The sequence below is a fragment of the Macaca mulatta genome, chromosome 1 (assembly GCF_049350105.2).
Source record: "Macaca mulatta isolate MMU2019108-1 chromosome 1, T2T-MMU8v2.0, whole genome shotgun sequence".
NCBI lineage: Eukaryota > Metazoa > Chordata > Mammalia > Primates > Cercopithecidae > Macaca > Macaca mulatta.
The window spans coordinates 125,222,293-125,430,635 of NC_133406.1; the positions used below are offsets into that span (position 1 = coordinate 125,222,293).

The window sequence follows — 208,343 nt, forward strand, 5'->3', positions numbered from 1 at the left end:
GGATATATGTGATATTTTGATATTAGCATACAATGTGTAATAATCACATCAGGGTAATTGGGAAATCTATTACATGAAATATTTATCATTTCTTTGTGTTGGGAACATTCCAGATCTCCTAGGCCTTTTAAAATATATAATAAATTATTGTTAACTATAGTCACCTTATTGTGCTACCAAATATTAGAACTTAATCATTTTATCTAACTGTATTTTTGTACCCAATAATCAACCCCTCTTCATCCCTCCCTGCCTGCTCCCGTTTCCAGCTTCTGGTAAGCACCATTGTATTTACTACCTCCATGAGATCAATTTTTATAGCTCCCACATGTGACTGAGAACATGATTTATCTTGATGATATTTGTCTTTCTGTGCCTGGTTTATCTCACTTAATATCCTCCAATTCTATCCATGTTGCTGCAATTGACAGGATTTTATTCATTAATCAGCCATTGTCATGGCTGAGTAATATTTCATCGTGTGTATATAGCACATTTTCTTTATCCATCTGTTGATGGACACTTGGATTAATTCTGCATCTTGGCTATTGTGAATAGTGCTGTAATAAATATGAACATGCAGACATCTCTTTGATATACTGATTTTCTATCTGTTGGATATATACCCAGCAGTAGGATTGCTGAGTCATATGGTAGTACTATTTTTAGTTTTTTGAGGAACCTTCAAACTGTTTTGCATAGTGGCTGTTGATTGTTTCCTGTGTTGTGCAGAAACTTTTTAGCTTGATGTAATCCCATTTGTCAATTTTTACTTTGGTTGCCTGTGCTTTTGAGGTTTTACCCCAAAAATATTTGCCCACACCAGTGTCCTGAAGCATTTTCCCAGTGTTTTCTTCTAGTAGTTTCATAGTTTCAGGTCTTACATTTAAGTCTTTAATACATTTGAATTTTGTGTAGGGTGAGAAATAGGAGTCTGGTCTCATTTTTCTGCATGTAGATAACCAGTTTTCTCAGCACTATTTGTTGAAGAGACTGTTCTTTTCCCAGTGTAAGTTCTTGGTGCCTTTGTCAAAAAAATAAATGCATGGATTTATTTCTAGGTTCTCTGTTCTGTTCCATTGGTCTATGTGTTTGTTTTTATGCCAATACCATTCTGTTTTGGTTACTATAGCTTTGCGGTATATTTTGAAGATAGGTAGTGTGATGCCTTCAGCTTTTATTCTTCCTGCCGAGGATTGCTTTGACTATTTGGGTTTTTTTGTGTGTGTGTGGTTCCACGTGAATTTTAGCATTTTTTTTTTATATTTTTGTGAAAAAAAGTCATTGGTATTTTGATAGGGATTGCATTGAATCTGTAGAACACTTTGGGTAGTATGGTCATTTTAACAATATCAAGTCTTCCAACCATGAACATGGAATATTTTTCCATTTTTTTCTGTCCTCTTCAATTTATTTCATTAGCATTTCATAGCTTTCATTATAGAGACCTTTCACTTCTTTGGTTAAATTTATTCCTACATTTTTTTGTAGTTATTGTAAATGGGATTGCTTTCTTGATTTCTTTTTCAGATTGTTCACTGCTGGCATATAAAAATACTACTGATTTTTTTATTTTGATTTTATATCCTGCAACTCTACTGAATTCATTTATCAGTTCTAACAATTTTTTTGGTGGAATCTGTAGGTTTTTCTAAATATAAAATATGTCTTCTGCAAACAAGGATGACTTGACTTCTTTCTTTCCAATTTGGATGCCCTTTTTTTCTCTCGATGAATTGTTCTGGATAGGACTTCCAGTTCTATGTTGAATAGAAGTGGTGAAGGTGGTGGGTATTATTGTCTTTTTCCACATCTTTTAATTTTTGGCCAGGCACAGTGGCTAACGCTGATAATCCCAGCACTTCGGGAGGCCGAGGCAGGTGGATCACGAGGTCAGGAGTTTGAGATCACCCTGGCCAACATGGTGAAACCCCGTCTCTACTAAAAATACAAAAATTAGCAGGACATGGTAGCGCATGCCTGTAATCCCAGCTACTTGGAAGGCTGAGGCATGAGAATTGCTTGAGCCTTGGAGGCAGAGGTTGCAGTGAGCTGAGATCACGCCATTGCACTCCAGCTTGGGTGAGAGAGTGAGACCCTGTCTCAAAAGAAAAAAAAAAAAAAAGAAAGACTTTTAATTTTTTTATTTTTCCGTGTTCAATATGATGTTAGCTGTGGGTTTATCTTATATGGCTTTTAATGTTTTGTATTATGTTCCTTCTATCACCAGTTTGTTGAGGGTTTTTATCATAAAGGATACTGAATTTTATCGAATGCCTTTTCAGTATGTATTCAAATGTTCATATGGTTTTTGTCCTTGTTACTATTAATGTTTATTGATTTGTGTATGTTGAACCATCCTTGTATCCCTGAAATGAATCCCAATTAATTGATCATGGTGAATGAACTTTTTAATGTGTTGTTGAATTCTGTTTGCTAGTATTTTGTTGAGTATTTTTGCATCTATGTTCATCGGGAATATTGGTCTGTCATTTTCTTTGTTGTATTTTTGTTTGGTATGGCTATCAGGGTAATGCTGGGCTCATTGAATTAGCTCTTCAGTTTTGGGGAATAGTTTTAGTAGAATTGGTGTTCTTTAAATATTTGATAAAATTTGGCAGTGAAGCCATTAGGTCCTGGGATTTTCTTTGATGGGTGGCTTTTATTACTGCTTTTATCTTATTACTTGTTATTAATCTATTCAGGTTTTCTACTTCTTCGTGGTTCAATCATGGTAAATTGTATGTATTTAGAAATTTATTCATTTTTTTCTAGGTTTTTCAATTTATTGGCATATAGTTCAAAAGTCTCTAATAATCTTTTGTATTACTGTGGTATCAGTTTTAATGTCTCCTTTTTTGTCTCTTATTTACTTAGGTCTTTCTTTTTTCCTAATTAATCTAGCTAAAATTTTGTCATATTTTTATCTTTTTAAAAATTTCATTTTTCATTTTGTTGCTCTTTTGCATTGTTTTTTAGTGTCCATTTTATCTCTACTCTCATTTTTATTATTTATTTTCTTCTACTAGTTTGGGATTTGGTTTGTTCTTACTTCTCTAGTTCTTTAAGGTACATCATTTGTTTGTCTATTTGAAGTCTTTTTACTTTTTTGATATATGCATTTATTACTATAAACTTCCTTCTTAATACTGCTTTTGCTGTATTCCATTGGTTTGGTATGCTGTATTTCTAATTTTATTTGTTTCAAGAATTTTAAAAATATTTTTAATTTCTTCATTGACCCATTGGTCATTGAGGAGCATATTGTTTAATTTTCATGTATTTGTTCAATTTTCAATGCTCTTCTTGTTATTGATTTCTAGATTTTATTCCATTGCAGCCTGAATATTTAATATTATTTCAATTTTTTGAGTTTAAGACTTGTTTTGTGACCTTGCATATTGTCTTTTCTGAAGAATGTTTTTATGTCCTGGCAAGAAGAATGTGTATTCTGCAGCAGTAGGATGAATGTTCTGAAAATGTCAGTTATGTCCATTTGATCTAGAGTGTAGTTTACTTTTCATGTTTCTTTTTTTGTTAATTTTCTCTCTGTATGATCTATTTATTGGCAAAAGTTGGGTTTTGAGGTTCCCTACTATTATTGTACTGGAATCTAGCTCTCTTTTTGTGCTCTGATGTTGGGTACTATTATATTTACAGTTATATCCTCTTACAGAATGATCCCTTTACCATTATATAATGACCTTCTTTGTCTCCTTTTACAGTTTCTGACTTAAAAAGAGACAAAGTGTTGGGTCTTGTTTTTTCATTCATTCAGTCACCCTGTGTCTTTTAAATTGGAGAATTTGGTCCATGTTTACATTCAATGTAATTAATGATGGGTAAACACTACTGCCATTTTGTTATTTGTTTTCTGGTTTGTATGTCCTTTATTTTATTCTTACTATCTTTCTCTGTGGTTATTGTCCCTCGTATTACATTTTAATTCCTTGCTTTTTATTTTTACTGTATCTATTGTAGGTTTTTGCTTTGTGGCTGTTATGAGACAAAAAAATCTTATAGTTATAATAACTTGTTTTAAACTGATAACTTTGGTCACAAAGAAAAGAAGCAAACAAGCATTTTACAGTTTAACTCCGTCTTCCCCAACTTTTTGACTTTTTATTGTCTCCATTTATAACTTTTTTTGTTGTTTATCTCTCTCTCTCTCTCTCTCTTTTTTTTTTTTTTTTGAGACGTAATCTCACTTTGTCACACAGACTGGAGTTCAGTGGCGTAATCTCAGCTCACTGCAACTTCTGCCTCCTGCGTTCGAGCTATTCTCCTGCCTCAGCCTCCCTAGTAGCTGGGATTACAGGCGCCTGCTGCCACACCCGGATAATTTTTTATATTTTTAGTAGAGCCAGGGTTTCAGCCAGGCTGGTCTTGAACTCCTGACCTCTAGTAATCCACCCACATCGGCCTCCCAAAGTGCTGGGATTACAGGCATGAGCCACCACATCCAGCCTTGTGTCTCTTATCTCTTAACAAAATGTTGTAGTTATTATTTTTGATAGATTTGGCTTTTAGTCTTCATACCAAAGATATGAGTGGTTTACTCACCACAATTATTGTATGAGAATATTCTGAATGTGTATTTACTTTTACCAATAAGCTTTATACCTTCTGATGATTTCTTGTCACACTTTAACATTCTATTCTTTTAGATTAAAGAACTGCCTTTAGCATCTTTGGTAAGTCAGATCTGGTGCTCATGAATTCCCTCAGCTTTTGTTTGTCTGGCAAAGTCTTTGTTTCTCCTTTATGTTTGGAAGATAGCTTTTTTGGGTACAGTGTTCTCAGTTGAAAGTTTTTTCCTTCAGTACTTTGAATATGTCATCCCACTTCCTCCTGGCCTGTAAGGTTTCTGCAGACATATTGGGGCTCCTTTATATGTTATTTGTTTCGAAAGAAAAGCAGCCCTTGCTGCTTTTAGAATCCTTTCTTTATCCTTTACCTTTGAGAGTATAATTATTATATACCTTGGGGTAGTCCCATTTGGGTTGAAGGTGCTTGGTGTTTTCTAACCTCCTTGTGCCTGGATATTCATAACTTTCTTTAGGTTTAGAAAGTGATCTGTTATTTCTTTGAATAAATTTTCTACCCCATCTTTTTCTCTACTTCCTCTTTAGGCCAGTAACTCTTAGATTTGTCCTTTTGAGGCTGTTTTCCAGATCTCGTAATGTACTTCAATCTTTTTTCTTTTTTCTCCTCTGACTTTGTATTTTCAAATAGCCTGCCTTTGAAATCACTCATTCTTTCTTCTGCTTGATCAGTTCTGCTGTTGAGACACTCTGATTATGCATTTTTCAGTTAATCAGTTATACTTTTCAGCTGCAGGATTTCTATTTCTTTTTTATTATTATTTCAATCTCTTTTTTAAATGTCTTTAATAAAGTTCTGAATTTTTTCTGTTTTCTTAAAGTTCATCGAGCTTCCTTAAAACATCTATTTTGAATTTCCTGTCTGAGATATCACATATTTCCACCACTCTAATGTTGGTCATTGGCCCCTTATTTAGTCGTTGGATGAGGTCATATTTTCCTGAAGTTTTGTGCTAGATGCTTTTGGATGCTCATTGATGTCTTGGCATTGAAGAGTTAGGTATTTATTCCAGTCTTCATAGTCTGGCCTTGTTTACCCTCATCCTTCTTCAGAAGGCCTTCCAAGAATTCTGAAGAGTTTTGAGTTCAGTAAGCCTGTGTCATTACAGCTATTTCAGCACTAGAGGGTGTCCAAAGCCCACGTACACTAAGATTCTTTGCAGATTCCTGGATATCCATCCCTGATGGACTTGGGGAAAATAAGGGAATTTCCTGGATACCCAGGAAAAGTCCCTCACTCTCTTCCCTCTCTTTCCCCCAAGCAGGAGTCCTTCTCTGGGGTTGGCCACCTGGTGTTGTGGGAAGGGTGACTCAAGCACCCTGTGGCCATTGCAGCTGGCAGTGCACTGAGTTGCATCTGATACCCATGACCTCCCAAACCAGCATAGGACTGGGATACTCAAGGCCCATGGCTGCTATTGTCTGACTGCACTGATGTTTATTCAAGGCCCAAGGCCACTTTTGTCAACAGATGATAAAGCCAGCCAAGAATTGGGTCTGCCCTGCCAGGGCAGTGGATTCCCTCCTGGTCTGGAGTGGGTTTAGAAGTGTGGTCCAGGCGCAGTGGCCTAGAAATAGGGGCTTCAAGATTCTTCTAGGTGCTTTGTTTTACTGTGGCTGGGCTGGTACTCAGTTGCAAGACAAAGAGTAACCTCTTGTTCCCCCAAGTAGAAAGAGTCTCCCTCCTTGCTGCATTGCCTGGAGTTGGGGTGGGGTGACACCAGCACTCTCAGGGCTGCTGCAGCTGGTGTTTGCACCAGGTCACATCCCAATCCCACTGCCTCCAAGACCAATGCAAAACCAAGGTTTGCCCAAAGATGAGAGTCACTATGACCTGACTGTCACTTGAATTTATTTGGAGCCCCAGACCACTTTAGTCAGCCTGTAGTGAAGCCAGCTGTGACTTGTGTTCCTCCTCCTGCTGCAAAAGATGCCCCTCTGTCCCAGGACTGGTTGAAATGCTCCCTTCTTGAGCATCAGAGAAATTCTGCCTGGTGTTGTGTTCTATGTCAGAACAGCTCTGAGTTCCAGTGCAAAATCCCTCATATTTTGCTCTCCCTCTACTAAGCACACAGATTCTCTCTCTGTGCTGCACTGCCTGGGGTTGGGAATGGGGTGGTATAGGCAATGCAATACTGTCCTTCCTACCCTCTTTAATGCATCTTTCCTTGTTGTTTTATTAAAACCAAGTACTGTGATCTCTCACCTGATTTTTTAGTTCTTTCGAAGGTGCTTTATTTTATAGATAGTTGTTCAATTTGATGTTCCTGCGGGTAGGGGCACTGTCACTGCAGGGTTCTATTCCAGCATCTTGCCCCACTTCCTAGCTCCTCCTGTATACTTTAAACCATTTCTAGATTACTCATTTACTTAATTCAAAGTAAATGCTATGTAAATACTTGTTATACTTTATTGTTTAGGGAATAATGACAAGAGAAAATTTTATACATGTTCAGTACAGATGCAACCATTTTTTTTTTTTTGGTCCAAATTATTTCAATCTGTAGTCAGTTAAATCCACAGATGCAGAACCCACAGATACTAAGGATCAACTATAGTTGTATTTTAATTAATAGTTTTTATGTAAATTATACCTCTTTTCTGCAGAATTGCTCCTTTGTTATTCATGGTTCAAGCTATAAAATTGCACACTGATGCAGGGTCCATTGTGTTTCCCTATGCAGTCAGCAACAATAATTGTTCTCCTTACCCTGTGAACAGTGTTTATAGATTTGACTGGGTGAGAATGAGGCTGGTGGGAAGATGGCAGTGAAGGAGATAGCATGTTTTCCCTTCTGAAATAAGTTTATCAAAGATGAAAAGGAAGAGGTACCCTTCTGTCATGGGTAAAATGCAGTTTCCATGGCCACTGGGAAAGCCACTGGACCTTTAATAGGTGCACCACACCCCAGCTTTCCTGGTTCATGGCCCCTTTGATATCCTCTTTGACCACCAGCTCCTCAATTTCAAGAACTTCATTTTCCCCATCCCTGGGGAGGATACTCATGGGCCTTCAAAGCTAGTAGATTAACTGCATCATCTTAGTTCAGGCTCATCCAAATCAAATTTATGTTGTTATATTTTAAGAGGGACAAAAGGTTTCTACTTTTTTTCAGCATGATCCTTCATTTTTTACTATAACATGTACCTGTAAGGTATTATATGTAAGCTTCTTTTGAAAGGTAAAAAGTCTTCACCAATGCAAAATGATTTTTTTAAATATCCTCATTGTAACAACAAAGGGTAAATACGTTCCAGGAATCCACTGTTCATGTGGCTTATCTCCTGGGGATAACAGTTACTTGAACAACTGCCATCAAAACTGTCTTTAATGGGTATAAGTCCTTAGGATATCCAAGGCTGAATTAATACAAACCCAAGTTTCTCATATGCTCCAAATGTCAATATGAATGTCCAAAGTGTCAATATGACACATAAAGTTATCTCCACACTGGCCTTCCTTTCACAAAGTTTGGAATCTTCATCACTACAGAATAAAGCAAAATCACTAAGCAAAAGTACAGTCCAGACCTACATTACTGTTGCCTGCTAAAGACCATGGCATAGCTTTTGAGTCCTCTTGGAGAAGGAGGGTAGAAAGAAAACATGAAAAAAGAAGAAAATGTGGATTTCATCTTGATTAAGACTGGTTATAAATGCCATAATGAGGAAAAAGAGAGAAGGGAACCAGTTAGGCACATAGCTAGGATAAGTCCTCCACAGGATTCCTTTTGTCTAACAAAGGAACGGCCTGAAAGATCAGACTGCAAGCATAGATAAGGAGGTAAGGTCCACTACGAAGATGCCTTCTGTGTAATTAGCAAGGGTCACTTATACACAGTAGGCTTCAGTGAGCACATTCCTTTCCTTTTTGAACATATTCAGATAAGGGAGTTTGCACGGGTCGGGGGGGGCTTGCTTGAAACATGCCCAAGAACAGTAACACAGAACCTGGCAAGTCCACAATGGAGAATTCTGCCCCCTTACACATGCACAGTAAGAGAAACTAAGTAACATAGAGTAACTTAGGCTAAGAGTCCACATGCATACCAAAAGCACAGGGAGGAGCTGTCAGGAATTCGTGTCTTATGCAAATGAAACACCTAGTCCTAACCATTTTTTCACACCTTATGTAAATGAAATATCTTGCCCTACTAGCCTGTTTATAAAAGCCCTTGTATTCCACTGCAGAATGGCAACCCTCTTTCAGGTCCCAGCTCCTCTAAAGGAGAGCTTTCTCCTTTCGCTTATTAAACTTTCTCTTCATCCTCACCCTAGTGTTCATGTTCCTTAATTTTCTTGGTGGTAAGACAAAGAACTCTGGGTCCTACTTAAAAACAACAAAACTAAAACATCCTGGTGCATTGGCAAGGCTGCTAGGATAAGATGTATTGCATTGTGAATCCAGATATGTGAGGACCACTGGGCCCTCTAGGGAAGAAGGGAGGTCAGGGCAGATTGGGACTAACACCTGTCCTGCATATTGGCCCATTAGCAAGTCATTGTTGACCTTTCTGAAAACAATTTCAAGAGGGGACAGTAGTGGAAGCCAAATTGTAATGACTGTGAAGAGAACGAGAAGCAAGGAAGTAGCTGGTTAGTGTAGTGGGCTCTTTCACACACACACACACACACACAAACTTGAAATAAGAACCCAAGGAGAGAGGGGGCAAATAACTAGATGGTTGCAGAGGATGAAGAGAGGGTTATTTTTTTGCTTTTGCTTTTTTTATGATGGGAAGAGATTTAAGGATGCTTCATACTGAAAAGAAATCAAGAAAAAGGAAGCAAGAGAAAATACAAGAGCAAACAGCAAAGTCCTGGGGGAGATGAGGAATGGAATTAGGAGCATCTTCTGAAACTAGTGGGAAAGATGCTGAATTCATCAAAACTTCTCAGTTGCGCAAGTGTCAGAAACCTAACTCTAACTGGGCAGAAAAGGGAAGTTATGGTTTCTGTTAAGGGGTGAAGCCAGCTTCAGGTTAGGCTCAAATGATAACAATAGGCCTCTCTCTCCTCAGTCTCTCTTGCTCTCCACTGGACTGGAGAGCTAGCTGTTTCCAAGGGATGCCAAAGATGGCCAGCAGCAACTCCAGGCTCACATTTTATCAGTTTAGGAACCCCAACAGGCCAACCACTTGTCTTTCTAATAGTCCAGGTTTGGTTGAGCGTAGCAGCATACCCACCCTCATCATCCCCAATGAAACCACTTGAACTCAAACTGGAAGTGAAGAGAACACCAGAGGGAAATCAAGGTGCAGCTACCGGAAAAAAAGACATGGATGCTAAGCAGGCAGAAACATCAGGTAGAAGGAGGGTGGCAGAACTAGAGAAAGTGAGCTAGAGTTGTCTTATAAGTGGGAATTAACCAGGAGAGATGAGCAAGTAGGGAGGAACCCAACAGTGAACAGCAGAGTGGAAGTTACCTTTATAAAAGAATTTTTATTACACTTAGACTCAGTTCAAATCCTTGAAAAAACTTTTTCAGAATCCATGAAGGCATTCGTGACTAGTGCCAGTTAGATTTGAACATTAGACTTTGTATTTATTAATCAAAGGTCTATATTTGACATACAGTTTTAAGTGGTATGCAGCTTTAAATGTCCATGTTATCAGCTGATATGAGAACCCAAAACCCTAGATTAATATGTGGAGACCACACAAATATCAACTTCAGATACTAAAGTAAAACAATGTGGGTTCTGACTTTCGTATGTAAATACACGTCTATTCCCTCCCCATTGTGCTAATCCATCTACAGGACCCCACCACTACTACCACCACCCTCCTCGCCCCCACCCCCCGTGCACTATCAGCATACAGACATCTACATTATGCCTAGCTGAATTTAACTGGTGGCTGTAGAATACAGCAAAGGCAACTGGCCTGCTGAAAACTGTTTTTTGCCTTGGTGGGGGCAGTGTGAATGAAAAGGAATGGACAAATAGAGGATATATCATCTTTTTGAGATCAAGTCTACAGGGCACTAGGTCTGTCTCATGTCAGTCATCTGTTGAAAGCAAATTCTCATGAAAGAGTATCTAAGGAAGGAGAAGAAAAATAAACAGCTGCTTACCAAGCACATTTACCAGAAAACAGTGTTTCAATATTGATGAAGGTTTAGATTAAAATTTAGGATAATTCCACTCTCTCAAATCCCTTTGCACTCTCCCCCATTCCTAAAACCTTTTACAGTCATACTAGTTTTTCATTACATTAAAAGTCAAAACAGCCCCAGTTGCTTTTGGTATAAATGCTGAAAAGCATCTCCTATTACTTGAAGGACTACGAAGGATTTATACTTTCACATGTAAAGTGATCGTGGCCTCTTTTCTAGGCTTTGTAAACTGACTTTTTGGGGTATAACTTTTATAGGTCAGTTGGTGCACCAGAGTAATTAATTAAAGAAAATAGGCCGGGCGCAGTGGCTCAGGCCTGTAATCCCAGCACTTTGGGAGGCCAAGGCGGGTGGATCATGAGGTCAGGAGATCGAGACCATCCTGGCCAACATGGTGAAACACCATCTCTACTAAAAATGCAAAAAACTTAGCCGAGCATGGTTGTGGGCACCTATAGTCCCAGCTACTCGGGAGGCTGAGGCAGGAGAATGGCATGAACCCAGGAGGCGGAGCTTGCAGTGAGCCGAGATTGCACCACTGCACTCCAGCCTGGGCAACAGAGCAAGATTCCATCTCCCCATCTCCCCTACTCCAAAAAAAAAAAAAAAAAAAAATTTATCCAGTGCATTTGAATGACCAGGAATAAAGCACTACATTGTAGATTCCACATGCTCCTTACTCCCCACCTCCATGCCAGCCCTGCTTCTAGCCTTCTGAAGTTCTGACACCATGTGTTCCTTCAGCTTTTGATCACATTACTCTTCATAACTCTGTAGTCATCCCACATTCACTTTCTATATCACAGAAACCTCCTGGCCCTCTGTTAGGAGAGACTGCTCAAGGCAAGTTTTTTGGCATATCATATCCCTGTTCTCCATTTTACATCCACTCTGCTCTTTCACGTGAAAACCATCCTTCGACTGAGCCCAAAAGGCCCATTCATTCAACTTTTCTTCTAAAACCACTTAAGCTCTCTAACGCCTGTGTAGGTATGGGTATGGATTAAATAATTCTCAAAATGAACATAAGATATTGTGAAACATAATATTTTTGTTAGCTTTATTTCAGGCAAGCACATTTAACCAAATTGCAAATTATATCACTATTAGACAGAAAATCCTACCAGATAAGACTTCTGAGGTTTGGTACAGTAGTTTGTCTTGATGGCCTCATGTATACAGTCGCTATAGTCAGTATTGCACTTGCCACACTTACAGCTTAAAGCAACAGGATAGGAAAAATAGGGAGCAACATGGAGTGGGCATCCTGGTATTTCTACAGTCCTGTAGATAAAGTCTCTATATGTGCAAACATCCTGAGACAGAGCATATTTGGGAAGAAACAGTTTGCCATTGATATCCTGAGGAAAGAACAGAAAAGAGAACATAATGTGACAGGACTTTAGGAAACATATAGAAATAGAAACATAAAAATAAATTCACTTATATTCCTTCATCACAAATACAACTGGGAAAGAATTCTTTAGCCCCATTCTCCAATACCAACTTAACCAAGCTGAATTCTACAGAGATAAAAGTGACACCCTCCTCTCTTTTATCATTGATCATGGGAACAAGATAAGATTTAAGTAAATCTGGGACATAAAACTGTTATAAAATTATCTGCATCCATTGTGCTGAGTAGATTCACATAATATTGTAACCTGTGTACTCTGCTTCTAAGGAGTCAATAACCATTAGATTTGGGAAACAAGGCTGTGATTTATTTCATTTCCTTTCTATATAGGAACGGACTTCTTAAAGCCTTATATAATTTACAGCCAAAAGAAGTAACATGAACTACATACCCGTGTCATACAATATCCAGCACAGATGGTGGTGTTGATGGTTAGGCAATAAGCACACTCTCTCCTTTCGATGTGCATTGTATACTCAGTTGGAATACAAAAAGACATCGCTTGTCCACATGCAAGGCCAAAAAGCACGGACATCAGAAAGACAGCCGTCATGCTAAATCAAAGACAAAATTAAAGAACCTATTGGTTAAAATCAGAAAGGGCAAATAAGCCAAGAAAAAGTATAACCAAACCTCAATACCATCCCAATGCATATAATCATGCTTATAATTCTACCATTTGGTCAAGGAAGATGCCAGAAAGATAAAGTCCAAAAAAGGTCAACTAAAATTACTACTGGTGTTAAGGGGCTAACTCAGAAATCTAGGAACCCCCTGATCCCACTTCCAAACCCTTAGGATATCCCTTTAAGTTTGAAATATGTACAGTTGGAACAAATAAAAGATTATTTTACACAGAAAGAGGTATGTAATTTGCTCTCAAAAAGATTAACAGGCAAAAAAGAAAAAAAAAGATTGACACAATTAGAAGAATACAATCAAGGATGACAGCTCCATTATGGGTTAGCCAGGAATATTACATAATTTTTGGATGCATGGAAGAAAATAGAGGATCCACAGTGCCTCAGGCAGAAACAGAACATGCATCTCAATAGAGCTTGCGTGATGAAGAACTTTTCCAATATCAATTGGATATTATCAATATGTATTGATTGGATATAGTTATATTTATATGATATATTGGATATATCATATCAATATGACATTGATATGATATTGATATCATTATACCTCTGGATAATGTTATGACATAATTATTTTAGTTCTACTACTGAGGAAGGGTAATTAAATTTCAGACTTTTGGATGTAAGTTGATCACCTTGAAGATTTAAGAAGTTTTTTTTTAATCTTACAAATATTGTACAGCTAGCTAGATGTGTCTGGATTTTTTTCATTCTCAAGTATCATTGTCAGTAAAGAAAATATACACCTTAATGGAGTATTATTGTTGTCTATGAACATAAACTTGTTTGCTTGTTCTATTAAATAAATTATAATTTACAAAATATTTTGTTCAATAATCAGAAGTACCAAGATTTCCCCAAATCTGTCAGTTATACCTAAACAGCATCTTTAAGCTATATACACTAAAATCTATGTTAACTGAAACCTCATAGGTTCAGCCTCAGTTAACCAGGATTTTTTTTTTATGAGAAACCATGAAAACCACATTACACAGGTTACCAGGGATTTATTTTAAATGTCAGATTCCAGAGATTAGTGGCCATTTCAATCAACCTTCTATTCCTAGAATGAGAATTGCAGATAAATTAGATAAACACATATTGAGCATCTGAACCAGGCACTGACAGACACAAATGGAAAAGATACGGTCCTTTACCTAAAGGGGTGACTGTCCAGTGAAGGAGCTAATATGAACACAAATAATAATAATACAGATTGTTCTAGTGCTCTGAAAAAGTCCAGATTATGACTTTAAGACCTACAATTATCAAAGATTTATGTTTACTATACTTCTTATTACACAAGAAAGTAACCCATTTTAGGAAGACTTAACTTTTAAAGGTTAAAATAACAGGGATTTTTCTCACAAATTCTTTTAAATGAAATGTTGCATATCCAAACATTCTATGGAGGGTTTTTTTTGGTATTTGAGTTAAGGAGCAAAAAGCATACAAATTCCTTACTCATGGAACCTGGCTTCCTCAAGCGCTTCTCAAATGTCAGCTCCCTCTATGGTCCAGAGTTGGTCCCAGTATTTTAGAGATACAGACCTTGAGGATCCTCTGTAGGAGCTTAACATTACTAACTGCTAAATTATGTAAAATGCCTACCCATCATGGTCATTATCGTTCTGGCTTGTTTAGACAGCCAGCTACTGAGTTTTTTCTGTAGGAAACAATTAACTTCACATATTTTACCTTTTAGCTCTATGATTCTGTATAAAATCGATGTGGTGACCTGGTGATGAAAATATTGGTCTAAAAATTAAGAAACAGAATTCTTCCATAAATCTATGAGAACTTGACTAAAATTTATAATCTGTTTGGGTGTTATTTCCCCATCTGCAAAACAGAAAGTGACAAGTACACCCGACCCTTTTTAAAATGTAGGATGAAAATTTGTTTTGGTTTGGTAGGATGAAAATTGTCATACTTACTATGGATACTCTATATTTTTTTAAGTTTCTCCTATAAATGTAGAACTCTAAAGTAACAAAAGTAGAAAATGAAAGTGCTGAATTACCAGCCACAGTAGCTGTACAACTTCGTGGGCATAAAGAAAGCAAGAACTGTGCCTTTTCCTTTACTTCTTTATTGCAAATAGTAAAACTTCACCCACAGAATCTTTCTGGGCCTCAACTTTCTCATCTATAAAAGAAAGGCTTAGAACCAGAAGATGATCATGAAAATCTTCGCAGCACAAATAGTCTGTAATTCTATATGATAAATTAGTGTCAGATCTGATTGATTGATTAAGAGTTAGTGATCTAAATTCTACTTCAGGATTTAATTGCAGTTGTGTGCAACTGAGTAATTTAATGTCTTTGTGCCTTCATTTTTCCATATGTCCGTTCCTAAAGTCATAAAAAGAATAAAACAATACAAGTGAAACGCTTGGCACTCTATATAAGAAAGATCATATAGCTATATAGCACTGTACAAATCAGCGTTAGTTAATCCTTTCCTCTGTGATACGCCACAATTTCTTCTTCATCGTCATCTGGGTTCTCATCTTTGCCACTTAATCATCTGAAATCATCATAAATAATTTGTTGGGTACCTAAACATAGAAGGCATGGTTTCAGGCAGGGCCTAAATAATGAGATGCCTTCTTCAGATGCATGACCATATATGTCCCTACTTTCAACATATTTTCTTATTCCAAGATATGTTCTTTCCTTTGCCCCTTTCCTCTCTTTTTTCCTCTTATTTTTGCTCCCAATGCTTCATTCTTAATAAACACTTTCCTCTCTGCTCTGCCAATTTCCTTCATTAATTTTTACACTCCAAATCCCTTACTATGAAAAGAACTAATTGCCCATCCTATGAATAATCCTGGAACTTCATTAAAGCAGCATATTTTTCTAGAAAGCAAAATGTGCTATACAGCAGGTGTGTGTGTGTTGAACACTATCAAAGGTGGTTTAACTGTTAAATAACTAAAAAGAACTTATAATACAGAGCACATTACCCCTGCAGGTACTCAGAAATGAATTTGCTCTAACATTTCCAGAAGCATATTTTCATAAAAGATGACCATTAGTACAGGAATTGAGAGGATTTAATACACAGATCATTAAACTGACAATATTTAAATCAAAATGAAAACAGAAGAAAGCCATGAATATCAAATATCCTTCATTAGGGAACTAACCAGTTGCTTCTCTTTCTTTAAGTCAATGAATTTTTTCCTTAGCCTTATGTATGTAGTTCACTCACCTTCATCTACTGCTAAACAATTTGGAGCAATAATTTAAAATATTAGAGCCTATTGAAGCAAATTATCTTTCAGCATTTTCCACTTTCTAAAAAATGGTAAAATGGTGAAAATGAAAAAAAATAGCTTAAGAACATTTCATTTCACAGAGCCTTCTTACTATAGACACCTACCTTACTTTGCATTGGTGAGCAGATGCTGTGATGACCCAAACTAAAAGCTCTTGGTTCATTTTATACCCTTCAGGATAATCCCCTCTGATCTTCCTGTTTATATAATTGCATTTGATTTACTGCTTTTTTATCTGAAAAGCATCTATTGAAAATTCATACTGAACTCCAAATAAAATGTATTTAGACAAACAAGCTCACAATATCTTTCCCTGGAAGCTGACATTATTGAAGCATGCATTTTCCTCTCTCCTGTTTCAAAATAAATTACCTTTTAAATTTATTCTTTATTAATATTTATTTATTAATATTAATAAAAGATAGATACAGAATGGGAAAAGCCAAATTCAAAAAACACTCTAACATCATCTAAGTAAGTCTTGGGAATAAAAATTTATTTGGGGCTTGAGTGCTTCAAGTTTTACCTAAATGTTCATGTAAAGATATATAAAATTATTCCTCATCTAAAAATTTTGTTTAGAACAAAATGTGTAGTTCAAAATATTTTGGGGGAGATTTTAAGATATTAAGTAAAATTTACACGTGTGAAAGAATGACTGTCTGAGGAACATGGCCACATCTGACAGGATGTCAAGCTGACCTGAGATAAAATTTTGGCCCTGCCATTTGCTTGCTATATGACATTGGCATGCTTGACCGCTTTAGTTTCTATGAAAAGGTAATATCACTTCTGTAACAATTTTTGGTGTTGAGCATTTTTTCATATGCTTGTTGGCCATGTACATATCTTCTTTTGAAAAGTGTCTGTTTATGTCTTTTGCCCACTTTTTAACAGGGTTCTTCAGTTTTTGCTTATAAATTTGTTTAAGCTTCTTATGGATTCTGGGTATTAGACCTTTGTCAGATGCATAGTTTGCAAATATTTTCTCCCATTCTATAGGTTGTGTGTTTATTCTGTTGATAGTTTCTTTTGCTGTTATACCAGGTAACAAAAGTACACGATCCTAGAGAGATGGGAAGCAGACAGGGAGAAACAGACTGGAGAAAGTTTCTGGGCCATAATGCAGAAGCTCTTTAGTTAAAGCTCTTTAGTTTAAAAAAAAGGTCAATTTTTGTTTTTGTTGAAGTTGCATTTGTCATCTTTGTCATGAAATCTTTGCCCGGTCCTACATCTGGAATGGTATTTCCGAGGTTATCCTCCAGAGTTTTTAGTTTTAGGTTTTACATTTAAGGCTTTAATCCATGTTGAGTTGATTTTTCTATACAGTGTAGGGAAGGGATCCAGTTTCAATCTTCTGCATATGGCTAGCCAGTTATCTCAGCACCATTTATTGAATAGGGAATCCTTTCCCCATTGCTTGTTTTTGTCAGTTTAATTGAGCAAAGAACGATTGTTGAATCAGGCAGCCCTCAGAATCAGAAGAGATTCACAGAACTCTGCTCCTCAATGTGGGCAGACAGCATTTATGAACAGAAAGTAGAAATAAGATACTGAAACAGCTTGATTTCATTATAGATCAGCACTTGCCTTACTTGGACAAAGTCTGATCAGCTGGCTGCCTATAATTGATTGAAGCTCAGCTGCTGTGATGAGCTGAAACTCAGCTGTTTGTTACCAAAGTATATTCCTAAGTTAGGCTTTCAGTTAGTTTACATACTAAGTTGGGTTGCAGTTCATTATGTAGGAACTCACAACACAGAGGTATCCTCAGGCCATATTTCCTTTAACAGATATATACCGAGAAATGGCCATGCCAGGGGCTCCAAAGTCTTGGGAATGTGAGCTACTATGTAATAAGATAATTTTGAAAACAGGGAAACTGGAAATGAGGGTGCCAATCTAATTTCAGACAAGATGCTAACACAAGAGTATGATAAATGGAAGAATATTAGATATGTGTTTCTAATGGAATGAGTGCCTCCTTTGTATATAAAGCATTGATTCAGGAGCTCATTTTCTAGTGGATTTATATACCTATCCCTGGGAGATATATATATGTATGTGTGTGTGTACATATGTAATGGGCAACTATAAAAACACTTGGCCTGTTACTAGAAGAACTATAATAAATATCATGCATTTGGGTAGTGATTTTCTTGCTAAAGAGGCCTTAATGTATATGATCTCATACTGTTAAAAGAATCCAGGCATGTTGAATTTGTGCTTCTGATCCCAGTTTACTTTCTCACCCAAAATAATTACAAAACAGTACAAAATATATAAAATAATGTCTCTATACATATTGGACATCAGGAAACAAAAGTACGTGATCTGAGAGACATAGGAAACAAACAGGAAGAAACTGCCTGGAGAAAGTTTCTGAGCCATAGGGCAGGAAAGGTTACCAAGGCAGAGGCCAGAAGCATCACCAAATTGAAGAGATAGACCTGGGAGTCCATGGATCCCCAAGGCAGACAGAGTTCACAAGAAAGACATTATTAAAAACGAAAACCACAAACTAATAACCCTCATGAAATGAACATAGATACAAAAATTCTTCACAAAATTTAGCAAAACAAAATAAACAATACATAAAAAGAATAATACATCATGGTCAAAGTGGAATTTATTTCAGGAATGCAAGTTTAGTTTGCATTCAATTAAGAAAATTCACCATACTAACAGACTAAAAAATAAAAGGCTTACAATGATGTCAATGGAAACACACACAACCACATACACAAAAGCATTTGACAAAATCCAACATACATTCCTGAAAAAATTTTCAGGAAACTTGGAATAGAAGAAAACTTCCTAACTTAATAAAAGGCATCAGCAAAAATTTATGATTAATATCATACTTAATATTGAAAGACAAAATACTTTTCCTCTAACATCAGGAAAAAGGCAAAAATGTCTGCTTTTGCATCTTCTATTAAACACTGTACTGTATGTGCAATGTTAATGCAATAAGCCAAAGGAAAAAAGACATTCAGATGGGAAAGGAAGGAGTAAAATTTTATTCACATATAACATGACCATCTATGTAGAAAATCTTATTGAATCGCTGATTTCAAGATTGTAAAACTATGGTAATTAAGAAAGTGGTGGTAAGACAGATCATTGGAACAAAATATGGTCCAGTAATAAACCTGCACACATGTGGTCAAATGACTTTCAAGAAAGGTGAAAATCAAATTATGTAGAGAATAAATAGTATTTTCAACAAATGGTGCTAGAACAATTCGTTATCCATATATAAAAATAAATACTTTTTAAAAATAAATAAATAACTTCAATACATAGCTTGCATTATATACAAATGTTAACATGAAATATAAAAACTAAAATTCTAAAACTTCTAGAAGAAAGCACGGAATAAAACGTCTGTTAGGCAAAATTTGGATTAGGCAAAACTTTCTTAGATATAACACCAACAGCATGATCCATTTTCAAAAACAATAAATTGGACTCTGTCAGAATTAAGAATTTCTCTCTTCAAAAGGCATTGTTAAAACAACAAAGACATATCACAAACTGAAAGAAAAGAAACTTGCGAATTATACATAAGATAAAGAACTTGTATACAGAATATATGAAGAACTTGCTATACTCAATTGTAAGAAAAAATTATCCAATTTTTTAAATAAGCAAATGTTTGAATAGACATTTCACAGAATTATATAGATGGGAACTAAACAGATGAAAAATTTTCATCATTAGTCTCAGAGATAAGCAAATTAAGACCTCAATGACGTAGCACTACACACTTCTTGGGCTGCCTAAAATTTAAAAATTGGAAATACCAAGGGTTAGCAAGGATGTGGAGCAACTGAAATTTGCATACAATGTTTGATGGAAACATAAAATGGTACAAGTTTGTCAGTTCATAAGTCTCTCAAAAAGTTAAACATACACCTACAATATGACCTAACCATTCCACTCCTAAGTATTTATCTAAGAGAAATAATAGGATATATCCATCCATGAACTTGTACACAAACATTTATAGCATCTTTATTTTTAATAGTCCCAAACTGGAAACAAACTGAATGTCCCTCCACAGGTGATAAACAAATATGTCATACATATGCAATAGAATATTTGCCAGCAATAAATAGGAATAAACTACCGACATAGCAGTGACATTAATATCAATAATTATGTTATAATCTTAATATTATTAACATAGACCAAAACAGAGTACATGCCATATAATTCTGTTTATATAAAATACCAGAAAATACAAATTAATGTAAGACAGAAAGCAGATTAATGATTGCCTGGGGATGAGGAAAGACAAGGAAGGGGAAGAAAGAGGATTTCCAAGGGGCAGAGGAAACATTTAGGAAGTGAAAAATATGTTCATTATCTTGATTGTGATGATGGTTTTACAGGATACACATACGTTAAAACCTACCAAAATATATGCAGGGTTAGGGGTTGAATTATGTACCCCCAAATTTCAAATGTTGAAGTTCTAACCTGTAGTATATCAGAATGTGACCTTATTTGGAAATAAGTTCATTACAAATGAAATTAATTAATATGAAATAACACTGGAGTAAAGTAGGCCACTAGCCAATATGATTGGATATATCCCCTTACAAAAAGAGGAAATTTGGACGCAGACACATGAATAAGGAGAATGCCATGTGAAGAATGAAATTATGTTGCCTCAAACCAAGGACTACCAGAAGCTACAATAGAGGCCTGGAATACATCCTAGCTCAGCAGCTTCAGAGGGAACATGGCCCTGCAGACACCTTGATCTTGGACTTCTGGCCTCTAGAGCTGTGAGAAAATAAATCTCTGTTGTTTTAAACCACTCAGTTTATGGTACAGTTTATGGCAGTCCTAGGAAACTAATATATGCAATTTATTGTATGTCAATTATACCTCAATAAAACTGATAAAAAATATGGTAGGTGGAAATGATCTGTGCCTATTTGTCTAACTTCATGTCATACCCACCTCCCTCCACCTTTTATTTATTATGTCTCTTCGAACATTCCAAACTTGTTCTTGGAACAGTGCTTTTACATTTGCTATTTGTTTATTATGGAGCAACCTTTCGACAAGTCTTTGAATGGCTTTCTCCTTATCATCTCAGCTTAAAAATTACTTCTTTAGAAAACCCTTCCTTGACCACCAAGTCTAATGCAGCCTACTGCCACTGTCACTTTTTATCCTGTTATCTCATATTTTCTTCATTGCACTCAGCGTTTTCTGATACTATATTTGTTTATATACTTATTCTCTGTCTCTCCCTTTCCAACTAGACTGTAAGCAATTTAAATGGAAGCTTTATTTGTCTTGCTCATCACCATATCTTCAGAATTCAAACCAGCCTCTGCTATATATTAGGTACTCAGTAAATACTGATTACATAAATAAATGGAAACATAGATCCTATTCTGACATTTTGCATCCATGGAGAGGTTACTTAATGCTCTGATGTTCTATAGATAGTTACAGGCACAGTCAGGCTAACATCCAAGTTTCTTGACATTGTTTTCGTTGCATTAAAATTTTAACTCATTTTCAAAGAAAAGCAAACACTCACACTCTTTAGTTAGCCAAACAAAGAAGTGGCATTAAAATATGAATCAGATTTACTGACATTATCCTTTACCCCAAAGATTGGGTACTTTTCTAGCTCCTACTATTCTCTATATCCATACAATTCTAAAATCCTGGTCAATATAGACACTTTTAAAAAAATCGGTTTAGTCATTTTAAGTCTGAGTTATCAGTAAGAATCATATTAAAATGGCCTGCAACATGAAACAAAACCTGTTTGTTTACTTAATTCCTTTCAATGCTTTTTTCCTTAATACAGATAATTGGTAGCAAATAGAGTTCACCCTATTTGCATATTGATCATTTTATTATTTTAAAGCTCTCAAGTGAGAAGACAAAATTGATTTAATATGTATAAAAATTATGTCAATTTGCTTCTCTCTTTTGGTAACAGATTAAAGCCCCTTGTATACCAGATTTACATGAATGTATGCAAGTTCTTTTCTATTTCAAAACATTTTTTTAAATTAAGGTCATCTATAAATGTTAATAGAAATTGCTAATGTCTTCTGTAATAAAATTTGTAGTGTTAAAAAGTCAGATTGGTATCTAATTTTCCTTACCTGTATGTCAAAACTAGTTTCTTTGTCCCTTAGTATAATATCTTTCTTTCTACTTATGTTACTTTATATAACCCCTGGTAATTAGATATTATTTCTCTGGCTGAATAATGTGAGCAGTATTAACCGTACTCACAATAATAGGTGTAGCCACTTCTCAGCAACTAATGAACAATATGCTGTTAATCTCACCCAAAAATTTTTAACTTTTCTTATCTTTTTTAGCACACCTTTTGTTTCTAAAGAAGTTCACAGTATTATTATATGCAAAAATCAATCAAAAATTTAGTTAGCAAATTAATCAGTGGTAGTCACAGAATAATAAATCCATAATGTAGTTAACGTGTCTCATTACATATGTATGAGTTTTCCTAGTGTTTAAAATTATCTTCTATTGGGAACAATGGCTATTCATGGACTCATTAATTCATTTGTTCAACAAATCTATGATATTTCCACCTCATTCCAGACACTGCCCTCAAGAAATCCCTTCTTACCAGTCATCTTCTTCACACAGCTATAAAATAGCAGTCCAGTTGAGCCCCAGACCCATGTATCCAACTCCCTATCTTGTAGGAGTTGTCTTCATCTCCAATTAGATGTTCCACAGGAACTCCAAACTCAGTGAGCACCCTGAATCCCAGGGACTGAGTTACATGCCTCATTCTTATACCAGCATATCGCCCCCTGGGCTTACTCCCAAAATAAGGCAGGAGAACAAGACTAAGCCAGCTATTCTAGCCCAAAACATGAACCAGGTTTGGTGAACCTCCCCACAGGTAAAGTAAGTAAAAGAATAAGGAGAGGACCAAAATGTGTTTAGGTAAAGACATTTTGATTTCAAGGAAGTCAGGAGTAGGGAAAAGCTCTTCCCTGCCTGGCACAAGAGGAGGCCTCCCAGTTTCTACTCCAGCACTACCAACAACTGTTCTCATTTGTCAGTGCCCAGACTATTCAGCTTCTCCCCAAAGCCCCACATATTTCTGCTCTCACCCATCAAGGATAAACTGGTATAAGAATTTCTCTTCTACTAAAAACAGTTAGAAAACAGGGCAAAATATATGAAACAATTATTCATAGACTTTTGATAATAGGAACCACAAGGCTGATACTGAAAGAAAGGAAACCAATAAGTTAACCCCTATGATTGTCCTAGATACCTGAAGGCAGTTTCTAGGCTACAGCACAGAGAGGGGCAACCAAACAGAGATGATATTCTTGAGGAATTGTGAAGACACATATAGAAGTTCAGGGAGGCTGAAATGCCTAGAATTTTTAGGACAGAGAAATGAAGAGGAGGGAGCTGCCTAGAAAGAAAATCTGGAGATCTGAAAGGGGTTTTCACTGAGTCTTTGACTGATGACCAATTTGTATATGATCGGGTTGAAACTATGAAGCCAAGGAAAGATCACTGAAAATCAGGAGACTGAACAATTCCTAGAGCTTACTTATATCTAAAAATAGTTTGTGCTTCCATAAGCCAGAGTGGAGAGGTACTATAATACATAATTAGGTAGAGTCCTCAGAAAAGTCATGCTTTAAAAGTGAGGATAAATTAACTCTAGAGTTAAGGCTGCTCTGAACCTTCCTGAACAAAGATAAAAAGCAACTTTCAAAAGGATTGAGCGAATCAAGTAACATGAATGTCTGCCAGAACGAAGTTCAGTATTCCTTTAAAAAATACAACAAAATATAACTCATTTATTAAAATGTAAAATTAACAATGTCTAGCATCCAATAAGAAATAACTAGGCATGCAAAGAAGTGAAAAATGTGACCCATACCAGAAGGAAAATCAATAAATAGAAACAGGCTCAAAATGGCAGAAATAATGAAATTCAGGGACAAGAACCTTAAGAGAGTTTTTACAAACATTTTTAATAAGCTTAAGAATCTAAATGAAAACATGAACATGAGGAAAAGAGAAATAAAAAGTATAATAAAAGACCCAAATGGAACTTCTAGAGATGAAAAATACAGTATCCAAAATGAAAAAAAAAGTCACTGAATGAACTGAAAAACAGAGTGGATAGTTCAGAAGAAAATATCAGTACACTTAAAGACAGAACAATAGAAACCATGGTAGCCAACTTCCAAGATGGTATCAACGATCTTCAATTCCTAGTACTTCTGTCATTGTGTAATACCCACCCATTGTGTAATACCTGGATTTGATATATCTGTGTGATCTTCAGACTGGAGCAAAATTGAAGTTGCGCCCTAAAGCTGTCATAAAAGACATTTCCTCTTTCATCTTGCTCAGTTGAATCACTTGCTATGAGGGAAGTCAGCTATCAGGTCACAAAAACACTCAAATGACAGCAACTATGGAGCAGTCCAAATGGCAAAGGACAGAGACCTCCTGCCAACAATCAGAACCAACTTGTCAACAATGTAAGTGAGCCATCTTGGAAGTAGATCTTCAGCCCTTATTAAGTCTTCAAATAACTGCAATCCTGAGACAATATCTTGACTGCAACTTGATGAGGGACACTCCAAGCCAGAACCATTAGCTAAGTCACACCCAAATTCATGATCCACAGAAATCATTTGATGTATATTTATCACTGGTTTAACCTATTAAGTTTTAGAATAATTTTTTGAGCAGCAACAAATACCTAATTCAGAGACTACTTAAAATGAATAGCACAGGGAAAAAAGTTTTTTAAAAAGCCTTAGTGGAATAATATCAAGCAGAATAAAATACATGTAATTGGAGTCCAGAATAAAAGGTGAGAATTAAAGTGGGGACAAAAAAATATTTGAAAAAATGTGGCTAAAATATTTCCAAATTTGATGACTATAAAGCCACAAATCCTAGAAGTTCAATAAAACCCAAGTAAAATAAACATTTAAAAAACTATTCTGCTTTTCTCTTCCATGATGGAAGATTAGATGCTTTTCTAGCATCCTTCACCTACTTGGAAGAAGCAAAACAGTGTTTTGAGATTCACACTGTGATCTTTTATTCAAGAAAGAACCTGAGAATTCAACAGAAAAGCAAAGGACACTTCAGATCTCAGGAAAAAAAAGGTAGGCAGGCAGTCTGCACAGCAACATCTGGCTGAGAAATGAGAGTGAAGCCCCAGTACATGAGAAGCCGAGATGGTGTCTTTCTATGAGTTAGTCCGTTCTCTCATTGCTGTAAAAAAGATGTAGGACTGGGTGATTTATAAAGAAAAGAGGTTTAATTGGTTCATGGTTCTGCAGGCTATACAGGAAGTATAGCAGGTTCTGCTTCAGGGGAGGCCTCAGGAAGCTTCCAATCATGGCAGAAATCAAAAGGTGAGCAAAGTGTCTCACATGGCAGAAGCAGGAGCAGGACAGAGTAAGAGGGGAGATGCTGCACGCTTTTAAACAACTAGATCTTATGAGAACTCACTCACTATCACAAGAACAGTGCTGAAAGGATAACGCTAAACCACTCATGAGAAATACACTCCCATGATCCAACCACATCCCCCCAGGCCCCACCTCCAACACTGGGGACTAGAGTTCGACATGAGACTTGGTGGGGCACACGGACCCAAAGCATATCAGTCTACATTCTACCTTTCCACTGGGGAACTGTACCAAAAGCACCTTGTCCCTCCCAAGCCCTGGAGCTAACTGGGGGAAAGGCTTGGATACTGTGAGAAGAAAAGACACTGAGAAATGTCCTAGGCATTTTCTCAAATCTGGGACCCAGTTGGAGGATAGTATTCTCAATCCTGGCTCATCCCAAACTTGGTGGGATAGGGCTACTTAGCAACAGTGCCTGCCGTGAGCATTAGAGAGTCTTGGACTGGAGATTGGAGTCCTGGGTCTGGAGTGAGGGAGGAGCTCCCATAGCCAGAACTGAGGAGCAAGTTTGGAGTGTGCTGCAATTATGGGCACTGGAACTGGGCTCTGCCTCTTCATGGGATCAGAGAAGGAGGAAATTTTCTGGAGAGCTGTGGTTTTGCTCTCCAGAAAGCAAAATTGGTGGTGAAATTTTCAGACATGAACAGCTTTGCAACCTAAAGGCAATCTGCATGCAACTTTACTGAGTGCCCAACCTTGCTCTTTTGGTCAAAACGAGGGATTGAGCACAGCTGGATCTGAGAAGTGAGAGATAAGTGAGTACCACACCCACTCACCTAGTCTGGGAGCTAGTGCCACCCCTCCCTTCCCATGCAAGGAACTTCATGCAGTGGCTGTTTTTCACTCCTTACCTGGGAACATCTCCAGGCATTTGGCAACTGCCCCCTGGGCTCATCAGAGCAGACACTTGCACCCACAATTAGGAAGCCTGAGGGCAGGCTAGGCTAGTCCAGCTCCAACAGCTTCACCCCCACAACTCCCACTGAGGCTGAGCCTAGAATCCCAACCACTGAGCATCCCACAGCCCAGTCCAATGCCTGGGACACTGGAAAACTTCTCCTGGTAAACAAAGATCAAGATAAACCCAATTGCTGCCACCATAGCCGTCTCTTACCTGCAAGTGCCACCTACTGGCCTGGGGGTCAAGTAGCACAACCAAATACAAAATCTTCTGACACAACTGCACAGCAATTGAGAATGAGAGAAGCTTCTTTGGCCCCCACGCCTCCAGCTTCTCAGGATACCATAAGCCTGTGGTCTCAACTGGTACACAACTACTACAGCTGGCATTTGAGAAACCTACCACACTAAGGTTATCTGTAACCAGTCTTTGCCACTGAACACACTCAGAAGCAAAGCAAAATGGCCCTACTCAACATACCTTATAGTCACAGCTTCAAGGAAAAATTAAAAAGTTCCATCTGTGGCTGGGGAATTCTTGTGGAGGTCAGAGTGGAAGCAGGTGTGGGAAGCTCCAGCACAAGGAAACATGACTGCCAAAGTGTTTGAGCTCATTAGCAAGTTTGGCCCACCGTTAGCTGTTGCAGTAGATGTGGCGAACTCTGCCTTATATAATGTGGATGCTGGGTGCAGAGTTATTGTCTTTGACCAATTCCATGGAGTACAGAACATTGTGGTAGGGAAAGGAATCACTTTTTCATCCCATGAGTGTAGAAACCAATTACCTTTGACTGCCATCTCAACTATGTAATGTGCCAGTCATCACAGGTAGCAAAGATTTACAGAATGTCAACATCACACTCCACATCTTCTTCTGACCTTTTGCTAGCCACCTTCCTCACATCTATACCAGCACTGGAAAGGACTATGATGAGCATGTGCTGCCATCCATCACTATAGAGATCCTCAAGTCAGTGTTGGCTCACTTTGATGCTGGAGAACTAATCACACAGAGACAACTGGTCTCCAGGCAGGTGAGCAATGACCTTTAGGAGTGAGCAGCCACCTTTGGGCTCATCCTGGACAATATGTCATTGGCATATCAGAGCTTCCAGAATGAGTTCACAGAAGTGGTGAAAGCCAAACAGGTGACTCAGCAGAAAGCAGAGAGGGCCAGATTTGTGGTGGAAAAAGGCTGAGCAGCAGAAAAAGGCAGCCATCATCTCTGCTGAGGGCAACTCCAAAGCAGCCAAGCTGACTGCCGACTCACTGACCACCACAGGGGATGGTTTGATTGAGCTGCACAAGCTGTAAGCCACAGAGGACATCGTGTACCAGCTCTCATGCCCTTGGAACATCACTTACCTGCCAGCAGGCAGTCTGTGCTCCTCTAGTTGCCCCAGTGAGGGTCCACCCTGCCTGCACCTCCATGGGCCAACTGAGTCACAGTCCTGATGATTCTTAACACCGCCTTCCTGCTGCCCTGACCCCAGAAATCACAGTGAAATTTCAAGACTGGCTTAAAGTGAAGGAAATAAAAGTAAAATCACTTCGGATCTTAAAAAAAAAAAAAAAAAAGTCCTATCCAAATAAAAGTAAATGCAAAAATAAGATATAAGAAATGATTGTTTCTTCAGATGAGAAGAAACAGCATAACAATATTAAAAGTATGAAAAAGTAGGGTGTTATCACACATCCCCCAAAAAATCACACTAACTCTCTAGTAATGGATTCTAACCAAAATGAAATATTTGAAATGTCAGATAAAGAATCAAAATATTGATTTTAAAGAACTTCAGTAAGATTCAGAAGACATCTGAAAACGAATACAAAAAAAATCAGTTCAGGATATGAATGAGAAATTTACCAAGGAGATAAATATCTTAAAAATAGAACTTCTGGAATTGAAAAATATTGAAGGAATAACAAAATACAGTTGAAACCTCCAACAGTAGACTAGAATACACAGAAGAGACAACATCAATACTTGAAGACAGATTTTTTTAATTAACCCAGTCAAGCAAAAATAAAGAAGCAAGAATAAAAAAACAATAAACAAAGTCTTCAAGAAGTATGGGACTAGGTAAAGTCTCCCAACATACAAATCACTGGTATTCCAATGGAATATCAATATATAGATTCATGGTATATAATGGAGTCCATGGGAATACCAATGATTTGTATGGGAGAATAAAAAGCAAAAAGTTTTAACAACAGATTAAGGGAAATAATTCATAAAAAGTTCCCTAGTCTTGCAAGAGAATTAAACATTTAGATACAGGAGGCCCAGTAAACACCAGGAAGATACACTGCAAGAAGGACTTCATCATGACGTGTTGTCATCAGACAGTTTAAAGTAAACATGAAAAAAAAAATCCTAAAATCAGCAAGAGAAAAGCATCCAGTCACCTATAAAGAAAACCTTGTCAGACTAACAGTGGAAATTTCAGCAGAAATTTTACAAGCCAGAAGAGATTTCATTTTCAAAGTGCTTTAAAAAACCTACCAATCATGAATTCTGTGTCCTGCCAGAATAAGTTCCATAAATGAAAAGGAAATAAATTCTTTCCAAGACAAGCAAATACTGAGGGAATTTGTCAGTACTTGGCCAGCCCTATAGGAAATGTCCAAAGGAGTTATAAACATGGAAAACAAAAGGTTGTTATTCACCATCATAAAAATTCATGAAGTATAAAACTCACAGGTCTTATAAAACAATCACATAAAGGAGAAAGAGAAATAAATAAATGGCAGCATGATAGAACTCCACCAAACCACAGATGGGGGTGGTGGGGGAAAGAAACAAAGAATCTACAAAGCAACTAGATAACAATTAATATTATGACAATAATGAAAAATCACATATCAATGTTAACATTAAATATAAATGGATTAAATTAATCACTTAAAAGATATAGATTAACAGAAGGAATAAAAAAACATGAACCAACTATATGCTACTTACAAGAAACCCACCTTCTGGAAAAGACACTTATAGATTGATGGTAAAGGGGTGGAAAAACATATTCCATGCAAATAGAAACCAAAAGCAAGAAGGAGTAGATATACTTACATCAGATAAAACAGACATTAAGCCAACAAAAATTAAAAAAAAAAAAGACAGAAGTCATAATATGCTAAAGGGATCAATTCAACGAGAGGATATAATGATCACAATACACATGCATCCAACATTAGAGCCCTAAGATTCATAAAACAAATAATGCTAGACCTAAATAAAGCCATAGACTGCAATACAATAATACCAGGGGATGTCACTACCCCACTTATAGCACTAGACTGATCACTGAGACACAAAACCAACAAAGAAAAACTGGGCTTAAATTGGACTTTGGACTAAATGAACCTGAAAGACATTTATAGAACATTCTACCCCAAAATGGCAGAATAGACATTCTTCTCATCAGTTCAGGGGACATTCTCCAAGACAGGTAATATATTAAGCCGCAAAACAAGTTTTAATAAATTTTTAAAAAGTGAAATTATACCAAGTATCTTCTCAGACAACAGTGTAATAAAACTAGAAATCAATGCCAAGAACAACTCTCAAAATGATACAAATATATGGAAATTAAACACACTCCTGAATGATCTTTGGGTCAATGACAAAATTAAGATAGAAATTTAAAATTTTTTGAAACAAATGAAAATGGAAACATAACATACCAAAACTTCTAAGATATAGAAAAAGCAGCACTGAAAGGGAAGTTTATAGTGTTAAATGTCTACATCAAAAAAAAAAAAAAAAGAAAGATAACAAAGTAACCACCTCACATTGCACCTCAAGTAACTAGGAAAAAAAAGAACAAACCAAACTCGAAGCTAGCAGAAGAAAAGAAATAACAAAAATCAGAGCAGTACTAAATAAAATTAAGAACAAAAGAATACTGAGGATTAATGAAAAAAAAAGTTAGTTCTTTAAAAGATAAAATTGATAAACCATTAGCTAGACTAACCAAGAAAGACAGAGAAGATCCAAGTAAACATAATCAGAAATTTAAAAGGAGGTGCCAAAACTGATACCACATAAATACAAAAGATAATCAGAGACTACTAGGAGCAACTATATGCTCACAAACTAGAAAACCTAGAGGAAATGGATAAATTCCTGGAAACATACTACCAACCAAGATTGATTCAGGAAGAAATAGAAATACTGAACAGACCAATAACGAGTAGTGAGACTGAATTGGTAATTTTTAAATCTCCCAAGAAAATAAAAGCCAATGACCACAGAGATTCACAACAAAATTCTGTAAAACATACAAAGAAGAACTGGTACCAATCCTCCAGATACTCTTTCAAAAAACTGAGGTGAAGGGAATCTGTCCTAACTCATTATATGAATCTGGTATCATCCTAATACCAAAGCCAGACAAAGATACGACAAAAAAAGAAAACTACAGACCAATATCACCAATGGACATAAATGCAAAAATCCTCAACAAAATACAAGCAAACCACATCCAAAAGCACATCAAAAAGATATTAACTATGATCAGGTGAGATTAATCCCAGAAATGCAAGAATGGTTCAACATATGCAAATCAATAAATGTGATTCATTACATAGACAGAATTAAAAACAAAAATGATATGATCCTCTCAATAGATGCAGAAAAAGCATTTGATAAAATTCAGCATCTCTTAATGATAAAAACCCTCAACAGACTAGGCATTAAAGGAACATACCTTAAAATAATAAAAGCAATATATGACAAACCCACAGCCAATATCATACTGTACAGGTTAAAGTTGAAATCATTTCCTAAGAGCAGGAACGCCCTAAGAAGGGATGCCCACTTTCACCACTCCTATTCAACATAGTACTGGAAGTCTTAGACAGAGCAATCAGGCAACAGAAAGAAATAAAAGGCATCCAAATTGGAAAGAAGGAATTCAAATTATCTCTGTTGATGATGTGATCTTACAGCTAGAAAACCCCAGGGACTCCTCCAACAGACTCCCAAATTTGATAAATGAGTTCAATAAAGTTTCAGGATTAAAAAAAAATCAATGTACAAAAATCAGTGGCATTTCTGTATGACAATAATGATCAAGCTAAGAATCAAATCAAGAAATCAATTCCATTAACAATAGCAACAACAAAAAAATACCTAGAAATATATTTAACCAGGAAAGTAAAAGCTCTCTGCAAGGAAAACTACAAAACACTGGTAAAGGAAATTGTAGATGACACAAACAAATGGAAAAACATCCCATGCTCATGGGTTAAAAGAATCAATATCATTAAAATGACCATACTACCCAAAGCAATCTACAGATTTAATGCAATTCCTATCAAAATATGAATGCAATTTTAACAGAAAAATACAATCCTAAAATTTATATGGAATCAAAAAAGAACCCATAGCCAAAACATTTCTGAGCAAAAAGAACAAAGCTGGAGGTATCAGATTACCTGACTTTACACTACAAGGCTATAGTAACCAAAACAGCATCCTACCAGTATAAAAATAGATGCATAGATAAATGGAACAGAATAGAGAACCCAAAAATACAGCCACATAATTACAACCGACTGATCTTTGACAAAGTTGACAAAAACATACATTGAGTAAAGGACGCTCTTTTCAATAAATGTTGCTGGGGAAATCGGATTGCCATATGCAGAAGCATAAAACTGGAGCCCCTCCCCTTTCAGCTTATACAAAAATCAACCCAAGATGGTTTAAGAATTTAAATGTAAGTCCTGAAACTATTAAAATACTAGAAGAAAACATGGGGAAAACTCTTCTGGACGCTGACCTAGGCAAAGTATTCACAACAATTATGGCCTCAAAAGCAAATGCAAGAAAAACAAAAATAGACAAATGGGGCTTAACTAAAAAGCTTATGCACAATAAAAGAAATAATCAACAGAATAAACAGACAGCCTGCAGAATGGAAGAAAATATTTGCAAACTATTCATCTGACAAGGGACTAATATCCATAATCTACAAGGAATTCAAACAACTGAACAACAAAAAAGAAATAGCCCCATTAAAAAGCGGGCAAAGCAGTTAGAGCGGTGATCATTTAAAAAGTCAAGAAACAACAGATGCCAGAGAGGATGTGGAGAAATAGGAATGCTTTTACACTGTTGGTAGCAGTGTAAATTAGTTCAACCATTGTAGGAGACAGTGTGGTGATTCCTCAAGGATCTAGAACCAGAAATACCATTTGACCCAGCAATCCCATTACTAGGTATATATCCAAAGGATTATAAATCATTCTACTATAAAGACACAGGCACACATATGTTTATTACAGCATTGTTCACAATAGCAAAGATTTGGAACCAACCTAAATGCCCATCAATGATAGACTGGATAAAGAAAATGTGGCACATACACACCATGTAATACTATGTAGTCATAAAAAAGGATGAGTACATGTTTTTACAGGGACTTAGATGAAGCCGGAAATCATCATTCTCAGCAAACTAACACAAGAACAGAAAACCAAACATGGCATGTTCTCACTCATAAGTGGGAGTTGAACAATGAGAACACATGGACACAGCGAGGGGAAGATCACACACCAGGGTCTGTTGGGGGCTGGGGGGCTAGGGGAGGGATAGCATTAGAAGAAATACCTAATGTAGATGATGGGTTGATAAATGCAGCAAATCACCATGGCACGTGTATACCTATGTAACAAACCTGCATGTTCTACATATGTATCCCAGAACTTAAAGTATAATAATTAAAAAAAAAATAAACAAACAAAAAGTGGGCAAAGGACATGAATAGACATTTTTCAAAAGAAGACATACAAATGGCCAAGAACCATGAAAAAAATGCTCAACATCATGAAGCATCAGAGAAATGCAAATTAAAACCACAATGAGATATCATCTTACACTAGTCAGGACAGCTACTATTAAAAAGTCAAAAAATAATAGATGTAATGAGTATGCCTAGAAAAAGGAACACTTATACACTGTTGGTGGGAATGTAAATTAGTGCAATCTCTATGAAAAACAATAGAGATATTGCTCAAATAACTTAAAAAAAAAAACTACTATTTGATCCAGCAATCTCACTACTGGGTATCTACCCAAAATAAAAGAAATCATTATATTAAAAAGATACTTACATCTATATGCTTATCACAGCACTATTCACAATAGTAAAGACATGGAATTAACCTAAGTGTCCATCAACAGATGATTGGGTAAAGACAATACAGCATTCCATTGTGTGTGTACTCATGCATACACACACACACAATGGAATACTACTCAGTCATAAAAAAGAATCAAATAAAAATGCTGGCCAAGATGGCCAGCTAGAAGTAGCTGGTGTGCACACTCATGGAGAGAAATAGAAAGGGCAAGAAAATACAGTAAGGGCAGGTAAATACAGCATCTTCAATTGAAACATCCACGTACATGCATTGAGACTCATCAAGGAAACAACTCAACTCAAAGAGAATGGAGAAATTCAAGGCAAGACGACCACCTATGTGGGAGCAAAATAGAGCCAGGGGAACCTCCCCAGCCCAGGGAAGCAGTGAGTGAGTGAGCAACCCTGGGGATCCGCACTTTTCCCATGCATCTCTGCAACCCTTGGCTCAGGAGATCCCCTCATGAACATACTCCACCAGGGCCTTCAGTCTGACATGCAGAACTCTTTGGAGTCTCAGCAGAGTAGCTGCTTAGGCACACACAGAACCCTGGGAGCCTTAGATATCTGGGGCTCTTTTTTCCCAGCAAAAAGCAGCTGCAACTCTGGCAAAGCAAGAGGTTAGACACACCCCTGCCCCACAGATACCCCTAGGAAAGGGGCTGAATACAGGACACCAAGCAGTGATGAGATGCAGGCCCTGCTTCCATAGCACCTTGCAGGATAAGACCCACTGGCTTGGGATCCAGCTAGCCACTGGTAGCAGCATTACATCTCCCTGAGATGGAGCTCCCAGAGGGAGAGGCAGTCCACCATCTTTGCTGTTTCACAGAGTTAACCATTGTTGTCTTCTGTGCAGCTGCCCTACAGAAAAGTGGCCAGACTGCTTTTTAACATGGGTCCCTGACCCTGCTTCTCCTTACCTCGGGGGCCCTGCTGAGCAGGTCTCCAGCCACTGGCTCAGCAGTGTTTTCCATCCAAAGATGGCCACCATCTTTGCTGTTTGACTGCCTTAGCTATTGTTGCCCTTGAACTCCAAGGAGTCTGCGATGACTAGGGACTGGAGTCATCCTCCAACATAGCACAACTGCCCTACAGAAAAGCAGTCAGACTGCTTATCCACATAGGTCCTGAATCCCGTTTCTCTTCAGTGAGCAGAATCTCCCAACCAGGGCCTCCAGCTGCCCCTGCCACTGTTTTCCAGCCGGCAGCAGTTTCAAACCTCGCTTAGACAGAGCTCCCAATGGGAGAGGTAGGCTGCCATCTTTGCTATTTAAGCAATCTTAGCCATTGTTGCCTTCAGGCTTTAGAGAGTTCACAGTGACCAGGAGCTAATGTGACCCCAGCAAAGCACAGCTGCCCTACTAGAAGAGCAGCCAGACTGCTTTTTTACATGTCCCAGATCCTATTCCTCTTGACTAGGCTCTCCCAACCAGGGTGTCCACCCACCTCCTGCCAGTGTGTTCAGGCTAGCAACAGGTCTGTACCTCCTTGGGACAGAGCTCCCAGAGGGAGGGGAGGCCACTATCTTTGCTGTTTCATAGCCTTCCGTGTTGATACCTTCAGGTACTGGAAAATCTGAGGTGACCAGAGACAAAAGCAGGCTCCCAGGATACTGCAGCAGCCCTATGGAAAAGTGGCAAGACTGTTTGTTATGTGGGTCCCTAATCCTGTGTCTCCTCACTGGGTGGGTCCTCCCTGTCTGAGACTCCAACCACCCCTCACCAGGGCTATCGAGCCAATATCAGCTCTGCAACAACTTGGGAGACAGTTCCCAGTTGGAGGGGCATGTTGCCATCTTTGCTGTCTCACAGCCCTTGCCATTGTTATCTCTAAGCACTGGAGAGTCCATGGGGTCCAGGGGCTGGTGCAGATCCCCAGCACAGAACACCAACCTTACGGAAAAGTGGCTGGACTGTTCACACAGGTCCCGGTCCTCACTTCTCACTGGGCAGGACTGCCTGATCTGGGACTCCAGCACAACCACCCTGCCCCTGCCTGACCACTTCAATCGGAAGTAGTCTAGAATTTCTCCAAGGAGGAAATCTCAGAGCCATAACCCCTCTGCAATCATGGTTGCAGTGTTACCACCCTAGCAGTCCTTGGGCTGGGGAAGGAACAAAAGGCCTAGAAACCACGATGGTACATTCAGCACACCACAGCCACCCTGGAGAGAAGTTTACCCCCTCTTCTCTGGGAACCTTCACCCCCAACTCTTCACTTCACCAAGCAGGGCCCCCAGCTCATGACCAAAGTACAGTCACCCCCCCCCCTACCGCTGAGCATATCTACTGGTAGCAGCCCAGAATTTCTCTGAGCAGAAGCTCCCAGAGGCATACAACAGCCCCTCTGCCACTGCTACAACAGCAGATCTATCCCTGCTGCCCCTTGGTATTGGGAAGAAACAAAGAGCCCGAGGCTACACCCAAGCTTTTAGCACAATCACCATATAGAGAGGAGATCAGTCTCTTCTCTCAGTGACGCCTTGACTCTCTGCTCCCTGACAGGCAGAGCCCAAGCTCACACCAACAGGGCAACTGCCCCACTCCATTGGCTGAACACTCCTAGTAACAGCAGCTGTGTGTTTCTCCGAGGTGGAACCACCAGGGGCAATCAAAAGCCTCTTTGCCACTGCCTCTGCAGTGGTACTACCACTGTTAACCTTGGACTAATGAAGGAGTAACAACCCCGAGTACCTTATCTACATGTCCAACAAGCTGCAATCAACCTAAGGAAAGGAGGCCAGTCTGTCTCCCATGGGTCCTACCCATCCTCACTGCTTATCACCAGGCAGGAAGCCCACAGTTTGGGCCCACAGCACAGACCACCCCCCATCCCAGGCTGTTCACACCGAGCGATTGCTGGCCTGCATCTCTCTAGGAGATGAGTAAAAAGACTCTCAGCCACGACCACTACTAAGGTCCCTTCTTCTACTGCCTCCAAGTTGTGGAGGAAATATAAACCCTGAAATCACCTTAGAGCTGCAGTGCATAGACTGCACTGACTGCCTGCAGTGACTGCCAAGCCATGATCTACAGTCAGCACTCAAGTGGAACAGGAGCCCACAGTTTCTGAGCATTAAAGGGAGCATGACTAAAACTGTGAAGAAATATAGGAGAGCGGCACAACTCAGCAGGAGCCTACCAACTGACCACTATGTTGAAGCACCACCTGCTAGATCAAACCCCAAAACTTCAACACCAAAAATACCTTACTAACATACCCCCAAGTGAAGCCAAAGACAAGAATCAGCTATAAATAAAGACCCTGTACAAAGCCTTGGTCATGTGAAAATGTCCAGAAAAGAAGTCTATTGATTGTACTCAATCTATACCACATTTAAAGGAACACTCACACACAGAAATTTAAAAAAATAATGCAAGAACTCCAGCAACTCAAATGGCCAGAGTGTCTTATGCCCTGTAAACGACCTCACTGGTTTCCCAACAAGGGTTCCTAACCAGGCCAAATTGCCTGAAATGACAGAAAAGGAATTCAAAATGTGGATAGGAATAAAGATCATCAGGATTCAGGAGAACAGCAAAACTCAATCCAAGGAAACTAAGAATCACAATAAAATAATGCTGGAGCTGACATATGAAATAGCCAGTATAAAAAGTAACCTAACTGATCTTGTAAAGCTACTGATCTGAAACACACTACAAGAGTTTCACAATGCAATGGAAAGTATTAACAGCAGAATAGACCAAGCTGAAGAAAGAATCTCAGAAAGTGAAGACTTGTTTTCTGAAATAAGACAGTCAGACAAAAATAAAGAAAAAAGGAATGAAAATGAATGAGCAAAACCCCTGAGAAACATGGGATTATGTAAAGGGGAAAAATCTATAAATCATTGGCATACCTAAAAGGGAGGGGAAGAAAGCAAACAACTTGGAAAGTGTGTTTCATGATATCATCCATGGAAACTTTCCCAATGTCACTAGAGAGACCAACAGTCAAATTCAGGAAATACAGAAAATTTCTGCAAGGTTCTACACAATAAGATCATCCCCAACACACATAATCATCAGATTTTTCAAGGTTGAAATGAAAGAAAGAATGTTAAAGGCAGCTAGAGATAAAGGGAATTCTATCAGGCAAACAGCATACATCTTAGCAGAAACCCCACAAGCCAGAAGAGATTGAAAGCCAATATTCAACATTCTTAAAGAGAAATATCCTCAACCAATAGTTTTATATCCAGTCAAACCAAGCTTCCTAAGCAAAGGAGAAATAAGATCCTTTTCAGATAAGCAAATGCTGAGAGAGTTCATTACTATCAAACCCACCTTACAAGAGATCTTGAAAGGAGCACTAAATATGGAAAAGAAAGACCATTACCAGCCAATAGATAAACACACTTAAGTACACAGACTAGTTGCACTATAAAGCAACCACACAAACAAGCTGGCATAATAACCAGCTAACAACATGATGATAAGATCAAATACAGATGTATCAATATTAACCTTGACTGTAAACAGCCTAAATGCCCCATTTAAAAGGCACAGAGTGGCAAGCTGAATTTAAATAAAAATAAAAAATTTTTTTAAAAAAGCAAGACCCAATGATATGCTGCCTTCAAGAGACCTGTCTTACACACAATAACACCCATAGGCTCAAAATAAAGAGATGGAGGAAAATCAACCAAGCAAATGGAAAACAGAAAAAAGCAGGGGTTGCAATCCTAATTTCAGACAAAACAGACTTTAAACCAACAAAGATCAAAAAAGACAAAGAAGTAAATGGAAAACAGAAAAAAAGCAGGGATTGCAATCCTAATTTCAGACACAACAGACTTTACACCAACAAAGATCAAAAAAGACAAAGAAGCAAATTACATAAGGGTAAATAATTCAATTCCACAAGAAGACCTAACTATCCTAATTAGATATGTACCCAACACAAGATTCCTACAGCAAGTTCTTAGAGACCTTCAAAGAGACTTAGACTTCCACACAATAATACTTCACTTACAGTCTTAAACAGAGCATCAAGACAGAAATTTTAAAAAGATATGCAGGACCTGAACTCAACATTGGACCAAATGGATGTGATAGGCCTCTACAGAACTTTCCACTCAAAAACAACAGAATGTACATTCTTCTCATTGCCACATGGCACATACTCTACAATCAACCACACAGTCAGGCATAAAACAATCCTCAGCAAATGCAAAAGAACTGAAATCATAAAAAGCACAATGAAAATAGAAATCAATACTTTAAAAAAGCTCAAAACCATGCAATTACATAGCTATTAAACAACCTGATTGTGAATAATTTGGAGAGAAATAATGAAATTAAGGCAAAAATTAAGAAATTATTTCAAACTAATGAGAACAAAGATGCAACAGAGCAGAATGTCTGGGACACAGCTAATGCAGTGTTAAGAGGGAAATTTATAGCACTAAATGCCTGTTTCAAAAACCTAGAAAGATCTCAAATTAACAACCTAACATCACAACTAAAAGAACTAGATAAGAAAGAGTAAATGAACCCCAAAGGTAGCAGAAGACAAGAAATAACCAACATCAGAGCTGAGCTGAAGGAGATTGAGACACACAAAAAATTCAAAGGATTAGGAATACAGGAGTTGGATTTTTAAAAAGATTAATAAGATAGGCCACTAGCCAGACTAATAAAGAAAATAGAGAATATCTAAATAAAGACAATTAGAAATGGCAAAAGGAGGTGTTACCACTGACCCTACAGAAATACGAATAACCATCAGAAACTACTACAAACACAAACTAGAAAACCTAGAAGAGATGAACAAATTGCTGGACACATACACCTTCACAAGACTGAACCAGGAAGAAATTGATTCCTTGAACAGGCTAATAATTAGCTCCAAATTGGAATCAGTAATAAATAGTCTGCCAACCAGAAAAAGCCCAGGACCAGACAAATTCAGAGCTGATTTCTACCAGATATACCAAAAAGAGCGGATACCATTCCTACTGAAACAATTCCAGAAAATTGAGGAGAAGGGACTCCTCCCTAACTCATTCTATGAGGCCAGCATCATCCTGATACCAAAATCTGGCAAAGACACACCAAAAAAAGAAAAAGAAAAAAACTTCAGGCCAATATCCTTGATGTAAAAATTCTCAACAAAATACTTGCTAACTGAATCCAGCAGCACATCACAAAGCTAATCCACCACAATCAAGTAAGCTTTAACCCTGGGATATAAGCTTGGTTCAATATATGCAAATCAACGAGTGTGATTCATCACATAAACAGAACATAATCATCTCAGTAGATGCAGAAAAGGCTTTTGATAAAATTCAATATTCGTTCATGTTAAAAACTCTCAATAAACTATATATTGAAGGAACATATCTCAAAATAATAAAAGCCATCTATGACAAAACCACAGCCAACATCATACTGAATGGGCAAAAGCTGGAAGCATTCCCCTTAAAAACCAGCACAAGATAAGGATGCCTTCTCTCACCACTCTTATTCAATATAGTATTGGAAGTCCTAACCAGAGAAATCAGGCAAGAGAAAGAAATAAACGGAATCCAGACAGAAGGAGAGAAAGTCCAACTATCTCTGTTTGCTGACAGTATAATTCTATATCTAGAAAACCCCATATTCTTTGCCCAAAAGCTCCTTAATCTGATATAACTTCAGCAAAGTTTCAGGATACAAAATCAATGTACAAAACTCACTAGTATACCTATACACCAACAACAGCCAAGCTGAGAACCATACCAAGAATGCAATCTCATTCACAATTGCCACAAAATGAATAAAATATGTAGGCATACAGCCAATGAAGGAGGTGAAAGATCTCAACAATGAGAATTACAAAGCACTACTCAAAGAAATCAGAGGTGATACAAACAAATGGAAAAACATTCCATGCCCATGAATAGAAAAAATCAATATCATTAAAATTGCCCTACTGCCCAAAGCAATTTACAGATCCAATGCTATTCATATCAAACTACCAATGACATTCTTCACCAAACTAGAAAAAACTATTTTAAAATTCTTATGGAACCAAAAAATAGCTGAAATAGCCAAGATAATTCTAAGAAAAAATAACAAAGCCGGAGATACCACATTACCCAACTTCAAACTATGCTATAGGCCTGCAATAACTAAAACAGCATAGTAGTGGTACCAAAACAGACACATAGACCAATGGAACAGAATAGGGACCCCAGAAATAAGGCTGCACACCTACAACCATCTGATCTTTGACAGAGTTGACAAAAACAAGCAATAGGGAAAGACTCCCTATTCAATACATGCTGCTGGGATAACAGGCTAGCCATATGCAGAAGATTGAAACTGAGCCTTTTCTTCATACCATATACAAAAATCAACTCAAGATTGCTAAAGGCTAAAATGTAAAACTGAAAACTATAAAAACCCTGAAAAAAAACCTAGGCAATGCCATTCCAGGCATAGAAACTGGCAAAGATTTCATGATGAAGATACCAACAGCAATTGCAACAAAAGCAAAATTTGACAAATGGGATCTAATTAAACTTAAGAGCTTCTGCACAGCAAAAGAAACTATCAACAGAGTAAACAGACAACCTACAGAATGGGAGAAAATATTTGCCAACTATGCATGTGACAAAGGTCTAATATTCAGCAACTATAAAGAACTTAAACAAATTTAGAAAAAAAAACAACCCCATTGAAAAGTGGGCAAAGGACATGAAGAGACACTTTTCAAAAGAAGACATACATGCAGCCAACAAGCATATGAAGAAAAGCTCAGTATCACTGATCATTAGAGAAATGCAAATCAAAACTACAATACCATCTCACACCAGTCAAAATGGCTATTATTAAAAAGTCAGTGGCTCATGTCTGTAATCCCAGCACTCTGGGAGGCCAAGGCAGGAAGATCACTTGAGCCCAGGAGTTTGAGACCAGCCTGGGCAATATAATGAAACAGTGTCTCTACAAAAAGTTAAAAAATTAGCCAGCTATGGTGTCATGTGTCTATAGTCCCAGTTACTCGGGAGGCTAAAGTGGAAGAATTGCTTGAGCCTGGGAAGTGGAGGGTGTAGTGAGCACCACTGCATTTCAGCCTGGGTAAGGTGACAGAGTGAGACCCTGTCTCAAAAAAAAAAAAAGATAAAAAAGTAACAGAAGAAAGAGAATGCTTATACACTGTTGATGAGAGTGTAAATTAGTTCAAACTTTGGGGAAAGCAGTGTGGCAGTTCTTCATAGAATGAAGAACAGAACTACAATTCTACCTACCAATCCCATTACTGGATACATACCCAAAAGAATATAAATTGTTCTACCATATAGGCACGTGCATGTGTATGTTGATTGCAGCACTATTCACAATAGCAAAGACATGGTATCAACCTAAATGCCCATCAATGGCAGATTGGATAAAGACAATGTGGTACATATAAACAATGGAATACTATGCAGCCATAAAAAGAATGAAATCATGTCTTTTGCAAGAACATGAATGGAAACTGGAGGCCATTATCCTTAGCAAATTAATGCAGGAACAGAAAACCAAATACCTCATGTTCTCCCTTATAAATGGGAGCTAAATCATGAGAACACATAGAAACAAAGAGGGAACAATAGATACTGGGGCCTACTTGAGGGTGGAGGATGGGAGGAAGGAGAGGATTAGAAAAAATAACTATCAGGTACTAGTTTTAGTACCTGGGTGATGAAATAATCTGTAAGACAAACCCCTGTGATACAAGTTTACCTACATATCACATGTGCACATGTACCCCTGAACTTAAAATGAAAGTTAGGAAGAAAAAAAGAATGAAATCATGTCTTTTGCAGCAACATGGAGGGAACTGAAGGCAATTATCCTAAGTGAAATAACTCAGAGACAGGCAAATACCACATGTTCTCACTTATAAGTGGGAACTAAGTAATGTGTACACATAGACATAGAGTGTGGAATAATAAACATTGGAGAGAGATTTGGAAGGGTGAAAGGGAAGTGAGAAATGAGAAGTTATTTAATGGGTACTGCTAAATCAAGTTTAGCTTAAAGCTGCCCCCTTACATATTAAGTTTGATCTAAAGGTATCTCTGTACATTGTGAAATATAACCTAAATGGAGTTGTGTACAGACTACAGTCCACTCTTGTGCCAATCACCAAGTTTTGACTAATCAAAGGGGGCCATTTGTTCAAACCATGTACAAATAAAACACCGACCTGTAGCCATTCTGGCTATTTCTGTACTACACTTCCATTTTCTATCCATGAATCTTTTACCACATGACTGCACTGGAGTCTCTGAGCCTACTATGGCTCAGGAGACTGCCCAATTCATGAGGCATTCTTTGCTCAATTAAACTCTTCTAAATTTAATTTAGCTAAAGCTTTTCTTTTAAGAGTACAATGTATATATACTCTTTGAGTGATGGTTACACTAAAAGCCCAGACTTCATCAGTATGAAATATACCCTTGAAACAAAACTTTACTTGTACCCCTTACATTTATACAAGTAAAAAACTATTCCAAATTATCATAATCATCTGGCTGAAAATTATTGTTAAGAAAAATCTTAAAGGCAACTAGAGAAAAAGGACACATTAAGTATAGACAAACAGAGGTGAGAATTACAGCAAACTTCTCATTAGAAATTATGCAATCCAGAATTCAATTAAAAAATCCCCACTTAAGAGTGTTGAAAGAGGAAAATCTGTCAACCTAGAAATGTGATTTCCCACCAAAAAAAGCTTTCAACAATGAAGGCAAATTTTTAAGATTAAAACAAAGGTGACAGATTGCATCATCAGCAGATCTGTATTACAAGAAATGTTAAAGGAGGTTCTTTGAGAAAATAAAATAAACAGGGGAAAATGTGATACTACTCAATGAAGAGGTGAGTAAATATGTGAGAAAATAAATTTTTTTTTAATTTTTAATATTGGCAAAAGATGGTTGAAGTGAAAGAAGCCAGATACAAAAGGTCACATATTCCATGAGTGCATTTATATGACATATGTATAATAGGTAAATGCATGGAGACAAAAAGCTGACTGGTGGTTACCAGAGGCTAGAGAGAGTAGGGAATGGAAAATAACAGCTTAATGAGTACAGAATTTTCTTTTGGGGTGATAAAAATGTTTTGGAACTAGAGAGAGGTGGTGGTTGCACAACATTGTGAATGTATTAAATGCCACTGAACTCTTCACTTTAAAATGGTTACTTTTCTTGTGTAAAATTTACCTCAATTTTCTTAAAAAGACAATTGACAGCTTAAAGCAAAATTAGTAATAATTATTGTGATGTTTGTAGAAGTAAATAGTATGTCAAGAATAAAAGAGAGGATAGGAATAAGAAACAGAAATACATTTCTGTAAGTTTCTCACACTATATATTAGTTTGTTCTCACTCTGCTAGAAAGAACTACCTGAGACTTGGTAATTTGTGAAGAAAAGATATTTAATTGACTCATAGTTCAACAGACTGTACCAGAAAGCATGACTGGGAGCCCTCATGAAACCTACAATCATGGCAGAAGGTGAAGGGGAAGCAAGCACCTTCTTCACATGGTGGCAGCAGAGAGAGTGAGAAAGAGAAGAGGTAAGTGCCACACACTATTAAACCATCAGGCCTTATCACACAAACAGCAAGCGGGAATTCCACCCCCAAAATCCAATTACCTCCCATTAGGTTCCTCCTTTGCTTCAACATGAGATTTGGGTGGGGACATAAATCCAAACCATATCATTCAACCCCTGGCCCCTCCCAAATCTCATGTCCTTCTCACATTTCAAAACCAATTATGCCTTCCCAACAGTCCCCCAAGGTCTTAACTCGTGCCAGCATTAACTTGAAAGTCCAAGTCCAAAGTTTCATGTGAGACAGGACAAGTCTCTTCCACCTATGAGCCTGTAAAATAAAAAACAAGTTACTTACTTCAAGATACATTGGGGGTGCGGCCTTGGGTAAACGTTCCCATTCCAAAAGGGAGAAATTGGCCAAACAAATGGGCTACATGCTTCATGCAAGTCTGAAACTCAGCCACTAAATCTTAAAGCATTGAAATAATCTCATTTGACTCTGTCTCATATCCAGGACACAGTGATGCAAGCAAGGGGTGGGCACCCATGGCCTTGGACAGCTCCACCCCATGGCTCTGCACAGGATAGCACTGAGTGTCTTTAGCTTTTCCAGGCACACAGTGCAAGCTGTCAGTGGATCTACCATTCTGGGATCTGGAGGATGGTGGCCCTCTTCTCACAGCTCTGTTATGCAGTGCCCCAGTGAAGACTCTGTATGGGGGTTCCAATCCTACATTTCCTTTCCACATTGCCCTAGTAGAGGTTCTTCATGAGGGCTCCACCCCTGCAACACCACATGGAAGTCACCAAGGCTTGGGGCTTGCACTCTCTGAAGCAATGGCCTGAGCTGTACCTTGGCCCCTTTTAGCCATGGCTGGAGCTGGAATGGCTGGGATGCAAGGCACCATATCCTGAGGCTGCAGAGAGCAGCAGGGCCTTGTACCTGGCCCAGGAAACGATTTTTCCCTCCTAGGCCTCCGGGGCAATGGGAGGGGCTACCTCAAAAGTCTCTGAAATGCCCCGGAGACATTTCCCCATTGTCTTGACTATTAACATTCAGCTTCTCTTTACTTATTCAAATTTCTACAGCCAGCTTGAGCTTGAATTCCTCTCCAGAAAATGGATTTTTCTATTCCACCAAATGGTCAGGCTGCAAATTTTCCAAACTTTTATGCTCTGCTTCCCTTTTAAATATAAGTTCCAATTTCACACCATCTCTTTCTTTATGCAAATGAGCATAGGCTGTTAGGAGCATCCAGGCCACATTTTCAAGGCTTTGCTGCTTATAAATTTCTTCTACCAGATAACCTAAATCATCTCTCTCAGGTTCAAACTTACACAGATCTCTAGAGCAGGGGCAAAATGCTGCCAGTCACTTTGCTAAAGCATAGCAAGAGCGACCTTTACTCCAGTTTCTAATAAGTTCCTCATCTCCATTTGAGACGCCCTCCGTCAAGCTTCTGAGACCAAGCTAAGCCATCATATCCCCGTGACATGCACATATACATCCAGATGGCCTGAAGCAACTGAAGTACCACAAAAGAAGTGAAAATAGCCAGTTCCTGCCTTAACTGATGACATTCCACCATTGTGATTTGTTCCTGCCCCACCCTAACTGATCAATTGACCTTGTGACATTCCTTCTCCTGGACAATGAGTCTCAGAAGCTCCCCACTGAACACCTTGTAACCCCCACCCCTGCCCACAAGAGAAAAACCCCATTTGACTGTAATTTTCCACTGTCTACCCAAATCCTATAAAACTGTCCCACCCCTATCTCCCTTTGCTGACCCCTCTTTTGGACTCAGTCTGCCTGCACCAGGTGATTAAAAAGCTTTATTGCTCACACAAAGCCTGTTTGGTGGTCTCTTCACATGGACAAGCATGTCACCCTCAGCCTGGACTGCATTGTCCATATCACTATCAGCATTTTGGTCAAAAGCATTCACCAAATCTCTATGAAGTTCCAAGCTTTCACATATCTTCCTGTCTTCTTCTGAGTCCTCCAAACTGTTCCAATCTCTGCTCATTACCCAGTTCCAAAGTCACTTCCACATTTTCAGATGTCTTTATAGCAGTGTCCCACTCTTCTAGTACCAATTTTCTGTATTAGTCCATTCTCACACTACTAGAAAGAACTACCTGAGAGTGAGTAATTTATGAAGAAAAGAGGTTTAATTCACTCCATTAATTACCTGACCTCCATAAGCCACTACTTTAACTGGAGGACCACAATGATGTTTTGGTTCCCTTGGAATCAATGTCAGCTCAGAGCCAGTGTCCAGCATTCCCTGAAAGGTCTGATCATTTCCCTTTCCCCAATGCACAATTACCCTGGTAAAAGGTTGAAGGTCAGGCCGGGTGCGGTGGCTCACACCTGTAAACCCAGCACTTTCAGAGGCCGAGGCAGGCGGATCACGAGGTCAAGAGTTCAAGACCAGCCTGGCCAACAAGGTGAAACCCCATTTCTACTAAAAATACAAAAATTAGCTGGACATGGTGGCTTGTGCCTGTAATCCTAGCTACTGGGGAGGCTAAGGCAGGAGAATTGCTTGAACCAGGAGCCAGGAGGTGGAGGTTGCAGTAAGCCAAGATTGCACCACTGCACTCCAGCCTGGGCTACAGAGTGAGATCCTGACCCTCCCCCCGCCCCCGCCAAAAAAAAAAGGGTTGAAGGTCTCCTTGGGGAAGGATGAGACAAAGATTAACAGCATAAATTTTTAGTAGTGTAATGGGGTCCTTCCTCAGGGGTTCTGGGTCTGTAAACTGGTTCAAGTCTGAAAATTGATTGAGGGGCTGTGATTCTCTGTTTTTATAATTCAAATTAGTCTTTTGTCCATTTGACCTGGAAGTTTTCTGCTTATATAAATTAAGGATGCAATAGGTTTCCTATAAATTTCACTTCTAGCTACACCATGATTAGTTAGCCAATGACAGAGTTCTACATGCATCAGACTATTCTGATTGCTGCTTTGCCTCTGCTATCCATTATGGTAGCTACGCCCACCTTACCTTTGACGGTCGACTGCTGCCACTTAGCCCCTGCCGCTTTGGGATCCAAGTGTTCTCATTGCATTTAAATTTTGTAGTTGAATGACTGCAGTTCCTACTGTAAGATCTGGCACACAGAGAAGAGCAATTACAGAGCTCTTCAGGGATGCAAATGCTCCCCTCACAAATCTGTTTCACAAAATATTGGTCAAGGGTATATCTTCTGGATCCTCCCAGCTGGGATGAGGGGGTCTAAAGTGACTAATCTACTCCAGCATCCCAATCTCCCTAAGCCTTTGGATCCTCTACATTAAACCAAAAGAGATCAGGCATTTCCAGCTTGCTCACAGTGGGCTTTCTTTTAATCCATATTTTAGCTAACCAAGCAAATAAACTATTCGAAACTTTTTCAGCTCCCCAAGCTGCAACATTAAATGCAGAATCCCTGCTTAGTGGGCCCAAATCAATAAATTCAGCCTGATTCAATCCTATGTTCCTTTCATCATTATCCCACACCCTTAATATCCATTCCTTTGTCTGTTCTCCAGATTTCTGCTTATATAAATTTAAAAGTTGAAGCAGTTAATGGAGTTTTAGCTCAGGTCTGACTTACAGCGGGTGCAGTGGGTCCCTGGATTCATCCTGTGGTCATTTCCTCATTGTCAGTATGCATAATTGGCATAGATATACTTAGCACCTGGCAGAACCCCCACATTGGCTCCCTGACTGGTAGGATGAAAGCTATTATGGTGGTAAGGGCCAAATGGAAGCCATTAGAGCTGCCTCTACCAAGGAAAATAGTAAATCCAAAACAATATCATATCCCTGGAGTGACTGGGGAGATTGGCACCACCATCAAGGACTTGAAAGATGCAGGGGTGGTGATTCCCACCACACCCCTATTCAACTCTCCTAGTTGGCCTGGGCAGAAGACAGATAAATCTTGGAGAATGACAGTGGATTATCGTAAGCTTAACCAAGTGTTGACTCCAAATGCAGCTGCTGTACCAGATGTAGTTTCATTGCTTGAGCAAATTAACGCATCTCCTGGTACCTGGTATGCAGCCATTGACTTGGCAAATACCTTTTTCTGCATTCCTGTCCATAAGGCCCACCAGAAGCAACATGCCTTCAGTTAGCAAGGCCAGCAATGTACATTTACTGTCCTACCTCAGGATATTTTTTTTTTTTTTTTTTTTTTTGAGACAGAGTCTTGCTCAGTCGCCCAGGCTGGAGTGCAGTGGCCAGATCTCGGCTCACTGCAAGCTCTGCCTCCCGGGTTTACACCATTCTCCTGCCTCAGCCTCCCAAGTGGCTGGGACTACAGGCGCCCGCCACCACGCCCGGCTAGTTTTTTTTTTTTTTGTATTTTTTTAGTAGAGACGGGGTTTCACAGTGTTAGCCAGGATGGTCTCGATCTCGTGACCTCGTGATCCGCCGGTCTCGGCCTCCCAAAGTGCTGGGATTACAGGCTTGAGCCACCGCTACCTCAGGATATTTAAACTCCAACTTTGTGTCACAATCTTGTTCAGAGAGATCTTGATCACTTTTCCACTCCACAAGATATCACACTGGTCCATTACATTGATGACATTGGGCTGATTGGATCCAGTGAGCAAGAAGTAGCAAACAGACTGGACTTATTGGTGAGACATTTTCATGCCAGAGGATGAGAAATAAACCTGACTAAAATTCAGGGACCTTCTACCTCAGTAAAATTTCTAGGGGTCCAGTGGTGTGGAGCCTGTCAAGATATTTCTTCTAAGGTGAAGGATAAGTTGCTGCATTTGGCCCCTCCTACAACCAAGAATGAGGCACAATGCCGAGTGGGCCTATTAGGATTTTGGAGGCAATACGTTCCTCATCTGGGTGTGTTACTCTGGCTCATTTATCAAGGGACTTAAAAGGCTGCCAGTTTTGAGTGGAGTCTAGAACAGGAGAAGGGTCTGCAACAGGTCCAGGCTGCTGTGCAAGCTGCTCTGCCACTTGGACACCAGCAGATCCAATGGTGCTTGAGGTGTCAGTGGCAGCAGATAGGGATGCTCTTTGGAGCCTTTGGCATATCCCCAGAAATGAATCACAGCTGAGGCCTCTAGGATTTTGGAGCAAGGCCCTGTCATCTTCTGCAGATAACTACTCTCCTTTTGAGAGACAGCTCTTGGCCTGTCACTGGGCTTTGCTGGAAACGGAACATTTGACTATGGGTCATCAAGTCACCATGCGACCTGAACTGCCTATCATGAATTGTGCTTTTTTACCCATCTAGCCATAGGGTGGGGTGTGTGCAGCAGCATTCCATCATCAAATGGAAGTGGTATATACCTGATTGGGCTCGAACAGGTCCTGAAGGCACAAGTAAGTTGCATGAGGAAATGGTTCAAATGCTCATGGTCTCCGCTCCTGCTACCCTGCCTTCTCTCCCCTAGCCTACATCAATGGTCTCATTGAGAGTTCCCTATGATCAGTTGACAGAGGAAGAGAAGACTAGGGCCTGGTTCACAGATGGTTCTGCAAGATATGCAGGCACCACCCAAAAGTGGACAGCTGCAGCACTACAGCCCCTTTCCAGGACATCCCTGAAGGACAGCAGTGAAGGGAAATCTTCCCAGGGGACAGAACTTTGAGCAGTGCACCTGGTTGTGCACTTTGCATGGAAGGAGAAATGGCCAGATGTGCGATTATATACGGATTCATGGCCTGTAGCTAATGGTTTGGCTGGATGGTCAGAGACTTGGAAGAAGAATTATTGGAAAATCGGTGACAAAGAAATTTGGGGAAGATGTATATAGATGGACCTCTCTGAGTGGTCAAAGACCCTGAAGATATTTGTATCCCATGTGAGTGCTCACCAACGGGTGACCTCAGTAGAGGAGGATTTTAATAATCAAATGGATAGGAAGACTCTTTCTGTGGACACCACTCAGCCTCTTTCTCCAGCCACCCCTGTCATTGCCCAATGAGCCCATGAACCAAGTGGCCATGGGGCAGGGATGAAGGTTATGCATGGGCTCAGCAGCATGGACTTCCACTCACCAAGGCTGACCTGGCTACACCCACTGCTGAGTGCCCAATTTGCCAGAAGCAGAGGCCAACACTGAGCCCTTGATAAGGCACCATTCTTTGGGGTGATTAGCCAGCTACTTGGTGGCAGATTGATTATGTTGGACCTCTTCCATCATGGAAAGGGCAGCAGTTTGTCCTCACTGGAATAGATACTTACTCTAGATATATCCTGCACACAATGTTTCTGCCAAGACTACCATCCTTGGGCACACAGAATGCCTTATCCAGCATCATGGTATTCTACACAGCATTGCCTCTGACCAAGGCACTCACTTTATGGCTAAAGAACTGCAGCAGTGGACTCATGCTTATGGAATTTACTGGTCTTACTATGTTCCCCGTTATCTTTAAGCAGCTGGATTGATACAGTGGTGGAATGGGCTTTGGAAGTCACAATTACACCACCGACTGGGTAACAATACTTTGCAGGGCTGGGGCAAAGTTCTCCAGAAGGCTGTGTATACTCTGAATCAGCGTCCAATATATGGTACTGTTTCTCCCATAGCCAGGATTCACGGGTCCAGAAATCAAGGGGTGGAAGTGGAAGTGGCACCACTCACCATCACCCCTAGTGACCCACTAGCAAAGTTTTTGCTTCCTGTTCCCACAACATTATGTTCTGCTGGCCTAGAGGTCTTAGATTCCAGAGGCAGGAATGCTGCCACCAGGAGATACAACAATGATTCCATTAAACTGGAAGTTAAGATTGCCACCTGAACTCTTTGGGCTCCTCCTACCTTTCAGTCAACAGCCTAAGAAGGGAGTTAAAGTGTTGGCTGGGGTGATTGACCCAGACTATCAAGAAGAAATCAGTCTACTACTCCACAATGGAGATAAGGAAGAGTATGTCTGGAATACAGGAGATCCCTTAGGGCATCTCTTAGTATTCCCATGCCCTGTGATTAAGGTCAATGGGAAATTATAATAGCCCAGTCCAGGCAGGACTACAAAATGGGACATACCCTTCTGGAATGAAGGTTTGTGTCACTCCACCAGGAAAAAAAAACCATGACCAGCTGAGGTGCTTGCTGAAGGCAAAGGGAATACAGCATGGGTAGTAGAAGAAGGTAGTCATCAATACCAGTTATGACCACGTGACCAGTTGCGGAAACAATGACTATAATTGTCATGAGTATTTCCTCCTTCTTTTGTTAAGAACACGTTTGTGCATGTATACACCTGTACTAAGAAAAGATCATTTTATTTCCTTTTTCCTTTATCATGTGACATAAGATTTATTGACTTCATATCAGCATTTAAGTGTTAACTTTATGTAATAGCATTTGGGTTGGGGATTGCGCATTTCCCATTGTATGAAGGACAGTATTATGTTAGGCATAATTATGACCTTATTATTGCCTTTATTTGAAGATTATGTGTGATTTCAGGAGATGTGTATGGGTTCAAGTTGACAAGGGGTGGACTTGTGATGGTTAATATTGAGTGTCAGGCTGGGCACGGTGGCTCATGCCTACAATCCCAGCATCTTGGAAGGCCGAGGTAGGCAGATCACTGGAGATCAGGAGTTCGAGACCAGCCTCGCCAACATGGTGAAATGCTGTCTCTACTAAAAATACAAAAATTATCTGTGTGTGGTGGCGTGCGCCTGTGGTCCCAGCTACTCGGGAGGCTGAGATAGGAGAATCGCTTGAACTCAGTGGCTGGATGTTGCAGTGAGCCGAGATTGCACTACTGCACTCCAGCCTGGGTGACAGAGTGAGACTCTGTCTCAAAAAAAAAAAAAAAAAAAAAATTGTCAACATGGTTGGATTAAAGGACGCCAAGTATCGTTCCTGGGTATGTCTGTGAGGATGTTGCCAAAAGAGATTAACATCTGAGTCAGTGTATTGGGAAAGGCAGACCCACCCTCACTCTGGTTGGGCACAATCAAATCAGTTGCAAGTGCAGCCAAAATAAAAGCAGGCAGAAGAACGTGGAAATGGTTGACCGATTTAGTCTTCTAACCTACATCTTTCTTCTGTGCTGGATGTTTCCTGCCCTCAAACATCGAACTCCAAGGTCTTCAGCTTTGGGACACAGACTGGCTTCCTTGCTCCTCAGCTTGCAGATGGCCTATTGTGGGACTTCACCTTGTGATCATATGAGTCAATACTCCTTAATAAACTCCCCTTTACATATACATCTATCCTATAGTTTTGTCCCTCTAGAGAACCCTAATACATTGACTTTATCAAAGTTGCAGGTTACAAATTCACTAGACAAAAATCTCATTACTGACTTCTCCCTGCCACAGGGTATCTGAAGGGTGATACCATGCCACATTCATAACTTTTTTTGGATCTTGAGACCCAAACTTGAATCTCAAGACACATGACACACCAAGTGAACCTGTCATCCTTGGACCCATCTACTTTCTTGGCCCATCATGCCCATCTGGCATGTCATATGCTGTAGCTACCTATCACTGGCCAGAGCCTTCCTGTGGTAGCCCTCATGTGTTTTTTTTTGTTTTGTTTTTTTATTATTATTATACTTTAAGTTCTAGGGTACATGTGCATAACGTGCAGGTTTGTTACATATGTATACTTACCCTCATGTGTTAATTCATGGGAACTACAGCCTGCAATCTACAGTTGATCTTTGACAACACAGGTTTGAACTATATGGGTCCATGTATAGGCAGATATTTTTCCAACCAAACATGGATTGAAAATACATAATTCAGCCAGGCGCAGTGGCTCACGCCTGTAATCCTAAAACTTTGGGAGACTGGGGTGGGCGGATCACTTGAAGTCAAGGGTTCAAGACCAGCCTGGCCAACATGGTGAAACCCCGTCTCTAGTAGAAATACAAAAATTAGCAGGGCATGGTGGCACATGCTTGTAATCCCAGCTACTCCAGAGGCTGAGGCAGGAGAATCACTTGAACCCAGGAGGCGGAGATTGCAGTGAGCTGAAACTGCATGACTGCACTCCAGCCTAGGTGACAGAGTGAGGAAAGGAAAGAAAGGAAAGGAAAGGAAAGGGGAAAGGGGAAAGGGAAGGGAAGGAAAGGAAAGGAGAGAGAAAATACATAATTCGTAGGTTTCTGTATCCCATGAATTCTGCAACAATCACATATACTGAAACTTGTATACACAGGTTTTGCAGGGTGAATTGTGAGGCATGGATTTTTGGTATATCAGCAGGGAACAGAGGGTCCTGGAACCAATTCTCCAGGTATGCCAATATTCCTTTTGTGTTTTTTTAAAGATGAAGTTTCCATTATGTTACCCAGGATGGTCTCAAACTCTTGGGCTCAAATGATCCTCCCACATCAGTCTCTGGAGTGGCTCGGACAGTGCCGGGCTCTGTACTTCAATTTTTAAAGAACCTGGGAGAAGCAAGTAGGTAATAATAATGGCCACTTTAAGACACCAACCTGAAAAAAAAAAGAAAGGCATCAATCTGGTAATACGGGTTCTACTGACATTGCAGGTCCTTCCAGGATAGGAAAGGTTTCTGAGGATGGGGAGAGCACACAGGACCAATTTGTAGCTAGGGAACTTCTGGAGCACCAGTCCTCCTATTTCACTGCCCCTGTTGAATTTTCAGTTTTATATGGTGAATCAAATTCATTACTACATAACCACAATGGGTTAATGGGGGAACTTTGTTCTATGCAATTTTCACTTCAGGAACTGAGGATGACAGAGACTTTGTCATCTATAATACCACAAATTGCTGCAACAGAAGAAGAGTGTGATAGAGGGTCTCACACCACAGAAGTAATTAACACACATCACTTCTACCTAAAATTCATTTGCTAAAACATAACATCACCAAGGAGGGAGGGAAGTATAATCTTCTCATGTGCCTGGGAGAAGATTAGATATAAGTGATCAAGGTCTCTACCACACCTTTTAACAGAGAAATAGTGAATTATTATATACCCATGAAATATTATACAGCCACTAAAAAGAATAAACTGCAACCATACCACGTTTAGAGAGATTTACCAGGTTTTAGAGAGATTTCCATGACAGTGAGTAAAGCAAGACTCTGAAAAGTGTACATATTATCCCATGTTTGTAATTTAACCATAACGAAAAAACCCTATGTATATGTATATATGTGTCAAAATATAACAAACTACTAAATAGATTATAACTATGTCTTTCTGTCATGGAGAAAAATAAGAAAGTTTACACATTAGATTCTTGTCGAGGGTTAGCTAAGAGAGGAGAAGTTAGCAGAGGGGGACTCAAGTGTGTGGAGTGGGGAAGAGAGAGGTTGAGGGAGAAAGCAAAAGAAAAAAAAGGAGGGTACTAAGATTTTATATGCTCATATTTATGCATTAGTGTAAATTATGTATATGCATACTGAAATTTAGAGTCGTTTTTTAAAACTATCCTTTCCTTTTCATTTTTACTGCTTTTATAGGACTCAAATGACTGATCTTTTGAAATTAAATGATCCTTGATCCTTTTGGTTCCCTTCATTCTAAACTCTGATTTTGTAACTTAAATAATGTTGTCTTATCTGTCTCTTGTTTGTCATTTTGTATTTCTAACCCATGGTTGACCTGTCACTGATTAAAGTTCCTGATGTACTACAATAGCCTGTGGAGTATTAATTATACTGAATTCAGGTTACCTAAATTATCAATAATTTATTTCTAACCTTTATATCAACCAAAGCAACTTGCTCTTTGACATCATTAATTTAAATTTACATGAAGTAGAAGACATTTTATTACTGTTAGAGTGATAAAGTTATGAATATTTTTCTCAGGACAGGTATTAGATCTAATCCAAAAGTTTGGAACTTAAGCTTTCAGCCTAAGAAATTTTCCCATTGTAATCGAGTACCCCCATTTTCCTAAGAGGTGGTTTAATTTTTTTTCCTTTCTTCTCATTTCCCCTGTTCCCTACTTCCTACTTAGCCCTTTAGAAACACAAATATAACCTTTCATCTCCCACTCACCAGACATTCCCTACAGGGGAAGTTCATATGTTTGCTCTTAGATGGATCTCTCCTTGAGAGTTGACAGTCAATTTGCAGACCAAAGCATGCCCCTTGCACCCCACTATGGAATTCTCACCTCCAGGAGGTCACCTCAGGAGGGCATGTCAAAAGCATGTCCACTTGGCCACTTTTACAACTTACTTCTTCCCAGGACGGCGCCAGTTCAACTGCCGGATAGATAAGGTACTGAGCTAGCAGGGGGACCCTTGCCCTTGCTCATTTCCTCCCTTACCTTATGAAAGTGCCTGATTTCTACTCCCAAAGTGAAGCAGTATGGCAAGACATCTGTTTCAGACCTCCTATTTTTTATTTGGACTCTGCATGCGGCAAGCAACTTACCTGCATTTTGGTTACACTATCTTTTACCTGGACTATTTCAATAGCTGCAATTGCTTTATCCAGTTTCAATTACCCTTAGTTGTCTTCCAAAAGAAAAGTATTTTCCTCAAGTTGGGGGATGGATGACAGAGTTAGGAGACCTTATACTTTATAACCTTTTGTAAAATTTAAATTAAAAAATACTATATTTTTTGTTCCATGTGAATTTTAAGATTGTTTTTTCTAGTTCTGTGAAGAGTCATGGTGGTATTTTGATAGGAATTGCATTAAATATGTAGACTGCAAAAAAGAGCCCGCATAGCCTAAGCAACACTGAGCAAAAAGAACAAATCTGGAGGCATCACATTACCCGACTTCAAACTATACTACAAGGTTATAGTAATGAAAACAGCATGCAACTGGTAATAAAAATAGGCACATAGAACCATGGAACAGAATAGAGAACCCAGAAATAAACCCAATACTTACACCCAACTGATCACTGACAAAGAAAATAAAAACATAGAGTGGGGAAAGATACCCTATTCAACAGATGATTCTGAGATAATTGGCAAGTCACATGTAGAAGAATGAAACTGGATTCTCATATCTCACATTATGCAAAAATCAACTCAAGATGGATCAAAGACCTGAAACCATAATAAGTCTAGAAGATAACATCAGAAAAACCCTTCTAAACATTAGCTTAGGCAGAGAGTTCATGAAGAAGAACCCAAAAGCAAATGCAACACAAACAAAGGGAAATAGATGGGACTTAATTGAACTAAAAAGCTTCTGCACAGCAAAAGAAATAATCAGCAGAGTAAACAGACAACCCACAGAGTGGGAGAAAATACTTGCAAACTGTGCATCTGACAAAGGGCTAATATCCAGAATCTACAAATCAGCCAGAAAAAAAAAGCCAACCTCATCAAAAAGTGGGCTAAGGACATAAATAGCCAATTCTCAAAAAAAGATATACAAATGGCCAACAAACGTGAAAAAAATGGTCAACGTTACTAATTATCAAAGAAATGCAAATCAAAACCACAATGTGATACAGCCTCACTCCTACCAGAATGACCATAATAAAACAATCAAAAAATAATAGATATTGGCATGAATATGGTGAAAAAGGGACACTTTTACACTGCTGGTGGGAACGTAAACTAGTACAATCACTATGGAAAACAGTGTGGAGATTCTTTAAAGAACTAAAAGTAGATCTACCATTTGATCCAGCAATCCCACTACCAGGTACCTACCCAGAGGAAAACAAGTCATTATAGGAAAAAGACACTTGCACATGCATGTTTATAGCACAATTTACAATCGCAAAAACATGGAACCAGCCCCATGGATACTATTCAGCCATAAAAAGGAACGAAATAATGGCATTTGCAGAACCTGGGTGGAATTGGAGACCATTATTCTAAGTGATGTAACTCAGGAATGAAAACCCAAACATGGTATATTCCCACTAACAAGTGGGAGCTAAGCTATGATGACACAAAGGCATAAGAATGATACAATGGATTTTGGGGACTCGTGGGGGAAGGACAGGAGAGGGTGAGGGAGAAAAGACTACTCATTGGATACAGTGTACACTGCTGAGGTGATGGGTGCACCAAAATCTTAGAAATCACCACTAAATAACTTATCCATGTAACCAAATACCACCTGTTCCCCAAAGCTTATTGAAATAAAAACATTTTAATACCATATTTAAATAATAAAGTCTGCTTTTCTTTGCATATACTCTATTCCATTTCCCACACCAGAAAATCCAAGCTTTGCAATATAACACATAAAATCCTACATGAAGAGACCATGACTTTGTTCTCCTAACTATTCTTCTCTTCATCCTTTATAGTGTGATTTCTTATGTCTTGGTTTTCTCTTGTCCTTCTTATACACCTCTAGCATTCCCATTTATGTCCAAAACCCAGAAGTCCTTCTCTGATGCCTGCATTTATGTCATGAAATTAACATTCACTTCTCTGTAGCTCTTATGTGTGTGTACTGTCAAATTAATTATAATTGATTCATTTGTTCACATTTAAAATTTTGCTCCTTGACTGTGAGTCATTGAGAGCAGAGATTGTATCATACAGATAGCCATAGGTCCAATTATTTATTTTCTGCTTTCATGCTCAGCAGGATTTCACACAGGGGAATATTCCCTTCTTCTGGAATCACTTTGTTCTTTAGGCTTCCATCATCCCTTACACTCGCTTCTTCCCTCCTCCAGCAGTCCCTCCTTCTTAGCTTCTTTGTGGCTCTTCCTTTATTGCTTCACTTTCAAATATTCCTTTACCTCAAGGCTTGGTACTAATTCCTTTCTCTTCTATAACTAACATTTATTACTGTAAAAAGAATGCATTCAGTAATAGAACCTATATGTTCTTTTTACAGTACTGTAAAAACAGTGCATTCAGTTATAGAACCTATATGTCAATGATTACTAAATACCCTTCTGGAGAATTCTAGATTCATTTATCCAATGGTCTACTCAATATCTCCACTTGGATATCTAAAATATCTCAAATATTACATATGCCCGAAACCGTACTTCAAAACCAAATCTTGTACCTTCTCTTTCCCTCATTTAATCCTTATCTCCAGAAATCTTTTTGGTTCCATCATCAAAATATACACAGAGTATTATCTCTGACTGAGTCTCACCTCTTTACCCAGTCTAGTGTGGCTAATATTTGTTTTTTAATAGCCAATAATTTGGCTGAGGCCCCTTCAGGCCGTGCATCTTCTAAAGTTTATGGCCTGCAGACATATTAAATGTTCATTTTTGCTTCAGATAAAGCTTATGCACTATTCACTTAAGATCCAGAACTTGCAACCTGTTTCTGTAAAAACAGTAACTCATGTAAAGAAAAGGCTACCATAAGCTATAATGACCTAACAAGTGAAAATTCCTATGTGGCTATTTTCCAGATTAGTGCCACCAAAGCCATATCAGAGTATCAATATTGGTATGTTAATTCCTCTGAATGCCACTCTATTTCCTTCTCAAAGTGTCCAGCCTATTCATCAAAATACTGGAACTTGCAAATATTCTTCTGAATTTTTATTTTATTAAACTTATCCCCTCAAAACAGGACCACTCTTCCACCTGCCCTATAAAACTTGCAGCATAGAGAAGATCATGTGATTCCTGTAGGAAGCTCCACACTCAAGAAAGAGATAGAGAATAGTGTGTATCCCATATGCCTACTCCTAAACACATCTGATTGATCCTAAATCCATCAGATTAAGTCAATCCCACAAAGCGTGGCTAAAAGGTAGGAAGAGTTTCCTACCAACTTAAAAATAGGCTTTTTCAAAACCTTTTTCCTGTAATAACCTCCAAAATGCATTCAAAGTTTAAAAAGGCATTAGTTAATAATCTTGTAATTAACTTACAAAATTTTCATAATTAAATAATCAAATTACGAATTTGCCAATTTTTCATTAAGACTAGTGGTTTTTAAAGGAGTAGTTTAAAAGTAAAAACAATAACATTAGTTATAAATTTTTGGGGGGCACTTTATTATCAAAACTGAACTCTCCAGAGTGCAAAGAAGAGTCAAATATAGTATACTATAACAATATGCTTTTAGAAAATTTCATGATCATTCTAGTTTCCAATATTTAATCTTATTTTTAAATCAGACACTCAACATTTAGGTTGTAAGATTTTACTTATTGTAAGAATCACTAATATGGTATATGTATGTTTTTCTAAATATGTATTAATATTTTACTTATTCAACAAATATTGAGTACCTACTATGGGCCAGGCATGATTCTAGCCACTTGGAACACATCAATAAGCAAAGGAAACGAAATTTCCTTTGTGAAGTTTACATTCTTGTGAGGAGAGACAATGAATAATAAACATACCAAATAAGGTATACAGTATGTTAGAAGATATAAGGGAAATAAATGCTGGAGGAAGGAGAGGGGTTATAAAGCAGGAACATACCCACCATGTTCAAGGAAGAGCAATCTTCCAAAACTTAGGAGACTTAACTAACTCATCTTGTTTTAACTAAAAGCAAGAAAGAACAATATTTGAAAATTTAAAGACTGTGAACTAATTGTGGCAGACTGGCTAGTTGTTTACCCTTTTCCCAAATCTCCTGAGAGATAACTGCAACATGGGTCACAGTCTCCCCTGAAGTTAGGTGTGGCCGTATTGACTTGGTCCTAGAAAGTGAAATGTGGGTAGAAGTGCTATATATCTCTTTCATGCCTAGGTCATTAGAAACTTCCCACATGGATCCTCCATGGTGTTTCCCTTTTAGCATAAACCTGGAAGCCAGCTTCTGAAGATGGCAGAATTAGAAGTTGAAAGGAGCCGGAGTTCCTGAATTACTGCCTAGAGAAATGGTTCTCACTAAACAGAAACATTATGTTGGACTTTAGGTAAGTTAGAAGTAAATGAATAGTTAGCCAGAGCAGCTAGTCTTATTCTAAATATTTGAAAATATATAGCTTAATAGACTAGTCCCATTGTAAATATTTAAATCAAAACTACACTAAAGGTATAGATTAATATATTAGTTATTTTAATTTGAAAATATATTTATATTATTTATAATATTTGAAAATATATAGCTTCAAATTCAAGACCAATAATTCTCCAAAAATGCTTCCTCAAGAGACTTATAAAGTTTCAATTAAGAGATCAAAAGCTAGAAATCCCAAGACCATTGCCAGTTAACACAGTATAGTTGTAGTCACACAAATTAAAGGAGGAACAAAATAATTTCTGTAAAGTTATTGCATTTCCATTTTTTCTTGGTTAACCTTTCCTACAAACATAATCCACACCATAAGAGGATTCAAATTTTACTTCACTATAGTTATTTACAGATAACTCTAAAACCATTTTTATTCATGTATTCATTGTTTTCATAAAACCCGTTCACTTTCCTACTCTTGAGTCTTTCATACTTACTTTTCTCTCCACAACCTCCAACACTGTCTTCCCTATCCTCATTCTCAGTGCATGATCTTAATTCCAGCTTCACGGAGAAAACTGAAATTATGGAACCAAAACTTCTACAAGCTCCCATACACTTACCATCATCTTGTGCCATATACTCTTCCTTTTTTCCTATTGCTATGGCAGAATTTTCTATTCTCCTACCGAAGGCCCAACAGTTTCAATTATCCACTAAATTCCACCCCTCTTTCCTGTTATAAGACATTCTACAAAAAGTTTCCCTTTCTCTCTCACACCATCATTTTCCCCATTCTGAATCTTCCTCTAATTATTTGGATATGCTATTAATTCTTATGTCTTAACAAAAAAACCTTCTGTTAATCCACTTCACTTTCCAGTAACTTCCCTATTTATCATCTTCATGTGAAGTACAACTTCTTGAGTTTGTTACACCTGATAGAAATAGCTGTCTCTGCTTACTCTCCCTCTTTTTCCTTTAAATCCTTCCAATCAAGCTCCACTCTAACTAAAACTGACATTAAGATTACCAATGACCTTCATATTAATAACACATTAATCAATTTTACTTCACCTCTGGTTAGCATTTAACACAATTTATCACTCCCTCTTCTTTGAAATACTTTCTTGCTTGGCTTCCAAGAAACCATAGCCTACTTTTTTTACTACCACTCTGGCCAGTCCTTTGACGGCCCCTTCTCATCTCTCTGACCTGTTCTCTTTCCTAGGTACACTCACTCCCATGACTGTTAATGTTCTCATCCAGTGTAATAGCTTTAAATATAATGTTGACTCCCAAATTTATATCACTAGTCTGGACTTGTCTCTAAGCCTACTTACCATCTCTGTTTGGATGTCTAAACAGGTATTTCAAGCCTAACATTTGCAAAACTACACTGTTCAGGCCAAAAATATTGCCCATTCTCTTTCTTTCATATTCTACCTATATCTTCAAAATATATCCAAAAGTTAATTACTTTACTCCTCTGCTGCTCTTGCTGCTGTTTAAGCCATTATCATCTTTCACAGGCATTACTAAAATAATCTCCTGTTTATTTATGTCCCCTTTTCAATCTGTTCTCAATATAGCAGCCACAAAGATACTGTTAAAACATAAGTCAGATCATGGTTCTTCTTTGCTCAAAATCATCTACTAATGTCACATCATATTCAGAGAAGCCAAAGTTCTTACAGTGGCCTAAAGTCCTACATAATCTGCCCACTCAAAGTCCTCATCCCATTAACTATTAGGCCCTCTCTTCCTTCTACTCTTCCTTTTGCTCACTATCCTTCCCAATACTGGGCTCTTTGCTGCTTCCCAGATATGCTAGGCACACTCCCACCTCTGGGCCTTTGTACTTCCTATTCCTTCTGTGAGAAATGTTATTCCCTTAGGTAGCCCCAGATTCAGCTGCTGTTTTAATCATATCTTCATTCGAAATTCACTTCAGTAAGGGATATCATACCTAAAACGTAGCCTTCTTTATACTCCTTAATACTCTTCCCTGTTTTATTTTTCTTCTTAGCAGTTATCATTAACTAATATAATGTTTTTTTTTTATGTTTTTAATTGTCTATTTCCCTCACTAGAATGTAAGCTCTAGGAAAACACAAGTTATTTTTCTGTTTTGTTCACTATTACATCCCCAGTATCTAGAACTGTTTGACTCTTAGTAAACATCAATAAATATTTGCTTAATAAATGTTGTATAAATGAAATATTTCAGGAAGTCATACTGGTATAGCCACTTTTTCCTGCCACTAAAAGCCATTTCTCAATTTCATAAAATAAAAAAGTCAAAGCTGCCTCAGAAGTACAAAACTCCACTACAATGCTCTCAAGACTTTAAAATGAATAATATTATCTCTAAATTACAATGATGAGCTGTTTATACGACCTAACAGAATCAATAAGAAGCACTTATTTGCATCCAAAATATTTTAATAGTAAAGAATAAAGAATTACTCTCAATAATGCATTCCTAGCATTCAAAGGCTAACTTTACAAATTTGAAAACTTAGTAAAAACAGTTTTCATGAATACAAGAAAAAGTAACAACAAAATATAATCATCTAATTATCTGAATATAATGAGGTTTTCAGACAATATGTAGTTAACATTTAGGCTAAAAATATAAAGAAACACAAATCATTCACGCAAATATTTTTTAAAAGTCTCAACTTCCAGATAAAATTTGGCTCTGGCAAATAAGAACAAAACATTAACTATAAGTTTCATGTTATTAGGCTCCTTAACTACACTGATTCTCTGAAATTAAACAAATAACTTTTCTGCTTCTTTTAGTTTTTTTTTCCTATCCATTTTAGCAATTACAGCCCAACGGTCCTCCCGCATTTTTCTTATAGCTCCAAACTTCATTGTAGATCCAGGGGTTGTTAGAGATGAAGGGGCCTGAATACAAAATAAAATTTAAAAATCATAACATGTTTAATTTTTTTAAGTGCAGCTTTTGAAATTTGCTTTCTGGAATAAAATTTAAAAGCTACCTTTTTTGGTGTTTTGACACAAAGATGAGAAGCTGGTGGATTATTTTTCCTATATAGTGTTTTCAATGTCTCTTCTTCTGAAACCATGCTCTTGAAGAAAAATTTAAAAATATGATGTTGGGGTTACCATCATTAATATTATATTATTAACATTTTGTCAACATATCACATGTGAGGAGAACAAAGAGTGGAAAGAGGAAGGATGAAGAAGGGAGAAGGGCAAAGGGAGGAGGAAGGAGAAAGAAGATTATAGAGAGAAGAAAGAAGACCAAACAAAGAAAACAATAACAAAATAAATCAATGGGCCAAGAAATGACCTAGATTTTTATTCTATTAACTATATTACTGAAAGGCTATGTGAAATACAAGACATGTGTAGTGAGTAGCACTTCTCTACTGATTTCTATTTCAGTTTCAGAGTCTTGATAATACTATCTTGTCCTCCTTCCCTGACCCTGTTTATTCAAACTCACACTTATAATAAGTATTTATAATTCTATAAAAAATTATAATATTATCTATGATCCAGCAATTCCACTTCTGGATATATACTCAATAGAATTGAAAGCAGAGTCTTAAAGAGATAATTGTACAACTATGTTCATAGCAGCATTATTCACAATAGTTAAAACATAGAAGCAACCCAAGTATCCATCCATGGATGAATAAATAAGCAAAATGTGGTGTATATATACAATGGAATATTATTCAGCCTCAAAAAGGAAGAAAATTCTGATATATACTACAACATAGATAAACCTTGAGGACATTGTGCTAAATGAAAAAAAAAGCCCCAAAGGGTAAAGATGGAAAAAGAAGAAAGGAAAAAAAAAAAAAGATATGCTTCATGTAAATTCCTGGAAGTTGCTTCAGTCAGTAGGGGTTGAAACACTGAACTCTGATGTTTGAAGGCCAAGTCCTATTGCCCCCTCTGGCACCAGCAAGTCACTCAAGGAACATGAGCATGGTTTCCTGACATAGGACTGTAGGCTGGAGAGACTGGTAGCTGCTATCATACTTTAGGCTGAAATCAACGTAAATTAACTGCAATTTACCAGCTAACCTTTCCCCTGGAAGCTATAAACATTCAAATAACATTGCATATTTACAAAATAGTTACTTCAGACAGTTTCTGCCAGTATATTTGTTGTCTATGTAGAGAGATGTATTCCTGGCACTTCCTACTCCACCATCTTCCTGAGGTCATGCTCAACAACCCATTTTTAAATCTTAATTTTTATAATTTGAATGTTCAAAATTTAACTACAGGAGCTAAGAAAATTACAAAATGACTAATAGGTTCATATAATAATTATAACCACGAAACTCATTGTGAAATGTGTTTTTAGACTAGTTTGAAAAATTGTGTGCAATTCTATAATACTGTAATATGTTTATTGTGTTGCAAGTTTGTGATGCTCCTTTTAGAAATGAAATGAAATCATGTTGAATCATTCTGAATCTCAGATCAGCTAAGAAATTGGCCTAAACTCAAACTGCTAGAATAATAGCAGGGATTACAACTGTAGAATGTTCAATTCTAAAGCTTATTTTCTTTCTAATTCTCATTACATTTTTATATATCTGGACTACAGTTTGAATTGGCAGTTATTATGTGCAATGCCTCACATAGGCTATGAAGCCAGACTGTGTTCAAATTTTGGCTCCATATCTTACTATGTGATCTTGAAAAAAATACTTTCGTGACTCAGTTTCCTCATCTGTAAACTGGAAAGAACAGTATATACTGTGATCTTTTAGTATCCATGGGGGATTGGATCCAGGATCCCTCCATGCATACCAAAATCTGTGGATGTTTATATAAAATGATATAATATTTGCATGTAACCTATGTACTTCCTCCTATATACTTTAATCATCTCTAGGTTACTTATAATATCCCATACAACGTAAACACTATGTAAATAGTTATGTTGTATTCCTTTCTTATTTATATTATTTTCTATTGAATTGTTATTTTTTATTTTTTTCAAATATTTTTGGCCTGTAGTTGGTTGAATACACACATGTAGAACCTGTGAATACAGAAAGCCAACTGTATTTCTAAAGGCTGGAATTGTTATAAGAAATAATTAAAGTAATCGTCATTGTATAAAGTGTTTACAATAGTACCTGGTTCACAGTTTTAATTGTTAAGATGTTAATCATTATCTATAAAACAAAGGGATTCTGAAGTAGGGACTCTGTAAGTTAACTTCAATAATTAGGGTTTTAAGACTTCAATTACTCATTATTCCAGAAAAAAATGAAAATAGAGGGTCCCAAAGCAACAGAAAAGCTTGAAGGATCTTCTAGTTATAAATGAGAATAATAAATGAATTTAACTGGGATTTTGTCATTAAGAATTTTTGGTGCATTGCTCCATTTACTCTGGTATGGTTTACCTTTTTTAAAAAAATTAAATGAATCTAAGCTTAATTATTCTCAATAAACCATTATTATGCCTTCAGAAAATAGTGGTATATGTGCATGGGAGTAATTAGGGATACAAAGTGCTAGAGGAAATAGCTTGCTTAAACACGTTCTCCTTAATACATTAACTTCTTTAGAGTGATGGAAATGTTATAGTCGTCAACAAATACCTTGATATAAATATCAACCAGTGATGTAAAATGAGCATGTATAATATGCAAAATAGAGGGGATGCCTAAATAACCGATTTGGCTACAGTAAAATATTCACTCCATCTCTCTTTTTAAAAATATAGTAAGAACTCCTTTATGACATTCTGCTGGAAAACAAGACAATGATTAATCATATCATATGCCCATTGTGCTATATCAAGTATTTTCAAAGTGCCAGGTTTTCTGAAATTTACAGGGAAATTATTTGAACCCTAATTTCTCTAAAATGCTGCAAAAGCACAAGGATCTGCATTTTAGCAGAGCTCCACTGTATATCAGTATTGCAATGGTAGGTACTATGTAAATATATTATACATGTATATCAAGGAAAATTGTATACAAATAAGTAATATAAATAAATACTAAATATTATTTGTAAAATTTTTACCAAAAGATCAGTAGTTTCTGAACTATCTGAATTAATATCAAATTCAAAGGCCATTTTTCTCTTTTTATTACTTTCTTCAATGGGTATATTCAGGTTTTCTCTTTGCTGTAGTTTTGGTTTTGTTGGTGTCTTCACTGTATATGCCTATCCAAAAATAAAAAACAATATATTATCATATCAAAATATGCATTATTAATAAAGGATTTCACAAATAATTTTAAGGCAATTTGAGTCCTTAGCAATCAGAAACTTCCATTATTATTGGCAAGTATATGAGGCAAAAATTTTGAGTAAGAATTAAATCAGATGTTTTTGATACTGTAAGTTGTCTTTCTTCAAAAATTTTACAATGGTAGACTTTCTTTGCCCTTCCTTTAACTTGCTGAAGAAAATAAGAAAGAGAAAGAGTGAAACAGAGAGACAGACACACTCCAGATTCAGCAATCAACAATCTTAGGGGCCTTAATATTTCCAATCATGATCTCAAAAAATAACTGGGTGAGCTTTTCTCACTCCACAAAACTCATTACTTTGTGAGAAAATATGCTTGCTTATTTTTATATTGGTAAAGTAATTCACATGTCAATGTTTCACATTCTAATTTTTATAATTTGTAAAAGTATCTTTTAAAAGTAAGGTCAAAAGCCAAGCACAGTGGCCCATGCCTGTAATCCCAACACTTTGAAAGATCAAGGCAGGAGGATTGCTTGAGGCCAGTTCAAGACTAATCTGAGCAACATAGCAAGGTCCCAACTCTAAAATTTTTTTTAATTAAAAAAACATAGCCAGGTATGGTGGTCCATCTCTATAGTCTCAGCTACTCAGGAGGCTGAAGCAGGAGAATTGCTTGAGCCAGTAGTTCAAGGTAGCAGTGTGCCATGATCATGTCACTGTAGCCCAGCCCAGGCAACAGAGCAAAAGCCTGACAAAAAAGACAAAAACAAAACAAACAAACGAAAAAAGTTAAGGTCAAAGACATCAGCAAAAACGGCAGAGTAATGAGCTCTAAAAATTCACTCCTCCATAAAAAACCTAAAAATACTGGTAAAAACTTGTCAGAATCAGTTTTTTTTTTCAGAACTCTGGAAATTAACCAAAGGCTTGCAGCCACCTGGAGAGCACTTATTCTTTAAAAAAAATAAAATAAAATGGTTGAACCTCTTTAGGAACCCCAAACTTTGTGGTGTCTTAACTTCCCCGGTCCCATCCCCTGTTCTAGCTCTATGTTATCCTTAAAGAATAACAGCCCACATTCCTGGTGCAGCCTGGCAGCCACCAGACAGAACAGAACAGAATTGAAGCTCTTTCAAAGCTTTATTCCCAAAGAATTGTCATTATTTGATTTGTCTGGTCGGTCTCTGCAAGATCCCACTTAAAGGCTGATGGCTGATTACATTCAACCTGAGCACTCACTAGTGAAAAAATGCCTTCTCCTTGGTGTGTGTGTGTGTGTGTGAAGTAGGGGGCAGAATTTGTCAAAAACAACAACAAGTGTTTTAACTTTGCAGCAACATGAAGCAGTGATGAATAGTTGGGACAAACAAAAGACTAACCAAAAACCTTAAAAGAAAAGCTAGGAAATGAAATATCCATGGGGGCTTTGAAAAGCTCTGACATATTCCTGGAAATATAGAGTGCCATGCATATGTGTAGGGCTATCTACAGGCTCAAGAAAGTCCTGAAAAGGCCCTAAGTTTTCAACACTGGCTAATCTTGAGATTCTGTACAAGCAGGAATGGAAAGCTAAGGCAGAGTTGTCAACTACCTGGCTGAGTGTTGAAGGCATGCCCTTACACACATATAATAGAGACCTTTGACAAACATCGGGAAATTTATTGATTCTAGGCATTTAAAGAAATTTCTGTCCAAACATTAGCTAAAAACTAAGATAATCAAGGAGAGCCTTTAGTGGCACTCACAACAAAAAATACAAACTTTACAGAATTAGTCTAGAAAAGTTACAAAACAAACAATAAGTACAACAAGGAGCAACAACAAATAATGGGAATAGGAGAGAATCTGATTTTCAGAGTTGTTATATTTTAAATGTCCAGTTTTAAACAAAAATTATGAGACATACAAAGAAAGAAGAAAGTATGGCCCAAATAGAAAAGGAAAAGAACAAACAATAGAAACTGTCCCTGAGAAAGCCTTGACATTGGACTTATTAGACAAAGCTTTAAAGTCAGCTATTTTAAATATGTTTGAAGAGTTAAAGAAAATTATGTCTAAAGAAATGAAGAAAAGCATGAAAACAACATCTCACTAAATGGAATATCAATAAAGAGAAACAAATTATAAAAATAACCAGATAGAAATTCTGGAATTAAAAAATGCAATAGCTGAAATGAAAAATTTACTTGAAGGGCTTAATAGCAGATTTGAGCAAGCAGAAGAAAAATCCATGAACCTGAATATAATTCAACTGATATGGAATAGGAAAAAAAATGAAGAAAGACAAAAGTCTCAGAGACTTGCAGACACCATCAAACACACCTGGGAAACTGAGAAGGAAAAGGCATGACATTTAAGCTTAGTGGGATGGAGACAATTGAGATCCTTTTCCTTTCAACTCCCAAGACAAGTGAGGCAGGAACTCCAAGAGCATCTTTATAAAGAATACTAGGAGTGCTTCCAAGAAAGAAAGACTGGCATCTCATTCCCTAGTTAGATACGAACCTAGGCAGCAAATTTCTTTGTCTTTGTATCTAGCTGAGGAGAGGAAAAGGAAACAAGAGAGAGGAGAGATCAAAGGTAGAGCATCTGCACTGCCATTTAGCATGGCAAAGTTGTATGAATTCCCCACGGATTAAGTGGATGTATGGAAGACATCCAGAATTGGGCCACTTTGCTAGAGGCATCTGCTCCAAGATGACTGCTAAGGACTACAGATGCAAGATGATGTGGGGTAAACAGCAAAGGGAACTAGTAACTGCAGTGATGCTATAAAATGTCAAGTCAGAATCAGATTTCCCGTGTCAGGGCCTTAAACACTGATAAATAACTAGTAAGTTATGAAATCTGCCCAAGATGACATTAAGTTGTGGACAGTGATAGAAAAAAAAGAAATAATTTCATATCGAAGGCCAGGCACAGTAACTCACATCTATAATCCCAATACTTTGGAAGACCAAGACAGGAGGATCAGTTAAGGCCAGGAGTTCAAGACCATCCTAGTCAACAGAGCAAGACCTTGTCTTTACATTTCATGCTGATACCACAAAAAAATTGAAACTTTCAAGAAACTAGTTATATATGTGTGCGTCACGCCACGTATATGGTGATAACAGAACTTTATTTACTAAAAAAATTACTACTAACTTGGAAAGTTTAGACACAAACCTTTGGTAATGGTGTAGATAAAGTATTTTTGGCAGATGTCCACAGATAGTCTCTTTTATCTTTGGATTTGCCATGATCAACTGATGTGAAATTTCGAGATATAGTTTGTGAAGGAACTGCTTTAGAATCAAATTTCCAATACATTTCAGGTGTTTCCAATAAAGATGTCTGTGTTTTCTGCATTGAACAACAAGAGTGAATAAAACCATCACTAAATGTCATTTTAATTATTTATTTCTTTAATTAAAGTGCAGCAACTAGTAGAATTAACAACAAAATATGCAAATTTATCCCCAAATTTATCATTGACTAGATAAGTTTGAATAAATTACAGTTATCTTCTTTGTTACTTGCCCATTTAAGATGCAAATGTTATCTGCCCCTGCCTGTCTTCACAGAGCATCTATGAAAACAAATAAGATATCTTGGAGGTCGTTATTCTCAGCAAACTAATGAAGGAACAGAAAGCCAAATACCACATGGGCTCATTTACAAGTGGGAGCTAAATCATGAGAACACATGGACACATACAGGCAGACAACACCACACACTGGGGCCTATTGGAGCATGCAGGATGGGAGGAGGAAGAGGATCAGGAAAAATAACTAACGGGTATAGTCTTAATACTTGGGTGATAAAATAATCTGTACAACAAACCTCCATGACAGATGTTTACCTATATAATAAATCTGTACATGTACCCCGAACTTAAAGTTAAATTTTCAAAAATGAAAACAAATAAGATATCTCAATTCTCTGACCAAAAGTTGAGGATTCTCTTCAAAAAATAAAAAATCTGTACTCCTGGTGGCAAAAAGCCCTAATCTATGGTTCATTACAATAGCCTAAAAGTCAAAAGGAAATCTATTCTAATTTTCATTCATTCTCTTTCATACATTGATACTTCTTTTTCACCTATAAAAATATCAGTCTTTTCCTATCCACCAGCCTACTTTGCCTCCAAAAGCAAGGGGAATAATTATGAAAGTAAAGAATGAGAAAAATTTTCAAGGAAAAAACTGAGAAAATGGCTATTTGCTTCAATTCTAAATAAATAAATTGCAAGTTTACTCTAAATACTTGACACTTTTTTCAACTCTATTTCCTCAGTTCTCTTTCACGCTACCTTTGTATACAGCTTCTTTTAGCACCTGACCTAGCTTTCTAGTAAAAGCTAGTAATAGTTGCTTTAGTGGGATTCTACATGAAAATGAAACTCATGCTCATCACTTTCTATTTCACCACTTTCTTTGGTCGCTACCATCTCCACGAATACAATCGTGGCAATTACTCATATGAAAGAAACAATAGAGCACACATACACACAAAGGGACTACAAAGACTAAATTTGAAAGCATGGTGGCTGAACTTTCAGTGCGTTTAAATTAGGGTATATGATAAAGAGGCAACTACATGTACTATACAAAAATCATTGAACTGGGAGCCAAGTACATAACATGGTCTTTTCTCCTAGATCTTTCCTATATTTCCAGATTATTTAAGTAAATCTTCAAGTATCTCCAAGCTTAAATTTATTCATCTGTAAACCAAGGGGCTAAATGAGATGGCTTATATCTTTCCTGCCCAGTTCTAGTGATCTGTCATTTCATAATCCTTTCTCCAGCAAGTATGAATTTTTTCAGAGTTGCATTTCTGTATCCTTTTCCCTACATATTTATACATCATAGTTGATGACAAAATTTTGATGAAAGCAATTTTTTTACTGCTGTCTGGATTCATCGGGGTAAACTTTGGAACCTCCAGAATGTAACTGCTTTCATGGACAAATTGTTTCTCCCTACAAGTAGAATGACAATTTAAGGTCACTGCACCACCTTGTGGCCATATCTGGAATTTGACATTTCCCTGGTAGCCTAAAGAAAATTCCCCTGCATGTGAAAATACTGAGCTATCCCTTTCCAGAACACATGATGGAAACATGTACTTCCTTACAAGTTACATTCTTTTTTGGAAGGATGTAACATTTATAGTTATGCATGTAGACAGAAAATTCACAAATTTCTCTGTTGTATTTTTCAAACAAACATTTATAAGGCATGTGCTATGTGCCAAGCACTATTTTAAATGTTTTACAAACACCATCTCATTTAATCCTCATAACAACTTTAGGAAATAGGTATTATTATTATCCCTTTATAGATGAGAAAATTGAAACACGAAGAAGTTAAGTAACTTGTCGAAACTCAGAAACGTTTGGTAAATTTAACAAGACTTATGTTTCAGTAGTGTTGGAATAAAGTATAGTAAAAAAAAAATAATAAAAATTAAAAAAAAGCCTAGTTAAATTTCTTCATTCATCATTTTTTTCATTTTGCAACATACATATGGTTCATTTTCCAACATATATATCTAGACTCTCAGATAAAATATATGGCATTTACTAATCTACTTGATAATGGAAACATACAGAATTATACATGAATCAAAACATCTCTATAAGAATGTGATACAAACTTTCATAATATGAACACATTCTAAATTTAGAAAACACTATTGGAGATTAACCAATTTGCTTATATTAATTAGATACTTCCGTAAGTCTATATCTAACCATTCTGGCTAGTTTTATTATGATTATAATTTCTCCAAATATAATGTTTCCAAGTGTCTAGCACAGTGTCGGAAACATACAAAGCACTCAATATTCACTTACAGGTTCAATACATCTTTTCTTTATTCTCTTTTAACCCAAATGTAATAAAATGTAAGGAACTGTTCTCAAACTACTCTGAGTGTCGTTTCCTTCCAGTTTAACTATAATCATAGCAACCTCTGTGGGAACTTAGAAGACTATATCACTATATGTAAAGAAAATTCTTAATCATTTTAACCAAAAATTTGCTAAATCAAAATTATTCTGCAACAATCCTATAGTATCAGATAGGTTAGAAGCTGAGGGGTATTCTTCTTCTCTATGACTGATGTTTCCTTCCATATGCAGGGAATACCACCAGGGTAACATTCCAAACCTCTTCCTGGTTCCTTAGGGAGAAAAAGTTACTTAATGTGATTGGTGAATTTAAAAAAAGCGAGAAGTTGGTCACATACAGCTCAATCTCTTCCTTATTCCTCCTCTTGAGAACTAAAAGAATTACACATAAATTCTGCTGTACTCCTTTATAACCTAAGTTTTACAAGACCAGACGATCAAGTGGGTAGACCTATGCTATTTAAGCTCTACTTGTGACAGTAGATAAATTTTTCTAATTTGGGATTTCAAGATTAAGAGATCCTCTTGCCTTCAAATATAAACTGCATTCTCCAGTATTTAAAATATTGATACTTTTTAATAAAGTCTTCAATAATAAAAATATTATTTTTATTCTCCCTTGTCTTTCGCAGTTGGTTCGGAACATAAGTGAGGAAAACAGGATGTCATTTATTATGCCCCCTCAAAACCCAAAATTAGACATAATCTAAATAAGTTTTAGAATTGTTTATGAAAATATTTTGCCTCTAACATTAAAAAAATTTTAAGAAACACAGAAGTACCTAATTAAATTAAAACTATAATAAGAATTGTAGAGAAAAACTTAAATCTTTTCTTTCTTCTTTTTTGTTTCTGCATTAGGAAACCTCTAAATCTCCAAATGACAAAAATTTTGAAATTTTTAGCTAAAATGCTTTTGAATTAACAAATAGCAAGAAATAATTTAGGAAATGAAATTGTATGAAATATTTAAAATGCTATTGCTATTTTCCCACTTATAAACAAAAAAAATCATTTCTAAGTAGATGTTAGAAAATGAATTTATATTTTAAAACTATGAGAATTATATGCTCTTACCTTGTCTTTTTTTTCTTTAAGAGTAGCTGTGTTTTCTTTTGCCTCTCTTTTGAGTTTTTCCTATTAAAAATAAATATCAAGTACAAATAACATAATCATCACTATGATCACAAATGAATATTATCAAAATCTTTTTTAATGAGTATTAACAAAGAAAGATGACTAACCTCTCAATCTTATAAAGTAATAAAAAGAAAAAAAGAAAAGTTAGTTCCTTTCTACAGAGGTATTATTTGGTTTTGATTATCTTTTCCTTTATTCTAATCAGTCTCTAGTGTATATCTGTAGACTTTTGAATAAGTCTCTTAAAACTCTGAATGTCAGCTTTCTTATTTGTAAAATAAAGTTAATGGAACAAATTACAGAATGAGAGATACGCACAGGTAACTAAGCTGTGAAAAGTTGCAAAAAGATCTAAAATATTGTGAGCCTTTACAGGCAGAATTAGATTTTTCCATGCATGTTGAGAAAAGGTGTAGTTCAGTTGGCAATAATGAACAAGTTTTCAACAGGGGATAAGTAGAGACGAGGGGTAAAAGGAAAAACTAAAGAAGCAAAAATCATCACATGAATAAATACAGAAAAGAGCACAATACTTTGGAAATAATACGTAACTTTTGCTGAAGAATAGGGTATGTGTATAGTCAAGATAAAAACGGAAAGGAGAGCTGTGGTCAGATTGGAAAGAGTGATATGCTAATATCACTAGATAGAATTTACTCAGTAAGATAAAAGAAAAGCCTGGCCTACATAAATGAATATGTAGGGTGCCTGTAATATGACAACCATCTGAAGAACAAAATTTTTACAACTCCAGGGAGTATTAGATGTCTTAGAAAGTAAAAATCTCCAAGTGTGCAGAACTTTAGGCAGTAAAACTTGCCCATGATGTCTATGCCAGTATCTATCCTCACTGAATACTTTGCATACACCATGTTATCTCTCCCGCAGCATTGCTCCTAACCACAGAACTCACTTCACTATGAAAGAAGCTGGTTGCAAACTGATGTAATAGTATTTACTACTGTTCTTATTATGTATCCTATCATCTACCAATGGTTGATCTTCAGTTATAGTGACAATTGGAATGTATACTCTAAGGGGCTGGCATGCTGTCTTTTAAGACAAAGTACATTTCCTAAACCAGCAATATCGTAATGACTCTCAGAATATGTATCTTGGCTTCTAGAGGACAGAGAGAGAAACCATTGCCCACAACTGCACTGTCTCTGCAATTCTGACTTTTCCTGGTCTGGAGATCTTGGTAAAGTCTGTTCTAATAAAATATATGTTTCCAAGGTGTGAAACAGTTCATACAAGAATGTGCATCTTTAGTGGTAGCTAAATAATCATCAGTTCCCTTAGACCAAAGAGATGGCCATACCTTTAAGGTTCCTATTTAATCTGAATAAGTAAAATATGCCAGTAATATGGCCTGGCAAACACAGGGTTGACTTGAGCAACCAGAGTAGATAATGACAGCCTTGTGAACAAATTTTGGATCTAAATAAATTTATCAGCCTATAGCCATTTGAATAAAAAGGAAGCCTGGTACTCTAGTGGAAAAGTTCTGAAATAATATAACAAATACATACTACATCCTTCCTACTATATTATGCACTAAGGATTAAAATATTAAGACATGGGTAATTGCACATCAACTAACTTAATTCTTGGGAATCTATAATGCCACTATTTTTTCACTAATCAGAGTGCAAGCATATCAGTGTCAAGCAATAATCAGAATTTTATCAGAGTCTACCTCATGGTGAGCCCATGGAACCATAAACCTATCTTGTGCTCATTTTTTTAGACTCTGTATATAGTTTGAATAAACTCAATAAAAGGAATAATCCCCATGTTTGTTCTGACCACAGAGTAAGAGATTTTAAGGTTGAAAGGACCAACTAGAACACTTTGAATCTCTCTCTCCATATCAAGATAGTAAACAAATTTCACATTGCTAGGCAGAGATTAAGGCCCCATTAAATTAATGAAAGATACAGGAAAAATGATTTATCATAATCCCCAAAAGCCAATCTATTTTAATTAGAAGTTAAGACGGTCATCTAGTAACAGTTTCCTATACCAATGGGCTTATAGGTAAAGTGGGGATTGTCATATTAACTGACAACTTGGAAAAAAATTGCATATAAAAGATGAGCTGAATCTATGTAAATATAAAGCTCAAGTTAAAAAGATATAGGAATCATAGTTAAATAACAGAATATACATTTTTACCAATCTTGACAATGTAGAATAATAAATACTAAAATTGTATATGCAGAGGAATATGAAACAGGAGACAGTATTAGATACATTATTTTAAAATATAAAGGTAATCAATAAACTAATTTAAAAGGCTACATACACCTTCCAAATCAACCAACGTAAGACACACTCACACACACACACACACTTTAGAGAATAAGGAAGAAAATAAGTACTACTATGTAATGAAAAATAAGATGATAAAAACATCATTAAAATATATAATCAATGAAGAGTTAATATCCAGAATCTATAAGCAACTCCTACAACTCAACAACAAAAAATTGGATTAAAATTATTATTAACCCAATTCAAAAATGGGCAAAAGACTTGAATAATTAAACCACCAAAGAAGATATACAATGTCCAACAGGCATATTAAAAATAGTCACCATTGCTAGTCATACAAGAAATGCAAATCACAGCCCCATGAGATATTGCCTACACACATTAGGATGGCCACTATCAAATGAACAGGACTTAACAAATGCTGATGTGAAGAAATTAGAATCCTTATGCACTGTTGTGTGGGAATGTCAAATGGTACAGTCACTATGGCCAATATAGAGGTTCTCAAAAAATTAATGATACAGTTGCCATATGATCCAAGAATCCCACTTCTGGAAATATATCCCAAAGAATTCATAGCAAGATCTTAAAGAGATAGTTGCACACTCGCTTTCATTACAGGATTATTCACAATAGCAAGAGGTAGAAGTAACCCAAATGTCCATCAAGAGAAAAATAATAAGGAAACTATGGTATATACATATAATAGAATATTATGCAGTCTTTAAAAAGGGCATCCTGTTACATACTACAACATAGATAAACCTTGAAGACATTATGCTAAGTGAAATAAGCCAGTCACATAAACACAAATACCATATGATTCCACTCATATAAAGTATTCAAAATCAGAAACAGAATGTACAAATGCCAAGGACTGGGAGGAAGAGGAAAAGGGAACTCGTGTTGAATGGGTATAGACTTTTAGTTTTACAAGATGGAAAACTACCAGAGATCTGTTGCACAACAAGGTGAATATACTTAACACTGCTGAATGGTACATTTAAAAAGTGTTAAGATGGTGCACTTAATGTTATATGTTTTTTATCACAATAATGAAGTTAAAGTACAAACCATTCAACTTACGCATATCAACATAAAAATGCTAAATAAAATATTGGCCAGCATAATCTAACATCATATTTTAAAAATACATGATGACCAAATAGAGTTTATTACAGAAACATAAGAATAATTCAAAACTGATACATATCACATCAACAAATACAATCAGGAAAACTAACCTATTAGTCAAAAAAAGACTCTTGGGTTACAGATTCAATCAAGGTTAATAAAAAATAGACAAAAACACAGGAGACAAATACAATAAGAAAGTGAGGGTCACAACATGAACACCAGATAAAGCTGATTTGGGGGCAAAAAGACAAAAATAAAGTATACTATTTCCAAAAAAAAAATGAATTAGCATAAACTTTTGTACAACAAATAGTATTCATCAAAATATGCAAGGCAAAATTAGTAGAGAATTCAAAAGGAAGAGAAAGATAGTAGTAACAGAACCCATAACTCCTTTTAGCTCATGATTGATCAAACAGAAAAATTATATAAGAAATTTAAAGTATATATAATTGAAATGCAATAAATCAAACTTCTTGGTAAAGACGGTAAAGTCAGATTACAAAATCTTCCTTCTCCTAAACTAACAACAACAACAAAAAAAAAAGCAAGAGAGGAAGAGAGGAAAAGAAACACAAGTAGTTAAAAACTGGCAAAAATACATTCAACAACAAAATCATACAATCTCATGCTATAATCTCTAATACTAGTGAGGCTTAGTAAGAGCCACAATATACAATTGTGCTCATTTGACCCCACTCACTGTGGCTCCTCACCCTATTACTACTTGTAGAGTATTGGTGAAAGAAAATGAAAATATATAATAATGAAAGTAAAGGTCACTAATATACCTGAATTTTGTAAGAAGAGATTTGAGGACATAAATAGGCAATCCAGGAAAAAGATGCCTAGAAAATGCATAATGAGTGATCAGTCGGAAAAACCACTTAAGTTTATATTTTGGTCTCTCTCGATTGGAGAAAGGAGGCACAACCATAACCATAAAGAATTAGTTATCCTTGCCAATAAACAGAACATACTAGAAATAAAGTCAAAAGATAAACTTCTTGAACAGAAGATTCCCCTATAAGAATACAAAGCACAAAAAGAGACTCACTAAGAGCACCAGGTAAATTTTATCTTTTTCTCTGGGCTCCTCTCATCATCCTGTAAGTGGAATATCCCAAATCATGATATTTATATCTTTGCACTCACAAAGCTGTGCAAGTGACGTAACAGAGCTTGAAAAGACTGGTAAAATGGCCAAAATAAATAACTACAGCTTATCCTATCAGACAGACACACAGGCCCCAGGGCTCTACACTGAGCTGGTAAAAAGATCTGAAGCCTGAGGAAAACACATAACAAGAAAACTACAAAACACTGGACTTAATCTGCACTATAGACCAAAAGGATCTAATAGATATTTATAAATATTTCATCCAACAGTTGCAAAATAAACATTCTTCTCCTAAGCACATGAATCAATCTTAAGGACAGACCATATGCTAGCCGCAAAACAAGTTTTAAACATTCAAAAATGGAAATCACATCAAGTATCTTCTCTGACAACAACGAAATAAACCAGAAATCAATAACAAAGGGAATTTGGGAAACTATAAAATCACATGGAATTTAAACAATGTGCTCCAGAATGACCAGTGGGTCAATGAGGAGATTAAAATGGCAATCAAAAAATTTATTGAAACAAATAATTGGAATAAAACACAACAAAATCTATGGGATACAGCAAAGGCAGTACTAAGAGGGATATATACAGCTATAAACATCTACATCAAAAAAGAAGAAAAACTTCAAATAACCTAATTACACATCTTAAAGAACTAGAAAAGTATGAGCAAACCAAACCCAAAGTTAGTAGGAGAAAAGAAACAATAAAGATCAGAGCAGAAATAAATGAAATTGAAGAAAATGATACAAAAGATCAATGAAACAAAAAGTTTATTGTTTTGAAAAGATATACAGAAGGACAAACCGTTAGCCAGACAAACTAAAAAAAAAAAAGAGAGAAGCCTCAAATAAATAAAATGAGAGTTGGAAAAGGAGACATTACAATCAATACCACAGAAATTCAAAGGATCGCTAGTGGTTACTATGAGGTAAATATATGCCAATATTTTTAAAACCTAAAAATAAATAAATTCCTAGACACATACAATCTACAAAAATTGAACCATGAAGAAATCCAAAACTTGAAGAAATCCAAAACTTGAAGAAATCAATAACAACTAGCAAGACCGAAGCTATAATAAAAAGTCTCCCAACAAAGAAAAACCTAGGACCCAATGACTTTACTGCAAAATTTTACCTAACATTTAAAGAAGAATTAATACCACCCCTGCTCAAAGTATTCTGAAAAACAGAGGAGAGGGGAATACTTCCAAACTCATTCTATGAGGCCAGTAGTACCCTTAAACCAAAACCAGACACAAAGACACATTAAAAAAAGAAAATTAAAGGCCCATAACCCTGATGAGCATTGATGCAAAAATCCTCAAAAAAATATGGGCAAACCAAATTCAACAACACATTAAAAGATCACCATCATGGCTGTGTGATTTATCCCATGGATGCAAGAATGATTTGACATACACCAATCAGTGTGATATATCATATCAAACCATATGATCATTTCAATGGATGCTGAAAAAGCTTTTGATAAAATTTAACATCCCTTCATGATTAAAAACCCTTAAAAAAAACTGGGTATAGAAGGAATGTATCTCAACATAATAAAAGCCATATATGACAAACTCACAGCTAGTATCATACTGAACGGGGAAGTACTGAAAGCTGCTAAAGCAAGATCTCAGCCCTACACACTGGAGGTCTGGATATAAATTTGGCTCTGTTGGCTGTTGTGGGAGTACAGAGGGAGTGAAACTGGCCTTGCTGGCTGTGTGGGAGCTGGGTGAGGCCTGTCAATGCCAGCTTTCCCCCTACTTCCCTGGCGACCTGTACAAAGCATCAGAGGCAGCCATAATCCCCCTTGGAACTTAACTCCATTGGCCTGAGAACCACTACCCCACCCCTCACAATGGTGGCAGCAAGCCCAGCCCAAGTAAAGTCTGAGCTCAGAAACGCCTAACCCTGTCCCCACCTGATGGTCTTTCTCTACCTGACCTAGTAACTGAAGACAAAAGAAATAAACTCATGGGAGCTCTACGGCTCTGCCCATTACCTGAGAAACCTGAATACTTATCCAGGTGATCTTAGGCCAAGCTTGTATCCCTCCACACTACCACAGATGATGCTCTCTTGAAGGCAACACCACGTGGCTGGAGGCCAACCAACTCAAAGCATTACAGCAACTCTTAACAGATCAACCCTACTCCGAGGAAGGGGAAAACAACAGCTAATTCCACCACCTGTAACACCCTGGCCAACCAGAGGTCCTGAACTGTTCACGTCACAACTTCACTGCCAGCATAACCAGCATTTGAGAAAACCAGCACACTAAACAAAACTACAAGCAGGGACTCTCACAGAGTCTACTTCACTGCCCTGCTACCTCCACCAGAGAAGGTGCCGGTAGCCACGGCTGAGAGACCTGAAGACGAATCACATCAGAGTACTCTTTGCAGACACTCCCCACTACCAGCCTGGAGCCTGATAGCTCTGCTGGGTAGCTAGACCCAGAAGAGCAATAACAATCACTGTGGTCATGCTCTCAGGAAGCCCCATCCCTAGGGGAAGGGGGAGAGCACCACATCAAGGGATCATCCCATGGGACAAAAGAATCTGAACAGCAGCCCTTGAGTCCCAGATCTTTCCTCTGACATAGTCCATCCAAACTAGAAAAAAAAAAAAAAAGAACAACAATTCTGGTAATATGCCAAAACAAGGTTCTATAACACCACTAAAAGATCACACTAGCTCACCAGCAATGGATCAAAACCAAGAAGAAATCTCTGAATTGCCAGGAAAAGAATTCAGAAGATCGATAAGCTACTCAAGGAGGCACCAGAAAAAGGTGAAAACAAACTTAAAGAAACTTAAAAAATCATATAGGATAGGAGTGAAAAAAAAAAAATCTCCAAAGAAATAGATATCATTAAAAAAATCATAGCTTCTGGAAATGAAAGACACACAGAAATGCAAAATACACTGGAAAGTTTCAACAATAGAACTGAACAAGTAAAGGAAAGAACTTTAGAGCTCAAAGTCAAGGCTTTCAAATTAATCCAATCCAATAAAGACAAAGAAAAAATGGGGGCAGGGGGCTGGCAAGATGACCAAATAGAACAACTCTGGTCTGCAGCTGCCAGTGAGACCAATGCAGAAGGTGGGTGATTTCTGCATTTCCAACTGAGATACCCAGTTCATCTCACTGGGACTGCTTAGACAGTGGGTGCAGCCCACAGAGGGTGAGCAGAAGCAGGGTGGGGTGTTGCCTCACCCAGGAAGCACAAGGGACCAGGGAACTTGCTCTCCTAGCCAAGGAAAGCTGTGAGGGACTGTACCATGACGGATGGTGCTATGCAGCCCAGATACTACACTTTTCTTATGGTTTCTGCAGCCCGCAGACCAGGAGATTCTGTTGGATGCCTACACAACCAGGGCCCTGGGTTTCAAGCACAAAACTGGGTGGGTGTTTGGGAGGACACCTAGCTAGCTGAAGGAGTTTTTTTTTTTTTTTTTTTTTTGTACCCCAGTTGCGCCTGAAACTCCAATGAGACAGAACCGTTCACTCCCCCGGAAAAGGGGCTGAAGCCAGGGAGCCAAGTAGTCTTGCTCAGTGGATCCCACCCCCATGGAGCCCAACAAGCTAAAATTCACTGGCTTGAAATTCTCGCTGCCAAAACAGCAGTCTGAAGTCAACCTGGGATGCTTGAGCTTGTTGGGTGTGGGGGAGGGGAGTCCATCATTACTGAGGCTTCAGCAGGTGGTTTTCCCCACACAGTGTAAACAAAGCCACTGGGAAGTTCAAACTGAGCAGAGCCCACTGCAGCATGGCAAAGCCGCTATAGCCAGACCGTCTCTCTAGATTCCTCCTCTCTGGTCAGGGCATCTCTGAAAGAAAGGCAGCAGCCCCAGTCAGGGGCTTATAGATAAAACTCCCAGCTCCCTGGAACAAAGCACCTGGGGGAAGGAACACCTGTGGGTGCAGCTTCGGCAGACTTAAATGTTCCTGCCTGACAGCTCTGAAGAGAGCAGAGGATCTCCCAGCACAGTGCTCAGCTCTGCTAAGGGACAGAATGCCTCCTCAAGTGGGTCCCTGAACCCTGTGCCTCCTGTCTGGGAGACACTTCCCAGGGACTGACAGAAACCTCATATAGGAAAACTCCAGCTGGTATCTGGCAGGTGCCCCTCTGGGATGAAGCTTCCAGAGGATGGAGCAGGCAGCAATATTTGCTGTTCTGCAGCCTCCGCTGGTGATACCCAAGTAAACAGGGTCTGGAGTACACCCCCAGCAAACTCCAGCAGACCTACAGAAGAGGTACCTGACTATTAGAAGTAAAACTAACAAACAGAAAGCAATAGCATCAACATCAACCAAAAGGATGCCCATGCAAAAACCCCAACTGAAGGTCTCCAACATCAAAGACCAAAAATAGATAAATTCATGAAGATGAGCAAAAACCAGAGCAAAAAGGCTGAAAATTCAAAAAACCAGAATGCTTCTTCTCCTCCAAATGATCACAACTCCTCACCAGCAAGGAAACAAAACTGGATGGAGAATGAGTTTGATGAATTGACAGAGTAGGCTTCAGATGGTGGGTAATAACAAACTCCTCCAAGCTAAAAAAGCATGTTCTAACCCAATGCAAAGGAGCTAAGAACCTTGATAAAAGGTTACAGGAACTGGTAAATAGAATAACCAGTTTAGAGAACAAAATGACCTGATAGAGCTGAAAAACACAGCATGAGAACTTCATGAAACACACACAAGCATCAATAGCCAAATTAATCAAGAGGAAGAAAGGATATCAGAGACTGAAGATCAGCTTAATAAAATAAAGTGTGAAGACAAGATTAGAGAAAAGGAATGAAAAGGAACAAACAAAGACTCCAAGAAATATGGGACTATGTGAAAAGACCAAACCGACATTTGTTTGGTGTACCTGAAAGTGACAGGGAGAACAGAACCAAGTTGGAAAACATACTTCAAGATATTATCCAGGAGAAATTCCCCAATCTAGCAAGACAGGCCAACATTCAAATTCAGGAAATACAGAGAACACCACAAAGATACTCCTTGAGAAGAACAACCCCAAGACATATAATTGTCAGATTCACCAAGGTTGAAATGAAGGAAAAAAATCTTAAGGGCAGCCAGAGAAAAAGGTCAGGTTACCCACAAAGGGAAGCCCATCACATTAACAGTGGATCTCTCTGCAGAAACCCTACAAGCCAGAAGAGAGTGGGGGGCCAGTATTCAACATGCTTAAAGAAAAGAATCTTCAACCCAGAATTTCATATCCAGCTAAATTAACCTTTATAAGTGAAGGATAAATAAAATCCTTTACAGACAAGCAATGATGAGGGACGTTGTCGCCACCAGGCCTGCCTTACAAGAGCTTCTGAAGGAAGCACTAATTATGGAAAGGAAAAACCGGTACCAGCCACTGCAAAAACATACTAAAATGTAAAGACCATCAACACTATGAAGAAACTGCATCAACTAAAGGGTAAAATAACCAGTTAGCATCATAATGACAGGATCAAATTCACACATAAACAATATTAACCTTAAATGTAAATGAGCTAAATGTCCCAATTAAAGGACACAGACTGGCACACTGGACAAAGACACTGGTCAAGACCGATCAGTGTGCTGTAGTCAGGAGACCCATCTCACGTGCAAAGACACACATAGGCTCAAAATAAAGGGATGGAGGAATATTTACCAAGCAAATGGAAAGTAAACAAACAAACAAAAAAGCAGAGGTTGCAATCCTAGTCTCTGATAAAACAGACTTTAAACCAACAAAGATCAAAAAAGACAAGAAGGGCATTACATAATGGTAAAGGGATCAATGCAACAAGAAGAGCTAACTATCCTAAATATATGCACCCAATACAAGAGCACCCAGATTCATAAAGCAAGTTTTAAGAGACCTACAAAGAGACTTAGACTCCCACACAATAATAGTGGGAGACTTTAAAACTTCACTGTTAATATTACACAGATCAATGAGACAGAAAATTAACAAGGATATTCATGACTTGAACTCAGCTCTGGACCAAACGGATCTAATAGACATGTACAGAACTCTCCACCCCAAAGCAACAGAATATACATTCTTCTCAGCACCACATAGCACTTATTCCAAAACTGACCACATAATTGGAAGTAAAACACTTCTCAGCAAATGCAAAAGAACGGAAATCATTATAAACAGTCTCTCAGACCACACTGCAATGAAATTAGAACTCAGGATTAAGAAACTCACTCAAGGCTGAGCACAGTGGCTCACGCCTGTAATCCCAGCACTCTGGGAGGCCGAGGAAGGCCAATCACCTGAGGTCAGAAGTTCAACACCAACCTGGCCAACATGGTAAAAACCCGTCTCTACAAAAAGTACAAAAATTAGCCAGGCATGCTGGCACATGCCTGTAGTCCCAGCTACTTGGGAGGCTGACACAGGAGAATCACTCGAATCTGGGAGGCACAGGTTGCAGTGAGTCAAGATGGCACCACTGCACTCCAGCCTCGGTAGCAGACTGAGACTCCATCTTAAAAAAAAAAAAAAAAAAAAGGATCTCACTCAAAAACACACAAGTACGTGAAAACTAAACGACCTGCTCCTGAATGACTACTGGGTAAGTAACAAAATTAAGGCAGAAATAAATAAGTTCTTTAAAACCAATGAGAACAAAGACGCAATGTACCAGAAGCTCTGGGACACAGCTAAAGCAGTGTTTATAGGGAAATTTATAGCACTAAATGCCCACATCAGAAAGTGGGAAGCATCTAAAATCAACACCGTAACATCACAATTAAAAGAACTAGAGAAGCAAAAGCAAACAAATTCAAAAGCTGGCAGAAGACAAGAAATAACTAAGATCAGAGCAGAACTGAAGGACACCAAGACACGAAAAACCCTTCAAAAAATCAATGAATGCAGGACCTGGCATTTTGAAAAGATTAACAAAATAGATACTGCTAGCCAGACTAATAAAAAAGAAAAGAGAGAAGAATCAAATAGATACAATAAAAAATAATAAAGGGGATATCACCACTGATCCCACAGAAATACAAACTACCATCAGAGAATACTATAAACACTTCTACACAAATAAACTAGAAAATCTAGAAGAAATGGATAAATTCCTGGACACATACACCCTCCCAAGACTAAACAAGGAAGAAGTCAAATCCCTGAATAGACCAATAACAAGTTCTGAAATTGAGGCAGTAATTAATAGCCTACGAACCAAAAAAAGCCCAGGACCAGATGGATTCACAGCCGAATTCTACCAGAGGTACAAAGAGGAGCCAGTACCATTCCTTCTGAAATTATTCCAAACAGAGAAAGAGAGACTCCTCCTTAACTCAGTTTATGAGGCCAGCATCATCCTGATACCAAACCTGGCAGAGACACAACAAAAATATAAAATTTCAGGCCAATATCCCTGATGAACATCAATGTGATAATCCTCAATAAAATACTGGCAAACCGAATCCAGCAGCACATCAAAAAGCTTATCCACCACGATCAAGTTGGCTTCATCCCTTGGTGGTAAGGCTGGTTCAACATATGCAAATCAATAAACATAATCCATCACATAAACAGAACCATGTAAAAACCACATGATTATCTCAATAAATGCAGAAAAGGCCTTTGATAAAATTCAACACCCCTTCATGCTAAAAACACTCAATAAACTAGGTAGTGATGGAACATATCTTAAAATAATAAGAGCTGATTATGACAAACCCATAGCCAATATCATACTGAATGGGCCAAACCTGGAAGCATTCCCTTTGAAAACCAGCACAAGACAAGGATGCCCTCTCTTACCACTCCTATTCAACATAGTATGGGAAGTTCTGGCCAGGGCAATCAGGCAAGAGAAACAAATAAAGTTCATTCAAATAGGAAGAGAGGAAGTCAAATTGTCTCTGCAGATGACACGATGGTATATTTAGAAACCCCTATCATCTCAGCCCAAAAACTCCTTAAGCTGATAAGCAACTTCAGCAAAGTCTCAGGATGCAAAATCAATGTGCAAAAATCACAAGCATTCCTATACACCAATAACAGACAACAGAGAGCCAAATCATGAGTGAACTCCCATTCATAATTGCTACAAAGAGAATAAAATACCTAGGAATACAACTTACTAGGATGTGAAGGACCTCTTCAAGGAGAACTACAAACCACTGCTTAAGGAAATAAGAGAGGACACAAACAAATGGAAAAACATTCCATGCTCATGGATAGGAAGAATCAATATCATGAAAATGGCCATATTGCCCAAAGTAATTTACAGATTCAATGCTATCCCCATATCAAGCTACCATTGACTTTCTTCACCATATTAGAAAAAACTACTTTAAATTTCATATAGAACCAAAAAAGAGCCTGTATAGCCAAGACAATCCTAAGCAAAAAGAACAATGCGGGAGGCATCACGTTACCTGACTCCAAACTATACTACAAGGCTACAGTAACCAAAACAGCATGATACTGGTATCAAAACAGATATATAGACCTATGGAACAGAACAGAGGCCTCAGAAATAATGCACACATCTGCAACCATCTGATCTTTAACAAACCTGACAAAAACAAGAAATGGAGAAAGGATTCCCTATTTAATAAATGGTGTTGGGAAAACTGGCTAGCCATATGCAGAAAACTGAAACTGGGCCCCTTCCTTACACCTTATAAAAAAATTAACTCAAGATGGATTAAAGACTTAAACTTAAGACCTAAACCCATTAAAAACCCTAGAAGAAAACCTAGACAATACCATTCAGGATACACGCATGAGCAAAGACTTCATAACTAAAACACCAAAAACAATTGCAATGAAAGCCAAAATAGACAAATAGGATCTAATTAAATGAAAGAGCTTCTGAACAGCAAAAGAAACTATCATCAGAGTGAACAGGCAACCTACAGAATGGGAGAAAAATTTTGCAATCTATCCATCTGACAAAGGGCTAGTATCCAGAATCTACAGGAACTTAAACAAATTTACAAGAAAAAAACAATCTCATCAAAAAGTGGACAAAGGATATGAACAGACACTTCTCAAAAGAAGACATTTATGCAGCCAACAAACATGAAAAAAAAAGATCATCATCACTGATCATTAGAGAAATGCAAATCAAAACCACAAGGAGATACCATCTCACACGAGTTAGAAAGGCAATCATTAAAAAGTCAGGAAACAACAGATGCTGGAGAGGATGTGGAGAAATAGGAATGCTTTTACACTGTTGGGGAGTGTAAATTAGTTCAACTATTGTGGAAGACAGTGTGGTGATTCCTCAAGGATCTAGAACCAGAAATACCATTTGACCCAGCAATCCCATTACTGGGTATATACCCAAAGGATTATAAATCATTCTATTATAAAGACACATGCACACATATGTTTATTGCAGCACTATTCACAATAGCAAAGACTTGGAACAAACCCAAATGCCCATGAATGATAGACTGGATAAAGAAAATGTGGCACATATACACCATGGAATACTATGCAGCCATAAAAAAGAATGAGTTCATGTCCTTTACAGGAACATGGATGAAGCTGGAAACCATCATTCTCAGCAAACTAACACAGAAACAGAAAACCAAACACCACATGTTCTTACTCATAAGTGGAAGCTGAACAATGAGAACATATGCGCACAGGGAGGGGAACATCATACACTGGGGTCTGTCAGGGGGTTGGGGGCAAGGGGAGGGATAGTATTAGGAGAAATACCTAATGTAGATGACGGGTTGTGCAGCAAACCACCATGGCACATGTATACCTATGTAACAAACCTGCACATTCTGCACATGTATCCCAGAACTTAAAGTATAATAAAAAAGAAACAAAAAAGAAAAAATACTTTTAAAAAATGAACAAAGCCTCCAAGAAGCTTGGGATTATGTTAAACAAACAAACCTAAGAAAAATTGGTGTTCCTGAGGAAGAAGAGAAATCTAAGACTTTGGAAAATTTATTTGAGAGAATAATCAAGGAAAACTTCCCTGACCATGCTAGAGATCTAGGCATCCAAATACAAGAGGTTCGAAGAATACCCATGAAATTCATTGCAAAAGATCATAATCTAGGCACATAGTCATCAAATTATCTAAAGTCGAGATGGAGGAAAGAATCTAAAGAGCTTTGAGGCAAAAGCATCAAGCTAACCAATAAAGGAAAACCGATCAGATTAACAGCAGACTTCTCAGCAGAAACCTTACAAGCTAGTAGGGACTGGGGTCTTATCTTTAGGCTCCTTAAACAAAATAATTATCAGCCAATAATTTTGTATCCAGTGTAACTAAGCTTCAAAAATGAAGAAAAGATAAAGTCTTTTTCAGACAAACAAATGCTGAGAGAATTCACCACTACCAACCTAGCACTACAATAACTGCTAAAAAGAGCTCTACATCTTGAAACAAAACCCAAAAATACACCAAAATAGAACTTCCTTAAAGCATAAATCTCACAAGGCCTATAAAACAATAACATAATGAAAAAAAATCAAGGATTCAGGCAACAAATAGCACAATGAATGGAAGAGTACCTCACATTTCAATACTAATGTTGAATGTAAATGGCCTAAATGCTCCACTTAAAAGATACAGAATAGCAGAATGTATAAGAATTCACCAACCAAGTATCTGCTGTCTTTAACAGACTCACCTAACACAAAAGGACTCACATAAACTTAAAGTAAAGAGGTGGAAAAAGATATTCCATGCAAATGGACACCAAAAGCAGGCAAGAGTAGTTATTCTTATATCAGACAAAACAGACTTTAAAGCAACAACAGTTTAAAAAGACAAGAGACATTACATAATTATAAAAGGACTTATTTAACAGGAAAATATCACAGACCTAAAAATATATGCACCTAACACTGGAGCTCCCAAATTTATAAAACAATGACTACCAGACCTTAAAAATGAGATAGACAGGCTGGGCGTGGATCACACCAGTAATCCCAACACTTTGGGAGGCTGAGGCAGGTCGGATCACCTGAGGTCAGGAGTTCGAGACCAGCCTGGCCAACATGGCAAAACTCTGTCTCTACTAAAAAAATACAAAAATTAGCTGGGCATTGTGCCAGGTGCCTGTAATCTCAGCTACTCTACTCGGGAGGCTGATGCAGAAGAATCTCTTGAACCTGGGAGGCGAAGGTTTCAGTGAGGCGAAATTGTGCCACTGCACTCCAGCCTGGGCAAAAGGGTGAGACACAGTCTCAAAAAAAAAAAAAAAAAAAAATTAGATACACAGCAACACAAATAATAGTGGGGGACTTCAATACTTTACTGGCAGCACTAGACAGGTCATCAAGACAGAAAATCAACAAGACAGAAAATCATTTAAGAAAAAATGGACTTAAACTATACCCTGGAACAGATGCACTTAACAGGTATTTACAGAACATTCTACCTAACAACTGTAGAATATACATTCTATTCATCACCACATGGAACATTCTCCAAGACAGACCATAAGAAAGGCCACAAAACAAGTCTCAATGAATTTAAGAACACTGAAATTATATCAAGTACTCTCTCAGACCACAGTGGAATAAAATTGGAAATCAACTCCAGAAGAAATTCTCAAAACCAGGCAAATACATGGAAATTAAATAATCTGCTCCTGAATGATCTTTGGGTCAACGATGAAATCAAGATGGAAATTTTAAAATTCTTTGAACTAAACAATAATAGTGACACAGCCTATCAATGCCTCTGAGATACAGCAAAAGCAGTACTAAGAGGAAAGTTCATAGCATTAAACGCCTACGTCAAAAAGTCTGAAAGAGCACAAAGAGACAATCTAAGGACACACCTCAAGGAACCAGAGGAACAAGAACAAACCAAACACAAATTCAGCAGAAGAAAAGAAATCACAAAGATCAGAGCATAGCTAAATGAAATTGAAACAAAAAATACAAAAGGTAAATGAAACATATTCTCCATATGTATATGTCATACACCAAATGGGATTTATTCTAGGGAATAGCATTCAAAAATCAACTAAGGTAATTCACCATATCAACAAGCTAAAAAGAAAAATCATATGATAATATCAATCAATGCAGAGAAAGCATCTGATAAAATCAAGTGCCAATTCATGATTTTTAAAAACTCTAATTAAATTAGTACAAGGAGATTGCATCAACTTGATTTTTTAAATCTAGAAAAAAATATATAGCTAACATCATACTTGATTCAAAAATTGAATGTTTTCTCCCTACATTTATCAATACTGCAAGCACGTATGTTCTCACCACTTATTATAATGTCTACCACATGGTGCTGGAAGTTCTAGTCACTCACTGCAATAAGTCAAGAAAAAGAAATAAAGGCCAGGCATGGTGACTCATGCCTGTAATGCCAGCACTTTGGGAGGCCGAGGCAGGCAGATCACAAGGTCAAGAGATCGAAACCATCCTGGACAACATGGTGAAACCCTGTCTCTACTACAAAGACAAAAATTAGCTGTGCATGGTGGCATGTGCCTGTCGTCCCAATTACTCGGGAGGCTAAGGCAGGAGAATTACCCGGATGGTGGAGGTTGCAGTGAGCCAAGATCACGTCACTGCACTCCAGCCTGGTGACACAGCAAGACATCGTCTCAAAAATAAATAAATAAATAAATAAATAAATAAATAGAAATTAAATCACATTGTATGGAAAGGATAAAATAAAATATAATTATTATTATTGTATTTATTAATATTAGTGTTTTATCCTTTCCAGTCATCCTGCAGATGACAAATGTCTGCATAGAAAATCACAAAGAATAAAAACAAGCTAATAAATAGGTTTAGCACGGGCACAGGATACAAAATAAACACAAAAATCAACCATGTTTCTATACACTAATGATGAGCATATAGGAAACAAAATTAAAAACACAATCTATTGCACTGCATGATGACCACCACTAATAATAAGATATTGTGTATTTCAAAATTGTTAAAAAATGTTTAAAGTTCTCACCACAAAAAAATGATAAGCTGGTAAGGTCATAGACATGTTAATTAGCCTGATTGAATCTTCTACAATGTACATGTACGTATATCAACATGTCACATTGCACCTCATAAATGCACACAATTACTATTTGTCAATTAAAAATTAATAAAAAGAATAAATTTCTATTTTTTTCAATTGCAAAAAAGGAAATGAAATAGATATACATTTAACAAAACAGGTTCAGAGGCTATATAATGAAAATTGTGAAATGCTTATGAAAGAAATCAAATATGTAACAAATGGAGAAAAATACCATGCTATAGATTTGAAAACTCAACAAATATGTCAATTTTCCTCAAACTGTGATCTATAGGTTTAACAAATTTTCTATCAAAATCCCAGCAAGGTTTTTTTGTAAAGATAAACAAATTTATTCTAACATATATGGAAAGTAACAGGCACTAAAACATCCAAAACAATCTTGACAGAGAAAAATAAAGGAGGAGAATCATTTTACTTGATATTAAGGCTTACTATAATCATGGCAGTGATATTGGTGAAGAGACACATAGATCAGTGGAACAGAATAAAGACCACAGAAATAGATCCATAAGAACATGCCTAACTAGTTTTTGACAAAAGTTTGAAAGTAATTCAATGGAGATAAAGTAGTCTTTTCAACAGCTAGTGATAGAGCAATCTGAGATCCATAGGCAAAAAACTGAACTTCACGCTTTATGTAACAATTAACTCAAAATGGATCAAAGACATAAAGTATAAAAAATAAAATTCTAAAGTTTTTACAAAAAGACACAGGACAAAGTCTTTGGGATCTAGGGCTAGGCAAAGAGTTCTTAGACTTGGGATCAAAAGTACAATCCGTAAAAGGAAAAACTGAAAAATTAAAATTTATCAAGATTAAAAACTTTTGTTCTGCAAAAAAACTGCTAGAATAAAAAGGCAAGCTATAGACTGGGAGCATACACTGGCAAACCACATATCTGATGCTATGGTTTGAATGTTTGTAACCTCCAAAACTCATGATGAAATTTGGTTGTCATTGTGGCAGTGTTAGGAGGTAGGACATTTGGAAGGTGACAGGGCCATGAGGGCTCTGCCCTTATGGGTGGCAGGAATCCCATCATAAAAAGGCGTGTTTGGCCCTCTTTTTATTCTTTGCCTTTTTGCCTTCCACCATATGAAGACAGGGCATTTCTCCCTCTGGAGGATGCCACAAAAAGACCCTCACCAGATGCTGGCACCTTGATCTTGAACTTCCCATTTTCCAGAACTGTGAGAAAAATACATTTCCGTTCTTTATAAATTACCCAGTCTCAAGTATTCTGTTATAGCAACACAAATGGACTAAGTCCTCTGACAGAGGACTAATAATTACATTATATAAAGAATTCTCAAAATTCAACAGGTAAAAACAAGTCTAATTAGAAAATTAGTTAAAAATAAAAACACAGATACAAATCTCATCTTGAATTGTAGTTCCCATTATCCCCACATGTTGTGGGAGGGTACCCAGTGGGAGGGTGCCCAGTGGGAGGTAACTGAATCATAAGGTTGGTTAACCCCATGCTCCCATGCTGCTGTTCTCATGATAGTGAGTTCTCACAAGATCTGATGGTTTTATAAGGGGCTTTCACCCCTTTGCTTGGCACTCATTCTCCTTCCTGCTGCCATGTGAAGGATGTGTTTGCTTCCCCTTCCACCATAATTGTAAGTTTCCTAAGGCCTCCCCAGCCCTGAGGAACTATGAGTCAATTAAACCTCTTTTCTTTATAAATTACCCAGTCTCAGGTATGTCTTTATTAGCAGCATGAGAATACACTAATACACTGTTCAACAGCAGAAAATGCATTAGAACCACAATGAATTATGACTACAAATCTACAAGAATAACTAAAATAAAAATAGCAAGTTGCTGCTGGCAAGGATGCAGAGAAACTGGATCATTTATACATTGCTTATGGTAATGTAAAATGGTACCACCACTTTGGAAAATAGTTTGGCAGTTGCTTATGAAACTAATATGCAACTGCCATACCATTAGTTGTTTCAGAAAAATGAAAACAGGTTCACACGAAAACCTGTACACTGGTGTTCATAACAGCTTTATTTATAATAGCTCAAAACTAGAAACAACTAGGTACCCTTGACTGGGCAAACTCTTAAACTGCGGAACATCCATACCACAGAATACTACTTGGCAAAAAAAACTAAAAAAATTATTTACATTTTTCTATCTGCTTTCCAACTTTCTACACACTCAGGTTGGACTAACAACTTGGATAAATCTCCAAGGAACAAAGCCAGTCACAAAAGGTTACATAGTGTATGAATCCATCTATATAACATTCTTGAAATGGCAAAATTATAGAAATGGAGAACATGTTAATGATTGCCAGGGGTGAGGGAGGGAGGTGGATGTGGCTATAAAAGGGCAACATGAGGAATCTTTGTGGAGACGGAACTGTTCTGTATCTTAATTGTGTCAATGTCAAAATCCTGATTGTGATATTATCCTACAATTTGTAAGATGTGACCATGGGGGGAAACTTAATAAAGGATACATGGGATCTCTCTATATTATTTCTTACAACTGCATGTGAACCTACAATAATCTCAAAATAAAAAGCTTAATTAAAAGAAACTACACTGGTACCTACAACTTTCCTCCCTCTTCAAAATGTTTTTCAGTCTGTTTTCTTCACCTTAGAATCTAAACTCTTTCAAGAACTATTAAATGTTTTGTAAAGAAATATCTATCTTAAGTTTAATAATTCTGCAATTCCAATTTCAAATTATTTTTCTGATAAATTCAAATATAATATGTACATTAAAGTTTAAAGTAACTAATATGGCATTTTTTCAAAGGTATTCTTTCTTTATCGTTCTTGGTATGTGTAAGTGTATCTGACTATGGTTCTTTTTGTTTTTTTTTTTTTTCATAAAGGAGCCATATGAAGTGATACACGCCCAAAATAGATAAAAGTTATTCTGGGATGTAAGCTCTAGAATTCCATCAACATTTTCCTTTACATTTGTATGTATTACTTACATTCTTAAAATGTGTATAAAAGTGTAATTTAGGCCAGGCATGCTGGCTTATGCCTGTAATCCCAGCACTTTGGGAGGCCGAGGCGGGTGGATCATGAGGTCAGAAGATCAAGACCATCCTGGCTAACACAGTAAAACTCCGTCTCTACTAAAAAGACAAAAAATTAACCAGGCATGATGGTGGGTGCCTGTGGTCCCAGCTACTCGGGAGGCTGAGGCAGGAGAATGGCATGAACCCGGGAGGCAGAGCTTGCAGTGAGCCGAGATCACACCACTGCACTCCAGCCTGGGCGACAGAACAAGACTCTGTCTCCAAAAAAAAAAAAAAAAAAAAAAAAAAGTGTAATTTAACATGATAATGTATATATGTATGTATAATTAGCATTCATCATTAGCTAGATAATCAGTCTATAATTATAATTATACCTTCATTTTATGACCTCATGTACATTCATAAATACTGACTATATTTTACAGCATTAGAAAAAACACCAAAGAAATTTCCAAAAAGTAACAATAGTATAGACAATGCAATAAAAGTGGACACTTTTTAAATAGAAGAACACCTAAAGGTATTATCTCTATAACTATTAGTCCAATCTGAGTATATGGAAAGTTGGAAAGCAGATGGAAAAACAGTAAACTCTGAGACATGGGTTTGTAGGCTATTCTTACCCTTTTTGTAGTTTTCTGTATTCATATTTTATAAAATATAAACATAATGTGTTTTTATTAAACAATATAAATTTATGTGTACAATAAATCCTGATATCAATGAGTTTAGACTAAATTATACTGTAGTAAGAACCCCAGATCTTAGTGGATTACAAGAGAAGTTTATTTCTCAACCACATTACATGTCAATTATAGACTGGTTTCTACCCTACTTCTTGTCATCTCCAGGAATCTAGGCTGAAGAAGCAACTTCTATGTCAGTCTCAAGGCCAAAGGAAAAGAGAGGCTGGGAAGACCATGTGGTGTCTCTTAAAACACCCTCTCAGAAATGCCACTTTTGCTCACATTCCATTGGGCAAAATAAAACATTTGGCCAAATCTGAAGTCAGCAAGGTGGAAATATTTAATTCTTCCTTTGGGAGGGACCCTAATAGAAAAGGGCAGCATACATTTTGAATAAAACAATCTATCACAAGCCCAAGTTTTTTATATATATCTATGTACAGGCATATTTGTGTGTGTGCATGTGTACACGTGTGCGTGTTTATATATTTTTTCATAGATAAATGATCAGAAAGAAACACAATACGATGTAAATGGAGGTCCTAAATTATTTTTGATATGCAAATAAAAAAGAAGCCCTTAAGTTTGTTAATAAGGAGTTCAGTGTGACCCAAGTCAAAAAAGCAGTTAGGCCAATAGCTAAATTGTAATAGGTGAGGAGATAAGAACTGAAAAAATAGACTGCTACTTAAGAAAAGAACAGAGATAGTATAGCAGCTTAAGCAGTTTAATGGTTTAAGTTTTTATAAGATGATAGAAATGAGACAGTATAGGGAAGGGATTCAGCCCCGGTAGACCACAGACATGGTAATCAAGACCCCATGAGCCTCACATATCAAGGCATATTCTCTCCCCTACCTTCCTGTCTCCCTTAATAAGCTGACCCAAGTCACATAGCAGAAGGAGGACCTCTCCTAACATAGCTGACTAGGCTGAATTCCTAACTATCAAAAGAAGAAACTACTTGTTTATCTCCTTGAAGTGATGTCTCCCAAGGTTACTAAAAGTGAGAAACTAGCATTCCTGATAAGAACCTGACCATCTTTCAAGGTGAGTGAGGCTCTGGCATTCTCGATAAGAACTGGACCAGATCCAGTCTGCTGAAGACAAGACAGGCTCCTACACTGACCTTTCACTGATTTTTTCATTATAATATCATTTTAATACTAACATCTCCAACAAAGGCAGGGCTTATCCATCATTTTCTGATCATGCAATGTATGTCAGAGCATGATGCCCCATTGTGCAAACACAAAGAAAATTTTGCCTAAACATGCTTGTACATTATTTCATTTTCTGCCTCAGCTTCTAAAATGACAAGAGTTGAGCCTCAGGGAGCTAGCACCGAGATACCTTTGCCGTAAACTGCTCCCTTGCTTTGATTAAGCCACAAGCCTATTAAATCTTCCCTGAGAAAAATGTCTCTTTGGCCTGATGTTAATTTCTACTTATGTGAGAGCCAAAGAACTTGAGATACAAGCTACAGTAATATAATTCTTATTTATGTTTACTGACTAGAGTAAAAAGTAAAGATTGCTGAGGGTTTAATAGCATCGAGAGTTAAGCCACAGAAGAATTCCTCTTCTACTGAAACAGTAGGATAAAGGTAAGCATGAATCTTATTATTGCAGATGAAGGGAAAGCCATTTTGTTAGTCCTTTAATTGAAAATATAAAAATTTCAAAGCCCTGTACACAGATAAAGGGAAAACAAAGATAAATAAGGCATAATTAGCCCTTGCAGAGCTTGCAATATAATAGAGGGCACAAAGTGAAATAACCATTTTAACATTAAAAACAGTGCTATGAGAATACATACGAATATAGTAAGCTCACAACTATAAGATGAAAGATGTGTGAGATTTTCCGAAATAGAAAAGGATGAAAGGAATTAAATGCAGAAAACAAAGTAAATAAATTCTTAGAGGCTTGAAATTGAAAGTGTATGTTATCTAAGCTGTTGCAGAGTGATTAAGAGAATAGGTTGGAAGCCATGCAAAAATAGACCTAGGTTTGAAATCTAGTCATTCTGCTCTCTTACTATGTAATCCTGAATAAGTAATGTAACCTCTGTCAAAATGAAGATAATAGTAAAGTATTGCATATAACATTGCTGTAAAGATTAAATTAAATGTAAGTAGGGTACTAAACACAGTTCCTATCTCATAGAAAGCAAAAAAAAATTAGTATTTGTCATTTATAGTGTGAATCAATTCACTTTGCAAACTGTAAAACACTACAGAGACAGCCTTTTTTTCTGAAACATGATGAATCTCTTCAAAAAAACATCTAAATATATATGTTAGGAGGACCTCTCTTAACTTAGCTGGCTAGGCTGAATTCCTGACTATCAAAAGAAGAAACTAATTGTTTATCTCGTTGAAGTGACGTCTCCTAAGGTTACTAAAAGTGGGAATCTAGCATTCTATGTAAGCATTTTAATATGAAATATAAACATTTTATATATATAAGCATTTTAATATCAGATAATGTTACTCAAATACAGTATATTTAAAAATATTCTTTTTCTTAAAAGTACACTTATATTTACATGTGTTTTGCATTTACATTAGGAAATATTCTAAATGTTTCTAGAAAAAAAGCTTATGGGGAAAAACTATTTTCTCATCCCGTTACCGAAATTTATCAAATTATTTTATAATATGACATATTTCTAAAAACGCAAAATTGCCCTAAACCTTACAATCATTTTATCTATAATGCCAAAAAACCTACTTTCTCTTCTCTTTCGATTTCAAGTTGTTTCTTAACAGACAAAAGTTCAGTTTTGAGATTGGATAGTTCAGTCTCCTAAAGAAAAAGAAACACGAAGTTTAGAAGAGCTTCCATATATTTCTCAAGACAATGAAAATATAAACTAGTGCTCTGAGTAAATTCAATATTACAGAGAAATAAATTCACTCATAAAATATAGATACTTTTAAAGTCAACGGATATAAAGGCTGCTAGCTTAACATAGCTAAAAACCTCATTTAAACAAGTTTTTGGGCTGGGCGCAGTGGCTCATGCCTGTAATCCCAGCACTTTGGGAGGCAGAGGCAGGCATATCACTCAAGGTCAGAAGTTTGAGGCAAACCTGGCAAACGTGGTGAAATCCCGTCTCTACTAAAAATATTAATACAAAAATTAGCCGGGCATGGTGATGTACACCTGTAGTCTCAGCTACTTGGGAGGCTGAGACAGGAGAACTGCTTGAACCCAGGAGTTGGCAGTGAGCCAAGATCATGCCAGTGCACTCCAACCTGGGGGACAGAGAAAGACTCCATCTCAAAAAAACAAAAAACAAAAAAACAAAAAAAAATCAAGTTTTTTACAGTTTTCTTTAAAGAAAAATTTAACACAAAGTATATCTCTCCTCGTTCTCTCCCAATTTATCCCAGCCTCCTCTCCCAATTTCAATCAGAGCTCCAAACTTATTTGTTAACTGGAGTTTATAAAATTTCACTTGAAAAAATAGTTTGTTCCCTATTTCAAAAACTAAATTAGAAAAAAACATGTAACTAGAAGATCTATAAGATCCCTTTCAGATTTAAGACTCTGATTCTATAGCTCAAAATTTAGTTTTACTTAATATTATTCTTTACCACCACTCACTGCTGACATTATGAACACTGGCCGTTACTGCTATTTTTTCTGTATCTTACCAAAGATGCTCTCAGTGATGACTGTTCTTGTTCTTTGCTCTTATAAAGTCCTAATTCTGAGTCTCTTTCTTCAATGATCTTATCATATTGGTGCTATATTAAACAAAGAAGACATTTTAGATATATTAAAACTGAATAGATTATAAGATTGGTATCCTAACATATTTCAATATTTAATTTAGTATTTAATTAATTATTTAGTATTTAATTTAATTTTGCAGAAAATTATGTTTATAAATTCAGTAAGATATATGGGTATATATTTTTAATGTTTCAATTATATTTTTTCATTCAAACAACCTCAACAGTGAAACACACAACAGTCTTGGAAATGACCTAAGAGCAAAAGATAATTCTTTTACTGGAAACATTGAATTTTAACATTTAATAATATGCCAGAAACACCAGGACTTCTACAAAACTGGCTGATTTCAAATCTGGGACAGGAAATATAAGCCTTAAACATTTCGTCATAACTTAAAGAAAGTTGTCAGAGAAAATTAGAGTTAAGTCAAAAGGACTTGCCAGTCAGCTTGAAGAGGCTCCTGCTGGCCAAAGGTGGTAAAATGTGAGTTATCAATAAGGACAGATGCCGCACTGGATTGAAACATACCAAGTGTGTTTAAATCTATGAGTTCACAATGTTATTTAAATTTGTTTTTAAATCTTCACCGGTTCCCTCATAATAATCTCGTATTCCAGCAGCTTTTTTTTTTTTTTTTTTTTTTTAATGAATAGGTAGGTATACCCTACCTCTTCTCCAAATCTTAAGGGGAATGAGGCTTAATTCCTTAACAGATGGATACTCTAAAACAACAATTAAAAACATAAGACACAAAAACATCAAACACTAAGTATTTCATCTATTTATTCCTTTGATAAAAATCGATTTAGCCCATTATGTGTTAGATGTCAATGAGATACTTACCCTGGTTATGTACTTAAAAATACATAAGGTAGAAAGTGCTGTAAGAGACTACTAGGAGATGCACTCCAGCCTGGGTGACAGAGCAAGACTCCGTCTCAAAAAAAAAAAAAAAAAAAAAGAGACTACTAGGAGAATCCAGAAAAAGAGTGATTATTTCTATTCATCACAGATAATAAAGAGCGATTTCCTCAAGGATGTGACACACAGGCTCAACTTTGTATGGTTAAGATCTGAACTTGGAGAAATGGGCATCAAGGGTACTCTAGCTATAGTAAGTCACTGTTCCATAGACAATAATCTTCTCTGACAAATTAGAATACTATCTTGATTTCACCATTATTTAACAGAAATATGGCTCCAATTAATAATTTTCATTATATAAGGAGAAAAAAATTACCTTATGTTTTTCCATAAGTGCTACCATTTCAGCTATTTTATGTTGACATCGTTTATCAATTTCTTTCTGTAATTTTACTGCTTCATCAGCTATTACTTTTGCTTTCTCAACCTATCAAATAAGCAAAAAAAAGTTTCTTAAAATAAATGCACAAAAAAACAAACAAGTGTAAAAAGCGTATGTTCTACTTAAATAAAAGCAAACCTCAAACACCAGGAAACTGGAAAAACAAGTAGAAAATGCACTGTTTGGGGTTTTTTCAGGGTGTTCTATGAAATAAGATGACAGTATACCACTGTGGCAATCATTTAACCCTTTCAAAATAATTATATACTCAAATACTTAAAATAACAAGGATACTTTTAGCTTCTATAAAAACTGATACACTGACTCTAATATAAACTTACCAAACCTTTTTTAAAATCATAATTTAAAAATTAAGAATTTTTTACTTTTCTCTTAAAATCCTAATAAAAATATAGATTTTTAGTATAATAAGTTCTTAATACTAAGTTTTTCCCACCTCTTCCAAAAGATTTTCTTCTGATATCTTTTTATCCTCAATTTCTTTCTGATAGGTGTCAGTGATTTCTCCAAATTTCTGTTTGGCACTTTCTAGTTCTAACTCTAATTTATTGACCTTTAAGTAAAGAAAAATAACATGAATATTAATAAATGCTATGGATTACTTAAAAATATTCCATATTCATTTTGTGGTTTTGTGAATCTTAAAAGATTACTTATTCATGGAAATTACGGTTGGATCACTCGCCTTACATTTTCATATGGTGAGACTGGACAGAAAACTCATGTGATTCAAAGAAAAGGCATATTCTTAATGAGATTAATTTTCTATAAAGAAGCAACAACTTCCATTTATATTATTTTCACATACTTTGTATAAATATTTACTGAGTTGTGTAGATATAATTCAAATATAGAAATTATCAAGAGGGAAGGAAAGCCCTGAATTAGCACCCTTCATATTCACTTTTATCTTAGGGCTAACTTAATACTGGAAAGGTGTTATACAGCAGGGACAGGAATTGGGAAGAGGGTTATGGGTAATATAATGATGAATCAGACTGTATTTTGTATCCATGAGTCAATCATTGACTGTATATAGACCATTACCAATATTGATAAAAGCTATTAAATGCCCCTCCCTCTTCATTAGCTTTCCCCTACTGCCTTTTTAAGCATAAAAACCACTCTTAACTTATATTCCCTTACTCTTCTTTATAGATTCATTGCATAATTATGTATCCCTAAACAGTATTTCAATATTTTTTTGAACTTCATATAAATGTTGTCATAGTATATTATTTTTCCGGCTTGCTTTTCTCATTGAACAGTTACGCTTCAGATATTTATGTGTAAAAATACAGTTCGTTCATTTTCACTGCTGAGTAGTGTTCTATTGTATGAATATAACACTGTTTATTTATGTAATCAATTGTTCAGGGCACTGAGTTGTCCCCATTTTGGGACTGATACACACAATAGTGCTATGAATGTTCTTGTAAACATCTCCTGGTGAAAATGTAGAATTTCTCTACAGTATACACCTAGGATTGGAATTGCTGGGTCATAGGGCAGGTTACATATACAACTTTACAAAATGACATTATTTTCCATATGCATTTATACCAATTTAAATTCCCAGCAACAGGGTTATGACTTTTCCTGCTTCAAAACCTCACCAAGAGTTGATACTGTCACATAAAAGTATTCAACTGAAGTTTTGTTGTATTATTTGCATTTTCCAGAAAATTATGTAACATGTTTAACTCTTCATGTTTTCTGTTCTGTGACCATCTCTGTTCATATATTTTACTCATTTATCTACTTGGTGCTTCATTTTCTTCTTACTTACATTTAATGGGTTCTAATCCTTTGTTCATTATATATGTAAAGTGGGAATATTTCTCCAACTTTGAGGTTTGTTGCTCTACTTTCCAAGTAACCAGAAATTGTTATAGCATATATGAATTTATCAATATTTTCAAATATGGTTGTGTTTTTTAATCTTATTTAGGAACTTTTTCTTTACTATCAGGCCACAAAGATATTGTCCCACATCTTTTTCAAATGTTTTGAAGCCCTGCCCTTCACATTTATTTATATCCTTAAGGAATTTGTGTTTGTATGTAGTGTAGAGGTAGACTTCCATATTTTTACATGTAGATAGTCAAATGTTCTAGCACTACATATCTGCAATATCACTTCTGTATTGTGTCTAGTTACCATGTACCCCTGGATCTTTGTCTCAGTTTCTCTTTTATTCAATTGACTTGACAACTTCTGTGCCAATGTCATACTGTCTTAATTACCTTAGCTATACAATTAATCTTTATATCTGGTAGGGCACATTTTCCGACTTTGTTCTTAAAGATTGCTTTAGTTATTCTTGGCCTATATGATCATTTTTGTTAAACAGTCCAAGTGTTCTTGAAAAGCACATTTTCCTCACTTTTTAATATAAAATTATGCTTATTTCTCCAACATTCTTAAAAGATAGGTATGTTGTGGACAAAATTTAATGTTGACAATAATTTTCTCAGCCCATGAAAATACTTTCTCATTGTTTTCTGACTTCTATTGTTGTTTGTTGAGATGTTCATGACCAATCTGTCATTCCTTCACTGGTGATCTTTCGTTTCTCTCCTGCTACTTTTAATACTTCTATGTGTCCAATATTCTTTAGTTATACCAAGTCTAGATGTGGATTTCTTTTAATTTTTCTTGCTTGGTATAAATTTCTCTTTCTGTATCTGTGAATTCATGTCTTTCATCAACTCTAAATATTCTCAGTAGAGGCTGAGTATTCCTTTTCCAAAATGCTTGGGACCAAAAATGTTTCAGATTTCAGATGTTTTCAGATTTTGGAATATTTATATATATCTAATGAGATATCCTAAGGATAGGACCTATGTCTAAACACAAAACTCATTTATATTTTGTATATACCTTACACATAGCCTGAAGGTAATTTAATACAATATTTTAATAATTTTGTATATGAAAAAGTATGTGTTAAGTACTTATGCATGGACTTCTCCACTTGCAGCATTATGTCTGTGTTATAAAGTTTTGGATTTGGGAGCATTTTAGATTTTGGATTTTCAGGTTAGAAATATTCAGCCTGTAAGTACTGCTCATCCCCAGTTCACTCTATTTTTTTTTTCTTCTTGGACAATACAAAACCCTAAGAAAAAAAATCATCAAAGTACATGACAACAATAATAATATACTAACATATAAGTAAGACATAAGAGATAAAGGAGATAATGTAGTCTAAGGCCAAATATACCAGTAAAAGAGACAAAGATTGTCAGAGTGCATAAAATTATAAATTCTGGCTACATGCTATTTATAAGAGTCATTTAAAACACAAAGATAGGCCGGGCGCGGTGGCTCAAGCCTGTAATCCCAGCACTTTGGGAGGCCGAGACGGGTGGATCATGAGGTCAGGAGATAGAGACCATCCTGGCTAACACGGTGAAACCCCGTCTCTACTAAAAAATACAAAAAAAAAACTAGCCGGGTGAGGTGGCGGGCGCCTGTAATCCCAGCTACTCGGGAGGCTGAGGCAGGAGAATGGCGTAAACCCGGGAGGCGGAGCTTGCAGTGAGCTGAGATCTGGCCACTGCACTCCAGCCTGGGAGACAGAGCCAGACTCCGCATCAAAAAAAAAAAAAAAAAAAAAAAAAAAAAAAAAAACACAAAGATAGAGGATAAGAGTGAACAGATTTAAAAGATACAACAAGCAAACACAAAACAGAATAAAAAATGGTATAGTTGTAATAACAACATAAAAATTTGCTCTAAGGCAAGTTTATCTCTATTAGAGATAAAGGAAGTATCTTGTTTTAACAACAATTTCCATTATATATAAATATGTAAGATACATATGACGTATACAGTTGACCTTTGAACAACATGGGTTTGAACTGCATCCACTTATATGTGGATTTTTTTTCAACCAAATTTAAATGGACAATACAGTATCCACAGGATATGAAACTCACATATATGAAGGGCCAACTTCTTGTTTGCATGGGTTCCACAGGGCTGACTAGGGGATATGAGTATGCACAGATTTTGGTATTCTTGGGGGGTTCTGGAACCAATCCCCCATTTATAAACCAAGGGAATAACTGTACATATAAAGTTCTATTGTATGTAATAAAAAGTTGCATATATTCTAAATAATGTATACCCAATAATATGAGCTTGAAATAAAGACAAGTTAACAGAACTGCAAATAAGAGGACAGAAATCCACAATCATTGTGTAAAATGTTTAAACACATCTATCTCAGTCACTACTTAATAAAACACAAATAAAAAATAAGCAGAGGTACAGAATCAAAAAAAGATACACAAATATAAAGAATATAACTGGTAATCTTTACATAAAGGAACACTTTACCCAAAACTATACAATATACATTATTTTCATGTATGTAAGGGATGTTTATAAAACATGACCCCATATATTGGGCCATCAGGCAAATATCGATAAATTTCAAAGTACTAAAGTCATACAAGAGTGTGCTCTCTAATAACAATTCAATTACGCTAGAAATCAGTAACAAAAACACAATACGTCCCCTTAAATTTGGAAATTAAGAAATACGGGGGGGGGGGCATTGGGCTAAACAACACTAATTTACTATATATCAAAACCTATAGGACACAGACACAGCAATACTTCTTGGGAAATTTATAGCCTTGAAATGTGTACATTAGAAAGACTGAAAATTAATGATCTAAGAATTCATCTTAAGATAGGTCCGGGTGCAGTGGCTCACACCTGTAACCCCAGCACTTTGGGAGACCGACATGGGTGGATCACTTGAGCCTAGGAGTTTGAGACCAGTCTGGCCAACATAATGAAATCCCATCTCTACTAAAAATAGAAAAATTAGCCGGCGTGGAGGTGCACGCCTGTAATCCCAATTACTTAGGAAGTTGAGGCAGGAGAGTCGCTTGAACTCAGGAGGTAGAGGTTGCAGTGAGCCGAGATCACAGTCACTGCACTCCAGTGTGGGTGACAGAGGCAGACTCCGTCTCAAAAAAAAAAAAACGGAAGAAAACTTCCCAAATTGACAAACTCCTGGTGACACTGATAAAGAAAAAAACAAAAGAAGGAACAAATAACCAACATCAGATTAAAAACAGGATATTACTGTTTTTACCAGTAAATACTACAGACAATTCTGAAACTGTAGAAAATGTAGATGAATTGGATGAAACCCAGAAAAATATTATTTATCAAACTTGAAGAAATAGAACAACTAAGTTATACTGTAACTATGATTAAGTTGTTTCAGAAATTAAAAGCCTTTGCATAAAGAGAACTCTAGGCCCTGTAGCTTTCATCGATGAGTTCAACTTCAATGAGACATAATTTACACGTAATAAAATGCAAGGTTTTAAGTGTAAAGTTTAATAAGCTTTGACAAATTGTTTTTAAAACCATGTAATGGCAATACCAATCAAGACATAATTTCCATAATCCCAGAAAGTTCCCTCATATCCCTTAACAAACTAATAGTACCCTACTGAGGCAACCGTTGTTCTTTCTGTCTCCATAAATTGGTTTTGTCGATTCAAAAACTTCATTTAAATGAAATCATGCCAAACACACTCTCTTGTATATAGGTTATTCATTCAGCATATTACAAGATTCATCCATGTTCCTGTGAGTATCAGTAGGTCTTTTTTATTTCTGAGTAGTATTACATTGTATGAATATACCAAATTTGTTTATCCAGTCTCTTCTTAATGAACATTTTATGTGTTTCCATTTTTTATCATTCTGGATAAAGCTACCATGAATATTCTTGTACAAGATTTTTAGTGGACATGTTTCCATTTATTTTAAGTAAATATCTAGGAAAATAATTGTTGGATCACACAGTAGATGCATGTGTAGTTTTAGTAGAAACCATCAAAACATTTTCCATACTGTATGGAATACTGTATGCAGAGGCCACCTTTAGTCTACCCATTCTTCTGTCAATGGACACATGGGTTGCTTCCAACTTTTGGCTATTGTGAATAATGTTGCTATGAACATAGGTGAACACATATCTCTTTGAGACTATGCTTTCAATTCTTTTAGGTATATATCCAGAAGTGAAATGAGAGGATCGTATAGTTATTCTAATTTTATTTTTTTGAGGAGCCACAAAATTGTTCTCCACATTGACTGTACCATCTGACATTCCCATCATCAGTGCTCGAGAGTTCCAATTTCCCCACAACCTCATTAACATGTTATTTTCTATTACTTCATTAGTACCCATTCTAACAGATATGAGGTAATATCTCATGAGATTTTGATTTGCAATGAACAGTGATATTAAGCATATTTTCATTTTTATGTGCTTATTGGCCATTTGTGTATCTTTGGAGAAATATCTATTCAAGTCCTTTGCCCATATTTTTTTTCCAGGCCAAGATGAATTTATTGATGAATTCTACAAAGCTATTGAGGAAAAAATAATACCAATTCTAAACAAACGATTCCAAAATATTGAAGTGCCTTGAAGTACTGTAAGAAATAAATGTTCATTGTTTATACGCCACCCAGTCTACGGTACTTTGTTATAGAAACCTAAACTAAGACAGCTATACTTTGTTGCATTATTTTGTAGTGGTTGCTCTAAGGAGGATAGTATATATCACTAACTTATCAAACTCTAAGTGTTAATATTGTAACTATTTCATATGCAATGTAAAAATTTTACAACAAAATAGTTATATTTACTCCCTTGTCCTTTGTGTTATGGAAGTCACATCGATTATAAACTCTATAATAGCAATTTGTTTTCCTTTAAGCAGCCATATATACCCTTTTAAAATTAAAAGAAAAATATGTTGCCTTTTAAATTCATCTCAGTATTTACCATTTCCAGTGCTTTTCACTTCTTCTATTGATCAAAGTTTCCATCTAATGCCATTTTCCTTCAGCTTGAAGAAATTCCTTTAGTATTGCTTAGGGTACAGCTTTTGATGTCATGTTGTCTTCATTTTATAAAGATTTTTGCTGCATACAGAATTCTGGGTTGATGGTTTATTTTTGTTAGCATTTTATAAATGTCATTCCTTTGTCATCTGACCTTCACTGTCCTGATACAAGGTCAGTCACCATCTATGTCATTTTATATGTATCTATGTCATTGTTGTGCAATGTGACATTTTTTTTGGTCTGCTTTTAAAAGTTTCTTTTTATCTTTGGTTTTAGCACTTTGACTAAGATATGACTGCCGGCATAAGGTTTTGTGTCTATCTTGCTTTGGATTTGCTGAGGGCCATGGATCTGCGAGTTTAAGTGTGATAAATTTTTGAGAAATTTCTCAATTAATTTTATTTGTCAAGGTCAGGTACAGTCACTCATACCTATAATCCTAGCAATTTGGGAGGCTGAGGCAGGTGGATCACTTGAGCCGAGGAGTTCAAGATCAGCCTGGGAAACATGGCAAAACCCCATCGCTACCAAAAATACAAAAATTAGCTGGATGTGATGGCATACACCTGTAGTCCTAGCTACTCAGGAGGCTAGGGTAGGAGGATCACCTGAGTCCAGGAGGTCGAGGCTGTGGTGAGCTGTGATCGCTCCACTGCATACTCCAGCCTGGGTGACAGGGTGAGACTCTGTCTCAAAAGTGAAAATTTTATTTGCCCTATTCTCTTTCTCTTCTTACTTGAGGATTCCAATTACACACTTAAAAACACTTGTTATTGTTCTACAGGCCACCGAGGCACTATTCCTCTTTTAAAAAATCTTCTTCTGTGTACCTCTGACTAGATAATTTCTACTTATCCAGCTTCCAGTTTACTGACACTTGATTCATTTGTCTTCAATCTACTATTAGGACCATTTGGTTTTGGCTTTGGTTTTGGTTTTGGTTTTTAAAGACATTTTACTTTTCAGTTCTAGAACTTCCATTTGATTATTTTCAGTTTCCATTTCTTCACTGACATTCCCCATTTGATCTTTCGTTATGACCATATTTTCCTTTCTGTCTTTGAGGATGTTTATAATAGCTGCATAAAAGACTTTATCGAGGGGCGGAGCAAGATGGCCGAATAGGAGCAGCTCCAGTCTCCAACTCCCAGCGCCAGCGACACAGAAGACCGGTGATTTCTGCATTTTCAACTGAGGTACTGGGTTCATCTCACTGGGGAGTGCCGGACGATCGGAGCTGGTCAGCTGCTGCAGCCCGACCAGCGAGAGCTGAAGCAGGGCGAGGCATTGCCTCACCTGGGAAGCGCAAGGGGGAAGGGAGTCCCTTTTCCTAGCCAGGGGAACTGAGACACACAACACCTGGAAAATCGGGTAACTCCCACCCCAATACTGCGCTTTAGGAAACAGGCACACCAGGAGATCATATCCCACACCTGGCCGGGAGGGTCCCACACCCACGGAGCCTCCCTCGTTGCTAGCGCAGCAGTCTGTGATCTACCGGCAAGGCAGCAGCGAGGCTGGGGGAGGGGCGCCCGCCATTGCTGAGGCTTAAGTAGGTAAACAAAGCTGCTGGGAAGCTCGAACTGGGTGGAGCTCACAGCAGCTCAAGGAAACCTGCCTGTCTCTGTAGACTCCACCTCTGGGGACAGGGCACAGTAAACTAAGACACACAGACACCTCTGCACAGACGCAAACGACTCTGTCTGACAGCTTTGAAGAGAGCAGTGGATCTCCCAACACGGAGGTTGAGATCTGAGAAGGGACAGACTCCCTGCTCAAGCGGGTCCCTGACCCCTGAGTAGCCTAACTGGGAGACATCCCCCACTAGGGGCAGTCTGACACCCCACACCTCACAGGGAGGAGTACACCCCTGAGAGGAAGCTTCCAAAGCAAGAATCAGACAGGTACACTCGCTGTTCAGAAATATTCTATCTTCTGCAGCCTCTGCTGCTGATACCCAGGCAAACAGGGTCTGGAGTGGACCTCAAGCAATCTCCAACAGACCTACAGCTGAGGGTCCTGACTGTTAGAAGGAAAACTATCAAACAGGAAGGACACCTACACCAAAACCCCATCAGTACATCACCATCATCAAAGATGATAAAACCACAAAGATGGGGAAAAAGCAGGGCAGAAAAGCTGGAAATTCAAAAAATAAGAGCGCATCTCCCCCGGCAAAGGAGCGCAGCTCATCGCCAGCAACGGATCAAAGCTGGACGGAGAATGACTTTGACGAGATGAGAGAAGAAGGCTTCAGTCCATCAAATTTCTCAGAGCTAAAGGAGGAATTACGTACCCAGCGCAAAGAAACAAAAAATCTTGAAAAAAAAGTGGAAGAATTGATGGCTAGAGTAATTAATGCAGAGAAGGTCCTAAACGAAATGAAAGAGATGAAAACCATGACACGAGAAATACGTGACAAATGCACAAGCTTCAGTAACCGACTCGATCAACTGGAAGAAAGAGTATCAGCGATTGAGGATCAAATGAATGAAATGAAGCGAGAAGAGAAACCAAAAGAAAAAAGAAGAAAAAGAAACGAACAAAGCCTGCAAGAAGTATGGGATTATGTAAAAAGACCAAATCTACGTCTGATTGGGGTGCCTGAAAGTGAGGGGGAAAATGGAACCAAGTTGGAAAACACTCTTCAGGATATCATCCAGGAGAACTTCCCCAACCTAGTAGGGCAGGCCAACATTCAAATCCAGGAAATACAGAGAACGCCACAAAGATACTCCTCGAGAAGAGCAACTCCAAGACACATAATTGCCAGATTCACCAAAGTTGAAATGAAGGAAAAAATCTTAAGGGCAGCCAGAGAGAAAGGTCGGGTTACCCACAAAGGGAAGCCCATCAGACTAACAGCAGATCTCTCAGCAGAAACTCTACAAGCCAGAAGAGAGTGGGGGCCAATATTCAACATTCTTAAAGAAAAGAATTTTAAACCCAGAATTTCATATCCAGCCAAACTAAGTTTCATAAGTGAAGGAGAAATAAAATCCTTTACAGATAAGCAAATGCTTAGAGATTTTGTCACCACTAGGCCTGCCTTACAAGAGATCCTGAAGGAAGCACTAAACATGGAAAGGAACAACCGGTACCAGCCATTGCAAAAACATGCCAAAATGTAAAGACCATTGAGGCTAGGAAGAAACTGCATCAACTAATGAGCAAAATAACCAGTTAATATCATAATGGCAGGATCAAGTTCACACATAACAATCTTAACCTTAAATGTAAATGGACTAAATGCTCCAATTAAAAGACACAGACTGGCAAACTGGATAAAGAGTCAAGACCCATCAGTCTGCTGTATTCAGGAGACCCATCTCACACGCAGAGACATACATAGGCTCAAAATAAAGGGATGGAGGAAGATTTACCAAGCAAATGGAGAACAAAAAAAAGCAGGGGTTGCAATACTAGTCTCTGATAAAACAGACTTTAAACCATCAAAGATCAAAAGAGACAAAGAAGGCCATTACATAATGGTAAAGGGATCAATTCAACAGGAAGAGCTAACTATCCTAAATATATATGCACCCAATACAGGAGCACCCAGATTCATAAAGCAAGTCCTTAGAGACTTACAAAGAGACTTAGACTCCCATACAATAATAATGGGAGACTTCAACACTCCACTGTCAACATTAGACAGATCAACGAGACAGAAAGTTAACAAGGATATCCAGGAATTGAACTCATCTCTGCAGCAAGCAGACCTAATAGACATCTATAGAACTCTCCACCCCAAATCAACAGAATATACATTCTTCTCAGCACCACATCATACTTACTCCAAAATTGACCACGTAATTGGAAGTAAAGCACTCCTCAGCAAATGTACAAGAACAGAAATTATAACAAACTGTCTCTCAGACCACAGTGCAATCAAACTAGAACTCAGGACTAAGAAACTCAATCAAAACCGCTCAACTACATGGAAACTGAACAACCTGCTCCTGAATGACTACTGGGTACATAACGAAATGAAGGCAGAAATAAAGATGTTCTTTGAAACCAATGAGAACAAAGATACAACATACCAGAATCTCTGGGACACATTTAAAGCAGTGTGTAGAGGGAAATTTATAGCACTAAATGCCCACAAGAGAAAGCAGGAAAGATGTAAAATTGACACTCTAACATCGCAATTAAAAGAACTAGAGAAGCAAGAGCAAACACATTCGAAAGCTAGCAGAAGGCAAGAAATAACTAAGATCAGAGCAGAACTGAAGGAGAGAGAAACACAAAAAACCCTCCAAAAAATCAATGAATCCAGGAGTTGGTTTTTTGAAAAGATCAACAAAATTGACAGACCACTAGCCAGACTAATAAAGAAGAAAAGAGAGAAGAATCAAATCAACGCAATTAAAAATGATCAAGGGGATATCACCACCGACCCCACAGAAATACAAACTACCATCAGAGAATACTATAAACACCTCTACGCAAATAAACTGGAAAATCTAGAAGAAATGGATAATTTCCTGGACACTTACACTCTTCCAAGACTAAACCAGGAAGAAGTTGAATCCCTGAATAGACCAATAGCAGGCTCTGAAATTGAGGCAACAATTAATAGCCTACCAACCAAAAAAAGTCCAGGACCAGATGGATTCACAGCTGAATTCTACCAGAGGTACAAAGAGGAGTTGGTACCATTCCTTCTGAAACTATTCCAATCAATAGAAAAAGAGGGAATCCTCCCTAACTCATTTTATGAGGCCAACATCATCCTGATACCAAAGCCTGGCAGAGACACAACAAAAAAAGAGAATTTTAGACCAATATCCCTGATGAACATCGATGCAAAAATCCTCAATAAAATACTGGCAAACCGGATTCAGCAACACATCAAAAAGCTTATCCACCATGATCAAGTGGGCTTCATCCCTGGGATGCAAGGCTGGTTCAACATTCGCAAATCAATAAACATAATCCAGCATATAAACAGAACCAAAGACAAGAACCACATGATTATCTCAATAGATGCAGAAAAGGCTTTTGACAAAATTCAACAGCCCTTCATGCTAAAAACGCTCAATAAATTCGGTATTGATGGAACGTACCTCAAAATAATAAGAGCTATTTATGACAAACCCACAGCCAATATCATACTGAATGGGCAAAAACTGGAAAAATTCCCTTTGAAAACTGGCACAAGACAGGGATGCCCTCTCTCACCACTCCTATTCAACATAGTGTTGGAAGTTCTGGCTAGGGCAATCAGGCAAGAGAAAGAAATCAAGGGTATTCAGTTAGGAAAAGAAGAAGTCAAATTGTCCCTGTTTGCAGATGACATGATTGTATATTTAGAAAACCCCATTGTCTCAGCCCAAAATCTCCTTAAGCTGATAAGCAACTTCAGCAAAGTCTCAGGATACAAAATTAATGTGCAAAAATCACAAGCATTCTTATACACCAGTAACAGACAAACAGAGAGCCAAATCAGGAATGAACTTCCATTCACAATTGCTTCAAAGAGAATCAAATACCTAGGAATCCAACTTACAAGGGATGTAAAGGACCTCTTCAAGGAGAACTACAAACCACTGCTCAGTGAAATCAAAGAGGACACAAACAAATGGAAGAACATACCATGCTCATGGATAGGAAGAATCAATATTGTGAAAATGGCCATACTGCCCAAGGTAATTTATAGATTCAATGCCATCCCCATCAAGCTACCAATGAGTTTCTTCACAGAATTGGAAAAAACTGCTTTAAAGTTCATATGGAACCAAAAAAGAGCCCGCATCTCCAAGACAATCCTAAGTCAAAAGAACAAAGCTGGAGGCATCATGCTACCTGACTTCAAACTATACTACAAGGCTACAGTAACCAAAACAGCATGGTACTGGTACCAAAACAGAGATATAGACCAATGGAACAGAACAGAGTCCTCAGAAATAATACCACACATCTACAGCCATTTGATCTTTGACAAACCTGAGAGAAACAAGAAATGGGGAAAGGATTCCCTATTTAATAAATGGTGCTGGGAAAATTGGCTAGCCATAAGTAGAAAGCTGAAACTGGATCCTTTCCTTACTCCTTATACGAAAATTAATTCAAGATGGATTAGAGACTTAAATGTTAGACCTAATACCATAAAAATCCTAGAGGAAAACCTAGGTAGTACCATTCAGGACATAGGCATGGGCAAAGATTTCATGTCTAAAACACCAAAAGCAACGGCAGCAAAAGCCAAAATTGACAAATGGGATCTCATTAAACTAAAGAGCTTCTGCACAGCAAAAGACACTACCATCAGAGTGAACAGGCAACCTACAGAATGGGAGAAAATTTTTGCAATCTACTCATCTGACAAAGGGCTAATATCCAGAACCTACAAAGAACTCAAACAAATTTACAAGAAAAAAACAAACAACCCCATCAAAAAGTGGGCAAAGGACATGAACAGACATTTCTCAAAAGAAGACATTCATACAGCCAACAGACACATGAAAAAATGCTCATCATCACTGGCCATCAGAGAAATGCAAATCAAAACCACAATGAGATACCATCTCACACCAGTTAGAATGGCAATCATTAAAAAGTCAGGAAACAACAGGTGCTGGAGAGGATGTGGAGAAATAGGAACGCTTTTACACTGTTGGTGGGATTGTAAACTAGTTCAACCATTATGGAAAACAGTATGGCGATTCCTCAAGGATCTAGAACTAGATGTACCATATGACCCAGCCATCCCATTACTGGGTATATACCCAAAGGATTATAAATTATGCTGCTATAAAGACACATGCACACGTATGTTTATTGCAGCACTATTCACAATAGCAAAGACTTGGAATCAACCCAAATGTCCATCAGTGACAGATTGGATTAAGAAAATGTGGCACATATACACCATGGAATACTATGCAGCCATAAAAAAGGATGAGTTTGAGTCCTTTGTAGGGACTTGGATGCAGCTGGAATCCATCATTCTCAGCAAACTATCACAAGAACAGAAAACCAAACACCGCATGTTCTCACTCATAGGTGGGAACTGAACAATGAGATCACTCGGACTCAGGAAGGGGAACATCACACACCGGGGCCTATCATGGGGAGGGGGGAGGGGGGAGGGATTGCATTGGGAGTTATACCTGATGTAAATGACGAGTTGATGGGTGCAGCACAGCAACATGGCACAAGTATACATATGTAACAAACCTGCACGTTATGCACATGTACCCTACAACTTAAAGTATAATAATAATAAATAAAAAAAAAAAAAAAAAAAAAAAAAAAAAAAAAAGACTTTATCTGCTAATTCTAACATCTGGATTATTTTGGTGTTATTTTTTATTGACTGATTTTTATACTATTGATTGACATTTGTGTTGTCTTCTGTTTGGGGCTAATACAAAGAATGCTGCTATAAATATTTTTGTACCTTTCTCCTTACTCTACCTAGGAATAGAAGAGCTGAATTATAAGATATATGAATCTGCTATGTTTATATAGAATGTCAACAGTCTATGAAAATCCTTGACTTAATTTTTAATCACATTTACATATTTTTAATTTCAAATACCATTAAAGGAAGGTATAAGATTTTTATGTTTCCTCCCAAAGAGCACATAATTAATACAATGAGAACTGCTGCTTTCCATTCATAATTCAAAAACTATTTATTGAATACTTACTGTCAGTCATTGTTCAAAGACATAGGAATAAAGTTACAAAATATGGCTCTAATATTAGGAGCTTATACTGTAAGGCTTTAATTTGTTTTATACAAGTAAATGGTTCTCAATCCCCTTCTGCAGCAGGATAATCACACATAGAGCTTTTTAAAATGTAGATTCCAAGAATCCATTCCACTTACTCAATTTCACTTTTTAATATGGAAGTAGGGAATATGACCACACACAAAGAGCTCATGCATGCACATATATTCTTAAGCTGCTTGAATCCAAGCTTAAGAAGATATGTGCATGCTAAATCACAGATGTATACTCTATTACAACTAAAAGAATTGATCTCCCCTATTTAAAAAGATAACAACCTTTCAACTTTTCAATTTATACTGCATAAACAAGTAGAATAAAATATCTAAATTCTCATCTCTTAATATTTAAAAAACAAAAAAAAGATGCCAAATACCTTTATCTCATAAACATTCAGTTGCTTGCTTTCTGCTGTACCTTTTTTTTTCAAGGCCTTATTCTGTTAAAAGTAAAAATAATTATATTTAGTACTAAAGTTATTCAAACTTACCTTGCCACTGACTTAGACTCAAATTACTAAAGGAAGAGAAAGCATTATTCTCTAAAACTGTGATGAAAATATCAGTTTGATTTTGAGAATATTTATAAAAAATACATACCTCCTGCTGAAGTTCTTCAATATACTTGTTTTTATTTTCAACTTGTTTCCTTAAATTGTTACACTAAAAAATTTTGAGAAATTATAGCTATTTTATTCAGTATTCCAGTCAAAACAGGCAATTTCAGACTAATAAAAATATTGCATAAAGTACTGATAAATGTCACTTCAAAATCATGGTAATTCCATTAATATAAAAATTATACTAAAATCACAAATTTTAATAAAGATCATCTAAATACAAATGCAATCATAGCTCACTGCAACCTCCAATTCCTGGGTTCAAGTGATCCTCTCACTCCGGCCTCCCAAAGTGCTGGGATTACAGGTGTGAGCCACTATACTCAGCCTCAGTATCCCTTTTTTAAAAAAAACGCATCTTTCTTTGTGAAGTAATGAATATGTTAACTAGCATGATTTAATCATTTCACAATGTATACATACATCAAAACATCACTTTGTATACCATAAATATAATTTTTCTCAGTTAAAAAATCATTTTTATGTTACTGCTTTTATGTCAACATTCATCATTCTTATCTTTGCAATGTTTAATTCCAAACTTTGCAACAATCCAATGAGATAGAAAGGATAGGTATTATCTCCATTTGAGAGATGAAGAAACTGAGGCTCAGATAGGTAAAATATATATAAAATAAAAAATGTCGGAACTAAGGTAGCAGATTGAGGGAAGAAAAGTGTAACGAAATTTAATGTCACACAAAATATCTGGGAAGTGTTTACAACCTGGATTCTTTCTGGGAAACTGTTTTAACAGGTAAGTTGAAATCAAAATATGGGAAACTGAAATATGCTAAAAATTTGTCATGCATTTCATTTTTTTCCTTAAATCGTCACTAATATTTTCTATATTGGCAAAATAAATTGTGTTTTAAATTCTTAATGGAGGATTTTATTTTACATTAAAAATTAAATTCATGTTTTTCTCCATGAACAAACAATAGGCTTAATGATCTGCAGTGGCCTCTGATACAAATTTTAAAGTAGTGAATTACATACCAAGTATTTAGCATATTAAGTTCATTTTTTTCAGGCTGAATTTAACTAATAAATATGAATTAAAAGAAAAATAGCTTTTCAGGGAGGAGAATGTGGTATAGTTTAAAGAATGTAGAAGACCAGCTCTACTACTTCTTTCTTAGTCATGTAACCTTTTGAAGGTTTTTATCCTTTGGAGGTCTGATTTCTCACTTTATAAAATAAGAGCAATAATGACTTCTAGTTAAGTGAAATAACACACAGAAAGAACCCAGAACGTGCTTGGTCTATTGTAAGCCCTTTAAAATGGTACCTTATCTCATCCTTGAACTGTTTCAATAGTTTTACAGCTCTCAAAAGTGTAAATATAATTTTAACGATCCTCATGTCAAAATTCTTCAATGGCCTCAAACTCCTAAATGCAGCTTAAGTGGCCTTAAATGATCCACCCTCATCTTTCCCCACCTTCATCTCTCCATTCTTACCTCTCCCTACCCTCATCTTTCCTCACTCTGCCCTCTACCATCACTACCTTAAACTCCATCTTTTAGTTACAATGAATTTTTTGTACTTAAATATGCCATGCTCTGATACTTTCAGACTTACACATACAATGTTTATGTTTTTTTAAACTTAGAATATTATCCTCCCTGCTATCCTTGTGTCCACCACCTGTCCTCCACTAATTCCTATTAATCTAAAGCTTCACACTGAATGTGACTTCTTTCAGGAAGCATGCCCTAGCTTAAGTTTGAATTAGATGTCCTTTCTATAGACCCTAATAGTATCCAAATAGAGGACCTATGTTGTGGTCTGGCCAACACCCTTTCCTGCAAGAATTCCTCTACTATAAAATTCACAGTAGTCCTGCTCAGTTCATGTAATTTGATGGGGGCTAACTCTATCTCTATGAGTGGACATGCCGCTCAGGCTTAGCCAGGTTACTCTATCCCCTAGCCACAATGATTGACTTGGGAATAAGTATGAATTGAACTAGGCCAGAGTCTTCTCCAAATTTTTTTAGAACTTTCAAGATGACTTTTAATAGCTTCCCAACTGATTCCAATGCCTTTCATCTCTCCCCATTCCATTCGCAAATATTAGACGGTGTCACCTCCTCAATAAAAAACTTTAATTAGATCACTACTATCTACCAAATAAATGAAATCCAAATGTAACACCCAGAACCGTGCCTGACACATAGTAGGTGGTCAATAATATTTGTTGAATGAATGAAAAAAACACAATCAAAGACCTCATAATCTAGATCGATCTTTCTACTTTGGCACAATTTTCTTCCACTCTGTATAATATATACTATAATCATGTCACATATCTTGTACTATTCCATTTTCATGACACTCTTCCCTAAAAACCTTATTATCTTAATTTGATATCATATTCACCAAAGCATGACACAAAATTATTAAACAATTTGTCACCCATATATTTTATATTACTGAAGTATGAGCCTTTTGTTTAGCCTAAAAAATGTTAGTCTACATTAAATATCGAACATATGTTAAAAGAAAATCAGAATTATGCCACTATTTCTTCTAGATATAGATAACAGATTAGTAGTAAAATAATCCAACTTTTCCTAAATATTTAAGGTTGATGGCTGATGACAGTCTCTAGATCACTATTATTTATACAACAGTATACTTCCCTTTATTTTAGTTTAGACATGTGGTGTTGCTTTTACGATTTGAAATTTTGTGATACAATCCATTATTAAATACAACATACATTTTCTTCACTCTTGTCCAATTTACATTTAACTTCATCTCTTTTCTGTTTTAGCTCTTCTCTCACATATTCCAGTTCATTTCTAAAAGAAAATGGAAGAGTTACATTATAATAAAATTATTAGGTCTAAAGAAGATCTCAAATAACTCGAAATAAGGAAGTCTTAAAGACCACATTCTTTAACCAAATGTAAAAAGCCAAAACTGAATGCTTCAGAATATAAGTACAAACAAGAGGCCAGGTGTGGTGGCTCACACCTGTAATCCCAGCACTTTGGGAGGCCGAGACGGGTGGATCACGAGGTCAGGAGATCGAGACCATCCTGGCTAACACGGTGAAACCCCGTCTCTACTAAAAATATAAAAAGCTAGCCAGGTGAGGTGGCGGGCGCCTGTAGTCCCAGCTACTTGGGAGGCTGAGGCAGGAGAATGGCGTAAACCCGGGAGGCGGAGCTTGCAGTGAGCCGAGATCGCGCCACTGCACTCCAGCCTGGGTGACAGACCGAGACTCAGTCTCAAAAAAAAAAAAAAAAAAAGTGAAAAACTAAAAAACATAAATATCCAAAAGTAAAAATGACAAAAATAATGTCATTACATCCACTTGAATGACTGGTAGATGGACATAAAATAGATGACTATGAAAAAACATAAAAACATTAATAATGCTAAAAATAATATCAAATGGAAAAACCACATATAAAATTATATGTGTATGGTTATAAGCAAAAACCAAATACATTCTTTAAAATATAGAGCGGGTATAAAACTCCAGTATTATAATCATTCATATGATTAGAAGTAATTTTTAAGATTTCTATATTTTATGAAATGTGATTAATATATTTTCTTAATTAAATATTAAAGAATTAGAAGGTTTATGATGCTTTAAAATTTCTATCTAATCTCACTAACTTTTAACACTAAGCACAAAGTAGACATTATTATAATTTTATTTTAAGCAGGATTCCACAACAGTGATTTATGTCTAATTTTTACTTCATACAATATTCAACATCAGTCCAATTTAAATTAATGATAACAAGTTAATAGAAAAGAAATATCAAAATATTTTGCCAGACAAAAAAAGGCCAATTTGTTAGTCTTGCCTTAATTGGGTTTCTGTTTCTTCCAGATTTTCTATTTGTTTCAACATCCTTTCTTCTCGCTTTTTGTTATTCTAAAGAAATAACATTGTTTATATCAATTATTTTGTTTAAACAAAAATAAAATTAAACTACTATTTAAGACCTTTATCTGTCAGTATAAAATTTATTTAGTTATACATAAAGCAAAAAAAAAATGGGCTTTTCAACTTGTATAGTTTCATACTACATTTTAAGCCTTACTTTAATTATTCTCCCAACAATCCCTATACAATAGTTAACAAAACAAGTCTCATTTGGTTTTCCAGTGTTACTTTGAGTCTGTATCCTTTGTTCATATTGTCACTTCAAGTAATGTTTTCCATTCATTGTTACCTACTGAACTCATAATTCATCTTTTAAGACCAAAATCAATGCTATAGTCTCTCAGAAGCCTTCTCTTTATCCAAAACAGAAGTGATCCTGCAAACTCTGATAACACTTTGTCCCACTAACAACACATATGACATACTATTTTGCTTAAGCTATGTGAGAAATTACTATTTTTATTAAGTCATAAGTTCTTAAAGAGAAAGGGTGACATTTTATTCATCATTGTATCCTCCACAATCTTATATGACTTAATAAATACCTTAATAAATACCATCTTATATGACTAGATGGTTTTTAAAAATCTTGATGCCTAAAATTAGATTAACTTGTTCTAGGAGTGGCCTCCACATTAATCAGAGGGTAGCCTCTGTCACCCATTACCACCCTATAAGACCAATATGCATATTTTTCTTCTAAAACAAAGTTTTAGCTCTAAAGCAATCAGACTTTAAAGTTCAAAGGATCTTTAGAGGTCATCTATTCTAACCTACTAATTGGAAGAAAACTAAGTCACCAGCACTTTCTTCTTCAACTCACATTAATATCTTCTTGCTGATTCTTGAGTTCTAGGGTCATATCACTTGTTTCCTGTGTGAGTTCTTTGTTTTCTAGTGAAAGCTTGTTGCAATGTGAAGTTAATTCAATATTCTTAAGCCTATTTTTTTAAAAAAGTCATACCAAAATATTTACAAATGAAATGACATAATATGGAATTTAATTCAACATAATGATAGGGGAAAGGGATGATGGACTGGGGGAAAAACATGAAACAAAATTGACTATTGGTTTATAATTCCTGAAGCTGGGTGATAGGTTGATCATTACATTATTCCCTCTAATTTATATATTTTTGAAATTTTTCTTTACTAAATTTTCAAATGTCACACAATGTATTTCCTTGCATGTTCCCTGTATGCTCATCCTTTCATACTTTCCACAAATTTTGAAAAGTACATTATTTTTTTCAATAATTTTTTCCTCTCCATTAGACTGTCTCTTAGAAGTTATTTCAAATTTCCTATAACTTGATTAAAGTAGTACATGAGGCATGAGCTGTGTTTAATTAAGACATTTTCATTAAAAAAAAAAAAAACCTAAGTTTAACTTTTGTGCACAACACCTAATTTGCTCTTAAAAGATTTCAAATGTTCTACCTTGGAAGAGAGATTATTGCTGTATTGGTTACATCCAATATCAATTTTAAATGAAGGCAGAGGAGTATGTGGCTCTACAGAGTGATTTTAGGAGCATCTATTATCTATTTCTATTTAATGATACTGGAAATTCATCAAAGAAGAGATAAAGCGTTTCACTAAGCCATGAAAAGTTGAAAAGCAAATATACTAAGGATAACAAATGTACATTAAAATACAAATAACTAACCAGTCCATTCATTAAAAGGGACATTAGTTCATAGATGAGTTTTACCTAGGGCCCTTAAAAAAGTACTATTGAAAAGGTACTAGAAATAGAGAATTAGATAAAAAGGGAGAGGATGCTGCATAAACTGTTTACTTCTCTTATTTAATCTAGCACTGAGAAGCCACCAAAAGGGGAAAATCATGCTAACCACCACTAGACTGGCTACTTGAATTTACTTTTCTCTGAGTAATAATACAATAATAATTTCCCCCGCTTTCTCTCCAAATTAAACTTACTGCGTAGGTAAAATCATCCAATTCAATATTTTATTTGGATAATGTAAGAAATAAATTTTTATTTTGACACTTTATCAACAAAAACCTATAAAATAATTTAGCAAAACAACCAAAACAACTAGTTAGAACTGAAAATGATTATTTTTATGAGGAACTAAATACCTCTGAGAAAAGGAGCACATTGATGTAAAGTATTTCTAAACTTTGCAGTGTACTCTTTTTCATGTCAGTGATATGTACTTTCCTTAGCAATGAAATTAGCACATTATTTAGATCCTTAAGAATAAAAATATAATTTCAAATACATTCAAATAAATATTAAATATAATTAAGTTATTATTTATCACCAGAAAGCTTAGGAATTGAGTACATAAGCTATGCTTACATAAATGGAAAACATACTTCTCATTTTCAAGCTCAGTTTTCAGATCTTTAACCTCTTTTGAATAATACTGTTCACTTGTGGTAATGGCAGTTAACTGTATTTCCAAATCATGTACTTCTTTCTGCAAAATAAACATATATAACTATGGCAAGTGTTTTTCCAATTTTCTCATTTGAAAGGTATATTCACTGAGTAATTAAATCATATATTTGGCAAAAATTGGGCAGGTTATGTCAAATATTTTAAATGAGTAAATTTAAAGTGAATAATTACTATAATCACTATAATTTTAAAACAATGAACAATGACATATTCAATGTAAGTAAATTCTATCTTGATATTGTAAAATTCAACCAGAAAAATAGTTACATGTTATAAAATATTCTTATCACTCTGCCAACTAATTAATTTCAATTAAAATTTTACATTATCAAGGAGAAATATATTAATTGATGAAATCAGGTAGTATCTTAAAAAACTAAAATGTTATTATTACAAAAAGACAAGGTGTAATTCTGTCATGGACTAGAAACATACTTTAAAATACAAATTCTAAAACTATAACATGAGCACTATAAAAAGTACTATAAACTAAGAACCTAACTTAATGAAGGCTAAATTTCAAATGTACCAATTAAGAAATACTTGGCTAGGCATGGTGGTGTGCCCCTATAATCCTAGCTACTTGAGGGGATGTTCCAGGAAGCACAGGGTTCAAAGCTAGTGTGCAATTACTGTGCATTTGAATTAGCTACTTCACTCTAGCCTGGGCAACATAGTGAGACTCTGTCTCAAAAGAAAAAATACTCAAGACATCAAGAAATATAACTATTATAAACCATAATGCATCATATTGATCTTTTAAATGTTGGTCTTTCTCACATTATAATGTGGAGGTTGTCTAGATGTGTTTTAAATCAATCGTAAACATGTTAATGTAATAACAAATGCTTTGAAAGGAATTTTGTGAAGAAATCTTTAACAAAACAAATACTTATACCATAATTCATAAATCTATATTCTACTAACAAAATATTTAAAATAAAAATGTTTCCTTAAACAAACCTCTCTGGCTTGGAGAAGACCAATTAGTTCTTGTTCTGTTCCTTTTAATTCTTCAGCAATCTTCTCAAATTGTTTATTTTCATATAAAAGCTTTTCCTTTTCTCCCTATTTATAAACATTAACAAATCAGGAGTACCAAACCATACACATATTCAAAGTAATCAAACTGGCCAAATGGAGCTATGGAAAGATCTATGAGCTTCCCCCTGGCTAAAATTCTTTAAAAAGAGAAAATTAGTCAATATTAAGTAAATTCAAAGACTAAACATGATGACAGACAATTCAATAGACACAGCCCTGGAACACAATAATTAATTCTTTAGTTACAGATGATTAATTTCTGATCATTCCTTCTACTATCCAACACAGCATATATTTATGAACTCACTTTTTACTTTGTCTTCCCAAGCACAACATCACAACAATTTTATAAAAGGCCTCACAATAAAAGGTCCTATATTATTAATTATAAAAACTACTAATTGTAGTTAAGGAGTTTGAATTTTATCTATAGACAATGTGGAATCATCATAAATTTTACTGTAACAATATAACATCATCATATTTGTAATTTTAAAAGATAACACTAGCAACAGTGCACAAGAAAGCTTAATAGGGTGAACCTAAAAACAAGAAAGCCAGTAATGAGACTACTGTGCCAAAACAAATGCAAGATGAAAAGTGTTTAAATTATGTCAAGGGCTGTGGAGACAGACTGATAACAATAACCATGGTTTCACGCTTTCGAATGACTTCTATATGACCAGCCCTCACTAGATGCTTAAAATATATTTTCATTCTTTACACTACCCTATGGAAGTCAGATTTTTGTGTCTCAATTTGACAGATCAAAAAATAGAAGCAGTCTTTTAGCTTTTAGTATGTCACTATAATCTCATGCCCAAAGACCAACTCTCCCACTGAAAACTTCTATAAACTCTGGACAAAATAAATAAATACATATAAATGTGTGTGTGTGTGTGTGTGTGTATGTGTGTGTGTAGATGGCAAGGGAGAAAGAGAGGGAAAGAAGGAGGGAGGGGGAGAGAGAGAGAGACAGAGAGATAACCTAAGGATTTTAACAAGTGAAAAAAGAAAAATTAACACAGTGGCTGAAGCGGAGTGAGTTTGTCAGTTTTTGGTAGCTTTGTCCCAATGGTGAAATGTCACTGCTAAGCAGTGTGGTATAGGCAGCTTAAACTACAATAGAAATCCCACCATCTCTCTTGCTAGAGGAACCTGGTAGAACCAGGGAAAGGAGCCCTGGGAACCATGACCAGCTGCCAGAATATAAAGGAGAAATCATACAGAACAAAGAACCATCGAAAGTAATCTCCTGATTCCATGTATGAATACTACACAAATTTAAAAACAACCCATGAAGCATACATTCATATACAGAGTCAAAAGAAGTACACCAAAGGCTTAGAGAATTAAGATTTGAAGCACCATTCATAGAAGGTGAGATAAAGTTTATTTTTGAATCTAGCAAAAATAAAGATAGATAAAACAAAAACATTTACATTATTCAGAAGAATATAATAGAATCTACATAATATAACCTTCACAATGTCCTGAATATAATCCAAAATTATTCAACATACAAAGAACTGGTAAAATGTCAACATTCTCAAGGGAAAAGGCAACAAATATATACTAACCCCAGTATAATCAAGATGTGAGAACTTTATCAGATGAGAACTTTAATGCAGCTAATTCAAGTATGCTCAATCAGGTATAGGAAATACTCTTAAAATGAATAAAAAGATAGTACATCTAAGGAAAGAAATAGAAAATAAGAAAAATGGAAATTTTAGAACTGGTAAAAAAAATTCATTGGATGCTCATAGGAGCATAATGGAGATTCCAAGGAAAGAGACAGTGAATCTGACTATCAGAACAACAGAAATGATACTCTGAAGAACAGAGAGGAAAAATATTGAAATAAAATGAATAGCACCTCAGGAACCCATGGAACAATATAAAAAGATCAAATCAATGTATAATTGTAATCTTAAAAGGAGAAGACAGCAAAAATAGGGCAGAAAAACATTTAAATGGCCAAAACTTCCCATATTTGAAGAAAGTTAAAAATTTACAGATTTATGAAGTGCAGTGAAACTCAAATATAATAATTCAACTTCACTTACATACTGCTGAAAAATCAAAGTTAAGGAGAAAATCTTGAAAGTATGTGGTCTCTCATTAGAAAACATGGAGGACCCAAGACAATAAGACATCATCTTTAAGGTGCTGAAAGAAACAAAACTGTCAACCCACAATCCTATACCTAAAAAATAAAATAAAATCCTTTCAGAATGAAGAGTAAATAAATAATATATTCAAAAAGAAAAACTAAGAAAATTTGTCAGCAGCAAAACTGCACTACAAGAAATACTAAAGGAAGTTCTTCGGGCTGAAGGAGAACAATATTAGAGGTAAATGTGGATCTTCAGGAAAAAATAAAGAATATCACAACTGGTAAATATTGGAGTAAATATAAAAGATCATTTTTCCTCAAGTTATTTAAAAAAACATATGACTACTAAAGCAAAAATTATAGCTGTCTTATGAAGATGTAAATGCATGTAGATGTAATATATATGACAACTCTGGCACAAAGGACAAAATGGGAAAAGGACATAAATAGTCAAAAAGTTTCAACATTCAACATGAAGTGGTACAATATTAACTCAATATAGACAAGGTAATGGATACACATTGTAATCCCTAGAATAGCTACAAAAATAAATGTAGAGAAGTATAGATAAAATACCAGTAGATACATTAAAATGGAATACCAAAAAATATTCAAATAACCCAAAAGAAGGCAGAGAGTTTAATAGAGGAACAAAATGAAAGGAGCAAACAGAAAACAACTTTTAAATGGTAAATCTAATCTAGCCACATCAACACTTAAACAGCAATTTTTAAAGGTATCTATGGCCTAAATTCTCCAATTAGCAGTGATTGTCGAAGGGCATAAAGAAGGAAGACTCAATTACATGCAAGCTACATATAAGCACATATGTACAAATATAAAGTCAAATGTAGGTTAAAGATACACCATGCAAACAACAAGCATAAGAAACATGGAGTGGCTATAATAATATGTTAAAATAGACTTTAAAACAAAAAAGTATTATCAGAAATAGAGGGCATTTAATTATAATCAAATGGTCAATTCATCAAGAAGATATGGCAGTTATATACAAATGTGAAATTTATAGCAGAAGTTCAAAACACATGAAGCAATAACTGATAGAATTAAAGAGATAAACAAACAATTCCAAAATTGTACTAGTTTTAACACTCTTCTCTCAATAAATAATAGAATTAGACTCAAAAATTCAATTAAAAACATATATTTGTACAACACCATCAGTCAACTGAACCTATTTGACAATTATAGAACACTCTACCTAACAATAGCAGAATATATATTATTTTCAGTGCACATGGAACATTCACTAAGATATATCATATCCTGATATATAAAACAAACCTTAATAAATTTTTTTTAAAGTACATTCTCTGACCATAACAAAGTTAAACTAGGAAAGAACAACAAAAAAATAACAGGAAATTCTCCAAATACATGGAAATTAAACAACAAACTTCTACATGGGATCAAAGGAAAATCCTCAAGAGAAATTTAAAAATATTTTAACCTAAATGAGAATACAACATATAAAAATTTGTGAAATACAGCTGAAAAGGTGACTAGAGGAAATTTATAGCATGCAAATGCTTACAGAAAAGAAAGATCTCAAAACAATCTAAACTTCCACCTTAGGAATCTAGAAAGAGAGCAAAATAAACTCAAAGCAGCAGAAGGAAGGAAATAATAAAGACATGAGCAGAAAACAATGAGATTGAAAACAGAAAAACAATAGAAAGAATCAATGAAATATACACTAATTATTTAAAAAGATCTATAAAATTAAGAAACCTCTATCAAGACTAACAAAAAAGGGGCCGGGCACGGTGGCTCACACTTGTAATCCCAGCTCTTTGGGAGGTCAAGGCGGGTGCATCACTTGAGGTCAGGAGTTCAAGATCAGCCTGGCCAATATGGTGAAATCCCACCTCTACTAAAAATACAAAAAATTAGTACGGTGTGGTGGTGCATGCCTGTAATCCCAGCTACTCAGGAGGCTGAAGCAGGAGAATCACTTGAACCCAGGAGGTGTAGGCTGCAGTGAGCCTAGATCATGCCACTGCACTCCAACCTGGGCGACAGAACAAGACTCTATCTCCAAAAAAAAAAAAAAAAAAAAGACAAAAGAGAAATGACACAACGCCCAATATCAGTAACAAAAAGAAGGTAATCCTGCAGACCGTACAAATATTAAAAAGGATAACAGGAAAAGCTACAAAAAATTCTATGTACAGAAATTTGACAACTTGGGTGAAATGGACTAATTCCTTTAAAACCAAAAACTACCAAAATCATTCAAGATTAAACAGGTAACCTGCATAGTTCTATAACAATAAAGAAAAATAAATCCATACTGAAGACCTTGCCAAAAAGAAATCTCCAGGCCCAAGTGGTTTCACTAGAGAATTCTACTAAACACTTAAAGAAGAAATTATAACAATTCTACACAGTCTCTTCCAGAAAACAGAAAGAAACAAAAGCTTCTATGGAGCCTAAAACAACTCTATTTTGGAAGCTAATCTACCACGTTGGCTTCTGCTTAACCCCTGTTCCAGAAAGGCCTCTAAGATTTCCAGTTTATCTATTGTTCCTTGTGTACAAGAAGGTACTTCCAGTAAATTCTGCCCTTAGGGCATATTCCTAGTATTGCCTCTGATGCACATGTGCCCCTCCTCTAAGGTATATAATCCCTGGGTCTGGGGGATAATGATGCAGGGGTTCATCATCTTGTCTTGCCCCCACTTGAGACACACATGGCTTCTATTTGTAAGTCCCTATTAAACTTTTCCAATACACTGGATTTGTAAGCTTCTTTCTTCAGCCTCTAAGCTTCTTTGAACTTTGGGAGTTTGCAAAGACCTGCCTCTGTGAAACAGCTTCTCAGTTCATTTTATAAAGCCAGCATTACTTTGTCTCCAAAACCAGACATAGAGAGCAAAACAAAAGATATCTATAGACCAGTATCTCTTATGAACTCAAATATAAGAATCCTCAGCAAAATATTAACAAATAAAATTCAGTAATATAGAAAAAAGTACAATACTCAACACCAAATGGGGTTTATCCTGGAAATGCAAGGCTCATTCAATATTGGTAAATGAATGTCTACACCACATTAATGGTCTGAAGAAGAAAAACCACATGATCATATAAACTGACACAGAAAAAGCATTTGACACAATTTAACATCAATTCATAATAAAAACTTTCAGTGAACTAGAAATACAAGGGAACTTTCTACAAAAAACCTGCAAGTAACATCATAACTTAATGGTAAAACACTGAATGTTTTTCTCTTAAGATCAGGATATCAAAGATTTACAAGCTCACCACTGTTATTCAGCATACTGGAAGTCTGAGCCCAAGCAATAAGGCAAGAAAAAGAAATCAAATGCCTATTTGGTAGTTATTTAAAATACCTGCAAAAAGAGAAATACTTAGGTATAAACCTAATATAACATTTACAGTACTGTATGCTGAAAACTGCAAAATGCTAATGAAATAAATTATTATAAAGAAAATCTATATAAATAGAAACAGATACTATGTTCATGTACTCAACATACTAATGACATCAGTTCAACCCAAATTAATCTATATATTTCACACAATTCCAACAACAATTTCAGCAAGTGTTTTTTAAGGTATAGAAAAGCTAATTCTAGGCTGGGTGTGGTGGCTCACGCCTGTAATCCCAGCACTTTGGGAGGCCGAGGCAGGCAGATCACAAGGTCAGGAAATAGAGACCATCCTGGCTAACACAGTGAAACCCCATCTCTACTACAAATACAAAAAATTAGCCGGGCGTAGTAGTGGGTGCCTGTAGTCCCAGCTGCTCAGGAGGCTGAGGCAGGAGAATGGCATGAACCCAGGAGGCGGAGCTTGCAGTGAGCTGAGATCACGCCACTACACTCCAGCCTGGGCAACAAAGCGAGAATCCATCTCAAAAAAAATAAAAAAGAAAAAAAGAAAAGCTAATTCTAAAATTTATATGGAAACGTAAAGGAACTAGAATAGCTAAAACAATTTTGAAAATGAATAATAACGTTGGAGGAATCACATTACCCAATTCTAAGACTTAGTATTAAATCTACAGTAATCAAGACACTGCAATATTGGCAAATGAATAGACAAATACACCAAGACAATATAAGAGAGCCCAGAAATAGACCCATGCAAACACGGCCAGTTGATTTTTTTAATAAATGTGCAAAAGCAATTCAATGGAGAAAGAAGAGTATTTTTAACAAGTGGTAATGTCATCCTACATCACTTTTTCTTACTACTACTACCACCTCCCAGAGGAAGCCACCATCATCTCTCCTCTGGCTACTGTGATTGTCTGTCTACTCTTAACTGTTCTACCTTAATATACTTTTCTCCTTCAGGCCAAATGTGCTTTTTGAAATGCAAATCTGATCAAGTCACTCCCTGCTAAAATTATCTGGAGTGTCCTATTCCTCTTAGGATAAATACAAAATTCCTTTGATATGATTTACAAGGCCATAAATTGTAAGGCTCCCATTCCTCTTGGGTTAAATACAAAATTTCTTTGATATGATTTACAAGGCCATGAATTGTAAGGCTCCTAACTCTCCAGCAGCATCTTTCACTTCATCATGTACTCACCATACTCCCTCCCATGAAAAAAAAATCTTAGCATGTTTCCTCTATCTGATATGCTGTATTTTTTCTCCAGAATTCAGTTCAATCCTTCCTTCTTCAAAAAAGCCTATTCTAATCTAACTACTTCACATCCTTTTATCATAGGCCTCATCATACTATGAACTAATTCCTTAATGCCTTTGTCACCATTGTAATGTTACATTTCAATGAGAGACTGAATTTAAGTGTGACTATTTGATCACTGTCATTCCATGAAGGCAGTATATGCATCCATTTGCTCCCCACTGTATCCCCAGAGTTTTAGCATAAATAAAACTCAACAAATGTTTGTTTTTGTTTTTCAGACAGGGTCCACTCTGTTGCCCAGGCTGGAGTGCAGTGGTTTGATCTCGGCTCACTGCAACCTCCACCTCCCAGGCTCAAGCAATTCTCATGTCTCAGCCTCCCGAGTAGCTGGGATTGCAGACACACCGCCACCACGCCCAGCTAATTTTTGTATTTTTAGTAGAGACAGGGTTTTGCCATACTGTCTAGGCCAATCTCAAACTCCTGGTCTCAAGTGATCTGCTCACCTCAGCCCCCCAAAGTGCTGACATTACAGGTGTGAGCCACCATGCCCAGCTGAAAAACTCAACAAATGTTTGTTAAAAGAGTAAATGAATTATTGCATTTATTCCTCACAATCACCCTATGAAATATGTACAATTATTTTCTCCGTTTCATAGATGGAAAAACTGAGGCATCAAGAGTTTAAATTGCTCTTGGTCATACAGCTAGCAAGTAAAGAGCTGCACACCAATCAAGACATTCTGATCCTGAGAATCCAGATATTAATTGTTGTTCATATATAATGAGACGGCCAAGTAAAAAGAGCACCCTGGAGAACCTCCGACCAGCCTGCTTACTGGAAGGACAGGGCAGGGCCTTAGGAAGTTCATGCCATTTGCAGGGGGGATGAGCTTGACCCCTTCTGCTCTTATGTGGTAACCAGGAATTCAATCTGTGATACAGAAAGCCTGATAGCAGGACTGTCTTTGCTGAGAGTCCCTGTGGGCCTTTTTGTCCTTTTCACCCAATAAACCCTGCCCTACTCACCCTTCAAAGTGTCTGCAAGCCTAATCTTTCCTGATCCTGTGACAAGAACCCGGTTTTTTCCTACAACATACTGTTTGCAAAACATAAGGCTTGAGAAAGGGTTAGTGAGATGCAAACCAAAAAAAAAAAACAAAAAACCTTTTTCTCTTTCACTTCTAAGCCTTTTTTCCTTCGGATTTCTTCTGAGGATAAAGGAAACTGTGCCCCCACTCCTATTGCTCCTGAGATTCGGAATGTCGGCCTCAATCCAACCCAGCCTTTCCATGGCCTTTTCTTTCTTTTTTTTGGTACAGATGGGCGAGCAGCAGTTCCCCGCTGCCCTCCCCTCCCTGCCAGGGCTGGGACGCATGACCCAAGGGCCCCGTGAGGCTGGCTGGCATTCCCTGCCAAGCGCCCGTGGAGTCTCCCACTATCCCAGCCAGGGAGTCCAGTTCCATCCCACAGCAATTATGCTTCTCTCCCTAGTGGAGGAAAAACTGGCATAAGAATAATAGGTTCTTCCCCCAGGCATCCTTTTCTCTTCTCCACCCTGTCAGCAGTTAACATAGCCCTGCATCTAAGCTGTCTCATCCTTTTCTCTACCTTGTCAGCAGGTGACTCTTACACGAGGTTTTTTTTCTTTTTGGAAGACATTTTGCTGGGCCGGGAATGATGGGGATCACTATTTATATTTTCTGTAGTTTTAGTTGTGAGAAAGGATTTGTGAGGTTCGTCTTAAGCTGCAACCAATCTAGTGTGCTTTGCATGACTTTCTGTATAGTCCACAGCAAACTTTGCTGCAGGCCTCCACCTTGTTGTCCTTGAGAGCAAGACCTGTAACCACGTGGCAATGTTTTATTCTAGCCTCTGCCATTTTACAATGGTGGCCCCAGGTTCAATCCTAGCTTAGCAAATGAGTCCTTTATGGTTTCATATCTGCATAACCTTTTGCTGCTTACTGACTCTCTTCCCCTTCATGAATTGCCTTGGATTTTCCTTTCTCTAAGCCTTTAGTAAAGTTTGAAAGCCAAAAGTATTGGCAGCTTGGCCCAACCAAAGTTGGCTAATAATGGAGTTAAAAGGATTTTCTTAAGGAGCACTCAGCTTAATTAAAGTGGATATCCAAGTTATAGTTCTATTTATAAGGCCTTTATGTTTTCCTTTTATTGGACCTTGTTTTTCTGGAAAAAAAAGGTTTTTTTCAGTTGACTGAATTATTTTTCTTGATTTTGCCTTGCCACTTTTAATGTACATCTGAGTGGGGAGAGACTTCTGTTATCCTCATGGAACCCTAGGAATTAAAAGTAGATAGATCCCTCTCCCCATTTGAAAAAATCTTATGACACCTGGGGTTTTCTTCTGCCTGCCTATGTAGTTACGTATGTGTGTTGTCTCTAAAAAGAGCTCTAATTAATTGGCCTAAAGGAAGATAAGTGCTTGCATCAAATATTTTTAAAAGGGAAGATAAAAGCTGTAGTACCTTTCAGTTCATATAACTTTAATCTTTGTAAAATAAAGAAAGACTTAAAGATTATTGGTAAAAAGCAGATGTCATCAAAATATAAATAGGTGGACTAAATTACGCAGGTCAGATGCAAGGTTTGTTAAGTGTTTTAAGGTTATAAACTGCTTTTTGGTTTTGAGAACTGTTCAACTTGGTAAGGCATGGGGACATATGGAACTAGCCACACCCTTTATTAGGCAGGAAGGAGTCAAACCTTAGCTGCTCCTAGGACATACTCAAAACAACTTACCAGATTTTACATTGAAGTTAAAAATTGCTAAAAGTTACCACCATGACATATAATAGAGACTACTAGAAATAGATTTACATGTGAGGTGTGTAAGAACAGTAAAATGTGTTTTTAATTAAAGATTAGAAGAGGCTACATGCAGTGGCTCATGCCTGTAATCCCAACACTTCGGGAGGCTAAGGGAGGTGGATCACTTGTGGTCAGGAGATTGAGACCAGCCTGGCCAACATGGCAAAACCCCATCTCTATGAAAAATACAAAAATTAGCCAGGCATGGTGGTGGGTGACTATAATCCCAGCTACTAGGGAGGCTTAGGCAGGAGAATCGCTTGAACCTGGGAGACAGAGGTTGCAGTGAGCTGAGATCATGCCACCACACTCCAGCCTGGGTGACAGAGCAAAATCCCATCTCAAAAAAAAAAAAAAAAAAAGGTTATAAGAAGGCATTAAAAATCTAAATTCTTGCCTAAGGTTAAAGAATTGTTTCAAAGTAGATAAAAGTTCATACAAGTGGTGGAAGGATTGTAAAAATTAATCTTGCAAAAACTCTTGTGTGTGCATATATTGACTAAATTTAAAAGGGTACTATAAGGTTTTTCTGTAAATTGAGCATTAAAATAAAAGCACAAGAAGGTATTCATAAGGCACTAATCTGCTCTTTAGCAAAATTTGTAACAGGTTATAAAAGTTTCTGAATCATGATTTTGGCAAAATAAATGATTTATGTAATCTGGAATTCTATTTCATAACATTAAGTGTTTTAAACCTCTAACATATTTAACAGGCTTCCCAAAATCAAACCTCAGTTTCAAAATTGCCTTTCCTGACGCCAGACTTTTCTGATGCTTCAGAAGGGCCTCTGGAGTATCCAGAAAAGAGGTAAATAGGATTATGTGACACGTTTAGTTACCTAGGATTGCCAAAATGGTGTTCAATATTCTTTAGGTTATATTTTGGTGAATAATACTAATATATGTTCCCAAATTGTATGGGATTTCTAAAATTCTAATGTCTGAGTATGCTATCAATCACAATTAAGGTTAAGTTATTGTAAACCAAGGAGATACCAAACTTCTTTGTCAATTGTGTTTCTAATTGTAACTACCCTGGGCATTTCGTTTTTCACAATTGTTGTCTTGTTTTAATTCTTTTCAAAAGATTGTTTATAATAAGCTATAGAACTTTGACAAGTGCTCTCAAATACAGGTCTGATAACTTTGAAGATATGACACAGGAATAAAGGGAAATGTACAGAATTCACAAAGAGCTAAAATGTTCATGAATATCAAGGAAAACAAGAGCTAATTGAATGAATTCAGAAAACTGAAGCAATCTTTTTGACTTTTTCTTGGCATATTGCTGATACTTGTTTTGTTTTTCAGAATAAAAGAAACATTCTGGACTATTTACAGCCTTTAATAATTGAGTAAGGTATACTCTTGTGAACAAAATTTAGAGCATGTTTGTTTCTCTCTGCCTGGTTCCTCTAGAATTTGGAAACTATCTGTGAGTATTCTTAACTTATGGCAATATAGTTCTTTGCATCAGTGCAATAAGAATCCATTTTCTTTTGCAACAGGATGCAATTAAAGAAACTGGTTGTTTCACCAAGTCTTTGACTGGAAGGGTATGCTTCCCTTTAAGGAGTCAAACTTGACTCACAGAGCCAATAAAAGCCCCTTGGGAAAAAAACTGGCCTCACACCCTTGTCTGCACAGCCCCTGTACAGGGTTCCTGACCTGTGGTCAGTAAAGAATGTCACTTTCTAACAGGCCAGGAGTTCCAAGTATATCTTGGGACCTTAGGAGGAGAGGATCACCCAACTCAGAGGTATTTGAGGATAGAAACCCATGGCTGGGCTTAGCTTTAAAAGGACTCGTCTGAGATTCCTTGTGGAACACAGTACCATCAAAGTCAATCTAGAAGTCCCATGTAGAAACAGTTATTCTTGCTGTACTTTATGCAAAAAATCAGGCCAAGTTTAAGACTAAAGTCTATTTTGCAAACAACTCAGTACTGTCATGATTTGTTTCTTTAACAAAAATGAGGATTAGAGAGAGAGAAATTATGTTTCAAAACTTATCATACATTTGTCATTACATTCTAAATTCATTAGTTGTTTTTAAGTTTTTGCCTACATTTTAGACTAACCCTGCTTGTTCCTATGAACCAACCAGCATTCTCCAGATGCAGTTCAGAAGGAAGAAAGGGGGATGAATAATGTAAAAATCTGGATCAATATTCTAGCTCTGAGCAATTATCTTGCAAATCCAGACAGATGATGGGAATAAATAGGGTGCCCATCACCTGGAGGTTTCTTTTTTGGGAAAGTAAGACCAAGGGAGCTAGCCAAAGCCAAGCACAATGCACCCAAATCTTAGCAAGCATGATGATAGCCACCAGTTATCTGGGCGTGTCACAAGACATCCTTTTCTCTCCCTTGTTGGAGGAAAACTCAATTCCACAGTGTTACCTTAGCACTCAGCTTACAATAAGGAGTCCATGCAACACCCCTGAGACACATTTTGGTCCCAAACTCAATTCCAAGGTTTGGGACAAAGCACTAGGAAAGAAAACTGGATCCAGAGGCAGACAATAATGGAAATTAAAAGGCATAGTACAGGTGAGTGTGGCTGATTCCTGCCAACTAAACCAAGCTTCCCATTTCATGGATAAAGTCTACGCTAGTATTCATGACATAAATGAGGTCTAGGGAATTCAAAGGCTACTGACAACAGGAGAGATATAGCATATTTGGGTAAGAGCTGATACTTCCATCCTCTAGGCTCCCCTGTTAACATGAGTGAAAGCCACTAAAACACCAATGGGTGGTACCCTGTCATGGCTGCCAGGACTCAGGGATGCAAGAACAGAGGAAAGAAAGAGGAATGCCTCACTTTCCCTCCCTCATATATCCCAGGCATTTGCTAGGAAGAGAAAGGAACCAGGGATGCCTGCTCTCTTTTTCTAGATGAATAACCATTCATCTTCAGTCTGCACCCCTTTCAAATGCATCCTGAATTCCTGGGACTCCTTTGGAAAAAAACCTTTTTTTTCCTTTTTCCTCCTCTCTCCTCTCTTCACTGATAGGTAATTGTGTGTCCGTACTATGGGAGACTCCCCTCAGATGCATCCTCCAAATTGGGAAGTTAATTTCTCAAACCTTAAACTGGTCTGCTTAGGATTGGGCTCAGGGGAAGGGAACCCAGAAGCCTGACATACCAGCAAAAAGGTAAAAGTTTTTCTTACCAGTCAGGCTTTTGGCCCCCCTTTCGCCATGCAAACTGGTAAAAAGCCTTGGGATTTTTGAGTTGTCCTTACCGCCCACCCCACATTTCATTTTGATACATATTTTCTAATAACCCTGTCTGTGTCTTCTCACCTTCAGGCCATCAAACTCCAAAACGGTCATGCAACTCAGACATTGGCCCCTTTTGCCAGGAATCCTTAGATACGTCTCTGAGGGAGATTTGACTGCTGTTTTCCCAAAACAGAACCCCCTGTCAGTAGGAAGCAGTTAAGATTGGTCTTTGTCCATATCCTTATCCTTATTCTAATGGCAGTTAGATGTACTTCTTTAGAGTGGAGAATGAGACAGCCAAGTAGAAAGGTCTTCCCGGAGAACCTCCGACCAGTCTGTGCACTGGGAGAACAGGGTGGGGCCTTGGGAAGTTCGTGCCATTTGCAAGAAAGAGGAGCCTGGCCCCTTCTATTCCTGTGTGGTAACTGGGGATTCAATCTGTGAGGCAGAAAGCTTGCTAGCAGGACTCTCACTTTGCTGACAGTCCCTGTTTCCCTTTTTTCACTTTTCACCAAATAAAAACTGATCTACACACCCTTCAAAGTGTCTGCGAGCCCATCGTCTCAGCCCAAAATCTCCTTAAGCTGATAAGCAACTTCAGCAAAGTCTCAGGATACAAAATCAATGTGCAAAAATCACAAGCATTCCTATATACAAATAACAAACAGAGAGCCAAATCACGAGTGAACTCCCATTCACAATTGCTTCAAAGAGAATAAAATACCTAGGAATCCAACTTACAAGGGATGTGAAGGATCTCTTCAAGGAGAACTACAAACCACTGCTCAATGAAATAAAAGAGGACACAAACGAATGGAAGAACATTCCATGCTCATGGATAGGAAGAATCAATATCATGAAAACAGCCATACTGCCCAAGGTAATTTCTAGATTCAATGCCATCCCCATCAAGCTACCAATGACTTCTTCACAGAATTGCAAAAAACTACTTTAAAGTTCATATGGAACCAAAAGACAGCCTGCATTGCCAAGACAATCCTAAGCCAAAAGGACAAAGCTGGAGGATCACGCTACCTGACTTCAAACTATACAAGGTTACAGTAACCAAAACAGCATGGTACTGGTACCAAAACAGAGATATAGACCAATGGAACAAAAGAGAGCCCTAAGAAATAATATCACACATCTACAACCATCTGATCTTTCACAAATCTGACAAAAACAAGAAATGGGGAAAGGATTCCCTACGGGAGGCGGAGCTTGCAGTGAGCTGAGATCCAGCCACAGCACTCCAGCCTGGGCGACAGAGCAAGACTCCGTCTCAACAAAAAAAATTAAAAAAATAAATAAATAAAAAATAAATGGTGCTGGAAAAACTGGCTAGCCACATGTAGCTGAAACTGGATCCCTTCCTTACACCTTATACAAAATTAATTCAAGATGGATTAAAGACGTAAATGTTAGACCTAAAACCATAAAAACTCTCTAGAAGAAAACCTAGGCAATACCATTCAGGACATAGGCATGGGCAAGGACTTCATGTCTAAAACACCAAAAGCAATGGCAACAAAAGCCAAAATTGACAAATGGGATCTAATTAAACTAAAGAGCTTCTGCACTGCAAAAGAAACTACCATCAGAGTGAACAGGCAACCTACAGGATGGGAGAAAATTTTTGCAATCTATCCATCTGACAAAGGGCTAATATCCAGAATCTACAAAGAACTTAAACAAATTTACAAGAAAAAATCAAACAACCCCATCAAAAAGTGGACAAAGGATACAAACAGACACTTCTCAAAAGAAGACATTTACGCAGTCAACAGACACATGAAAAAATGCTCATCATCACTGGCCATCAGAGAAATGCAAATCAAAACCACAATGAGATACCATCTCACACCAGTTAGAATGGCAATCATTAAAACATCAGGAAACAGGTGCTGGAGAGGATGTGGAGAAATAGGAACACTTTTACACTGTTGGTGGGACTGTAAACTAGTTCAACCATTTTGGAAGACAGTGTGGTGATTCCTCAAGGATCTAGAACTAAAAATACCATTTGTCCCAGCCATCCCATTACTGGGTATATACCTAAAGTATTATAAAGACGTATGCACACGTATGTTTATTGCAGCACTACTCACAATAGCAAAGACTTGGAACCAATCCAAATGTCCATCAATGATAGACTGGATTAAGAAAATGTGGCACATATACACCATGGAATACTATGCAGTCATAAAAAAGGATGAGTTCATGTCCTTTGTAGGGACATGGATGAAGCTGGAAACCATCATTCTCAGCAAACTATTGCAAGAACAGAAAACCAAACACCACATGTTCTCATTCATAGGTGGGAATTGAACAATGAGAACACTGGGACACAGGAAGGGGAACATCACACACTGGGGCCTGTCATGGGTTGGGGAGACAGTTTTACGTACTCCTTTCTAATTTGTATATATTTATTTTTCTTGCCAGAACCTCCAATACAAGGTTGAATAGGTATGGTAAGAGCAGACATTGTTCTTGACACTGCCTTTCATCAGTAAATAGGATGCTAGCTGTAGGTATTTTGTAGATGCTCTTTATCAGATTGGAGAAGTCCTCATCTATTCCTAGTTTGCTGAAAGTTTTTTTTTAATCATGAATGAGTGTGAAATTCTGTCAAATGTCTTTCTGCAACTATTGAGATAATTATATTATTTTTCTCCTTTATTACTTGATACAGTAAATTACGCTGATAGCTCAAATTTTAAACCAACCTTACATTTCTGATAAATCCCATTCCTGATAAATTGTTTGATGTAATATGGTCTTTATCATGTATTAAAATCTAGATTAGATTTACTAATACTTTATTAAGAATTTTATATTTATACTCATATTCATAGGGATATTGGTCTGTAATTTTCCTTTATTATAATATCTCTGTTAGGATTTGGTATCAAAAACCTACTTGAAAATTGTTTTCACTCTTCTATTTTTTGGAAGGGTTTGTGAAAGACTGGTATTATTTCTTCCTAAAGTGTCTGACAGAATTTACTAGTGAAATCATCCATGCAGAAGTGAATCATTATATAAAAGCCAATGCTTTAGTATTCATTCAACAAATATTTATAAAGTGTTACAAAGTGTCCCTTTCTGTACTAAGTACTAGAGTCACAAGGTAAACAAGCCAAAGGCTCCTAACCCTTACATACATTCATTCCACTATTTATTTATTGAGCACCTACTATGTGCCAGCCACTATGCTAGGTAAGGAGTCTAAAGGGTGAATAAAGCCTTAAATAGTAATACCAAAAATAAATGTATTTCATTTGTGATAAGTGTTATAAAGGAAAAATTCAGGGTGCTATGGAAATAAGCCATACAAAGACCTAAACCTAGCCTGGAGTATCAAGAGAGGTTTCATAAAGCAGTGACATTTAAGCTAAGACCTGTATAAGCATGCATTAATAAATCTGAAAGCACTGAAAACATTATTATTAGTTGCAAACAGTTTGTCCCAGAGCAATTAAATGGAGAAAAAAAAAGTATTTTAAAATAATGCTTCCAAGGGACAGAAGAAGTAGGAGCTGCAAAATCATGTAGAGATATGATAGGTAAACACAAAATCAATTAATCAGTCACCATAAACATTATTATTTTCTACATCAGGGGCCAGAAAACTGCAGTATGCAAGACAAATTCAAGTCTCTTTTCCTAGACCCTTAAGCTAGGAATGGTTTTTATATTTTTACAAGGTTCTTAAAAAGAGAGAAGGCAAAAAGGAGGAGAAGAAGAGAAGAGAGACCATGTATGACCCACCAACTGTAAAATATTTACTATCTAGTCCTCTACAGAAAGTTTGCTGACCCATGTTCTATACACTGCAATCAATTAAAATATAATGAAATTTTACCCTACATCTTCACTAAACATGATTCTACCTGAACATTAAACATAGGTACTGAATATATATCATACACCTTTTTCAAAATTGCATCTTTATTGTTCAAAGGGTACAACGTCCAAAATTACCAAATTTACAATCAGCTACATAACATGCAAATTTGATCTTAGTGTGCTATCAACACATATTCAAATGATATAAACAGCTTGATGAAGACAATTAACAAGGTATATAAAAATTGGTATAAAAATGCATCTTTACTTAAAACCAAATATAATTTTTACATTTTTGCTGAAAAAAATAGTATAAAACATCTATAGTGTGAGAGTCTGTAAGTTAAGGGATTCAATATTCTTCTGAAAAGTAATTGCTATATATTAATAGGAAAGACTATACTTACCAAGACTTTTTTCAATTCTTCAAGTTCTACTTCTTTGTTATTTGTAAGCTTAGTCATCTCTTCTAAAATAAGCAAAAAAAAAGTGTTAAAAAGCTGGATTAAAATAATAGGAAAAGAGACAGAAGGAACAAGCATAATACTATGCAAAAGGGAAAAATCAGGAGAGATAAATGCAATTAGAGCAATGTAAAGCATAGAGGAAGTCCAAATCTAACTATGCAAAGCTAATTAAAGATAAATATTAATAGTGATGTTTCTATAAAGTTAATGCCATTGCCAAATAACCCAACATTCACAAAGCAAAATAAGCAATAAATCTATATAAAATATATTTGAAATGAGGTCAGAATGTACATTTACCTTCAACTCATCACTGTCTAAACATCTGACCTTTTAATCGACATTCCAAACTTAACAGAAGTGACTCTCTTTTTTCAAGCTAATTCTGAGCATCGTACTTTGGATTTCAACATTCCCACCTCCTCTGAGACTTTGCTCTTATACTACCAATATACACAGATTCTATGTAGAGGAATCTTTAATTTCCCCTATCTCGTCTAAACATTCTATTTGAATATAAAACAATATCTGACCTTTCTGCTCTTTCAAGCAACTATCAAATTTCTTAGTTTGTTTTGCCAACAAATTCCTATTTGTTACCTACACATCTCATTTTGAACTCCAAGTAAAACTAATGCCTATCACCATAATAATAAAATTATCATCTTAAAGATCACCAATAACCATTTTGTGATACAATTCTTAAGTCTTCATCATTGTGGAGATTTGTACTATTTGATACTATTAACTTCTCCCATTTTTTCCTCTTTGATTTTGCACTATTCATATTTCCTGTTTCCTCTCTAACTCCTGCTCTTGTTTTCTTTGCTGACAGCCTTCTTTCTTGCCATCCTAAAAAATAAGGCCCAATGTTTTTCTTTCTACACTTCCACGAGTTCAACATTATGCTAATAAATTGAAAAATCTTTCCAGCCCAAGCCTCCCGCATTTTTCAACTTTCTTATATTTTTAACCTGCCCACAAAAGATGAAACCAAAAAAGAACTGCCTACAGAGTTACCTAATATGTCCAGCTGTCAGCTAAAACTTTATTATGTCTGAAATATTGTCCTTCCTCGCTGTTAAGGGTCATTATTGATTACTGGAGATGTAATAGACTTACTGAAAATTTCTCAAACTCTGTACATTTTTAAAAACACTTGTAATAATTGTCCACAGTCTTGAAGGAAAATTAACAAAATATAAAATGTCAATATAGAATCCAAAAGAAAAACCTGACATATACATAGCTTATTTAACCAGAAAGTGTATTTCAGGTTAAAATATTTAATTTTTAAAAACTCAAAAACTGATTAAAGACAGTGGACTGAGCATGTTTCTATATGCTCTCTCACCCCAATCCCACAAAATTAAGAAAAAAGGTACAAGAAAAAATATATATAAAAGAACAACATTAACAAAATAAGAGAATATCATTAACAAACCAGAAAATTAAGGAATCATTGGAGGAAAAAAAATTCACACTAATTCAATGAAGGCTATGTGGAACAACAAGACCAAGTGACCATACCTCTCACCACAAAGCCTACCTCAGGATAAAGTAAGGATCCTAGGAATTTGGGTGGCAGACAAGGTAGTGTTCCAAATAGCTCATTATTCTTAAGCAGGATAAACATCCCCTATAGTAAAAGACAAGTCACTATGCCCACCTTTCCACACAGCAACTCCCACTCACTCCCATAATCAGAAGAATTAGATTGTAATACACAGTGGGAAAAGATGAATACTTATACATAGATGAGTCAACAATCAGGTACCAACAATTTGTGAAGAAAAGCAAAACAATGAAAAAGAAAGCTCCAAATTAAACTGTGAAAAAAACTAAAACCCAAAGAAAAAGAGTTAATAGAGTAAACAGAAACAGGTATTTAACTAAGTATAATGTTCCAACAGGATACCAGATCCCTGATATAAATTACCTAGAGCTCTTAGAAATTTAAAATTTGACAACTGAGATTTTTAAAATAGCAAAACAGACATAAAATTTAAAGATTGAATTAGCAAGGGAGAAACAAATTTAGAAAGATAGAGATAGAGATGAGATAGATAGAGATAGAGATACAGATACAGATACAGATAAAGATAAAGATACAGACAGAAATAGGATAGAGATATCTCCCAATTCAGGAAAAAGAGCAAAGAGGTAGAAAACGTAAGACAAAAGTTTAAAAACCAGAGAGGCTTCAAGATGGCTGATTAGAGGCATCTGCCCACTCACCTCCTCCACAAAGAAGAACTAACTTAGTGAGTAGATAATTACACTTCAAATAGATCCTCTAAGAACACTGAAATTCAACAGAGATGTGTCAGGAAACACCTAAGGCAAGGAAGGAGAGGGAAGTGAGGCAGCCTGCTCAGGATGGGCTGGGAGCCTGGAAAGACTCCCTAATCCAGGGAAAGGGTAAATGAGAGAGCCCCAACTATCCACAGTCCCACTGCAGACTCCTGCAATCCTAGCCATTGTAGACTCCTTTGGGCCCTGAAATTAACCTAGGTAGCTGACTAGAGATCTCACAAAGGCATTGCTCCAGAGAGGGAGTTCATGTTGAGTCCCACCCACCCTCTGAGTTCTAAGCAGCTATAGCACAGTGCCATTTTGAGAGCCCAGCCCCCAGGAGACTACATCTTACTCTGAGGCCCAACAACCCCTGCATCTCCATATCCCTGGAGCCCCACTGACATACCCCCAGCCAATACTCACTGCTGACTACTGCCACCAAGACTGAAGTGCACCCCACTGGCAGCAACCCTGCCCCCTACCAACAGCAGGACTGTCGCACATCTTCCCATGCCCCAGGGAAAGTCTCCCCCTCCCGCAGCTGCTACTACTGGCTGCTGCTGCTGGAGCCATAGCAGAAGCCAATGGCATCAATCCCATGTCATCCCAGCAGCAGGGCCATCACACATTTGCACACACCCCAAGGACAAGCTACCTTGCTCACAGCCACAGCCACAACCACTGCCACTGCCAGCTACCAGGTGAAGCCAGAGCCACTAGCAGCAACCTCATTGCTCCCAGCAGTGGAGTCACATACCCTGAGTACAGGCTCACGGACAGCTGATGCCTGGGGCTGAAGTGCACACTCCTCAGAGGCCTGCCTATAGCTGCTGCCACCTAAACAATCCCATCATCCCTGGCAGCAGAGCCATAGCACACTTGCACATACTCTTAAGGGCAGGCTCCCCCAGCTCACCACAACTGCTGCAGCACTCACCTGAGTGCTCCACCAGGGGCATAGGAATCACCCCACCCTGCCCACCAGAGCCAGCACCTATAAACACAACTAGGAAGCCTGAAGAGAGGCCCACCAGGACTATCTCTGCCCCCTCAAGTGCCTGAGTACACTGTCCAAGAGCCTAGGGGATCACACTGCCCCATCCACCACCATTGGCACCTAAGCACTCCTCCTGGGTGCCCGACAAAGGGTCAGCCAGGCCTGCCACTACCACCACAGTTGGCACTCACCCACATGCACTTGCCTGTAGGCCTGGGGACTGGCCCACACAGTCCATTGCAGCCACCGCATTGCATCATTTTTCTTTCCTTCATAGCACTTATGCCAATTTATAATTAAATATTTATTTGTGATTATTTGTTTTGTATGTTTCTCCAAGAAGACTGCAAACCTCGTGAGAACAAAGACATGTCTGTTACATTCCTCATTACGTATCCAAGGCTAAATAAGGAATAAACATCTAAGCTTTACTTTGATAGTTATTATATTATACATCTAATAATCAAAGCAGAAGCAATAGAACATACTAGGAGGGGAATCTGTTACATAACCAAATTGAAAGCAAAGATGGATCCAGATATGGAAAAATGAGTACAAGAATAAGACACATTTACAGCAATATTAGATTAAACTGAAGATGGGCAATGCATGAAGCAGCAAAAAAAAAAAAAAAACTGTAACAAGTTAAGAAGCTGGGAAAAAACTGCCAACGATTTCCTATTGCAGTTGACTTCAACTCACTTGGTATGCAGTACTCCCACTCTTTAAATGAACAATGAAAAGATAACTGATATCTAAATAGTTTGAACTTAGACAATGAGATGCCTCTTAAATTTGCCACATAGAATAATCAGATTTGTATTTTTAAAGAAACACTCTAGCAGCAATGTAGAAAATGATCAAAAGGTGGCTATCCCAGAAACAAAAGGACTGACTCTCAAGCTACTGTAACTATAATAGCACTGGTCAAAGATGTCTGACTTAAAAGATACAAGGAGTAGGGCAGCCTATATCTGAGCAGTACACAGGTTAAAAGTGTTTTGAGGATTGAAACTGCTGAGGAAATAATGGAAGACCACTTTAACCAAGATGTAAGCCTAAGAAAATACCATCAAGGAAGAATGTAAAGTGTAGCCAGGAAACAAAGAAGAAGGAGAGCTGTTGGGGTAAGAAAAGAGATTTTAAAGAAAGGTAAAGCAAACAGAAACTTAGTTAAATATAGCACGGGATGAATAAAGATTAGGACAAATGGGGGTAATGTGAAGCACGGATTGATGATTAATCTTACAAATACAATTTTGGTACCATTATGTTCTTTACATGCATCCTGAAATTCTAAAACCAAGAAAGAGAAAATGAGGAATTGAACTGTTCTAGGTCTGTGGAAATCAAGAAAAGGGAGATATTCAAATGATAGTTAAGAGGAACTTTTAAGTTAGTTATATTTTATGAGTTAGGTGTCAAGGAACACCAGATAACCAATTAGCAGTAAAGCATAAGGGAAAGAGAATAGTACAGAATATCCTTCAAGATTTCTGGTTTTGAGACTATATTGTCACCCAAAGAAGTTCAGTACCTATGTCATTGTTAATGCTACTTTCCTACACATGATGTTTCCTACACTCCTTCATCCTCTACAACTATCCGAAGCCTTAAAGCCTACTTTTAAATTTAAATCTACCTTTTCCATAAAGCCTTTTCCAACTATGCAGTACACATTGCTATCTTAGGCTTCCTCTTGGTATAAGTATTAACATACCTCCATCAATAAGAAATCTATAAGCATTCACCCAAAATATGTAAGTGTGTATAAAATATAAATGCATATTTATATTTACATAAGTGTATAATCAATGTTATAAATGTTTATAAATATAAATTTATAAAATATAAATATGTATTATAGTATTCATTATAAAACAAATTTAAAATATAAAAATAAATAAAAATAAAAATTCTAATATTTTCTTCCCTTTTCCTAAAGGAAATTTTGCTCACCCCTTCATTTTGGACACCATTACTATAAGGGTTTTATGTGTTTAACCTTTCTCCAACAATAATCAGAGATTTCTCAAAAGGATGGTATTTTACTTCTATACATTCCTACAACATCTAAGGCAATGCTAAAAAACATACATGGTTCTATTTCATAATTCTAGAATGCTTTTTTCAAATTTGCCAAAATATATTGCTCTACTATGAGAAAATCATATAATAATACAAAATAGCAGTCACTTAATTTCAATACTAGACTGAATTATTACAAATAAATATCCATTAAAGACATTTTAAGAAACAAAATTATTCCTTAGTCTAAGACATTAAATTAAACAATTCTAAAGAAAATAACTATAGGTATACAAAAATTAACTCAATGGATTAAAGACTTAAATGTAAGACCTAAAACCATAAAAAACCTAGAAGAAAACCTAGGTAATACCATTCCGGCCATAGGCATGGGCAAGGACTTTATGACTAAAGCACCAAAAGCAATGGCAACAAAAGCCAAAATTGATAAATAGGATCTAAACTAAAGAGATTCTGCACAGCCAAAGAAACCATCATCAGAGTGAACAGGTAACCTACAGAATGGGAGAAAATTTTTGCAATCTACCCATCTGACAAAGGGCTAATATCCAGAATCTACAAAGAGCTTAACAAGTTTACAAGAAAAAAAACAAAAAAAAACCATCAAAAAGTGGGCAGAGGATATGAACAGACACTTCTCAAAAGAAGACATTTATGCAGCCAACAGACATAGGAAAAAAGGCTCATCATCACTGGTCATCAGAGAAATGCAAATCAAAACTACAATGAGATACCATCTCACACCAGTTAGAATGGCGATCATTAAAAAGTCAGGAAACAACAGGTGCTGGAGAGGATGTGGAGAAATAGGAACACTTTTACACTGTGGTGGGAGTGTAAATTAGTTCAACCATTGTGGAAGACAGTGTGGCGATTCCTCAAGGATATAGAACTAGAAATACCATTTGACCCAGCAATCCCATTACTGGGTATATACCCAAAGGATTATAAATCATGCTACTATAAAGACACATGCACATGTATGTTTATTGCAGCACTATTCACAATAGCAAAGACTTGGAACCAATCCAAATGTCCATCAATAACAGACTCGATAAAGAAAATGAGGCACATATACACCATGGAATACCATGCAGCCATAAAAAAGGATGAATTCATGTCCTTTGCAGGGACATGGATGAAGCTGGAAACCATCATTCTCAGCAAAAATATCACAACGACAGAAAACCAAACACCGCATGTTCTCACTCATAAGTGAGAGTTGAACAATGAGAACACATGGACACAGGCAGGGGAACATCACACACCAGGACCTGTTGGGGGGTGGGGGGCTGGGGGAGGGATAGCATTAGGAGAAATACCTAATGTTAATGACGAGTTGAGGGGTGCAGCAAACCAATGTGGCACATGTATACCTACGTAACAAACCTATGTGTTATACACATGTACCCTAGAACTTAAAGCATAGTAATAATTTTTTTAAAGTAAGTATAGGTATATATAATGATTTAAAACAGTACTTTATGCTCGAAGGAGGAATAAAAAATGGAACGGTTTATATTATAACCTTTTTAATTTAAACTTATCCTAAGAAGATAAAATTATTTGCATTTGATAGTACAATTTTAGATGATAAAGGGTTAATCTATAGTGGAAAATTAAGCCTCACAAAAATAAGCATAAATATGGTCCAAAAGTTCATACGGTCCAAAACCTAACTACTTGTGAAATGTAAAGCACACATTTCAGATACTAGATAATATTTTAGTTGACAATTATTTTAATTATATAAGTAGTTAAATCTAATAATAAAGCTTACATAAAGTTATGAAAATATTTTATAAAATATTTGCCAATTCATGAATATTTTTAATTTATAAAAATTTTGTTTTCACTAAAATTGGAAAATATTTTATGCTTTGTAATTTTCTACATTTATAGATATGAAGATTTATGAATATGAAGCATAGGTTATTAGAATTATCTAATTACATGGCCATAAATTATAAAATAACTACTGTAGAGAATGTCTCTCTCTTTTGGCCATGAAAGTTGTTGAATTTTAATAATACCTATGATAAAATAGGATCACATTTTCCTGTGAATAGTACATAATCTAACACAACAAGCAATTAAATTTCAAAATTCAATTAAACAATAACAGACATTTCTCACTAAGAATTATTAAGGTCTCTGAATCCTAAAATAAAAAAAGCAGAATATCAACTTCTCTTAGTTGTATTCTGTTAGGAGCCTCAGTCCTCTCTTAGGCTCCCCACACTTCTAAATATCTATTAACTGCATAATAAAATAGTCTTTCTTAAGTTTTAAATTTTCTACCTTCAAATATTGAAATAAAAATATTATCAAGCAATCTCTACTGGCAAATGACAGAGAGGAAATTATATTTTATTTCAAAACAGTGTTTATGATTTTATAATAAGCTAGTATTATTAAGGAACACACATTATTCTCTAAGTCTTACCCAGTTCACTTGATTTCTTTTGAAGCTCCATGGTAAGTATTTTCAATTGATCTTCACTTTTTTCCAATCTTGTAAAATATATCATTTTCAATACAAAATATTATTTTAGTCAGAATTCATCTCATAACTAAAATTGGTGCAATTCAGCAACTGATACATCTTAAAATAGATTCACCCACTGGATTCTTAAACACTTATTAAGTACCTACTCTGTGCCATACAGTGTAACATTTTAAAATAAGATATTACTATTATAAATACATAATTGTATATTACTTTTATGTAATATACATATATATCTTAAAGCTTATGGTATAAGTTTTCTCTTAGCTGTTGATGATAATCAGATTAACACATCCTAGAACTCTGAAAGAGATTGAGTATGTAACTACTATTATACTGAATTCTGCCTTAGGAACAATATAATTATGAGAATATGTATAATTTGGTTAATTTCTCTGGCTTTCTGTTTCCTCAAAGTATAACACTGAGGTAATAGGGATAGATGAATCTTAGGTAACTTACCATTTTAAAAATGAAAAATCACTGCATAGGTCAATCAAAAATATGTAAATTAGGGGAGCTAGAAAGGCTAGTTTTCCCTCACCATGCACAAGCAATGGAGAAAAAATATTGGTAGGCCCCGGCTGTGGCTTCAGAGAGAAACGTGTTCTCCTTTATCCTACCAAACTTAATTAACCATAATGCTAGTGAGACAAAAAAATAATTATCTAGGCCTCCTAACAGCTTTATATAAATATTTCTTTAATATAAAGTAGTGAAAAATAGAGTCTTAACACTCAAGTGTTAGAAAAACCGCTATTTAGATGAAGTGAAAATACTAGTTTATTTTTTATGTAATCACATTTGTTAAACCATTTATTAAGTTAATAATTATATTAATTAAATTGATACAGAGTAATTGGTTAATTTAATAAACATAGAGTAGTACCTATACCAGGCTAGCTGCTAAACTTATAAATCAGAAAGGTCTACAGACCTCAGTAAGATAAACCCTACAGTCTAGAAGTTACTTCTAGGAAGTTAATAATAATCTACAGTCATTAAATAAATCACTGCATCAACCTTTCATGAGTTTATATATATAACTAAATTCTATGGCAAAGCACACATGGGAACTATCCTAGAGAACATCTTCTTTTACATCTTTTCCTAAGATATCTGTCTATCCAAAGAAACTTTTAAAATGTATTCCCACTTTATACATAAGAGACCTGACTATAGTTGTTATATGAATTATACATCAGTTGGCAATGCAAAGAAAATGGCATTGAATATTAAAAGTAAATTGTTTTTTATTCACTTATTTTATGTATTAAAAATAATATATATTTTACCTTTGCTGTTCTGTTCTCAATAATTCTTTCAAGCTGCAGATGGTAGTTTCAAATTCAGTAACCACAAATGAATGAGCAGCTCTAGCTTTATTAAATGCTTCCATTTGAGCTTCTTTTTCTTCAGTTAGCTGACAAATTGTTTTTGTTGCTATCTGTAAATCTTCCTCTAAAGCCTTTTGAGTACTCTAAATGAAATAAAGTATAAAATAAGAGCAATGATCCAAAGGCCTTAACCAAAAAAGCGGAACTTATCTGCTTCTATACATTTACTTCCCCTTTCCCACCCTCATATTTTCCTATTATTCCTCCTCCCTACCCTCAAATGCCCACCCACTACTCTTATTTCAATTCACTATTCTCCATATCCCACCTATAGTTCCAACTCCTCCATGGAGCCTTCCTAGCCAACCCAGCCATACTATTCTTTCAATTCTTAGAACTATTGATTTATTACCTAAACTACCCTGTTGGCACCTGTCCAGGGTCTTGTATCTTAATTATACTTTTGATGTGTTTTTATGCAATGTCTCTAAACTATAGCATTTTGCAGACTAGGATTGTGCCTTCTCTATCTATTTGAAACTCCAGGTCCTTGTACATTGTATTAGTATTTAATAAATATTTGTTGACTGAGTGATAGTGTGAGACTTATTACACATTACTGAGTTTTTAAATCATACCACACTTCTTTGTAATGACACTTTAATATCTTCTAGTTCTTTAGTCAAATGATGCTGCTTCTCAATTGATTGTTTTAAGTTTTCACTCTGTAATTCTAAAAGAGAAAGTTATAAATAGATCGTAATTAGCAGAAGATATATACCAAGAAAACTAATTATTATTTGTGACAATTAGTCTTTTTCCTCCATTAGATAATAGTACAAAATGAGGGGGAAATATGCAAATATAAACACACAAATATTGGTCACCATCAAGCTTTACTGACTTACCAAGACTGTTACCTCCCAATAACTCAAAAATAAATATTTAAGGATTTACATTTTTTAACACAAATTTTATTGATTGATTACTAATTTGGATATTCATAAAATGTAGAATAAAAAGAGTGGGTTTAAAACAATATTTAAATACTGCATGCAAAAGGAAAAGATACACACTAAAATATGAAAAGTAATTTATCTCCTGAGGGTAAAATTATTCATGATTTTATTTTCATTATTGATTATCTTGTTTTTTTATTTTTCAAAATATTCTCTTTATTTATTAAATGACAAATAAAAGCTTTTGACTCCACTTAAGAGCCCATTTTTAATAAATACTAAGTCTCAGGTACTAGTCTATATGGTTCATATTTATGCACTCATTTTTAAACATCATAAAAACAATAGAAAAAAGAAGTTCATTATATTCTCTGGATTCAAATTATACAGTTTCTTTTTACTAAGCTACCTGGCCTCGGGCATGATACTTAACCAGTCTGACTACTTTTCCCACCTGGAATATTAGAATAATGATAATTATTCATATTATGAAGAGTTACCTGCTGTTAGAAGTAAACAAGATAATGCAACTTAAAATGCTCAAGCACAGTGTCTAATCTATAATCAATAAATGATAACTGCTATTAACACGATAATAATGGTGATATATGGTAGAAACTGGACCTTAATATTCATGATAATTTACAGTATATTGGTCAGGCAGGCAAATAAACAATGATTGCGCTGATAGGTACTCACTAGAAGTTCTGCGAGTTTACATAGAGGAGACACCTAAGTCAAATAAGATCAGTCAGAGTTAGAGGTACAGGGAGATGGAGAAAGTTTAAAGACTTCCAGAAAGTAGCAGCTGAGTTGAAACATTTGAAAGACAGTAAGAATTAGCAAAGGTAATGGGAGTTAGGAGAGAAAAGGTCACAGGCAAGTGTAAGAGCATGGAACACAGAAGAGATAGAATGACACATTCTGGCATCTAAAGAAAATGTATTTTAGGAGCATAAGGCTTGAAGTATAACGAGTAAGTCACAGGAGATATGATTGGAAGGATAATAAGGACAAGATCATAACAGGACTTATATAACTTGTTCAGAGTCTTCTGGTTCATAATTCATGAAGACCATGCAAAACAATGAAGGATGTTAAGCAACAGAAGTATGTGCCAAGTTTATATTTTTAAAATTCCATTCTGAAAAACCTACATAGAATGAAAGGGTCATTGGTCCAACTCTGAGGAAAAAATAGAAAAAGTAAATCTGGGCCAGGCCCGGTGGCTCATGCCTGTAATCCCAGCACTTTGGGAGACCAAGGTGGGCAGATCACGAGGTCAGGAGTTCGAGACCATCCTGGCCAACATGGTGAAACCCCGTCTCTACTAAAAATACAAAAATTAGGTGGGCATGGTGGTGTGTGCCTGTAGTCCCAGCTACTGGGGAGGCTGAGGCAGGAGAATCACTTGAACCAGGGAGGCAGAGGTTGAGCAAGCCGAGATCACACCATTGCACTCCAGCCTGGTGACAGACTGAGACTCTGTCAAAAACAATAACAACAACAACAACAACAACAAAACAAAACAAAAAAATGAAAAAGTTAACCTGGAGAGAGGGAAATGTTGAGTAATGATTGTGGTGTCCATTATGATACTATTTCTTATGGTCTGGTAATAAATGTTTCCCCTGAAAAATCATAAGCACAAACTAGCCCTTAGTCATATATGGGAACAGAATGTATACTGCCAGAATGTTCAAAAGAGCTCCAAGCCAAAATTTAATTTGAAGTGCTCCTAAGTTTCCCCAGGATCCTAGAAAATGGAACATGCAAATTTTCTCCAGGCCTAATATACTGCTAATCCAGGCCTTAAAGAATTTACACAAATAAAGTTACATGACCTCACAATCAACAAACACAATGGGAAACAAAGCACCATGAACAGAGTCAGCAAAGTGAACAAAAGGCCAACTTAGATCTGCAAAGATTTCAGATTTTGGAATTATTGGTTATGAAACTTAAAAATAAGTATTATCACATACTTTGTAAACTAAAGGAAGATATCAGTAAATCAATAAAATTACTAGAAGTAATACATAAAATTGAAACTGAAAACTCCAAAGGGATAATGATGAGTTTTGTCATTTAAACACTCCTGTAAACGGGAATAAAAATTCAAGATCAAATATTAAGAATATTAAAGCATTAAGCTCCTGACAAAATAGGAATTTGCCAGGCCAAAAATGAAGAGAAAATAGAAACCTATAGAAGTAAGGTACCCACAAAACTTGTTTGTGCCCAAAGGGCATTTGCAAACCCTGGCAAAGTTGGACTTTTGGTTTAAAATATGATGGGATAAAGAATTTAAGATATATGAAAACCCAAAGACTACAGAGAGTAGAGAAAGTCTAAGAAGTAAACTTTTGTACAATAAATTGGGACAGTTTTGATGTAAGGAGCAAGCAAAAGTAAACCAACTCAGAGGCAGATTTGCAGCCCAGGTTGAAATCACCTGAGTGGTTCAGGACACCCCAAGCCTTCAAGCTGACTTAAGGTTGTCCCAAATGGATAGAAACACCATGTGCATGGGGGGGGGAAAAGCAAATCCTCCCAGGGGGATGTTAAGCAGGCCTTAACTTATTCCTATAAGTAATCTTTTTTTTTTCACGTAAAAAAATTGAGCATAAAGTCAAAAACAATAAGGCACACAAGCAAACAAGGCACTTTGACTAAAAACTATCATAAACAAGACAGAATGAGAATCACAAACATTTAAAATAAAAAATTATCAGAAAAGGAATATAAAATAGCTATGATTTGTATATTTAAAGAAAAGACAACCTTGAAAATAAGAATAGAAAACTAGATAAAGTAGAATGGCAGCTTAGAAAAAGAAAAATAACATCTTAAAATAAACATCTTAGTAACTAAAATTAAATGGAGGAATTTCATAATGTGTGAGAAATAAAAGAGAAGAAAATTAGTGAATTACAAGATAGGTAAAAAGAAATTATCTAGGATAAGGTATAGAAAGGCAAAACTGTTGAAATAGGAAAAAGAGATTAAGAGTCAAAGAAGAATTAGAAAATTAATGTAGGTTTTTACTTTGGTTTCGGGTTTGGTTTGTTTGTTTTGTTTGTTTGTTTGTTTGTTTGTTTTGAGACAGGGTCTCACTCTGCCACCCAGGCTGGAGTGCAATGGAGCAATCATAGCTCACTGTAACCTCAAACTCCTGGGCTCAAGTGATCCTTCCACCTTAGCCTCCCAAGAAGCAACATGGGTTTTTTCCCTCAACATTTTTTTCTTACTCAGAAAATGAGGAAACAGAAAGTAGAGTAAATACAATATCTGAAGAGATTATTGTTGAGAATTTCCAAGACACAATAGTAACAGACAGTAATTTATAGATTGAAGAAGTTATTAAACAAAACTAAGCCTATGAGTAAACATATTATACTGTAAATGCTAAAAATCAAAGATGAAGAAAATCTGAAAAGATACTACTGACTTCTTAAAACCAACATAGTAAGCCAGGTGTGGTGGTTCACATCTGTAATCTCAGGACTTTGTGAAGCCAAGGCAGGAGGATTGCTTGAGCCCAGGAGTTTGAGACCATCCTGGGCAACATAGTGAGACCCTGTCTCCACAAAAAATTTTAAAATTAGCCAGGTGTAGTGGCATCTGCCCGTATCCCATTTACTCGGGAGGCTGAGTTGGGAGGATCACTTGAGGCCATGATTGTCCCACTGCACTCCAGCCTGGGCAACAGAGCGAGACTCCATCTCGAAAAAAAAAAAAAAGAAAGAAAGAATGAAAGTAAAATAATACCTTCCATGTGCTAAAAGAAATGTCTAAAAATAACATATGGTGTGCCAACCTAGAAAGACATATCATGCAAACATATCCTTTATGGATGAGAATGAATAAATAAATTTTCAGACAAATGGAATCTCTGACAGCTAATCACAAACATATTCTCACTAAAGGAGATTTTAAATATTCCTATTTTAAACAGAAAGAAAATGATCTGAACGAAAAGTTTAAGATACAAAAAAAAAAACAGCAAAGAAATTGAAAAAAAAATACATGGGTAAAATGAAATAAATACTGTCTGTATAAAACAGTAATAATAATGTCCTGTCTATAGAACTAAAATACACCTATTGTAGCACTATTCACAATAGCAGCAATATGGAATCAACTGGTGTTCATCAACAGATGACTGGATAAAGAAATGTATACATACATATATATATATATACACACACACACAAATTGGAATACTGTTCAGCCACAAGAAATAATGAAATCATGTAAAATATTATTGTTATCTACTTAATTTTTGATAATTAATACTCTTTAGGAACCAACTATTATTAGCAAGTGACAAAATAAATTAGGTAATAACAAGCAAACATTAAAAAGAAAAACAAAAATTAGCCGATCATAATTAATTTAAATGAATATTTCTAGGCAGGGTGGAGTAGTTAGTAGCATACCAACTCTCACGCTGGAAACAACCAAAAACGGCAGAATGACATAAAAGGACTAAATGGGCTAAGATTCTTAAAAGAAAATGCTGAAAGTGAACTGATAAAGTACAACTGATATCTGCCGATCTGGGTATAAACAAAAGACTAAGATGTTGTCTTAAACCAGGCAGAGAGGCCTGTTGCTAAGGAACAGAAAAGCCAGCTTACTTTTGAGACGTCTCAAAGAGCTAAAGAAACAAAATTGAAGACTTGAAAAACCTTATATACTTGGCCAGTTTCCTTTCATTTAGCTCAGTCTCTAACTGGATTCAGATAATCAACCCAACACACACCCAATTTCTCTCTAGCAGAGAAAAGACAACATCTTCGGGAAGCTCCAAGATTTTTCTTATTACAATGTACAGAATTTAATTTTAAAAATTACTGGGCACACCAAAGGATAAGAACAAATGCCCAAACAGCAAAATTAAAAAGTAAAAGTAAAAAGAAAGAAAATCAAATAGTGGTTGCCAGAAGCTGCAGGAAGAAGGGAATGGAATGCTATTTTTTAATGGGTACAGAGTTTCCATTTTGCAAGATGAAGAGTTCTTGGATGGTGAGTTCTTGGAGAAGACAGATGGTGGTTATGGTTGAATAACAATGTGAACATACTTAATGCTACAGAACTGGACACTTAAATATTATTAACGTGGTAAATTTTATGTCACACATATTTTACCACAGTTTTAAAAAAGAAACAACAGAAATAAACCAACAGATGAGACATATATTAAAATAAACAGAGAATAGCTATAAAGTATCAATGATGAATATATATTTAAGAGGTGAAAAATGAGATTTTTAAAAGAGGAGAAAACTTAACCAGAGAATTGAACTCTTAAGTAATCAAATGGAAACTTCAAAATGAAAAATATATGATTCATTTAAAGTAAAGAATTCAGTAGATGGGTTTAAAGCAAATTAGACATATCACAGGCAGGATCAGATAACAGATTAGTAAAAAATATCCACACTGAACACAGAGAAAAATAAGCAGAAGATACACACATATGGGAAACAATGAAAAATCACTTAAATGAACACATTTCAGTGGGTATGAGTCTACAGAAATCATATAGAATTATAGTTATGTATTACTTTTTTCAGTTTATATGATAAGATTAAATATTATTTCATTCATCCAACTATTGAACTCATATTATATGCATAACAATATACTAGGCACTATAGTTACAAAGATATTTAAAACCCAATCCTTCCTCAAGACACTCCTAGTCACAGGGGACAGACAAACAGGTAATGCTTACGCCATTACTAAGAATTTAGCCAACAGACGTGGGGTGGAGAGAAGAGATTCATTTTGAGTAGAGGTAGTAGCCAAAAGCATGGGGTGGGATTGAAAGATCACAAAATATAAGTGAAGTTAAATTATTTCAATATATCTGGAGAATATCACATAGTGATGACAGTAAGATGAAATTAGCAGGTATAGATTGGCAGAAACCAGATAATCATTTGCCATATGAAGAAAAGAGAACGTTTTGAAGAACAGTAAAACATAAGATCTCTATAATGTTCTGCAAGGTGCATGGTGTTTCACAAACACTATGCCTTCTAAGTGTCCTGCCTTTTGGAAAAGTTTGAAAAATATTCACTAATAAGAGAGTCTAAACATGACACTACACTCAGGATCCTTCATAAAGGGATCCAAATCTTTTACAATTTCATCTGCCTGAGTTCAATAAGATATTGCCACACCAGTCAGTTTACTAAAAATATACCCTAACATTTCTACTTCCATGACTTGCACAAGCCATTTATTCCACCTATATTGTCTCCTCCAGTTCACTGTCTAGTAAACTTTTAAACAGTTCAACAGTTTTTTCCTACTGCCTTTCTACAGGTCTCTGTCTGGGAAAAATCAGTAACTCTCTCCATCGTGCTCCCATACGATTTGTTCATTCAAAAAATAATTTTTGCTAGGCACAGTGGCTCATGCCTGTAATCCCAGAACTTTGGGAGGTTGAGACAGGTGGACTACCTGAGGTCAGGAGTTCAAGATCAGCCTGGGCAACATGGTGAAACCCTGTCTCCAAGAAAATACAAAAATTAGCCGGGCGTGGTGGTACACACCTGTAGTCCCAGCTACTAGGGAGGCTCAGACAGGAGAATCACTTGAACTCAGGAGGCAGAGGTTGCAGTGAGCCAAGATTGTGCCACTGCACCCCAGCCTGGGTGATAGAGTGGGACTCCATCTCAAAAAATAATAATATTATTAATTTTGAGTGTCTTATATGTGCCAGGCACTGTTCTCGACACTTGGAATGCAACAAACAGTTTCAAGTCAGTGAACAAAAAAGACAAGGTCTCTATCTTTGTGGAGCATATAGTTGAAACATTTGAAAAAGGTAAGAGCATGGAAAAGGGAAAAGAAGAGTATATGTATTTTACAAAAGCTTCCCAGATTAATCTATTATGCCCTCCTCCAACAAAACCAACTCAGATTGAGAATTACAGTACTAGAAAGCATTAAAACAAACTTGTAATGAAAGCCAACATTTCGAACATAACAAGAGGAATACATAAGGTACATTATATTATCTTATATAAATTCTTACTTGTCTTTTCCTCTAATTGATTAACTTTATCTCTGGATTCCTCTAGCAGAAACGTTAAATCTTTCATTTTATTTTCTTTCTCAGAGATTTGGATCAATAGTAGTGACACCTAAAATATTTAAATAATACATTATCAATATAAAAAGTTAAATATGACACCTTAACATTCATAATACCTACAATTATTTTATGTACTTGTCTACATGTTTTTCAGCTGGTCCACTTAACCCTCCCACACTGGTACTCTACTCCCTGGCAGCCAATGTAGTCAGAGAACTGGCCCTAATATCTTTGTAAGAGACAGTGGCATATCAAATTGAAAAAGGCAATCTCTAAACATGGGTATTCCAGGCACAGGGATGGGTGGGGGTATATATAATGGAAAAATCAACATATATAATGGTAAGATTCAGTCTGTCTTTGCTATCCTGCCCAATCCAGCTCCAGAATGCCATCAGCCAAGTTTGTATCCGCAAGCAAGAATTTAGAAAGCCCCAGCAAAAAAAAATTGTTACAAATAACGACATTTAGGAGTCCTCAGTAAAAGCACTAGCTGGCCATGCCATCATTTTAGAAGGAAGCCCAACAATCTGTAAGCTCTGCCCATGCACCTAGAACACCAAAAAGCGTTTTAGTACTTCACTCTATTTTTGTGGTTTTTATTATCCTCTCTGTACTGTGAATTAATTTTTTAAATTATTAAGTAGATATCCCTGTTAACCAGGTTAGAAGACATCTTGTGGCAAATCAGACAAGAAAAACTGCAAATATAGTGAGAAATAGAAAAGGATTCTATTATATATATTGCTTTCCATTTGGGAAGCAAAAGACTTGAAACTGATAGAGATGGCATAATAATAATCTGAAACATTCTTGTGAATGCCAAAGGATATAGAGTTAACATTTTCAAGTCTTCCACTACGTGACATTAATATAAAAAAGCATCTGTGTCTTGTTTTCTTAGGCTAAAAAAGAAAAAAGAAAGAAGCAACAGAATATTTTAGTTCCTCTTCATTGGTATTATGAATAGCACATTTCAAAACAAACTGCAAAATGTAAGTTGAGTAGTCAATGATCATTTATACATTTTATGAAGTTTTTGTCTGAACAAAATTTCTCACAAAATAATATATTTTGAGGCAATATCCTATTACTGATATAAATATTATAGAATAATTGATTAAAACGCAAAAAAAGCTAGAGTGAGTACATATTTGAGTCAACAAAAATTAAGTGAATCTAAAGGTTAAATATTTAGATATGTATAATACTAAAATTCTCTCATAGGAATTTATCATACATTCAGCAAATATAAACTTCTTTTGAAATTTTAAGTAGTTAATGAATTAGCAAATATAAAGAATACAAAGAGTTTTTTTTTTTAAAAAACCTGCTTTTCCTTGTCATTTACTTCCTTCTTGTATTCTTGTTCAAGGTGTTGGATTTTTTCATAATCTTCCTTTACTTTAAAAATAAAACAAATATACTGTAATGTCATAACATAATTGTATCACATTTCTATTACAAACAAAATTTAAAGTTTATTTCACCTCTTTATCTCTAAATTATATTAAACTCTAAAAGTTTGTAATGGGTTAAAATTGCTGTTTTCTTCCTTATTTTCTGTTTAGTAAAATACTAAATATAAATAATATCAGTTATAATAACCTAAAATTTTACAATTCTTATATATAAAAGTTTATCCTCTAAAACACACTAATCTGAAACAACAGGCTTTAAGTAGATATAATATGATATATATAAAATTATTTTAACATGCATACTATACCAAGATATGTAAAAAGAGACCAAATCACATTTCTAAAAAAAATAAAATTAGTTTGATTTCATGAAAGACATAGTTTTAAAGCCCAAAACTATTTTTAACAAATATTAATTCCCTGCCACATTCCACAAGATTTAGAGGGCTTACAGAAATAAAGAAAATAGAAAATAGTTGAGAGCATCAGGCTAAAGAGATGAAAACATTAATGGAATCCAATAAAAATATAAATAGCAAAACAGTAATATAAAAATTAAGTAAGATCCCTATCCCTACACTTAAAATGCATTTCCAGTCTGGAATTCTCAGCTTGCACACGAAGTTCCTCAAAAGCTGTTACCATTTTCTGAAATATAAAGTTTAACTTTTAAGAATCACACTTAGATTTTTTCAAATAGCTTTCTTCAAACTATGAAAATATTATCAAATTTGTATCATGTGATCATTAAATTTAAAACCACACAATTTGGAATAATTAAAAATTGTAATTTGAATTACTTACTAAAAATGTATTAAGAGGGCCTTATGTTAGTTTCCCAAATGCTTAAATGCACTGGCAACATGTTATACAATACAAAACAGCAGCAAATGGATTGTTGGTACACCAGCCATTTACTTAATAGCATGTATCAAAATCTGTAATTTCATATTTATTTGTGCTTATTTATTTATGTCTTCTCCACTAAAGTGAGGCCTCTCAACATGAATCCGAAGTTACACTTCCATCATCTGGCAGCATGTGTTCATTCAGCTTTCAACAAATCTTGCTTTGTAAAATCAGGTTAATTAATTAATTAATTAATTACTGAGTGCCTATTATGTGCCAGGAACTGTTTTAGGCAATAGGGATAGAAGACAAAGTCTCTACCCTACTGGGACTTATAATAAAGTGTAAAAAAGAATGCAAATACACACACACACACATATATATATCAAATAAATGCCAAGTAGCTTTATGTGTTCTTAAGAAAAGTTAAATTAGGTGGATATATATAGAATAATCAAATAGAAATTTTAGATAAAGTATTAAGGGGAGAATAACAAAAAAAGAAAAATGAACTTTAGAAATGTGTATAAGACCTTAGATATAAAAGTTCTGGAAAAGGTACAAATTCAAAGAAGCACCATCAGAAAGAGCTTAGCAAATTTGAGAAACATAAAAGAGTGACTATAGCAGAAAAGCAAAGTGAAGAATGACAGGAGACGAGATAACAAAGGTAAACAGAAGCCAGACACAGATGAATAATACTTTATCTGTTTTCAAATTAATGGTTATGTATAACAATGTGCTGATTTCTGACAAGAGTCAGCAAATATTTGATAAATTAAGTGATGTCACTAACATATAAATCAAAAAGCTACTACATAACAAAACATTAATGCTCATAGTATAGAACCTTAGGAATTTTATTAGTGATACAATAATATATCAACAAATAAATAATAATCTTTTCAGTAAGAATAGTTGTCCATATGTTTGTGGTAATCACTATAATTTGCTTAGAAATTTCTATGTTTAAAATACTCAGATTTCATTAACACTCACCTCAATGTTATTATTTAGATCCATATAAACTTGCCTGGTTTCTTCCCGTTCATATTCATCTGTTGTTAATATAAAAATTTCAAAATTAAATTTTAAAATAAGATATCAACAAGATAATGCTCAAAATGCCTCCGGAAAACATTAAAATATTTAAAATTCTGTGTTAATGATGAACATTGGGTTATCTAAATCATTACTGGGTCTTTTTAAGTTGCATCAAAAGTTGTTTGGGTCCAGTCTGATGTGAAGAATCTTAGAAGTCACTGCTCCATCCTAATGACAAGTAAAAAGCTAAACAAACTAAAAAATTAACAACTCTTCTCAAATCTTAAGAGAAGTAAAGTCGCGGGGCAAACTACCCCAAAATCGGAGAGACAGGCAAACACAGAGAGAATCATAACTTACCAGGGCAGAAACCCATGAGCAGAAAACTCTGTGGGCACCAGAGTCAGGGAAAGAAAACCTGAACTATAATTGATGCATTGCTGGAAATTCAGTGTAAACAAATCTGAGAGATACACTCTGTGGAAACTGGGTGTGGTGGCTCATGCCTGTAATCTTAGCACTTTGAGAGGCGGAAGTTGGCACATTGCTTGATGCCAGGAGTTCAAGACCACCCTGGTCAATGTGGTAAAACCCCATCTCTACTAAAAATACAAAAATTCTCCAAGCATGGTAGCACATGCCTACAGTCCCAGCTACTCATAAGGCTAAAACATGAGAATCGCTTGAACCCAGGAGGCAGAGGTTGCGGTGAGCTGGGCAACAGAGCAAGACTCTATCTCAAAAAAATAAAAATAATAAAACCTCTATGGAGAACCAGTCATCAGAGAGGGCCCAGATTCTTGTGAGTTTTACCTTCTGGAGCTCTACCAGGTTTCTCACAATGAATATAGGAAAAACATCCCCTTGTGCTTCTGGCAGGAAAAGCCATTTTGAACTATGCCAATGTGTCCTGTTCTTAACAAGGCCTCCCTTGGGAGAGAAAAATCTGTTGGAAATTTGTCAGAGCCTAACTAACCTGGGGGAAGGGAAATACCCAATTCCAGACAGCTCTAGTCCTCCATGTGAAGTAAGGAAAATATCCAACTCCATCCCCCTCTAGCCTTCCACATGGAAAATGGGAAATTCCCAACTGCAGCCCACTCTACCCACCCCGTCCCATCTAAGGAGGAGCGGGATGCAAGGGCTGAGAAGTATTTATGAAGTTCATAGTCTGGAGGCAAAAATTTGCTGAAAAACTGAGACCTAACCACAGGTCTATAGAACACTCCTCCCCCTATACTTTACCAGCACATTACAACAATTCCTTTACCCAGTACATCATGTGTAGCTATCCAAAACAATAAAAATACAAGCATACTAAAAGGCAAAAAATACACTTTGACAAGACAAGACAAGCATCAGAACCAGACTCCAATACAATTAAGGATGTCAGAATTATCCCAGACCAGTAATTTAGAACAACTGTGATTGATATACTAAGGGCTCTAATGGATAAAGTAGACATCACACAAGAATAGATAAGCAATTTAAAGAGATAGGTGAAAATTCTAAGAATGACTCAAAACATAAATGCTACAGCTCAAAACCACTGTAACAGAAATGAAGGGCTTGTGGGTGTGGGGGCTCAGGCCCATAATCCCAGTCACTCGGAAGCCTCAGGCAGGATGATTACTTGAGGCCAGGAGTTGGAGACCAGCCTAGACAACATAGAAAGACCTTGTCTCTAAAAAAAAATAAAACGAATAAATGAAGGGCTTATTAGTAGACTAGACACAGCTGAGGAAAGAAATCTTTGAAGTTGAAGATATTTCAACAGAAACCTCAAAAACTGAAAGGCAAAGAGAGAAAAGACTAGAAAGGACAGAACAGAATATCCAAGAACTGTGAGACAACTACGAAAAGTAGTTGTGAATGGGAATACCGGAAGGAGAAGAAAGAAAAAATGGAACATAAAAAAAATATATTTGTAACAATAATGACTGAGAATTTCCCCTAAGTTAATGTCAGACACCAAATCACAGATCCAGGAAGCTCAGAGAACAGAAAGCAGGATAAATGCCAAAAACACTATACCCATGCATATTACATTCAAACTACAGAAAATCAAAGATAAAGCTAGAGGAAAAAAACATTTTACCTATAGAGGAGCAAAAAGAAAGATTATATCTGACTTCTCCTCAGAAACCATGCAGGCAAGAATAGAATGGAGTAAAATATTTAAAATGTTGAGAGGGAAAAAAAAAGCAACACAGAATTCTGTAATTTGAGAAACTATCCTTCAAAAGTGAAGAAATAAAGACTTTCTCTGACAAAAGTTGACAGAATGTGTTGCCAGCAGACCTGCCTTCCAAGAAATGTTAAAAGAAATTATTTAAAGAGAAAGAAAATGGTTTAGAAATTCAGATCTCTATTAAAAAAAAAAAAAAAGAGCAACAGCTGGTCTCAGTGGCTCACACCTGTAATCCCAGTGCTTTGGGAGGCTGAGGTGGGAAAATCACTTGAGGCCAGAAGTTCATAGCAAGACCCCATCTCTACCAAAAAAAAAAAAAAACAAACAAACAAAAAGAAAGAAAGAAAAAAAGAGCATCAACGCAGAAATAAGTGAAGGCTAAATAACTTTTATTTTTCTTATTCTTAATTGGTCTAACATATAAGTTTGTCAAAAATAGTAATATCTACAACGGGCCGGGCACAGTGGCTCACGCCTGTAATCCCAGCACTTTAGGAGGCCAAGGCAGGTGGATCACTGGAGGTCAGGAGTTTGAGACCAGCCTGGCCAACATGGCAAAACTCCATCTCTACTAAACATACAAAAGTTAGCAGGGTGTCATGGCACATGCCTGTAATCCCAGCTACTCAGGAGGCTGAGACAGGAGAATCACTTGAACCCAGGAGGCAGAGGTTGCAGTGAGCCAGGATCATGCCACTGCACTCCAGCCTGGGCAACAGAATGAGACTCTGCCTCAAAAAAACAAAACAAAACAAAAAATAGCAACAATGTATTAGATTATAAATGCTTATTTATGCTTTATATAAAAGAAATGAATGACAGCAATGATACAAAAGATGGGAGGAGGCCAGGCATGGTGGCTCAAGCCTGTATTCCCAGCACTTTGGCAGGCGGAGGAGGGTGGATCACTTGAGGTCAAGAGTTCAAGACCAGTCTGCCCAACATGACAAAACCCTGTCACTACTAAAAATACAAAAATTAGCCGGGCTTGGTGGTGGGCACCTGTAATCTCAGCTACTCAGGAGGTTGAAACACAAGAATCACTTGACCCCGGGAGGTGGAGGTTGCAGTGAACTGAGATGGCACCACTGCACTCCAATCTGGGCAACAGAACAAGACTCTGTATCCAAAAAAAAGAAAAAAATAAAAGATGGGAGGAAAGAATTATAAGGTACCCATAGAAACCTTGAAGCAGTAGAGGGTTATTTGAAAGTGGACTTGGATTACTGTAAATATATATTGCAAACTCTAGTGAAATCACTTTAAAAAGTAAAAATAGAAGTATAACTAATATTCTAAGAAAGGAGAGAAAATGGAATCACAGGAAAGGCTCAATTAAAACCACAAATAGTATAAAAAGTGTAAAAGACAAAAATAGGAACAAAGAACAGGACAACAAATAGAAAAACAGTAATAAATATGGTAGATAATAATCCAACTATATCAATAATCACTTTGAATGACAATAGTCTAAATGACCGACTAAGAGATTGTCAGAGTGGATCAGAAAACAATACCCAACTACATGCTGTCTATAAGAAACTCACTTTAAATGTAAAAACACATCTAGAATAAAAGTAAATGGATATAGATATACCATATTAACACTAATCACAAGAAAGCATATTAACACTAATCAAAAGAAATTTTAAAACTTCCACTCTACAAAAGAGAATGTCAAGAAAATGAGAATACAAACCACAGACTGGGAGAAAATGTCTGCAAAAGAAACATCTTTTAAAGGACTGTTATCTATAATATACAGACTCAAATACTGTTAAGTCTTTTCTCTTATTGTTGATTAAAATTCAACAATAAGAAAACAAGCAACTTGATTAAAAAAATGGGCCAAAGACTTTAACAGACACCTTACAAAAGGAGACATACAGACGGCAAATAATCATATAAAAAAGAGTAGCTATATTAATTTCAGACACAGCCAACTTCAAAGCAAGGAAAGTTGTCAGATACAAAGAGGGCCATTTCAAAATGCTTTTACAGCTGAGCACAGTGGTTCATGCCTGTAATCCCAGTACTTTTGAGAGGCTGAGGATGGAGGACTACTTAAGTCCAAGAGTTCGAGACCAGCCTAGGCAACATAGCAAAATCCACCTCTACAAAAAATAGAAAAATCAGTCAGGCATGGTGCTACACACCTATAGTCCCCACTACTCAAGAGGCTGAGGTAAGATATTCCCTTGAGCCCAGGATTTCAAGGCTGCAGTGAACTGTGATCACATCATTGCACTGCAGTCTGGGTGACAGAGCAACACTCTGTATCAAAAAAATAAATAAATAATAATAAAATGCTTTTGGGTCAATTCTCCAAGAAGATATAACAATGTTTAACATGTATAGGTCTAGCAATACGGTGTCAAAATACATAAAGCAAAAACTGGTAGAACTGCAAGGAGAAATAAATTAATCCTCTATTATAGCTGAAGCTTTCAACAACTCTATCAGAAATGGACAGATTCAGCAGGCAGAAAATCAGTAAGACATGTAGGTTGAGTGTCCCTTATCCAAAATGTTTGGGACCAGAACAATTAATATATCAGATTTCAGATTTTTTCTTAGATTTTAGAATATTTCCATTGTGTTTACCAGTCGAGCATCCCCAATCTGAAAATCCAAAATTTGAAATGCTCCAATGAGCATTTTCCTTTGAGCATCAATTTTGGCACTCAATTGGATCTTGGAGTATCTTAGATTTGGGATTTTTGGATTAGGGCTGCTTAACCTGTAGTTGGATTCAATAAAACCATCAATCACCTTGACATCTACAGACTGCTTAATCCAACAATAACATACATAGTCTTCTGAAGCTCACATGGAACATTCATCAAGATAGACCATATTCTGGGCCATAAAACACACCTTAACAAATTTAAAAGATTATAAATTGTACAGTATCTGCTCTCAGATCACAATGGAATTAAACCAGAAATAAATAACAGAAGGATAGCTGGAAAATCACAAAATGCCTGGAGATTAACCAAGACACTTCTAAATACCACCTGAGTCAAAGAAGAAATCTCAAGAGAAATTCAAAAATATTTTGAACTAAATGAAAATTAAAACACACATTATCGAAATCTGTGGGATACAGGAAAAACTGAGAGGAAAATTTATAGCATTGAATGCATAAATTGGAAAAGACTATCTGAAATCAATCATCTAAATTTCTGCTGTAGGCAACTAGAAAGAGAAGAGCAAATTAAATCCAAACTAAGAAGGAGAAAAGAAGTAATGAAAATTAGAGTAAAAACCATGAAAGTGAAAACAGAAAATCAATAATTTTTAAAAATCAATGAAACCAAAAGCTGGTTATTTGAAAAGATCGATAAAATCAATAAATTCTAGCCAGGCTAAGAAAAAGAGAGAAGATTCAAATTACTAATACATAAATGAAAAAGGAGACATCAATACAAACCCCACGGATGTTAAAATGAAGACATATTATGAACAATTCTATGCCCACAAATTTGCTAACCTAAATGGAATGGACCAACTGTCAAAAGACACAACTGCCAAAACTCACAGAATTAAAAATAGGCAATATGAATAAGCCTATATCTATTAAAGAAATTAAGTCAATAATTAATAACCCTCCAAAACAGAAAGCACCAGACCTGCCAGCTTCACTGGTGAATTCTACGAACATTTAAGGAAGAAATTATACCAATTCTCTACTATCTCTTTCAGAAGATAGAAGCAGAGGGAATATTTTCTGATTCATTCTATGATGCCAGCAGTACCCTAATACCAAAACCAGACAAAGACATTATAAGAAAACTACAGACAAATAATCTCTCACAAACACAGATACAAAAATACTCAACAAAATATTAGCAAATCAAATCCAATAATGTATAAAAGGAGCCGACACAGTGGCCCACACCTAAAATCCCAATTCCAGCTACTCAGGAGACTGAAGTGGGAGGATTGCTTGAGGCCAAAAGTTTGAGACTAGCCTGGGCAACACAGCAAGATCCCATCTCTAAAAAGAAATTTTAAAAATTATCTGGGTGCAGTGGCACACACCTATAGTCTCAGCCACTGAGGAGGCTGAGGCAGGAGGATCACTTGAGCCCAGGAGTTCAAGGCTATAGTGAGCTATGATCATGCCTGTGAAAAGCCACTGCACTCCAGCCTGGGTAACAGAGCAAGATCCTGTCTCAAAAAAAAATAATAATAATAAAGTATAAAAAGAATTATACAACACACAACCAAATGGAATGCAGTCAAGGTATGCAAGGCTGGCTCAGCATTTTAAATCAATTATTGTAATCCATCACATAACAGGCTAAAAAAATTACATGATCATATCAATAGATATAGAAAAATTATTTGACAAAGTCCAACACCCATTCATGATAAAAACTCCTAGTAAACTAGGAATAGAAGGAAACTTGCTCAACCTAATAAAGAATATCTACAGAAATCTATAGCTAATATCATACTTAATGGTGAGAAACTAGAAGCTTTCCCACTAAGATCAGGAACAACGCAAGGATGTCCCCTCTCACCATTCTTTTCAACATTGTCCTTAAAGTTTCAATTAATACAATAAAACAAAAAAAGGAAACAAATGGAATCAGATTGAGAATAAAGAAATAAAAACTATTTTTTTTCACAGATAACATAGCTGTCTGTACAGAAAATTTGAAAGAATCAACAGCAAAAAAATCCTGGAACTAATAAGCAATTACAGCAAGGTTGCATGATACAAGGTCAATATACTATACAAAAGTCAATCATTTTCCTATACACCAGCAATGAATAAGTGGAATTTGAAATTGAAAACACAATACCATTTACATTAGTATACAAAAAAAAATGAAATACTTAGGCACAAATCTAACAAAACATGTGCAAGAGTTATATGAGGAAAACTATAAAATTTTGATGAAAACAATCAAATAATAATTAAATCAATAGAGAAATATTCCATGATCATGGATAGGAAGATTCAATATTGTCAAGATGTCAGTCCTTCCCAACTTGATCTACAGATTCAATGCAATCCCAGTAAAAATCTCAGCAAGTCATATTGTGGATATCTACAAACTGATTCTGAAGTTTATATGGTGAGGCAAAAGACTCAGAAGAGCCAACACGACATTAAAGGAGAAGAACAAAGTTGGAGAACTGATACTACTCAAATTCAAGACTTACTATAAAGCTACAGTAATCAACATAGTGAGGGATTAGTGGGGAAAAGAGACAAAGAGATCAAAGGAACAAAATGGAGAGTCCAGAAATAGACCCAAATAAATATAGTCAACTGATCTTTGACAAGGGAGTAACAAATAGACCCAAATAAATAGTCAACTGATCTTTGACAAAGGAGTAACAGCTATAAAATAGAGAAAAGATGGTCTTTTCAAAAAATGATGCTGAAGCAAGTGGACATCTACATGCAAAAAAAAAAAAATCTGGACACGGATCTTACAACCTTAAAAAAAATTAACTAAAAATGTATCATAGATCTAAATGTAAAATACAAACCATAAAACTCCAAGATAAATAGGAGAAAACCTGGATGATCTTGGGTATCACAATGACTTTTTTTTTTTTTTAGATACAATAACAAAGATACAATCCATGAAAGAAATAATTCATGAGCCGGACTTCATTAAAATTAAAAACTTCTGCTCTCGCCGGGCGTGTGGCTCAAGCCTGTAATCCCAGCACTTTGGGAGGCCGAGACGGGCGGATCATGAGGTCAGGAGATCGAGACTATCCTGGCTAACACGGTGAAACCCCGTCTCTACTAAAAAAATACAAAAAACTAGCTGGGCGAGGTGGCAGGCGCCTGTAGTCCCAGCTGCTCGGGAGGCTGAGGCAGGAGAACGGTGTGAACCCAGGAGGCGGAGCTTGCAGTGAGCTGAGATCTGGCCACTGCACTCCAGCCTGGGCGACAGAGCGAGACTCCGTCTCAAAAAATAAATAAATAAATAAATAAATAAATAAATAAATAAATAAAATAAATAAAAATAAAAACTTCTGCTCTCCAAAAAATAATGTCAAGAGAATGAGAATACAAGCTGCAGACTGGGAGAAAATGTCTGCAAAAGAAACATCTGATAAAGGACTGTTTTCTATAATACACAAAGACTCAAAATTGTTAAGTCTTTTTTCTTATTGTTGACTAACAATAAGAAAATAAGCAATCTGATTTAAAAATGGGCCAAAGACCTTAACAGACACCTTACCAAAGGAGACATACAGATGGAAAATAATCATATGAAAAGATTCCCATCATATGTCATCAGAGAAATGCAATTTAGAACAACGAGATACCAATACACACCCCTATTCGAATGGCCAAAATCCAGAACTTTGACGACACCAAATCCTGGTGAGAGTATAGAACAATAGAAACTCTCATTCACTGCTGGTGGAAATAAAAATTGTACACCCAATTTGGAAGACAGTTTGGCAGTTTCTTACAAAACTAAACATACTTTTACCATATGATCCAGGAATTGTGCTCCTTGGTATTTACCTAAAGGAGTTTAAAATGTCCACACAAAAGCCTGCACATGGATACTTATAGCAGCTTTATTCATAACTGCCAAAACTTAGAAGCAACCAAGATGTCCTTTAGTAGGTGAATGGATAAATAAGCTGTGGTATGTGCAAACAATGAATGGAATATTATTCAGTGCTTAAAAAATGAACTATCAAGTGATGAAAAGACATGGAGGAACCTTGAATGCATATTACTAAGTGAAAGAAGCCAATCTGAAAAGGCCACATACTGTAGGATTCCAACTACCTAACATTCTGGAAAAGGCAAAATTATGGAGACAGTTAAAAGATCAGTGGTTACCAGGGTAAGGTGTAGAGAATCAACAGGCAGAACACAGAATTTTAGTGCAATGAAACTATTCTGTATTATACTATAATGGGGGATATATTTGTCCAAACCCATAGAATGTACAATACCAAGAGTGAACACTAATGTAAACTATGAACTTTGGACAATCATGATGTGGCAATGTAGGTTCATCAATTGTAACAAATGTGCCACTCTGGTGAGGTATGTTGATAATGGGAGAGGTTATATATGCATGGGACAAAAGCTTTGCAAACTGGAATCTACATAAAACCCAGAACTATCCTTGAGTAGACCCAGAACTATACTTGAGTAGAGCATACATTAAACAGACCCAGGGGCAGCACAGCAAAGGCATTAAAAATTGAACTGATATTGGAACTCCCACACTGAAAAGGCAAGACAGAACCTATTATGAACCTAAGTGAGCTGACTGCCTGTTAGAAAATAAACAAACATTCTCTAGGAAATCTGAAGAGGACTCAGATTCTCACAACATAATATTCAAAATGTCCAGGACATAATCCAGAATTGCTGAACATTCAATGAACTAGGAAAATTTAACCATTCTAAGTCTCAAATTAATAATTATTACCTAAGATAGTTGATGAGATAACCAATAAAACTAGGATCTATGGGAAAAAAATCTCAGAAATGGACCCCAAGATATTCCAGACATTGGCATTACTGGATACAACTATGTTTATTATGTTCATAGAGATAAAAAGTAGAGCTTTAAAAAGTCAGCAAAGAACTTAAAATTCTGGAAAGTGACCCTACAAATTTTTAAAGAACCAGCTAATACTCAACCAGTAAATACAGTAACAGAAATTAAGACATCAACTGGCCGGGCGCGGTGGCTCAAGCCTGTAATCCCAGCACTTTGGGAGGCCGAGACGGGCGGATCACGAGGTCAGGAGATCGAGACCATCCTGGCTAACACAGTGAAACCCCGTCTCTACTAAAAATACAAAAACTTAGCCGGGCGAGGTGGCAGGCGCCTGTAGTCCCAGCTACTCGGGAGGCTGAGGCAGGAGAATGGCGTGAACCCGGGAGGCGGAGCTTGCAGTGAGCTGAGATCCGGCCACTGCACTCCAGCCTGGGTGACAGAGCGAGACTCCGTCTCAAAAAAAAAAAAAAAAAAAAAAGACATCAACTGATAAATTTTAAAACAGACAAGAAGTAACTAAATACAAAATCAGTAAACTAGAAGAGAGGTTAGAAGAAATTATGTGGGCCAGGGCAGTGGCTAATACCTATAATCCCAACATTTTGGGAGGCCAACGTGGGAAGATCACTTGAACTCAGGAGTTTGAGACTATCCTGGGCAACATGGCGAAATCCTATCTCTAAAAAAATACAAAAATTAGACAGGCCTGGTTTTGTGCGGCTGTAGTCCTAGCTACTTGGGAAGCTGAGGTAGGAAGATTGCTTGAGCTTGGGATGCGGGGTTTATAGTGAGCCAAGATGGAACCACCGCACTCCAGCCTGGGCAACAGTGTGAGACCACCCCCCGCCCCAAAAAAAAAAAAAAAGAAAAAAGTATCCTGAGTGGAGTACAGTGAGAAAAAAGATGAAAAATACATACAGAATCAGAAATACAGAACAGTGACCTCATTATCGTGACCTGAAAAGATTGAACAGGCTCTCATCTCAGGGACTTTGCACTTAACTGCTTCCTCTGCCTGAAATATTCTTTCCCAAAATAGATGGCCCACTCCCTTACTTTATTCAGGTCTCTACCCAATGTCACTTAATCAGAAAAAACTTCCCAATCACACTGTCCCAAAATATTATCTCCTTAAGCAGTTATCACCTAACATACATTTTATTTATTCACTATGATCTGTATCCTCCCCCCTCACTAGACTGTATACTCTTTTTTTTTAAAGTTCTGCGATACATGTGCAGAATGTGTAGGTTTGTTACATAGGTATACACGTGCCATGGTGGTTCGCCACACCTATCAACCCATAATCTAGGTTTTAAGCCCCACATGCATTAGGTATTTGTCCTAATGCTCTCCCTCCCCTTGCCCCCATCTCCCGACAGGCCCCAATGTGTGATGTTCCCCTCCCTGTGTCCATGTGTTCTCATTGTTCAGCTCCCACTTATGGGTGAGAACATTTGGTGTTTGGTTTTCTGTTCCTGTATTAGTTTGCTGAGAATGATGGTTCCCAGCTTCATCCATGTCCCTGCGAAGGATGTGAACTCATTCTTTTACAGAAAAAAAAGAATCCCATTTAAAAAGTGGGCAAAGGATATAAACAGACATTTCTCAAAAGAAGACATTTATGCTTCCAACAAACATATGAAAAAAAGTTCATCATCACTGGTCATTAGAGAAATGCAAATCAAAAACCACAGTGAGATATTATCTCACGCCAGTTAGAATGGCGATTGTTAAAATGTCAGGAAACAACAGATGCTGGCGAGACTGTGGAGAAATAGGAACTTTTTTCTTTGAGAAGAGCTCTTGCTCTGCTGCCAGGCTGGAGTGCAGTGGCATGATCTCAGCTCACTGCAACCTCTGCCTCCCAGGTTTAAGCGATTCCCCTGCCTCAGTCTCCCAAGTAGCTGGGACTACAGGTGTGTGCCACCACGCCCAGCTAATTTTTTTTGTATTTTAGTAGAGATGGGGTTTCACCATGTTGGCCAGGCTGGTCTCGATCTCTTGACCTCATGATCTGCCTGCTTCAGCCTCCCAAAGTGCTGGGATTACAGGCGTGAGCCCCTGTGCCCAGCCTAGGAACACTTACACTGTTGGTGGGAGTGTAAATTAGTTCAACCATTGTGGAAGACGGTGTGGTGATTCCTCAGGGAAATAGAACCAGAAATACCATTTGACCCACCAATCCCATTACTGGGTATATACCCAAAGGATTAAATTCTACTATAAAGACACATGCACAAGTTTATTGCAGCACTATTTACAATAGCAAAGACTTGGAACCAACCCAAATGCCCATCAATGACAGAATGGATAAAGAAAATGTGGCACATATACACCATGGAATATATACTCTTGTAAGAGTAGAGACTTTGTTCACTGCTGTTTTTCATCAGCATCTAGAAGATTTCGTGACATAGCAGGCGCTAAAAAAAATATTGAATGAATGAATAAAAGAAAGAAAAAAGCACCACAATAACAAAAAGACTGGTCAACAACTTAAGGCAAGAATCTGTATAGAGTTTACACTAATAATAAGGCAAGTATCAAGACTTTAAAAAAAAAAAACTTTCTACATGTCACATCAAGACATACCTCAACTTTAGTCTATTAAAGAGACAAGCTTGAAAAATGTTGGGTTCTCTAAACCTTCCTCACCATCTGATCTCTAACTTAGCTAAAAACTAAATGTAAGAAAGAACTGTCGCCAGGCGCAGTGGCTCACGCCTGTAATTTCAGCTCTTTGGGAGGCTGAGGCGGGTGGATTACGAGGTCAAGAGATGGAGACCATCCTGGCCAACATGGTGAAAGCCCGTCTCTACTAAAAATACAAAAAAATTAGCCAGGCGTGGTGGCAGGTGCCTGTAGTCCCAGCTACTCAGGAGGCTGAGGCAGGAGAATCACCTGAACCTGAGAGGCGGAGGTTGCAGTGAGCCGAGATTGTGCCACTGCACTCCAGCCTGGCCACAGAGTGAGACTCCATCTAAAAAAAAAAAAAAGAAAGAAAAAAAAGAAAGAACTATCAGACTTGTCTCTCTAACCCAAGTTATTTTCTGCAAGATAGCCAATGCACTATCCTTTTACCCTATCACTGTACTTTTCACCACTTTTTATATCTAGGCAGAAAAATTTAATCTTGAATGTTGAATACACAGGATATAGCAGAGGAGCTGGTAGTGGCATGGTACATTCTGGAAGATATATATAGTTTTAAAAAGCAAGGTACTACAGGCAGGGACTAAAAATAAAAAACCTGGCCGGGCGCCGTGGCTCAAGCCTATAATCCCAGCATTTTGAGAGGACAAGATGGGAGGATCACCTAAGGTCAGGAGGTCAAGACCAGCCTGGCTAACGTGGTGAAACCCCGTTTCTACTAAAAATACAAAAAATTAGCCAGCCGTGGTGGTACGTGCCTGTAATCCCAGCTACTCGGAAGGCTAAGGAAGAAGAATTGCCTGAACCCAGGAGGCGGAGGTTGCAGTAAGCCAAGATTGCACCATTACACTCCAGCTTTGGCAACAAGAACGAAACTACATCTCAAAAAAAAAAAAAAGAATAAAACACCTAACAGTCAATGTTAGAAATAACGATAATAATAATAATAAAATACCCAACATTTATTGAGCACTTTGCACTGTTCTAAGCATATTTATTAACATTTAATTCTCAGGACAATACTAAGAGGCATTTAATTAATAAACAGAGTGACAGAGAGACTACATAATTTACTCAAATTATTCAAGCTCCCCAGGTGGACAAAGACTGAAAGTCTAAATTTGAGCACAGGCTGTCTAATCCTTAAGCCCAAGCTGTTAAGTAGTAAGCTGCATGATACAAATTAAAATTTTTACCGAAGAAAAATAGAGACTATCCTGAAAAAGCAGGCAGACAGTATTTCCCAATGGATTCTTGGCAGAAACAAAGTAAAGTCAGTGTCAAATTATGGCAAAAATAAAGACTATTATTTTTTATAATCACACATTTTTTTTTCATCAAAATGGGAAAAAAATCCTACTTTACAATTTAAAAAAATGAAAACATGCTTAAAAATTTTTACACTGTTCTTTCACATACACAACACAACCATATTGTAATATTTCAAAAGAATGTTTCTTTAGGAAAAATTTGATAATTCTATTTAGATTGAATATAAACATTGCACCACTGCTCATAAATACAATGGCTTTAGCAAAGCCTCTACTGCTATTTTCTATTATGAGCATGGCTATGTATCTTATTCTTGATTGAATTTCCTAGTTGTTCCAGACAAAGATTAGTCTCAAAATCATACCTTACCTGAAACCAGGATTAACTATAAATACCAAGAATATACCTTTTGACATATATTACCTTTCAAAAATTTTTGAGCTTTCAAAACTCAAAGAACTGTGACTCTCCTTATTACTTACATAAAAATAGTCTGAGGCACATATAATTTGTTCAAATCAGAATTGGTTCCAAAAATTAAAAAGACAATTTCTTCCCCTCTCCACCTCTACCAGTAAAATAAATGAATAAAATCACATAAAACAAGAAAGATACTTACATTTCTTTGTCTTTTCTGCAGATCTAGCACAGGTTTCTTTGAGTAGATTACATAAATGCCTTGTGGCATTATTCCTGAAACAAAAGAAAGAGTTTGCCTGTGTGTAATCTGATTCCAAAGCAAAATCACATTGTGTTATGAAATATATTGTTACAATTTTTAAGAAATTTTTAAAATATTATAATATTTGGTATATATCACGTTATTCATAAATGACTATATGAAGAAACAGTGGGTTGACTATACTACTAGCAAAGATGATTTAGTAATTGCCTCCCTTTAAAAGTAAAAGTTCTAGTAACTGGCCACTAAAATAAACAAATAAAAGTGACAGCTCCTTAACAAGTTTCTACCCAAGTTGCTATCAATAAATTTTCAGTAGACAGGTCTAGATTTACCTAAGGAAAATAATGAGAATAGGTTGGGCCATTCATTAACAAATTAATATATGTCTAACCTTCAAAACACAAAATAAGGTAACTTTCTGATTAGGCATTCATTATGTGAATAATGAGACCTGTGACTATCTTGAAGTTACTAACACATATGGCAGTTAGACTTAATTTTCTAACTTATCATTTTTCTGTAGAAATAAACTGTTACATTTTCAAAAACAGGAATTTGAGTAAGAATTAACTTGGAACTAAATTAAGCCCTATTTTGTAAGTACTGTACTCAAGGCAGCAGTGAAACAGACAACATACATAGGTAGTTGCAGATACAGAATTATCAGGCATCTTTTTTGACACCAAGGAATGTTTATTCCTGATGCCTGACATTTTAAAAAGGAAGCTGTTAGTCAGTGACCACAGTTTGCCAAACACAAGAATGTATGTCTTCCTTTTTCCATAGCACTCAGATATAATTCTACTTATAAATTCATATTATATAACATATAGAAAGTGCTCAATACATTTTTGAAAATTATTTTAGTAGTAAATTTGGAATAAAAAATGTGAAAGAACAAATTCATTAAATTACTACTTACTCTTTTATTAAATCTTTATTTTCTTGAATTCCTTCTTCTAATTTCAAACTTACTTTTTCATTTCCAAACTAATTTATAAAACAGAACAGTTCATCACATTTTGCTTATTAGCAAAAATAAACATGAATATAATCATTAAGCAGTATTTCTTTACTAATGCACAATAGTCTAAAAGAATTTTCTTTCCACATAAAAATGAAACATTTTTGTAATAGCTTATGATTTCCTTTAAGAATATGGCCTTCATCAATCTAAAATAAAGATGGCTAAATCATCTCCAAAAAACATTCAACAATATTTTAATGCAATATTATCTTCTCTAAATATTTTGAAGTAATGTTTTATCTTTGTGCTAACACAATGTCACATTTTAACATTTTTTTCACTTTATGCTACACAAAAAGTTACACAGTTTCCGCCGGGCGCGGTGGCTCACGCCTGTAACCCCAGCACTCTGGGAGGCCGAGGCAGGCAGATCACAAGGTCTAGGAGTTCAAGATGAGCCTGGCCAATATGGTGACATCCCGTTTTTACTAAAAATACAAAGATTAGCCGGGCGTGGTGGCAGGTGCCTGTAGTCCCAGCTACTTGGGAGGCTGAGGCAGAAGAATCACTTGAACCCGGGAGGCGGAGGTTGCAGGGAGCTGAGATGGTGCCACTGCACTCCAGCCTGGGTGACAGAGGGAGACTCTCTCTCAAAAAAATAAATAAATAAATAGTTACACAGTTTAAAATTTAAAGTGTTATCTGCAACTATTGTACTCTAAGAGAATATATTTATATAAAACATCAATAGGAATAAAAATTGAAACTCTTTATAAAAATTAGAATCATTAAATCAATTTTTATATAAAGTGATTTATTATTTCCCTAATCATTTGCACTAAACATTATACAACTTGTCCTCTATGCTTATTCTTAAAGTTAAAATGTATCCAGTATTGATGTAACTTTTAAAAAGCATTATCCTTAAAATATTCATCACAAAAACAAGATCAATGCAATTTATCCCAAATAATACTCTACTTTCAACAGTATTATGATAAGATTTACTATACTATGTTTACAATTCAAAATTTTATCATACTTGCAGTTCTTGAATGGCTTTTCGCTGTGCTTCAATTATCTTTCTGTTTTCTTGCAACTTATTTTCTTTCTGTTTCAGTTCAGCTTCTATACTTACTTTCCATTTTTTTATCTTTTCAGCCTCTTTATACAGTTTTGAATACACTCTGCTCAATGCCTCTGAATTCTATTAAAATAGGTTTTCAAAAATTAATTGTTCAAAATTCTAATATAACCAAACTACGGTTGCCTACTGAAAATATCCATATACTAATAGTTGAGACCAAATGTTTCCTCAATTTAAGCACTAATAGCATACTGAAAGCCACATTAACTCTGTTAAACTACTAAGGCAATATTAACTACTTCATTAAAGTTATTGGTCATTTGACTAAATTATACCTTGCTGAATAAAATGAAATGGCTCCATAAAAATATTTTAGTTAGTGAGAGGATCTGGCTGGTTAAAAGCTAAAATAAATCAAACTATAAAAATCTATAAATCTTAACAATGGTCTTGAAACACTTTGATTATACAAACAGTTTGAAGATTCACTAAAGGACATGAAGTTTAAAATATAATGACAAGAAAAATAAAAGTGAACACAAGATATCATTTCATCAAGTCTGATGTTTTAGATAGATTTCCTGCCTTCTTTTAAATCCACATTATATTGTAAATATCAGAGATTTTTAATCACATCAATTTCTGCTGGTTGATAACTTTTTCTTATAAAAATATATAAATAAGTTCTATATATTTTAAACTGTTTGGTACTATAATCACAGCAACAAATATCTAGTACCTTACCAGGCTGTGGAATTTCTCTTCATTTTAAAGACATCTATATGCCATAAATAAGAAATATCTTTATAACTAAAATCAAAAGTATATAGCATGTCCTACAAATTCCTTATACAATAAACCAGCCAACCAGTCAATTTCATGTATTAATTAAAGGCTGATTTTGTAAAATACTCTCTTGATACTATACTTTTCACGTACAGTACCCATTTCCCCTCCTCTTGATTTCATGGTCTAAAACGAAATTGCCTCTACATAAATGGAACTTTCATAACCCAAAAAATACAGAAGCAGGAAAAAAGGTTTTAAAGGATATATCTTAAAACATTAACCAAATAATAATCCTTTTGAAGCTTCAAAAGAAATATACATATAGGTAATAAGTTATATTCCAATTATAAGAAATTTAATATGAATGGAAAATCTTCTGACCTCCAAATCAGAGTCTTTTAGTCCTTCCTGATAGTGACAGTCAGAATTACCAACCTAAAAAAATAGATGTTTCTATAAGAAAATACTTCTGATAAGAGCTTCCAAATAATAACAATTAAATACAGAAGACTAGTAATGCAATAACTAAAGACTGTTTTCTTCAAATAAGCAGTTCATTACCTAAACAGGTTATATCTGTATGTACTATGCTTAACTGACCTGCTCAAGCATGGGCAAGAAATTAACTTTTTGTAAAGCAGGATCTGCAAGATAAAAGACGACAGGTATTAAATATGCCAACATCTTTTTTTCTTTCTTTCTTTCTTTTTTTTTTTTTTTTTTTTTTTTCTTTTTTTGAGAGAGAGAGGGCGTCTGGTTCTGTTGCTTAGACTAGAGGGCAGTGGCGCCATCATGGCTCACTGTAGCCTCAAAGCCTCCATCTCTAGGGCTCAAATGATCCACCTTAACCTCCCAAGTAGCTGGGACTGCAGGCACATGCCACCACGTCCAGCTAGTTTTGGGGGTGGTGGGGTTTGTTTGTTGTTTTTTTTTTGGACAGACAGGATCTCCTTATGTTGCCCAGGCTGGTCTCACACTCCTGGCCTCAAGTGATCCCCCTCCCTCAGCTCCCTCCCAAAATGCTGGAATTACAGGTGTTAGCCACTGTGTCCAGCCTTATTTTTTATATTAAGTATTATATCTAGCTTTTGTGTCAATAATACTGATATAATACATTATATTTTCAATAACTAGCGATATATATAACACAATGTTTCCATATAAGCTGATACACTGCTTTTCCAGGCTCTTACCTGAATCAATGTTTTCCCCATTTTTGGAGAGATTAGTCATTGCAAATGGAAACTCAAAATCATCTTCAGTACATTTGTTGAAACTCTAGAGACACAAAGAAGTTCTTAAATATGCTGTTTCATACCACTCTGATACTAATAGTGTAATATATACATATGTAATATACACCTGCTTAAAGAGGTCACTATAATTGCAAATCCTTTAACATACATACATGTTTAAAATATCAAATGCGTTTTCTATATAAACAAAGAAAAACTTCTAATTAGATATTTCCACTTGTAAGATGAAGCTAAACTATAAATTACTCAATATATGGCTTTGTAGGTATTCAAGAATAACAGTAAATCTAACTAGTAGTATAGAATAATATTAGCAGATTGCTTCAGTTTATGATTTCCCTTGATAGAATTAAAGATTGTCTTTACTCAATAGCATTTAATAATATATTATTGCCTATAGCAGCAACAAGAATTTTTTTACAGCATATACAAGTAAAATATTCATTGCATCATTGCATCTCCAATATAAGGATCCAGATGATAAATTTTTTAAAATAATTTTTTTAAAGCTCTGTTTCACCTGGGAAACTTGGTATAATTCCTCCTATCCAATGATAACTCCATTACACAAATGAATTTCCCTCTTTGTCCTATCCACTAGGAAGCTCAGAGTCAAATCTGAAGCCCAGTCACAACACGAATTATTACTCATATATAGGCATTTGTCCAAATAGTCCTCATTTTTCTTGATAATTTTCCTAATTTTCTCCTAACATATTCTACTGCCTTGTAGTATCTGTCCTATAAGTTGCCTCGAATCAAATACGGGAAGAAGGAGGATTAAAATAAGCAGGTTCCACTATGTATGCAGAGTTCTACGGCAGCAGTTATTATTTAAATGAATGATGCCTACATAATAATGCTCACTGTTCATTTAAAGCAATGGGATTCAAAATTCTTGGGTAAATGACACCATTTATTGAGAAGAAATAATTATAAAACACCACCAGGAAGAAAGTACACTTTTCTTCATTTCCCTAAAGTTAAGAAGAGTCCAATTAAGAGTCACATGGAAATTTACCTTGAAGAAAGTGGAATCTCCTCCCAGGGTCTGAGGTTTCACCGCAGACACCTGACTGCTGCTTAATCTCGGTGGTACGAACAACGTAAAGGGCTTTTGCTTTTCCATTTTCTGTTACGGTTGTAAATATCTACTGCCCTGGGGGCGGGAGGGGAAGGAAAGTTTTTTTCACCGTGTGCCGTGAATACACTATGTATTCTTTAAAGTGATGTTTACAAACTAAATGGCTAAAAAAAAAAGGAATCCACGGGGCTCTCGCTACAGTGGAGCCCTACAAGGTCGCTCACCGCGGAGTGGGCAAAGGGATAAACCCTCGTTTCCTTCTCCCTTTCGCCCCACCGCCCGCCGCCACGCTGGCCTGAAAAGCAAGCCCGTTCCCTTCTCCTGCCCTGGTAAATTCCACCACATCGCCAGGAGGAACTGTGTAAGTTCCTGGACCACTATTCAAAAGAAAACGGCGGCGGGCTGCGGCGGGGAGGCGCAGTAGCACAGTATCGCCCCGCTCTGGGCTCAGTCCCCAAGAAAAGAACTCGGGGCACCTGCCCTCACCTTTGAAGAACTAGCGGGAAACCGTGGGCTCCGTGCCCACGCGAACTGCTACCTATGGTCTATGAGGGCAACAGAAAGAACCAATAGCTCCCGCCTCAGAACCTCAGAAAAGGCGGGAAATCGCTCAGGCTGAGCGGCCCGGAGCGCGTGGGCCCCGGGCGGCTGGCAGTTCAACGGCTAAATAACCGTCGCTGCGTGGGCTTGCCAGGCTCCCAGGACCTGAATCTCGCGAGATTTCCCTTCTCGCTAGGAACAATTCCTTCCCGGATTCTGTATTTCCTTGGAGTGGAAGTTCTTTAGGCTTCTGTTGTCGAAGAATGCTGGGGAAAATGTCAGGCGCTATGACAGACTGAAGCTGAGAGTGAAAAATCCATTTCTGCCCTCCAAGAGGTCCACAATCTTAGGAAGGAAACAGATGGGCAAACAATTACAAAGTCGTATAATCATTTAGGGTGATTCCTATGATAGGGACGTAGGGAAAGTGGCTCTCACGGTGGCTTGTGGAGTCAGGAGAAGCTCCACACATGTGGTATGGTTCTGTTACTGCTTCACGTAAGAATGAGTGAATGGAGAGTTGGCTAGGCGGGCTATTGGCTCACGCCTGTAATCCCAACACTTTGGGAGGCCAAAGCGGGAGGATTGCTTGAGCCCAGGAAGGAGTTCAAGACCAGTCTGGGCAACGTAATGAGACCCTGCCTATCCTAAAATAGCCCGGTGTGGTGGCGCGCACCTGTGGTCCCAGCTACTTAAAAGGCAGAGAGGGGAAGATCGCTTGAGTCCTGGAGATAGAGGCTGCAGTGAGCTAATGATCCTGTCACTGGCTCCCGTCTGGGCAAGAGAGCCAGATTGTGTCTCAAAGAGACAGAGAGAGGAGACAGAGGAGAGAAAGGGGGCAGAGGGAGGAAACGGGGGACAGCGGGGAGAATGGAGTGAGGGGGGAGAGCGGGGAGAAGGGGGAGAAGGAGAGGGAATGGGAAAAGAGTATTGCTGGCTGACGGAAGGCTAGCAAAGGCCTTGGAGTTGTAAGAGAGATTAGTATGACTAAGCCCAAGAAGCGTACTGTGTAAGGATTAAGTGGAGAAAATGGCAAGAGATGACACTAGAGATTTCAAGAAAGCGTGGTGGCTCACTCCTGTAATCCCAGCACTTTGGGAGGCCAAGGAGGGCGGATCACTTGAGGTCAAGAGTTTGAGACCGGCCCGGCCAACATGACGAAACCCCGTCTCCAGTAAAAATACGAAATTAGCCAGGCACGTGGCACACGCCTGTAGTCCCAGCGACTCGGAGGCTGAGGCAGGAGAATCGCCTGAACCACCGGGGAGGCGGACGTCGCAGTGAGCTGAGATCGCACCATTGCACTCCAGTCTGAGCCACAGAATGAGACTCTCTCAAATAAAAAAAGAACGAGCGAGAGAGCAAGTATTATAGAAAGGCCTTGAAAAAGTGTCTGGATTTTAGATTTTGTGGACGGAGATCCCGAAGAATTTTGAGCAGAAAGGATTACATGATCGAGTTCAGAAGAAAACTTGTAGTATGAGGAATGATTTAGGCTTAAGAGACCAGAGTAGGGAGACAGTTTTAATAGCCTGGGTGAGACATGAGGACCTGAGCTATGACACGGACAGTGGAACTGAAGAGGAGATGTCAAATGTAAAAGATATTTAAGAAGTAAAATTAATAGAATTTGATAACTTTTTAATAATAAGTGAAAGAAAGGGAGCAGTCTAAGATGACTGGCTGGTTTCAGGCTTGAGTAACTAGCTATTATCATTATCCTAGTGCTAAGTTACTTAATTTTGAGCAATAAAATAATGAGCTCCATTTTGAATATACCATTGACTCTGTTTTCCAACTTTCTCAGGGCATCATAATACAATTGATGCTTTTTCTAAGGGCTTTAGCAATATTTTTAAGAACTCACTTTGTATAATCAGAAACAATCATTCCTGATAAAATTTTTGAGCAGTTAAGGATGATCCAGTTTAACTCCTTCATTTTGCTATTTAAGGAAACTGAGTCTAGATATTCTGAAAAAGATAAGGTACTACCTCAGAGAGGTATCACCTCAGAGAGATGATACTAAGAATATACACAAAGTATCACCAGAGGCAATAATTGATCTAATTAAAATTTTTCATTCAATTGAGAGTATAAATCTAATATCTCAATATTTTTAAAAGTTTTACAACAGTGAAAATTTCAACTATGATCACTTTGTTCTTTATTGAAAATCAAAATGCTACTCCTAGTGTTATATTAAATTTACCATATTTTATTTACTTAAAATCAGTCTTTCAAAGCAATGGTGCCACCATAGAATTTCTCACTTCCATGTATTTCACATGAAATTTAATTTAACATATTAACATCCTGTCCATATAAGGACTTAAATATTTGTAGAAAGATTTCTGGTTTTAAGAACTTCGTTTTTTTCCACAAAAGATGTTGGCAAAAATGTTAAAATATTCTGCCAGAATGAGAAGCAAATTATGTTTAATTTCCAAATATATGTTAAAATATTTTAATAATTTGTATTTTAATTTTTCATTATTCTCGCCATCACACAATTTCTACTTTTTTATAAAGCATCTCTTTTTTTAAGGCATTTTAAGAAATGATAAGATTTGAACAGGTTTTGCTTGTCTTTAATAATTCATAAAATGCTGTAACAGGAATAGGTTTAAAATGTTACTTCCTTATTCCATCAGTCTGGCTTTAGTTAATGAGGCTCACAAACTCTCTTTATTCTGTTGTTGTTGTTGTTGTTGTTGTTGTTGTTGTTGTCACTGTTATTGCTGAGATGGAGTTTCACTCTTGTTGCCCAGGCTGGAGTGCAAGGGTGTGATCTCGGCTCACTGTAACCTCCACCTCCCAGGTTCAAGTCATTCTCTTGCCTCAGCCTCTGGAGTAGCTGGGATTACAGGCACGCACCACCATGCCTGGCTAATTTTTGTATTTTGTTTTGTGTTTTTAGTAGAGACGGGGTTTCACCATGTTGGTCAGGCTGGTCTTGAACTCCTGACCTCAGGTGATCCACTCGCCTCAGCCTCCCAAAGTGTTGGATTACAGGTGTGAGCCACCACACCTGGCCAAACTCTCTTTATTCTGATTACAACCATTTCCACTAGGTAGCCTTTCTTATATCCATAAATTTATATATTTTCATTCAATGTTTTACTCAATGAAAAAAAGTGAAGCTTCTTTAGGTAATAACTCTCTGGCTCCTTTTGAAGGAACCATGAGGAAACAACTTTTGCTTTTTTTGAGTCCAATCATAAAAGAATCCTAGATATCCCTCAGTGATAGTTCTATATTCCACAAAATTTTGATAAAATTTCGATGAGCATTGATGATGTCCATTTTATGGTGATATGTTGGTAACACAGCAATACCGTTCGTGTTGTCCAAATCAGTCATCCTATATGATAAAGTAAACAGTTCAGATTTAGGAAGTTTAAAACAAACTACAACATTCTAAAACTTCAGCAAGAATGCAAATTTCACTTCTCAGAGAGTAAAGTAGCCAATTTGGGGTCCTTTGTTTTCCAAGTGCTAAGTATTTCTGAATGGTTGTAATTCAGAGTTTTCAGTTCAGTAAACTTCCATATGAGATAAGCAAAAAGCTGTGGGTCTTTTGGATGATACATTTTTGAATATTTATACAATATTTGTAAAACTGGTTCTTCTAAATTTTCCATATATTGCTTATTCTTAAGGCATGGACGATCTGAAAAATATCATCATATTTATCTTAATGTATATTGGAAAGTAGCAAAAGATAAATAATCTTTTAAAACAATGCAGCTTTTAAATAATAAAAAACAAATATTTACTGAGCCCTTAATATATGCTAAATATTATGCTAAGTGACTTGCCTCTATGCATTATTTTATGTAGTTGCCACAATACCATATGAGGTTAAGTTCTATTATTACCACCATTTTCCAGATGAGCTTCTTGAAACTTAGAAAAATAAGTAATTTCCACTAAGTTACATAGGAAAGAAGGGTCAGTAAGTAGTTATAAGAATATAAAAGCAGCCAGGCCAGGCACGGTAGCTCAAGCCTGTAATCCTAGCACTTTAGGAGGCCGAGGCTGGTGGATCACCTGAGGTCAGGAGTTTGAGACCTGTCTGGCCAACATGGTAAAACCCCATCTCTACTAAAAATACAAGAAATTAGCCAGGCATAGTGGTGGACACCTGTAATCCCAGCTCCTCAGGAGCCTGAGGCAGGAGAATCACTTGAACCCAGGAGGCAGAGGTTGCAGTGAGCCAAGATCACACCCCTACACTCCAGCGTGGGTAACAAGAGCGAAACTCTGACTCAAAAAAAAAAAAAAAAAAAAAAAAAAAAAAAAATTTAAAATCAGCCAAGGGCTTACTTGAAATTAAGAAAAATTCAGTAATTTTCCCAAGGTCAACAGTAAATAAAAGGTAAAGCTGTTCAAGTATCCAGCTGTAAAATATAAGAGCCAACCAATAATTTATTAATGTTTAGACAGCATTCATTCATCCGTCCAGTCATTGTGCTAGTGATACAGCAGTGAACGTAGTAGACAAAATTTTCTCCCTTCACTGAGTTTATATTCTGGGTCTGAGAGGAGTCAAGGAGGAAAGAGACATATACACATTTTTAAAATGTGTATATGTAATACACACTTAAATGTAATAATGTAATATAGGAGAGTGGTGTGTTATAGAGGGAAAAAAACAGGGAAGAGGATAAGAATTTAGTGTAAGGGGGAGTAACTAATTTTCAAAGGCAAGTCAGAGATAAAATGGCATTTAGCAGAAATCTAAGATAGTGAATGAGGGAGTCATATGACTATCTGGGGAAAGAGGTTTCTGGGCAGGAGACTTATCAAATACACTAGAACCTGTACCAGGAGCCTGCTTGAAATTTTCTAGGAATATCTACGTCAAAAGCAGCATGGCTGGGATGGAATAAGCAAAATGAATAGTAATAGGCAATGATGAAAAGAACTTTGGCTTTAATCTGTGTAAAATAGGAAGCTATTTAAGGGTTATGAGCGGAGGTGTATCACATGATCTGACTTACATTTTCGAAGAATTACTCTGGCTCCTGTATAGAGAATAGATTCTAGAGAGGCAAGGGCAGAAACAGAAAAAGCCAGTTAGGAGAGTAGTTTAAATTAGGATTGTAAGGATAGAAATAGTAAGTTCTGGTTTAGTTCTGGATATATTTTGAGAGCAGACCCAGTGGGATTTGTTGTATATTTGATATGGGTATAAGAGAAAGAAAGAAGTTAAGAATGACAAAAAATTTTAGCATATACGATTTCAAGGATGGAAAATACCATTTAGTAGAGATGGAGAACAAATATAGAAGGATGGAGCGGGAGGCAACTAGGAATTCACTTTCAAGCGTGTTAAATTTGATATGCCTACTAGATATGCAAGTTAAAATCTTGAATAGGCTATTTAATGGAGTTTGGGGGAGCACTTCAGGTTGGTATGTATAATAAATTTAGGAGTGGTCAGCATATATATGGCCTTTAAAGCCATGAGATAGGATGAAATTGCAAAGGAAGTGAGTACAGAAAAAAGAGAACTGAGCCCTGGAATATTCTTGTCGTTTGTCACTGTGGCAGATGAAGAGGAATTAACAAAAGAAACTGAAAGTGCAACCACTAAAGAGGAAAATCAAGAGTGTGTGGGGTCTTGGAAATCAAGAAAAAAAATGCATGTCAAGAAGGAAGAAGTGATCAACTGAAGCCAAGTGATGAAAGTGTTCTAAGAGAGAGGACGTGATCTATTCTGTCAAATGTAGCTCATGGGTCAAGAAAGCTGAGGACTAGGAATTGACCACCGGAATCAGCAATGCCAAGATCCTAAAGATATTGACTAGTTATGGTGGTATGGAGAGGAGAGGACATAATGTTACTGTAGAGGGTTTAGGAGTTAACCAAAGGAACAGAGACAGGAGTATACACAACCCTTTAAAGAAATTTTTTTCTGTGAAGTGGAACAGAGAAATAAGAGAGTAAATGAAAGTGGATATGAGGTCAAGAAAGCATTTTTTAAGCTGCAAAAAATTATAGCATGTATATAAGCTTAAAGGAATGCTCCTGTAGAGAAGGAAATTGTGATAAAACAAAATTGGTACATTTGGCTGTAATTAATAATTTAGTAACCACAAACTTCATCATTTCATTGCCAAATTTAATACAGATTTTTACCACTGAATGGTTTTCACATGAAAAAACTTTTTACCTGAAAAAACAATTGTTGCTGCAATCAGAGCATATTCAGTATTAGTAGTATCAGGTTTGCTCATTCTTCTGTAGAAGTAAAACAGTGTGGTAATAAATTCTTCAGTAATACCTAAAAAATTGATACAAAAATGTATTTCCATCCAAACATAGGGTAGAATCAAACATATGGAAATTATCATTGTATCTCAAAGCAGTATATGAAAGTGAAACATTATATACAAATTTTTCCATCCAATATAACATTTCATACTGAGTCATATTACCAGTTAGAGTAGTATAAGGACATTCTTCATTGTAACATTTTTCCATAGAACAGATAAGACTTCTGTCACCACTCCTACTGTGACAATTCGGTGTATAATCTGAATGATTTAATATTCTCACAGAATCTAGTTAAAAGGAAAAATATAAAGCCTGAATTTTTTTCTAATCTTTAAACTCAATCTTTCAGAATACAGCATAGTTGTTAGATCAGAAATACTCCCAGCAAATGATAGATTTATAATTTTTATTACTGAAACATGAAGTTAAATTAATAGTTTGTAGTTTATAGAAAGATTGGAGACCCTTCAAAAATGTGTTTTCCATAATGCTATATAATAAAAAATAGCTTTTTATAAAACAACTTATAAAGAGCTATTATGAAGTATTTTTGCCTATAGTAACTGGCAAAATTAAAATAAAAAATAGCTCAATGTGATACAATTTATTGCTAAATTTAACAATAACTATTAACATTAAAGTTAGAAAGAAATCCTTTTTTACTTTCAGAGTCTGATTCTTTCTGACTGTAAAGTGGGGCCCCATGGAGAAACATCACTTCAGTTTTTGATCCCTTCTGTAGTGCAGTTTGATCCTCACTGGTCAAATTTTCAAATCCTTTAAAGAGAAGATCACATAATTGTTTGAAATCGATAATGAGAAGATAATTTTCAGATGTAGTATTTTAACATTTTAAATTATTCATATAATAGTATGAGTCCTAAATGCTCCCTTAGAACAATCATAATATCTTACTTCAAATCTGAAATAAAATTTTGATTCCACATGGTAATATTTTGGGACACTTTTATCAGGACTAAATAATACTTTTCCTATGGCAAGAGCAAATTAAACATAGTGGATTTAGCCTTGAAGAATTTATGTTTAGAATGAGATATCTGTACATGTAAATAGATAGCTAAGTTTTGGCCAACAGTGGTTTGATATTTCAGTATTGTACAGGGAATTTTCTTTGTTACATGCTTTATCGAAAAAAAAAAGTCATTTTCCAAAAACAAACAACATTTTGTTTGTCTTAATTCTCAAGTCTTTGAAGTCATTTGAATAATTTTATTTTTTTTATTTTTAATTCTTATGAGTATAGAGTAGGTATATATATTTATGGGGTACATGAGATATTTCGATACAGGTATACAACGTGTAATAATCACATCAGGGAAAATGGGTATCCATCACCTCAAGCATTTATCATTTCTTTGTGTTGCAAATATTCCACTTATAGTTTTGTGAGGTTTTTTGTTGTCGTTTAGAGACAGCGTTCTCAGTCTGTCGCCCAGGCTGGAGTGCAGTGGTGTGATCACAGCTCACTGTAACCTCGAACTCCTGGGCTCAAACAATCCTCTAGCCTCAGCCTTCTAAGTAGGTGGAACCACAGGCATACACCACCAGGCCTGAGATTTTTTAATATTTTGTTGAAATGGGGTCCTGCTGTGTTGAGTCGACTTGTCTCAAACTCCTGGGCTCAAGTAATTCTCCTGCCTCGGCCTCCCAAAGTGCTGGAATTACAAGTGTGAGCCACTGCACCAGCCTCTTTTATTTTTAAATGTACAATAAATTATTGTTGACTATAATCAACATGTTGTGATATCAAATACTAGATCTTGTTAATTCTAACTATATTTTTGTACCCATTAACCATCCTCACTCCCCTCACCACACTACTCTTCCTAGCCTCTTTATCTGAATTCTACTCTCTGAGCAGTATTTTTAAATATTTAGATTTTTCACCCATCTGATTAAAGCAGACAAAATAAACATATTTTTGCATTGACAGGCAGCTTTGTGAGCCCAGGAGTTTAAGATCAGCTTGGGCAAAATGGTGAAACCCTCTGCATACAAAAAATACAAAAATTAGCCAAGCATGGTGGTGCATGCCTACAGTCCCAGCTACTCAGTAGGCTGAGGTGGGAGGATCACATGAGCCCAAGAAGTCAAGGCTGCAGTGAGCCGTGATCATGCCACTGCACTCCAGCCTAGGCAATAGAGTAAGATCCTGTCTCAAAAAAAAAAAAGAAAAAGAGAAAGAAACAAAAAGTTGGTGAAAAAAATAGAGAGTTTTTTTTTCCTTTTCCTAAAATACCCACTTCCCTTAAAACAGGGAACTTTTTATAAAATTAGCTTAAGTATTAAATTAATTTTTCCCAAAGGTAATTACCTGGGAGCCTCTTGGTAAAATTCATTAGCCCACATATGTGTAGGACTGCTGTCTCTGAAAGTTGCAAAAAGCTCAGTTCAGAATTTGCATGTTCCTGCAGCTAACCCATAAAAAAGCAATAAGATTAATAAATTTTATTTTTTCAAATATCTTTTGAAATTTTAAGCTGTTATGCTTGTGCCTTTGCTTCCTAACATAATTATACATTATTTCTTTCAGTAATGAACACAAACAAATTTGTTTCTTCTAAAGGAATGGTATATTTTTGATGAGCAGCCACAATGTTATTAATGAGCTGATGTTCCTCTTGAGTTAGTTCCATGCTTTCCTGAATCTATAAGAAAACATAGGAGGAAAATTATAAATATAGAATTCATAGTTATTAAACAAAACATCATAATTAAAGAAACAAATTTTATAAGAAAAACCTTGCCACTTTTCCAGATCTACTGGTGGATGATAGAAATGTGTTGTCTACTCCCTCCTCTTCCACTTTCATGTTAGAGTAAAATCAATTATTCTGCTTAAAGTTCTTTTGAAGTCTCCTCGATTTACATTGGATTTCTGTGAGCAAACCCGTGTTATTACAAAATTCATACAAAGTGTTTTCAGTATGACAGATAACATGATAGGATTAAAAATTCTCTTATATTGTACATGTATATATACATACATCATCATAGACTTGTCTTTTTACAAAGAAGCCTTCTTTTGGGCAAGTATGTACATAGCAATTACATTTACTACATTACTTTCTCCTTTTCATTCCACAACTGTCTTGTCTACTTAAAAGTACATAGTCATCCTAGACATAAATTATACATTAATTTTGCATCTCCAAATTATAAATTTAGACTTTTTAATATTAGAACAATTTTCACATTAATTATATTTTGGAAACAACATAAAATATCAACTCATAAAGCAGTTGAACTACCTTAGCTACAGGCTTTTATCTTTGATTTTTACATCATACAGTCAAGAGAGTATCTTGTGATGTTCAAAATCAGCTCGGTCAATTTTTTTCTTATAATCAAGACAAGGCAGTGGACACTCTTTATAAAGTGAACAATTTTTATTTTTGGCTTGCCACCTTTACACATCTTTGAATCTTCAACTAGAACTTCTACCTGAAGAGCAACAATTGTTGCTAAAACTAACCAAATATTGATCTTTATCATTTGTAATGTTTGTCATTTTTTCATAAGTATTTAAAACATAGCAATCACATAAAAAGTATGTCAGGAGCTGAGGTAGAAAAAAACAAAAACAAAAGCCTTAGCCCCTTTCTAAATTATTTCATTATTTTGTTGGGAAACAAGAATATATCAAAACATAAAGCCGTTTAAAGAATATCAAATATTAAAATAATTAGAACTGAATACACAAATGCAAAAATTATATAAAGAAAAGGAGTCATTAAAATCAGGGAGAATTAATTGTGGGGAGGCTTACTGAAGAGGTATATTCGAAAGAGGTTTTAGTTATGAGAAAGAAGAGTACCCTAAAGGAAAAGGCAATGGCAGAGAAGTGAAGATAAGTCATGAAAGGGTGAAAAATAAATTCATAAAATCTTAGACAGGCACAAGACAAAATGGTGGTAAAGAATTTCAACTACAGAAAGATTTCAAATTAACAAGAATTAACTGTTTGGAAAGAGAAATTATAGACTCCTTTAAAGAAAGGAGCCATGCAGGAGTTTGAGAACAGCCTGAACAACATGGTGAAACCCCATCTCTGCCAAAAATATAAAAATTAGCCAGACGTGGTGTGTGTGTCTGTAGTCCCAGCTACTCGGGAGGCTGAAGTGGGAGGATCACCTGAGCCCGGGAGGTCGAGGCTTCAGTGAGCTGTGATCACACCACCGCACTCCACAGACTGAGCAACAGAGTGAGATCCTGTTTCAAAAAAAAAAAGGAAAAAGAAAAAAAATAAGGAGTCATGTCAAAATGGAGTCCATGATATGTGGGAAAAGGGCATGTTTTTAGTTACATTCAAGCAAGAAATGAGACTCACAACTTGGTGCCTGTATATAATATTGATGACAACTTAAAGGAAACAAGTCAACCTTTTTGGACAGCACAAAATAAAATGGTCATCTAAATGGTTGAAGAAATTATTTATAAGCAAGTGTCCTTAATGCATTTATATCTCTTCAACTGAAAAACATTAGTTTCTATAGAATTGAACTATAGTCTGATATTGGAAGAATAGTAGATAATAAGAGAAATGTCATTAGAAGTCAGAAGACTTCATAATGATTTTCAAAAAGAGGCAGAAAGATAAATTTCATACAAACTACACCTGAACAATTTGTTTATGGAAGCTCAAAAGGAAAAGCAATAATCAATGAAACCCAGTATAAATTATAACAGAACAACTAATCATGTCAGCTTCATTTCAATTCTGTCTTCGACAGGTTTCTTAAAATGGCAGATCAAGGAAATACTTTAGACAAAGTATATATGGAATTTAACACATCATTTCACAAGTCCTCTTAATATGTGCTTAGAGCCAGAATTGAGATGTAGGTTGGATTCAAGATTGTTGGTGTAAAGTAATAACTACTTGAGGAACCATATTCAAAGAAAGTTGATAAATAGATGAATGCCAGTCTATAAGAATATTTTTAATGGTAAGTCATAAGGTTTCATACTTCATCTAGTTCTAGACAATATTTTAAACCACAATATGGATCAAATTTGTCAATGTTATCTTAAAGAAATAACCCAAACATCATATGAAAAAAAAATTTTTTAAAGCTCTTCAGACTGAATATTATGCTGAAATGTAACAAAGGAAAAGTTTACTGAGGATAGATATTAGGACCTGAACATGATGTCAGTCCCTGACTTTTCCAGTGCTCCTTAGCAGGAAGTGCTAGTATCTTTAACCTGCAAGGTTGGCTTTGCAATGTTTTTGAACCAATCTTGAGTAACATGAAGGGGGACACAGTCACACACATTGTATTTCTGACTGTAACACCACATAATGTTTAACATAACCAATACTGGAGCTGGTCAGCATGCCTGGGTTTGAATGTTGGCTCTACCACCTAGTTAGCTATGTGACTCTATGACTTGCTTTCCTCCTCCATAAAATGGATTGATAAAATGCCATTTTCATTGTGGTTATAGTGAGAATTAAGTAAGATATGTGGAAAAATGCTTGGTTCTATTTTTTATTTTTATTAGCTTTCTGTTCAGCTCCCCAGTGAGAGTGAAACCTTCTCTTAAGCCTTAACCTATTTTTCTAGTGGCCTATAAACATTCTTAGATCTCACCAGCTCCCCTGAAAGTATAGGACTTGGTCTCCTATGTCTGCAACCTTTGGCTAGGATGTTAATTCACTGGAACCATGACATTACAACTCATCTGACTTCAAATGACTCCCACTACCTGGGATATCCTATGGTAATCATACCTCAGAGTGTGGTCAGGGGACACCCTTGCTAATAAATCAGATTTGTCCTTGGCATACAACTTTTGAACTTTGTAGAGTGAACTGGTTAATAACAGTAAATTAATAGCAGTACATGTACAAGCAAAAGGAGGTAGTCTGTCAACTCTTAGCTCAATATGAGATAATAGTTTCAGGGTCCAGACTTACTAGCAACCAGTAAGATTGAGCTGAGATTAAAACAGAGAAAAAGGGATCTATAGTGCAGCCACCTTTAAAAGCCAATGTGCTCTTAAACTATATTAATATACCCATAGTATCTAGAAAGACAGAAGTATTTGAATTCCACTCTGCTTTGCACATGTTTGATTACCATATTTGGTAGTTGACATGATACTTTAAAATGAGAGAAAGGAATCCATGAGGAACAAGATAGCTATATTCAGACACTTAAAGTATCATCACATGGCAAGGGAATTCGGACTCCAAAGGAAAGAAAGTAATGTTGTACAGGCTCTGTTTGTACAGACTTCTATAACTATATATGAAACTGAAAAAAAATTAAGCAAAAGTATGTTAGTTCAATTTAATGGTAAGTGTAGTATGAATATCTATGGTAACGGTGGCAGGATCATAAAAACCAAAGTCATGCATTACTTTAGGGCAAACTTGTGGCAACCCTCAATTCACTAGGTCTTGACAATTTCAAATTTTACCTGAGCCCCATGCTCCTGTAAAATAGCAAAAGCTAAAGGAATCTTCCCATCCTTTTATGTTCTGGAAAATGGCTTCCTGCAAAGAGCTACCTTTCTCAATCTGACTTAGGTAAGACTCGTGGATGCCCCTTTGTTTACCTATGACAAAGCCAGATGCAGACCATGAAAATTCACATTCTCTGCTTCCTGAATGATTATCTCAACTGTTTTATCCCCACTGATCAATCAAAACAAAATATGTATTAATCAAACTTTGGCTAACCTTCATTTCTTGCTCCAGGCCCTGAAACTTTGATCTACCCTAAGCCTGAGCCAGCAAACATAGCTTTCTGAGACTAGGCTGGACTCAGAGTAAAACATTCTCTGATACATTTTCTGATCATATCACCTTTTTATCCTACTCTGTAATCAGTTCTTTCTAGCTTTATTTATTCCTTCCCATAAAACTCTTTTTTGCCTAACTCTTGAATTGCTTGTATATCTTTTAACTACAGCATTCTTCCTATTGCAGTAGTCCCCCTTGCCCTATTGCAAAAGTCCATTCCCCCCTTGCAATGCACCTTTCACATAAAATCTCTCCATTGTTCTGTGTTTTATTTGACAGAAAGAGACTTAAGCAGACCTAAGTCTAGAGAGATATGCACATTGTTCTGTGAACACATCTCTCAGATAAAGAGGCACCAAATGCTTGAGAAGCAAGTGGACTAGCTTTGTGTACTCCATAGGAATCACAAAGTTTTAATGATATACCGATTACTTTACTGGGATTCCTGTATTCTATGAAGATAGGAATGTACTGTGTATTTAATACTTTTGGTTCATCTTTTTCCAGTTGCATCATTTCAGTGATTATGTAATGAAACCAAGCCACATAAAAATCCAGGGCTTTCCTGATGAAAACTCCTTTTACCTGGAATATGGGGTCTAGACACCCAGAAATTCAAACATAGAAGGATAAACAAGAGAGAGAGAGAGAGAGAGAGAGAAAGATTCAGTGGGAGACTGGAAAGCATATGAATAACATTTGAATAATGTTTATATTCACATTCCATGACAGCTACACTCATATCCATTCTCTTTTTTCAATTTTGGAATAATTCCTTCAAGTTTAGAGAAAAGGAGGACTGATTTCACTTATGGATTGTCTTGGGAGAAAATGAGTTCCCTTTCACATAGGTTTTCAGGCATAGGTTAAAAGACAACTTACCAGGGATTGCTAGGAACTGAATTGTATCCTTCAAAATTCATGTATTGAAGCCCTAACCCCCCATGTGATGGAATTTGGAGATGGGGCCTTTGGGAAGTAATTATGTTTAGATAAGGTCATGAGGGGTGGAGCTCTGGTGATGGGATTTGTGCCCTTCTAAGAAAAGGTTAACAAAGCAATGTTAACAAAGGTTAAGTGTAAAACAACTTCAGGCAGATCCTTCAAGAGATATTCCAGGGAAGGCATTGTTATCTTAGGAGATGATGTTTCCATGTGTATTATTGCCCTTGAAGACCTGCCAGAGGGACAATGATGTGGAGGTGGAAGATGACTGATGATTCTGACCCAGTGTAAATCTAGCTAATGCATGTGTTTGTGTCTTGTCCTTAACAAAAAAGTTTTAAAAGTTTTTTTAAAATTTAATAGAAAAAAGTTAAGAATAGGAAACAGATATAAAGAAAATATTTTTGTACAGCTGTACAATGTGTTTGTGTTTTAATAAAAGTATTATTGCCAAAGAGTCAAAAAGCTAAAAAAATTAAGTTAATAAAGTAAAAAAGTTACAGTAAGCTAGGATTAATTTATTATTGAAGAAAGAAAAGAATTGTTTATAACTGCAGGGTAACCTAAGTATACAGTATTTATAAGTTCTATAATAATGTACAGTGATGTCCTAGGCCTTCACATGCACTCACCATTCACTCACTGACTCACTCAGAAAAACTTCCATTCCTGCAAGCTCTATTCATAAGTACCCTATACAAGTGTATCATTTGTTATCATTTGTACCGTATTTTTACTGAACCTTTTCTATGTTTAGAATAATCTACCAAATACTTACCATTGTGTTACAATTGCCTACAGTGTTAACTACAGTAATATGCTATACAGGTTTTAGCCCAGGAGCAATAGGCTAGGCCATACAACCCAGGTATGTAGTAAGCTATACTGTCTAGGTTTGTGTAAGTACATTCCATGATATTTGCACAATCATGAAATTGTCTAACAATGCATTTCTCAGAACGTATGTAAGCAGCACATGTTATTAAGTAACAAATGACTATATGTAATTAAAAGTATGTATATGCTATACTATAAAATGATACATAATGTATATCATTATTATTAGAAGCTCCCAAACACCAACTTACTTCCTGCTTTCAGGAGAATTACTAAATTTAAAATTTAAAATTTGGCTATAGAAAGATCCAGGAATACTTCATTGTTCAATGTCCATAACTAGTAATATGTGTGCTTCCCCTGGTGCTGAATCATTAGATGATTAGACTAATTCTTATCCTCAGAATTCTGCCACCAAGATTGGTAAACATCGTAATTTTAATTAATTTACATAAATCATTTACAATCTTACAGTATCCAAAGCAATGCTAAATGTTGAATGAATACCAAATGACAGCCTTATATAAGAAAAAAGGTTAACAGTAAAACAATGTAGCTTTCTTTAAAAAAAAAAAAAAAAGAAAGAAGAGGACATTTCTTGGATGACTGTCAAAAAAGACTCTCTCTTTTTCACTACAGTAGAAAACTGGCTGATGTTCTGTTGGCATGGGAAATCAGAGTTCAAACTATAAAAGAAAGCTGCATTTAAGGTTAAATGTATATTATAATCTTAGTCTTTTTGCAAAAATTCCTGTTTCTCTTGCATTCCGTTTTCTTTCTCTTTACCTTTTATAAGAATCTTATGTTAAGATTAAAATGTCAAGCATGTGAAAAGCTATTGCAAACTGCATTTACTAAATGGCATGAAAACTAGTTTGAGCCAACCCCTAAAAATAACTTCAAATTTGCATGTTAATTCTCTTTTTTAAAACTGAATAAAATTTTAGACTATTGTGGTTTTCCTTCCTTACCTTTCATTTTGGCTTACAATATTTTAGTATTATTGATTTTTGAAGTTAATTATTTTCTTTCAGAGAGAATAATTTACAGTCTTTTGTTCATTTGTTAATTTATTTTTTAAATCTCTGTAATTAACCATAATTCTCACAAAAAAGCCTTATTAACCATTTTTTACTGTAGTTTTTTGTTACATATCATAGCAATGCACTGACTGGTTCAGCAAGACAATACCTATCAGATGCATAAGTATTTGCCATTCCCTGGCCCAGTTCTCACTTCTTCATTCATTTCAGTCAATGCTGGACTTTTTAGAGTAAAACATGAAGGAAACAAAATTTTTGCAGACTATTTGAAAGTATGGTTATCAAATCGTATGGTTTGATGAAAGTACAATGCTATTTTTTAAACTAAGGATTTAGCAGAATTTATACAAGACATTCATATTTACACTTTAATTGGGAAAATGTTGATTTTTTATCTCTAAACACTAATTTATTTAATTCTGTTACAGTAGATAGTCAGGCGGATATGAGCAGGGCAGGAGAAGCTGCTGATCAGCAGCTTTCCAGTAAGATCTCAGGAGTTAGGTGAGTGGGCTCAAGCATGCGCAATTAAGAGGCAAAATGGCAGAGTTTAACTGGTACATGACCTTCTAGGGACATTCAACTGGTAAGGAAAGAACACCTCAAGTGAGCATTCATACAACTCTAGTAAACTGTATATGCTCCCCTCCCAACTGCTAGCAGGCCACTATACATGCAGACAACCCACCCCAAGGCAAGAATCAGGGGAGAAGGGATGCAAGAACCCAGAAGGATGCCAGAGTATAAGACCCCATGTCAAAGGTCAAAAAACATCTCTCAAGTTGCCTGCTTGGCCCTCTTCTAAGTGTACTTTACTTCTTTTCATTTCTGCTCTAAAGTTTTTTAATGAACTTTCACTCCTGCTCTAAAATTTGCCTCAGACTCTCCTCCACCTTATGCCCTTCAGCCAAATTCTTTCCTCCGAGGAGGCAAGAACTGAGGTTGCAGCAGACCCATGCAGATTCACTGCCACTAGCATACTTGGGTGCTGTGTGACTTCAATACGATCTGTTGCTAACACATTTGGTGCCACGTGACTTGGATACATTCCCCAGTGGTAAGACACCTCTATCCTTGCCTTCTTCATCTGGAGGCATTTCACCCCCATACACTGTTTTCTTCTCCCCTTTCCCTCTCCTGCTTACTAACACCCAGAACGGTTCCTCTCAGCCACAGTGTTCGGCTCCCCCTGCTGATTTCTCAGTTCACCCTGGCTCATAGGGGTAGCTCATGGAGGTGGGAAGGACCTTGGGGTATATACCGAGTAGAACTGAGGCACTAATGGCCCTTTGGACAAGGGGCTTTCAAGAGTGAGAGGTCTAAAGCCTAAAACCGGGCAATGTCTGGGGTTTCTTCTGCTTTTTCAACTAAAATCAGCTCTTTCTAAGAACCCACACTGCCTATTCTCCTATTTTCTCTGTGTGTTTTCAGAAATGATCTTATACACCCACCAGACCATCCACCACAGGGGCAAGTTTGCCTGTTTTGCTTTTACTTCACATGCCACATGGCTTCTTAAACACACACTCCCTGTTATTTGTGTGCCCACAGCTCTTACTGTGTTTATGTGGCAGCAAAGACACAGGCTCTCTTGCAGATATCCCTTGAGATTTATACTTGTTTTTACCCTACCAGCTTGCATGACCTCCAAACCTTCCCCTGTCTGCTGATGACATTGCTGGGACAGACACTAATTGGAACATCTGCTCTGACAGCTCCTTATGACTTACTGAGACAGCCAAGTGTAAGGAGGTCTCTGGAAATCCAACGGGCCTGTGCACTGGGAGGAGTGCACACTGGGGTGGAGCCACAGAATTTCACACGATTTGCAGTGGGGAGGAGCCTGGCCCCACCTCTACCTGGGTGGAACCCAGGGTTCAATCTGTGAGGTGGGAAGCACAGTAGCAGGGACTCTGGCTTTGCAGAGAGTTCCTGTTTCCCTTTTTGCCTTTTTGTCCAAAATATTCCATTAGCCTCACCCTTCAAATTGTCTGGAAGTCTAATGTTTCATGGTCATGTGACAAGGACCCAGCTCTTAGCTGAACTAAGGAGAGAGTCCTACAACATCTTTGTCACCCAACATGGGGCTCGAGAAGCAGTGAAGGAGATGCAAACCAAAAAAACAAATCTTTTACCCTCTTGTTTCTAAGCCTTTTCATCCTCGGACTTCTGAGGGTAGGGGAAACTATGCCCCCACCCCCATCACTCCTGGGGGTCAAGAAGGTCAGCTTCTGTCTCCATGGTCTTTTCCTTCCTTTTTTGGGATGGACAGGCCAGCAACTGCTTCCTCCTCCCCTCACCTTCCCCTCCCTGCCAGGGCTGAAATACATGGCTCAAGGACCCTGAACGACCAGCTAGCTGGCATTCCCTGCCACTCACTGCCAGAGACTTTCCCCTTCCCTGGGCAAGGGGTCCAACTCCACTGGACAGTAATTAAGCTTCTCTCCCCAGTGGAAAAACCACTTGCATAAAAATAAGAGGTTGTTCCCCCAGGCATCCTTTTCCCTACCCCATCAGCAGTTAAAGGTTTTTTTCCTTTTAGAAGGCGTTTTACTCAGCTGGAATGATAGGATCACTGTTTATAATTCTTTGTAAAGTTTTAATTGTCAAAAAGACTTTGTGAGGCTGGTCTTAAGCTGTAGACAATCTGGTGTGCTTTGCATGACTGTTACAGCAAACTTCGCTGCAGGCCTTCATCTTGTTTTACATCCTGGGGTTGTGGCCTATAACCCGTGCCAAGGCTTTCTTTAGCAATCCTGCTTTAGGAAATAAGTTCTTTCTGGTTTGATATCTGCATATTTTCCTAGCCCTCTCTCTTAAAGGGCTCCACCTGGGGACTGGGTTTTCTTCTGCCTGTTTGTGTAGCAATATGTGTGCTGTGTGTAATGTCTGTAAAAAGAGCTCTAATTAATTGGCCTAAAAGAATACAAGCAATTGGATCAAGTAGTTTTTAAAGGAAATATAAAAGCTGTGGTACCCTTCAGTTCACATGACTTTAATCTTTGAAAAATAAAAGCAGCCTTTAACATTATTGGTAAAAAGTAGATGTCATCAAAATGTAAATAAGTGGACTAAACTATGCAGGTCAGATGCAAGGTTTGCTAAGTGTTATAAACTACTTTTTGGATTTTGAGAACTATTTGACTTGCTGGCTTCATAATTGGTAAGGCCTGGGGACATGTACAACTAAACACGCCCTTAATTATGCTGGAAGGAGTCAAACCTTGGCTGCATATAGCACACCATTAAACAAGTTACCAGGTTTTACATTAAGGTTAAAAATTGCTAGGAATTACCATTATATCATGTAATTGAAACTGTTGAAAATAGATTTACATGTGAGATGTGTAAGAACAGTAAAATATGTTTTTCAGTAAAAGGTTATAAGAAGGCATGGAAATATAAATTCTTGCCTAGGGTTAAAAAATTGTTTTACATTAGGTAGGATAAGGCTGAAAGTTCAAACAAAAGTAGTGGAAGGATTGTGGAAATTTATCTTGCAGAAGCAGTCCTCTGTGTGAACATATCGAGTAAATTCAAAAAAGGTATTATATGGTTTTTCTGTAAATTGAGCATTAAAAGCACAATGAGGTACTCTTTAGGCATGAATCTGCTCTTCAGCAAAATTCGTAAAGGGTTATAAAAGGTTTTTATTTCTTTACAATTTCTGAGTCATCATTTTGGCAAAATAAATAACTTATTGTAATCTGGAATTCTATTTCATAACATCAAGTGTTTTAAAAATCAAACATCTTTAACAACCTTCCCAAAATGAAACTTTAGTTTCAAAATTGTCTTTGCTGATTGTCTGGCTTTTTGGGTGGATTAGAGGGCCCCTGAAACATCCAGAAAAGAAGCAAACAGGATTTTTTACATATTTAGTTCCATGAGATTGCCAAAATGATGTTCAATTTTATTTAGGTCATATTTTGGTGAATAATACTAATATATGTTCCAAAATTGTATGGGATTTCTAAAATTTTAATGTCTAAGTATATGCTATCAATCATAATTAAGGTTGTTATGTTAAGTTATTGTAAACCACAGAGATAACTAACCTTCTTTGTCAATTGGGTTTCTAACTGTAACCACCCTGGACATTTTGTAATTCACAGACAATTGTTGTCTTGTTGTAATCCTTTTCCAAAGATCGTTCATAATAGGCTATAGAACTGTAACAGGTGCTCTCAAATACAGGTTTGGTTTTTGATGATTTTGGAGATTGTAACATTAGAATAAAGGGAAATGTACAAGACTCATGAAGAGCTAAAATGTTCACAAATATCAAGCAAAATAAGAGTTAACTAAATGGACTGAACTCAGGAAACTGAAGCAAATCTTTTTTACTTTTGCTTGGAATATTGTTGACCTATGTTTTTTTCAGAGTCAAGGAAACTTATTTTGAACTATTTACAGCCTTTAATAATTGAGTAAGGTATACTTCTGTGAACAAAATTTGGAGCATGTTTGTTTCTCTTTGCCTGGTTCCTCTAGAATTCAGAAACTATCTGTGAGTATTCTTAACTGTGGCAATATAGTTGTTTGCATCAGTGCAGTAAGAATCTATTTTTCTTTTGCAACAAAACACAATTGGAGAAACTGGTTGTTCTAGGTTTGACTGGAAGAGTATTCTTCCCTTTAAGGAGTCAAGCTCAACTTGCAGAGTCAATAAAACACAATGGGGACAGTGGCCTCATACCCTTGTCCAATAAAAGCACAATGGGGAGAGTGACCTCATACCCTTGTCCCTGTACAGGGTTCCTGACCAGTGGTCAGCAAAGAACGTCACTTTCCAGCTAGAGGAGACAAGTCCTTCTCTCTTTATGAAGGTGTGGAGAGGCGGCACTCTTCATACACTCCAGACACACTGCAGAACTATGCATTAGCTCTCAGAGACAAACTTCCCACACAGAATTGAACAATGAGATCACTTGGACACAGGAAGGGGAGCATCACACACCGGGTCCTATTGTGGGGAGGGGGTAGGGGTGAAGGATAGCATTAGGAGATATACCTAATGTAAATGACGAGTTAATGGGTGCAGCACACCAACATGGCACATGTATACATATGTAACAAACCTGCACGTTGTGCACATGTACCCTAGAACTTAAAGTATAAAAAAAAAAAAAAACTTCCCACACAATCATCTCTTGGGTCAAAATAAGGGCAATTACAAGCTGAGATAAATCAGATAACCAGATCATCAGGGATAGAGGCCTTTGGAATCTCCAGGCCACACTCTCCCAGAGTTCCTTGTTTACTTAATAAATATTTTATTTGCTTTATTGAATTTGACATTCTTCCACTTTGGTTACAAAACATTAGATCTCTACAAACTAATGAGTAAAATACAAAGGAAGCAGAAAAAAACCCGGATTAATTCAAACTTCATTAATGCAGATGCTAAAATGATTCGCCTTGATGTTTATCTTTGCATTACCTACAAATAAAGTTTTCAGCCAATTAGAAATATGTGATGCACACCTGTAATCCCACCACTTTGTGAGGCTGAGACTGCTGGATCACTTGAGCCCAGTAATTTGAGACCAGCCTGGCCAACATGGCAAAATGCCATCTCTACAAAGAAACACAAAAATTAGCGTGGCTGTGGTGGTGAGGCCTGTAATCCCAGCTACTCGTGTAGCTGAAGTGGGAGGATCGCTTGAACCTAGGAGCGGAGCCAGATGTTGAAGTGAGCCAAGATCGCACCACTGCACTCCAGCCTGGGTGACAGAGAGAGACCGTATCTAAAAAAAAAAAAAAAAAAAAAAATTAATCTCTTGGCCAGTGCCATGGCTGTAATCCTAGCACTTTGGGAAGCCAAGGTGGTAGGATTGCTTGAGTCCAGGAGGTTAAGACCGGCCTGGGCAACATGGCAAGACTCTGTCTCTACAAAAAATTTAAAACAAATTAGTCTGGCATGGTGGCATGTGCCTGGTCCCAGCTACTTAGGAGACTGAGCTTGGAGGAGGATGGCTTGGGCCCAGGAGGTCAAGGCTGCAGTGAGCCACAATTAGGGTCACTGTGCTCCAGCCTGGGCAACAGAGTGAGACCCTGTATCAAAAAAATTTTTTAAAAAGAAGATGAAGAAGAAAAAAAGAAAGAAATATGAATAATCCATAGATTGATACAATGTTAGATTTGAACACTCTAATCAAACTTGCTCTTTTTTTGGCTAAGAAAAATTGCGACACAAATAGATGTTACTACTTGTTCAAGTTCTTATAGCTAATTAGTAGTGGAGGTGAGAATCAATGAAAATCCAAGCACTTGTACAGAATATATAAATAACTTGGTCATGTTTTTTTTTTTAACATCACGTACAATAACAAAGTCTGTTACTTACTAAGCTCATAGTCTCATCCCTTTAAGAAGCAAAGTTTCAAACAGGTTCAGCCAGTAAACTCTGACTCTCCTGGTTACATCTCCTCTGATCTGATGATTCACATTTTTTTTTTTTTTGAGATGGAGTTTCGCTCTCTCACCCAGGCTGGAGTGACATGATCTTGGCTCACTGCAACCTCTGCCTCCCAGGTTCAAGCAATTCTCCTGCCTCAGCCTCCTGAGTAGGTGGGATTACAGGCGTGCATCGCTACACCCGGCTAATTTTTGTATTTTTAGTAGAGACAGGGTTTCAACATGTTGGTCAGGCTGGTCTCTAACTCCTGAGCTCGTGATCCACCCGCCTCAGCCTCCCAAAGTGCTGGGATTACAGGCATGAGCCACCATGCCCGACCGACTAACCTTTTTTATCTGGCTGTAGGGTTTGGTCTCAGTCCTGCCCAATTCTACGTTCACAGGAACAACACACTGTTTCAGTATACGCCTCGACTTTCCCTGGCATATGGTCTTAGCCCTCATCCTGTTTCTGGCTTCCCAATGACTATATTCATGTTGAATTCTTCAAGGGTCCTCACTGTAAGTCATGTTACACGGAGTTTTGTTTACTTTTTAAAATAATAGGCCCGGTGCCTGTGAATTTTAGTCAATGAGCCAAAAAATAATAATCATAGCATTACAATTCCTTTGTGTTGATTAAAAAATATTCCAAAAATAGGCTCCAAATTATGCCTTAAAAGAAGTGACACTCTACTGGCAACCTCACATTGAAGAATAGCAAAAGAATTCAGGCCGGGCGTGGTGGCTCAAGCCTGTAATCCCAGCACTTTGGGAGGCCGAGGCGGGTGGATCACGAGGTCAGGAGATTGAGACTATCCTGGCTAACATGGTGAAACCCCGTCTCTACTAAAAATACAAAAAACTAGCCGGGCGTGGTGGCGGGCGCCTGTAGTCTCAGCTACTTGGGAGGCTGAGGCGGGAGAATGGCGTGAACCCGGGAGGCGGAGCTTGCAGTGAGCCGAGATCACGCCACTGCACTCCAGCCTGGGAGACACAGTGAGACTCCGTCTCAAAAAAAAAAAAAAAAAAAAAAAAAAAGAATTCATAGTACTTGATATTTTTTAAAGCAATGCTTAACTTCTAAAGTACTTATCAGAAACATTTGTTTCTTTTTTAAAAAAAAAAATTTTGTATTGTTTAGTTTTTGCAGAGATGGAGCCTCACCATGTTGCTCAGGCTGGTCTCAAACTCCTGGGTTCAGGAGTGATCTCTTGTCTCAGCCTCCCAAAGTGCTTGGATTACAGGTGGGTGCCACCATGCCCAGCCATTGGTTTCTTAAGAGAACATTTTTTTAAAGTTTAATTATTAGTACACTAATATCAAGGTTAAAATTAGCCTTGATAATTTTATGATGGGCTTTTTTTAACCAGGGGCCTTTCAGTCCAAATAAGATTGCCTTTTTTAACTCAGCATAATTTCCTGGAGAGTCAACCAAGTAGTATTTATCAAGTCATACATATAAGTTACATATTAAGTTGTATAGTTAACTTATTCCAAGGCACAATATATATCTAAGATATACAAATTTATGTCAATATTTTAAAATAATAAAATAGAACATATATATACATTTTTGTTGAGACGGAGTCTCACTCTGTTACCAGGCTAGAGTGCAGTGGCGCAATCTCAGCTCACTGCAGCCTCTGCCTCCTAGGGTCAAGCAATTCTCCTGACTCAGCCTCCTGAGTAGCTGGGACTACAGACACATGCCACGACGCCCAACTAATTTTTGCATTTTTGGTAGAGACGGGGTTTCACCATGTTGGCCAGGATGGTCTCGATCTCTTGACCTCGTGATCCACCTGCCTCAGCCTCCCAAAGTGCTGGGATTATAGGCGTGAGCCACTGCACCTGGCCAGTAGAACTTTTTTTTTTTTTTTTTTTTTTTTGAGACAGAGTCTTGCTCTGTTGCCAGGCTGGAAAGCACTGGCGCAATCCCGGCTCACAGCAACCTTCGCCTCCCAGGTTCAGGCGATTCTCCGCCTCCCAGGTTCAAGCGATTCTCCTGCCTCAGGCTCCTGAGTAGCTGAAATTACAGGCATGTGACACCACGTCCGGCTAATTTTTGTATTTTTCATAGAGACGGGATTTCACTGTGTTAGCCAGGATGGTCTCGATTTCTTGACCTTGTGATGCGCCCGCCTTGGTCTCCCAAAGTGTTGGGATTACAGGCATGAGCCACGGCGCCCGGCCAATAGAATATATTTTTAAGTTTTGCACAGGCTACTATTGCCTGAGCATTTTATTTATGATCACACATTTCACTGACATTCCTTAACAAGCATGAATGGGGAAATCTCTTACAGTTTATTATTTTTATAATGTCACTCAATACACAGCTAGCCTACATAGATAGATATATGCCATTTAAAATATTAACATTATTGCCTTATAAAGAGTTACAGATCTAATCCACTTGTTTTATTTATTTATGTTTAATATTTTTTTTATTTTCTTGACTGACTGATTGTCATTAGGGAAGGGACTTTGAGGAGGTAACATCCAAGCCATGATCTAAAAGATGAGAAAAACCAGCCACAATAAAAACTGAGGGATGAGTGTTTGAGTAGGAACAACACACACAAAGTTCCTAAGTATGGAAAGAGTTTGGCCTGTGTGAACACCAAAAGAAGTCCAGTGTGGTGAATAACGAGAAAAGACAGGATTAGAACAAAATGATACTGGAGAGAAAATATGAACCAGACTGTATAGGGCCTTACAGAGAAGTCTGAATTTTATTCTGAATGTAATAGAAAATCACTGAAGGGTTTTAAGTAAAGAAGGCACACAATCTGAAGTATATTTTTTGTTTTGTTTGCTCTTCTTGTTTTGTTTAATTGAAATTTTTATTGAGATCATTGTAGATTCACTTGCAGTTATAAGAAGTAATACAGAGAGATCTCACTTACACTTCATCCAATTTCCTTCAATGGTAATATTTTGCAAAAATATAGTACAATACCACAAGCAAAACATTGACATTGATACAAGCCACCTATCTTATTCAAATATCCCCAGTTTTACTTGCAGTTATGTATGTGTGTAAGTTCTGTAAGATTTTTGTCACTTGCAAGTTTATGTGTCCATCACCACAGTTCAAGTACTGAACAGTTACAACACCACAAGGATCCCTCATGTTGTACTGTTTTAAACCACACCTTTCTCCCTCCACCATCTTCCCATTGCCAACCTCTGGAAACCACTAACAGTCCTCTATTTCTAAAATTTTGTCATTTCCAGGTTAGCATATTGTGTAATCTTTCATGAATGGCTTTTTTTTTTTTAACCAGGAGCCCTTTTAGTGCAAATAGGACTGGCTTTTCTTAACTTGGCATAATTCCCTGGAGAGTCATCCAACTTGTATATATCAAGAGCTCACTCCTTTTCATTACTGATTAATATTCCATTGTATGAGTGTACCAAAGTTTGTTTAAACATTCACCCATTGAAGGACTTGTTATTTCATTCTAGTTTCTGGCTATTGCGAATAAAGTTGTTATGAACATTCATGTACAGGTTTTTGTGTTAACATGTTTTAATACGTGTTTTCATTTCTCTAGGATGAATGTCCAAGAGTGCAATTGCTGGGTTTTGTTGGCAATTGAAAATTTTATTTTATAAAAAGCTTCTAAACTTTTCCTGAATAGCTGTGCCATTTTACTTTCTACCAACAATGTATGAGTGATCCAGTTTCTTTACATCTTTACCAGAACTCAGTATTATCACTATGTTTTATTTTAGCCATTCTGATAGGTTGTGGTTTTAATTTGTGTTTTTCTCATGGCTAATAATGCTAAGCATTTTTTAATGTGTTTATTTGCCATTTGTATATCCTACATGGGGAAATGTCTATTCATGTCATTTTCTCATTTTCTAATTGGTTATCTTTTTACTGTTGCCTTTTTATATATTCTAGTTCCTAGTCTTTTGTTGCGTATATGATTTGCAAATATTTTCCCAGTCTGTAGCTTATCTATTCATCTTCTTCAGAGAGGTCTTTTACAAAGTGAAAGTTTTTCATTTTTACAGAGTCTAATGTATCAACTTATTCTTTTATGGATTCTACTTTTAATGTCAAATCTAAGAACTCTTTCCCTAGTCCAAATCCTGAAGATTTTCTCTGATTTTTTTTCTAAAAGCTTTATATATTAAATTTTACGTTTAATCTATGATTCATTTTTAGTTAATATTTTTATAAGGAGTGAGAGTGAGTCTTAAGCTTCTTTTTCTTTTCTATTCTTTTCTTTTTGCCAATTGCTACAGCATCATTGATCGAAAAGGTGATCCTTCCTGCATTGAATTGCTTTTGCACCCTTGTCAAAGTTCAGTTGGAAATATTCATGTAGGCCAATTTCTGGATTCTCTATTCTCTTCCATTGTTCTATGTGTCTGTCTCTCCACCAACAATAAACTGTTTTGCTGTTTTGATTACTATAGCTAGTAATCCACAGTATTTAGAGGGATTTCTCCCACTTTTTTCTTCTTTGTTATGATTATTTTAATTTTTCTATGACTTGTGCTTTTTTCATGTAACTTTCAATATAAGCTTGTCTATTGCTAAAAAAAAATTCTCTGGGATTTTTATAGGAATTGTATTAAATCTGTGAACCCCAAATATCTGAGACAGGTCTCAGTTAATTTAGAAAGTTTATTTTGCCAAGGCTGAGGACATGGACCCATGACACAGCTTCAGGAGGTCCTGACGACATGTGCCCAAAGTGGTCAGCACACAGTTCAGTTTTGTACATTTTAGGGAGACACGAGACATCAATGGAGTGTATGTAACATGAACATTGGTTTGGTCCGGAAAAAGTGGGGCAATTCAAAGCAAAGGTGAGATATCTTGAAGTAGGGAGGAAGCTTCCAGGTCATAGATAGAGAAAAGACAAATGGTTCCACTCTTTCGAGTTTCTTCTTAGCCTCTCCAAATGAGGCAATAAGATAGGCATTTATCTCAGTGAGCAAAGAGGTTACTCTGAATAGAATGAGAGGCAGTTTTGCCCTAAGCAGTTCCCAGCTTGACTTTTCCCTTTAGCTTAGTGATTTTGTGGCCCAAAGATTTGTTTTCCTTTCATAAACCTATTGATTAGTTTGAGACACATTAACATCTTTACTCTGTTGAGTCCTCCAGTCCATGAACGTGATATATCTCTCCATTTATTTAGGTCTTCTTTGAGTTATTTCTTCATATTTGTTAGAATACAAATCCTGTACATGTTTTGTTAAGTATATACTACGTATTTCATTTTCTTTGGAGTGATTATAAATGGTATGGCTTTTAATTTCAGTTTCTTCATGTTCATTGTTAGTATATAGAAATGTGATTGTATTTTTCTGTATTGTCTTATATCCTGCAACATTACTGAACTTACTTATTTCCAGAGTGAATTTTTAATTCCTTGGTATTTTTTTTTTACAGACCATCATCTCATTGGCAAATGGGAGCAGTTTTATTTCTTTCCTTCCAATCTATATGCCTTCTATTTCTTTTTCTTGACTTATTGCAATGGCTAGAATTTCCAGCACTATATTGAATAAGGATGGTGAGAGAAGACATGCTCACTTTGTTCCTAGTATTAGAGAGAAAGCATTCAGTTTTTCATTCAGTGATGTTAGTTGTAGGATTTTTATATATGCTCTTTATCAAATTGAGATAATTCTCCTCTACTCCTAACTTGCTGGGTGAATTTAATTTCCAAATAACTCAGGATGTTATATAGGGACTAGAATGGAGGAGAGAAAGCGAGAAAGTGAGGTGACTAGTTAGGTGACTATCACAGTATATAAAACTAGGACGATGGCTGTGACTTGAAGTAGGGCATGGAGATAAGTTGACAGATTCAAGAACATTTTGCTGTAGAATCTGTAAGTTTTTCTAATGATTGGATGATTAGAATGAGAAATTGCATTTGGCAGCAAATAATAGAAAATTCTACTACAATGGCTTAAATAGAGAAGTGTTTCTCCCATTTAACAATAAGTCTGAATCTGAGTAGTCCAGGGCTGGTATGGTAGTTCTGTGATGTCATCAATGTCATAAGATCTTTCTATCTTTAGC

At 36.5% G+C, this 208,343-nt stretch overlaps 2 protein-coding genes and 1 pseudogene across 2 annotated transcripts; 1 reads left to right on the forward strand and 2 right to left on the reverse strand.

Annotated features, from left to right (window-relative positions):
- Positions 1-11,786: 11,786 nt before the first annotated feature.
- On the reverse strand, positions 11,787-12,802 carry TSHB (thyroid stimulating hormone subunit beta). The gene is made up of 2 exons (XM_015148859.3): positions 12,531-12,802; positions 11,787-12,083 (listed from the first exon to the last, which is right to left on the reverse strand). The coding sequence occupies exons 1-2, from the start codon at positions 12,690-12,692 to the stop codon at positions 11,829-11,831; spliced, it is 417 nt and encodes a 138-aa protein (XP_015004345.1). The 5' UTR covers positions 12,693-12,802; the 3' UTR covers positions 11,787-11,828.
- Positions 12,803-27,221: 14,419 nt separating this feature from the next.
- Positions 27,222-27,866, forward strand: LOC100426767 (prohibitin 1 pseudogene; annotated as a pseudogene).
- Positions 27,867-62,582: 34,716 nt separating this feature from the next.
- SYCP1 (synaptonemal complex protein 1) lies at positions 62,583-179,535 on the reverse strand. Its single transcript, XM_077950631.1, has 31 exons — positions 179,396-179,535; positions 178,312-178,396; positions 177,719-177,762; positions 177,500-177,553; positions 176,285-176,449; positions 175,198-175,265; positions 174,210-174,283; positions 159,914-159,972; positions 158,644-158,713; positions 157,975-158,048; positions 156,585-156,693; positions 149,210-149,304; positions 148,530-148,714; positions 147,172-147,239; positions 139,322-139,383; positions 122,147-122,251; positions 121,099-121,202; positions 119,576-119,693; positions 118,670-118,740; positions 117,565-117,646; positions 114,818-114,880; positions 114,595-114,657; positions 100,016-100,132; positions 99,493-99,603; positions 98,168-98,260; positions 97,239-97,313; positions 73,147-73,206; positions 69,339-69,515; positions 65,997-66,140; positions 62,964-63,053; positions 62,583-62,868 (listed from the first exon to the last, which is right to left on the reverse strand). The coding sequence occupies exons 1-31, from the start codon at positions 179,501-179,503 to the stop codon at positions 62,731-62,733; spliced, it is 2,931 nt and encodes a 976-aa protein (XP_077806757.1). The 5' UTR covers positions 179,504-179,535; the 3' UTR covers positions 62,583-62,730.
- Between the last annotated feature and the right edge of the window lie 28,808 nt (positions 179,536-208,343).

Excerpts from the sequence above, each read along its gene's own strand:
- SYCP1 (XM_077950631.1), bottom strand. The coding sequence starts at position 179,503 with ATGGAAAAGCAAAAGCCCTTTACGTTGTTCGTACCACCGAGATTAAGC. Across the intron at positions 100,133-114,594 it reads TGAATGTTTATGAGATAAAG|GTCAATAAATTAGAGTTAGA; the intron begins GTATTTGGCATC and ends CTTTACTTAAAG. Across the intron at positions 73,207-97,238 it reads AAATCGAAAGAGAAGAGAAA|GAAAAACTCAAAAGAGAGGC; the intron begins GTAGGTTTTTTG and ends TATTTTTAATAG.
- TSHB (XM_015148859.3), bottom strand. The coding sequence starts at position 12,692 with ATGACGGCTGTCTTTCTGATGTCCGTGCTTTTTGGCCTTGCATGTGGA. Across the intron at positions 12,084-12,530 it reads CTGGATATTGTATGACACGG|GATATCAATGGCAAACTGTT; the intron begins GTATGTAGTTCA and ends TTCTTTCCTCAG.